The sequence below is a fragment of the Ovis canadensis genome, chromosome X (assembly GCF_042477335.2).
Source record: "Ovis canadensis isolate MfBH-ARS-UI-01 breed Bighorn chromosome X, ARS-UI_OviCan_v2, whole genome shotgun sequence".
NCBI classification, from domain to species: domain Eukaryota; kingdom Metazoa; phylum Chordata; class Mammalia; order Artiodactyla; family Bovidae; genus Ovis; species Ovis canadensis.
Window position 1 is genome coordinate 507,177 of NC_091727.1, and position 243,793 is coordinate 750,969.

The 243,793-nt window shown below is 53.1% G+C and overlaps 4 protein-coding genes and 1 long non-coding RNA gene across 25 annotated transcripts; 3 read left to right on the forward strand and 2 right to left on the reverse strand.

Moving 5' to 3' along the window:
- Positions 1-112,796: 112,796 nt before the first annotated feature.
- Positions 112,797-132,829, reverse strand: LOC138431343 (cytokine receptor-like factor 2). The gene is made up of 8 exons (XM_069573404.2): positions 132,673-132,829; positions 127,498-127,600; positions 125,583-125,746; positions 124,073-124,206; positions 123,125-123,287; positions 121,600-121,705; positions 118,992-119,076; positions 112,797-114,928 (listed from the first exon to the last, which is right to left on the reverse strand). Exons 1-8 carry the CDS (start codon positions 132,776-132,778, stop codon positions 114,653-114,655), a joined length of 1,137 nt encoding a protein of 378 aa, XP_069429505.2. The 5' UTR covers positions 132,779-132,829; the 3' UTR covers positions 112,797-114,652.
- Positions 132,830-147,640: 14,811 nt separating this feature from the next.
- LOC138929690 (granulocyte-macrophage colony-stimulating factor receptor subunit alpha-like) lies at positions 147,641-184,313 on the forward strand. 18 transcript variants are annotated; one of them, XM_070291311.1, is made up of 13 exons: positions 147,641-148,044; positions 148,258-148,362; positions 164,192-164,290; positions 165,471-165,613; positions 166,981-167,104; positions 168,305-168,431; positions 168,526-168,698; positions 169,100-169,233; positions 171,993-172,022; positions 173,184-173,319; positions 175,495-175,591; positions 181,350-181,431; positions 182,548-184,313. In XM_070291311.1, the coding sequence occupies exons 4-13, from the start codon at positions 165,524-165,526 to the stop codon at positions 182,641-182,643; spliced, it is 1,089 nt and encodes a 362-aa protein (XP_070147412.1). In that variant the 5' UTR covers positions 147,641-148,044; positions 148,258-148,362; positions 164,192-164,290; positions 165,471-165,523; the 3' UTR covers positions 182,644-184,313. The 18 variants fall into 18 exon arrangements, 15 of the variants coding, with proteins under 15 accessions (XP_070147412.1, XP_070147416.1, XP_070147406.1 ...); XM_070291315.1 differs by having other exon boundaries at positions 147,669-148,044; positions 166,798-167,104; XR_011446266.1 differs by lacking the exons at positions 147,641-148,044; positions 148,258-148,362 and adding exons at positions 156,442-156,727; positions 181,087-181,238.
- On the reverse strand, positions 184,144-189,886 carry LOC138431377 (uncharacterized). The gene is made up of 5 exons (XR_011253642.2): positions 189,669-189,886; positions 189,337-189,536; positions 188,224-188,536; positions 186,026-186,414; positions 184,144-185,422 (listed from the first exon to the last, which is right to left on the reverse strand). It is a non-coding gene; the product is annotated as an uncharacterized lncRNA (long non-coding RNA).
- On the forward strand, positions 187,857-216,746 carry LOC138929691 (granulocyte-macrophage colony-stimulating factor receptor subunit alpha-like). Of its 4 annotated transcripts, XM_070291319.1 has the most exons (15): positions 187,857-187,996; positions 189,603-189,896; positions 190,431-190,620; positions 190,714-191,369; positions 194,075-194,162; positions 198,865-199,004; positions 200,843-200,969; positions 201,086-201,215; positions 203,067-203,251; positions 204,860-204,993; positions 206,318-206,341; positions 208,246-208,381; positions 209,285-209,378; positions 211,299-211,380; positions 214,737-216,746. In XM_070291319.1, the coding sequence occupies exons 5-15, from the start codon at positions 194,096-194,098 to the stop codon at positions 214,908-214,910; spliced, it is 1,293 nt and encodes a 430-aa protein (XP_070147420.1). In that variant the 5' UTR covers positions 187,857-187,996; positions 189,603-189,896; positions 190,431-190,620; positions 190,714-191,369; positions 194,075-194,095; the 3' UTR covers positions 214,911-216,746. The 4 variants fall into 4 exon arrangements, with proteins under 4 accessions (XP_070147420.1, XP_070147422.1, XP_070147421.1 ...); XM_070291321.1 differs by lacking the exons at positions 187,857-187,996; positions 214,737-216,746 and adding an exon at positions 212,252-212,663 and having other exon boundaries at positions 188,986-189,896; positions 194,069-194,162; XM_070291320.1 differs by lacking the exon at positions 187,857-187,996 and having other exon boundaries at positions 189,110-189,896; positions 194,069-194,162.
- On the forward strand, positions 216,294-242,455 carry LOC138929692 (interleukin-3 receptor subunit alpha-like). The gene is made up of 13 exons (XM_070291323.1): positions 216,294-216,576; positions 222,586-222,707; positions 226,860-226,958; positions 232,707-232,834; positions 233,371-233,485; positions 234,189-234,318; positions 234,869-235,047; positions 235,835-235,953; positions 237,716-237,742; positions 238,319-238,439; positions 239,975-240,074; positions 241,751-241,832; positions 242,102-242,455. Exons 3-13 carry the CDS (start codon positions 226,895-226,897, stop codon positions 242,174-242,176), a joined length of 1,140 nt encoding a protein of 379 aa, XP_070147424.1. The 5' UTR covers positions 216,294-216,576; positions 222,586-222,707; positions 226,860-226,894; the 3' UTR covers positions 242,177-242,455.
- Positions 242,456-243,793: the final 1,338 nt, after the last annotated feature.

Consider the following 243,793-nt stretch of genomic DNA (forward strand, 5'->3'; position numbering starts at 1 on the left):
AGCCTGGTGTGCTGCAGTCTGTGGGATCACAAAGAGTCCAACACAACTGAGCAACTGAACACCACCACCCTTATGACCCAGAAATCCCACTTCTAGGTAAGTTCCTAGAAGGATTGGAAGCATAGTCTCTGAGAGATATTTACACACATGTGTTCAAAATGCCATGATTCACAGCAGGCAGAGGCAGACGAAACCTGGTAGTCCAAGGCTGGATGACGGATAAAGAGAATATGCTCTATGCCCTCTGGGACAGCGGCTTCCCGGCGAGGTCTTTGTGGATGCCGCACGCCCTCTTCGTGGAGGTCAAGACGCCCATCCCCGAAGCTCCGTTGGCACGTTCAGATCTTCATCTGTGCTTGTTTTCCACTTGATTACTCCCCAAAAGCTTGTGGTCCCCAGGGATGTGATGTCGTTTATCCCTGCATCCCACACAGCTGGAAAATGGTCGGGTTTGTGGTTTTCGCAGAAAAAGGGAGCAATTTCAGAAGCGAGAACTCTGTGCCTGGAGTTCCCAGGAGAGGGAATGAGCCCCATGTCTGGTCCTGTGTTTGCTGTCCGGTTACCTAAGTCTCCAATCTGCATCCCGAAGGGCCTCTCTCTCTCTCCACCACCCCGTGGGGGCACTGCCCGTCTCCCAAGTCCTGTGCATCCTTAAAAACTCTGCCAGCATGCTGGGTCTTTTCCGGACATCTTTGCTGACTGACGAGGCAGAGGATGGCGGTGAGGTCAGCCGCTTGGGAGGGGTGGCCGACGGCCTCATGTTAAGAAGACTTCTGAGGTTCGGTTTGGCTTCCAGAGAAGGAAGCTGTGCCGTCCCTCAAGAAGGAGCCCCTGTGGTGTGTCCCAGGGAGGGAGAGGCAGGGAAGAAGTCGGAGAGAAGGGACTTTCTGTTTCCTTTCTGGAAAAAAAGCTGGAGAGAAGGAAGCCGCGACGGCTGCAATACTTGGAGGTGGGAGGGGCTAGGATTTTCAGCCTAGAGTCTGTAATGCAGCATCTTTCTTTCCGTCCGCCCTTCCATCCTTCTTCCCTCCTTTCTTTCTTTGTCCCTTCCTTCTTTCACTCTCTCTCTCCCATCCATCTCCTGGTCTCTGTTATCTATCCTATAATCTATCAATATGTTGTATCGACTGTCCATCCATGTAGCTACCTATCAATGTAAGCATCTATCGGGGATGCCCGGGTGCCTTCAGACGGCAAATGATCCGCCTGCAACGCGGGAGACGCAGGTTGGATCCCTGGGTTGGGAAGATGCCCTGGAGGAGGGCATGGCAACCCACTCCCGTATTCTTGCCCGGAGAATCCCACAGACAGAGGAGCCTGGCCAGCTATGGTCCATGGGGTCGCAAAGAGTTGGACATGTCTGAGTGACCCTTTCAAGCATCTATCCATTCCTGTGTCTCTTCATGGACCGTATCTATCTATCCGCTCTATCCTCTGTCTATCATCTTTTATATGCATCAGCTAGCTCTTAGATCTAGCTGCGTACTCACCCATCCATCCATCTCTCTTTCTGTCCGTCCGTCTGTCTGTCCGTACTCATCCATCGATTATCTATCTGTCTGTCTATCCGTGTATTTATCTGTCCATCCACTGCACGTAGCTAGCTACCCATTCTGTCCCTTGTCCACCTATATACCGATTTATCTACCCTCTCTCCCCGCCTCCCTTTTTTCCCTTCCTCCTTTTTCTTCCTCTTTTCCTGCCTTCTTGCCTCCCGCATCCACCCCCTCCCCCTCTGCTTCTTCCATACCCCTCCCTGTAAACTGATTCTGTTAACGGATTTGTCTGCGGCACTCTGGGCAGAAAGAAATACAGCTGCACGCCGAGTTTACAGACGTCTTTGGTGTCAACTGAAAATTGGAAAGGCATGGGTGAAGATGAGATTAACAGTGCTCTCATCAACAGAGACCCACTAGACGTAAGCCCTATCTATCAAAGCTTAGAACACCTAAGAATACATACAAACGTCCAGAATGACGCCTTGTAGGCACACAGAACCAAATGTCAAAAAAAAGGGGAAACAATCCCAAGCAACACACCCAGAAGATAAGCTTAAACCTATCGTCGTTTAAGCTTATCAGATGAGCGGAGGGGAAGACTGCCAAACACGTGAACGCTAATTCAATGTTTACTTGGGATTTTCATCATGAGAACCTTATCTGTAGTGGGACGTTGTAAAGAAAACACCAGAAGGAGAAAACATCTTTCCGATTTTGAAGTGAGAACAAATTCTGCAGTGTTTCTTGTTCAAGCTTTTCCTTTTGTCTTTGAAAAACGGGCTGCGGTTTTCAAATACAGCAACTATCTCAGAGCTGTAAGGCCCGCGGCGTGACCCAGACTTCTTGCATAGTCACGTTTTCAAGTGTGTGTGTGCGTGCGTGCTAACTCACTTCAGTCGTGTTCGACTTTTCGCGACTCTATGGACTGCAGCCCGCCAGGCTCCTCTGTCCTCGGAATTCTCCAGGCAAGAATACTGGAGTGGATTGCCATTCCCTTCTCCAGGGATTGAACCCTGGTCTCCTGCACTGGCGGTCAGATTCTTCACTGTGTAATGAAGTCGACCTCAATTTCTTCATTTTACGCCACTTGGCCACTTTTCCAAGGGCTTCCGTCACAGCTCACTTGCTAAAGAATCCGCCTGCAATGCAGGAGACCCTGGTTGAATTCCTGAGTCAGGAAGATCCCCCGGAGAAGGGATAGGCTACCCACTCCAGTATTCTGGCCTGGAGAAGTCCACGGACGGTATAGTCCATTTGGTCGCAGAGAGTCGGACATGACTGAGCGACTTTCACTTACACTTTTCCAACGTAGTCCAAGCTCTGAAACGGAGACGTTTAAAATACATCTTTGTCCTGTTCATTTATCCAATGCATTGTTCTTATGAACACTGACATCACCCCCAAATAACCACACAGAAGCACTGAGAGGTGTGTGTACCGTGGGGACGTGGGGACTTGTTGTTCTTTGTTGTCATTCCGTTGCTAAGTCGTGTCCGACTCTTTGCGACCCCCGTGGACTGTAGCCCTCCAGGCTCCTCTGTCCGTGGGATTCTCCAGGCAAGAACACTGGAGCAAGTTGCCATGCCCCCCTCCGGGGCACCTTTCTGATCCAGGGACTGAACCCCCGTCTCGTCTGTCTCCTGCTTTGGCCGGTGGGTTCTTTGTGACCAGCACCACCCGGGAGGCCCTTTCAAGGGCTTGAGGCCAGTCATGTTCGGCATCCTGTGTGTAAAGAGAGAAAGTGAAAGTGAAGTCGCTCAGTCGTGTCCGACTCCTTGCGACCCCATGGACTGTAGCCCACCAGCTTCTTCCATCCATGGGATTTTTCTAGGCAAGAGTACTGGAGCGGGCTGCCATTTAGTAACTCTAGACTGCAGTGTACCTTGAATGAATCTTCTGTAGTCTCAGCACCCGGAAGGCCAAGGAGAAGGCGCTCACACTCTTATATACAGAAAAGTGCGCTCTTTAGGATGACTTTCTAATGACAAGGGGGTCTAAACATTATCCAAGGAACCGTGAAATCCACTGGACGCGGGATCCCAGTCATCGAGCCGAGAGACACAGCGACCCTCTTCGGCCCAGACCTTACTGTCCCCAGCAGGACTGGCTGCACCTGCCCCTCTATCTGTGGCCACCGTCTCTGCCATCCACCGAGTGTGTGCAAACACCACGGCCACCTGCCCGCTCCCTGTCCGTCCCTCCGACCCTCCGCACATGCATCAGCTCCATGACTGTCAACGCAACCCGCTGTCCGTCCATCACACCTGCTGGTGTGTCTCTATCTATCATTACCTATCGGTGCAAGCATTTTATCTACCATCCAACTACCTGCCCGCCCATTCATCCCTCCGTGCATCTACCATCTCTTTAGCTATATGTCAATCATCTCGTATCTGCAAGCATTTTATCCACCGTCTAGCTAACTACCCACGCATTCTTCTAGTTAGTCACTCATCATCTGTGTAGCCATCAATGTAACTAGTTATCCGTTCATTGCCTATGTACCTACCCAGCTCCTGTATCTGTCTATCCATCCGCCCATCTATCTATTGACGCAGCATCTATATAACCGTATGCCAGTGTAGCTAGCTGGCCATCCATCACATCTAACCACATCTGATCTACCTAGCTTTACAGACCTTATATCTACCATCCAGCCATCTGTCCATCCATTCATCGGTTTTTTTCACTTATCTGTGTAGCGCTCAATGTAACTATCCATTAGTTACATTAGCGCTCAAAGTATCCATCCATCGTATCTGTCTGCCCACCTACCTCACATATCTATCCATATTCATGCTTCCTTCCTCCCTCCGTCCACCCGTCCCCTCTTGCCTTCATTCTATCTATCCGTACATCCTGTCTATCTGTTCTCTCTCCATCTCACAGTGGTCCTCACGTGCGAATGACTTTGCCTTCCTGAGAACACCCGTCTATTCGTGGAGGCATTTCTGGTCGTCACAACTCACAGGAGCGGCTCCACTGACACGTAACGGGTGGAGACCACGGCTGCCGCTCAGGGCTCAGGACGCCCCGCATCAGAGGGCCGTCCAGCCCCGGATGCCAGCGGTGCTGAGGCTGAGAAACCCTGCCCAGGCGTGACTGTCCCATTACCTCTCTATCGACTTATGCTATCTGTCAGCCTTCTTAGTCTATGGATCCACTTCCTGTGTCTATCCACTTATTCTGTCTGCCCATGCATCATCTCTCCACACATCTGTTCACTCATCGGTCCAGCTGCTTGTGCCATCTGTCCACCCACTCACCCAGCCATCTACTTATCCATCTATCCGCTTATTCTGTCTACCCACCCACTCACCCAGCCATCTACTTACTCATCTATCCGCTTATTCTGTCTACCCACCCACTCACCCAACCATCTATGCACTTATTCCATCTGTCCACCCATTCATCCATCTGTCCACTTACTCTATCTATCCATCCATCCCTCTATCTACTTATTCTGTCTATCCATCCATCCGTCTGTCTGTCTACTTACTATGTCTGTCCACTCCTTCATCCATCTAGCTACTTATTCTATCTACCCCTCCATTCACCGTCTATCTATCCCTCCATTCATCATCTGTCTGTCCACCCATTCGCCCATCTACCTATGTATTCCATTTATCTACCTACTTACTCTATCCATCCATCCATCCGTCTACTTACGCTATTTATCCATCTATTTGCTTATCCTATCTTTCTGTCCATTCATCCATCAGTCGATCTATCCATCACCTCATCCATCCATCCCTGTATCTGCCTCTGGCTGTGGCTCACAACCTGGGAGGATGTTTGCCCCCAGGGGACGCTTGGCAAAAGTCTGGGCACGTTTTGGTTGTGACAGCGATGGGGGAAGGAGCTGCACCTGGCCTGTGGGGTGAGGTGAGCAGAGATACCCCTTCCACACTCCATGCAGTGCCCGGGGGCGCCCCATGTCAGAGACTCACGGCGCCCCCAGTGTCAGCGAGACGAGGCTGAGCAGCCCTGACCCAGACGAACGCCGAGTCTCCTGCCTGTCCATTTGGCAGCTCCCCAAGAATCTTCTTCCCTACCCCTTTTCTCTTAATTTTCTGACCGCCACGCTTCCCCTGAAATACAGAATTCAGGCCCACAGCCACCAAAGTGCACTCAGAACGAGAGCCTGTTGCCCTACTTTTAAGGAAAATGTGAAGCCAGACACAACACGTGTCGACCGTCTGCTGGGGGGCAGGCATCCAGTTGGACTCTCAGGGGTTTTCTGGGCCTTCGTTGCGACTTCTCCCTGGGGCTCGGGTCATTGTAGGAAGACAAAGCAAAGAATGGGCCCCTGCCGAGACCAGCTGTGCCAGCGTCCAGCCTTTCTCAGAGGCCTTTCGTATTCAAATGCACCCCTCGCCCCATCCCCGGTGTTGGGGGGTGGGCTGTAACCTCGCCAAACTCCTTCCTCCTCAGATGTGGAATTTGGAAACCTACACCACCCCCACCCCACCCCCCCCCAACCACCCAGCCTAGAAGATCTCAGCTCAGACCCAGAGCAAGGCCAGTGCCAGTCCAGCCCAGTCTGTTTGCCAAGCAGAAACTCCAAGAATGTCTTCCAAGAAGCCCCTATTGTCCGGCAGGACGTCTCACCCCACAGCCAACGGCCTCTCCACCTTTCACGGTGTTGAGCGAGACCGTCTCACATTCTTATCATTCATGCGCTTCTCAAGGCAGGAAGGCTGCAGCGCTGTGCCATTCCTTTCTCCAACAATGTGGCCACCTGACGATGCTGCGAAGGGCTGACTTGTTGGAAAAGACCCTGGTGCTGGGAACAACTGAGGGCAGGAGGAGAAGGGGACAACAGAGGGTGAGATGGCTGGATGGCATCACCGACTCCATGGACATGGGTTTGAGCAAGCTCCGGGAGTTGGTGATGGACAGGGAGGCCTGGCGTGCTGCAGTCCATGGGGTCGCAAAGAGTTGGACACTGACTCAGCAACTGAACTGAACTGAACTGGGGCTTCCGATGGAGTTCTGGCCACATAGCGGTGGTGGGGTTCAGGACATGAGACCCCAAATGTGTCACCTTGCCAGATGGAATATTTTAGGCTGAAAGAGTTCGAGAAAACAGAAGAGAGAAGGTCAGTCTGCCCCTGTCAATGTGATATATCAGGAAAGCTGGCTTGCAGGGGTTAGAAGCAGGGCCTGGGGTGGGGATGGGGGGGAAACATGAGGGAGAGGAGACAGATCACGTATTGGGAAGAGGACTCTGTTGTTCAGTTGCTCAGTCGTCTCCGACTCTTTGCAACCCCATGGACCGCAGCACGCCAGGCCTCCCTGTCCATCAGCAACTCCCAGAGTTTACCCAAACTCATGTCCATTGAGCCAGTGATGCCATCCAGCCATCTCATCCTCTGTTGTCCCCTTCTCCTCCTGCCCTCAATCTTTCCCAGCATCAGGGTCTTTTCCAGTGAGTCAGTTCTTCATATCAGGCGGCCAAAGTTTTGGAGCTTCAGCATCGCGACAGTCCTTCCAATGAATATTCCAGGACTGATTTCCTTTAGGATGGACTGGATGGATCTTCTTGCAGCCCAAGGGACTCTCAAGAGTCTTCTTCAACACCACAGTTTGAAAGCATAGATTCTTCAGCACTCAGCCTTCTTTGTGGCCCAACTCTCACATCCATATGAGAGGGCATTCCGTTCAGTTCAGTCACTCAGTCGTGTCCGACTCTTTGCGACCCCATGAATCGCAGCACGCCAGGCCTCCCTGTCCATCACCAACTCCCGGAGTTCACTCAGACTCACATCCATCGAGTCCGTGATGCCATCCAGCCATCTCATCCTGGGTCGTCCCCTTCTCCTCCTGCCCCCAATCCTTCCCAGCATCAGAGTCTTTTCCAATGAGTCAACTCTTCACATGAGATGGCCAAAGTATGGGAGTTTCAGCTTTACCATCAGTCCTTCCAAAGAAATCCCAGGACTGATCTCCTTTAGGATGGACTGGTTGGATCTCCTTGCAGTCCAGGGGACTCTCAAGAGTCTTCTCCAACACCACAGTTCAAACACATCAATTCTTCGGCACTCAGCCTTCTTCACAGTCCAACTCTCACATCCATACATGACCACTGGAAAAACCATAGCCTTGACTAGACGGACCTTTGTTGGCCAAGTAATGTCTCTGCTTTTCAATATGCTATCTAGGTTGGTCATAACTTAGGAAGAGACAAGCAAAGCTGTGACGTTATGGGAGTACGAACAGGGTGGTATCAGACAAGGGGTTCGTAAAACGGCAACATGAAATGGACTTCTCTAAAGTTGAAACGCTGCAAGGATTCACGTTGATGACACTGAAAATGTAAAAAAGATGGATTATCACCAGCCAGTAACTGGCAAAAATAATGATAATAATTCGTTTAGGAAAAGTGTACACGTACTGTGTTTTCATAGATCATGTAAAGAGCATGTTACTATTAGAACAAAATAAACTTCACGAGAAACGTTAAGTGGGCTGTCGAAGACAAAAGAGGCCAAGCTTCACTGAGAGGCACATAAAAGAAGAATTAGATGGAGACACGTTATTGCTTTTCTGGATGTAGAGGTTTACGATTGTAAATATGTCACCATTTCCCAGATTAAAATATGAACTTCATCCCCTAGGAATTTTTTTTTCAAGATTTGAAAAGAGACGAGTGATTCAAAAAATGTGGTCATAAGCATAAATTTGGTAAAAAGAAAAAAGAAAAACTCCAAGCCATTTCTGAAGAAGAGTGAGGAGAAGGAACATACATTAGCAGACAATAAAATCTTTTATAAATGAAAGCAGGAGCGTCCTGGCATAGACACAGACAGATCAATGACAGCTGAGAAATATATGACGTGATGAAGGTGGTTTCTTTAATTCATTCCATAAAAAATATCCAAGACTTCTGTGCGTCACAAAATATATGCAAAATTAAAGGGTACATGGGGGGAACACTTGGAAAATGCATTATGGACCAGAAAACATCATTAATTCATAAACGGCTGTTTCGAATCAAAAGTAATGTTCCCCAATCTGAGAGCCAAAGGACGTGAGGCAATTGGCCAGTAATCAAAAGAAAATGTTCAAGTCCAGTAAACATTAGACTCTTCAGAGTCCCTTGGACAGCAAGATCAAACCAGTCCATTTTAAGGGAAATCAACCCTAAATACACACTGGAAGGACTGATGCTGAAGCGGAAACTCCAATACTCTGGCTACCTGATGTGAAGAACCGGTGCCTTGGAAAAGAAAAAGACCCCGATGCTGGGAAAGATTGAAGGCGGGAGGAGAAGGGGACAACGGAGGATGAGATGGTTGGATGGCATCACCGACTGGATGGACATGAGTTTGAGCAGGCTCTGGGAGTTGGTGACGGACAGGGAGGCCTGGCGTGCTGCAGTCCGTGGGGTCAGACACCACTGAGCGATGGAGCAAGCACAGAAAGTGTTGGAGGGAAGTGGGTGACACGTTAGACCGCTGCCCTTCCTCACCTGGACTGGCTGGGCCCAGGCTGCATGCTTAAAAACGGCAGGGGTAGGTCAAGACACTGTCAGATCCTCGACGCATCCGCTGAAACATCTGTTCTGTAGGGGTTTTTTTTTTTTTTTCCTTTTTTTCCCTCCCCTCAGCAGCCCATGTCTTACCAGAGGGGAGGAAATGCAATTAAAATGAGGACTCATGGACGTATTTCTGAAGGCGGTTTTAGAGTTTCGGTGGTGACCTTGGATTGGACCATAAATATAGAATTCATATGTGCCTGGCTTCCTGCCCGTAATTACCTATCAAAAGGTTCAGGCGTTTAAAAGAAGTTCTTTATGAAGGAGAAACGGCCTCATCGTAAGGGTCTGGCTGGCGGCTCCCTCACCAAGCCCCTCGGAGGCCCGCCTCACCCCAACACACACAGGAGAAAGCCCGGTTTTCACGTTTGGAAGACGTATGAGGGCATGTGGGCTCCAGGCACGCTGAGCGCTGTAATCTTATCACAAGACGTTGCTTTATTTTATTAATGTTCCTCGCGGAATGTTTCCTTTCTGCTCGTGCGTGCTAAGTCACTTTAGTCGTGTCCGACTCTCTGCGACCCCACGGGACTGTAGCCCACCAGGCTCCCCTATCCACGGGGATTCTCCAGGCAAGGATACTGGACTGGGTTGCCGTTTCCTCCTCCAGGGGATCTTCCCAACCCAGGGACTGAAGCTGTATGTCCTGCGTGGATGGGCAAATGCTTTGCCACTGACTCACCTGAAAAGTGTTGTCGATCAGTCCTGTCCAACTCTTTGCGACCCCACGGACTGCAGCCTGCCAGGCTCCTCTGTCCACGGGATGCTCCAGGCAGGAATACTGGAGTGGGCTGCCATGCCCTCCTCCGGGGGATCTTCCCCACCCGGGGATCGAACCCGAGTCTCTTTCGTCTCTTGCATTGGCGGGCGGGTTCCTTACCACTAGCGCCACGTGGGAAACCCTTCTGCTCGTAAACCGTGCGTGATTAGTGCAAACAGGTCTCGCCCTGCAAAGCGCCGGAACTTGGCTTTTTGTGAGCCGAGGAACCGGGTTGCGTGTTTGCAGCTCCGCAGTCGTTATCAGCACGTCGTTGACCAGCACGTCATCCCACCTCGGATCTGAAAGTTCTATGGGGTGTAGACAGTCCCTTGGTGGTTTTTTGTGTTTTTTTTTTTTTTTTGCCTCCTTCTGTTCTAAATTCTTCCAGGAAGGCTTTAATCACGGAGGGCCCTTTCCAAGAATGTCTGTATCTATTCTAGTCACCCGCGGGGGTGGAGCGGGGGCAGGGGAGGGAAGCTTATTGTTTTTGCATTGTGTCTACCATTTCCTCCGTGTGGACGTGCGTATGTTCTCAAATTTCTGCTCATGTTTCCGGAGACTCTGTGTCGTCTTGTCTACTGACGAGTACCACGGGCACCGCTCGCGGAACGGCAGATCCAGTCTCGTGCGTCGCCGTGGAGAGCCCGCCTGGGGGCCGGGGGCTTGAAAAAAACGAACAGGGTGCCGAAATCAGCCGTCACTAACGCTTTTCAAAGGCTCGCCGATCGTCTGGCAAATCAATATAATTCTAATGGATGTTTCTGTCTGCTCTACAAATAAGGCTGGGCCATGTGTTACAAATTTTTCCCCCCTCTCTTTTCCTCTGCATGTAATTTTTAAACTTTTTTTTTTAACCCCTCTCGCCCCCGCCCCCACTCCCCCCTTTCCTTGGCTTAGTTGCTGAGACGGAGCTAAATCAAACTAATTCTGGAGAAGTACAAATTCCGGGTTAATCGGAATCTGTGCTTGTTAAGATAAAGACCGCGTGACATCTGGTCTTTATTTGCAGGGAGCAATTTGCAGAGAGAGGGGCCTGGCGGCTGTGGTCCGGGGGGGAAACGTGCAATGTGAATGCCGTCCGGTGTAGCCTGTGGCCCACAGATCCGAAGGAAGGAGGCCTGAGAATCTCAGTTGCAGGACTGACCGTCTTTGACCCGGACGCGGAAGAGTCATCTCCAAGGCTCGGGGGCGGGGCTGATAACCCCGGCTCTCACCTGCGCGACCTCCGCTTGGAACCTTGCGGCAGGAGCAGCCGTCTCTAAACACGCCTCGCTTCTCAGCAGCGCCGAAGGACTTGTGCTCTCTCGCCTCTTGACAGCCCGGCCGGATCCGACGTGTGACACCGGGTCTCGGGGACGTCCCTGCTGCTCCGCTGGTTAAGAATCCACCTACCGGTGCAGGGGACACGGGTTCGATCCCACACGCTGCAGAAAGACCAAGCCCGTGAACTACAAGTACTGACCTGTACTCCAGAGCCTGTCTCCGAAACAAGAGACGCCACCGCAGTGAGAAGGCTGGGCACCCCCAATGGAGAGCAGGCCCCCCTCAAGGTAACCAGAGAAAGGCGGAATGCAGCAATGGAGACCCAGCACAGACAAAAATAAACAATTTTCTTTAATTTAAAAATTATATATATTAAAAAAAAGAAACTAGGTCTTCACAAGACAGGCAAATCGGAGAGCAAAGGATATTTTTCAGAATTAAAAGTCATAACCTGATGCCTCCTCCCACCCCCTCCAAAAAAAAAAAAAAAAGGTAGAAAAATCCCTTAAGCATCATTTAATATATATTTAAAAACACTACTGGGCTTCCCTAGTGGCTTAGATGGTAAAGAATCTGCCTGCAATGTGGGAGAGCCCGGTTCAATCCCTGCTTCAGGGAGATCCCCTGGAGGAAGGGCATGGCAACCCACTCCAGTGTTCTTGCCTGGAGACTCCCGCCGACAGAGGAGCCTGGCGGGCTACGGTCCATGGGCTCACAAGAGTCGGACTTGACTGAGTAACAGACTCTGTTCTCCCAAACCACGTTTTTCAAGCTTCTCCCCGGCTTGAATGAACATGCCGTCATCTCAGGAAACTCTGTCACCCCTAAGAGATACTTCTCCAATGGATGCCAAGGACGAGCTCCCAAAGTTTAATTTTGGGATTTCCAGTTACGTGTACCAGTTATCTCCGGGGCCGAGTTAACACAGTGGTGGTGGTTTAGTCTCCGAGTCACGTCCGACTCTCCGTGACCCCATGGACTGTGGCCCACCAGGCTCCTCTGTCTGTGGGATTCTCCAGGCAAGAATGTTGGAGTGGGTTGCCATTTCCTCCTCCAGGGAATCTTCATGACCCAGGGATTGAACTGGGGCCTCCTGCACTGGTAGGTGGCTTCTTTACCATTTGAGGCACCAGGGAAGCCCCTGCCGGCCGGGTCCCCTCGAGGAAATGTAGTGAATTTTGAGACCTAGCCTTCATGAGCCTCCGTCTTTTCCACGGCCGAGTCGATGCGTGGAGGCTGCATCTAAAAACGCCTTGGCTGTAATGACCCACGGAGGTCAATAACCGGGAGGGTCTCTTAAGTGACTCACTTACCAGTTGCAAATTGAAATCTTTAGAGTCTTCGTTGGTTCATTAGCAAAATAGGCAACGTCACTCTTGTCGTCCCGGAGACAACGAGATAGATGACCTAACGAGCAATTAATAGGCTCATAAGTTATCTGACGAGTCGATATTGAGGCTGGACTCTGTCCATTATTTAGCCATCAAGATATCTGATTAGGATCGACCCCTCAATGTCAGATGAGTTCCGACGGACCCTCACGGCAGCAGGACTGAGGGGCACTCCCACACCAGGACACCCACAGGTGTGAACCCAGGTGAGTCACTCAGGGTCAGCGTTCCTTCTGGCCAGGAGACGTCCAGCTCTGGCGGTCACTCCGGACAGGACCTAAGGCAAGGCCAGTGAGGCTTTGCCTCAGGAATGAAATTTACTGGGGGCTCCAAAAATTCACTCAACACAGGTGTTTTAATTGCCATGTTGTTGTTGCTGTTCTATTGCCAAGGCACGTCCAGCTCTTCTGCGACCCCAAGGACTGTAGCCCGTCCAGCCTCCCCGTCTCTGGGATTCTCCAGGCAAGACTACTGGAGTGGGGTGCCATGCCCTCCTCCAGGGCACCTTCCCCACCCAGGGATCGAACCCAGGTCTCCTGCATTGCGGGTGGGCTCTTTACCACTGAGCCACCCGGGAAACCCTTTTAATGCAATTGCTCTAAACAAATTGAACGTCGAAGGAAAATCTGTGATGAACAAATATCAACAATTTACAGAGAACCGACAAGGACCTGCTGGACAGCACAGGGAACTCTGCTCAACCCTCTGTAATAACCTTATGGTCACCAGGGGGAAGGATGGGGGAGGGGATAGTCAGGGAGTCTGGGATGGACATGGACACACTGCTGGATTTAACATGGAGAACCAGCAAGACCTGCTGGACAGCACAGGGAACTCTGCTCAATACTCTGTAATAACCTGATGGTCACCAGGGGGAAGGATGGGGGAAGGGATAGTCACAGAGTTTGGGATGGACATGCACACACTGCTGTATTTCACATGGAGAACCAGCAAGGACCTGCTGGGCAGCACAGGGAACTCTGCTCAGGGTCACGTGGCAGCCTGGATGGGAGGGGAGTTTGGGGGGAGATACATGTGTGTATGGCTGAGTCCCTTTGCTGTCCACCTGAAATCTTCACAACACTGTTAATCGGCTATACTCCAATATAAAATTAAAAGTTTAAAACATAATAATAATAATAAATAGGGCCAAGATATTTGAAAAAAAACTTTAAAAAAAAGAATTTCAGGAGTGTGTGATTCAGGGACGAAGATGTCTGGAAGGGTGACAACATGCATCTTGTCAGTCTTGCCTGTTGCAGCAATGGCCACAGACATGTGCCCCCCCCACACACACACAGAGAGAAGAACCACCATATGACCCAGAAATCCCACCGCTGCGTGTCCGCCTGACAAAACCGTACTTCAAAAGGCCACGCGCACCCCAGTGCTGACTGTGGTCCTGTTCACAAAGGCCAAGACGTGGAAGCGCCCTAGGTGTGCGTGGGCAGAGGGGTGGAGAAGGAAGATATAGTATAGATCCCGGCGGAATATTACTCGCCCACGAAAAAGGAAGGGCCGTGGGGCACTGGTAGTGATGGGCATGGAGCTAGAGCCCGCCGTACAGGGTACAGTGAGTCAGAAAGAGAGAGAGAATCATCGTATGTTAGCGCATATATGTGGAATCTTAAAGGGTGGAGATGAACCTATTTGCAGGGCAGGGATAGAGACACAGACATACAGAGGGGACACGTTACGTGGGCACAACACGGGAAGGATGGGGGGCAATGAGGTGGGAGGGCAGCACTGATATGTATACACGACCATGTGTGAAAGACAGCGGGCGCGAAGCTGCTGTATAATCCGGGGAGCTCAGCTCCGGGCTCTGTGATGACCGAGAGGGGTGGGTGGGGGTGGAAGGCAGTGTCAATTAAGTTGAGTGTGATCATCATTTCTCAATGTGTGGGTATATCAAAGAACAAAACACTCTGCCTGGCGAGCAGGAGAAAGCTCTGCACCTTGGGAAGGGGATGAGACGGGCAGGGTTGGGGTGCCAGTGGGGGGCAGAAAACGGCCTTAGACGCGTTTTCCGCAGGTTGAGTCCGAAGCGCTTTCGGCCGGGGCTCTGGGGCTGAGCAGGATGTGGAGATTCGGGCCTGCCTTCTGGATGGAGCTGGTTGCATCCTGAGCCGGGCTGAGTCTCTGAGTGGGTGCGGTCCGGCCCATCTCCGAAGGGGCTGCGGTTGTGACGGCTTTGCGCATCGGGAGAGAGGAGACGCGGGACGGGGCGACGTCCCAGGGCGGGCTGCATCCGAGGGCTTGGAAGGGACCGAGTTGCCCGGTGGGCTGGGCGGCGCCGTGGGCGGTCCTCGCCGGGGTTCATCTGGACCACGGGCAGACCCGTCGTTCCGCGAGGCCACACAGAGCGCCGGCTGGAAGGGCCATAAAACTCAGCAGCCCGCCCATCCGCGTCGCATATTTGGCATCGGGCTTTTATTAAGATGACTAAGCGCCTGAGGAGCTGGGGGCGGTGAGCATGGGAAGCCGTGTTGGAAAAAAAAAAAGAAAAACAGGAACACTCTGGGTCTTTTGAGTTAACGCTTTAATTATGCAACCCGGGGATTTATTTCCACGGCGCTCACGGTAAGCCGGCGAGCGGTGGGTGGGGGTGGTGGGCTTTCTTCTTGGCCTTCTCGCTCACCCGGGTCTGCAAAGACAATCGGCCGATTGATGACGGAGTTGAGATATGGGAAATCCTGGGTTTGGAGGGAAACCCCCTGCGAGGTGAGCAGAGGACATGATTATAGTGGACGTCTGGCCGGACGTCCGTCTATGGAGCTTTCTCCTCCTGGTGCCCGAGAACCCCAGAGAACCAAGGCAGGGAACAGAGGAGGTTGGAAGGATGGTGAATAAAGAACCCAGCCAGTGAGTGCCCCCTGACACACAAACACAGCCTGGTGTCCCCTGTTGGAGGCTCAGTTACAGAGCACCTCAGGTTCCCTCCATCATCAAAATGAAGGTGGACCCTCTCCCCGATGGGTCCCGTGCAGGCCAGGATTTCTGCAAAGGTGCAAATACCACTTGGTAACAGCAGAGAGGCTGCCTGACACGCTAGCGACACCAGAGTTTACCCTCAGGCAGCACCGGAGAGGCTGTATCTCTGTTTGTCTGGGGCATATTTTTCTAACCTTCTGGGCTTCCCTGGTGGCACTGATGGTAAAGAATCCACCCGAAATGCAAGATACCTGGTTTCAATCCCCGAATGGGGAAGATCCCCTGGAGGAGGGCATGGCAGCTCACTCTAGTACTCTTGCCTGGAGAATCCTGTGGACAGAGCAGGCTGGCGGGCTACGCTCCCATGGGGTCACAAAGAGTCGGACACGACCGAACGACACCCAGGTCACCACGGAATGTGAGGTATTGGTGCCTGTCTGATGCATGTTTTATGAGAGGGGATGCTGCTGCTGCTGCTGAGTCGCTTCAGTGTCCAACTCTGTGTGACCCCAGAGACGGCTGCCCACCAGGCTCCCCCGTCCCTGGGATTCTCCAGGCAAGAACACTGGCGTGGGGTGCCATTTCCTTCTCCAGTGCGTGAAAGTGAAAAGTAAAAGTGAAGTCGCTCAGTCATGTCCTACTCTTACCAACCCCATGGACTGCAGCCCACCAGGCTCCTCCGTCCATGGGATTCTCCAGGCAAGAGTACTGGAGTGGGGTGCCACCGCCTTCTCCCATGAGAAGGAATATTTAATACTAAAAATCAGAGTGCCCTGCGGGAACCTCTGAGTCCTGGTTGGTTGGCTGGACTCTGAGGAATGTGGTCGTAAAAGACAGAGTTTTTCCTACACAGAAACCGTTCACCGTTATCACAGGCTTCTTACCCACAAAGACCCCGGAAACCAAAAGACAGGGCCAGACGTCCTGTCAGCTGGACGTCCGGCCAGCTTCCGAAAGCCTCACTCGCCCCAGCAACCTATCCACTGGCCAATTTGCTGCTCAGTCGCTCAGCCCAACTCTGTGCGACCCCATGGACTGCAGCACGCCAGGCCTCCCTGTCCTTCACCATCTCCCGGAGCTTTGCAACCCCGTGGACTGCAGCACGCCAGGCCTCCCTGTCCTTCACCATCTCCCGGAGCTTGCTCCAACTCGTGTCCATTGAGTCGGTGATGCCACCCAACCATCTCGTCTTGGCCCCAAAACGTGGCAGACGTGGAAAGACCTCCAAAAATGATGGAGTCCCGCCCTCAACATTTCACAGATGCAGGAGCTGAAGTAGAAAGGGATGGTTTGGCTTCCCCAGATCATACTGACAATGGGTCGATTTTTTTTTTCAACCCCTGTCCTGTTTCAGGATACTGCACTTTCTAAATCCATCTTTCTAAATTCCTAGAACGTGAAACTGTTAGTCACTCACTGGCGTCCGACTCTTTGGGACTCGGTGGACCGTAACCCACCAGGCTCCTCGGTCCATGGCAGTCTCCAGGCGAGAAGGCTGGAGTGGGTTGCTATGCCCTCCTCCAGGGGATCTTCCTGACCCCGGGTTGGAATCCAGGCCTCCAGCATTGCAGGCAGACTGCTGTCTCAGCCACCAGGGAAGCCCACAGGTGGTCCCAAGGGATGGAATGGCAGAACCCATGCTTATGACCTCATTTACCGTCATCCCCCCTGTAAAGACCTCTGTCCCCAAACACACCTGCATTCTGAGGTCCCGGCACTTAGAGACTCACCATAGGAACTGGGGTGGGGGTGGCGCTATTTGTAGAGAGCCCGCCTGCCCGTGCAGGAGACAGGAGACAGGGTTCGATCCCTGGGGGGGGGAAGATCTCCAGAGGAGGGCGTGCCCACTCACTCCAGCATTCTTGCCCGGAGCATGCCATCGACAGAGGAGCCTGGCGGGCTACAGTCCGTGGGGTTGCAGAGAGTCGGACAGGACTGAGTGACTTAGCACGCACGTTCAGCCCAGAGGAGGGGTAAGTTCTACGCCATGGCATTCCCGGGGAGCTCAGAAGTGTAGCCGCAGAGAGTGTCCCGTCAGCCCAGGCTGATGGTTCAGAACGTGTCCAGCTGACCAGGCAAGGCTGCATTCCTGCTGGAAAGAAAGAGATCCCGTGATTCCGTCCACGACGCCCAGCTCGAGCCTGCTCTCTTCGGAGATGAAAATCAGACAAGAGCTGGCGGGTCTCGGGGTACGGCCCCCCCCAGGGTCTTGCTAGCTGACTAAATTAGCACGGCGCTGTCATCAACGAGTGCGCGGTCGTGGTGGGACGCGGGGCGGCTGGCGTGATCAAACGGAGCCTCCGCCGAGTTGACAGCGGAGGCGCGGGAGATGCCGGCGTGGCCCCCCTGGTCCCCTCGCTTCGGCAGCAGGAGGGGCGGAGACGAGCCCCGGCTCCCCTGCGCTCCTCAGAGGAGGTTGCCGGGGCAACCGGGGGAGCCGCAGACGCTCGGGAGGGGGCGGAGCCCTCGGGACGCACGTGCAGGCCCGTGTTAATCAGGGGACCTCGGGGGTGCGGGCCCGCCTGCCCGGAAGGATGCTCTCGGCGCGGGGACCCCGGGGACGTCCGGTCGAAGCTGACACGTACCCTCGTTGCCGTTGTGAAGTGGGTCCTCGCCTCCCCTGCGAGGGAACGGATTTCCGTCTGGACTCCCTCCGGTTTAAAGGACTGTCTGATCTTGCAAGAAAAAAAAAAAAAAAATAGTGTTTGCCAGTTGCACGGTTCCAGGCGGGACGTCAGGAGTGTTGGTACCTGGGGGTCCCACAGAGGTGGCGCCTCTGAGCAGCTTGTTGGGCCTCCCTTGTGGCTCAGCTGGTAAAGAACCTGACTGCAATGTGGGAGACCTGGGTTTGATCGGTGGGTTGGGAAGGTCCGCTGGAGAAGGGAAAGGCTCCCCACTCCAGTATTCTTGCCTGGAGACTCCCATGGACAGAGGAGCCTGGAATCAGAAAAGGTCGGACACGGCTGAAGCCACTTAGCATCTATGCCGGCGACACCCCGTCTTGTTATCCGTAACGCCCCGAGCTGACTCCGAGGAGGAGGAAGTGTCCCTGGCTTGGCTTACGCCTTCCCTGCAGAGCACGTGTCTTTTGCTCGCTTGGGTTTCCCCGGGGGGTCCTTACCGCACATGTATGCGTGTTGGGAGCTTTCGCGTCATGGGTCCTTCATGTCCCGGCCGGAAGAAGGGGCGTGTGGACAGTTGGAGCCGAAAGTGTTGTCTGCTCATCACCAGGATCCTTATTCAAGCAGTCGGGCAGAGAGGAGAGACGCCTCCCTTTCTCTACGTCCTGTTCAAGTCAGACCGTCAACTGATTAGACGAGGCCCACCCTCACCCCCAAGCATCCGAGCGAGGCCCACCCGCTTCACTCAGTCCATGGATTCAAACACTCATCTAGAAACAAACGCTGCAGACACGCCCAGAGTCACGTTTAAGCAGCTCTCTTGCCGCCTCTCAGCCGGGTCAGGTGGATGGCTAGAGCTCACCATCACAGAGCCGCTATGCAACCAGATGCCAAGGACTCCTCCCAAGTGGAAACACACAAAGCAGGGAGACAGAAACGCCTTAAAGAGAATGTGGATGCAGACCCTGTTGGGTTTAGAAGGGCAAGACCCCCACGCACACACACAAATGTCACAGTGACCTGCTTTAGATGTCTCCCCACTTATGTTCCTATAGTAATAAATTTTTTTAAGATGGGGTGGGGTGCAGAAGGCATTGGCACCCCACTCCAGTACTCTTGCCTGGAAAATCCCATGGACGGAGGAGCCTGGTAGGCTGCAGTCCATGGCGTCGCGAAGAGTCGGACACGACTGAGCGACTTCACTCACATGGGGTGGGGAGTTCCCCGGAATCCTCTGGTTAGGACTTTGCCTTCCAATACAGAGGGTGCAGGTTCTATCCCTGGTCACAGAGCTAAGACCCCACATGCCTCCAGGATGAAGAAACCAAATCACAGAACAGAAGGAACCTGTAGCAAATTCAATCAGTTCAGTCGTGTCCGACTCTTTGCGACCGTTAGACCGCAGCACGCCAGGCCTCCCTGTCCATCACCCACTCCTGGAGTTCACTCAAACTCACGTCCATTGAGTCGGTGATGCCGTCCAACCCTCTCATCCCCTGTCGCCCCCTTCTCCTCCCACCTTCAATCTTTCCCGGCGTCAGGGTCTTTGCCAATGAGTCGGCTGTCTGCATCAGGTGGCCAAAGCATCAGCTAAACGTACGCACACACCCCCTCCCACCTGAGCCTCCCTCCCACTCCCACCCACGCCTCTAGGGCATCAGAGACCACCGAGCTGAGCTCCCTGTGTTACCTAGCAGCTTGCCACTCGCTGTCTAGTTGACACGTGGCAGTGTGTATATATGACAAGGCGACTCTCTCCGCTTATCCCAGGGATGCCGTGTCTCTCGATAGCTCTCTTTCTCATGGAGTTGCTTTCCGAATCACTCTTACAATATTCCTCGTGGTTCTGCACACGGTTCCCGCCAGGAAGAATTCAGAGACCAAGTTCCAGGGCATAGACTAATGAGGAGGCAGGGGGGGTGGCCCTGGGCACCCGTCTCTGGCAAGAGACTTGCCACTTTCCAGGACTTCTCATCATCCAAGCTGTGCTCAGGACCCACGTACGGTTCTGCATGGAGGAGAGAGGAGGGTATGCTGGAAAGGGGGTTTCGGGTGCTTCGAAGCACTGGGGGTGCTGGTTACAAACGGGGTGCCTCTAATTACCTCTAATCTACAGGCAGAGCAACCGGGGCCGCTCCAAGGACTGGTAATCTATGGAGATGTAAGCTAATGACTTAATCACTTGCATTTGTGAATCGCATTATTGGAAAAGAAATTACTCTGGTGATCGAATTACAGATATTTATCTGCTAATAGGCCTGATTAACTGGTGATGCTAATCCGTCATTTTGAAAGCTAATATTAACAGCATCAATCTCACCGGAAAATAAACAGTTTATAGGAAATAAAACTCGGGTCCGTTTAAAGAGCGGAAGGTTGGGAGGAGCTGCTGCCGGGCTGCTGCGGGGTGGCATCTCCCCGGGCTTGTTAACCTTTCTGTTGGTGTCGTTCACTCGCTCTGTCCTGTCTGATCTCTGCGACCCCATGGACTGCAGCTCACCAGGCCGCCCTGTCCATCACCCGCTCCCGGAGCTTGCACAAACTCACGTCCATCGAGTAGGTGATGCCATCCAACCATCTCATCCTCTGCCGTGCCCTTCTCCTCCTGCCTTCAATCTTTCCCGGCATCAGAGTCTTTTCCAAATGAGTTATCTCTTCACTGAACATCTGAGTAACTTTGCTGTACATGTAAAGCTATCACAATATTATAAATCGACTATACATCAGTTTTTTAAAAAGCCCTACAACAAAAGTCATTAAAAAAAAAAAAAACTAAGGTTGCTTGAAATATCATGTTTTCCCTAAAGCTCTTGTCAAAGAGGTTCCTATTCTCCCAGCTTCTCTCTGAGCTTTCTCCATCTCTGCTTGCCTTTCCTTCTCACCTCCTGACTTTCCAGGTGCACTCATCTCTTGGCAAAGGAAGGTCAAATCCTTCTTAGAATCACTCACTCGTGGACACCAACACTGTTGACCCCCAAAACTATCCGTGTGTGTCCAGCTCCACGGAAACTAGAGAATTTTTACTGCTGTCTTGTAAAACTATACGTATTCATTCCCTGGGAAACAAGACACATTTTAAATCGATGGTGCCATAAATGGTTTTTTGATGAGGTCGGGGTATTGACATCCTGTAGGCTCAACCAGGCTCAACATCCTTGTTATCAAAAAATATATGGAACGCATTATCATAGGAATGAGTCACCAGGTGGGGAATTCTCAGAAAAGTACGAGGAAACCATCAAGAGGCATGGGAGGGTAAAGAACTCGCCGGCCCGTGCAGGGGACATGGGCTCGATTCCTGGTCCAGGAAGATTCCACGTCGCCGAGTGACTTAACCCGTGAGCCACAACTCCTGAGCTCGCATGCTGCAGCTCCTGACGCCAGCACCTGCTAGAGCCTCTGCTCAACACACAACAAGAGAAGGCACAGCAACGAGAGACCCTCACACCGCGATGGAGAGCCGCCCCGCTGCCCGGCGCTAGAGAAGGCCCACGTGAGGGAGTGTGCCCGAAAATAAATGGATGGTAATTTTAAAGGTCCGTCTAGTCAAAGCTATGGTTTCCCAGTAGTGGTGTTGGAAAGTGAGAGTTGGGCCATAAGCAAGGCTGAGCCCTAAAGAATGGATGCTTTTGAACTGTGGTGCTGGAGAAGACTCTTGAGAGTCCCTTGGGCTGCAAGGAGATCCCACCGGTCCATCCTAAACAAGATCAGTCCTGGGTGTTCATTGGAAGGACTGATGCTGAAGCTGAAACTCCAATCCTTTGGCCACCTATACAAAGAACTGACTCACTGGAAAAGACCCTGATGCTGGGAAAGATTGAAGGCAGGAGGAGAAGGGGACGGCAGAGGATGAGATGGTTGGATGGCAACATGGACTCGATAGACGTGAGTTTGAGCAAACTCCAGGAGTGAGTGATGGATGGGGAGGCCTGGCGTGCTGCGGTCCACAGGGTCACAAAGAGTCGGACATGACCGAGCAACTGAACAACACCGAACACTGTGTGATGCCAGCTAGAATGTTCTTCCTAAAGCTTTGAAAATGATCATTTCCCTGTCATCCCAAGACGTTGTGACATTTCAGGTCCAGACAAATTACTTTTCACCAATTTCCCCAGATATCTGGTAAAAAAAAAAAAAAAAATCTGTAAACTGATTTCGTTTAATAAGCTCGACGTTCCATTCTATCTTGTAACTTCCTAAATGGGTCTCATGGCATCCCTGGAATTTCCTTAGAGGAAGTCGTTTTGCTTTGGTTAAGCTGTGCGTTTACATCTCTCTCCTCTTTCTAAGTACCCAGTCCTCTGAAGCAAGGTTTTCATCCTTTTTCCACTACACGCCCATGCTACTGCTGCTGCTGCTGCTAAGTCGCTTCAGTCGTGTCCGACTCTTCGCGACCCCATGGCCTGCAGCCCACCAGCCTCCCCCGTCCCTGGGATTCTCCAGGCAAGAACACTGGAGTGGGTTGCCATTTCCTTCTCCAATGCATGAGAGTGAAAAGTGAAAGTGAAGTTGCTCAGTCGTGTCCGACTCTCAGCGACCCCATGGACTGCAGCCCATCAGGCACCTGCGTCCCTGAGATTTTCCAGGCAAGAGTGCTGGAGTGGGGTGCCACTGCCTTCTCCACACGCCCATAGCGGTCACTAATATATTTTGACCAATGAGTGCTAAGGTTTCACACTCGGTTGAAAAAAAAAAACCCACTCAATGGGAAAACAGAAGTCCACTTAAGTTAAAGGTTCAGTGTGTGTTTAATGAATTATTCAGGCTTCTTCGGATTCGAATATAAAGCAATAAAAAAGGAAAATGTGAAGGATTTAGGGTTCAAGGTGTCCTCACATCCGGGTGTTCACAAGCTCCTCAGGGGTCCTTTCCCTAATGCCAGCAGGCGTTCTCCCGGCCCTGGGGATCCCATCCCACGGGGACTGTGAATCCGGTGATGGAGATAAACCAGGAGCCGTTGCAGAAAGAGAAGTTGCTTTTCCTACAGGAAGCTGGCCCCTCCAGCATTCACAAGGGACCGTGTCAGCCCCACTCGGCTCAACCCTATTGTTGGAATTCTTTCTTTCAAGGCTGAACCATGACCAGCGGCATCCGGTGGTCGCCTCACTTCATGGCAAATAGATGAGGGGGGGAGAAAATGGAAGCAGTGACAGACTTTATTATCTTGGGCTCCAAACTCACTGCAGATGGTGAGTGAAGCCCTGAAATTGAAAGACGCTTCCTCTTTGGAAGAAAAGCTACGATCAGCCTGTGTGTGGGTCGCTCAGTCGTGTCCGACTCCGTGTGCGACGCCATGGACCGCAGCTCACCAGGCTCCTCCGTCCATGGGATTTTCCAGGCAAGAGTACTGGAGTGGGGTGCCATTGCCTTCTCCTATGATCAACCTAGAGCATGTTAAAAAACAGAGACATCACTTTGCCAACAAAGGTCCATCGAGTCAAGCCTATGGTTTTTCCAGTGGTCACGTATGGATGTGAGAGTTGGACCATAAGGAAGGCTGAGCTCCGAAGAACTGATGCTTTCGAAGTGTGGTGTTGGAGGAGACTCTTGCAATTCCCTTGGACTGCAAGGAGGTCCGACCAGTCCATCCTAAAGGAAATCAACCCTGGATATGCACTGGAAGGACTGATGCTGAAGCTGAAGCTCCAGGACTTTGGCCACCTGATTCGAGGAGCCGATGCATTGGAAAAGACCCTGATGCTGGGAAAGATTGAGGGCAGGAGGAGAAGGGGGCGACAGACGGAATATTCTTTCCAATGAATACTCACGGCTGGGTTAGGATCTATGTTAACTTGATTGTATCTGTGAAGACTCTGTAACAAATAAAATCACAATTGCAGGTAGCGGGTGTAGGGCTTCTACAAGCCTTTGGGGGCGGGGGTAGATGGTACAGAATTCAGCTCACAAAACCCTGCCCAGTACTCCTTTCTGTAAACACAGACATGTCCCACCCCACGTTGTCCAGCATGGGAGCCACCCAGTCTCACCTGTGACAGGGGGCAACTGAGGAACTGAGGGTCTAATTTAATTAATTGCAATTAATTTCCATTGAACACACCCGGTCTGGCTACTGAGTCCTGGGAAAGTGGCTGGGGCTCTGGAGGAATTGAATGTTTACTTTAATTAATTGCACTTCATTTACATTTAAAAGCCACATGTGGCCGGTGGCTACGGCTCGCTGTATTGAACGGCCCACCATTCTAGGGATTTTTTTTTTTTAAACGCTTGTGGGGGCCACAGAGGAAGCTGATAGGGAATGAATTCTTCCCAATCAGATCGCATTCGTTGAGGGCTTACTGTGTGCAGCTGTGACCAGTCATGCCCTGAAGGAGGCAACATTTTCAGCACGTAGACAGACGAGAAAGAAACAGGGATTGTGTAGTTTGGGGGTGTAAGCGCCCCAGAGAAAAACAGCCAGGTGAGGGTGATGGGGGGCAGAGTGTTGGATGGGCATGGAGACACGTGATCAGGGTGCTCAGGGCAAGCCCTCACTAATGACCTAAAGCACGTCCAGGAGAGTGGTGCTGCCTCGTGGTCAGACTGTGTGGAACAAAGCCAGCTCCTCCACCTGCACGCTCCGCGGTTTCTCATTCTGCAGAAAGTGGCGCAGCTGTGCTGAGGCGCTTCAGTCCTATCCGACTCTCTGCGACCCCGTGGACCGTAGTCCGCCAGGCTCCTCTGTCCATGGGATTCTCCCAGGCAAGCACACTGGAGTGGGTTGCCATTTCCTCCTCCAGGGGATCTTCCCCACCCAGGAATCGAACCTGCGTCTGTCATATCTCCTGCGTCGGCAGGCAGGGTCTTTACCACGAGCACCACCTGGGAAGCCCCCCAAAAAATGAGGTCAACAACAAAACTCCAGTGCGGAGTAGATGAGCTAATGGGGGCTTCCCTGGTGATTCTGTAGTAGAGAATCCACCTGCCAACACAGGAGACCTGGGTTCCATCCCTGGGTGGGGAAGATCCCCTGGAGGAGAGCATGGCAACGCGCTCCAGTGTTCTTGCCTGGAGAATCCCCACGGACGGAGGAGCCTGGCGAGGCTAAAGTCCACGGGGTCGCAGAATTGGACACCGCTGAGCAGCTAAGCCACAGCAGTTGCTTTACAACTTTGGGTTCATTTGTGCCGCACAGCAAAGTGACTCTGTTATACACATATATAAATCTTTTTTTTAATGTATTTTTAATTGGAGGATAATTGCTTTACAAGTGGTGTTGGTTTCTGCTGTACAGTAACGTGAATCAGGCATCAGTTCAGTTCAGTTCAGTCGCTCAGTCGTGTCCGACTCTCTGCGACCCCATGAATCGCAGCACGCCAGGCCTCCCTGTCCATCACCAACTCCCGGAGTTCACTCAGACTCACGTCCATCGAGTCCGTGATGCCATCCAGCCATCTCATCCTCGGTCGTCCCCTTCTCCTCCTGCCCCCAATCCCTCCCAGCATCAGAGTCTTTTCCAGTGAGTCAACTCTTCGCATGAGGTGGCCAGAGTACTGGAGCTTCAGCTTTAGCATCAGTCCTTCCAAAGAAATCCCAGGGCTGATCTCCTTCAGAATGGACTGGTTGGATCTCCTTGCAGTCCAAGGGACCCTCAAGAGTCTTCTCCAGCACCACAGTTCAAAAGCATCAATTCTTCGGCACTCAGCCTTCTTCACAGTCCAACTCTCACATCCATACATGACCACTGGGAAGACCATAGCCTTGACTAGATGGACCTTTATTGGCAAAGTAACATCTCTGCTTTTGAATATGCTGTCTAGGTTGGTCATAACTTTCCTTCCAAGGAGTAAGTGTCTTTTAATTTCATGGCTGCAGTCACCATCTGCAGTGATTTTGGAGCCCCAAAAATAAAGTCTGACACTGTTTCCACTGTATACATAGACCTCCTGCGGCTTGAGCCTCCCTCCCAACCTCCAGCCCGCCCAGCCCTCTGCGTCCTCACAGCCCAATGCCGTGAACTCCCAGTGTTAGACGACAACCTCCCCGATACCTAGCTCCTCTGCGAATGGTAACGGATGTTTCTATCTTCTCTGGATACGCTCTTTTAGGCTCTTCCTTGGCAGCGTACCCTAGGAGAGCTGGGTGTCTCTGTGTGTGCACGTTTAGTTTTATTATACCAAAGCGGCTTCTAACATTCAACACTGAGTTCCACCTTTCCTTCCCAGTAAAAAGAAAAGTTTCAAAATAAACAGGAACAAAATTACAACAGGGAATGTCAAATGCAAGTAAGATCCTATTCTCCTGATCCTTCAGTCCAGCGGTAGGGCCCATCATTAGAGTTCAAGATGACACTTTTATTCTTTTAAAAGCTTTGGATTGGGGTTTCCCCAATTAACAATGCTGTGATGGTTTCAGGTGGACAGCAAAGGGACTCAGCCATACATACACGTGTGTCCATTCTCTGCCAAACTCCCCTCCCAGCCAGGCTGCCGCGTGACACTGAGCAGAGTTCCCTGTGCTGTCCAGCAGGTCCTTGCTGGTTCTCCATGTTAAATACAGCAGTGTGTCCATGTCCATCCCAGACTCCCTGACTATCCCTTCCCCCGTCCTTCCCCCTGGAGACCATAAGGTTATTACAGAGGATTGAGCAGAGTTCCCTGTGCTGCCCAGCAGGTCCTTGCTGGTTCTCCATGTTACATACAGCAGTGTGTCCATGTCCGTCCCTCACTCCCTGACCATCCCTTCCCCCATCCTTCCCCACCTGGGAACCCTAAGTTGATCCTCTAAATCTGTGAGTCTCTTTAAGACGACCCTTTAAAACTCTCTCCTAATGATGACTTGAACTGGGTGCATTTTAGTTAATGACACGGAATGCTTTTTAGCAGGATTTGAGAAATAACACCATCTTGGAAACTGCCCTTGCAGCCGTGGCGGACAGTTTCTAGTGCCTGTCCTGTCTGGCACGGGGGACAGTGGAGGTAATTGAAACACAGAAGCTCCGCGTCTTTTAGTACACAGCCACCGGGACGCTAGGGTTTCCCAGGTACCACTAGGGGTAAAGAACCCGCCTGTCAACGCGGGAAACCTCCGAGAGGCTGCTTCAGTCTCTGGATGGGGAGGGTCCCCTGGAGGAGGGCACGGCAACCCATTCCAGTATCCTGAGAATCCCAGGGACAGAGGAGCCTGGTGAGGCCGCAGTCCACGGGGCCGCAAAGAGCCGGACACGCCTGAGCAACTGAGCACAGCGCTCATCGCGACGCAGCGCCCCAGGTGCCCCTCCTTCATCTGCCCCCGTCTGCGTCGGCATCTGCGATTAACTCTGTGCCTGTGATTTGTTCCCGTTGAACCGACGCCTCCGTCAGCCCTGCGACGGGCCTGCCGTGCGTGCAGACTATCACGCTGCCTTTAAGGAGCGATGCCGAGATGCGTGAGAGCCTCGGGGCTGTCAGCCCCACGGGCTGGTGATCATGTCCGCTTCAGACAGCGCAGGAGGCGCGTCACCGCTCGCTGGAAAGCGCTGTCGGAGAAGACGGTCTCCACAGCCCCTTTTAGAGAGCTGGTGGGAAGCTGTCATGTAACACAGACAGTTCCGTGCCAGGCTCTGCGAGGCCCCAGCGGTGTCGGGTGGGGAGGGAGGGAGGTTCAAGACAGAGATCTGCGTATACTTGCAGCTGATTCACGTTGCTGCACGGCAGAAAGCAACGCAACTTGCGAAGCTATTATCTCTCGATTAAAAGCACATTAAAACAAAGAATTACATGTGTGTGTAAAGGAGTCACTTTGCCGTGCGGAGCAAATGAGCGTAACTCTGCAAACCAGCTGTCGTTCAGCTGCTCGGTCGTGTCCAACTCCACAGCCCCGTGGACTGCAGCCCGCCACGCGCCTCTGTGCGTGGGGTTCTCCGGGCGAGAATACTGCAGCCGTGCCCTGCTGCAGGGGATCTTCCCGGTGCAGGGAGAGGACGGAGGGATGGAGAGAGCCTCCCCCAGCCCCCTTCACAGCCCTCTAAGAATTCGCTTCCTGCCTTGACCCCCCACGCCAACCCCCGCCCCCAACAGAAAACATCGGCGATGAGACATTTGGCCGCCAGATCCAATTCCATCGGCCTTCAAGACTCACCTCCCGGGTGGCTGTGGTTCTATCTGCGATATCAAAGGAGGTGTCCTCTAGATTTATCGCCGAGTCCTACAGTAAATCACCGTCTGACACTAATCCCCGTCGGGGCCGAGGGCAGCCCGACGCACGTGTGGGGGCTCCGGCCGATCGCGCAGCGGCATCCCTGCCTTCCAGGCTTCCTGGCTGAGGACGGTGACCTTGAGAATGTCCGCGTGGAGCCCGCCCTGGTGGCAGGGGGCAGTAGGTGGAGTGATATCCCCAAAGACAGACATCCACGTCCCCACCCCTGGTGCCTGTAAATAGAACCGTACTGGAAAGAGGGGCTCTGCAGAGGTGATGGAGTGAAGGTCTGAGATGAGGTCCTCCTGGACGGGGGTGGCCCTAAACCCCATGGCTGGCCCTTATAAGACACAGAAGAGACTCGGACGCAGAGGAGAAGCCACGTGGAGATGGAGGCAGACAGGAGGGAGGCGGCCACCAGCCTAGGGACAGACACCTGGAGCCCCCAGAAGCCGGAAGAGGCGGGAAGGACCCTCCCCTGGAGCCTCTGCAGGGAGCCCAGCCCTGGGACCCCCTGGACCTCACATGTCTGGTCTCCAAGACCGGGGGGACACAGATGAATATTTGCTGTTTTGAGCCACCTGTTTTGGCGTGAGGTGTCTTGACAGTCCCAAGGCCCGCAAAGCCATGCATCACCCCAGGGGCTTAGGCCAAAACAGCAGCAGGCAAAGCCGAGGAAGGCTCGGAATGAGGAGTGGAAAGCAGATTGCATGGAATGATGCTTGTAACCGTAACACAGCGACGTGGCTGTCCAGGACTCGCTCGCACACCCAGAGCTAACGGGCAGGTTCTGCGCCCAGGGCAGGGCTGCGTGGTGCTGAAGAATGGATGGGGAATCAGCCTGCAGCCAGAGTGCTCTGTCAACGGACCCTTGAGTGGCTTCCATGCCTTGGCTAGCGGCTCTCCTGGGGGCCCAGATGGTAAAGAATCTGCCTGCAGTGCAGGAGACCGAGATTCAATCCCTGGGCCAGGAAGATGCGCCGGAGGAGGGCATGGCAACCCACTCCACTCTTCTTGCCCGGAGAATCCCAAGGACAGAGGAGCCTGGGGGGCTGCAGTCCACAGGGTCGCAAACAGTCAGACACGACTGAGCGACGAACACTTTCACTCTCAAGAAAGCTCTGCCTGCGTCTCCTCTCTTTGCCCACTTACTGGGCGTGGGCGAGCGTGGGTCTCCCTCCTGCAGTTCGCCTGGGGGAGTGACTTGATGCTGGCCACCAGGCTGGCTGATGTAGAGGGTTTCTCCGCATCCTTCATCTTTAGGTTCCGCACATAAGGGAGGTCATTCCACACTTCTCCTCTGTCTGACTTACTTCAGTTCATGTGACGACCTGAGGTCCAGCCGTGCCGAGGCAATTGGCAGCCCTTCAGTCTTTTTCATGGCTGAGTAGTATTCCACTGAGTTTACACACCACCCCCTCTCTGTCCATTCATCTATCAGTCGAAGGACTGGGCGTCTGTAATCACCTTATGGTTCCCAGGGGGGAGGATAGGGGAAGGGACAGTCAGGGGGTCTGGGATGGACATGGACCCACAGCTGGATTTAACATGGAGAACCAGCAAGGACCTGCTGGGCAGCACAGGGACCTCTGCTCAGTGTCACGTGGCCGCCTGGGTGGCAGGGGAGTTTGGGGGGGAAGGGATGCACGTATATGCAACGCTGATTCCCTTCGCTGTTCACCTGAAATTATATAACATTGTTAACTGGCTATGCCCCAAAACAGAATGAAAAGTTCGGAAAGAAAAAGTTAAGAATAGCGGGTTTCTCTTCCACTGTGGGATGGAAACCTGACCCAACAAGAGGGGCTCTGGGGATTTCTGCACCCCTGCCATCCTCAGAGTCCACGTCGGTCTCCGCCCGGTGAGTCACCGGCAGGAGACGGAGTTCCCACAGACACCGGCAGGGCGGTTGTCTTTCTTCATCAAAGAAGACCCATCAGCGAGGTCCTGGGTGGCGGCGGAGGCTTGGCCGGCACAGCAGAGAGGAAAAATCACAGCTGCTTCTGCTGGTGGGGATGGAAGCGAGCCTGTGTCCACAGCGCCTCGAGTCACCCCAGAGAACAAAGAGCCCTGTGGTTTCCTGGGCTGCCTGCCCCGCCGCCCGGGACGCCTCTGCGGGCGTCCAAGGAGCCCCCGGAGGAGTTCGTTAAAGGAACGCCTCGGAGGAGGGCAGGGCCCGCGTGCTTTCTTGCGGTCCACGCAGAGCCCAGCCGACGTCTCCACAGCCCTGAGCTACTTGCAGCCACACAGAGACAGGCATTTCCAGCACGGCCGAGCTCGCACCGCGCGAGCCGTAACATGTCTTACACGGAGCGCGGCGTGGGGAGGGTGATGGTGAAGTAAACCTCCCGTCGAGGACTCCTGGCAGCGTCTGTCGGATGGCGCGTGCAGAGGAGCGGGAGGTGGGAACAGAAACCCAGATGCCTGAGTGTCTGTCGCAGGAAAACAGCTGCGGGGGGGACACTGTCACACACGCATGTCACAACATGTACACACGTGTCGCCTCTTGGACTGGCCGCGGCCCCTGGAGCAGACATGACGGAGACGCGTCACAGGGAAGAGAATCACGCCGGAGGGTGATTGGTGGTCGAGTCACTGAGTCGTGCCCGACTCTCAGGACCCCGTGGACCGTGTCCAGGCTCCTGTGTCCGTCGGAGGAGCATAGAGAGCGGAAGGTGAACCGCAACACGCAATCCCAAGAGACGGTGAGCTCCAGGGTTGGCGGACGCGTGCTTCTTGGAAGAGACACTGCAACAAACCCACACAGCGTATCAGAAAGCAGGGACACCGCTTCACCCACAGAGGTCCATCCAGTCAGGCCACGAGTCACGTATGGACGTGAGAGTGGACCATAAAGAAAGCTGAGCGCCAAAGAATTGAGGCTTTTGAACTGTGGTGTTGGAGAAGACTGAGAGTCCCTTGGGATGCAAAGAGACCCAACCAGCCCATCCTCAAGGAAATCAGCCCTGAATATTCATTGGAAGGTCTGATGCTGAAGCTGAAACTCCAGTCCTGTGGCCACCTGATGCAAAGAGCTGACCCACTGGAAAAGATCCCGATGCTGGGAAAGATTGAGGGCAGGAGAAGGGGACAACAGAGGATGAGATGGCTGGATGGCATCACTGACTCAGTGGATATGAGTTTGCAGAAACTCCTAGAGATAGTGAAGGGCAGGGAAAGCTGCCGTGCGGCAGTCCATAGATCTGCAAAGACTCAGAGATGGAGTGACCAAACACCACCTACAAGGCCTGGTGGAATCAAGACTCTGACTGCTGTGTTAGCGTTTGTTCTGAGTCTTCAGGGTCTTGCAGATAAACAGTTGGATGGCTTTGAAGACCAAGGCGGATTCTACATTTGAGGTGTCCATGAGCTGAAACTTGGAGATGACTGTGCTAAAAAAAAAAAAAAAAAAAAAAGCTTTCTCCCGTAAGACAACCTCTCTCTCTGTTTCTCTTGCCCTGTACTCGGTTGGCTGTGATCTAAACTATTTCCAAGCCACTGCCTCACTCCGGGGCTTGTCTCTGATGTCGCCAAGGTCCTCCCTGCCTATCCGCAGGGACGGGGCAGCTTGCTTTTCAGCCAGAAGCCTCCCTCCTTAAGCATTTCGTGACGCTGGGCTTTCTTCCAGTGGCTTGCCCCATTGCCCGTCTCAGATGTGGTTGCTGACGTCATCAGATGCCAGCAGGTGTGGAGTTTGGTCCTACCCACAAAGTGTTTCCCGCAGTGGGGGCCCTGACATCCTCTCGTCCCCCACGCCCTGGGAGGAGTTTCAGCGTGTGACTTCATCCTACCCCGAAGTTCTTATTATGTTCTAAGTGTTAGTTGCTCAGTCGTGTCAGCCTCTTGCAACCCACATGGACTGTAGCCCACCAGGCTCCTCTGTCCATGGGATTCTCCAGGCAAGAATGCTGGAGTGGGTTGTCATGCCCTCCTCCAGGGGGTCTTTCTTCCAAGGACCCTGGGTCTCCTGCATTGCTGGCAGATTCTTTACCATCTGAGCCACCAGGAAGCCCAAAGCCACCCCCTAATTTCTCAATTCCTCTCCATCCTTTGTTGGAGGCATCAGTCTCACTGGGTCCTTGCCTTTAGCGATCTTTCTAATTATTTTGTGTTGTTTGGTTTTCCAGGCACGATTTGCTTTATTAATATTTTTTTCCAGTGAGCCAATAACCACGCTAAGGCAGTTTTCAAGAGTAGACCCGTGCCGGTTCAGCTGGACCGTGGAACCCGTGTGTGCAGGAAACTTACCTGGGGAGCAGACAAGGTGTTTCCAAAGAGCTTCTTGTGCTTTAATCTCAAGTTTCAATGGGCCTTCCCAGGTGGCTCAGTTGGTAAAGAACTCCCCTGCCAGTGCAGCAGAGCCAGGTTCAATCCCTGGGTGGGGAAGATGCCCTGGAGAAGGGAAGGGCAACCCACTCTAGCAGTCTTGCCTGGAGAATTCCATGGACAGAGGAGCCTGGCGGGCTGCAGTCCAAGGGGTCGCAAGAGGCAGACGCGAGTGAGCGCGCGTGCACGCAGCCAACTCCAATACACGCAGCCCCGGCCGAGTTTTCAAATGCTCACAATTAATCCAGCCCCAGTCCAACTGAACTGGCTTCGTTTGCCACCGTCTTCTGGTTTTCTCAGACGGGTTTCAGAACCTCTTAAGTCCTGCGTGGTTTTTCTGTTTCTTTTTACACTGGTTCCTTTTCCACCAGGCTCTGTTTCCATCAGCCCGAAACACTCTCCCCATGAAAGAAGCGGAAACCAAGACGATAAGGATGAAACGGGCTGAGGGCAGTGTTCAGAGGGCGGTGTTCACACACGGAGACAGGAGGGCAGGCTCCGTCTTTCAAAGTTGTGAGGTCTCCTGCAGGAGCCAAGATACCGATCGACGGTTCCAGGCGGCTTGGCCAAGCAAGCCAGGCAGATCCTCTCTCGGCGGAGCCTCCCTGGAGGCCCAGACAAAGAGTCTGCTGGCTGATGCAGGACACCCGGGTTCCATGTCTGCGTCGGGCAGACGGCCACCCACTCCAGTGTCCTTGCCTGGAGAATCCCACGGACAGAGGAGCCTGGCGGGGCTACGCTCCTTGGGGTCGCAGAGAGTCAGACACGACTGAGCGGCTGACACACACACATACACACACACACACTTTTCCACCAGCGTGTGTCTCTATCAGCCCCAAAGACTCTTCCCGTGGAAGAAATGGACACGAAGACACTAACGATGAGACGAGCTGAGCTCAGCGTTCCGAGGCAGGAGGGCGGGCTCGTCCTCTGCCCGCTGAGAGATCTACCCCCAGAGCCAAGTCGCTGAGGGTTTTGGGGGAGCTCCCGCCAAGCCAGCCAGGGCTCCCCCCGGGGGGGGCGGAGCGGGGGGGCTGTCCTGGGAGCTGTCCCGAGGCTGGACGTGGGAGGTCCAGCAGGGGGGATACCGCAGTCTCTTGTTTCCACGTTTCACGCGGCGATCAGACCTACGGACCCCACGACCGCTTGGCCCTGCACAAAGATATCACACCTCCGCTGGAACCCAGACCTGGCGGCCTGCTGTGGACGCGGCCGCAGCTTCCAAGGCATTGCTGTGGGTGGGGACTTGAGATCTTGCTTCGTCAGCTTTCCTCTCCCCGAGTTGAAAAGTAAACATCAGGCGGGAGCGGCAGGAAGCCCGTGGAGTGGGGGACAGCGACCCCCACCTCCCAGGGACCTCTCAGGGGGCTGCGGTCTCTGCAGACAACACCCAAGGACTGAATCCAGGCTGGAGGTGGGCAAGGCCGGCGCGGATGAGAGCCCCTTTGCAAGGGAGAGTTGAAACTCGAAACCCTGCTGGTAGGCTTCCGTGAAGAACTCTGATGTTGGCACCTTCTAACGCGGCACTGCCCTTGCAGGCTTGAGAGTGGGAAACATCTCGTACAGCCGCGCTGGAAACCAGAGACCAGAGCAGACGCTTGTACGCACAAGATTCCCTGCACTTCATGGTCTCCCTTCCAGGGCACCTGGACCGCAAGCGGATCCAACCAGTCCGTCCTAAAGGAAATCAACCCTGAATGTTCATGGCAGGGACCGATGCTGAAGCTGAAACTCCAATCCTTTGGCCACCTGCTGTAAAGACCCAACTCATACAAAAAGACCCTGATGCTGGGAAAGATTGAAGGCGGGAGGAGAAGGGGACGACAGAGGATGAGACGGTTGGATGGCCTCACTGACGCGATGGACATGACTTTGAGTGAACTCCGGGAGTTGCTGATGGACAGGGAGGCCTGGCGTGCTGCAGTCCGTGGGGTCACAGAGAGTCGGACGCAACTGAGAGACTGAAGAACAACAGGGAGTTAAAGCCTGTCCCCAAGCCCCAGTGCGGCGTGACTGGAACTGCTCACGGGCCCTCATTTAGACACAGGGTCTTGTTCCCGGCGGGGCTGGGAGAACCTGCCTTTTCCATCTGCTAGGGGCATCTCTTCTCTCTGTGTCTGAAGTGGCGATTTTAATGCTGTTGTTTCTATATTTTGCAGCTTCCTAAGTCTCTCTTTTTTTTTTTTTTTTTGCCTGATCAGTGACAAACTAAGGCATGCGGGCATCTCCTACCACGGAAGGCAATTTGTGAATTTTTTTTTCTTCTTCCTTTACAAGCGCGAGCAAAGCTGTGTCATTAAGGACCGCACGCGTGCAGGACCGTCACAGCTTCACCCTAATTGCAACGTTGATAATCACACAGTGACTATACCTCTTCTCACGCATTTTTCTTTCCCCTTTAAAATTCTGTTTTGTCTCCTCTTGTAGCACTTTTCCGTGTCTTTAGGTCTCAGGGATGCTGTTTGCAAACAGCATTGGGCTGGTTTATTGTTTTAGTTTTAATACAGTCTCAAACGGAGATTTTAGTCCATTTAAAGAGATATGTTTACAGCTAGTTTAAGGAACTGATTCCTTGGGAAAGCCCCTGATGCTGGCAAAGATTGAAAGCAGGAGGAGAAGGGGACGACAGAGGATCAGATGGCTGGATGGCATCCCCGACTCGATGGACGTGAGTTTGAGTGAACTCCGGGAGTTGGTGATGGACAGGGAGGCCTGGCGTGCTGCAGCCCGTGGGGTCGCACAGAGTCGGACGCGACTGAGCGACTGAACTGAACTGAAGGCGATATGTCTTGGTTTTTTTCTGCAGTTGTATTCTATATTCCACGGTGATCCTGCTTTAAAAATTTTTTTCTTGTGTCTTGCCATCTTCTGCTTTAGTCGCGTCTTTAACAGTTTGGAAGGAATTCGTCCTCTTCCTCCACTTTCAGCGTTTGCTTTAAAACCTCTAACGTTTGTGTTTAAGATACCAGGCTATACACTTAATGCTTCTCCTCGTCAGCCTGGGGAGCATCCCCACGAAGAACGCCAGTCTTCTCTCTCCAAGCTTATGCTTGTGGGTTGAAGTGTATTAGGAAATTAGGTGGATGGTGAGAGAATTTGGGAGTTTTCACAGAAAATGAGTCTTCAACACTACAACGCCCCAGCAGGTCATCTGAAATTGCCCCTCAGCACATCAAGATACACTTGTTTGGAGTCGTCTCACGAAATTCATTTTCTTCTGTAGGGAAAAAAAAAAAAAAACCAACTTTGTAATCCAGCAAAAGTCTCTTGATCCTTGGAAGGAAAGCTATGACCAACCTAGACAGCATATTAAAAAGCAGAGACATCACTTTGCTGACAAAGGTCCATATAGTCAAAGGTACGTGGCTCAGACAGTAAAGCGTCTGCCTGCAATGCGGGAGACCCAGGTTCGATTCCTGGGTCAGGAAGATCCCCTGGAGAAGGAAATGGCAATCCACGCCAGCACTCTTGCCTGAAAATCCCATGGATGGAGGAGCCTGATAGGCTACAATCCATGGGGTTGCAAACAGTCAGACAGTACTGAGTGACTTTAAAAAAAAAAAAGGTTCTTGTAGTAGTCATGTATAGATGTGAGACCATAAAGAAAGCTGAGTGCTGAAGAATTGATGCTTTCAAACTGTGGTGCTGGAAAAGACTCTTGAGAGTCCCTTGGACTGCAAGGAGATCTAACCAGTCCATCCTAAAGGAGATCAACCTTGAATATTCATTGGAAGGACTGATGCTGAAGCTGAAGCTCCAGTACTTTGGATGTGAAGAGCTAACTCATTAGAAAAGACTCTGATGCTGGGAAAGATTGAAGGCAGGAGGAGAAGGGGACGACAGAGGATGAGATGGTTGCATGGCATCACCGACTCGACGGAGATGAGTTTGAGCAAGCTCCAGGAGATACTTAAGGATGGAGAAACCTGGCGTGCTGCAGTCCATGGGGTCGCGCAGAGCTGGACACGACTGAGCGAGTGAACAACATCCAGCCATCGAGTTTCTTAGTATTTCCACAAAGGAGTTGAAAACTCTGTTGACAGAAAACCCTGCACGTGGATGTTTAAAGCAGCTCTGTTCCCAATTGCCAAGACTCAGAAGCAACCAAGATGCCCTTCAGTCGGTGAGCCATAAGCTGTGGCCCATCCAGTTAATGGAATATTATTCAGCACTAAAAAAAAAGAAATGATCTGTCAAGCCATGGCAAGACATGGAGGAACTTTAAATACATTTAATGAAGGTGAAAGAAACCAGTCTGAAAAGGCCACAGACGGTGTGGGTCCAGCTCTGTGATATTCTGGGAAACGCAAAACTATGGGGACCGAAGAATTGTCAGTGGTCGTCAGCAGGGAAAGGGAGGGATGAACCAGCGGAGCACAGAGGATTTTAGGACAAAGAATAGAGTCTGTGCGATGCTATGATGACCGATGCCTGCATCTCTGCTTAGTCACTAAGCCATGTCTGACTCTGCAACCCCATGGACCATACACCAGCCTCCTCGATCCATGGGCTTCTCCCAACAAGACTGCTGGAGGTGCTGTACAGCGAAGCGAACCTGAGACTTCGGAGAGTCTCTAACACGAACAACAGAGGCACATGGGGAAAACTCCTTGGTGCCACGCCCATCCTTCTTTTTAGGAATTGTATCTTGAGGGCGTGATGTGTGGTGCTTTGGCAGCCACTTTGGGCAATGAGGTTAGACTTCCCCCCCCCACCCCCCCCCCCCACGGGCAACACGCTGGATGGCAGTACCTGTGCTCACCCTTCAGGTTTTTTTGTTGTTGTTGTTTTTTAATGTGTGTGTATAACCTGACTATCTATCCTGCCTGCATCACTGCCAAGGATGGTTCATGGGGCTCTGCCAGCAGACAGAAGGATCACAGCTTGGGTGTCTCGGATTCTTTGCAGCCTTTGTGCTGCTTCTGTGACATGAATCCACGTCCCCGTGGAGACATTTTCCTTGTCAGATTGCAGCAGATGTGGCGGACACTGGGGGGGCGGTGGGGGGTCTGACTTGGTCCATGGACATGTCTCATGGCCGTCCCACCTGGCTCCGTGCGTTTCTAGCCGGAAGGCAGACTTGTGTATCTCGAGAGTCAGGCAGAAGATGGTACATGCCCTCACAGGATGCCTTTCCCAAGACTTAAACCGCCAGACACGTCGCCTAAAGAAAGCTCCCCCAGTGCATCGATCCCTCCGCGCCCAAGCCCCAATGAGGTGTTGTGAGAATGCTCAGTGACTTCTCTTCCGCCAGAGAAGAGACGCCCCGTCTTGGGTTTTATTACGAGGCCCATAAATTACCTTTTCCTAGGCAGCCGCGATGCCAAAACCACACGTGCCTGGTTCCCGGTGCCTGTCTTGCTCTCCAGTTTCTGGGGGCACGGAGTCCTTTTTCAATCACTCAGCTGTCAGCTGCCCACTTAGGCAGCACCTCAGAAATCCTTTCAAGTCCCGGAGCAGCTGCGGATAAGAGCGCGCGGCGTCCGCGGGCCCGGGCGTGCGATGCCTGCCGCGTTCTGCGCCCCCCCGCCCCGCCCGCCTCCAGCCCCTTCCTCCTCGGGTTCCCAGGACATGTGTTTACAATCACGGAAAGCTCGAGATCGGTTCCAGCCGCCCGCCCGCTCCTCCAAGCTGCAGCCGCTGTTCCCAGCGTCCTCCGATGTCATTTGCACCGGATCTGCGACTGCATTTTTCCCTCTAGAATGCTTGGCCGCTGTATGATTTCCGGCCCCCCCCCCCCCACTCTTCTTTCCTTGGACACGATGCCCTTTGTTCCATCGTGCACGTTGGAAGCGCGACCTGTTTGCAAGAATTCCATTGTACAAAAGAGTCAGACAGAGATGATAAAAGATGAAGGTTGCTTTCTGAATGAAAAAAAAAAAAAGTGAAACGAGAGTGTGCGAAGATTCAGCTTTGCCATTACCTTTTCTCTCTTTTTTTAAACTAGGAGACATTTAATAACACATATTTGTGCTAAGTCGCTTCAGTCGTGTCCAACTCTGCGACCCCGTGGACTGTAGCCCGCCAGGCTCCTCTGTCCACGGGATTCTCCAGGCAAGAATCCTGGAGTGGGTTGCCTTGCCCTCCTCCAGGGGATCTTCCTGACCCAGGGATCGAACCAGGGTCTCCTGCATTGGCAGGTGGGTTCATTACCCTTGAGCCACTGGGGGAAGCCCCCTCTGCCCTTAGGAATTTGTGATCAATGAATTTGGGATCAATCACAATTGAGTATCAATTGCCCCATCACTGTAGGTAGTTAACTGGTCCTGAGACGGCTGTGTCTCTGTTTGCTCAGGATTTCTTCCCTGCCCCAAATCAAACAGCTGATCTCAAAGTGGTTCGTTTTGATTACGTTGCTTTCCACGGTCTGGCGTTGACCCCTTTCTCCTAGGATAACCTGTCATATGAGTGTCGTGAATCACATTTTATATCACAGCTCCCGGACCCTACCAACCACCCCCAAAAGATACACAGGAATGCAAGCACACACACACATCCTCTTTGGGGTTTTCTATGAGAAAAAAATAATAATAATAATCATACTGTGTTTATCCAAAAACAAAAACAAAAAAATCATACTGTGTTTATCAAAAAAAAAACACAAAACAAGTTCTCCGAGGGAAGAGGAGACTTTGAAGCTCTGATGATTGTCAGTTAGACAGGAGGGGAAATCATTGCAGAAATGACATGGGGCAAGAAAACGGACCAGGGGTGTCTGAGACCGGGACTTGAGCAGTTTGGGAAGATGCTAGCAGGCAGGCGCGAAGATCCTTAACAATGTCATACGATCTGGGTTATGCTGTGGCGTGAGTGAGGAGAGCCGCCCAAAACCGCGGGCTCGGAACAGGACCTTACTAGGAAACAGGGTCTTTGAAGATGTGAGAAAGTGAAAGGTCTGAGATGAGGTCCTCCTGGCTAGTGGGGGCCCTACACCCAATAGTGAGCGAAGGAGGTTTAGTTGCTCAGTGTCGAAGCTGACCTTTCCTGCTCTCTCCCTGCTATCGTGCTGCGTGCTAAGTCACTTCAGGCGTGTCCAACTCTCTGTGACCCCGTGGACTGCAGCCCCGCCAGGCTCCTCTGTCCATGGGACTCTCCAGGCAAGAATACTGGAGAGGGTTGCCATGCCCTCCTCCAGGGGATCTTCCCCACCCAGGGATCAAACCCACGTCTCCTGCATTGCAGGCCGGTTCTTTACCGCTGAGCCACCAGGGACACCCAACAGTCAGGGAAACACTCTCACGGAAACTCTGGCCGGGCAGCCTAATAATCATTTGCGTGTGTTACCTTACAACAAGCGCTCCTGGTAAGGACCGAACGAATATGGGAAAGAATCTGCCTGCAGCGGGGGAGACCTGGCTTCGATCCCTGCGTCGGGAAGATCCCCTAGAGGAGGGCACAGCCACCCGCTCCAGTGCTCTTGCCTGGAGAATCCCACGGACAGAGGAGCCTGACAGGCTACAGTCCACGGGGTCGCCAAGAATCGGACACGGCTGAAGCGACTTAGCACGCAGCGCGAGAGCAGGAAGAGAGCAGGAAAGGTCGGAAGAAGCTGTCACAGGCCCGTCCACCTCCCACAATCCTTCTTGCTCTTATTTTTTTCACTTTTTTTCCTTAAGGAATTCAAACTAGAAGCCAACAGTGGCTGCAGCTGCCTCTTATAAAACGTGCCCGATTTCATATACTTGGGCTTTGGTTTTTATTTACTTGCGATCGTACCCAGCAAGATTTACGTGGCTGCTGAAGTAAACTCTTAAAAAGGATGCCGGCCCTCCAAGTTCTTTCTGCGCCGTTTTGTTATAATTCTGGGCGAGGGTTCCCGGAGGTGCAGGGCGGGTTCAAGCTGACTCAATATTCTCGCTAACCTGAAACAGATCTTATTTATGCCCGCGCTTTAAGAAAACGTCCCCACGCGTGCGCTTTCTTGTAAGGACACACTGACAATGTAACAACGAAGCGAAATGAACTGCAGGGCTGTAATCGCCGGCTGGAATGCGGATTTTTATTTTGGCCCAATTAAGAGTCTGCAAGGTTTCAGGGGCCCTGATGTTCGTCTCTGGAAGGCTCGAACAGAAATCTCAGTTTAGTGAAGGAGAAGAGAGAAAGAGAGACAGTGGGAAGACAGTGACCTGCTTCGTGCTTGGCTGGGGTTGCTGGAATGTTCCCAAACATTTCGGACTCCCCTTATCTCTCCCGGATGAGCAGGGTGTTTGCAGAGCTGTTGGTGAAGGTATTCATGCATCCTGGTGCCTCTTCCAGGATTTGGTCAAAGGGTTGGGGGTAAAATGTAAGCAACTCTTGGCTCCTCAGGTGCTCAGATGGTAAAGAATCTGCCTGCAAAGAGAGAGACCAGGGTTCGATTCCTGGGTGGGGAAGATCCCCTGGAGGAGGGCATGGCAACCCACTCCAGGATTCTTGCCTGGAGACTGCGATGGACAGAGGGGCCCGTGGGGAGGCAGTCCAGGGGATTGCAAAGAGTCGGACACAACTGAGCGTCTACACACACACATACACACACACACACACACACACACGTCCTGTCCCCAGGAGCTGAAGCACTCTGAGAGTCACCATTGTTTCCATACCTCTTGAACACCTTTTCTTGTTGTTCAGCCGTTCAGTCGTGTCCGACTCTCTGCGACCCCACGGACTGCAGCACGCCAGGCCTCCCTGTCCGTCACCAACTCCCGGAGCTTACGCAAACTCATGTCCATCGAGTCGGTGATGCCATCCCACCATCTAAAACCTCTGTCGTCCCCTTCTCCTCCCGCCTTCAATCTTTCCCAGCATCAGGGTCTTTTCCAGTGAGTCGGCTCTTTACGTCAAGTGGCCAAAGTACTGAAACTTCAGCTTCAGTCCTCCCAGTGAATAATCATGACTGATGTCCTTTAGGATGGACTGGTTGGATCTCCTTGCAGTCCAAGGGACTCTCAAGAGTCTTCTCCAACACCACAGTGCAAAAGCATCGATTCTTCAGTGCTCAGCTTTCTTTATGGCCCAGCTCTCACATCCATACATGACTGCTGGAAAAACCAGAGCTTTGACTATCAAGAGCTTTGTTAGCAAAGTAATGTCTCTCATCTATATATATATATATATATACTATGTACTATATAAACTGTACTACGTTAGAAGTATAGATATAGATTCTATATATAGTAGAAGGGAAATGAGTATATACTACATGATATATATATACTATTCTTTTATGTAAACTATATATAACATTTCTTTCTACATGATATATAAGAAGGACTATCTAATATATACTTGTATATAGCTCGTGTCTTTGTTTCTACATAAGGCGATTACATATATTGGTGCTTTATGGTAATTATCTATATCTATCTATCTGCCTGCATATCTTCATCTATGGAGGGGCACTTGAGAAGCTTCCAGGCTTCCGTGCTGGCTTGGTGGTAAAAAACCTGCCTGCCGTGGCAGCAAACGCGGTTTGATCCCTGGGTGGGGAAGATCCCCTGGAGGAGGAAATGACAACCCGCGGCAACCCACTGCAGTGTTCTTGCCTGGAGGACCCCATGGGCAGAGGGGCCTGGCGGGGCTACAGCCCACGGGGTCGCAAAGAGTCAGACACGACTGATCCACACGCACGCCTAAGATGCTACCACGCCTCGGCTACCGTTAAATAACGCTGCAGTGAGCCTCAGGGCACACATATCGTTCTGAATTACTGTTATTTCTTTTTTTTTCTGATAAATACGCAGAAGAGAAGCCGTTGAATCGCATAGTAGTTGCTATTTCAGGGCAGGGCTGCTACGAATATTTCCACACATAGTTCCCGATGGGCAGGTCAAGACCTCAGCGAGACAACCTTTTTGAAACAGGAAGGAGCTTGGCAAAAGTGTTTTTTTTTTTTTTTAATGAAATAAAGAATTCTGTCGCGTAGTGAGGAGGTGGCATGAACGGGCTCCCCCGTGTTGAGGGTGCCACCGTCTTGGAAAAGCGGTGGATTCTCCTCTCGTGGGTCGGAAGAAACAGCATCGCCTCCCGGGAGCTGGGCGCTGCGGTCCAGGTGCCTGCCCGGTCGGTGATCGGAGTGGAGCTGTTCCCAGCTCACTAGGTGGTTTCAGGGGCCGCGTTAAGTCGTTTGCCCCCCAACCCCTCCTCTTCCTGCCTTTCCCGCCAAGGGGAGCCCGGATTAATCCACAGGCTTTTCTCCAAGAGTTTTAAATTCTTTATGGAGGGCTTGTAAACGTTTTTATGTAATTGCCCCTAAACCAGGAGGACGCTGTAAACGTGGGCCGGGAGAGGTTTCACGGCCTGGAAGGGTGCGGGAAGCGAAGACGCGCTGAGGGATTTATCCGGTCCAGCCGCGGACCACAGAGGGGTCAGGAGACCAGGGCGTCCGATTGTACCGAGCAGCTGGTCTCACCTGCAGAAAGCGTGAGTGTTTAGAGACTCCCTTTCCTACCAAAGGGACGTCTTTCTCATCTGTATTTATTTATAATTTTTATTTTATATTGGAGCTGATTTACAATGTGTTAGTTTCAGGGGTACAGTGAAGTGATTTGGTTAGTCATGCATATATATATATATATATTTTGCTTTTTCATACATATATATATTTTTTTACACATTCTTTTTTCCACTACAGGTTATTGCAAGACACGTTGAGTACAGGCTGCCTGTGCTGTACAGAAGGCCCTTGTTGCTTATCTAGTTTATATTATAGTAGTTTTTATCGGTTAACCCCTGTCTCTTTTGTCCCTGCCCATCTCTTTCCTCTTTGGTAATCCTAAGTTTGTTTTCTATGCCTGTGAGTCTATTTCTGTTTTGTAAATAAAGTCACATGTACCATTTCAATTTTTTTAATTTTTTCATTTTTTATTATTATTTTTTTTTAATTTGGCTGTGCTGCACAGCGTGAAGGATCTTAGTTCCCCAACCAACCATCAAGCCCATGCCCCCTGCAACAGAAACTCAGAGTCCTGACCACTGGACCGCGGCCAGAATTCCCTGGTATCGTTTTTCTTTATATCCCACACGTGCGTGATTTAAGACGATATTTGTCTTTGCCGGGCTTATCTCACTTGGAGCGGTCATCTCCAGTCCATTCACGTTGCTGACAATGGCGTCATTTCCTTCTTTTCTATGGCCGAGAAATATTCCTCGGTATACAAGGACCTCCTATTTCCTTCTTTTTTATGGCTGAGAAATATTCCACGGTATATAAGACCACCCCGTCTTCCTCATCCACATCCACCCATCTCTAATGGACACTTAGCTTGCTTCCATGTCCTGGCTCTTGGCAACAGTCCTGCAGGGAACACGGGGTGCGTGTATCTTTTCAAATTATGCTTTTCTCCCGGGTATACACCCAGGAGTGGGATCGCTAGGTCTTAACGGTAGCTTTATCTTTTGGTTTTTCAAGGAAACTCCACTGTGGCTGCGCCAGTCTGTACTTCCACCAACAGTGCCGGAGGGGTCCCAGAGGGAGTTTTCTTCTTGAGCAACCCACTCTCTCGGTGAACTGGGAGCGGGTAGATAGTGTCTGCAGAGAACTCCTACGGAATAACAGTGCACCCAACAGCAGCCCCCTGTGCCTCATCTTTGCTCTGTAAACTTACTGATTTCTCTCTTTCTAGCTTTCTCATGATCTCACTGACGTATAATATTGCATCGGTCGCATGGCAATTTGACGGAGGTCTCTACTGTCCATGAGGAGCACAGCAAGGTTAGTTAACACGTGCGTCTGTGTGTTTGCTGCCTCTTCAGTCGTGTCCAGCTCACTGGGACCCCATGCGCTGTCCCAAATCACTTTATTTGTTTACTGGTTCCCGAGCCAGGGATCAAACCCACGTCCCTGCATTGGCAAGTGGAGTCTTTACCACTGAGTCGCCAGGGAATCCCTCAACCCCCAGAATTCTACAGAGCACGCATGGACAAACCTCTGCCCTCAAGGGTGTCAGCAGCACAAAACGAAAGAAATCTGGTTATCCTAAAAACACAGGACTGTTTGATGAGAGAAAAGTTTAAATTTTGTATATTCCAAAAAAAGGAAACGCACATAAAGCTGAGAAGAAAAGGCAAAACTCTTGGGGACCCTGTTCTGCTGTTGTTCAGTCGCTCAGTCGTGTCCAACTCTTTGTGACCCCATGAACCGCAGCGCGCCAGGCCTCCCTGTCCATCACCAGCTCCCAGAGCTTGTGCCAACTCATGTCCATCGAGCCGGTGATGCCATCCCACCATCCCATCCTCAGTCGCCTCCTGCTCCTCACGCCCTCTTGACCCTGGTTTAAGCAATGATTTCTTCCGTACACTCCAAAAGACGCAATCACTATTTCTGTTTAACGGTGTTAAAGGTGACGTTATCAAGAATACACTTTTTTTTTTTTTTTTTTTTTGGCCTTTGGAAGTCACAGTTAAGGCAACAAAAAGGCAAGACACGGTCTGAAGCTGTTTGCAACAGGTGGGACTGATGACAGCTTCATACCCTGGATAACAACCCTAAGGCGAATAACTCAATTCTGAAAAAAAGAAGAAAAGGCAGTTGATGGGAGGAGATCCTTCACCAGAGAAGGCACACGGACGACGAATGAGTACGTGCAAAGACGGCCAGCATCGTTAGTCGTCAGGAAGACAGGAGTGAAGACTAGCATGGGATGCCCCAGCACCCAAGGGTCTCTCTGCGGCTGCTGCTGCTGCTGCTGAGTCGCTCCAGTCGTGTCTGACTCTGTGCGACCCGACAGACGGCAGCCCCCTGGGCGCCGGGATCCATCTGAGTGCACGCCAGCTCCGTAGCCCGCCTGCCGCTGTTGCTGCTGTTCGTCGCCCGGTCGTGTCCGAGTCTTTGCGACCCCATGGACTGCAGCCCGCCAGGCTCCTCTGTCCGTGGGATTCTCCAGGCGAGAACACTGGAGTGGGCTGCCCTGCCCTCCTCCAGGGGATCTTCCCGACCCCGGGATCAAAGCAGACTGTCCTGCATTGGCAGGTCGGTTCTTCACCATCTGAGTCACCTGGGAAGCCCTCTTAGGTATTAGGACAGACTTTTCTCATCTTGCCACTTAACTGTGAACCAGGAGCTGGTGAAACACATGTCCAGCTTCACTTAGAAAATGTTTTTCCTACATGAGTTCAGTTACTCAGTTGAATTCTCCAGGTGTATATATATATAGCTGCTGCTGCTGCTGCTAAGTCGCTTCAGTCATGTTGGACTCTGTGTGACCCCATAGACGGCAGCCCACCAGGCTCCCCCATCCCTGGGATTCTCCAGGCAAGAACACTGGAGTGGGTTGCCATGTCCTTCTCCAAGGCATGAAGGTGAAGAGTGAAGAGTGAAGTAGTGTCCGACTCTTCGAGACCCCGTGGACTGCAGCCCACCAGGCTCCTCCGTCCATGGGATTTTCCAGGCAAGAGTACTGGAGTGGGCTGCCACTCTGGTATACATACCTGGATGGATAGATATATAATTTGAAATGTTTATTTTCAAATCAGTGACCCATTTTCTTTTTCAATGGTCTGTGATGTTTGTTTTGTACGGGCCATCTTGTTGTCCTTAAACTCTACTGAAGGTCCAGTCCTTTGGCCACCTGATTCGCAGAGCTGACTCATAGGAGAAGACCCTGATGCTGGGAAACGTTGAAGGCCGGAGGAGAAGGGGACAATAGAGGATGAGACGGTTGGATGGCATCACCGACTCGATGGACAAGCAAGCTCCGGGAGGTGGTCAAGGACAGGGAAGCCTGGTGTGCCGCAGTCCAAGGGCCACAAAGGGTCGGACACAACTGAGCGACTGAACAGGACCGCAGCGAGCCTGACTTCAGGCTCACACTGGGGAATGGGGCGGTTAAGACTGTAGCGGTGGTGAGGGGCGCTGGTTCCCTGCCCTTCTCTGCCTCCCACCCTCTTTGCAGGCCAGTGGGAGTTCGTGCTGCCAGAAGGCAAGGGGCAGCGGGGAATAAGCGATTCCTGTTTTCTTGTAATCCCCACTCTAAGCAGATTTAATGGTCCTGTTATTGCCGAGCAAAATTAAGTCCTTATGAAACAACTTACAGAGTGCCTTTGTGGGTCCCGTTTTTTCAATAATAAAAAAAAAAAAGAGAGAGTTTGGGTCATGGCGGGCATCTGCTCCTTATTAGCACGTTGCCTGCACGGGGCTGCCTAGCTGAGCGAGCGGTTCTGTTTTCATTAAACGCCTAGTAGAGTGGGGCTGTAATATTTTTCTCTTTTAATGTTCAAGCAAAACGGAGAAGTCGAATCGCAGATGACCTCGCAGAGATGGGAGACCCTGACTCCAAGTTCTCGTCCAAATGGAGCCCGTTATGACTGTGTTCTTGTCCCGGCAGATCAGCAGGTAGAGACGAGTCTGTAGTTACGTTTATCATCGGAGGTGGGACACGCGGGGAACTGAAACGGAGCCAAGTGAGTGAAGGCGGAAGTGTTAGTCGCTTAGTCGTGTCCGACTCTCTGCGACCCTGTGGACTGTAGCCCGCCAGGCTCCTCTGTCCATGGGATTCTCTAGGCAAGAGTACTGGAGTGGGTTGCCACGCCCTCCTCCAGAGGATCTTCCCGACCAGGTCTCCCGCACTGCAGGCAGATTCTTGACCATCTGAGACACCAGGGAAGCCCCTTACAGACAAGCTCAGACCTAAACATAGCCGACACTATGGGATATATTGTGATGTTCTGCCGTGGATGTAAGCCTGCTGCTGCTGCTGCTGCTGTTGTCCTTAAACTATACTGAAGCTCCAACCCTTTGGCCACCTGATTCGCAGAGCTGACTCATAGGAGAAGACCCTGATGCTGGAAAATGTTGAAGGCAGGAGGAGAAGGGGACAGCTTCAGTCGTGTCTGACTCTGTGCGACCCCATAGACGGCAGCCCACCAGGCTCCCCCGTCCCTGGGATTCTCCAGGCAAGAACACTGGAGTGGGTTGCCATTTCCGTCTCCAGTGCATGAGAGTGAAAAGCAAAAGTGAAGTCGCTCAGTCATATCTGACTGCTAGCGACCCCATGGACTGCAGCCCACCAGGCTCCTCCGTCCATGGGATTTGCCAGGCAAGAGTACTGGAGTGGGGTGCCGTTGCCTTCTCCAGGATGTATGTCTACCGACTAGCAAAATGCTGATACTCTCACATAGCCGTAAGCCAGTTTTAAAGGTTCTTGCTTCTGTATGTTCTGTGTCTGAAAGAACAGTGCTTTAAAAAAAAAAAGAAAAGAAAAAAGGTACTTTTTTGTTTCATATTGCAGTCTAGCCGATTAGAAATGTTGCAATAGTTTTAGGTGGACAGCAAAGGGACTCAGCCATCCATGTACATGTATCCACTCTCCCCCAAACTCCCCTCCCATCCAGGCTGCCACGTGACACTGAGCAGAGGTCCCTGTGCTGGACAGCAGGGCCTTGCTGGTTCCCCATGTTAAATCCAGCAGTGTGTCCATGTCCATCCCAGACTCCCTGACCATCCCTTCCCCCATCCTTCCCCCTGGTGACCATAAGGTTATTACAGAGGATTGAGCAGAGTTCCCTGTGCTGGACAGCGGGTCCTTGCTGGTTCTCCATGTTAAATCCAGCAGTGTGTCCATGTCCATCCCAGACTCCCTGACCATCCCTTCCCCCATCCTTCCCCCTGGTGACCATAAGGTTATTACAGAGGATTGAGCAGAGTTCCCTGTGCTGTCCAGCAGGTCCTTGCTGGCTCTCCATGTTATCCCATCCATATTATCCATGGTTTTCCCATCCTTCCCGCCGGCAACCATCAGAAAACACAACCCTCTGAGAACCAAACTCCATTGTGTTGCTGCTTCACTGGCTTCACTTGTCTCCAGCGGGGCGGTTCCTCCCGGCTCACTCATTCCAGTGCTGAAAACCTCCCTCAAACAGAGGTTTGCCGCCTCCACGCCTTGCCAACTGCCCCCAAAACTGTGTCGATGGAAACTTTGGCCAAAGGCATTCAATGGTGCTGTCCCATGAGCGATGGCTCAGCGGTGACGATTCCTTCTGCCTCTGCAGGAGACGTGGGTTTGACCCCTGGGTTGGGAAGATCCCCTGGAGGAGGACATGGCAACCCACACCAGTATTCTTGCCTGGAGAATCCCATGGACAGAGGAGCCTGGAAGGCTACAGTCCACGGGGTTGCAGACAGTCGGAGACGACTCAGCGACTGAGGGAAGAAGTAAGACTCGCCAGCAAATTTAGAGTCGGACGGCTTTGCGAGCAATCGGTTGGAGCAGAGAGAGCGCTTTTGAGGGACGTGTAGAGCGTGGAGCCCCCAGTCCCCGAGGATGGTCAGGCCACGGGTCTGAGGCCCTGGCCGTGCGCCCTCTTGTCCACACGCCCCCAGCGCCACCGATGAGGCTCGGGGCTGTGGCTCCGCACACACGCCACTTCTGGTTCCATTTTCTGCTTTACTGTGCGAGCTCCCCGGTGCCATCAGTCTGAGAAGTGGTTCCAGGAAACCACGGGCAGCCGTAGGGAGCAGAGACTTGGACGGGGCAAAGGACAATAAAAGACGTGTTTTCCAGCAAGCCGCCACTGTGGGCAGGGCCACCCAGACCTGTGGGATCCTTTGGGAGGGCGTTGGGAGCCTGGGGCAGGATGGCGGTGCCCAGGGTCCAAGAGGCTGGCTGCTTTCCACGCTTGCACGAAGGCCTTCAGTCCCAGGGTGATGCACCCTCTGACACCTGCAAGACAGCGTCTTCTGTCCATTTTATCAAACACGCATGTGCCCCAGAGGAGGTGCCTGGCATACCCTCAGCTCTGCGTGCACGAATGTGAGAATCAATCACCAAGGCTGAGTGCTGACGAGTTGATGCCTTTGAACTGTGGTGTTGAAGAAGACTCTTGAGAGTCCCTTGGACTGCAAGGAGATCCAACCAGTCCACCCTAAAGGAGATCAGTCCTGGGTGTTCATTGGAAGGACTGATGCTGAAGCTGAAGCTCCAATCCTTTGGCCACCTGCTGCAAAGAACTGACTCATTGGAAAAGACCCTGATGCTGGGAAAGATTGAAGGCGGGAGGAGAAGGGGACGGCAGAGGATGGGATGGTTGGATGGCATCACCGACTCAATGGACGTGAGTTTGAGCACGCTCCGGGAGGTGGTGGAGGACAGGGAGGCCTGGCGTGCTGCAGTCCATGGGGGTGCAAACAGTCGGACACGACTGAGTGAGTGAGCAAGAACAGCGCTGCAGGAACCGACTCTTGGTTCCCTGAGGGCTGGTGCAGTCGGCATTCGATGGTGAAGATCTATGCGAGGCCCTCTTAACACAGGGACCCTGCGGCCAGATCCCTCCAGCCGGCTCATCGCCTTTCGCCCCACTGCCCTGCTAGTCACTGCCCGCCACCAGAGCTTGCTATGTAATCGATAGCACTTCTGCACGTGTTCCATCCCCCCCGGCCCAGGCTGCCCCTTCACCCTTTCCTCCAGCCCTTGCCTTTTGGTCCTGGGCTTAACCTTCACACCCCTCTCCTTGAGCCCCAGCCATAACCTGGTAGTCAGCCCCCGCCTGCTGCACCACGAACGAGAAACACAGGAGGGTGGTCGACCAAAGAGATGAGTCTTTGTCTGACTTGCTTCAGTATGATCGTCTCTAGGCCCATCCATGTTGCTACAAATTGTATTATTTCATCCTTTTTCGTGGCTGTGTAATATTCCTCGTGTGTGTGTGTGTGTGTGTGTGTGTGTGTGTGTGTGTGTGTGTGATATTCCTCTCTCTCTCTCTCTCTCTCTGTGACACCCTCTTTGTTCATTCTTATTTTTTAAATTAAGGAAATATGTTTTCAATTAATTTTCTCTGATGGACGTTTAGCTTGCTTCTTTCTGTGTCTTAACTATTGTAAATAGTGCTGCTATGAACCTTGTTTGTGTGCGTGCTGACTTGCTACAGTACGGTCTGACTCTTCGTGACCCCATGGACCGCTACAGCCCGCCAGGCTCTTGTGTCCATGGGATTCTCCAGGCGAGGAAACTGGAGTGAGTTGCCGTTCCCTTCTCCAGGGGATCTTCCCACCCCCCAGGGATTGAACCCAGGTCTCCAGCATCACAGGCAGATTCTTTACCATCTGAGCCAGCAGGGAAGCCCCTATTTAAATGTCAGGGATCAAACCCACATCTCTTATGCATCCTGCGTTGGCAGGAGGATTCTTTACCACTACCACCACCTGGGGACGCCGGGAACAGTGGAGTCCGTGGGGTCACAGGGTCAGACGTGACTCAGCCGGAGCGTGAACGCCTTCTAACTAGTGGATGGGATCTGGGTAAGCTTTTGAGAGGTGCAGCCGCCATTCCCGTGATAGGAACGGAGGGAATCAATAGCGCCCACAATTTACTACGTGCCCGCGGACGCCGGGGAGCGACGGGTGCGACGCGCCTCTCCTTTCACTCATTTCCGAGCAGCAGAACCTCAAGCCTTCACCCTCAGTTTCCTTGGTTACAGAGAGATTCCTCATCCCGGCATTAACTTTGGCGGGTCTCCATCCCTCTTCTCAGGCAGTAACGGCGTCCCTCAGGACGATTATTCCCCTCGATGGGATCTCATCCAACCGAGAGTCTCCTCCCCTAAGTACCTGTCCTCGGCCGTGATGAAAATGTTGCTGCTCCGCGGCGCAGATATGGAAACTCGATTTGTAGTAAATCATACGTCCGGGAGTCGTCGTGCTTGCTAAGTGGATGCAGGCATTTTAAAATGCACGCAGGGTTTGAGAGACCCGACTTGCCGGGGGCGCTTTCCTCTCCCCACTTCAGGCCGCCGAAGCGCTGAATAAATAAAGCCCGTTTCTACGCGTGGCGGAGCATCTGTGTCGTCCTCCAAGCGGGGAGGGGGTGGGCACCCTTCTGGGAGGCTCCCGTTAGTATGTAGATACGGGTCTGTCGCGAGCACGCTCGTCCTGACAAACATTTACCCTGACACCTATTATATTTACCGACGCGTAGATCTGCTTTTTCATTATAATAGAAATTTGTAGGCGACCGACGGGCTCGCTGTTGAATATTAAAGGACTAGAGCTGATGTGTGTGCAGGGTGACAATTTGAGGAGCGACTGGCTTGCGTTCCTCACTTTCCGCCTGAGTTCACAGGCCGTGGAATCATCCGAGGAGACCTGTCCTGCTCCCTCTCATGCACCAAAGTCCTTGAGTGAGGCACCTGGGTGTTTACAGGAGGTGGGTTGTGCTTCAGTTTTGAAAAGTGCGCTCCCCGCCCCCTCCCAACTGCTTTTTATTTAACTGAAAAGCTTTTCAAATTGACAGTACTGTGCTGGCTGAAACATTCGTTCAGGGGTTTCCATGATGTCTTGCCGAGCAAACCCAAACTAACTGTTTGGCCAACCCAAGAGACATGCTTTAAAACATGTGAGTGTGTGGGGGTTTGATCCCTGGGTGGGGAAGATCCCCTGGAGGAAGAAATGGCAACCCACTCCGGTATTCTTGTCTGGAGAATCCCATGGGCAGAGGAGTCTGGTGGGCTACCGTCCATGGGGTGGCAGAGAATCAGACATGACCGAGCTACTGAGACTCACACGCCCACACACACCTTTCTGGCCAGCCCAATAGAAAGGCTTTAAACCATGAGGGAGGCCTTCCCCAGTGCTTAGGACTCCACACTCCTGCTGCAGGGAACAACCCTGTGGATTCAACCCTTGGTCAGGGAGTGCTAAGGTCCTACATACACATGACCCCCCAACAAAACCAGAATAAACAAAAACATGTGGGAGGTCTTCTAATGAAGGGCTACACAGTTCCGTCTCATAACGTAAGGTTAATGTATATAATAACATCCTCTATATAACTCTGTGATGTGTACCTTATTCTATCGTTAGACCTTAGAGCAGTATAGCTGGCACTGTGTGGCTCCACTTACACATGAGTATTTTTCCAGACTGAATGTTACAGGCCACGCATGCTGAGACTGGTGGAATCCTGAGGTGCAGAGACAGAGGTCTGACTCCTCCGGATACAACACCCGTAGATACGGGTGGGTTAAGCTCTGTTTCGTTCCAAGCTAGAGGGGATCGTGTTCCTCGTTACATGTACAGAATCGCCTATCGGTTCTGTTTCTCTGGAGAACCCTGACACATTCAAAGCAGCCAAACGGTGCAAACAACCCACGTATCCATGAATGGACAAGTGGGTACATGGATGAGTGGTTGTGTGGATGGATGGGTGGATGGGCAAGTGGGTGGGTGGATGGGTGGATGGGTAAGTGGGTGGGTGGGTGGATAGATGGATGGGTAAGTGGGTAGATGGATGGATGGAGGGAGAAGTAGGTAGATGGATGCATGGAGGGATGGGTAACTGGGTAGGTGGAGGGATGGGCAAGTGTGTAGGTGGATGGATGGAGGGATAAGTAGGTAGATGGATGCATGGAGGGATAGATGGATGGATGAATCAGTGAGTATGTGGATGGATGGATGGATAAATGGACAGGTCAATGAATGAGTCGCTAAGTGGTATGTGGATAGCTGGATGGATGGGTAAGTGGGAAGGTGGATGGATGGATGGGTAAGTCAGTACATGGGTGGATGGATGATGGATGGATGGATGACAAAGGATGGATGGATGTTGGATAAACAGCATGTTGTCCATCCGTGCAGTGGAATATTACGCAGCCATGAAAAGGCGTGACGTCACAGGGCACAATGTGGATGGACCCTGAACACACGCTGCTCGGTGAGAGAGGCAGGCACAGAAGGACACACAGCGTGTGATTGCGTTGGTAGGAAACATCCGGAACAGGCAGATCCGCAGAGGCAGGAAGTGGATTAGTGGTGCCGGGCTGGGGCGGGGGGCAGGACGGGAGAGGGGAGGAGAGGGGGAAGGGGGAGGAGAGGGGGAGGGGGAGGAGAGGGGGAGAGGGGGCAACTCATCAGGACGGCGTCTCCTTTGGGGGATGAGGAACTTTCAACTTCTGGGGCTTGATAGGGGTGGTGACTACACCACGTTATGAATGTGCCAAGTCTCCACTGAACTGTGCCGTCCACAAGGTCGAATTGTGTGCGGTGTGAAATTTTGCCGGAATAAAAATTTAAAATAGCGAGCAGCTGCGTGAATGCAGAGACCAGGATATATGAAGTCTAAAGCTTAAACCCTCCCCAAGGTTTCCCTGGGGGCTCAGATGGTAAAGAATCTGCCTGCAGTGCCGGAGACCCACATTCAATCCCTGGGTCGGGAAGAGCCCCCTGGATGAGGGCGTGGCAACCCACGGAGGAGAATCCCCAGCAACCCACTCCAGTCTTCTCGCCTGGAGAATCCCCATGGACAGAGGAGCCTGGCAGGTTAGTCCACGGGGTTGCAAAGAGTTGGACATGACTGAGTGACTAACTCTCTCTCTTTTTTTTCCTTTTCTTTCTTTCTCCTCTCCTGGCGAAGCTGAGCATCCTTTCTGCCTGTAACAGGGGTATCCCTCCCATCGCTACTTCCCAGGCAAAGCCTGGGTGGGCGGGCTGATGGAGCAGCTGGTCTTCACCAGGTAACTTGGCTCTGACGAAATGCCTCGAACACAGACCCCTCTGCCCTTCCGCATCTGTGTCACTGCGCACCGTCACCTCTTCATTTTCGGGCACGTTGAGGGGAATCTTACACCAAGCGTCGGGTTCAGACGGAAACTCACGGAAGCCACGTGGGATCGGAGAGTCCACCAGCTGGGCAAGCCCGGCTCCCAGAGGCTGTGGGTTTTCCCCGGGGCCTCTAGATGGAAGGGGAGCTTTTCTAATGGGAAGCTCCTTCCTTCCCGGCTCTTAGCTTGCTGGGAGGAGGGGACATTTCAGACAAGGTTTTTGTATGAATGAAAGGAAGGCTTTCAAAACGTTTGCTCTCTTGGGGGTGGTTGTTTTTTTTTTTTTTTTTTCAAAGAGTCAGAGAACAGAGCTTTGCAAGGAGCAGGACTGCAGGCTTTGATAAGACTTCCTGGGCGGTTGGTTTCGTGGAAGCCGGGTGTCAACTCAGATGGGGCATTTTTTATTTTTTGGAGAGCAGAGATCAAATGCAGGTGGCAAGGTGGGGGGTGGGCGAGGTGGTGAAGGTCTCAGCTGTGGGGATGGAGAGTCCGAGGGAAAAATGAGAAGCGTCAACTCCCACCTTCCTGGGATGACAGCTGAGGGGTGCCTTTCAAAGGAGAGCTCCACGGCGGTGAGTGTAGAAGAAACTTACAGGGGGGTGGGCGCAGGAGGATCAGACAAGTCAGCGGAAGCAGTAGGCTTTCATGTCGGAGGATGGCAGGTCGAGGCTACAGAGTCGGTGGCCAGGAGCCTTCTTCAACGCGTGCTGAGTTCTGGGCTTTTCCACCTGTTTTCCAGTTAGAAGGCAGCCTCAGAAGGAGGCAGTGATTCGCTATCATCCAGCCAGGCTTCCCAGCTGGGACTGGTGATGAAGAAACCCCCCTGCCAGTGCAGGAGACCCGGGTTCGATGCCTGGGTTGGGGAAGATCCCCCGGAGGAGGGCATGGCAAGCCACCCCGGTTATTCTTGCCTGGAGAGTCCCCATGGGCAGAGTAGCCTGGCGGGCTACAGTCCACGGGGCTCTAAAGAGTCGGACACGACTGAACGGGCACACGACCTCTAAGTCGGAGCTCTCAGGTTAGGTCCTAGGTGACTGCATCGGTCACGCAGATGAACGCCAAATGCATCAGAAAGGCCACCACCCACGAACGGAAAGTAACAAGTGTCGCGGAGAGCGTGGAGAAACTGGGACCCTTCTGCCCTGCTGCTGAGAAGGTAAGATGGATATCAGAGCCCGCTGAGGGAAATACTACGGAGGTTCCTCAAAAAAAAAAACCTCACCGTCCATCTAGCGTAGGGCCCAGGAATGCCAGTTCATGGATCCAGAAGAATCAAAAGCAGGGTCTTGAAAAGACTATGTGGGCATCGGTGTTCGTGGCAGCATTATTGTGAAGAGTGAAAGGGCTGAAGCAACCTGCTGCTGCTGCTGAGTCGCTTCAGTCGAGTCTGACTCTGTGCGACCCCATAGACGGCAGCCCACCAGGCTCCCCCGTCCCTGGGATTCTCCAGGCAAGAACGCTGGAGTGGGTGCCATTTCCTTCTCCAGTGCAACCTAAGTGTTCACAGATCAGTGACGGATATGGAATGGAGTGTGGGATATTGCGTTAAGTCGCTTCAGTCACAAACATTTCTCTGCAACCCCATGGACTACAGCCCGCCAGGCTCCTCTGTCCAGGGGATTCTCCAGGCAAGAATACCGGAGTGGGTTGCCATTTCCTCCTCCAGGGGACTCTTCCCGACCCAGGGATCAAACCTACAGCTCTATAGTCTCCTGCTCTTAACCACCAACCCATGGGAAGCCCGGGTGGAATATTATTCGGCCTTGAAAAAGGAAGGAAATGGAGACACGGTCTGCACTGCTTAGAGACAGCGGAAAGATGGGACGGCAAGGCAGTGTTCCACAGGGACAGAGTTTCAGTTTGCAGAGATGACCACGTGCTGGAGGTGGGTGGTGGCAAGGGTTATGTGACGCTGTGAACGTGTTCGACTCCACTGAGCTGCCTGCTTAAAAATGGTCAAGATGGTAAATTGTATGAGGTTTATTATTATTATTATTATTTTATTTTGCCACCGAGTTTTTTCTAAAGGTCAAAAGCAAGTTAAAGAGGTGTCGGGAGATGGTCAGCTCTGGCCAGGCACAGCTTGGACCGGCCCGCCTCGCTCCAAATCGCCTCACACTACAGAGACTCCACGTTCTTCCAACTCTTCCTTAGAGTTCTTCCTTTTGGCTCGTCTGGAAAGGCACGCTTGACTCGCTGTAGGAAATGACCCTCCTCTGTCTCGGGCGTTCTTTTTCCATAGCACGCTAAAGCGGTTGGGCACGTGACGCCCACCTTTTTTTTTTTTTTTTTTTTACGAGTGGCTCTGGGATTTTATGAGAGACCCACATCCTTCTCCTACACAACTCTCCCAGAGATGTCTTTCCGTTACAGACACGTCTCCTTGGCTTCGCCTTTTCTTTTTTTAAATGTTAATTTATTTGATATTCAGAAGTGCTTCTCCGACTCAGGTTTCTTTGCAGTTTAATTTGAATTTTGCCTCAAGGCGTCATGGGAGACCCAAGGTTGTGCCGAGGGCATCGGGGATGTGTGAGCGTCACAGCGACCACGTGGATACCACGGGGAAGGCAAGTGGGCAGCGAGTGGACAAGCCTTCCACACAGCACAGAGCTTGGAGGAGTTCAGAGGTGGTGATGAGCTTCCTGGTGCCCGTGGAGAAAGCCCCTAAAAAGCTCCTTTTCAGCCAAAGAAGGTTGGTGGACCCGTGTTCTGCTCCAGGGAGGCAGTAGGGCTGTTAGGATGAACCCAAGTGGAGGACTCTAGAGGAGGAATTGGCAACCCACTCCCGTATTCTTGCCTGCAGAATCCCATGAGCAGTGGGGCCTCGTGGGCTACAGTCCAGGGGGGTTGCAAAGAGTCAGACACAACTGAGCCCCTGGGCATGCACGCACACCAAGAAAATCACCTCTACGACTGGGAAATATAAGCCGGAATCTATAAGGTTATGACCCGAAGTTTTAGGGTCCATACGGCTAGGGCCCATAGAGTGGGAGGTCTACACAGCCGGGGTTCACAAGACTGGAATCTGGAAGGTTGCACCCACAGGGACGGACTTCCCAGGGCTGGGTCCCAGAGGGTTGAGATCCAACAAGAGCCGGAATCCATCGGTTTGGGACAGAGAGAGGTGGGAGCTCTAGCTATCGTATTGTGGTCCATAGGGTTGAGATGCAAAGAGTTCGATTCATAAAGCTGAGATCCATAAGACTGGGATCTATAAGGCTGGAATCCTTAGCGCTGCAACCCATATCCGTGGGGCCAACAGTGTGAAAGTGAAAAAGTTAGCCTGTCGTGCCGAACTCCCCATGGACTGTGGCCCACCAGGCTCCTCTGTGCATGGGACTCTCCAGGCGAGAACACTGGAGGGGGCTGCCATTCCCTTCTCCAGGGGATCTTCCCGATCCAGGGATCGAACCTGGGTCTCCCACGTTGAGGGTATCTCTTTACCGCCTCTCATTCAGTTGCTCGGTCGTGCCTGACTCTTTGTGACCCCATGGACTGCAGCACTCCAGGCTTCCCTGTCCCTCACCATCTCCCAGAGTTTGCTCAAACTCGAGTCCATCAAGTCGGTGATGCCCTCCAGCCATCTCCTCCTCTGTCGTCCCCTTCTCCTCCTGCCCCCAGTCCCTCCCAGCAGCAGGAGCTTTTCCAAACAGTAGGCTTGTGGCATCAGGCTTCACTGTCTGAGCCGCTTCAAACTGTGGAAGACAGAGGCGAAGTGTGTGGCTCCCGGGACAGCGTGGATTTCCCGAGAGCCTTCTGTTCACTGATGAGCCCATTGACTTCAGTCTTGCCCTGATCAGGACGATTAAACTTTGTCACCGGGAAGCACGGGCCATTTGCTGCAGTAACGCTCTGTCTCGAAGCTTCCAGATGAGTGCTTTGGGTGGCGTGTCCCGCTTTTTCCGGTCACCGAGCCCCCTCTCCTCCCTCCTGTTTCTGCTAACGCAGAGGACTTAATGTGGCAATTATACAGACCAGCAGGTGATGAGCTGTCCCTGGAGGGGTGGGGTGGGGAGGTGGACGGCTGGCTGGGGGTGGGGGCTCTAGGGGGGGCTGCCGTGTCTGACAAGGGCTTGATGAAGACAGCTTCTCCCCTGCCAGGCTGGGTTAACGAGGCTGAGAGCGTGGCGTGACAACGGCGTGCTCCCGGATGGAAGGCCGGAGATTTTCCTGTCTGTGAAACGTCAAGACAAAATAAATTGACCTCTGCGTTGAAATGTTTCCAGTTGGTGATCAGCCTGCATTTTTCAACCAACCAGGAGAATTTTTTTTTTTTTTTTTCCTCAAGATGCTCCGGCCACGGCCGAAAAGAGCTTCCATCGAAATTCACACGCCTGGCTGCTCATTACCCAGGTGGCTGTCACGTCCTGCGCAGATGACCGAGGGGTCTCTATTGGGGGTGGGTATAGGGAAAAGGGTCCACCACACCATCAGCAGTAGGGACCAACCCCCCCCCCATACCCCGCCGTTGTAAACACGGACGCCAGGCTCCGCTGTCCATGAGATTCTCCAGGATACCAGACTGGGTTGTTATTCCCTTCTCCAGCAGATCTTCCCAACCCAGGGACCAAACCCAGGTCTCCCACGTTGCAGGCAGATTCATTCCCGTCCAAGCCGGCAGGGAAACCCACGCTTTCCCGCAAAATGCTCAGGCAGACGGGCAGAGGAGATAGCTCGTGTGCAAGGTGGGTCGTGTTGATGGCGGGGAGGTGGCGGTGGGGGGAGGACGCAGACAAGGAAAGCCGCCAGGAGACATTTCCTGGCATCACTTGCTTGCCCCCTCAGAGGCTTGGGGTGCACGTGGCTGGCGGGCAGACCCCATGTGAGTAGATGCCAGCTTGTCAGCCTCATTGGGTGCCCGGCAACCCGGGAGTCAAGGAAGGCCCTTTTTTTTTTTTTTTTCCCCGAATGCTACCCCAGAGTCAATTAAAATACAGTAAGTCTGACATCTTCAGAATGCAGAATGATCAAAGGAGAGAATGCCCATACAGACACTGACATAAAAAAAAAAACCCCGTGTTTGGCGGCAGACTGACACGGTGTAACAGGTCAGATAATTATGAGAAAATCTATGATATATCCGTTGCAATTGCTCCTCTTGTTTCCATTATCAGAGCCATCAAACACACCCGCTCACTGCTGCTTGCCCGATCCGAGTACGGCTGACACTCTCACCAGGCTGATACAGACGGCATCTTCAGAGCCGCTGAATTAACTTGACAGTAAATAGGTGATCTCAGTTACCGCCTTGTTTAAATATGTTTTTTTTTTAATTGCAGCAGATAACCGGTTTTGTTTTTTATTGTTTGTTTTTATTTATATATTTATGTTTTTGCATTTCTGGGCAAAACTGGGAGAGCATGGGGGTGGGGGCAGTTTCTCGTTCATACTGGGCCCTTTCTCCCAGTCCCCTGTCCAGACACACACCCAGCCGTCCATGCATCATAATTCACACGCACCACAAGGCAGCCTGCTGCGGCTTTATAGCTTGCATGATAATGACTCGGCAGCCTCAGTGGTGTTTGTTTGTTTTTTTCTTTCCGGTCTCTTTCCCCCAACCCCAAAACCCCAAGCTGAACACATGCGTTAATTACGATGGTTAACGAGTCGTCGCGTCTCTGGCCTTGATGTGTTGATTAAACTAAGGAAGGCTGTGACAGATGAGCCGTCCCGCGTAGGGTTGCGGGCGGGACAAAGCCACGGGTGTGTTTCGGGTGGCTGGGTGTTCTCTGCCCCTCGCCCGTCTCAAGTGGCTTAATGGGTCCTGGTGTGATGCAGCCCGGCTCTGACCCTCCTCCAATCCTTAGCAGCTCTGGAAAGCAAACTAATTACAGCTTTTTACATTAAACCCTAATGGAGTTCCATCTATCTCCTGTAAACCGTCACAGTGATTACGCTCATAAATGAGGCACACGGATGCCCCGTTCATCAAAACCATTTGGGTTTGCCATCATAGCAGCGCCTTACGACGCATGCTGACTGTGATAATTACAGCGAGGAGGAGTGGAACCTCTGTGTGTGTGTGTGTGTGTGTGTGTGTGTGTGTGTGTGAAGGCATCTGTTTAAGTGAGTCTCTGATACATTCTGAAAAGTCTGCAAATACTTCCCACACAGAAGCGGGTTCACATCAAAGGCAGGAATATTTAGAAATAATGATTTTGTGCCACCCCAAGTCTCTCTCTCTCTCTCTCTTTTTTTTTTTTTTTTTTTGGTCTACCTGCCTTTTCCCCGAATGCCCGTCAGCACAGGGAAATGTCTTGCCTACGAAAATATGCATCACAAATGTCCTCTTTGCTGAGTGAGATAAGCATCGAATTCCATTTATATTACCAGCACCTCTATTCCATTTTAATGGCCTCCCATTATCCCAGCAGAGAGGCAAGGAGGCTGTCGCCAGCTCCCTTAATCAGGGCGGACGTCCCCGACTCGCAGGTCCCGAGGCCCCAGGAATAGCGGGTGCAGGACATACTTCAGTGGCCTGGACAGGCATCTCGGCTTTATTCCTCACTCCCTGCCAAGGCAGCATGTCATGAGTGGGCTGCCTGTGAAGTTCACGGCCGGTCACGATATAAACTGTGAGAGCACAGATGGTCCCAGAGTTTCAGAGATTCAGACAGGAGACTTCTTTTTTTTTTTTTTTTTCCTTTTTGATCCGTAACTAGACCAAACTTTCAGATGAGCTTTCCAAACTCTGGAGGTGATGGCTCATGGACAGTCACAGCTTGTAAAAGCTTGTGTTTTGTGCTTAGCCGCTCACTGCTGTCTGACTTTGCGACCCCGTGAACTGTAGTCTTCCAGGCTCCTCTGTCCGTGGGGATTCTCCAGGCAAGAATACCGGAGTGGGTTGCCATGCCTGCTGCTGTTTAAATGCATATCTGTGCAAAAAAAAAAAAAAAAAAATAGCAGAAAGGCAAAATACAACACACCATCTGAGTAGGAATTTAATCCAACTTTTTTCTAGTGCCAGAGTTGTTGACTTCCTCAGTTCCTTAGAATGGCTGCACTTTCCTTTGAAATCGTATTTTTGAGATCTTTTTTTTTTTCTTTTACTTCTTGGGCTTATAAGGACTTCAAAGAAATGGCTTTTATGGACCTGCACACGGATATCGACGGCACAGTCATAACTGCCTTTGTTCTTGAAGGAAACTCCCTTAAAATGCACGCGCTCCGCGTTTGCACTCAGTATTTCGTGACGAGGTACACAAATCATTTCTGCAAAAGAGTAAATATGATAGAAATTCGAAACTGCGGCAAAACTCTGAACATCTTAACACACAAAAGCCATCACCGACAATAGGTAAAGGGGTGAACATGTGGGTGTTTCGATAAAACATTATTAGCAAAAACAAGTACGGAGGTCCACTCCGGCTGTGGGGGGCAAAGTCTGCAGATTTTGATAACTCCGATGCTTGATCACTGGGATTCATCTTTGTGCCGATTTCAGGTGCCATGTGGCGGCTTCGAATTCCATCCCGAATTTATCCCTCGCCGCTGCGGCTCAGCCGCTCAGCTGTGTCTGACTCTTCGCAAGCCCGAGGACTGTAGCGTGCCAGGCTCCCCCGTGCTTTGCTATCTGCCAGAGTCCTTCACTACATCCCAGGGTTTGCACAAACCCAGGTCCACTGAGTCAAGGATTCCTAGAGGGCCCCAGGTCAGATAGGACGGGACGGATTGCTTATTCAGTCGTCATCCCGTGATGAGCCAACACTGTATTGAAATGCGCACGTGTGATGTAACACAGAAGACTCGGCTCCGTGCTTCTCAACACAGCCGACCCGGGAAGGGTTCCGTCCAAGGACTACAATGAAATGCAAGCCAAGAGTGTCCTGCTGTCTTGACTGGGCCTGAACCATGCAGGTTTCACGCCCACGCCCGCCAGTATACACGTGTCTCTCTAGGAAAATATTATCTACGCCCCGAGCCGCTCGCTTTTTCCCTCAAAACCTCCCGCTTTCTGTAACTTCTGCCTCAGGACCTCCGTCTTTCCCTCTCTGCCTCAGGACTTCCTGCTTGCTCTGAGATTCTGCCTCACTTGTTCAGTCGTGTCCGATTCCTTGCAACCCCGTGGGCCGCAGCGGGCCGGGCTTCCCTGCCCGTCACCAACTCCCGGAGCCTGCTCTGCGTGTGCCTTGCTGGGATTTTCCTCAGACTGTCCTTCTCTGTCTCACAGTTCCGTCAGTCCACACCTTACTGTCAAAATCCAAAGAGAGAAAAAGTAACAGAGAGAGAGAGAGACAGGAGCAAAGAGAGAGAGAATTAGAGAGAGAGGAGAAGGCGTCAGTCAGGACGGGACCGCTTAACCCATAAGAGCTGAGTCAAAAGCGTGGAACGAGGGGAGCTGTGTCTGCAGCCTGCCTGGCAAAGCAATAACTGGAATCACGTGTGACTGTCAGAAAGCGAGATCTACACCCCATCAAGAGAGCACAGACCCTTCTCGTAAAGAAACGCAGGGCAGTGCACATACGGGCCTGGGGTCTAGCCGAGGAAGCCAGAAAACGGCTCAAACACGGCGGGGGGAAATGGAGCGTAATCAAGGCCCCTCTGCTTGGCGATTCAATGATCTATGTCCTACGTGTTCAGGGGCCTCTCTCTCTTTGGTGCCCAGAAGTCATGGAACGCTTGTTGTGCAAGGTGGCCGTGCCTAGGGCTCTGTAAAGACATGTCCCAGAATGGCAGGCCGCCTCCACCACGCTGCCCTCCTGGGTTTGCCAGGCTCAGTTAGTGGGCCACTGACACCAGTCTGTGAGTTCCATTGACAAGATTCTGACAGCTTTGTCCCTCATCAGCCACTCCTGACTGCAAGCCCTCGCTTTATAGAAGCCCCTAGACTCCTCATCAGTCCTAAAGGAAATCAATCGTGAGTATTCATTGGAAGGACTGAAGCTGAAGCTCCAATACTTTGGCCCCATGATGCGAACAGTCAACTCATTAGAAAAGACCCTGATGCTGGGAAAGATTGGGGGCAGGAGAAGGAAGGGGACGACAGAAGATGAGACGGTTGGATGGCATCACTGACTCAGTGGACATGAGTAAACTCCAGGAGTTGGTGATGGACAGGGAGGCCTGGCGTGCTGCAGTCCATGTGGTCACAAAGAGCTGGACACGACTGAGCGACTGAACAAGACTCCCCATGGAGGGGGTTACACCGCCCCTGAGGCAGGAGGCTGCTGGGCTCCCCGTCTGCCAGCTGAGAAGGAAAGCCGCCTCTCCATTTCCACCAAGCTCTGTCTCCGTACTGTTTAATTTGGCCTTGGCTGGGCAGAGAAAGGTTAGGTTTTCACCAGCAACAATTTCCGGGCTGCCCTGACAAAGGCTCTTCCTCTGTGCGTGTGCGTGTGTGTGTGGGGGGGGGTGTGCATCTGTGCGTGTGCATGGGTGTGTGTGTGGGGGTGGGGTGTGTGTGTAGGGGGGTGTGGCTGTGTGCATCTGTGTGGGTGTGTGGGTCTGTGTGTGGGGGTGGGGTGTGTCTGTGTGTGGGTGTGTGTGGGTGTAGGTGTGTGTGGTTCTGTGTGTGTGTGGGTGTGTGGTGTGTGTGTGGGGGGGTGTGTGGGGTGTGTGTGTGTGGGTGTGTGTGGGTGTGTGTGTGGGTGGGTGTGTGGGTGTCTGGGGGGGTAAGTGTGGGTGTGCGCACGCGCGCGCATGGGGGTGGGTGGGGGCGGGGATGATGGCGGGGGCGGGGCGCGAGCCCTCCCTCGTCTGTCCTCACTGCCCCGCACCCCGTCTTTCCTGCTCCCCCCTTTCCCCGCACCCCCTCTTTCTGCTCTGTTTCCTGTCCCTCCCAGACACTGACAAAATGAAGTCTGCTCACTCGTGTCCGACTCTCTGCAACCCCACAGACTGCAGCCCGCCATGCTTCCTGTCCATCACCAGCTCCCGGAGTTCACTCAGACTCACGTCCATCGAGTCGGTGATGCCATCCAGCCATCTCATCCTCTGCCGCCCCCTTCTCCCCCTGCCCCCCATCTTTCCCAGCATCAGGGTCTTTTCCAATGAGTCAGTCCTTGGCATCAGGTGGCCAAAGCATTGGAACTTCAGCTTCAGCATCATTGAAAAGTACGTCTTAGGGGCACTTTGGTGAGGGCACCTGAGGGCTGGGTACCTGGGTACCGGCGGGGTGAGGAACAGGAGATGGTGTACTTGCCTGGCGACTCCTGGGGATCTGGGGGCCTCTGCATGAGGGTTGAGCCTGTGGAATCCCGTTGGAATGGAATTCTGCATGAGGGTTGAGCCTGTGGAATTCCTTTGGAATGGAATTCTCTTGGGAGAGATGCGTTGGAATGGCGCCCCCTGGTAGGGCACTGATATTCTTCCAGCCCAGCGTTTCTCATGATGTCCCTTGAGGGCCAGGTCAGTCGGGCAGGGGCAGCTCCGCTCAGCTTGCAGGGTTGGGAGGAGGACATGCGATGGCTCTGGTGGGCACACAGGGGTGGGGAGGGGGGCCAGGGGTGCAGGGGACCCAGGTGACGAGCACTGGGAGGGCGAGGGGAGGAGTGAGGAGGAGGAAGAGGAGGAGGCGGGGGAGGGGGAGGGGACACTCTTTCTAGAAGCGGATGAGACGCAACACAGCTGCAGAAGCCACCTGTCAGGGCAGGGACCACACGGCCAGTTTTACTGGCTCAGATGGAACTGGATGCCTGTGAGGCCTTCCTTACTGAACTGTCTGCTCTCCAAGAAGGAAACAGAGACACAGAGAGAGAGGTGGAGAGAGGTCTGTATTAGCTGTGTCTTTTTATACCTTGCTGTGGTTCAGTCGCTCAGTCGTGTCCGACTCTCTGCGACCCCGTGGACCGCAGCACGCCAGGCCTCCCTGTCCATCACCAGCTCCCAGAGTCTACTCGAACTCACGTCCGTTAGGTCGGTGATGCCATCCAGCCATCTCATCCTCTGTCGCCCCCTTCTCCTCCTGCCTTTGATCTTTCCCAGCATCAGGGTCTTTTCCAATGAATCCGGTCCTCGAACTGGGTGGCCCAGGTATTGGAGTTTCAGTTTCAGCATCAGCCCTTCCAATGACTATTCAGGGTTGATTTCCTTTTTATGTACATATGCATTATATGTACAGAATATATACAATATATCTGCTATATAATGTACATAATATGTATACAGTATATACTGGAGAAGATATTTGGGAGAAAGGAATGGCAGCCCACGCCAGTACTGCTGCGTGGGGAATCCCATGGACAGAGACCCCGGTGGGCTGCAGCCCATGGGGCTGCAAGGGTCGGACATGACTGAGTGAGTCAAGTACTACCACTATGTAATAGATACACTGCATATATATGCGTTCATTATATAACATGGTTTTATACACAGTACACAAAGTATAATGTATGTATGTAATGTTTTATATGCGTTATAAACATGTTCACATACGTAACATATTTTACGTCTCTCTGCATAACACAGTTATGTCCCTCTATGCACATTTCAGTGAGCATCTACTTACCATATACATTGTGTTTCTGTCCGGAATGGAAGAGATTGAGACGTATACACACGTCATATACGTATACACATACACATATATTGAGACATAGACATACGGCCTTTGCACGTGTGTGTATGGCTGGTGGATTTTATGCTGTGTATGTGCGGTCTCCCATCCAAGCACTAACCAGGCCCGACCCTGCTCGGCTTCCAAGATGGAACAAGATCGGGCACGTCCAGGCTGGTAGTGGTACGGCCGTAGACGATGCTGTGGACACACGGAAGGGTTAGTCGCTAAGTCGTGTCCGACTCTTTGCGACCCCATGGACTGTAGCCCGCCAAGCTTCTCCATCGGTGCGATTCTGCAGGCCAGAACACTGGAGTGAGTTGCCAGGCCCTCCTCCAGGGGTATCTTCCCGACCAGAGATTGAACCCAGGTCTCCCGCACTGCAGGCAGGCTCTTTACCATCTGAACCACCAGGGAAGTCCGATGGACACAAATAGAACACATATTTGTGAGCGCGTCATTATAGGCAGAGAAAAGGGAAGATGTGTGCCTGAGTTATATGTACACGTAGAGGCTGTTATATAAGCATGCATGTCACAGATGTGTGTCTGTATTACACACATAGAACATGTGTTTCTGTGCGGACACAGGCAACGGTGTGTATGTCTTATATGCATGAAGAGTACATGCCGATCCACGTAGAACCTCTTTCGTGCACATATATGGCGTACGTATATGTATTTGCATGTTGGATATTGCCGCCTATGTATATATAACATACATATATACCTGCAAGAAATTTATGTACATACATAATTTGTGTGTTTTTATTTACACAAATTGCATGTATATCTGGTATATATTCCATGGGGTCGCAAAGAGTCGGACACGACTGAGCGACCTAACTGAAGGGACTAATGGTATATATTATATATAAGTATACACATATACATTACTCATAAATGTATTTATGTATCTTCTGTATGTACTTACATATAGGATATAAATGTACACATGCGTATAATATGTATACATGTATGTGTGTCTGTAAATTTATATGTATAAGACTTCCGATGCCAGGTATATGGGTTCAATCCCTGCTCAGGCAGCTGAGACGCGACATTCTTCGTGGCCAAAATACAGACAACAGAAGCAATATTGTAACAAAGTCCATAAAAACTTAAAATGGTCCACATCAAAAAAAGAAAAAGAAATTACAGGTTTGATGCAGGAAGAGCAAGCCTCAAAAACGCAGCGACTGTGCCAATTTACTGGCCTATAAAGAAAGCTGAGCACAGAAGAATGGATGCTTCTGAACTGTGGTGCTGGAGAAGACTCTTGAGAGGCCCTTGGACTGCAAGGAGATCCAAGCAGTCCATCTTAAAGGAGATCAGACCTGGGTGTTCATTGGAAGGACTGATGCTGAAGCTGAAACTCCAATACTTTGGCCCCCTGATGCGAAGAGCCGACTCACTGGAAAAGACCCTGATGCTGGGAAAGATTGAAGGCAGGAGGAGAAGGGGATGACAGAGGATGAGATGGCTGGATGGCATCACCGACTCAATGGACATGAGTTTGAGCAAGCTCCGGGAGGTGGTGACGGACAAGGAGGCCTGGTGTGCTGCAGTCCATGGGGTCGCACAGAGTCGGACACGACTGAGTGACTAACCCTTTCGCTGTCAATTGACAGGCGTACTGACTACACATTTGAACTGCAGGTATAAAGAACCGACTTACAGACCTGACTCGAATACAGAAGTTCCTAGTAGTGAGAAACAAAGCCCCCCAAAATCACTCAGCAGTGAAAGCAAGATAGATCACTTTTTCTGACCCTGAGTGCATCAAATGTGGGGGCTTTCTGGGTGGCACAGACAGCAAAGACTCTGCCTGCAATGCAGGAGACCCAGGTTCGATCCCGGGGTCAGGAAGATCCCCTGGAGAAGGAAATGACAACCCACTCCAGTATTCTTCCCTGGGAAATCCCATGGACAGAAGGGCCTGGTGGGCTACAGTCCGTGGGTTGCCAAGACTTAGACGGGACTGAGCGACTAACCTTATGATTACAGTGAACAGGAAGCTCCAGTATGTGGACCAAGGTTACATGTTAGTGACTGATGCTGCCCGCCTGGGCCAGGTGTGACTGCAGCAGGGTCTGTGACCTGCGCCTGGGCCGGGTGAGTTCAACCCTGACCGCTGACTCAGAGACACACGCTAGGAGAACACAGCATTCCCAGGGAGCCCAGAGAAGCGTTTCATACGCACGTTCCTGGAAAACAGCCTCAGATCAGAAATGAGAACCAAATAAAATTAAACCTGCCCCTCCAATTAACTGCTTTAACCCGCTAAGTGCATGGGCCGAAATTAGTCAGTTATAAACAAAATAACAAGCACCCACTTAGCCTTATAGTAGCTAAATTGCTCGTTTCTCCCCACAAAGGATATCCGTGGATTATACCGATTAATATTTTTCCTACTTTTGAAAAACACTGGAAGGTCCTAGAAATGAGGGTTTAGGGGAAAAAAAAAAAAACACTCCAGGGTTTAGGCCTGGGTTAAAATTAAGTGAATTGTATTCATTATCAGCAGTCTAAATTACAAAGGTGTAATTGTATCTCAGCATTTCTCGCTGACTTCCACCTTCCATGTGGGAGGTTCGGCACGTCTGCTGTGGATGAGCTGACTAGGCCGAAAGAGGGGAGGATGGGGTGGTGACCGTCCGTGTTTTTCTCTGCATGACCGCGGCCAGCGGGGAAGGCACCCTGGGCATGGGGATGGATGGATTAGATGTAGATACGGGTGCACATGGGTGATAGGGGTGTCGGCGTCAGTACAGTTCCTCGCAGATGACATATAGGGGTTTACAGGTAGAGATGGTGGCATTGTGGCAAAGAATCCTCCTGGCAATGCAGGAGATGAAAGAGACTTAAATTCAATCCTTGGGTTGGGAAGATGCCTTGGAGAAGGAAAGGGCAACCCACTCCAGTGTTCTTGCCTGGAGTATCCTGTGGACGGAGGAGGCTGGGGGCTACAGTCCATGGGGTCGCAGAGAGTCGGACATGACTGAGAGCGCACTCACACTGTATGCGTGTGTTACATTAGACGTGATATGCAGAGAGAGACATACAGGTGAAGATTTAGAGATGGTGAGACACGGTGAAAACCCGGTAGATTAGGGATAGAAATAGCTGCCACAGCACTTCCCGCGTGGCTCAGTGGTGAAAGAATGATATGGAGGTTCAGCTCAGTTCAGTTCAGTTGCTCAGTTGTGTCCAGCTCTTTGCGACCCCGTGGACTGCAGCTCGCCAGGCCTCCCTGTCCATCACCAACTCCCGGAGCTTGCTCAGACTCATGTCCATCAAGTCAGTGATGCCGTCCAATCATCTCATCCTCTGACATCCCCTTCTCCTCCTGCCTTCAATCTTTCTCAGCAGCAGGGTCTTCTCCAATGAGTCAGCTCTTCGCATCAGGTGGCCAAAGCATTGGAGCTTCAGCTTCAGCAGCAGTCCTTCCAATGAATATCCAGGACTGATCTCCTTTAGGATGGACTGGTTGGATCTCCTTGCAGTCCAAGGGACTCTCAAGAGTCTTCTCCAACATCACAGTTCAAAAGCATCAATTCTTCAGCGCTCAGCCTTCTTCACAGTCCAACTCTCACATCCATACATGACCACTGGAGAAACCATAGCCTTGACTAGACGGACCTTTGTTGGCAAAGTAATGTCTCTGCTTTTTAATGTGCTGTCTAGGTCCGTCATAACTTTCCTTCCAAGGAGCAAGTGTCTTTTATTTTCATGGCTGCAGTCACCATCTGCAGTGGTTTTGGAGCCCAAGAAGATAAAATCTCTCACTTCTTCCATTGTTTGCCCATCTATTTCCCATGAAGTGATGGGACCAGATGCCATGATTTTCGTTTTCTGAATGTTGAGCTTTAAGCCAACTGTTTCACTCTCCTCTTTCACTTTCATCAAGAGGCTCTTTAGCTCTTCTTCACTTTCTGCCATAAGGGTGGTGTCATCTGCATATCTGAGGTTATTGATATTTCTCCCGGCAATCTTGACTCCAGCTTGTGCTTCATCCAGCTCAGCGTTTCTCATGATGTACTCTGCATAGAAGTATATAGACATGATAAATAATATATATATGTATATGTGGATGATATAGATGTAGACATGATAAATAGATATATAGATGATATAGACATGATAAATAGATCATAGATGGTGTAGATATATGATGATACAGACATGATAAATAGATCATAGATGGTATAGATATATGATGATATAGACATGATGATAGATGGTGTTGATATCTGATGATATAGACATGGTAAATAGACATATGGCTGCTCTAGATGGTGTAGATATATGATGATATAGACATGATAAATAGATTGTAGATGGTGTAGATAAATGATGATATAGACATGATAAATAGATCATAGATGGTGTAGATATATGATGATGTAGACATGATAAGCAGATTATAGATGGTGTAGATATATGATGATATGGATGTCATAAGTAGCTATAGACATGGTATAGATATATGATGATATGGATGTGATTAGTAGATACATAGATGGGACAGATACCTGACGATGTAGACATGATAGGTAAGTGGGTGGTACAGATATATGATGACATAGTGTGATGATCAGGCATACAGGTGGTACAAAGGTGTGATGATTGGGCGTGACCGGCATATGGATGGGTAGATTCGCTGCTGCTGCTGCTGCTGCTACCGCCAAGTCGCTTCAGTCGTGTCCGATAGATGGCAGCCCGCCAGGCTCCTCTGTCCCTGGGATTCTCCAGGCAAGAATGCTGCAGTGGGTTGCCATTTTCTTCTCCGATGGTTTCGATATATAGGTGAACAAATGTAGATGTACGTATGATACAGATATACAGATGGATTTAAAGCTGAAGCTGTGTGTTCAGTCACTTGTGACCCCATGGGCTGTAGCCCCGCCAGGCTCCTCTGTCCTTGGGATTCTCCACGCAAGAATACTGGAGGGGGAATGCCATCCCATCCTCCAGGGGGGCCTTATCGACCCAGAGGTTGATCCCACGTCTCTTGCGTCTCCTGTATCGGCAGGCGGCTTCTTTACCACCAGCGCCATCTGGGAAGGCCGTTAATCAGCTGTATCCCAATACAACACAAAAAGTTTAAAGTCTGAAAAATAATAATAATGCAGGCAGTCTCAAGTGGGGGAACTCCCTGCCAGATCAAGGGGCTGCTGAAGAAGGAGGCTCCTGGGACCCCATCCGTGGTAAGACTCCCCGAGACTCTCCTGCAAAACTCTGATCGCACTAGACGGAGGGCTGTTCACAGAGAAATGGCCTTGTGGAAGCTGCTTCTGTTCATATTTGCTTAAAAAGAGACTTGAGACCACCACGGGCACCTACTTGTGTGGACCCTGGGGAGGCATGGTCCTCCGACCCCAGAAAGCCAAGCGGATGGACCAGTTTTAGAGAAATCGGCTGGCTGGCCTAGGGCTGCCCCGGTGGCTCAGGGGTAAAGAACCCACCTGCCAATGCAGGAGAGCTGGGTTTGATCCCTGAGTTGGGCAGATCCCCTGGAGGAGGGCATGGCAACACACTCCAGTGTTCTCGGCTCGAGAATCCCACAGACGGGGGAGCCTGGCGGGCTACAGTCCATGAGGTGTGCCCCTGACTTGAGCGCAGTGATAACCCACTCCTCCCGCCGGCTCCATAAACACAGGGGCGGCAGCCAGGGCAGGACCGAGCAGGTCAGGAACTTCGGCTGCTCCGATTTGTCGAATCAACAGACTGGAAGGTGTTGCATAAATGAATCGACATCCACGTCTGAAGCCGCCCCGCTGGCGTCGATTTGCATAAGCGGGGAAGCTGTGAAGAGCACAGAGTGTGAGCGCGCTGCGAGGAGGAAAACCCTCGAGCAGCCCCAAGCGCCTGGCTACTTGGAACCTGTGCTTCCCCTGCCTCCTCCAGGAAGGCTCCGGAAGGCATGCTGTCACGGGGTTCCCCGGTGGCTCAGATGGTGAAAGGATCCGCCTGTGATGGGAGAGACTGGGTTCGATCCCTGGGTCGGGCAGATCCTCTGGAGGAGGGCACGGCAGCCCACTCCGGTACTCTCCCCTGGAGAATCCCATGGACAGAGGAGCCTGGTGGGCTGCAGTCCACGGGGTCGCAAAGAGTCGGCGAGCGAGTAACAATTTCAATCTTTACGCAACCCACAAAGGCGTGAGTTTCTGAGAGCCCCAGCTTTGCCTAGGTGTGCGCTACAGCGGGGCTTCAGTAAAATCTTGTCTGACTTCAGCAACCGCGTGGGCTGAAGACGATCTCGTTGTTGATTTTTAGTCGCTAAGCTGTGTCTGACTCTTTTGCAAGTCCGTGGACTGTAGCCCACCGGGTTCCTCTGTCCATGGGATTTCCTAAGCAAGAATATTGGAGTGGGTTGCCATGCCCTCTTCCAGGGGATCTTCCCAACACAGGGATGAAACTTATGTCTCCTGTATTGGCAGGCGGGTCCTTTACCACTGAGCCAACAGGGAAAAATAAAAATTAAATAAAACTGTTCACAACTCAGTCTTGTCTTTGCAACCCTGTGGACTGTAGCCCGCCAGGCTCCTCTGTCCATAGGATTCTCCAGGCAAGAACGCTGGAGTGAGTTGCCATGCCCTCCTCCAAGGGGATTTTCCCCACCCAGTGATAAAATCTGCATTGCCTACGTTGGCAGGCCGGTTCTTTACCACCGAGCCACCTGGGAAGCCTGCTGAGGATGTTACTTGTCAGCAGTTAGAACCCAGAGAGCACGTCGATTCCCCAAACATAGGAAACTTGCTGTTAGTCTCCTGGTTCATCATCTGCATGCTGTGGTCTTCCTGTCTGGGGTTTGCGCTTTGGCTTTTAAAATCGCTGTCACAGCAGAGGTTGGGCCACTCGGATTCATTTGGAGTCGGGCTGACCCAGCGTGAATTAAGGGACGGAAGGAAGGGGGTTGAGTTGAACTGAAGACAAACAGCGCCTCCTTGATTTCAAGGCGAGAGAGACCCTCCCAATGGTGACCTGCAGCCTCGTTGTACGGGGGCCGTGGGCTGAGTGCCAGCCGTGTTCCTGGCAGGGCCAAGCGTCCGGCCAGCATTATCTGCCCAGTGAGTCTTCATTCCAAACCTCTGGCCACCAGATGTGAAGAACTGACTCATTGGAAAAGACCCTGATGCTGGGAAAGATTGAAGGCAGGAGGAGAAGGGGACGACAGAGGATGAGATGGTTGGATGGCATCACCAACGTGACGGACATGAGTTTGAGCAAACCCTGGGAGTTAGTGATGGACAGGGAGGCCTGGCGTGCTGAGGTCCGTGGGGTCGCAGAGCTGGACACGACTGAGCGGCTGAACAATGACAGCCACCCAGGGAGCAGGAGGGAGGCTCAAAGGACACCACCCTGGGGACAGCGACACCACGGTCCTTAGAGGTGGTTGCTTTTTTCAAGCAGAAGCCTGGGAGCAAGAGGCAGCCAGCCTCCAAATGCAGGCCTGGAAGGTGCCATGTGCTTTCTGCGGCTCTGTTTAGGAAAGAAACAGCAGCAACAACAAGAGAAAATCTCCTATTTCCTTTAGCGGGAAACCCACCTGAGTCTGGAGGAGCGGCCGGGTTTCCACATTTCCGAAAGGCTGTCATCTCAGCTCCGGCTGGAAGCCTGCCAGGGTGCCCTGCTGGGTATCGGGGCAGGCCGCCTGCCCCCGGGGACTCTGACAGGTTGACCTGCCCCAGGAGGGCGCGGGGGATACCTGACAAAGAAAGAGCCCCGCTCCACCCCGGGGCCGGGGGGGGCGGTGGGGAGTTGAGACCCTTCTGGGAGTCCAGGAAAAGAGGCTTGCATGTGTGCGTGTGTGTGTGTGTGTGCGTGCGTGCACGTGAGCTATTTTCTCGTCCATAATAGAGAGCATCGTGGCGAGCTTAGATTAGAAAACTTCAATTAAGCCTTTCCAAAAAAAAAACAGAGCATCTGCCGACCGATGACGGGGTGGGGGAGGGGGAGTTGGCTGTAAACAAAAATGCCTTTGCCGGTGACAAACAAATGATCTTATCCATTGTATTGTGTTACAAATTAAAATTAGATTAAGCCACCTACACGGTACCTCCCCTGCATGTACAATCGCCCGGCGCATCGGAGCGGCACTCCGCACATATTGAAACCCGGCCGGAGAAGCCCTCATTATCTGTAGCGGCATCGCTAACCGAGCGCAGCATAATCAAAGCCTCGGGGTACGTATTAATTATCCTTTTGAATAGTGATGAAATTTTAAAAACATCTCCTTTAGGCTCAGATCATCCGCAGATGAAACAAAGGCAGCCACAGCTTGCCTGTGCAGCCCCGCATGTGTTTTTACATCTGTTCAGGATATTTCAATTTGAAGCTCAACAAGCAGAGACGGCGATTAAAGAGGAACATGGAGACAGACGAGGCGGGGGGGTGGAGTGGGGGAGAGAGAGGGAATAGAGTATAAAACCCTGCAATAACAAATAGACTCCCCCCACCACCCACCACCTCCGCCAGCTCATCAACCAGAGAGGAAAACGAGGTTCCTTCCCAGAAAAGGCACCGTTGTTCTAGGAAGCGTCGGCTAATGACTGGGATTCAAACGCTAGAGTCCCTGGGCGAGGTGTCCACCTGTTACCTCCAGACTCCAGCGTGCGCCCTCGAACCTGCAAGTGAGGGCCGCCTCCCGATGATTTTGCAGGTTGAGGGGCCAAATTCGTGGGATCCATCAGCAGACTGTGCAATCTGTCCAGAACTAGAAAGCAACCGTGTGGCTGTTTTGCTGCTCAGTCGTGTCCGACTCTTTGGGACCCCATGGACCGCAGCACGCCAGGCCTCCCTGTCCATCACCAACTCCCGGAGCTTGCTCAACCTCATGTCCATCGAGTCGGTGATGCCTTCCAGCCATCTCATCCTCTGTCGTCTCCTTCCCCTCCTGCCCCCAGTCCCTCCCAGCATCAGGGTCTTTTCAAGTGAGTTGGCTCTTCGTTTCAGGTGGTCAAAGTATTGGAGCTTCAGCTTCAACATCAGTCCCTGCAACGAACGCTCAGGACTGATTTCCTTTAGGATGGACTGGTTGGATCTCCTTGCAGTCCGAGGGACTCCCAAGAGTCTTCTCCAACATCACAGTTCAAAAGCATCCATTCTTCAGCGCTCAGCTTTCTTCACAGTCCAACTCTCACATCCATACGTGACCACTGGAAAAACCATAGCCTTGACTAGACTGACCTTTGTTGGCAAAGTAATGTCTCTGCTTTTTAATATCCTGTCTAGGTTGGTCATAACTTTTCTTCCAAGGAACAAGCGTCTTTTAATTTCATGGCTGCAGTCACCATCTGCAGTGATTTTGGAGCCCAAGAAGATAAAGTCTCTCACTGCTTCCATTGTTTCCCCATCTATTTGCCATGAAGTGATGGAACCAGATGCCATGATCTTAGTTTTCTGAATGTTGAGCTTTAGGCCAACTTTTTCACTCTCCTCTTTCACTTTCATCAAGAGGCTCTTTAGTTCTTCTTCACTTTCTGCCAGAAGGGTGGTGTCATCTGCACATCTGAGGTTATTGATATTTCTCCCGGCAATCTTGATTCCAGCTTGTGCTTCCTCCAGCCCAGCGTTTCTCATGATGGACTCTGCATAGAAGTTAAATAAGCAGGGTGACAGTGTACAGCCTTGACGTACTCCTTTCCCAATCTCGAGCCAGTCCGTTGTTCCGGGTCCGGATCTAACTGTTGCTACCTCTCCTGCCTACAGGTTTCTCAGGAAGCAACTCTGGAAGCCTGGGAAAAGAACAGTCCCTGCTGTGAGATGGTTAGCATGATGAGAGCGGGGGTCTTTGGAAGTTGCAGGGGATATTTCAATGGACTTTTCTGCTCTGGAGTGAAGGTTGGCAGACATGCCCCACAGCCTCTCTGCAGACTGAAGTTGTCAGCATGGGATTGAAACGTAGGGTCTCTCATTAAACCCATGCTGATTTGGTTATTTTTAAGGTTTTTTTTTTTTTTTATGGGCTGCTTAAAAGCCTTCCTTGAATTTATTACAGTATTATTTCTGTTTTATGTTTTGACATTTTTGGCCATGAGGCATGTGGGAATCTTAGCTCCCTGACCAGGGATGGAACCCACATTCCTTGCATTGGAAGGTGAGGTCTTGACCTCTGGACCACCAGGGAAGTCCCCAATTTGCTTTTAATCCGCTGTTTAAAGCAGTTGAGAGGGTGTCGTGAAATGGCAGCGCCGAGAGGGGATTTGGGGAAGATTATCCAGAAATGGGGGCTTCTCTGTGGCTCAGATGGTAAAGAATCTGCCTACAATGCCAGGGACATGGGTTCAATCCCTCGGTCAAGAAGTTTTCCTGGAGGAGAGCATGGCAGCCCACTCCAGTGTTCTTGCTTGGAGAATCCCATGGACAGAGGAGCCTGGCGGGCCACAGTCCAGGGGGTCTCAAAGAGTAGGACACGACTGAGCAACAAACACTTTCTACTTTCTTGACCCAGAAATCAAAAGGTAATCAAAAGCCGTTTGACATGTACAACAGCTGTGTGACTGAAGGCGTCTTTGAAATGGCATTTGACAAAATGCCCCGTATATCACTAGGTGTGATGAGAGCTTAACCCCGAAATATAGTAAAAAATAAAATTCAGGGTCATTTTAAAAAATCTCTGAACCTGCTTTTCTGGACAATCGGAGATGAGAGAGTTCTTCCATTACACATGCTGTGTGTTGTGATAAGCCATTCAGTCGTGTCCAGCTCTCTGTGACCCCACGGACTGTAGCCCACCAGGCTCCTCTGTCCATGGGATTCTCCAGGCAAGGGCACTGGGGTGGGTTGCGATGCCCTCCTCCAAGGGATCTTCCCGACCCAGGGATCGAACCCAGGTCTCTTGCGTTGCAGGCGGATTCTCTTATCACCTGAGCCCCCAGGGAAGCTCATGTCGTATCAATGTCCTAAGACAGTTGTGTGACTTCGATTGCTTATTTATCAGGTGGGGTGGAAGGCCAGGAGATCTTAGGAAAACAAAAATTTGTCTTTTGCCGTTTCTGGAGACGAGAACTTGGAAATCAAATGGTTGGCGAGGCTGGGCTCCCACCAGAGGCCCCAGGGGAGGGTCCTTCCCGCCCCTTGCAGCTTCTGGGGACTCCACGTGTGTCGCTGGGCTTGTGGCCGCCTCCCTCCCATCTCTGACTGCCTTGTTGCTTGGCCATGGAGAGTCAGGACTGATAGTGGTAATGCAGCCAGGAGGCTGGAGCTGGTTAGGAGACAAGCCGACCTCAGTGAAGGACAAAAGTCAATCGGCAGGTGATGGTCAGTCCTCGTGCCTTGGGTTCAAAATAGCCCCGGACTAAAACATTCCTGAAGTCACTGTGAATTCGTCTAGGCTGAGAAAGTCCAATGCACAGGCCATCCAGAGAACTCTGTCTTACTCTAGCTCACCAAGTGGAGAGAGGGGGCACGCAGCGGACAAGGGTGACTCCAGCAGTGAACCAATCAGGAGGACAGGTAACACACGACCTCACAGGGTGCTCCCCAGCTGACCCCAACCACGTGGACCCAGTGGGTGTATCTCAAGGTAGTCCCACATTTGACCACAACCACGTGGTCCCAAAGGGCACATCCTCCTAGGGGTGGTCTCCTAGCTGATCAGAACTACATAGGCCCAGTGGATATATCTCCTCAAGGCAGTCCCACATTTGACTGCAACCGTGCATATCCCATGAGCACATCTCCTCGGGGTGGTCCCACAGCTGATGGTGATCCAACCGTGTAGACCCAATGGGCACATCTCCTTGGGGTGGTCCCACAGCTGACGGTGACCCAACCGTGCAGACCCAGGGGGCATATCTTCCTTGGGGTGGTCCCACAGCTGATGGTGACTCAACCGTGCAGACCCAGGGGGCATATCTTCCTTGGGGTGGTCCCACAGCTGACGGTGACCCAACCGTGCAGACCCAGGGGGCATATCTTCCTTGGGGTGGTCCCACAGCTGATGGTGACTCAACCGTGCAGACCCAGGGGGCATATCTTCCTTGGGGTGGTCCCACAGCTGATGGTGACCCAACCGTGTAGACCCAATGGGCATATCTTCCTTGGGGTGGTCCCATAACTGGCCCCAGCACATGGACCCAAAGGGCACATCTGCTTATGGTGGTCCCCTAGCTGACTCCATCCCCAGTGTGTCATTAGTTGGAAAGCTCCATGGGTAAAGAATCTCGTCACAGGAATGCCCTACATCTGGGGTCTTCACCCGAGCCCAGCATTGCCCAGAAACATCAGGGGCATCCTGATGTTATAGGGCGGATTTTTTCACGTGTCTTTCTAAGAGGAGGTTCAAGTTTTCTCACATCTCACAGAGTTTTGTCTAAGGAAGCTTGAGATTTGCTGCCACTGGAAGTTAAGAGACTTTATAAAAGAGGGAGCTGCCGTGATGGAGCCTGGAGAGGACAAGCTTCCAAACCCAGCCTTTGGGTGACCCAGGAAGACAGTGGTCTGGTCCGATAAGCGCCTCAGCGGCTACATCCATGAGCCTCTGGTCACACGACGTTCTTACCCTGTGACCCAGGACACACAATTCCGGACAACGGCACCTTGTTCGGTTGTCCAGAATGACGGCCCCCAAGAGAAAAGGCATCCAGCCCCCAGACGATGAAAATCTGACTCCTTCCGGTTGAAACGCCCTGGAAATTCACTGTGATGGTCTCTTGAAATGACTAGGTTCATTTTTCTTTACACCACTTTGATTTTTTGTTTAATTGTGTCTTTTGCTCTGGGGCTGAAATTCTACGCCTCATTTCAGCCTACAGCAGCTTGAACAGCTGAGTGATAAAGCTCCTAAAAATAGGGTTCTTGCAGCCAAAGTGCTGATGTCACTTTATCTCCCAAGGAATGAAGGTGGCAGGGCTATAATTAACAGGACCCGGAGTACTCTATCTTTGACTAACCTAAATAGCTATCAGGGTAACTTAAAGTTTCTCCAGATTACGGGAGGCTGCAGGACGTGGAAACCGTGTTCTTCCTTGCCACCAAAACAGATTGCCCAATTCCGATGATAGGTGGAGAAAAGCGAGCTTGCCTATGGGTTTCAAAATGACCCTAATGAAATATTCTTTGAAAATGCACAGAGATCGGACCACAGATGGGGGCTCAGGCTGTGCGAGAAGCCACTCAGAAGTGGCTGAAATGATTCTCCCGCGTCCACCCCAGTCTCGAAAGAGGCTTCAGCCCTGGTGTTTGATGGCGAGCGTAGCCGTCAATGCTTAAAATTGGATATTAGGTAATAAAAATAAACATTTCCCCTTCTGTACCTCTCTCTCTTTCTTTAAGTACTGTGTCTATTTTTTTTCTCTCTCTCTCTCTCTCCCACTTCTGGATCTGATATTCTGTTGATTCCTTCAGTGTGTGAGGATGAGCGAGTCTGGGATGAGTTTTCATGTTCGTTCTGGCTTAATAACATTTTCTTCTGAGATTTCGTTGGACGCCTTGATAAAAGCCCTGCTGTTTTATAACTTAGCATTTTATGACTTCCCTGCGCTCACCCTGAGTTTTTGCTTGCTTGCTTTCTCTGTTTCTCTTTTTTCTTCTCTTCCTCTCTTCTCTTGTTCTTTCTTTCTCTCGTCCTTCCTTCCCTTCTCTCCCCCCCTCCTCTCTCTTCTTCTTCTTCCTCCTTTGGGCTTGCTTCCCACTTAGCTCCTAATTCCCAGCACAGCGTTGGGAAGTGAGCTTTTCCTAACCTGGCCCAAGAAAGCGTGTCTCGTTTTTTATTTCGTGTGGATAAGCTGATCCATCGGACATCCTCTGTGGATACTCTTCTGCTGACTAGGAACGATGCGTGAGCCCTACGGTGGAGTGTCGAAAGAAGTAAGGGATAAAGATGGAAGTTATGCCGTTGATCCCAGAGGAAGCAGAGGTGGGAGAAAGGTGACATAAAGGGACAGCTCATGGAGATGCGAGGCTTCCAGCACCATCCGGTCACCACCACTGCGATCATCATCGCCAGCGTCATTATCAGCATCACCACCACCACCCTCATCTCCACCACCATCACCACCACAACCGCAATATAACGGCCACCTCCCTGCATTTGGAGCCCACGCCTCAGTTCCCACGCAGCTTTCCAAGCTTCAAAACTGAGTTATCTTGGGATGTCCCCGCTGGCTCAGTCAGGAGAGAACCCACCCGATATGTAGGAGACCGCCTGCGATGCAGGAGACCCGGGTTCAAGCCCTGGGTCGGGAAGATCCCCTGGAGAAGATAACAACCCACTCCACTATTCTTGCCTGGAGAATCCCAGGGACAGAGGAGCCTGGTGGGCTACAGTCCACGGGGTCACAACAGCTGGACATGACTTAATGACTAAACCAGCAACCATGACCCTGCCAAGAAGCCCTGTGGTTCTAGAGACCTCACGCCCAGACACTCTGATGCCCCCACCCAATTTGTGGCACTAGTCATCATTCAGAACTGCCTCTGGGTGTCAACGTCTGAGCCTGGGAGTCCTGGCTCAGTGTCTCGGGCTCCACGATGGTAGAAATTTAATAGGCTTTGCTTATTTTTTTTAAATCATTTTTAAAGACAGCATCTCAGAACTTTGGGAAGTTGATGACCTGGCAGCTTCTGAACCTTGGGGAATGCAGCAATGCCTTCACTCTTTTCATTTCAATAGAGAGAGTGTGGGTTTTGTCCTTGAGCTCAGAGCCAGGTTCCCAGGCCCTGGAAGCGGTTGCCTACGCAGGCTGGGTCAGCTTCTGCAGGACGGTCAGGAAACCGGGATGCGCGTTCGTCGCATGCCCTCTGCTGGGGAAATCCGAAGCTTCCCTCTGTTGATTTCAGCTTCCCTGAGGCTGTTGGAGGGGAGATGGCTGTAAAGATCAGGCTGCGTTCTTAAGACAGACTGGAGGAGGAAAAACCCAGGTGTGCACTGATCCTGCACCACCACCCACGGTTGGGACGCGCTGAGAAGGCAAAGAGAAAGTGTGAGGGCTGCTGGGGGCGATACTGTGACGTTACTTATCCTAAAGACCACCGAGAGAGAAGGAGTCCATTCAGGGAGAGCCTGCGGAGCTCACAGCCAACTCCGACAGACCCAGTATCCCCCAGCCCCTGGAAAGAAGTGGATGGTCATTACGTTGCTTCCAAGGGCTGCTGCAGAAACAGCTATGGGCTCCACAGGTGTCTCAGTGGTAAAGAAGGCACCTTCCTATGTGGGAGACACAGGTTCGATCCCTGGTCTGGGACGATCCCCTGGAGAAGGAAAAGGCAACCCACTCCAGTATCCTTTCCTGGAAAATCGTTGGACAGAGGAGCCTGGTGGGCTACAGTCCATGGGGTCAGAGTCAGACACGTCTGACTGACTAACAGAACACGACCTTTGGGAAGGAACCCTCCTGCCAACGCAGGAGACCTGGGTTTGAACCTTGGGTGGGGAAAATCCCCTGGAGGAGGAAATGGCTGCTCACTCCAGTATTCTTGTCTGGAGAATCCCATGGACAGGGGAGCCTGGAGGGGTACAGTCCATTGACTCACAAAGCGTAGGACATGACGTAGCAACTGAAAAACACAGCAAACAGCTGCAGACACAGTGGCTTAAACAGCACACGCATTTCTATTGCCTAAGAGATCGAGGGGTGAGAGGCGGCAAAGGGCGAAAGGCAAGGCGTGGGCAGGGCTGGTCCCTTCGGGAGTTGGACCTGTGTCCTTCCCTTCTCATCTCTTGGAGGTTTCCAGCATGCCCTGGCTTGTGGCCCGTTCCTGCATCTTCAAAGGGCATCGCTGCAGCTTGGGGCATGTCTTCACGTGGCCTGACTCTGACCCTCCGACATCCCTCATATGAGGGCTGAAATTCATGCACCCAGGATTGTCTTTTCATCTCAAGAGGTTTAATTTAATGACCTCTGCAGAGCTGCACTTCTCAGATAAGGTAACATTCACAAATTTTAGAGGTCAGGACGTGGTCACCCCTGAGGACACGACTCTATCCACACACGGGGGTCAGGACAGGGTCACCCCTGAGGAATGACTCTCCACACGGGGGTCACGACATGATCACCCCTGAGGACTTGACTCTATCCACACACAGGGGTCAGGACGGGGTCACCCCCAAGGTCATAACTCTGTCCCCACATGGGGGTCAGGACATGGTTACCCCTGAGGAATGACTCTCCACACGGGGATCAGGACGTGATCACCCCTGAGGACATGACTCTCCACACGGGGGTCAGGACAGGGTCACCCCTGAGGACAGGACTCTGTCCCCACACGGGGGTCAGGACAGGGTCACCCCTGAGGACTTGACTCTATCCACCCACGGGGGTCAGGACGTGATCACCCCTGAGGACTTGACTCTGTCCCCTGACAAGGGGTCAGGACGTGCCCGTCCCTGATGGCGTCAATTCCCTCCACCACAAACACCTCTGAACTGAACGCAGCACCTGGCCATCAAGTTAACCCGAGGAGACCTTTCCGATAACGAGGGCTCATCCTCAGGGGCCTTCAAGGTACCGCATGGTGAAGGCCAATCCACCCAAGAAAGGGCTGAACCCGAGGGTCGGTGTGCCACGAGCGGGGGTGGGAAGGGGGCTGGCATGCCCACCGGTCAGCGCCTAGGTCTCAGGTCCCACGGTAACCACAGCCAGAATCCAGAAGTTTCCAAGCTCCAATACCCTTCCGTCATCCGCTTCCATCCCCAGCTCCTCCAGTACCTATACATACAGCTATAGGGAAGTGTTACTCACTCAGTCGTGTCTGACTCTTTCTGACCCCATGGACTGCAGCCTGCCAGGTTCCTCCTTCCATGGGATTCTGCAGGCAAGAATCCCACTGAGAGGGTTGCCAAGCCCTCCTCCAGGGGATCTTCCAGACCCAGGGATAGAACCCTATCTCCTGCTTTGGCAGATGGAATCTTCACCACTGAGCCACGTGGGAAGGCCGCTGAAACAACAGGACAGCTAAATGCCTCGGAAATGCCCCCAAATTCCATCCCAAATAATCAGCAGAGGTTGTTTCCACTCTGAGCAGAAGAGCCTACTCTTGGTAGGGAGGGTTAACCCTGGAAGACCCGAGATGCCCAGGGGAAAGAAACACCCTTGTTTCCGGTTTGTATCTTGTTTATGAGTTCCAGTGGAGTGTGCTCCAGGCCGCAGGGGTGGGGCGAGAGTTACTGCTTAATTTCCTTTTTCTCTCGTGCATTTGTAATTAAAACCTCATACACCACCCCCTCCCCGTTCTCGAAGGCTCTGAGGAAGGGCGTTTTTCCCTCTTCTACGATGGATCAGGGTTAAGTGATGCCCACTTGGAACCCACGGCCTAAGGGGAGCCCGTCATCCCTGCAAGTGGAGCAGGACTTCCCAGCCTCTGACGCACACGGCGTGCACACGGGAGGCCAGCTGACACGGAGCATCTGCCTTCTGGGACCCCGTTCCCCTCTGTGGAACCACGACCATCTCCTTTGTGAGTTTGACCAATGAAAATAGAAAGAGAAAAAAAAAAAAAACCGTTCTGACTTGTATTATACATCACGTAGTCTTTGTTCAGTCCCTCAGTCGTGTCCGACTCTTTGCGACCCCACGGACTGCAGCACGCCAGGCCTCCCTGTCCATCACCAGCTCCCGGAGTCCACCCAAACCCACATCCATTGAGTGGGTGATGCCATCCAACCATCTCGTACTCTGCCGTCCCCTTCTCCTCCCGCCTTCAATCCTTCCCAGCATCGGGGTCTTTTCCAACGAGTCGGTTCATCCCATCAGGTGGCCAAAGTTTCGGAGCTTCGGCTTCAGTCCTTCCAATGAATCTTCAGGGTTGACCACTGTTTGCTGCTGCTGAGTCGCTTCAGTCGTGCCTGACTCTATGGGACCCCACAGATGGCAGCCCACCAGGCTCCTCCGTCCCTGGGATTCTTCAGGCAAGAATACTGGAGTGGGTTGCCATTTCCTTCTCCAGTGCATGGAAGGGAAAAGTGAAAGGGAAGTCGCTCAGTAAGTGTCTGACTCTTCGTGACCCCATGGACTACAGCCCACTAGGCTCCTCCATCCATGGGATTTTCGAGGCAAGAGTACTGGAGTGGGGTGCCATCGCCTTCTCTGAGTCCACTGTTTAGTTTATTGCAATTTATTTTGCACAGTTCCATGAATTTGGTCTGTGGACGCACACACACATGCACACACACACAGACACACTTTGCCCTGAGCCTTGAAGATAGTCAGCACGCTGCAGCGGAGTGGTGTTTTTACCTGGAAGTACTCAACGCTTCCACTAACCCTCGCAATCTCGGACTGCCTTTGAAGGTAATGGCAACAATTACCTGGGCTTCATAAATACGGAATTACCCTGTAATACCCCTAGTTATTAACCAGGGTATGGCTTTTAAAAAGAGACGCGTGCGTCATGGAGAGCCTTCACCGGAGGAATGAAATCAGTTCCTAGAAGGTGGGAACGCAGCTTTGATGTCTCGGCTGTAGAGAACCACACGGCGGGAGAGCCGGGCCCGCCTGTTTGCGGCTGGGAAAGGTCCGGGGAGAGGCTGAGGCCCTGGGGTTCCCTGCCTGTCCTCTGCAAAGCTCCAGGTCTGATGGTCGGTGGGGAAGTAAAATCTCCCCTGATGAGCTGGGAGGGGAACACAGGAATAGGGAGGGGTGTATAGATTCTTTTCCTTCGGAGGATGGGAAAAACCTGGGGACATCATGACTCAGAGACGGAATAATGTCCCCAAGGATGTCCACACCCTGGTCCCCGAGGGGTGGACAGAACAGTGTCCCCAAGGCTGTCTGTCCCCACCCCCATTTCTGGAGGCTAGAATCTGAGCTCAAGGAGTCAGCAAGGCTGGTTCCTCCCGAAACCTCTGTCTTTGGCACGTGGACGGCCGTCTCCTCCCCGAGGCCTCAGCTGGCCGTCCCTCTGTGTCTGCCTATGTCCTGACTTCTCATGAGGACCCCAGTCCTGTGGGATCAGGACCCACCGTAGTGATCTCATTCCACCTGCATCCCCTCTTTAGAGACACCCATCTCCAAATAGAGTCTGGGGTCCTGGGGGTTAGAAGTTCAACACAGCAGTTCGGGGAGGGCTCGAGTCACCCGCTAACCGTCAGCATGCGCTGCTTCTCCGTAGTTTTAACCCCGTGAATCCCTTCTTTCATCAGCACCTCTGAGCTTCCCAGGGTGCCAGCAAGCAGTCACGGCCGTCACGCCCTCGGGCACTGCAGCCGTCCCCAGCGGCCCACGCTGAGGGGACTCAGGATGGAGGGAAACAGGACACGCGCCGCAGGTAGCTGGGAACACGTCAAACGATTTCCATGAGCCCAGGCTCTTGCGGCCATCCCTGGTGGCTCAGCTGGTAAAGAATCCGCCTGCAAGGCAGGAGACCTGGGTTTGATCCGTGGGTCGGGAAGATCCCCTGAAGAAGGGAATAGCCAACCCACTCCAGTATTCTTGCCTGGAGAATCCCATGGACAGAGGAGCCTGGTGGCACATAGTCCATGGGGTCGAAAAGAGTTGGGCACGACTTAGCAACTAACACTTACAGCTGCTTTACAAAGCTGTGTCCGTATCTGCTGTACAAGAAAGTGAGTCAGCTGTGAAGTGAAACTGTTAGCCTCTCAATCATGTGCGATCCCATGGACTGTAGCCCGCCAGGCTCCTCTGTCCATGGGGTTCTCCAGGCAAGAATCCTGGAGTGGGTTGCCGTGCCCTCCTCCAGGGGATCTTCTCAACTCGGACACCAAGCCCATTTCTCCTGCATTGGGAGACGGGTTCTTCACCACTGAGCCGCTTGGGAAGCCTTTAACACACCATATGGAAAGTGACTTCATTATTATTCCTGCTCTTCAGTCCCTAGGTCATGTCCCACCCTTGGCGACCCCGTGGACCGCAGCACGCCAGGCCTTCCTGTCCATCCCCAACCCCCGGAGCTTGCTCAAACTCATGTCCATCGAGTCGGTGCTGCCATCCAGCCATCTCATCCTCTGTCGTCGCCTTCTCCTCCTGCCCTCAGTCTTTCCCAGCATCAGGGTCTTCTCCAAGGAGTCAGCTCTTCCCATGAGGTGGACACAGCATTGGAGCTCCGGCTTCAGCGTCAGTCCTTCCAGTGAATATTCAGGGTTGATTTCCTTTAGGAGGGACGGGTTGGACTCTTGCAGACCAAGCGAGTTGCAAGAGTCTTCTCCAACACCGCAGTTCAAAAGCATCAAACGTGGAGGCTGCTAACCACCCCCTAGGGTGGAATCACTTTCATGGACAGAGGGTCCCCACGGACTACAGTCCATAGGGTCACAAAGAGTCGGGCCCGACTGAGCAACGAATGCTTTCACAAAGTGCGTCTGTTGTGCGGACTCTGACCCGCCCAATCTGTGATGAGGACACAACACGCGTGCGGAGAACGGATGGAGTGGAGTGGGGCTTTCAACGCCGCGGGGCGCCCCGTTTGGAGGCGCCCACCTCGTCTGCATCCGCTGGGGGCGAGGCCAGCCTCCCGCGCAAACGCAGCTCTCCCCGCCTGCCTTTGTGTCCCGCGGAGGTGATCTATTAGCCGGGTCCCACGCTTCCCTCTTTCAACCTCTCAAATTGGCGTTTGCTCCTAATGGGAGACAGAGGGGCCCGGCGCGTCCCCGGCGCGCGCTCGTTAGCATCTGCGGGCAGGACCGGGCATGATGAGGTGCTAATCGGATACAGCGCAGGCAGAAGAGGCCCCGACGTCTCTGCCTCACGTCTGGGTAAAATACGGCCCTGATCTGTGCAGCTTTCATGTGGCTGCAGGAATGCGGGTCTCCCCACCCCCGCCCAGACCCACTCACCCACCCCCGCCGGCCTCTCCTCCCCGCCTCCACCCCCGGCCTCACCCAACCCCTGCCGGAGCCTTTGAAAGCCTGAGCCGGGTTTCCTGAACCCGGAGCTTCTCCGGGTTGCCCGGCTCCCACGCCGGGGAAGGGATAGGCCGCCCAGGCCGTGTGTGTGTGTGTGTGTGTGTGTGTGTGTGTGTGTGTGTGTGTGTGTGTGTGTGTGTGTGTGTGTGTGTGTGTGTGTGTGTGTGTGTGTGTGTGTGTGTGTGTGTGTGTGTGTGTGTGTGTGTGTGTGTGTGTGTGTGTGTGTGTGTGTGTGTGTGTGTGTGTGTGTGTGTGTGTGTGTGTGTGTGTGTGGTGTTTGGAGTTGTGTATCATTGGCTGGGTTATTGACAGGCTTGCATCTAAAGGGAACCTGCAGAGCTTTCTTCCCCGAGGAGCTCGGGTGTCTGGCATCCACCTGCCAATGTAGGAGACACGGGTTTGATCCCTGGGTCGGGAAGGTGCCCTGGAGGAGGGCATGGCGACCCACTCCAGGACTCGTGCCTGAAGAATCCCATGGACAGAGGAGTCTGGCGGGGCCGCAGAGTCAGACACGGCTGAGCGCAAGCAGAGAAGAGATAGGAGATGGATGGATAGCTAGCTAGGTAGACAGACAGACAAATGGATGGCTGATAGATGGTTCCTAGACACACAGGCACATACGTCGCTCCCAGACAGATAACGGATGAGAGATGATGTAGATAGATTCACAGACAGGCAGATAGAGAGTGGATTCACAATATCAGATAGACAGACAGCCTCCTGTGGCTTGACCAGCGGTTCTCCAGGCCAGCATCTCAATACCCGGGGCAGGACGACCCCTCTGGTCTCAGGAGTATCAGTCCTGGTCTCCCCCAACCATGGGCCAGGAGCCCCCCCTCCCCCACCACCCCTGACAATGGGAAATGTCGCCACAGGTCCCAGGCAGGGGAGTGTCGCCCTGTTTGAAAACCCCTGTTGTGGAGGCTTTTCTGCTGCGAATCTGGAAGGCCCTCCCGCACCCTCTGTGCCTCTCTGGGGCTGCAAAAATGCTTCTGAAGGAGGAAACAGACAGAACAGGCTCCGTCTTGAGAGCAGGACTCCATCTCCGGCTGGACTGTGGACTTTGAGCTCTATGCCCAATATCTATGGAAACAACACACCAACTGGAAAACCAGTTCCCCCGGAAGCAAGAGCCACAGGGTTCTCCGTCGCCTAAAAGAATACCCTAATGATCTGTGTAACCGAATGGAACCATACATTCTATTCTGCTTGTTGGGGAATGACCCCAGGCCTATTGATAACTGTCCACTGTTAACCACCTAGGCTTAAAGCATATGAATCACGGGTGAGCTTGGCTTGTATCTTTCATTTTCCTTTCTTCTGACTAGTTTCAGGCGATTTTGGGAGGTGGGTTTGGGCATGTACGCTTAGGGTATATAAGGTCTTCACAAAAAGTGGTCGGGGTCCTTGGCTAAGAGGAGACTCTGCCTTGGGCTTGCCGGTGGAGTCCGCTATCTGCATTGTCCTTCTGAGTGAGCTTCTTTCCCGGAACGCGTGGCTGCAACACTTTCCCAGGCAGGGTCAGGCTTTGCTGCCCTGAATCCCTTGCAGAATTTACAGCCCAGGAAAGGGAAAGCCTCGAGTCTCTTCCTTGCATCTGGGTCCAGAATGGAGTTTCTGCACCAAGAAAGCACGGCACTGCGGTTTGGAGTCTTAATCCCAGGGAGGCTCAGGGCACATCTGTCTCCCTAAGTCCATCTGGGAAATGATTCTCCTCGCCCCAAGGTGACCCAACATGCCCAGGGCCCATTTCCCACTTAACAGATCACCTTCAACCAGGCTTTGCAGAAAACTCTAGTCTGTCCGAAACCTTGTGAAAGAAAGCTTCCCTTTCAGTAATAGCCTCCAACTTTGTCTTTTTTTTTTTCCAAGGGGTGGGGGGGGGGGGATACAAACCATAGAACACTTCGTTTATTTATTTTCTCCACCACCCTCGCCCCCAAACAATAAACTATTTAGGCGATGCCGTCCTTGGCTTCTCACCTTGGTGGTCAAGTCATTAATTACGAAGCCTGGCCGGCTGCTAAAGGGCTCTGCTGGCCGGCTCCTGCGTGGGGTGCAGAGACAGCTAACAGTGGGGAGCTTGTCCAGCCCTGGGAGAGGGCGGGGGGCCCCCCTAAAAGGGCTACTGTGGCTGCCAGCCCGGGAGGACTGAGTTCTCTTTCTGCACCTCTGGAGGAGGGAGCCCGCGGGGCTGGCGGACAATCGGGATTTTATGCAGACTCACGTTGAACCTGATGCTGGGAAAGCTTGAGGGCGGGAGAAGGGGGTGATGGAGGATGAGATGGTGGGACGGCATCACCGACTCGATGGACGTGACTTTGAGTAAGCTCTGGGAGTTGGTGATGGACAGGGAGGCCTGGGGTGCTGCAGTCCATGGGGTCACAGAGAGTCAGACACGACTGGGCGGCTGAACTGAACTGAATGTGGAACTGGGGCTTCCCGGGTGGTGCTATTGGTGAAGAACCCGCCTCCCAGCACAGAATATATAAGAGACCTGGGTTCGTCCCTGGGTCGGAAAGATCCCCTGGAGGAGGAAATGGCAACCCACTCCACTATTCTTGCCTGGAGAATCCCACGGACAGAGGAGCCTGGCGGGCTACAGTCCACGGGGTCGCAGAGTCGGACACGACTGGGCGCCTGATCGGGCAGGCATAAGGGCTTCTTCCCTGCAGCCTGGATGCCGCCGCTGGCCAAGCTCAGGTGTCAAGGTCGCATCTTTCTCCCTCTCTTCCATCGCTGCTTCCCACCCAGGAACTCGACAACCTGCAAAACAGGACCGATGGCTGCAGACACCCCACCCCCAGGGGTGGGCCCCCGTGAGCACCCCACACGCCTCTCTCCGTGCCCTGCACCGCTCGCCACGAAGCCCTCTCAAGAAGGTGGGGGTCGCTGTATTTCTTAGGGGGCTGGTTAGCTCAGACTCGGTGGCTCAGCGGTGCCTTCGACCCTAAGGGAGGAAGTGAATCAAAAGTATTAGTCACTCTGTTGTGTCCGACTCTTTGTGACCCCCTGGACTGTAGCCCACCAGGCTCCTCTGTTCATGGGATTCTCCAGGCAAGGACACTGGAGTAGGCTGGCATTTCCTCCTCCAGAGGATCTTCCCAACCCAGGGATTGAACCCACGTCTCCTGCATTGTAGGCAGATTCCTTACCAGCTGAACCACCAGGGAAGCCCAACAAAAATAAACCAGATAATAGTCGATTATAATTATTAATCAAAAATAATCAAATTATACTATCAGATAATATCAGAGGGAATAAAATGGGAGTTTTTTTTTCCTAAGACATTCAGTGAATTCTATTGACACGAGTTTCTTCTTCATAGGGACGTTTTTAGGGCACTGAAAGCTCTCATCTTACCCTGTATGCTTCTTACTTACCCATGAAGGCCGCATTCCTCCAAGAAGCTTTCATGGACTCGGCTGTGGGTCCAGCAGATAAGAATCCATCTGCCAAGGCAAGGGACACAGTCGATCCCCAGTCCAGGAAGACCCCACAGGCCATGGCGTAACAGCCTGTGCACCCCCAACAAGAGCAGCTATGGCAATGAGAAACCCACACACACCTGGAGAGGAGCCCTGTTCGCCGAAACGAGAGAAAGCCAGTGAGCAGCAGCGACGACGCAGCGTAAGCAAAACCAAATAAGCAAATAAATCTTCTAAAAGAGAATCGTTCACGCCTATACATCGCTGTTCCTGCACTTCAGTCGCTCAGTCGTGTCCAGCTCCTTGCGACCCCACGGACTGCAGCACGCCAGGCGTCCCTGTCCATCGCCAGCTCCCGGAGTTCACCCAAACTCATGTCCGTCGAGTCGGTGATGCCATCTGAGGGTCTCATCCTCTGTCGCCCCCTTCTCCTCCCGCCCTCAGTCTTTCCCAGCATGAGGGTCTTTCCCAGTGTATACGTGGCACGTATTTTCAGCCCCACCAGAGGCTGAGATGCCATGGACGTTTTTCCTTCCTAGTTCTTCATGATTAAAAATAAAAAGAATGTGACATTTAATGGGGACAGACTCTTGGTTTCGGGTGACAAAAACGCTCTGGAGATGAATGTTTGGAATGGATGCACAGTGAAGTCAAAGTCTGTCACGGGTCACAGAACTGTGCCCTTAAGAGTGATTAAGGTGGCAGACGGTATGCCGCCCATCTCGCACCACAGCAAACGCTACACGCAGAGATCATTCTCCTGTTTCTCGTCGACCTTTCCTCGTACGTCCCGGCTGTAACGTGAATGGACGCTTCCATACGTGCTGCCCTCAGGATGTCATAGAAGTCCTACCGAAGGATAATATAAACCATCCTTTTTCCTGTGAGAATGCGGCCTCGTGAGGAACTGAGGCCGGCGTCTTCAACTCCAGTGTCGTTTAGACGGAACACCTTGACGTCTGTAAGCGAACCGTCAGGAATTCGGCGTGTTCTGGTTTGAGTTTTCACAAAGCGCTATTATGCAGTGGGGCCAGGGGGCAAAAAAAAAGCGGCCCCCACTTCCGCCGTGGGTCACCCCAACCCAAGCATGCACGGCAGGTGGCGTACCTGGTCCACACAGCCCTTTCTTCCTCCGCCAAGAAAAGAGGAGATTTTCAGAAACCAAAAAAAAAAAAAAAGTGCTGAAAGGGAAACGGGCAGAGATTAAAAATTCACTCACATCATTTTCGCCAGACCCATCCACCCCAAAAATACCAGGGGAAAATCTGTAGCATTTTAACTGGAAATAGTTTGGGCGTTAAGAAATCATATAATCATAAATCCCACCTATAGAGTTCTACCTTTAATGAGTTTCACCTGTTTGGGGAGGTGTAAGTCACGCCAGACCCCGAATTTCAGAACTTCAGGCCATGAAACCTAACACTTCACTCTGGACTGCTGGGATAAGCAGCAGAGTCACCCTTCCTCCTGTTTCTTGTTTTCAAATGGAAACAAAGAAAACCGAGGAGACTTTGAATTAGTTAAGCATGCAGAGAAGGTGATGTTTCATTTTACGTGCTTTTTAATAATATTTTTTAAATGAGGCTTAATCCAATTGCAAATTCTTCGCAAGGACCATATGCTTGGATTTTTTGAAAGCACAGAGCTGAAAGTGCAGAGTCAGGAGAGGAACAGACCCTGCTTGTGTGGCTCACGTGTGGGCTCCTACTGGCACCCGGTTCCACGTGATTCTTCCTCAGCCTCGTCCGACTCTCTGCGACCCCACGGACTGCAGCATGCCAGGCCTCCCTGTCCCTCACCACCTCCCGGAGCTTCCTCAAACTCAGGTGCATGGTGTCGGTGATGCCATCCAGCCATCTCATCCTCTGTCATCCCCTTCTCCTCCTGCCTTCAATCTTTCCTAGCATCAGGTTCTTTTCCAATGAGTCAACTCTTTGAATCAGGTGGCCAAAGGATTGGAGTTTCAGCCTCAGCATCAGTCCTTCCAATGAACATTCAGGACTCATCTCCTTTAGGATGGACTGGTTGGATCTCCTTGCAGTCCAAGGGGCTCTCAAGAGTCTTCTCCAACACCACACTTAGAAAGCATCAATTCTTCGGCGCTCAACCTTCTTTATGGTCCAACTCTCACATCCTTACATGACTGCTAGAAAAACCATAGCTTCGCCTAGATGGACCTTTGTCGGCAAAGTGATGTCTCTGCTTTAAAATAAAAAATTAAATGTCAGGGGGAAAGCAAAAGCACCTTCATCGTCCTGAAAGCAAGCTGACTCCAAGGCTGTACCACTGGTACGTACCACCCAACCAGACCCAGGTGGGTAAACTGGGAAGAGTCTGGAGCTCCTAGTAGCTGCGAAGCGTCCCCCAGCCTCATGGATTTTCCCTCTCCAGGTGCGGCCCCTCCCCGTCCCCAGCACGATTTCTCAGCTACTCATTTATTCAGTAACAGGAAGCTCCCTGGCTCTCTGCTTCTCTTCACGTTCATTCTCAGCGTGACCCGGCCCCGTTCGCCGTAGTCCAAGACATCTGAGCAAATCGCCAAATTCCAGCCGCCCGGGACCCACGGACCAACCACCGTGTTCCCCTCGGACGACGTTGAGCTGAAGCGGGATAGTCCGATGTGGACCTCCTGGCTTCCCAGGTGGCTCGGATGGTAAAGAATCCACCTGCCAATGCAGGAAACTCAGGTTCGACCCCTGGGTCGGGAAGAGCCCCAGGAGCGGGGCACGGCAACTCACTCCGGTACTCTTGCCTGGAGAACCCCATGGACACAGGAGCCTGGCGGGCTGCCGTCTATGGGGTCGGAGAGTCAGGACACGACTGAAGCGAGTGGCCGCGCAGGCGTGCACACCCGGATTCCGTGTCCCTGGGCGACCCGTCCCCGGGCGCGTCACTCTCCACGTAACAAGACCGACCTTGCGGGGAAGAGCGGGCTTCTTGGGCACGACTTGCTTACTCCTGGGGTGGGGAGGTCTGTCTTTCACACCCGCTCTGGAGTTTGAGGGAACGCAGGGTGCACAGGGGGTTCTTAACAGCCCTTACGTTTAGGTTTTTTTGGGTTTGTTTTTTTTTTTTTTGCTTTTTTTTAAAAAAACCAAATAAGGTCTTGTAGAGAAGCTGCAGGTATCTGCTGCCCCCTAGTGGCAGCTGCGGAGTATGGCCTATCCTCCAGCCCGTCTCCTAGGAAGGGTTCTCAGGCGGCTCAATAGCCAAGAATCCGCCTGCAGTGCAGGTTCGATCCCCGGGGCGGGAAGATCCCTTGCAGGCGGGAATGGCAACCCACTCCAGTATTCTTGCCTGGAGAAACCCATGGACAGAGGAGCCTGGGGGGGGGGGGGGGGGGGCTACAGTTCATGTAGAATCAAAGAGCCAGACACAGCTTAGGGGCTAAACAACAGCAAAATAGCAGAATAAAAATATCTAATTTTACGGATTGAGGCAGACGTAGATGGCAAAATGAACTGTATCTAATCTTATGCTTTTGGCTAGAAATAACTAGAATAAAGTATACGGAACCTTGCGCATTTAGGCAGAAATAAGTAGCAGAATAAACATATCTAATTTTATACATGTAGGCAGAAATAGAATAAAAGCATCCAATCGTATGCATTTATGCAGAAATTTTAGAATAAGCTATATCCGATCTCATGCATTTAGGCAGAAATAAACAGAATAACCTATATCAAAACTAATGTTTTAGGCAGAAGTAAATAGCGGAATAAACTATATATGACCTCATGCATTCATGCAGAAATAGACAGCAGAACAAACTATATCTAACGTTATACACTTAGGCAAGAATAAATAGAATAAACTACATTGAAACATCTGCATTAAGGCAGAAATAAACCGTAGAATAAACCACATGTAAACTTATGCGTTTAGGTAGAAATAACTAGTAAAATAAATTACATGTAACCTGGGCTTCCCTTGTGGCTCAGCTGCAATGAGAATCCGCCTGCAATGCGGGAGACCTCAGTTCGAACCCTGGATTGGGAAGATCCCCTGGAGAAGGGAAAGGCCAACCACTCCAGTATTCTGGCCTGGAGAATTCCATGGACTATACAGTCCATGGGGTTGCAAAGAGTCGGACACGACTGAGCGACTTTCACTCTCACTTTTATGCATTTAAGAAACAATAAAGCATAGAATAAACTATATGCGTTTAGGCAGAAATAACTAGCACAAACTACATCCAATCCTATGCATTTAGATAAAAACGTAGAGTGGACGAAATATACCTAAGCTTATGCACTGTTTTGCCTAAAGAAGAAGCTTTTTGTATACAGGAATGATAAGCAATCAGAAAGACAAACAAACAAAAAAAAAGCAAGGCTTTTACATCATATTGGACAGCTTCATTCTCATTCGAGAATCAGGCTTCCTAAGAAACGAAACTTTTGGCTCCTTATAAATAAACGGGCATCTCAAACCTCAGCTGACAGCTGTGGGTGTCCTGTGCACGAGTCCCTTCTGGGGAATGCTGCGAAATTCAGCATTTGAGATGCTGTGCTGGGTACCAGGATACGAGTGGGAGTCTTGCGCGCATTTGGATCACAGGACATCACTCTTGCAAATTCCCTTGGGTCATTTTTTTCTTCACTTTTTTTTTTCTCCTATTGGAGAGTAATTGCTTTATAATATTGTGTTGACCTCTGTCCTTGTATCGTTTTTTTAAAGTGGACAGAAAGATGAAAGAGGGGGGTGACGCCTGCTGCCGCCGTCAACAGCGTATTTTCCATCATGAAGACGTGTGATTCTCTTCCAGCAGCTCAGAGGAGGAGACTGGTCAGTGGGGGGACTTGGGCGAGTGTTCTTTCTGGTGAAGGCAGTTGCGTGCCAGGGCGTGAAAATAAAGGTGCATTGGGCCGGGAATCTTCCTTCTTTTCAGGAAAGGAAGTAACTTTTCTCTACCTTCAGGAAAGGTATTTATGCACACAATTTACAGAGCCCAGATAACACAAAGCAGAAGATTGAATTTAGGGAAATTCACCTTCTCTCCGGGAAGGAAATTTGAAAGCTGACCAGCAAGCAGGGACTGAATCAGCAGCAATACCGAAACGCCAGCTCGGCAGGGAAGAACCGGGCAGAAGGGCAATGATTGGGGGCAGGAAAGAAGTGCTTTGGGGCTGGATGCTCGGCGGGGCTGTGGGGAGGAGACGCAGGAGACAGGGGATATATGTGTAGGAATAGCGGGTTCACGTTGTTATACAGCAAATACCAATACAACACTGTAAACCTACTATGCGTGCTCGGCCACTTCCGGCGCGTCCTCGGCCACTTCCGGCGCGTCCTCGACCACTTCCGGCGCGTCCTCGGCCACTTCCGGCGCGTCCTCGACCACTTCCGGCGCGTCTGACTATGAGAAGCTATGGATGGCAGCCGTGGCCTCCTCCGAAGGCAATTAGGCGCCAGTTAAAAATAAATTTAACAAAACAGCAAATAGAGTCGATGAATTGCTAAGGCGGCTAAATTTGATAGTAAATTTGGTAAAATTGATTGCAAGTTGATTAACTACTAAGGCTGAGCACAGAGTGAGGAAAAAAAGTGAAAACATTGGTCTCTCAGCCGTGTCTGACTCTTTGCAACCGCGCGGACCGCAGCCCGCCAGGCTCCTCTGTCCGTGGGATTCTCCAGGCAAGAATACCGGAGTGGGCTGCCATTCCCTTCTCTGGGAGATCTTCCCGAATCTGGGATCCAACCCGGGTCTCCTGTATTGCAGGCAGATTTCTTTTCCGTCAGAGCCACAAGGAAGACCCAAGGGAAGGACAGAAGTAGCTTAGCAAAGTATCTTCTGTATTTCTAGCCACTGCTAATGAAAACTTAGGAAGTAAACATTTTAATTAATGTATGAAGAAGTGTAAAAAACAATTTACACGTATACCAAAAACTCCTAATATAAACAATTAAATCTAGCAAACTAAGTCCAACACTTCTTTCAGAAAGCATTCATAAAACTTAAACAGATATGATGATCGTCAGTTTTGTTTGGTGGTTAAAAACTCAATATGGTAAACACTTCGATTTCCCTGTACTGCTTGTGGATTTAAGGGAATTCTAAAAAAAAAAAATCTTTGCTGATTTTATTTTTAAAGTAGCATTAACACACATGCATTACCGTATGTAAATTAGAGAGCCAGTGGGAATTGGTTGTAAGAGCTCAAACCCGGGCCTCTGTGACAACCTAGAGGTGGGAAGGGGCGGGAGGGTCAAGAAGGAAGGGACACTCCTGTGGCTGTTTCATGGCGGTGTTAGGCGAAAACCAACACAGTATTGTAAAGCTATTATCCTCCAATTAAAGACAAAGCAATTTTTTAAAAAAGAGAGAAAGAATCGCTTTGCACATATGGCGACCCGCCCAGGGGTCAGAGGGCTAAGGAAACAACGACTGTGGTCCCAGGCGCCTGCAGGTTCAGGGGTCACCGAGGAGAACTGGTACCCACAGCCACATGTGGAGGGCGGATGGAGCAACAGCGCCTCTCCTCCGAGAGGTGAGGGCTGCAGGTGGGCAGGGGGCGGGCATCTCATCTGGAAGCAGGGAAAGCGTGTCCCCCCCCCACCCCCCCGCCCTGGGGGAGAATAAATCAGAAGAGGTTAGGGGGCACGGGGCAGGTTTGAAGAACAGGCAGTCAGGATTCCACCTGCTGGACTATCACTGACTGGCTGGGCCCCCAGACCTTGGAATCTCAACACAGGGGTGACCTCGTGGGCACATTGTGTGTGGCATTGGCGAGCATGTGCTTTAAGACCAAACTCTACCTTTTCCCCTTCACCCCCAGAAGACGCGGTGTCCCAGGTGTGACCATACTCGCTAGTTCAGTTTTGTGTGGGACCATCACTTCCTGGGAAGGTGTTTCTGTGTTGACGGGAAAGGGGTGTGGTATTTGACACTGTGGCATAATTTTTTTTTTTTTTTTTTAGCTAAACGCCCTTGAGTTTCTGAAATTCTGCATCAGCCTGAACGTAGAGTCTCCCCCACAACACGAGTTGCCCAAACACCCACTTCCTGGATGCAACTCTAATCTTGTTTTCTGGGCAGTGAGGATGGGACCACACCCCACACAGACGTTAATACACAAATATCGTATCTCCCATCTATTCTACGAAGGGCACGTTTACCTTCTGTTCTCTGAAGGGCACATTTATCTTTCCAGTCATTTGCTTTTATTTCAGGGCCCTTTGTCTCCCCATTTCCAGGAAGCCGTTTCTTCTCCCAGAAATGTCCTCTTCCCCTCCTCATTCCCTGTGAACATGAAATAGAAAGCCCCCAATGATTCAGAGTTCTCTGTGAATTCCTGTGCATATATATATATATGCACCATTCAATGTTTTATTCCCTTGTTAACCCAGCTTTTATCAGTTTAATTTGCACCCCCCAAAGAAGGCACCTAAGAGGGTAGAGGAAAACTTGTTACTCCTTGACAGTATCGATGGAGGGAAAGATGATACAGAGCGGCTGGATCCAATGTTCCCCCACTTCCTCTGCTGCCCCAGAGTAACATTTCCTCTTTTTTCTTCCTTTTCCCCTCTTCAACTATCTGCCTCCCCAGATACCAATGCAAGAGACCCAGGTTTGATCCCAGGGTTGGGGACATCCCCTGGGGTAGGAAATCATAGCCCACTCCAGTATTCTTGCCTGGAGAATCCCATGGACAGAGGAGCCAGGTGAGCTACAGTTCAAGGGGTTGCAAAGAGTTGGGCACAACTGAGTGACTAACACTTTCACTTTTCAGATACCAACAAAAGGCAAGCTTTGAGCTTCCTTGAAATCATTTCTCCTGTGGCATTGAGGCTGGACCAGAGCGACAGGTTTCCCCTTTGCAATTATCTAGGAAACAGTCCCTGGGACATTGGTGATGGGCAGGACTGCAGGAAAGGATTCTCAAGGGGCCCTAACAGGAAACTTGGGGAGCCAGAGCCAGACCCTTGACCAAGGTTCTCTCAGGTCCTTCAGTGTTAGGGCCAAAGTTCTCAGGAGGCTTGGGTTATTGTACGGGCTTCTCTGCTGCCCACTGTGTGCAGGGAGAAGACTTTTCCATGCTAGGGGGCTGAGCTACTGTCTCTGTACACCAGTGGATGACCACCAGGGCATATACATCAAGCCTGTGTGAGTTGAGTTACTGTGAGTTGGGCTGTAAATTTGAAGGGGCAGTTTCACTCCTGGGGGAAGTCAAACTAAGCAGGACTAACATCCAGCGGACTTTAGTTAAAAGCGCTGTTCACTCAGTCATGTCTGAGTCTCTGCAACCCCATGGACTGTAGTCTCCCAGGCTCCTCTGTCCATGGGATTCTCCAGGGAAGAATACTGGAGCGGGTTGCCACTCCCTTCTCCAGGGGGGTTTCCGCTCCAAGGAACTGAGCCTGGGTTTCCTGCACTGCAGGCAGATCCTTTACCGTCTGAGCCACCAGAGAAGCCCATTTAGTTATAAAGAGCTGAGACAAAAGCTGTGAAATATCGTTGATAGGATAAAAAATTCAAAATGTTACTGAACATGGAATCAAGTGATGATACACCATATTTCCACATAGTACATTCTGTATTTCAAAGAGACCGCTGGTCTGCAAATTCACCTGGTGATCCCGCACAAATGCAGTCAGAATTTCTAGGGGGTTTTTTCCCCATTGTTATTTACAAGCTATTTATAAAGGGTGTGTGGAAATTTAAAGGGCTTAGAATCGCCCAACAGAAGAGGTGGAGGAGAGAGGGAGGCAGGCAGAGAGAAGAAACGAGAATCACGTTCTAGCAGACAGTCAGATGCCGCGTTTATTTGTTGCCGATGTTCAGTTGCTCAGTCGTGTTCAGCTCTTTGTGACCCCGCGGACTGCAGCACGCCAGGCTTCTCTGTCTTCACTGTCTCCTGGAATTCGCTCAAACTCCTGTCCATCGAGTCGGTGACGCCATCCAACCATCTCATCCTCTGCCGTCCCCTTCTCCTCCCGCCTTCAATCTTTCCCAGCATCAGGGTGTTTTCCAATGAGTCAGCTCTTCACATCAGGTGGCCAAAGGATTTTTGGAGTTTCAGCTTCACCATCAGTCCTTCCAGTGAACATTTAGGACTGATTTCCTTAGGATGGACTGGTTGGATCGCCTTGCAGTCCAAGGGACTCTCAAGAGTCTTCTCCAACACCACAGGTCAAAAGCATCTATTCTTTGGCACTGGCACCCCCACTCCAGTACTCTTGCCTGGAAAATCCCATGGACGGAGGAGCCTGGTGGGCTGCAGTCCATGGGGTCGATAAGAGTCAGGCACGACTGAGCGTCTTCACTTTCACTTTTCACTTTCATGCATTGGAGAAGGAAATGGCAACCCACTCCAGTGTTCTTGCCTGGAGAATCCCAGGGACGGGGGAGCCTGGTGGGCTACCGTCTATGGGGCCCGCACAGAGTCGGACATGACTGAAGCAACTTAGCAGCAGCAGCAGCAGCAGCCTTCTTTATGGTCCAACTCTCACATCCATCCATGACTGCTGGAAAAACCATAGCTTTGTTTATACGGACCTTTGTCAGCAAAGTAATGTCTCTGCTTTTTGATGTTAAACTGTGGGAGCACTCAGAAACTCAGACAGGAGGAGTGATGTACCATCTGGGGAAGGGGTACTTCTTTATACAAAAATGCAAAAGAACAAGATAATCGGGAAAAGACTGATCCATCCAGGCGTCTCCTCATTTCCTGCTAGAGACTTTTTCCCAAATCCCGTCCAAACACTTCTACTGCCTTTCCAACGTATTTCTTGCTTACACCGGGAACTGCACCCTCTTAGAACTCTCTGATCCCCTGGAGGCGGGCATGCCAACCCGCTCCAGTGTCCTTGCCTGGAGAATCCCATGGACAGAGGAGCCTGGCGGGCTGCAGTCCATGGGGTCGCAGAGAGTCAGACACGACTGAGCGAGTAACAACACTCGACCAGAAACCTCCAGAAGCGTGTGTGTGTTCCTTCCTCTTTCTTAGGAGCATTGTTTTATTTACTTTTTACTGCTGCCCTGTCACCGTGTTATTGGCAGATTTCTGTTTATTTGGGGAGGGCGTGGCTTTAGCACACACACACGCACACACACACACAGCCCGCCCCGTGAGCTCGTTGTCACAGAAAAGTGCTGCTTCAGACCAGAATCCTGGCTTTCCTCGGCTTCCGTCTGGCTCCGCGCTGACCCCCGGAGGCAGGAAGTCGCCACCCCGGCCCTCCCCAGGCAGCAGCTGTCAGTCTTGTGGCCTAGAAACAGGGTCGCGCAGAAAGGCTGATTTCACGCGCAAAGAGACCCCGAATCCGGGGGCATGCTGGCTGAGCCGCTCGGTGGTGTCTGACTCTGTGCCACCCCGTGGACCGTAGCCCGCCAGGCTCCTCTGTCCATGGGCTTCTCCAGGCAAGGATACTAGAGAGGGTTGCTATTTCCTCCTCCAGACCCAGGAATCGAACCCAGCAAACCACCAGGAAAGCTTGGGGAATAAGGCTGCACAAATGCCTCCTCAAGGTGGAGTTACTTCCCAAGCTCAGAATATCAGAAAATCACCTCCCTTTAAAAAAAAAAAAAAGATTAAAGAAAAAGACCCCCCGCCGCCCCCGCAATCCCTTCTCCGGCAGAACTGATATAATTGAAAGAGTCAGAAAAATTATCATACTCCTACAGACTCACGTCATGACAAAATTTCTTATCACAGTTTGTGCTCGGAAAACCCCCTCCTTTCTCCAGAAAATAACTTGTTTTCCTCGTGGTGCCTTTTGATCCAGCCAGCCTTCCACCCTCTCACCTCGTAAGATGTTACAGAAGCCCGCGAAATCCTAGCCAACCTCACGGGTGACTCAAAACACATCACGACCATCAATGCCACTTCAGCCTGTGGGATGGTTTGCACTTAAAAGTCACAGAGAGCCAGTGGACTCTGAGGAAGCTCTCCGTGTTCTGTTAAAGCACATTTCCACGTGTGATGGAAATGCTCCTTGGTAAAGCTGAATCTCTGCTTTTTAATATGCTGTCTAGGTTTGTCACGGCTTTTCTTCCAAGGAGCACGCGTCTTTTTTAAAAGCACACACATCACTTTGCCGAGAAAGATGCGTCCAGTCCAAGTTATGGTTTCTCCAGTAGTCATGTAAGGATGTGATGTTGGACCATAAAGAAGGCTGAGTGTTGAAGAATTGATGCTTTTAAGCTGTCGTGTTGGAGAAGACTCTTGAGAGTCCCTTGGACTGCAAGGAGATCCAACTGGTCCATCCTAAAGGAAATCAATCCTGAATATTCACTGGAAGGACTGGTGCTGAAGCTACAATCGTTTGGCCACCTGATGCAAAAAGCTGACTCCTTGGAAAAGACCCTGATGCTGGGAAAGATTGAGGGCACGAGGAGAAGAGGGTGACAGAGGATGAGATGGTTGGATGGCATCACAGATTCGATGGACATGAGTTTGAGCAAGCTCCAGGAGATGGTGAAGGGCAGGGAAGCCTGGCGGGCGGCAGCCCATGGGGTCACAAAGAGTCGGACACGGCTGAGCGGCTGAACAAATGATGAATCTGTCTCCCATACTGGGAAAAAGAGGTCTCTCAAGAACTGTCATCAGGAAACTATTAGAAGATGGCAGAGGAATAGGATGGGGAGACCACTTTCTCCCCCCACAAATTCATCAAAAGAACATTTGAACGCCGAGTAAATTCCACGAAACAACTTCTGAATGCCGGCAGTGGACATCAGGCACCGAGAAAAGCAGCCCATTGTCTTCGAAAGGAGGACAAGACCCTTTAAAAAAAAGTACAGCTGGGTTTGAAGCCAGTTGAGAAACCTATAATGTATATTATTGATTATTTTCATCTCTGCAAAAGCAAAGATACTAAAAATAGTGGAGTCACTTATCACAGCCTCCTCCAAGGCCCTGCGCTGAATTTCACATGTGTGCTTTCCTATTCTCGAAGAGGACTTCCCCACTGCCTCATATGCAGGCACCACAAAACTTGGATTCATTCTTGAACCTGCGAAAATCAGGCCACACCAGCCTGGGATGCAGGCATCACAAAACCTGGATTCATTCTTGAACCTGCGAAAATCAGGCCACACCAGCCTGGGAATACAGTCAGAGACAGAAAAAATGTTTTTCTAATTCTACAGCATCTTGTTACGTTTAAAATAAATTAACAGGATTTGGGGGGGGGGAGAACTTTTCTCAATAGACAAAGAGGCCACTTAGGATTAGTCGTGTCCGACTCTTTGCGACCCCATGGACTGTAGTCTGTCTGTGGAATTCTCCAGGCAACAATTTGGGAGTGGGTTGCCATTTCCTTCTCCAAGGATAAACCTAGAGTCTGTCATACACTGTGAAGTAAGTCAGAAAGAGAAAAACAAATACCACATATTAATGCATATATATGGAATCCTGGAAAATGGTGCAGGTGAGCCTCTGCACAGAGAGGAAGCGGAGACGCAGACGCAGGGACCAGTCATGTGGACACAGCCCAGGAAGGAGAGGCTGGAAGGAACGGAGAGACTAGCGCTGACATACCTACACGTACTTCTAAAGGAATAATTTTTAACTTAAAAAATAATATTTTTAACATTAAAAACTAGAGAATGCAGCCACTTAAATCTGCATAAGAAATGTTAATAAATACCCTATTTCACCAGACTTTCCTAGTCAGCTCCCCATAATTTGCCTTCTCCCCAAATCTGTTTCCCTTTGATTCGCTTAAAAAGGTATGTAAGGACCCCTTTGAGTGATTGGCCTCTGGGGACTGCCAAGTGTGACTGAGATGCTGTGTTAATAAGCTTGAGTTTCTCTTCCTCTTGTTAATCTGTCTGTGGCCAACCTCAGTCATAGGGTTCCACGCAGAGAACTTAAGATGAACAGAGAGAAAATTTGTCTTTTTTTCCATATGCTCAGCACTGAATTCTGCTGGAATTATGCATATTGCATGCACAAATCAGCTCTGGCATGGTTCCCCCCCCCCTTCTTATTAATCTTTTGTTAGTTTAATTCACAGGCCCCAGGCACAGAGCCTAAGAGGGTAGAGGGAAAATGTTTTTTCCCCTACAGTTCAAACCTCACTATGGAACTGTCCTCACAGATCAGTTCCTCTTGAGAACCACTTGCAAGCAGAGAATTCTGTAGCCATCTAGGTCTTGGGCCAAATTCTTGGGTCTTGTCCCAAATGCTTAATCTCCACCATGCACCCAGTGGGCCTGGGGTGTGATGGACATGCTAAGAATGTCCCCGATGCAGCAGGAAGGTCCATAATGGGGAAAAAACACAGGTTATCAGAGCCTATAAACATTCGGAGAAAGGGGCCTGGATTCCAGGAGGTCCTGACGTGGCCATACCTTTGTGACTTGCTCCTTTACCAGGAACCAGTGGCTGACATGGCTGGGTGGGCCTCGTGCAATCAGTTGAAAGTCTGAATAGAACAAAAGCCTGACCTCTTTTTTAATAAAACGAAAGCCTGACACCTTGCTGATTGCTTGATTTCAGTTATGGAAACAGATTCTAAGTAGAAAACCCAGCTCAGAAATGTGTATGACATACACACTATATGTTGTCAATATGGCCAAATGTGTTTGTAATAATGTGCTATGCAGCATAGCTAAATAAAACAATTTCTAACTCAGAATTTATATGCAAACCCACCTAGATGCAATACACTCAGACTTACAATTAGGGAGCTATTTTAACTTCTCAGAAAGAATAGGAAGCTTTATTTATGGCATTGGGATAGGAAATTATGTGTTTAAGCAAGACAGCAGACACCCACCCTAGACACCAAAAGTATTCTATGCATCCGAGAGGGTGAGTCCATAAAAAGATTCTGATCCATGTGAACAAGCAAAGGGTCCTCAACACAGGTCATCAGTCATCACCCTTCAGATTTTATGTTTGAGGGAATCCAGAGGAGTCTGTCTCTGGCCAGAATTCCTAAATGTGGGTGAGCCAAAGATATGTAATGACTTTCATCATATGAGAAACACCATCTTCCTAGGAGACATTTACGACTCTTTTCCTCCAAGGGGATTCAGATGCAGGAGGCAAATGACGCAGGCCTTAAACGCGTCCTTGCTTCTGCTGAAATGAGCTTCCGGAATCCCATATTTCCAGCAGAATAGGTGGGGACCACCCAGATGTGAGAGGCGGGAGGTGGGAGAGTGGAGGAAAATTGAAATATTCAGTCTTTACCAAGTTCTGGGTCTCACAGCCCAGGGAAGGTAAATAGAGAACCTGAGAAAGTAGGGTCAGCAGGCGACACGTGGAAATCACTCACTCCCTTGTTATAAAATTCAACTGCTTGCAAAATGCCCTCCACAAAAATCTGGGGGTATTAGAGTGTGAATATGTGAGTGTGTCTGTCCTAGCTTGATTTTGCATCCAGAAACTCGGTTTAAAAAAATGTGATTTTTGACTTAAGACTGGGAGCCTCTGAATTTATACAGCTCAGCAGCTCTTAAATTCATGAGGTTTTTTTGGCAGGCACACAGAGGCACGATGTGGAGGCTTCAAATATGCCTCTTAGGGGATTTTTTTTTTTAATTGAAGAAAATGTGAAAATAGAGTCAGCAGTGATGTTAACAAAACATAGACATTTTTACTACTTTTCCAGGCCTGGAAAAGGTCTGGAATTTTTTTTTTTTTTTTCCTATTAAAATCCTGTTTGCCCTGTGTGACAGAAACAAGCCCAGAGGGCATTCAGCACTTCTCACCTGGTGGGTGATATGGTACAAAACATTCTTCTGACAAACATAGGCAGAACATATTATTAAAAGGAGCACCCATTTATTTTGTGGAATTTTTTGAGCATATATTTTTTCTAGAATCCATTGTTGCGTCAGATTTCCATCAGAAAACTCCTTCTTTCTATCAGGATTCCCTCATAAATTTTATTATTTCTCTCAGAAATCACATTATTTCACCGAGGTTTCCAAGAGATTTATCCATTTATCTGTTAGGATTTCTCTCAGAAATCTACTTTCTGTCAGATATGGAGAAGTCTCCTACTTACTCTCAGGTTTCCCTCAGAAATCTTTCTTCTTCTCAGGTTTTCAGAGAAAACTTGTTTCTCTCAGGTTTTAGATTCAAACCTATCTCTTTTAGCAGAATTTCACCAAAAAAAAAAAAATTCTTCCTCAAGATTCTACCTCAAACCTCTTTCTTTTCATCAGATTATCCTTCAAATCAACATATCATCAGATTTTATTTCAAAAGTACCTTACTTATGTTAGGTATTACCTCAGAATGGTTTAGTTTCAATCAGATTTGCCTCACAACACCTAGTTCAGGTCAGATTTTAACTCAGAACCTCCTAGATTCTATCAGATTTGAACTAAGATCACCCTAGTTTCTGTCAGATTTTGCCTCAGAAGACCCTACTTTCTCAGAAACACCCTACTTTCTCAGAAGACCCTAGTTTCTATGAGATAGTAAATGAAAAACACCGGTTTCTGTAAGATTTGATCTCAGAGTTCCCTAGCTTCTGTCAGATTTTATCTCAGAACCCCTCAGTTTCTGTCACATTTTGCCTCAGAAGACCCTACTTTCTCTCAGATTTTGCTGCAGAAGATGCTTTCTTCTGTTGTGTTTGCAAAAGAAGCCCCCAAGTTCTGTCACATTTTGGCTCAGAACACCCTAAACTCTGTCAGACATGCCTCACAAGGTGCTCCTTTTGGACAGACTTTGCCTCAGAGGTACTTCTTTCTGCCAGATTTTTACTCCAGAAGGTCCTTCCTTCTGTCAGATTTTGCTTCAGAAAGACTGTCTTCTTATCAGATTCTACCTCAGAAGGTCCTTCTCTCAGATTTTACCTCAGAAGGTCTTTCTCTTAGATTTTACCTCAGAAGGTCTTTCTCTCTGTCAGATTTTACCCCAGAAGGTCCTTCTGTCTAATTTTACCTCAGAAGGTCCTTCTGTCAGACTTTACCTAATAGATTCTATCAGATTTTAAACCTCAGAAGGTCCTTCTTCATGTCAGTTTTTACCTCAGAACCTCCTAATTTCTGTCAGATTTTACCTCAGAACTCCCTGGTTTCTGTCAGTTTTCCTCAGAACCCCCTAATTCAAGTCAAATTACACCTTGGAACTCCCTCCAGTCCGTTCAGTCGCTCAGTCATGTCCGATTCTTTGTGATCCCACAGACTGCAGCACACCAGGCCTCTCTGTCCATCACCAACTCCTGGAGTTTGCTCAAACTCATGTCCATTGAGTCGGTGATGCCATCCAACTATCTCAACCTCTGTGTCCCCTTCTCCTCCCGCCTTCACTCTTTCCCAGCACCAGGGTCTTTTCCAAGGAGTCAGCTCTTCCCATCAGGTGGCCAAAGGATTGGAGTTTCAGCTTCAGCATCAATCCTTCCAATGAATATTCAGGACTGATTTCCTTTAGGATGGACTGGTTGGATCTCCTTGCAGTCCAAGGGACTCTCAAGAGTCTTCTCCGCAACCAGGGGTCAAGCCCAGACCCCCTGCATTGGGAATATGGCGTCCTAGCCCCTGGACCACCACAGAAGTCGCTCAGCTACTCGTGAGTAGCAGAAAACCTTTAGTAAAAGAATCGTTTGGTTGCAGGAACTTCCCCTCCACCAGAATCACATATACACGGACCCTCCCCCGACCTCTTTGGAGCAGTCTCCCAGACCTTTCTGAGGTGCTGTCTTCCGGGCTGCAGATCTCGTTCTGCCCCAGAAAGATCTTGCCTCCCGTCTCTTTCATGCTGTGCATTTTTTTTAAGGTGACTGTGGACACCTTTCCTTCATTTTTCTAGACACCGCAAGACCCCAGCCGAGGGACCCTCGTCCATCCAGGGCCTGATGCGGGGTGGGGGGGGGCGGGGGTTGGCAATACCACCAGATATGCTGGATGGCCCCAGACAAGACCACCCCGTGTCCACAGCCTAGCGCGTCCCCGAGGAAGGGCGATCACAGCCAGAACCAGGTGCAGCCTTGGACACGCGGGCGGATGACAGTGGAGACAGACACAGAGGAGCCAGGCTCCTCTCTGCCAGACAAAGGAGCCCCGAAATCCCGGGCAGGGAAGCTTGTCTCACCTGCCCTGTGCGTAAAAGCAAGAAAAGAAGCTCATGGGATCTCTCCACAGAAAGCCCCAAATTCCCACCCAGTCAGAAGTGAACACTCCTTTTTCTTTCTTGAAGCAGAGTTGATTTGCAAAGCTGTGTTAGTTTTCAGCGTGCAGCATAGCGATTCAGTAACATCTTTCAGATTCTTCTCCATCACAGTTTATGATAATGTACTGAGTAGAATCCTCTGTGCTATACAGCAGTCCTGGTGCTGAAGCTGAAACTCCAATCCTTTGGCCACCTGATGCGAAGAGCTGACTCACTGGAAAAGACCCTGATGCTGGGAAAGATGGAAAGCGGGGGAAGGGGATGAGATGGCTGGCTGCCGTCACCGACTCGATGGACACGAGTCTGCGTAAACTCCGAGAGTTAGTGATGGACAGGGAGGCCTGGCGTGTTGCAGTCCAGGGGGTCGCAAAGAGTCGGACACGACTGAGCGACTGGACTGAACTGAACTGTGGAATATCTCTTTTATACACAGCAGTGTGTATCTGGTAACCCCAAACTCCTAATATATCCCTTCACCACTTTTCCCCTTTGGTAATCCTAAATTTGTTTTCTGTGTCTGCGTGATGTGAACTGAAAGTGATGCTCACCTCTCTAACTCTCTGCGACCGCATGGAGTGTAGCCCACCAGCCTCCTCTGTCCATGGAACTCTCCAGGCAAGAATACTGGAGCGGGCTGCATTGCCAGGTGATTTTCCCGACCCAGGAACTGAACCCGGGTCTCCTGCACTGCAGGCGGATTCTTTACCGTCTGAGCCACCAGGGAAGCCCCGAGGTTCTGAGCCTCCTCCGGAGAAAATGCTCACAATGCTTCTGACACGAGCAGGCTGTTCGTGTGTGTGGTTTCCACGTGGAGAGAGTCTGCATCCTACCTGAACAGCAGGAAAAGCGTATCACCGTCCCGGGGGACCTTGGGCTCCCGAGGTCACCGCAGACCCCGCAGGGCAGAGCGTCAGCCGCACGGGGCGGCCCGGCCTCAGCCCGACTGCAGGGACTCCCAGCGGGAGGCGCGGGGCGAGGGCCCCCCCTGCTGGTCACTGCAGCACCTGCCGGAGGGCGCCGGCCGCAAGCTCTCCAAACCCCCGAGGTTCGGGTTCACGGAGGATCCCGGGGGCCTTAAGTCTCTGGGCAGGGCCCTCCTCTCCCCTCCCTGGAGGGCACGGGGTGGGGCTGAAAATTCCAAGCCTCGGAACACCGGATTGGTTTCCCTGGCAACCAGCCTCCATCCCGAAGGCTTCCAGGGGCCCCTGGAGGGTTGAAAGGGGCTTTCTATGAATAACAAAAGATGTCCTTCCCCCTACGATCCTCAGGACACGCTGGGGGTTTTTAGGAGTTCTGTGCCTGGAACCTGGACTGAGAATTATGTTAATAATGGTTAAGTCAGTCCGAAAAGATCTGTCTAGTCAAAGCAACAGTTTTCCCAGGAGTCATGTATAGGTGTGAAAGCTGGACCATAAAGAAAGCTGAGCGCTGAAGAATGGATGCTTTTGACCTGTGGTGTTGGAAAAAACTCTTGAGAGTCCCTTGGACTGCAAGGAGATCCAACCAGTCCATCCTAAAGGAAATCAGTCCTGAATATTCACTGGAAGGACTGAAGCTGAAACTCCAATCCTTTGGCCACCTGATGCAAAGAGCTGACTCCTTGGAAAAGACCCTGATGCTGGGAAAGACTGAAGGTGGGAGGAGAAGGGGACGACAGAGGAGGAGGTGGTTGGATGGCATCACCGACTCCAAGGACATGAATCTGAGCAAACTCTGGGAGACTGTGAAGGACAGAGAAGCCTGGCATGCTGCAGTCCACGGGGTTGCAAAGAGTCAGACGCGACTTAGCGATTGAAAAACAAAAGCAGGAGATATCCATCTGCAGCACAAGTCGGCAAAAATAGGTCTTGTTTGGCATGACGTTCAGTACCTGCAAACTCTCAGCTGCAACAGAACGTTTCCTTTTCTAAAAAAAAAAAAAATTGTTGTGATTGGTGTATGGTTACTTCACAATGTTGTGCTTTTCTGCTGCACAGCAGAATGAATCAATTCTATGCTTACATGTGAAAGGGAAGTAACAGTGTTGGTCATCCAGTCATATCCGACTCTCTGCGGCCCCGTGGACTGCAGCCCGCCAGGCTCCTCTGTCCATGGGACGCTCCAGGCAAGGACACTGGAGTGGGTAGCCACGCCCTCCTCCAGGGGATCTTCCCGACACAGGGATCGATCCCAGGTCTCCTGCATTGGCAGGTGAGTTCATGACCGTCTGAGCCACCAGGGAACCCCATATGTTCATAGGCATCCCCTCTATTTCAGATTTCCTTCCCGTTTAGGTCACTACAGAGCATTTTCTAAAAGACACATTGCAATATTCATAACAGCCCTACCTCTTTACAGCAGCCGAGACATCCAAGCAACCGAAGTGTCCATCAGCAGAGAAATGGGTGAGTGAGAAGTGGTACATATATCCATCCTAAAGGAAGTCAGTCCTGAGTGTTCACTGGAAGGACTGGTGCTGAAGCTGAAGCTCCAATACTCTGGCCACCTGATGCGAAGAGCCGACTCATTGGAAAAGACCCTGACGCTGGGAAAGATCGAGGGCAGGAGGAGAAGGGGGCGACAGAGGATGACATGGCTGGATGGCATCACTGACTCGATGGACCTGAGTTTGAGCAAGCTCCGTGAGTTGGTGATGGACAGGGAGGCCTGGCGTGCTGCAGTCCATGGGGCTGCAAAGAGTCGGACATGACTGAGCGACTGAACTGAACGGAACTGAACATATGTACAATGGAATATTACACAGCCATAAAAAGGAGTGAACCTGAGTCATTTGCTGGTTTTTATTTGCATTAGTAACAAATTCCAGAGGGCCAGAATATCATGCGTAAGATACATGATAGCTAGTATGCCTAACAATATGGATAACGGTATAATACATGCTCTGTTGAGTAAATCCCATGCAACAGATTCCTCTTTCATAACGTCCGCGAACCAAGCTTATTATTAACTCTATGACCTTCTGGGCGTCCCCGGCGGTTCAGCAGTAAGGAACCCACCTGCCATTGCAAGAGTGTTCGATCCCTGGGTCAGGAAGATTCCCTGGAGACGGAGATGGCAACCCACTTCAGCATTGTTGCCTGGAGAACCCCAAGGACAGAGGAGCCTGGCGGGCTACGGTCCACAGGGCCATAAAGAGTCAGAGGCAACTGAACACACACACACACACACACACACACACACACACACACACACACACACCCTGCAAACTCCTTGGGAGGAAGAGAAATACTCTCTTTTATAAAGAAGCGTGCAATCTGTTCATCTGAAAACAGATTTCTCTCTGGTAAATGGTGCAGATAAATGTTCCCCCAGGGAGAGTCTCCCACCCCCAGGAATGGAAGTGGAAGGTATGGAAATCCAAGCGGAAGAGGAGTCTAACTCCACCTCGTGAGTTTCAGAAGCTTTGCAGACCCCTGCTGCCATCTGGCCCACGGTCCACACCCCTCTGCCGGGGGACCTCTCCGCTTGGTCCATTCCTCCAGCTGCCCTGGGTGGGACTGCAGGCTTTCAGAACAGACAGGCTCAGAGAGGTCCCTACCCTGCCTGAGGTCACACGGCACAGCACCATCTGACTCCAAGCCGCTGAGTCCCCCTCTCCGAAGCTCCGGCCCCACGCAGGGCTGCGGTCCCGAGCCCTTCGGAGAGTGGACGTGTGCCCTTTGCGCAACGACGTTCCGTCCGCCTTTTCCCATCGCCTGGGACCGCCAGGCACACATGGGTGCCCGGCTGGGGTTTCCGGGGGCGTGCAGCTAAAGGCCTTGAGAGTCATTTCTGAGGTTGATCACGGTGATAACCGTGCCTCCGGGGGGCGCAGGGGAAGCACGGCGGAGCGAGAAGGGCCGGGAGAGAGGGCAGATAGCATCTCTGACTCACGGCCGTCCCCGCACAACAGCCGATGTCTCGGGGTGTGATAGGAGCTTAGCGTCAAGGACATCCCCCGTCTCAAAGTAGCATAAACGTGAGAAGCATCGCTCAGGGCTGGGTCGGAGTGCGGGGGAACTCGGAGTAGAGGCCCTTGTCCTGACTTACGTCTTTGGAATCGATTGTCACGGAGCTCCGGCGTGGGGTGTGGTGGAGGTTCATCAGAGTTGTGTTTTTATAGCCGGTATGTATGTGCTGAATGAGGAAGAGAGACCACCCCCTCCAGAAGAGACCAGCCTTTGTTCCAGCAGAGCCTTTTGGTGACAGATGGGCAGGGCCATCTGCTGGGACCCCCAAGCCTCAGAGCCTCCCTACCCAGCCAGGGAGGGTGCTGGTGTCTTTAAGGAGCAGGAATTCTAAACCTCAGTGAGGTCCCCAACACCCCACGGCTGACCTTCTGCATGAAGACGGACACTGGAGCTCCCTGGAAAGGGGCCCAGGTCCCCTCACTGCACAGCCCACCAAGGGCAGGACCCCCAGTCCACTTCTCCAGGGTGTGAGCCACAGGCTTGGTCGTGTAAGACTGTTTCTGACCCTGTGGACTGCAGCCCGCAAGGCTCCTCTGTCCATGGGATGCTCCAGGCCAGGATACTGGAGTGGGTTGCCACGCCCTCCTCCAGGAGATTTTCCCCACCCAGGGATCGAACCTGGGTCTCCCACATTGTGGGCAAATTCTTTACCCACCGAGCCATCAGGGCCTAAACCTTAGTCCTGTAAGTTTAAGTAAGGCTTTATCTCACACCCTAAATGATAAGGTTTCTAACACAGCAGACGTCAGCCTTGAGCGTCAATCAGATCTGGTACCCCAAGTTCCCTTATGCTTCCTGGGGGGAAGGATGGGGAGTCTGGGACAGACATGTCCACACTGCCGTATTTAACATGCAGAACCAACAGGGCCCTGCTGGACAGCACAGGGACCCCCGTGTCACGGGGCAGCCCGGATGGGCGGGGAGTCTGGGGGAGCACGGGTGCACGTGTGCGCGGCTGCGGCCCTCGGCCGCCCGCCTACAACATCACAGCGCTGTTAATCGGCGGTAACTCAATACAGGAGAAAACGTTCAAACTTTGCTGTTTGACCCAGGGAACTCAAACCAGAGCTCTGTGACACCCTAGACGGGTGGGGTGGGGCGGGCGTGAGGGTGAGGCAAGAGGAAGGGGTCATACATACACCTGTAGCTAATCCCCTTAAAGAACCCGCCTGCCAAAGCAGGAGACGCGGGTTCGATCCCTGGGTGGGGAAGATCCCCTGGAGGAGGGCATGGCAACCCGCCCTAGTATCCTTGCCTGGAGCATCCCATGAACAGGGGGTCCTGGAGGGGCTGCAGTCCACGGGGTCGCAAAGAGTCGGACGCGACTGAAGCCACTTAGCCCAGCACATGGCTGATCCATGTTGAAGCAGGCCAGAGACCAACAGTGTTGTCATTATCCTTCAGTGAAACATAAACCAATTAAGAAAATAAAATAAAAAGAAGTGGTGGCGTGTTGAAACCCATCCCACGTAAGGATGGGGAGTGGGGTCCTGCCTCCCTCACTTCGCGGATGCCTGTCTGGAGACGAGGCACTGGAGACAGGGTCAAACCCAGGGCGCCGGTGAGAGCTCCGAGCAGGACTGCTAACACGCATTCACACCCTCCTTTCTCTGAACTGTTCAGGGGCCGTGGGATGCCGTGGTTTCAGAACAAAGCAGTTTTTTCTGAAACAGGATGTTCTAAACTTTCTCCCTGCTCAAAAGTCCCCCGCCCGACGCAACCGCCCAGCTTGGGATCTGTGAGCAGTGATTTCTGGGGTCCCCACTCCCCGACTGGCCACCCTGCACAGCACCTCTGACCCGGACATGAGCCTTCCACACCAGGAGCGACCTGGTGAACGCCCGGCCTCCGGGGCAGGAGCTGGGGGCCCCTGACTGCAGCTGGAAACCTGGCCCGGAGTTGCAAAACCCACATCCCACAGATACAAGACACGTAGCCGTGTTTTCTGCAAGAGGCCCAGGGAACGGGTTGCTGAGCTGGAAAAAAAATGGGATGAGGGTCTTTCTCCGTTTGCAATACCCTGTCAAGCTGGCTTCCTGCGGTGGGTGTTGCATTCTGGTGTCAACTGAAAACTAGTGAGCAGCTGAAAGCAGAGGGTTATTTTATTCAGCGGGAGTGTGTGTAGGACTCCGAGCCAGCATCTCCGTAGCTCTGAGAACACAGCTCTGAGGAGGCCAGAGCGGGAGTCAGGCTGTATACAAGTTTGCAACAAACGGAACCGGCAGATCTGAACTCAAAGATCAGATATCAAGGGAAGGAATTTAGCATTCTATGTAAGGAAGGATGCAAGCTTGTGGGCTCACTGAATCCACTCCTTTCAAAGGCACCTCGGCTGTCTGGGGCCAAGCCTGTTTCCTCGGTCACGGATGGCTGATTCTTACACTTTCCTCAGCCCCTCAGCCCCTTAGCTATCACCATGGGTATGGAGTGGCGGGGTCGGGGCGGGGGGCGGAGTGGATGGTGCAGTCTGAATCACAGTTTTAGGAGCTCACATTAATATTTGTCCCTTGGACTGCAAGGAGATCCAACCAATCCATCTTAAAGGAAACCAGTCCTGAATATTCACTGGAAGGACTGATGCTAAAGCTGAAACTCCAATCCTTTGGCCACCTGATGCGAGGAGCTGACTCACTGGAAAAGACCCAGATGCTGGGAAAGATTGAGGGTGGGAGAAGAGGGTGACAGAGGATGAGATGGCTGGATGGCATCACCGACTCAAATCGACATGAGTTTGAGTAAACTCCAGGAGTTGGTGACGGACAGGAGGCCTGGCGTGCTGCAGTCCATGGGGTCACAGACAGTCAGACATGATTTGGCCACTGACCAACATTCGAACTCAGAGGGGAGAAATCGCTGATGGCTGTGACACATCTCCTTTATTTGACACGGCAGGAGGTATTTTTCACTTCACACTGGCTTGCTGTTTGTTCACTGATAAAGGTGATTTCTTTCATTTGTACCTTTGTGGAGCAGTTTTCCAGAATGGGGAGACATTCTGCTAAATTAGACATCCTCGACACCAAACAGACACACACACACACACACACACACACAGACTCCAGGTATATCTGATCAAGCTTGTTTCCTGCATCCTGAAGACACAGACAAGATAAATTTAGTGCCAGCCTGAAAATTAAAAAAAAAAAACAAAACACCAGAGAAATCAATACTCTCGAAGTCTAGAAAGCTCCTGGACCTGAAGTCTAAGGGAATCCAGCTGGCATCTTCCGGTCTCCATGAACAGCAGCAAGCACTTACATTCCACCATAGTTATCCTGCTCACACTTTAAAAGAAATTTCAGTATCGAAAAAGAAACAATAACGTCTATTCAACCTGGGACGCTTTGTTCCCGCAGAGCGTCGTCACATTCAAGTATCTCTCAGGAGCAAGGTCCTGAGTCGCTGGTTAAACGGAACCCTGGTTTGCAAAAAGGCCTTGGTGATTGCCGGAAGGGGCTCTCCTGCCTGTCTGGGGCGGGAGGCGGGCGGCTGGTGCCCGTAAAGCAGGCGTTCTGCACCTCGCCTGCCGGGCACGTGTGGTGACTGGCAAATGATGCAGGAACCGGTTGCGAGTGGAAATATGGGAAGGACGGGGCGGGCGGGCATGCGCAACGCAGGCTGGTCTTGGTCGTCTATCCTTATGATTCATGTGAGCCAGGAGACAGCAAGAACCAGCCCGACCAAGCGTCTGCCACCTACAGGCAGTCCACCTTCAAGCCCTTGAACGTCGGCATGAATGGGATGCATTGGTTGGGGGTGTAGGGGTGCTGGGTGACCTCAGATGTGGGTTGGGGCTTTGGAGCACTCGGTGACCTTAGACGTCAGCATCCTTGGTTCTGGGGAGTCCCCTTTGTGGAGGTTTTTTTGGCTCCCAAGATGTTCTCCCAGGTCGTCAAGCATCAAGGTAGACTGGGATGTTGGCTTGTGAGTTTGCACCCCCTCATAACATCATGTAAGAGTTGTCATTCATCACAAACGTGAAATCCCCAAGAGAGACCACCCCGTGGCCCTGGGGCGGCTGGCAAGGGAGCTGGCCAGAGTCCCCGGTGGCCTCTTCCTCCCCCATCTGTGGGTACAGGGGGCTCGTCATCACCACGGTCTTGGGCGTCTCAGCCTCGGCCGGCTGGACCACCACGGCGTCTTCAGGGGCGCACTCCAGCTCCCCGTCTTCCATTTTGTTCAAGGGCGCCACGTTCTGCGTGTCCTTGATCCACTCCTGCAAAGAGGAAACGTCTGTGATAACCTTATGGTCACCAGGGGGAAGGATGGGGGAGGGACAGTCAGGGAGTCTGGGATGGACATGGACACCCTGCTGGATTTAACATGGAGAACCAGCAAGGACCTGCTGGACAGCACAGGGAACTCTGCTCAATACTCTGTAATAACCTTATGGTTCCCGGGGAAAGGATGGGGGAAGGGATAGTTAGGGAGTCTGGGATGGACATGGACACGCTGCTGCATTTAACATGGAGAACCAGCAAGGACCTCCTGGACAGCACAGGGGACTCTGCTCAATACTCTGTAATAACCTTATGGTTGCCGGGGGAAGGATGGGAAAGGGATAGTCAGGGAGTCTGGGATGGACATGGACACACTGCTGCATTTAACATGGGGAACCAGCAAGGACCTGCTGGACAGCACAGGGAACTCTGCTCCATGTCAGGTGGCAGCCTGGATGTGAGGGGAGGTTGGAGGAGAGTGGGTACATGTATATGGATGGCTGAGTCCCCACTTGCTGTTCACACTGTTAATCATCTGTACCCCAATACAAAACGTTTTTGGTGTTAAAAAAATTAAAATTAAAAAAGTTACTGTGGCTCAGACTCTGTGTCGGAAAGCCCTGCCTTCGGACCTGGTGCGTCTTCACACATGTGCTTGGCGCGGACACTTTCCCCGGCTGGGACAAAAAAGGCTCTCCTGTCTAGCACCCTGGTCCGGAATCCTGTGGTTTTCACACCTGCCTTCTGTCATCAGCCTCAAAGCGCCGGCCTGTGGTCGCTCCAGACACACAAGGGCGCCTGAACATCTTTTCAGAAACCCAGATCCGTTGTTCACTCCCATGTATGCTGTTTGAGATGGGAGTGATGAGGTGTCAGAAGGAGGACCTTCCGTCAGCAGTCAGCAGGTCTGATGGGGTGGACGCTGAATTTCTAACAGGTGACCCAAGATTTCCTGAGGTTGGGAGCTCCATGGGACTGCCCTCCTCAAGGGGACTCCTCTCTCCCTTCTAACATCCCTCCCCGGCTCCTTCTTCTAGCCCCAGTTTTGGGGGAAAAAATTGAGGTTCCCTGTCCTAAATTCTGTCGTAATCCCCTTTCCTCTCCCTTGAGAGGGACCGGGACACAACTCCCCAGTATGCCCCTTTGACGTGCGGAGGATGCTGACCCGCAGGCGGCTAAGTATCAAGAGTTGCAGAGCCTGTTCTCTGCTCTCCACGTATCTGCCCTAAAATCGATGTCAATATTAATTAATGACCCTTTGGGAAAGTACATGTACACTTGGAAGAGTCCCCCAGTCCCTTCCAACTCCAGAGACAATGCTTGTCACCTGAGAGAGCTTGAGTCTGCACAAAATCTCACTAAACGACCTTCATTTCTGAAGCGATTCCTAGTCACCTCGTCTCATCGCGCCTGCCACTCACAGATCCCCAAGCCCTTTCCCTTTACCTAGTCTCTTCCGAACAGTCCATCATCCTTTGTTAAAACGGCAAATCAGGGCCACGGTTTACCTACCTCCCGGGCGTGTTCACGTCTCTCTCTTTAATCTTTCTGGTCTGTTTAATTTGCAGGGCCTCAGGGACCGCACTTAAGAGGTTAGAAGAAAAAAAAATTTTTTTTTTTTTCTTTTCATCTCCTACAACTAATTAGTTTTCAATTCAGTTAAGCTTAATGGACTTCCCAGGTGGTACTAGTAGTGAAAAAAAAAAAGCAAAAATGAAACAACAACAAAAAACCGCCTGCCAACGCAAAGGACCTAAGAGATAGCAGTTTGATCCCTGAATCAGGAAGATCCCCGGGAGAAGGAAATGGCAAGCCACTTCAGGATTCTTGCCTGGAGAATTCCACGGACAGAGGAGCCTTGGGGGCTGCAGTCCATGGGGTCACAAAGAGTTGGCTACAACTGAAGCAATTGAGAAAAAAAAAAAAAAAGAAGGAACTGAACACTAAACTCTCTTCCTAAAATAACGATATACCCACGCGCTACCCCTCAGAACGTGGGAACAGGACTTAATTTGGAAACAAGGTCTTTTCTTTGCAGAGGTGATGGAGTGAAGGGTCTGAGATGAGGTTCCTCCTGGCTGGGGGTGGGCCTAAACCCCATGGCAGGGTCCTTATAAGACACAGAAGAGGGGAGACAGGGATGCAGAGGAGAAGCCACGTGGAGACGTGGAGACGGGGGCAGAGACTGGAGGGAGGCGGCCACCAGCCCAGGGACGGCCGCCCGGAGCCCCCGGAAGCTGGAAGAGGCGGGGAGGACCCTCCCCTGGAGCCTCTGCAGGGAGCCCAGCCCTGGGACATCCTGACCTCAGACGTGTGGTCCCCAGGACCGGGCAGAGGATGAGTGTGTGATGCTTTGCACCCCCAGGTCTGTGGCAGCCCCAGGGAATGCACGGTGCTCTGATCCCGGCGTGCTATCAAATCCACACCGGGTGATGCGAGGAGCCGGACCCCCCGCCTCGCTCCGTCTGCCCCAGTTCCTCCTCGGCCCCCTCCCTGTAAGCGCTTATCAGGGGAACGAAGTTTAACGACCATCAACGTTGAAAAGCGGAAATGCAGGTTTCGCTGTCGGCCCCCGCGCAAGTGGGAACAGAGTAAGAACGGAACCTCCTGATAAGATCAGGAGGCGTGGAGGCTGGAAAATCCCATGGGCCTGCGGCGGCGGGATGTCAAGAGGTTTATTTCAAGAGAAGCCGCCCTCGGAGACCCTTGGATCCACTTTCTCTGACCAAAAGAGAAAAACAGGAAACCGCTGCTTTCGGATTCGAAGAGGCTTGCAGGCGTTTGAAGAGTAATAAAAGCCTTTTGTTGTTGTTGTTTTTTTTTTTCTTTTTCTTTTTCATTAATGATGAATCAGCCCCACTGTTCATTGCAACTCTTTACAATGGCCCAGACCCAGATGCGGCCTTAGTGTCCATCCACACAGTAATTAATGAGCAGACATTTCCTCCTCCAGGGGGATCTTCCCCATCCAGGCATCGAACCCACGCCTCCTGCTTTGCAGGCGTATTCGTTACCATCTGAGCCACCGGGAAAACCCCCGATAAAGGACATGTGACGTATATATACACACCCTGGAATGTTGCTTACTCATAACAAGGATGAAATAAATGCCATCTGCAGCGACAGAGATGGACCTAGAGATTGTCACACCAAGTCAAGTAAGTCACACAGAGAAGGAGAAATATCCTATGTCAGCCCTTTCATGCAGACACTAAAGAGAAACGTTACAAGTGAACTTAGGTACAAGACAGGAACAGGCTCACAGGCTCCGAGAATGAACTTATGGTTCCCGGGGGAAGGGTGGGGGAAGGGACAGTCAGGGAGTCTGGGATGGACATGGACACACTGCTGTGTTTCACATGGAGAACCAGCAAGGGCCTGCTGGACACCACAGGGAAGTCTGCTCAATACTCTGTAATAACCTTATATTCCCAGGGGGAAGGGATAGTCAGGGAGTGTGGGATGGACATGGACAAACTGGTGTATTTAACATGGAGAACCAGCAAGGGCCTGCTGGACAGCACAGGGAACTCTGCTCAATACTCTGTAATAACCTTATGGTTCCCAGGGGGAAGGATGGGGGAAGGGACAGTCAGGGAGTGTGGGATGGACATGGACACACTGCTGTATTTAACATGGAGAACCAGCAAGGAGCTGCTGTCCAGCACAGGGAAGTCTGCTCAATACTCTGTAATAACCTTATGGTCACCAGGGGGAAGGATGGGGGAAGGGACAGTCAGGGAGTCTGGGATGGACATGGACACACTGCTGTGTTTAACATGGAGAACCAGCAAGGGCCTGCTGGACAGCACAGGGAACTCTGCTGAGTGTCACATGGCAGCCTGGATGGGAGGGGAGTTTGGGGGAGAATGGATACGTGTACATGGATGGCTGAGTCTCTTTGCTGTCCAGCTGAAACTGTCATTAATTGGCTGTACCCCAATGCAAAATAAAAAGTTGATTTTAAAAAATGCCTCTAGGCAGAAACAAATAAAACATGGAAGAGGGGTGATATGAGGCCTTCCCCAGAGCAAGCCTGTACAAGGAGATGCTGCTTACCTGGAAGTTGCCTTGGTGGGACTCAAAGAGCCCCAAGAAGGAGAACCTGGGATCAGGAACGCTGGGCATGAGAACCTTCTTGATCCTGAAACGGACATGGACGGTCTGGTCAGATGGGCTGGCAGCCCTGAGCGGGGCATCCACGGGGAAAGACCCCCACCAGGGGCCTAGGACAGCAGCATGTGGATGTCGGAGACACAGGACCTTGGCGGAGCTGCGTCCGCTTGAGAAAAAGCAGAGCCAGGGGATGCCCTCTGCCTGAAACGAGAGCATCCCAGTGTGGGCAGGGCTGATTAAAAAATCTGCCTAAAAGGAGAGCATCAATTTCCCTCCTGATTAAAAAAAAAAAAAAAAGCAATAATCCCATTCATAAAAGCGTGCCCTCCTGTAGCAGGAAATGGAGAATGAGGCATTATCAGCAAGATGGTGTCAGGATGATTCCATTCAGACAACCTTCATCTGCCTACAGTTTGGATCACACATCTCTTAATCACCTCCCCACAATTTACACCCATCCAGACTCCCTCTTCCCTTGTCTGGTGACTTCTCCACAGATTACTGCCCTTTGTTAAAATGCTATAAAAGTCCCCAGATGAACTGCCTGGTTAGCTGTTCACTTGCTTCCTGTGAATGACTTGGGCACTTAAAAATATTACATCCAAAAAGAAATATAGGCATACTCTTCTGTTACTGTCTTTGGTTGGCCAATTTAATTTGCAGGCCCCTAGGGACAGAACATAAGAGAGGTTCCCATCTGATAGGATGCTAATCCTACGGGAGTGGGACCCTTATAATAAGAGGTGGTCAGCACACAGACACACACAGAGAGAGGGAGGACCATGTGAGGACCCGGAGGAGACGGCCGTCTGCACGCCCAGCAGAGGGGTCTCAGGAGGAGCCAGCCCTGCCCGCGCCGGGACCTCAGGCTCCAGCCTCCAGGACTGGGAGAAATCAATGTTGTTTGAACCCCCAGTCTCTGGCGCTCTGTTACGGCAGCTCTGGGAAAATAATACAGTTGATTAGACCACTCATTGTAACAGAAGCTTTCTTAAAGACAGGAGGAGTGTTTCCACCCCCCGCCCCCTCAAGAAGTGTATCCTTCAGACTCCCTTAGGAGTGGTTTCAGTTTTGAATTAAAAAACACCGCAGCAAAACAAAACAAGAGCAAAAAAAAAAAAAATCAGACCTGTCACTCGTCAACACCCCTATCTGACAGCGGCATCTCCTCCCCGCTCCCTACTTCCTCTGTTCCCAAGCAGAGAATGACGAAGGTGGCATCTGTCTGAGCTGGGGAGAGCGGGAAATCTCAACTGGAGAATTAATGGGCAATGTGCAAGAATTCGGAGAATTACCCCCATGCTGTCTGCAACCATGAAGGAAGGGCCTTGAAACTGTCTGACTCAGCCTGGCTCAGACCCAGCGTGAGTGGTCCAGAATGCGCCCCATCTGTCTCTATACATCACTCCCGTTGTTGCTATGGAAACGGCAACCTGAGAAATAAAGATGGCGCCCACAGTCCTGGGCATCAGTCCCTTGAAACATCACCAACAGTCAAATGCCTGGGCACAACTAAGCTCGAATAAGGCTGGAAATGGCAGCAGTTAAATTATTGCCTGGAAGGATAACAGAGAGAAGTATTTAACGTCACATTTTTTAAAAGTTTTCTATGGTTTCAGAGAATCATGTTTGGCTATATCTGTAACTGGATTCACAAGCTTTTCTTGTCCAATTCTCCTCACATCACTCACCACGTTGCCCAGTTTAATAAATATGAATAAAAATTAAAACATGTTGTACACGCTTGCCATTCTAACATGATAGGAGGACAGAGCTCAGTGCGGTGTGCGTTTGAAGAACGTTCACTACAATAAACTTAGAACAATTATTAAAAAGCTGAGACATCACTTTGCTGACAAAGGTTGGTACAGTCACGGCTATGTTTTTTTTCCAGTAAGTCATGTACAGATGTGAGAGCTGGACAGGAAAGAAGGCTGAGCGCCGAAGAACTGATGCTTTCACACTGTGGTGCTGGAGAAGACTTTTGAGAATCCTTGGACAGAAAGGAGATCAAACGAATGCTAAAGGAAATGAGTCCTGAATATTCATTGGAAGGACTGATGCTGAAGCTGAAACTCCAATACTTTGACCACCCGATGTGAAGAACTGACTCACTGGAAAAGACCCTGATGCTGGGAAATATGGAGGGCAGGAGGACAAGGGGACGACAGAGGGTGAGATGGTTGGATGGCATCAGTGACTCGATGGACATGAGTTTGAGCAAACTCCGGGAGTTGGTGATGGACAGGGAGGCCTGGCGTGCTGCGGTCCACGGAGTCAGACACAACTTAGTGACTAAACAGCAGTACCGCTCATACGTATGAACATTGCTGCCTCTTATGGTCTTCATGAGAATACTTCTCAAATTCTGCAGGGATCTCCACACCTTTGCACTATTCACCTCTGTTTTCTTGTCATGTACCATGTGCATTAGAGAGAAAGTGAAATTCAGCTAAATAACCACATCACACAATTATTCCCCCCCCCCCAACTCACTACATATGGGAACCAAAGCCCATGTGTGTGAGGAGTCTGGCGGGGGTGGCCTTACCTGTGTAGTTTCCATAGAGACAGAAGCAGAAGGAAGACTGTCAGGAAGGAGACCATGCCAGCAATTAAAATAAACTTGGGGAAAAGGCTGTTTTCCCAGCACGAATCTAAAGGGAAATGGAACGAGGCCTGTGAAGTTTTCATCATGATACGGTCACACTCTAATCACCCCCCACCCCAGCCACGGCCGTTTTTCCTTCCCTCGAGAATTGTCAGCGTCAGCAGATGTTGCTTTTGGTGTGAAATATCCTGGTAAGGAGAGGTGGGTACTCTGGAGAGGGAGATGCTGGGCAGAAGGAAGCACAGACTCACCTTATTCCTAGGGGTGTTTGAGGGTATCAGGGCTTGATTTGGTGTGTCTATCTGTCCAGCTGTCTATCTGTGTCTCTATCCATCTGTCTGTCTGTCTATCTGTCCAGCTGTCTATCTATCTGTGCGTCTATCCATCTGTCTGTCTCTCCATCTATCTATCTTCCCCGCTGGGTCAGCAGTAGAGAATCTGCCTGCAATGCAGGAGACCCGGGTTCGATCCCTGGGTCGGGAAGATCGCCTGGAGGAGGAAATGGCAATGCACTCCAGTATTCTTTCCTGGAGACTCCCACGGATGGAGGAGCCTGGTGGGCTGCAGTCTATGGGGTCACAGAGCCGAGCGAATGAGCAGGCATCCGCGCAGCTGTCTGCCATCTACCCGTCTATTATCCACCTACTTGTCTACCTCCGGTCACGCCTCTCTGTCGAGCTATACGTCGCATCTATCTGTCTCTGCCGTGTACCCATCATCAACTTACCTACACCCGCTCCCTAGGTCACTTCAGTCGTGTCTGACTCTCTGCGACCCCGTGGACTGTAGCCCATCAGGCGCCTCTGTCCGTGGGCTTCTCCAGGCAAGATTACTGGGGTGGGTGGCCATGCCCTCCTCCAGGGCATCTTCCTGATCCAGGGATCGAACCCCCGTCTCCTGTTCTCCTGCACTGCAGGCAGACTCTTTACCACTAAGCCATCTGGGAAGCCTCTCCTTATCTACGTCTGTAATCTACCGTCATCTATCCATTAAGCATCTATTATCTACTATTTATCTTCTATGTATCGATACATCTATCTATGTCTCTATACATATATCCACAGAACAACATTCAGTCGTGTCCGACTCTTTGCGACCCCATGGACTATACCGCGCATGGGATTCTTCAGGCCAGAATACTGGAGTGGGTAGACTTTCCCTTCTCCAGGGAATCTTTTCAACCCAGGGCTTGAACCCAGGTCTCCTGCATTGTAGGCAGATTCTTTACAAGCGGAGCCAGCAGGGAAGCCCAACAACATTCAGAAATAACACTTTTTATTCTTGCTGGGCCAACAGACATGAAAGTGAAGCTTAGTGCGATGATAACGGCCACAGGAAGAGCCATTGCTTCCGCAGTGACCTCTGCAGAAGGCCTTGGGGTCATCCCCAAGGCGCCCCATTCCGCCCTCCCCGCACAGAGCCCGCTGGCCCGTACTGGGCAGCGATGCTGCGTGACAAGCATTACCTCGCAGCTCACCCCTCTGCTGGTGCGTCACCTCTGACCAGTCACTGGGGTACGTTTCTGAGCCGTAGGCAAACTCCAGGGCTTTCACCCTGGCCCGGAAGAAATAACACTTCTCAGGATCCAGACCGTCGACGGTGATGTTGCAGGTCTCAGCCTCTGTGGACTGGAGCAGACAAATCACGCACGGTGAGCCCTGACTGCCGCGTTCTTCTTGTCCCACAGATTTGCATGAGGTTCCTGCTTCCAGGACTTCCTTCTCCTGTTTCACTTCTCTCTGGACAGATGTTTATCCTCAAAACAACAGCAGGAAAAAAAAAAAAAAAGCCCTTCTCTCCAAAAAGGAAATAAATCCGTCATAACGAACATGATGAAAGATGCTTCTGAAGACTTTCTAAGGTCTTCCTTTTTACAAAAGTAATTTTAAAAATGTATTTATTTATTTGGCTACATCAGGGCTCAACTGCAATACGTGGGATCTTCGTCACAGAACACCAGCTCAGTCATTGCCTCACAGGCTGAGCTTCCCTGACGCACATGGAATCCTGGGTTCCCGGACCAGGGATGGAACCCACCCACGTGGCCTGCTTTGCAAGGCGGATTCCTAACCACTGGACCGCCAGGGAAAGTGAAAAGGAAAGTGCCAGCCGCTCAGTCGTGCCCGACTCTCTGCGACCCCGTGGACTGTAGCCCGCCAGGCTCCTCTGTCCATGGGATTCTCCAGCAAGAATACTGGAGTGGGTTGCCATTTCCTCCTCCAGGGGATCTTCCCCACCCAGGGATCGAACCCGGGTCTCCAGCATCGCAGGCGGATTCTTTAGCGTCTGAGCCGCCAGGGAAGCCGATAATCGCGTGAGCAAATGCATAAAGCCAGTCTGGATGTCTGTGTCTCTCTGCCTCCCCATCCTGGGGGTGCCTACTCACACCCGACCCGGGACGACGAAACCTCACCTGCCACACAGCGTCAAAGACGGTCTTGTGTTGGATTTCATACTGGAGGTCGTTGTATCCCAGGTTGGAGCAGGTCACCGTCACGGCCTCCTGGCGCCACTGGAAGCTCAGGTCGCCGGGGGATCTGGGTTTCACTGAGAATGAGAAACAGCGCGGTGAGCAGCACCGCCGAGAAGGTAAACACGGCCCGTCTCTGAGCTCACAGCGGCCCCTGGGCTTCGGTCCCCTTTCCTCTCTGCCTGCTGCCCATCCTCTCCCGAATACTGCATGGGACGTGAGGCTTCCTTGTCTTTAGTGCATGGGCAGTTAGAAGGGCTAGCCAGCTCTCCAAGCACCCGTGAGGGTCTCGTGGAAAGGCGCTCCCCTGAAACTGGGGGAGAAAGATTTCAGGATGTGTCATGGAACAAATCCTGTTCCCACCAGTCGCCTTGAGCTGCTGGCCCCTAGCCCTTCACCATCTCCGGAAAGAGGATCATTACAGAGGTCTAACGTAAGATGAGGTCGTAGAGACCGTGGGATTGAATAGTCAGACAGAGAAGGAAAAACATCCTGTGACATCCGTTATATGCAGAGTCTAAAAAGATAGGACACAGTGAATGTAGTTACAAAACAGAAAGAGACAGACCTAGAGAGCAAACTTACCACCACCAGGGGGAGAGGACAGGGGAAGGGATAGTCAGGGAATCTGGGATGGACAGGGACACACTGCTGCATTTAACATGGAGAACCAGCAAGGACCTGCTGGACAGCACAGGGAACTCTGATCAAAACTTTGTAATAACCTTATGGTTCCCAGGGGGAAGGATGGGGAAGGGATAGTCAGGGAGTCTGGGACGGACATGGACACACTGCTGTGTTTAACATGGAGAACCAGCCAGGTCCTGCTGTCCAGCACAGGGAACTCTGCTCAACACTCTGTAATAACCTTATGGTCACCAGGGGGAAGGATGGAGGAAGGGATAGTCAGGGAGTCTGGGATGGACATGGACACACTGCTGTGTTTAACACGGAGAACCAGCAAGGACCTGCTGGACAGCACAGGGAACTCTGCTGAGTGTCACGTGGCAGCCTGGATGGGAGGGGAGTTTGGGGGAGAGTGGATACATGTGTATGTGTGACTGGGTCCCTTAGCTGCCCAGCTGGTGTCACCACAGCTTTTTTAATCGGCTACGTTGTTTAGTCGGAAATCATGTGTGACTCTTGCAACCCTGTGGACGGTAGCCCCACCAGGCTCCTCTGTCCGTGGGATTCTCCAGGCACCCATACTGGAGTGGGTTGCCATTTCCTTCTCCAGGGGAATCGTCCCCACCCAAGGGTCAAACCTCCCAGCGGATTCTAAGATGGACCTCTGACATTCCAACCGTCAATGAAAAAGAAAGAAAGAAAGGGCCGTTACATCACAGAAACGTAGATCCAAACAGCACGCTTTGGAGAGACTGGTTCACTCCATTGTGTATGGCGGCTCCTAACCCGAGACGCATAGTCACCCCTCAAGGTACTTAACACGTACGGTAAGCGCTGATCGCTAGGTTCTTGGTGAGAAGAGGCTGTGTTCCATTCCGGATGGAAAAATACAGAGGCCCATCTCTTTGCACCTCCAGCAGGCACCCGGCGCTGCAACCGTGTTGAAGGATATAGCTGGAGCATGGTCTGTATTCCTCCCTTTTATCGAATCTGGAATTTTAAAAAGAGAATCACTCAGTCGTGTGGCGTCCTCGAAAATAACATCTTGGGGGCTTCCCTGGTGGCTCAGCGGAGGAAACAATCCGCCTGCCGATGCAGGAGATTCGCATTCGATCCCTGCGCCGGGAAGGTCCCACACGCTACGGAGCAAGCAAGCCCGTGAACCGTACCGACGGACTCTACTCTCATCTGCTTCGATGACCTCCCTCCCCTTACGACTACAGCAAGACCTGTCAAAACAGAAAAGGACCCCCTCTCTCTCAAATGTTGACGGCCCTTCGATGGATCCCGTAGGGGCTGAACGCTGGCGCTGCAAACGGCCTGCCTACCCGCTAACCCGGAACCTGTGAACAAGACCTTATTAAGAAGCAGGGTCTCTGCAGCTGTGATGGAGTGAAGGGTCTGAGATGAGGTCCGCCTGAGTGGGGGTGGCCCTAAACGCCACCACAGGGTCCTTATAAGACACGGAAGAGGAGAGACACGGACGCAGCGGAGAAGCCACGTGGAGACGGAGGCGGAGACGGGAGGGAGGCGGCCACCAGCCCAGGGACGGACGCCCAGAGGCCCCAGGAGCTGGAAGAGGAGGGGAGGACCCTCCCCTGGAGCCTCTGCAGGAAGCCCAGCCCGGGAACACCCTGACTTCAGACGTCTGGTTCTCAGGACTAGGGGAGGATACATTTTGGTTTTTTCCGTTGTTCCAAGTTACCCAGCTTGTTGTAGTTTGTTGAGACCATCTAAGATTCTATTAATGGTATCAATAATAATAATTGCTGTCACATAGCAATACCATGAGCAATCAATAAATTGGTATCAATAAATAACTGACCTCCAGAGCAACCAAGCCCTTGATTCAAGGATGCACTTTTAACAGGGATGTGCCAAAAGTGGGTAAAGCTTTCAGACTCTGCTGCAGTGTTAACAGGAAGCCTAGAGACAGGTTTACGCTCCATCCTTAAGACTCAACCCCAATCTGTGATGAGATCAAGAATTATCTCCTATATGACAGAAAAAATCGCTGCTCAGGAAGAAAAAAAAATGACACGAGCTATCTGTGAGCCCACCTATACCATCCGGCACTTAATTTTTTGCCCCATGAGTCTTATTTTCCCAACAAATTCATCTTAAAAATTTCCCTCTTCTGTTTGCCTTCCCGCCTATCTCGTGTTTTATCAGATGGCAACGACTCAAGCCCTCACCGAACACCCCCCTACTCTTTACAAAAGTGAGACCAAATTCATTGGGAAAAAAAAAAAAAAAAACCCTGGCTCCCACGTGGCCGCTCAGGTCGTTGAGTCAAGCGAGGCAAAGCGCCCCGTGAAAGGGGGAAATGGGTGTTTCTTGGAAGGCGGCCCCTGGAGAGCAGGGAATATAGCTGAAGGCAACAGAGTTGAAGGCGGGCAAAGAGTTGCCGGCACGTTGCAGGGGGCCCCGTGGAGTCAGACCGCTCTGCACCTCCTGCGAGAATCCTGGCGGTTTCCAGCGAGACTCAGGCATCCTCGGTTAGAAGGCCTGGGAGCTGTGGTTACTGGTGGTGGGGGGGGGGGGGGGGGGTCTCCAGAGGGCACATTCGCAAAGTCACACTCGAACTTAACAGTTCTTCACTTCCTGGCTGCCCCCATCGGTGCCGTATTCCGAGGAAAAACGCTTTAGCCAAAGGCATGGTTTTCCAGGGTCGTGGGGGAGGGGGGGGCGGCGCCTTACTTGCAGACGGACGTGAAATTAATCCCAGTGACGGCACTTACTTGTAAACGAACGTGAAATTAATCCCGGCGTATGCACTTGTGTTCCAGGTAATCTGCACGGTTTCAAAATTAAAGTTGATCACCTGAAGCTGCAATGCGCTTCCTGTGCAGAAAAAAAAAAAAAATTTTTTTTTAAGATAAGCAGAGAGGACTCTGAGGCGACGCTGGAAAGGCTTTGACATTTATAAAATGATGTCAGCACTCGTAAGAATGATGCGGTGCTTTAAAAAAAAAAATTGTTGATGCATCTTATTTAGCCCGGCGTAATCAGAGTATTGGCCTGCCATGATGCCTCAGTGGGTAAAGAAGCCATCGGCAGAGCGGAAGTCACCGGAAATGCGGGTTGGATTCCAGGGCGGGGAAGATCCCCCTGGAGGAGGAAACGGCAACCCACTCCAGTGTGCTTGCCTGGAGGATCCCATGGACAGAGGAGCCTGGCGGGCTACAGTCCCCAGGGTCGCAAAGAGTGGGACACGATCAAGTCACTAGGCATGCATGCAACGAGAATATTATCAGGTCAGCATTTAGCCATCGTCATCATTAGATCATCGAGTTATTATCCATCCGTTCTCGGTGTTTATGTATCTATCAATAACGATCACCTGCGTCATCTATCTAGGTGACCATCTATGTGACGATGTACAGATATCTGTCTCGTTAGCTGTAATTATCAACACATTTTACAGTTTTACTATGTGTCCAGAGTCTGGTGTGTTTGGCCCTTATAATACAAGAATGATACAGTTCTTCAAAGGCAGTATAGAAACCATTTTACAGTAACTGTAAAGGGGTCATCGCTTTTCACAGACAAGAAGCACTGTGCTGTGCACCTGTAACTTATATTAATGTTTGATGCATCGGCTGCGCGAGCGAGCCTGCGCGCTCCGTGGTGTCCGACTCTTTGCGACCCTGTGGACCGCAGCCCGCCGGGCTCCTCTGTCCAAGGGATGCCCCACGCAAGAATCCTGGAGTCGGTTGCTATGCCCTCCTCCAGGGGAATCTTCCCCACTGAGAAATCGAACCCGAGTTTTCCGTGGCTACTGCTCTGCAGGCGGAATCTGGACCGCTGAGCCACCGGGGAAGCTCATGCATCAGCTCTGTGTCAACTAAACCATCTATAAATCAATTATCCTTCTGTTAAAAAAGAAAGAATGTTTTGTTTTTTTAAAGAATTGAGTTGTGTGCTTAAAGAGCTGAATCACCTGGCGAGTGAATTAACTAAGCTGTTAACCAGAGCATTACCACCCCCGCCCCCCATCCACCTTTTTTGCCTAATTTCGTTTCCTCCAGATCCTCCTCACGTCTGACACTTACTTTGTCGTCTAACACCGGTGAGCAGGGAACCCCACGGAGAGGGTCTTGAAAACGGGAGCCTCCTATCTCACAGATCCAGATGGTCCTGAAAGGTCTGGGCGCTTTTGCAAACATGACTTCGTTTCTGTTAATTTCTTCTTCTTTTTTTTTTTTTAACTTTTTCTCAGAAAACCAACCAACGTCATGAGCAATCTGGACGTGAACAAACGTACCAGCTGCGGGCCTCCGACAGGCAGACGCGTCGTGTAAATACCAAGAACTCCCCGCACCCACCCCCCCCTCCCCAGAGGTAGAACCAGCTTCCCAATTTGGAGAGCGCATAGAAAAACGTGCGGATGAATCGGGGGCGTTTGTTCCAGCGAGATCGGGCGTTCAGAGGGACTTGGAGCCCAGCCCTGCTGGGTATTTCCGAGGGGGTGTGACTAAGGTCATCCGGGGCGGCAGATCGTGGGGGCAATCGGCACATCATCCGTTACATCGTCGGAGATAGAGTCTTAGGGCCTTTTTCCATCCGGGAAGGCTGAGGCAGTTCAAGCAGCCTTGGCTGTTATGGATACCACACGGGTTTTACATTTATACACGCTGCTGCTGCTGCTAAGCCGCTTTGATCGGTCCGACTCTGTGCGACCCCATAGACGGCAGCCCAGCAGGCTCCACTGTCCCCGAGATTCTCCAGACAAGAACACTGGAGTGGGCTGCCATTGCCTTCTCCACATCTCCAGCTATGTCTGTATCTACATCTGACTTCCCTGGTGGCTCAGATGGTAAAGCGTCTTGCTTACAATGCAGGAGGCCCGGGCTCGATCCCTGGGTCTACATATAATATCTCTGTAGTCATATCTACGGAATCTCATCCCACTAGCTTCCCAGGTGGCGCTAGAGGTGAAGAATCCACCTACCAACACTGGAGACGCACGAGATATAGGTTCGACCTCCGGGTCGGGAAGATCCCCTGGAGGTGGGCATGACAACCCACTCCAGTGTTCTCGCCTGGAGAATCCCGTGGACAGAGGAGCCTGACGGGCTACAGTCCACGGGGTCGCACAGAGTCGGACATGACTTGCTCACACACACTCCGTCTCTTGCCCACACCGCCTTCTTACTTCTAGAGCAGCTCGTGAACTCAAGGGCACAGCAGCGAAGACCCAGCAACAGCCAAAAGCAAAGACATAGATTTAAAAAAATAGCATCTCGAGAGCCGTTGCTTCGTCCCGCGTCTCTGCTACAGACTCAGATTGGGTACCAGGTCGTCTGCTTCGACGACCTCCCTCCCCTTACGACTACAGCAAGACCTGTCGAAACAGAAAAGGACCCCCGTCTCTCTCAAATGTTAGCACCCCTTGAATAGGCCCTGTAGGGCTTGAACTGCGGCGCTGCAGATGGCACACCTACGTGCTAACCCCAGAACCTGGGAACAGGACCTCATTAAGAAACGGGGTCTTTGCAGGTGTGATGGAGTGAAGGGTCTGAGATGAGGTTCCTCCTGGGTGGGGGGTGGCCCTAAACCCCATGACAGGGTCCTCATAAGACACAGAAGAGGGGAGACACAGACAGAGAGGAGAAGCCACGTGGAGACGGAGGCAGAGACGGCAGGGAGGCGGCCACCAGCCCAGGGACGGACGCCTGGAGCCCCCAGAAGCCAGAAGAGGCGGGGAGGACCCTCCCCTGGAGCCTCTGCAGGAAGCTCAGCCCTGGGACACCTTGACCTCAGACGTCTGGTCCCCAGCCCTGGGGGTGTGTGCGTTTTCCTTGTAAGTTCAAGGGCATTTTTGAGGGGGGCAAAGGTGCCTCATCAGCAGCCCAGGAGCCCTGCCATCGAAGCATGATGGCCTCAGGCGGAAATACTGATAGTCCACTGCAGCCGTGAAGTCTGACTCTGCTCATTAAAAATGGATCAACTGAGTGGAAATGGCCCCTGAGGGAGTCTCTCGACACAACTCTGGGACCTTGGGTGGGAAGAGGGGCTGCTTTATTAAGACCATGCCCAGTGGGTTCTTAGGGTCTTATACCCGTAATGACCTCAGGCAAACAAAGGCCATTATAAAGTGAGCCCTGCATTTTCCAGGAAGTTCCTACAAAGGATCTGACTGAGCCCAGCTTCACAGGGGGATGAGCCCTCAGCCCTTCCAAGCTCTCTCCCATGTCCTTGAAAGAAAAGCTACGATAAACCTACACAGTGTATTAAAAACCAGAGACATCACTTTGCCAACAAAGGTCCGTCTAGTCAAAGCTATGATTTTCCCAGTGGTCAGGTACGGACGAGAGTTGGATCCTAAAGAAGGCTGAGCACCCAAGAATGGATGCTTTTGAACTGTGGTGTTGGAGAAGACTCTTGAGAGTCCCTTGGACTGCAAGGAGATCCAACCAGTCCATCCTAAAGGAGATCAGCCCTGGGTGTTCATTGGAAGGACTGATGCTGAAGCTGAAGCTCCAATCCTTTGGCCCCCTGCTGCAAAGAACTGACTCATTTGAAAAGACCCCGATGCTGGGAAAGTTGAAGGCAGGAGGAGAAGTGGATGACAGAGGATGAGATGGTTGGATGACATCACTGATTTGATGGACATGAGTTTGAGTAAGCTCCGGGAGTTGGTGATGGACAGGGAGGCCTGGTATGCTACGGTCCATGGGGTCAGAAAGAGTCGGACACGACTGAGCAACTGAACAACAAAATCTTACTATTGTATTTGTGCTTAAGTGGTTCAGATTCCAGAGCTGGTCTAAACTGCACTTTTCCATCCAAACTCCGGATGCAGGACTGGCAGTCAGGAGGAAGCTACAGCTCTCAAGGAGTCTGTGGCCGTGGGCACGCCAGGCCTAGCCGGGTCTTCCTCTCTTACTTCTGTTGCTGGAAGACGGGAGGCCAGATCTGGACTCCGATCTGCACACAGCTTGGGAAATTACGTGAGTGTCAGGCCTGGGGACACCCCATATCCAGGCTCCCTCCCCCTCCCCCCCTGCTGGAAGCACAGTTCTCCTCCCCACACACACACAGGGCTTCAGCCCAGAAGGTCCCTGAGAACCCGTCCAAACCAGCTGGGCAAGAGGCCATCTCCAACAGGGATGGTCTAGCGTGGGGTGATGCCCGCGGACAGTTCAGAAAAAGAACGTCAGGAACGTGCCATCGTCAGCTCCCACCTGGGCCACCCTCAGCGTGAAAGCATTAGTCACTCAGTCATGTCAGACTCTTTGCAACCCCGTGGACCGTGGCCCACCAGGCTCCTCTGTCCATGGGGATTCTCCAGGCCGGAATACTGAAGTGGGTAGCCATTCCCGTCTTCAGGGCGTCTTCCCGACCCAGAGATCGAATCTGGGTCTCCTACATTGCCAGGTGGGTCCTTTACTGTCTGAACCATCAGGGAAACCCCACCACAGAAAGGTAAGTATTCATTTAAGCAAAAGGCTTGCAACCTCTTTGCAGGCAGGCAGCACAGTGAAACCACCCAGATTTTCAGTTTTCTAGACGCGGGCTCTCGTATTTCTTTCTTTTTTTTTTTTTTTTTTTCCCATCTGAACCTAGTCTTGAAGGCAATGAAGAGGAGGGTCCTTTACAACAGGCAGACTCGGGTTTGTAGAGACTTCAGTTGTAACTGATTCTTTGAGACCCCCATGGACTGTAGCCCTTCAGGCTCCTCTGTCCACGGGGATTCTCCAGGCAAGAAGACTGGAGTGGACTGCTATGCCCTCCTCCAGGAGATCTTGCCGACTAAAGGAGGGGAACCTGTGAAAGCTCTGGTCAGCTTCACAAAGAAAACCGTGAGTTTGCAAAAGACACGTAAAAAGAAAATTTTTTAAAAAAGCAGAGATGTTGAAAGCAAGGGCATTTCAGGCAGACAGGCGGCTACAGCTGCGAGCAGGACTTACCCGGTTTGGTTTTCCCTGAAGCATTCGCGTGTCCCAGCAAGAAGACAGCAGCGGCCGCCCAGGGCAGAAAGACACGCCTCATGGTGGAGGCAGGAGGTGGAGGCATCGAGCAGAAAGTCGACTCCTCCAAGGGGACTTGGGCTCATGACTAACGTATGAAGGTCACCCCTTTTTTAAAAAGGTGGAAAGGAAACTGAGGAAATGACTACAGGAAACACACATGCTTTTATTTTAAAAGATGACTCTGGTCAGAAAGGAAAAAAAAAAAAATGCAGAATCATTGTTTCAGCCTCGCCGATCATTTGCGCAGCCCCGCCGGATACAACTGTCTAGAGAGGCTGATCAGATAATGGATGTTGCCAGCCAGGGTTCTCAGCCTCTGGTGGGTCTTGAAAGTCCTGTGTTTGGAGACGGAGGCCCAGACAGGTCTCATCTAGCTGATGCTTTCTGGCTGCTCATCCAGGGTTAGGGAGATTTGGTCCAGCTCCCGATGGCATCAGAGGAAGCATGATGTCTGTGTAAGGGACAAAGTTGGCTGGACCGCAGGGTCTCAATGGAGAATCACTTCCCAGAGGTTGTCAGGGAGATTTGTCAGTGGGCTTTTTCCTGACAGTGGGCTTTGTCCTGACAGTGGGCTTTGTCCTGTCGGTGGGCTTTGTCCTGTCGGTGGGCTTTGTCCTGTCGGTGGGCTTTGTCCTGACGGTGGGCTTTGTCCTGTCGGTGGGCTTTGTCCTGACAGTGGGCTTTGTCCTGACAGTGGGCTTTGTCCTGACAGTGGGCTTTGTCCTGCAGGACAAAGCCTGGGTTGACCATCAGGAGCCAACTTCCTCCCATCCCTTCAGGTCATAAAAGCAGTCCATCCTTAAGAAAATCAAGCCTGAATATTCATCAGAAGGACTGATACTGAAGCTCCAATACTTTGACCACCTGATGCGAATAACTGACTCATTGGAAAAGACCCTGATGCTGGGAAAGACTGAGGGCAGGAGGAGAAGGGGATGACAGAGGAGGAGATGGTTGGATGGCATCACTGACTCGATGGGCATGAGTTTGAGCGAGCTCCAGGTGTTGGTGAAGGACAGGGAGGCCTCATGTGCGGCAGACCGTGGGGTCACAGAGTCAGACACGACTGAGCGATTGAACACCAACTCACGCTTGCATCCGAAAGCGCTCCTGGGAGTCAGTGTTGTCGTTCGGTCCACAAGTCGTGTCTGACTCTCTTCGACTCCTACTAAAAATAACACCCAGCGTGATAACCATCCTTGTAAAATCATGTTTGAAAAACTACGAAGCTCTAGGACCTCCCTGCAGTCCAGGGGTTAAGAATCCACCTTCCTTCCAATGCAGGGGACCTGGGTTCAATCCCTGGTTGGGGAACAAAGCTCCCACATGCCTCGGGGCAAGTAAACCAGTGTACCACGGATAAAGGCGCTGTGGGCCACGGTGAAAGATCCAACATGTTGAAACAGATCAGAAATCGCCAAAGAAATGAATTTAAGACAAATTAAAAACACACACGCACACACACACCAAAAAAAAAAAACCTTCCAACACCTTTTACAGATATTCGCTGATGGAATCTGTGAGCCGTGGAGAAAGTGAGCATAAATTGCCCCACTTTAGAGTCGGAACCTGAGTTTTCCAGAAGCTGACAGTGGTTGCGTGCGTGCTAAGTCACTCCAGTCGTGTCCAACTCTTTTGCAAACCCATAGACTGTAGCCCGCCAGGCTCCTCTGTCCAAGGGATTCTCCAGGCAGGAATAGTGGAGTGGGCTGCCATGCCCTCCTCCGGGAGGTCTTCCCGACCCAGGGATCGAGCCCTGGCTGATGGACCTCCAATTGTTCATTGCGGTGCGGGGTGAGATTCAGGTCTTCCTGGCCCAAGACTAGGGGTGCTTTGGCCAAGACCATCCTTCTGGAGGTCAGAGGCTCAATGCTGTGGTCTCTGGGTTAAAATCCAGGTGCAGAGTGAGTACATAGATAGGCAAATAGAATAAGCATTTGGATAAACAGAATAAGTAACTAGATAGAAAAGCAGGCAGACAGGATGAGCAGAGACAAAGAACACGTAGACAGAGAGGCCAAGTATGAGAAGTACTAAGCAGATAAACAGAATAAGAAGGCAGGTATTAGAAGAAGACAGTCAGAATAAGGAGATAGAGAGAGCGCACGAGTAGATGGATGATTACAGCGTCCTCACGCAGGTCGGGATTTCCCAGCCTCACTCTCACGGACACCTGGATGGACGGATGCGCTCATGCATGGGCAGAGAGGATAAATACGTGATTAGACAGTGACGCCAGTCCAGGGTTTCTCAGCCTCGGCACTGCCGATGCCTGGGTCTGGACGGCTCTCTGAGGCGGGGCGTCCCGGGTCCCGGGCCCTGCGGGGTGTGGAGCAGCGTCCCTGGGGTCACCCCACCGCACGCCGGGAGCAAGCCCTCCACCACCAGCCGCGACACCGAAACGTGCCTGGATGTCTCTGCCCATCGCCCCGCAGCCCACCTCCCTCCTCCCTGCCCCATGCCTCCTCCAGAGAAGCTGGAGCTTTGAGCCCTTGTTTGTCCTTTGAGGGAACGCAAGGGGCATCAAAGGAAGGTCGAAATTCACCATGTCCTCCGGCGTCTCCTGGGAAACCGAGAGAGAGACAGCATGCTGGACATGTTACCAGCTCCGAGAAGGAGTACCTGCTGGGCTTCTGCAGTCTTGGGGGACTACCCGGGGAGCTCTTAGGTTCCCCCAGTCTTGCCCTTCAAGGGGACATACAGCTGGAGAAGACGGGGGCGGAAAATAAGCAAGCAAACCTCCCCAGTCCCAGCCCCAAACTCCCCCAGCTGCCTTCCAGATTCCAGGATGGAAACACTCGCTCCACGCGAATCCCAAAGACTAGTGGCGCCACCTCTCATGTGGATGACACACCGCCCCTCCCAGAAACCTCCTTCCCCACGGCCCGAGGGTGTGTGCAAAACCACAAGCTGATTCCCTACCGTGTGTTTCTTCCCACCCTGTCAGGCACCGGGTCTGAGTCAGCAAGCCAAGAAAGGCAACAGGGGCGGAGGTGGGAACACGTGGTTGTGCCAGCGGAGCTAGAAACGTCAGCCGTTCTGTCTTGCGGGCGTGGCTGCCCTCCTGCACACGTGGGGGTGACTTGGGTGGGCTACGGCTGTGTCTTGTGATGCCATGACGCTTGGAGGCATCCGTGAGCAGCGGAGGGACGTGTCTCCTGATTGACAGCGTTGGTGCGCCTGGGAAGTTCTGCTCAGGGTTGAGTGGGACCACTCTCAACAGGAGGCTTGAGTGCGGGGGAATGTGTGAGCATCTTCACACACACACACACACACACACACACACACCCACACACGGCCGCTGGGCTTGGAAAGTAACCCAACAGCTTGAGCGTTCGCTTCCCTGGCTGGGAGACTTGGTCTGACAGTCACCCTTCCCAAGGGTCTGGTCACTTCGGCTATCGTCCGCTGGCCAGAGCCAGTCAGGAGCCAGCCCAGACTCGAGAGACACTGAGTGTCCTTGAGAGGAGCTGTGAAGAATTCACCGCTGGTCCAGTGGCTGAGAATCTGCCTTCTTGGGGGAGGCAATGGCAACCCACTCCGGTATTCTTGCCTGGAGAATCCCGTGGACAGAGGAGCCTGGCGGGGCTACCATCCACGGGGTCGCAAAGAACCAGATGCAACTGAGCGACTTTCACTTTCTTCCCCTGGTGGCACAGTGGTTAAAAAAATCCACCTGGCGATGCAGGGGGCGATGCGTTTGGTCCGTTCTCCGGGGAGACTCTTCCTGCAGCTACTGAGCCTGTATCCCACAGGGACTGAAGCCCACACACCCTAGACCCCGTGTTTGCAAACAAGAGAAGCTGCCGCCGTGAGAAGCCCTCTCACCACTGCTAGAGAGTAGCCCCCCCACCCCTTTCAATGCAACTAGAGAAACCCGACAAGCAGCAACGAAGGCCCAGTGCAGTCAAAAAAAAAAAGAAGAAGCACATTAAAATAAAAAGAAGAATCCACACCCATACGGATGTCTGTTTGATAAGACTCAGCGAGCCGTCCAAAAAAAAGACACTCGAGTTTTGCATGAATTCAAGATAAGATGGGCTCACGGCGAGGACGCTGATGGCAAGGACGGTTCCACTGCCTTACAGGCCACAGCCTCCCACCCTAGCATAGCTCTGTTGGAACGTGCGAGCGTGCGGCGTGACATGACCTCTTATCTCTCCTCCAGCTGGCCAGGTTGCCAAGGCCAACTGTCACAGAACAGTCCCACGGCTGCGAGCCCCCCCCCCCCACCCTGGGGCGGTTTGCTATCAGATCCATCTGTCGGGTTTGACACTCCGGTGAGAGCTGTTACATAACAGAAGGGTTTCCCCCGCCCCAGCAGCGAGCAGAGGACGTCTGTAGGGTACAGAGACTGTGGGAAGCTCTCTGCTGGTTCATCTGTTTGGAGAGAGATTTGAAGACGGGCAAGGGGATGATCGAGGACCTTGGGCAAGGAGGGATTGGCTGCAGGCGGCGCGAGAGTGGGACTCGGGGGTCACAGGGCGTCTGCTCCACGCAGACCATGGTTGTTGCCGTGTCTGACTCTGTGCGACCCCGTGGACCGCAGCACGCCAGGCCTCCCTGTCCATCACCGACTCCCAGGGTTTACTCAAACTCACGTCCATTGAGTCGGTGATGCCATCCAGCCATCTCCTCCTCTGTCGCCCCCTTCTCCTCCTGCCTTCAATCTTTCCCAGCACCAGGGTCTTTTCCGATGAGTCAGCTCCTCATATCAGGTGGCCAGAGTATTGGAGTTTGAGTTTCAGCTTCAGTCCTTCCAGTGAGTATTCAGAGTTGATTTCTTTTAGGAGTGACGGGTAGAGCATCCTTCATTTGTGTCAAACTCTCTTGCGACCCCCTGGACTGTAGCCCACCAGGCTCCTCTGTCCATGGGATTCTCCAGGCAAGAAGACTGGAGGGGGTAGCCTTTCCCTTCTCCAGGGGATATTCCCAACCCAGGGATCGAACTTGGACCGGTGCACAATGCCTACATCTCAAGGCAGAGAAAAGACAACCTCTTCACTGTCTTGGCCAGACAGCTGCAATGTTGAGCACCGAGGCCTCCCTCCGCCGAGTACACAACCTCTTAAGTGCATGGAACCCACCCTGCTGACGCTTTGATTTCGCACTGCTGGCTCCCTGAACTGCCAGACGATACATTTCTGCTGTTTTCAGCCACCCTGGCTGCGGTGCTGCGTTACGACCAAGCCCGGAAACTCACACAGGTGTCACCCTAAGTATGGTAGGGGCAGTAAGCTTGGGCCTTCCATTTGGTGTCCAAACGGCTGCGGTGGACAGAAAGCCCACCTGTTACCCCCAACCTGGCCTGTACTCTGACCACACGGAAAAACCCATCTCCGTGGGAGCCCTGTTCAGATAGCTGAGGATGGCACATGCTACCTTGATTTCCAGGCCAAACGAGCCTCCTTCTCTGATGAGCTCCAAGACTCTTCAGTATCCTGATATCATGTCAGATTCAAGATGCTGAGCGACCTTCCATGGACTTCCACCAGGTGCCCAAACCGTAATGACAGAAAGGGTCCAAGTGCGTCAGTTTCAGAGATGGAAACCTCCAGGAAGGGGAAGGAAGGGAAAAAAGAAACAAAAATATATTTTCCCTCTATCCTCTTAGGTTCTGTCTCTGTGCCCCTGCAAATTAAATTAACAGACGATCAGTTCGTAGGAAAGAAGAAAGCAGACTTTCCATGTTCAGCAAACAAGGGGGAGAAACTCAGTGATGAGGAATTCCAAGGAACGGTTGGAGTTTGGGGTTTATATACCTGACTTGAGCTGCCCCGGTGGCTCAGTGGCGAAGAACCCGCCTGCCAACGCAGGACATGCAGGTTTGACCCCTGGGTCGGGAAGATCCCCTGGAGAAGGAAATGCCAACCCACTCCAGTATTCTTGGCTGAGAAATCCCACGGACGGAGGAGCCTGGTGGGCTGCAGTCCATTGGGTCGCAAAACAGTCAGACACCATTGAGCAACTAAAGGACAACATGCCTAACTCAGGAGGTGATGGGGGGATGGATAAAGCACACTTCAGTTCACTTCAGTTGCTCAGTCGTGTCCGACTCTTTGCAACCCCATGAATCGCAGCACGCCAGGCCTCCCGTCCATCACCTACTCCCGGAGTTCACTCAGACTCATGTCCATCGAGTCGGTGATGCCATCCAGCCATCTCATCCTCTGTCGTCCCCTTCTCCTCCTGCCCCCAATCCTTCCCAGCATCAGAGTCTTTTCCAATGAGTCAACTCTTCGCATGAGGTGTCCAAGGTACTGGAGTTTCAGCTTTAGCATCATTCCTTCCAAAGAAACCCCAGGGCTGATTTCCTTCAGAATGGACTGGTTGGATCTCCTTGCAGTCCAAGGGACTCTCCAGAGTCCTCTCCAACACCACAGTTGAAAAGCATCAATTCTTCAGCACTCAGCTTTCTTCACAGTCCAACTCTCACATCCGAAAGCAACAGGCTTTGAGATACATACGTGGGTTTTTCAGGAGAACAAACAGGAGTTGAGAGAGTGGGACAGTGTTTACACAGATAACAGTGAATTTTCCACCTCCTTCACGGCTGCATAACTGCCTTGGAGATGGAATTTGCGGGGTGGGGGTGGGGTTTTTTTTACTGTCTTCTCCCACCTGGGAGAAGATACACCCCGGAGGAAAGGTATTTATGGAGCCCTATTTCTCAGAAATTGCTGCTTTTGATCAGATAGGGAAGCTCCAAGAAGGCTTTTTTCCCCCCCTGTATCTGTTGCTGTTCAAAGGTCTTCAGCTTAAAACAATATTGACACCAAAAAAATGTCAACTTTTGGGTGTGGTGTATTCAGATCCCACAGGTGCAGAGCCCCTTTTGCCTGGAGGAAGCCAAGTACTTCATGAGGCTTCGAAGAAGCAGGTGGAAGGAGAGCAACGGATACCCAGCAAGACAGAAGACTCACACCAGCTCCTGGGGGCACCAACCCACTGAGCAGCCCTGGAGAGGGCTTGACCGAGCGGCACTTTTCGACGAGAGCACCCCGAAAGGGGATCTGTTGTTTTCTGCCACCCCCTGCCCCAAGAAATCTGTATACTGGAGTTTCCCTGGTGGCCCGGAAAACCCGCTTTGCATGGGAAGCAGCTCACTTTCCCGGTCCCCCAGAGCTGGGCGGGGTTGCAGCTGCGGGTGTGAGTCTCACTCCCGGCTAACTCCATCCCTGGGCGGGAAACTCGGCTCCCACGTGCTGGAGCAAGACAGCCTGCACACCGTGACGGCGAACTCCACTCGTACCGGAGTGAAGAGCGTCAGTGCCGAAACTGAGCTCCAACGCAGACAAGTAAATAGAGGCCTTTTTTTTTTTTTTTTTAATTGAAGATTAACTGCTTTGGGCTTCCCTGGTGGCTCAGCTGGTAAAGAATCCCCCTGCCAACTGGAGACCTGGGTTCCATCCCTGAGTTGGGAAGATTCCCCTGGAGAAGGGAATGGCTACCCACTCCAGTATTCTGGCCTGGAGAATCCCATGGAGTTCATAGAGTCAGACACGACTGAGCGACTTTCATTTCACTTTTAACTGCTTTACACAATTGTGTTGCTTTCTGTCAAACATCAACAATAAACAAATACTAAAAAAAAAAGAAAAAGAAAAAAATCTAGCTGTATTAAGCATGATCTTTAGAGTCTGGGTTTCCCTGGTGGCTCAGATGGTTGTCTGCCTGCCACGCGGGAGACCCAGGTTCGACCCCCTGGAGGAGGAAGATCCCCTGGAGGAGGGCATGGCAACCCACTCCAGTATTCTTGCCTGGAGAATCCCACGGACGGAGGAGCCTGCTGGGCTACAGTCCACGGGGTTGCAAAGAGTCGGACACGAGGGAGGGACTTCACTCACTTTCAGAGTTCCGGGTTAGCCAAGAGGAAACCTGGCAAAGAGAAAGAGAGGTTCCAGGTGTGGCGGGGTGGCTGACACGATGCAGGGGCTGTTTTTTTCTGCGATGCTATCTGGATGTGGCATCCTAAGTCACCTCACGCCGCCTCAAAGTTGGGCTCCTTCATGTGGGCTGCAAGGAGATCCAACCAGTCCGTCCTAAAGGAGATCAGTCCTGGGTGTTCATTGGAAGGACTGATGCTGAAGCTGAAACTCCAATACTTTGGCCATCTTTGGTGAAGAGCTGACTCACTGGAAAAGGCCCTGATGCTGGGAAAGATTGGGGGCAGGAGGAGAAGGGGACGACAGAGGATGAGAGGGCTGGATGGCATCACCGACTCGATGGGCGTGAGTTTGGGTGGACTCCGGGAGTTGGTGATGGCCAGGGAGGCCTGGTGCGCTGCGATTCATGGGGTCGCAGAGGGTGAGATGGGACTTGGTGACTCAACAGCAAAAACAACAGATGTTCTTCCTCTGGAGGGAACCAGGCTGGTAGCCCTGCCGTCTCTCCCCGCCCCGTGCGGTAACACGGAGGAGGAACACTTACGCATTCTCTGGACACGCTGCGGACAGCGGCACACCAGATCCACGGTCACAAGGGGAAGAGGGTGGGGGGAAGCCCCAGAGGCGGTGACTTTCTCTTCAGTAGAGACTTTATTTTCAGAGCATTTTACGTTTGCAACCAACCTGAGAAGGAAGTACAGGCTTTTCCCATATGCATCCTGTCTCCCACACAGAGAGTTCCCCTGGTGTCAGCAGCCACCCTCAGCTGGGTGTACCACGTCTGTTAGATCAATATGGATACGTGGTCACTGACACATTGATTGCTATCAGCGTGTGAGGAGAGTGATGCTGCGAACACACGGGTCCATTTGAGCCTGACGTGATTAACCTTGTTGTTGAGTCTCTAAGTCGTGTCCGACTCTGGGCAACCCCCTGGACTGTAGCCCGCCGGGCTCCCCTGTCCGTGGGATGCTCCAGGCACGAACACTGGAGTGGGTTGCCGCGCCGTCTTCCAGGGGATCTTCCCCACCCAGGGATGGAACCCGCGTCTTCCGCGTTGGGAGGCGGGGATCTTTACTGCTGAGCCCCCTGCTAAGTCCCTGTTTCAGGCAAAGGACCCAAAAGCGGAAGGAAAGGACCACCAGTAGGAAAAGCCAGCAACTCTGACGTCTCCATAGTTTATAAAACAGCAGAAGGGCCGCCTTACATGGCGTGCTGTGCGAAACCTGGTCCTTTTTTTTTTTTTTTTTTGGCATTGAGCTTACTTGGGATTCCCAGGAGGCGCTCGTGGTAAAGAACCCGCCTGCTGATACACACACACAGGAGACGCGGGTTCGATCCTTGGGTCGGGAAGATCCCCTGGAGGAGGGCACGGCAACCCGCTCCACTATCCTTGCCTGGAGCATCCGGCGGGCTGCAGTCCACAGGGTCGCAGAGAAGCGGACACGCCTGAAGTGACTCAGCACGCACATGGCCTGCGTCAGCCACGGGGTCTTTCCAGCTCACTGCCGGTGGCCCCTGGTTCCCCTTTGCGGCAGATACGCCTCTGAGGACCGGCCACGGGGCGCCAGGCGGGGGTGTGGCTGTGCAAATCTGTGGGTGTGATGGCTGCTCTGGACTCACGGCCACGTGCAGCTCCACGGTTACTGACCATCCCCAGCCCTGTGTTTTTGTACAAATATCCCCTGCCACCCACGGTCCTGATTCATGGGCTCATGACGGGGGGTGGGGGGTGCTGGGGGCGCCGGGGGGCAGGGCATTGCGCCAGGAGGCTGCGTCAGGTTGTGGAGACAGGAGCCCAAAGCTGGTCGGTCGGGGGGAAGACGCAGGAGTCAAACGCAGCAGCCTGTCTGGCAGAGCTTGAGACCGCGTTCCCGGGCCGTGGGGTATCTGGGAGCCCAAAACGTGCCCCTGGTTGCTGCTCTGTTTCAAGCTCATGCTTGTTGACTTTTCCTGCATGGCATCCACTGCTTTCCTGAAAGATATCACCTCCTCGGGAGACAGGAGAGGAGAGTGTTGGCAGTTTGGGGTGGGCAGCTGCAAACCTGGGCTTCCCTGGTGGCTTAGGCGGTAAAGAATCCACCTGCAATGCGGGAGACCTGGGTTCCATCCCTGGGTCGTGAAGATGCCCTGGAGAAGGTCGGAATATTATATAAATATATATACGTATCTATATATATATATGATGGATAAACAGCGAGGTCTTACTGCAGAGCGCAGGGACCTATATTTGACAGTCTATGATAAGCCACAAAGGAAAAGAATATGAAAAGCACATATATGTATATATGAATCACTCTGTCATACAGCAGACATTAACTCAACGCTGTAAATCAACTCTGTTCTTGCCGTTCAGTAGCTCACTCGTGTCCGACTCTTTGCGACCCCATGGACTGCAGCACGCCAGGCCTCCCTATTCATCACCGACTCCCAGAGCTTGCTCAAACTCATGTCCATCAGGTCGGTGACGCCATCCAACCATCCCATCCTCTGTCGTCCCCTTCTCCTCCCACCCCTCAATCCCTCCCAGCATCAGGCTCTTTTCCAGTGAGTCAGGTCTTCCCATCAGGTGGCCAGAGTATTGGAGTTTCAGCCTCAGCATCAGTCCTTCCCGTGAATATTCAGGGTTGACTTCCTTCAGCACTACACGGTCTGATCTCCTTGCAGTCCAAAGGGACTCTCGACTACAATTTAAAGAAAAAAAAAAAAAAGACAGCCGTTACCAAATTGTTGACACAAAGTCGGGCCTGCTGCCACAAGTGAAAAATCTGATGGTCTAAACTGCCCGAAAATTTCTCTCTCCTTTTCCCAGAAAGTCACTCTTTTTTTCCTTTGCTCTTGCTGTGATCGCGATGTATGTCTTTCCTCCTCCCTGAGCTGGCGGCTGGGACCCCCACAATATTCCTCCAAGAGCACGAAGCACGTTCCTAGCAGCTCCAGAGCCCAGTTGCCCTCTGGCTTCCTGCTTACTTCATTAGCATTATAAGTGGGGACCAAAATAAATTAATAAATAAGCCCTTCTTCACTAGACGTATACTGCGGAATACATTTCCATTTTCTTGAGTATCAGTGATTGAAATTCCAGCCGGCGATCAGGAACTATAAAATAAGCACCCGCCTCCTGACCCCGAATTTTTTTCTTTACCCTGAAAGTGGATATTTTACCCCAGGAAACAGCCCTCCAGGGAATCACCCCTGACTGAGGCTGACTTTTAGGGAAACTGGCTTTTGTAATCTTTAAAAGTACTCAGAGAGAGGGTTTTCAGGAATTCCCTGGGTGATCCTTCGAACTTTTGCACTCCAGGCTTTAAAAAAAAAAAAAAAAATTGGGTGATTGTGTCCTTCCCTTCCCCCCAAAACTCCATCACCTGCTCCCCGCCCTGCGGCCCCCACCCCACCCCCAACCTACACGCAGCTCTGTCTGGCTTGGTCCTGGGACTCTGCCCGGCTAGTTAGCTGACAGCCCCTTTCAAGCTCCCTGCAGAGGACGGTAAGTAGAAGCGAGGCGCTAAATGCCTTGATTATTCACGGGAGTGAAGTGCCTAAAACAGGGGCTTCCCCGGTGACTCAGACCGTAAAGAATCTGCCTGCAATGCAAGAAACCTGGGCTCAATTCCTGGGTCTGGAAGATGCCCTGGAGGAGGGCATGGCAACCCACTTTGGTATCCTTGCCTGGAGAATCCCATGGACCGGGAAGCCTGGCAGGGCTACCGTCCATGGGGTCGCACAAGAGTGAGACACGTCTTAGCTGCTAAACAGCAAAAACGTGTCCAAATTCACCTTCGGATCAAGAGATTCCATCACACAGGCCCTCTACGACGTGTGTGTGTGTGGTTACCCGCTCAGTCGTGTCCAACTCCTTGCGTCCCGTGGATGGTAGCCCGCCAGGCTCATCTACAAACCCTGGGGGTGTTTAGTGAAGCCCTGAGCTGCAGGCAGGTTGCTCCTGCAGACGCTGAGTGGCTGACACGGAACCCCTCCCCTGTCTCTGCCGTCCTGGGACTCGTCATCGAGGCTTGGGGACTATGTCTGAGGGGTGCAAAAATCGGGGGTGATTCTGGGGTCTCTGGGTGGTTGATAGAAATCAGGGATGGTCTTTCTGCCATCTTTGGGCAGAGTGGGGAAAAATCTGGGGTTATCTTAAGGGTCTTGAGGGATGAGGGATGGAAATTTGGGGTGACTGAGGGAGGGTCTCTGGGGGTGATGGAGGGAAATTTAGGGCCAACGGGGAGGGGTGAGTCTCTGCAGTGAATGATGGACATTCGGAGTGAGTACAGGGTGTCTGGATGAGGCTCCTCCATCCATGGGATTCTCCAGGCAAGAGTACTGGAGTGGGCTGCCGTTGAATGGAGAAGGGCATGGCACCCCACTCCACTATCCTTGCCTGGAGAATCCCATGGACAGAGGAGCCTGGCGGGCTGCACTCCACGGGGTCGCAGAGAGTCGGACCCGCCTGAGCGATTACAGAGTGAGTGGGGTTACTCCCGGGGTGATAGATACCAATGCGGGGTGAATGGGGATCTTTAGGGTAAGTGGTGGAAAGCTGGGGTGAGTGAGGATCTCTAGGGTGGTATGAAAATCTGGGGCGAACAGGGCTGTCTGAGGTGATTGGTGGACATGTGTGGAGAGCCCAAAGGTCTCTGGGATCAGAGATAGAAGTCTGAAGGGAGGGGGAGTCTCTGGGGGTGAGTGTAGACAGTCTTGGGTGACTAGACGGTCTTTGGGGTGAGAGATGGGAAGCTGGGGTGGGTGGGAGGGGGTTGTCTCGGGAGTGAGCCTGGACGTCGTCAGAAATCCCGTAACCCTAAACCTGCCAGAGATAAAGCCAGGGCCGTGGGGGTCACGCAGACCCCAGGCACAGCCAGGTGCTTTCAGAAGCCCTCTCACCTCCAAGCGGCAGAGAGCAACGCCCCCGCCCCGAGCCCCCGTGTCCCCGTCTCTCCTGCATCTAACCTCTCCCCATCAATTACCTTTTTAAACATTTTTTTTTTCCAGGAACAGACGCTCCCCTCTGAGTACAGCCCTGGGGGCTGGGAGGGGGTTTCCGAAACTGCAGCAACAATAGAGATAAGCCCAGCAGATAAGCCCCAGCAGATAAGCAAGCTAATCTCCTGTTTAAATTAAAAAAAAAAAAAAATGTGAGCGAGCTGGTTCTGCAACCACCTAGGAGAAAAGAAAAAAAAAAAATCTGCAGTTATTTCTGCCTTCAGTGTGGATGGGCCAGCGTGGACCTCTGGGGAAGAGTTGCCTGGTGTGGAAGAAAAAAAACCTGACTAGAGGCAGGAAGGGACATAGGGACACCTACGGCTGATTCGTGTTGATGCTTGACAGAAAACAGCAAAATTCTGTAATGCTATTATCCTTCAATTAAAAAAATAATAATAAATATATATATATATATATATATTTTTTTTTTTTAAAGAAGGAGGCTTCCTTGGGGCCAGGCGGGTCGGGGTTGGGGGTGGGGTTGCACAGTGGGTGTCCCAGGCTCCAGATCTGGGCGGGAGTTCTTTGTGATTGACTTCGGGCTTTCCTGGTGGCTCAGGGGGAAATCCACCTACATTGCAGGAGATGCGAGTTCCATCTCTCGGTCTGGAAGATTCCCTGGAGGAGGGCATGGCAACCCACTGCAGCGTTCTTGCCTGGAGAATCCCGTGGACAGAGGAGCCTGGGGGGCCACAGTCCACGGGGTCGCAGAGAGTCAGACAGGACCGCCGTACTGACACTTTCATCATCTGGGCCCTCAGGTGGTCTCACACCGGTCCCTGGGGGCTGGGGGATGGTCTCTGGCTGACTTTGGAAACCCTGGGACCCAACAGCCAACGGTTTGTCTCCTGAGTTTGAATCACAGTCCATCCCGGGGAAGAATCACTCAGTTCAGTCGCTCACACGTGTCCGATTATTTGCGACCCTGTGGACTGCAGCACGCCAGGCCTCCCTGTCCGTCACCAACTCCCGAAGCTTTCTCAAAGCAGGGAAGAATAGCTTTTGCATTCGAAGGAGAATTTGGGGTGGGGGCCTTTGAGAACCACCCCCCCTATTCCAGCATGACCCGTGTGCCCAGTGGCACCTCTCATACAAGCCGGGTGGGGGGGGGGCGGTATTCTTTATTCATGTCTGACTCTTTGCGACCCCATGGACTGTAGCCCCGCTAGGCTCCTCTGTCCCTGGAATTCTCTAGCCAAGAATCCTGGAGCGGGTTGCCGTGCCCTCCTCCGGGGGATCTTCCCCACCCAGGGATCGAACCCGCGCCTCCTGCATTGACAGGCTGGGTCTTTACGGACTGAGCAGGGTGAGTGGGCTCATAGAAACCCCACGCTTTTTCCGCCCAGCCATAACGACACTTCTGCTTGGCCAAAGATGCGTTCCTGATAATCAGTGCCGATGGGAGGCCCCTTGCAAGGGCAGCAAGGCTCCTTGGACGCCAGCTGGCCTGGATCGGGCTTGCAGAGAACGCTACCGACCCCTAGTGACGAAGACTTCCAAACTGCGCCAAGACCACCCGCACTTCCAACCACCCCCCATCGCCCGCTCACCCAGCAGCTTAAAGAGCCCGGGGTGGGGACAGACCGCGCCCAGCTCCACCCGGCGGGACCGGAGGGCACAGGCTTTCGGGGCAGCTCAGGGCTTGCTAAGTCAGAAGGCGGAGGGTGGTTTAGTCAGTGTGGGTAGAAATGTTTCTGTTCAGCCGCTCAGTCGTGTCCCGCTCTCTGCGACCCCATGGACTGCAGCACGCCAGGCCTCCCTGTCCATCACCAGCTCCGGAGCTTGCTCAAACTCATGTCCATCGAGTTGGTGATGCCATCCAACCATCTCATCCTCTGTCGACCCCTTTTCCTCCTGCCTTCAATCTTTCCCAGCATCAGGGTCTTTTCCAATGAGTCAGCTCTTCGCATCAGGGGGCCAGGGTATTGGAGCTTCAGCTTCAGCACCAGTCCTTCCAATGAGAGCTGTTGCCAGGGCGGAATCTGGAAGTTTCGGTCACTAGGGGTCAGCAGCGCTCCTTGCAAACCCCGCGCAGGCGCGCAGGCGTGCTCCGTCGCGTCCGGGTCTTTGTGACCCCCCTACCCGGGCAGACTGCACCCCGCCGGGCTCCTCTGGCCGTGGGGGCGGTTCCAGGCGGGCATACTGGGTCTTGGAGCCACTGCCTCCTCCAGGAGAGCTGGACTCCACAGACAGAAAGTGAAAGTGGAGCTGGGCCCCGTGGGTGCGGGGCGCTGGGGAAACAGAGGGCGCAGAGATGCGAGCCTGGGGGGCGGGGGGCGCGCACCGCGGTCTAACGCCCGGGAGACGCCGGGGTGCCGAGATGCTGGGCCAGGAATGTCTCCCGGGGGTGCAGCTCAGAGGTGGCCCACGAGGCTCCCGTGGAGTGCTCGTCCCGCACGAGACTAAGGCCTGGCCTCTGCGTCTCCAGGAGCTGCAGGTAAGGAGGTCGCATAGTGCGTTTAATCATTTTACATCTGTGCGTATGTTTGGCTAAGGCTGGGTCTTCCTTGCTGCACGCCGGCTTTTCTGTAGTTGAGGCGAGCAGGGTCGGGTGGTTGGAGGGGGGCGTGCAACCTCTTTGTTGCGATGCGCGGGCTTCGTTGGGGTTCACGGAATGACGATTTTTTTTTCTTGTTTTTTCCTGAACCAGGGAGTGAATCAATCGGTGTCTCCTGCATCGGCAGGCGGATTCTTAACCACTGAGGCACCAGGGAAGCCCCAAGGAGGTCATGTTTTCCATTGGCTATCATTGAAGGTGCGGGTCCCAGGGGGCTTTTGTTTGGAGATTGCTTTTTGTCTTTTTTTTTTTTGGCCACTTTGCAGCCAGTGGGATCTTAGTTCCCCGACCACGGGTTGAAACTGTGCCCCCAACTGCAGTGGAAGCACAGGAGTCGTAAGCCCTGGGCCACCAGGGACCTGCCGTTGTTTGGGGATTTCTGACTGTGCGTCCGGAGGGTTCTCAGCACAAGCTGGGCAGGGACGCCGTTCTGTGCATCATCCTTCCGCGTCCTCCCTCTGCCCAGCGTTTGCTGCAGGTGATGTTTGACTGTGTCCTCCTCTGGGGGTGGCTTGCTGTGTTTTCTGTAGTCTTTCCGTCATCTTTAATGTCTGTGGAGGCTTTTCTGTTTTTTCTGCAAACTAGGGCAGGAGGAAGCAAGAGTCTTACCTATTTTTTATTTTTGCAGTATTTGTTCATTTGGCCATGCCAAGCCTTTGGCTGTGGCAGGCAGGCTCTTTGGTCTTTAGTTGCTACATGTGGGGTCTAGTCCCCTGAACCAGGGATCGAACCCAGGCCCTCTGCTCTGGGAGCTCAGCGTTTTAGCCTCTGGACAAGCAGGGGAGTCCCCACTCTTTCCTTTCTAAGAATGCTTCTTGCTTATCTACTGACCACCTACTTTCTACAGACAATGTATTTTTTTTTCAAATTGTTTTCCATTATAGGTTATGACAAGATGTGTCCGTATTTCCCTGTGTTATAGGGTAAATCCTTGCTTTCACATATTTAATGTAAGATACTTCTGCTTCCCTCGTAGTTCAGTCGGTAAGGAATCTGCCTGCAATGCAGGAGACCTGGTTTGATCCCTGGGTGGGGAAGATGCCCTGGAGAAGGGAGAGGCTGCCCACTCCAGTGTTCTTGCCTGGAGAATCCCACGGACAGAGGAGCCTGGCAGGCGGCTACAGTCCACGGGGTCGCAGAGAGTCGGACACGACTGAGAGGCTAGACCGCCGCCGCCATAGGAGGTATTGAATAGAAGTCCCCAGCCGTACAGTGGGCCCGTGTTGGTTATCTGTTTTAGGTATAGCACTGCGTGTATGTCCATCCCAATCTCATTTACCCCACCCCCCGCTTGCAACTGCAAATCTGTGCGTCCGTGAGTCTGTTTCAGAGACAAGTTCGTTTGAGTCATATTTTAGCTTTCACATCCAAGCGATATGACGGGATGTTTGTGTGACTCACTTCCCTTAGCGTGATTTCCTCTGGGTCCAACTCTGTAGCTACAAAGGGCCTTATTTCATTCTTTTTCGTGGCTGAGTAATATTCCGCTGCGCGTATGGACCGCATGAGTACTATTCCGCTGCGTGTATGGCCCACGTCTCATTTAACCCATTCCTCCACTGATGAACGCTGAGGTTGCTTCCGAGGGTGGGTTTTTTTTTTAATTAATTAGTTTACTGTTCTGACCGCCCTGGGCCTGTGTTGCTGTGTGCAGTTTCTCTCCGGGTGCGGGGCCCAGGCTGTAGAGTGCCCTTCAGTACTTGGGGCTTATGTGCTTAGTTGCTCTGTGGGATGTAGGGTCTTCCCTGACCACGGATGGAACCCGTGCTCCCTGCTTTGGAAGGCGGTGTCTTTACCACTGAGCCACCAGGGAAGGCCTGGGTGTTCGTTTTTTAAGAGTAGATCTTACTTGTGTCTTCTGACTTTAAATATTGTATCTATGCATATATATCCATGTATATATAAACATTCCAGATTATTTCCCGTTATAGGCCTCGCTGGCGGCTCACTCTGTAAAGAGTCTGCCTGCAAGGTAGGAGACCCGGGTTCGATCCCTGGGTTGGGGAGATCCCCTGGAAAAGGCAATGGCAACCCACTCCAGTAGTCTTGCCTAGAGAATCCCATGGATGGAGGAGCCTGGCGGGCTGCAGTCCGTGGGGTTGCTGAGAGTCGGACACGCCTGAGGGACTTCACGTAAACCTTGTTACAAGACTTTAATATTGGCGCCTGTGCTATACACTAGATCGTTGCTGCATATTTTATACAAGGTACAGAGTATAGCTCCCTGGGCTGCCCAGGAGCTCCTCGTGTTTCATCTAGTCTTCATATAGCTGCGTGTATCTCTTAATGCCAAACTCCCAGTTTATCAACCCTTGGCCGACCACAAGTCTGTTCTGCCTGGCTGTGAGTCTGCTTCTGCTTTGTAGGTAACTTCATTTGTGTGTTTTTGTGTGTGTGTCTCTCTCTTTTTGATTCCACACATAAGCTGTATCAGGCGATATTTGCCTTTTTCTGTGTGACGCATTCCGCTAGTACGGGCATCTCTGGGTACGTCTGTGTTGCTGCCAGCGGCATCATTTCATTCTTTTCCGTGGCTGAGTGATACTCCGCTGTATGTGTGGACCACATCTTCTCTATCTGCCCAAGCAGTCGAAGGGCTCCATCGTTGCTTCCGAGGTGTCTGGTTCTCATTTAGTCGCTCAGGCGTGTCCGACTCTTTGCGACCCCACGGACTGCAGCCCTCCGGGCTCCTCTGTCCATGGGACTCTCCAGGCAAGAATACTGGAGTGGGGTGCCAGTCCCTTCTCCAGGGGAATCTTCCCAACCCAGGGATCGAACTTGGGTCTCCCGCATTGGCAGGCAGATTCTTTACGGCTGAGCCGCCTGGGAATACTCCTCAGCCGTAAAGAAGAATGCAATAGTGCCATTTGCAGCCACAGGGATGGACCGAGAGGTTATCATACTGAGTGAAGTAAGTCAGACAAAGACAGATGTCGTGTGCTTTCGCTTATATGCGGCATCTAAAAAAATGATGCAAATACATTTATTTATAAAATGGAAACAGGCTCACAGACTTAAAAAAAAACCTTATGCATGCCAACCTAGGGCTTCCCTGGAGGCTCAGATGGTAAAGAATCTGCCTGCAGTATGGGGGACCTGGGTTCCGTCCCTGGGTCGGGAAGATGCCCTGGAGGAGCACATGGCAACCCGCTGCAGGATTCTGGCCCGGAGCATCCCCATGGACAGAGGAGCCTGGTGGGCTGCAGTCCGTGGGGTCGCAAAGGGTCAGACACGACTGAGTGGCTAACGCCTTCACGTCCGGTGGCTGCCGAAAGAGAATGAAGGGGAGGGATAGATTAGGAGTTGGATATTCGCAGATTCACTCTGCTGCTGCTGCTGCTGCTGCTGCTGAGTCGCTTCAGTCGTGTCCGGCTCTCTGCGACCCCAGAGACGGCAGCCCACCAGGCTCCCCCGTCCCTGGGATTCTCCAGGCAAGAACACTGGGGTGGGTTGCCATTTCCTTCTCCAATGCATGAAAGTGAAAAGTGAAAGGGAAGTCGCTCAGTCGTGTCCGACTCTTCATGACCCCACGGACTGCAGCCCACCAGGCTCCTCCGTCCATGGGATTCTCCAGGCCAGAGCACTGGAGTGGGGTGCCACTGCCTGCTCCAATTCACACTACTGTACATGAGATAAATAAGCAATAAGGGCCTGCTCTATAGCACAGGGAACTATGTTCACCGTCATGTTTGGAAATGAATCTGAAAAAAATACATGTGTGTGTGTATATATGTCTATGTTACTGAATCACTTTGCTCTACAGCTAACCCTAACCCAATCTCAGTAGTCTGCTATACTTGCGTTGGGCTTCCCTGCTGGCTCAGGTGGTAAATATCTGTCTGCAATGTGGGACACCCGGGTTGGATCGCTGAATCGGGAAGATCCCCTGGAGAAGGCAACGGCAACCCACTCCAGTGTTCTTGCCTGGAGAATCCCATGGACAGAGGAGCCTGGCAGGGGGCTACAGTCCACAGGGTCGCAGAGAGCCGGACACGACTGAGCTGCTAATATTTTCACTGCACTTCCACACTCCAATTAAAAAACACTAAAATGGGGACTTCCCTGGCGATTCGCTGGTTAAGCCTGCAAGCTTCCACTTTACGGAGGGGGGTTACAGGTTCGATTCCTGGTCGGGGAACTAAGATCTCGCAGTCCTCTTGTATGGCCAATAATAATAATAGACAAAATGAAACTTAAAGAAAAGAAAAAAAAAACACCAGCGCAGCCTTCTTGCCGCCTGAAGATCTTTGTCCTGGAATCTGGGAGGAAGTGAAGCCAGCTCTCACCCACCCCACCCCCACCCCCACCCCCACCCGCTCCGCAGCCTTGAGTGTGAGGTCCGGCTCAGCCCATCAGGAAGTTGAGAAACTGTGAGGTTGTTTGGAAATGTGTCTCTAGTATCTGGTTTCTTTTCTGGGAAAATCGATGTTACGACTTGGTGGGCTCCACGCCCGCCCACCCTCCCACCGAACGCTGGCTCTCTGAGATCCTGCCGCCCACACCTCCGTTTTTTCTCGGGAAGTGGCGCTGACCCCGCTTACGCATGACTCCTTTTCTTCCCTGACCCGGAGGAGAGTCTGGGAAGGGGGAAACGTGGGATTCTGGCGGGTGAGCGCGTGGGGAGGAGCTGCTGTCAGCAGAAAGGGCAAAGAGGCGCTGTCCTTAAGTGCCCGCGCCGAGCTGGTGAGCCTCAGCCGCCTGGCGCCTGGGGCTGGACGAGTCTCTGATGGGGGGCATCCTGGGCCCTGTGTGGGGTGTGGAGGGGTGTCCTTGGGCTCCCCTCATCGCACGCCTGGGGGACCCTCTGACCCCATCGCGTTCACGGCCAGAATGTCTCCAGACGTTGTTATACTTCCCCTCGGAGGGTAAAGTCCTCCCAGTCTGTGAACCACAGGCATAGGTGCATATGTGGATGGATGGGTGGGTGGAGGGATAGATGGGTGGATGGATGGATAGATGTATGGATAGATAGATGGGTGGGTGGGTGGATAGACAGATAGAAGTATGGATAGATACGTGGACGGATGGATACATGGATGGATGGATGGATGGATGGATGGATGGATGGATGCATCAGTGGATAGGTAAATGGATGGGTGGATGGATGAATGAATGGACAGATAGATGTATAGATAGATGGATAGGTGGGTGGGTGGATGGATGGATGGATAGATAGAAGTATGGATAGATACGTGGATGGATGGATACATGTATGTATGGATGGATGGAGGGATAGATGGATGCATCAGTGGATAGATAAATGGATGGGTGGAAGGATGGATGGATGGGTGGATGGGTCGGTGGATGGATGGATGAATGAATGGGCAGATAGATACACGTGTGTACGGATGGACGGATGGACGGATGGATGGATGGGTGGGTGGGTGGGTGGGTCGGTAGATGGATGGATGACTGAGTGGGCAGATAGACACGTGTGTGTACGGACGGACGGATGGCTGGATGGGTATCTGGATGGCTGGATGGGTGCACTTATGGATCGGTAGATGGGTGGATGGATGAAGGGATGGATCGGTAAGTGGGTGGATGGATGGGTGGACACGCACATACACGAGGCTTAATAGGTGAATGATGGCATAACTGCTAATCACAGAGAATAGAGACGGACAGGAAAAGCGGCCGAGGGACCGTTAGACTGTCTCGTGCCTGCTCAGGGTTCCTGAGCCTCAGCACTGCTGACACCTGCGGCTGGACGTGTCTCTGATGTGGGGAGTCCTGTGCGCTACGCGGTGAGGAGCAGAAGCCAAGGCCAGTTGGACGGAAGATGTATGGCAGTGTAAGCAAATTTTAAAATCTACAGTGGAGTAAAATTTTATTATTCTAAAAATACGCAGTAGCCAACAGGGATCTCCTGTATAGCACAGGGTACTGTACTTTCGTTCGGGTTCACAGATATATCTTCCTTTTCAGATTCCTTTCCATTATAGGTTGTTACAAAGGTTTGCGTATAGTACCCTGTGCTTCCCAGGTACTCTAGTGGTAAAGAAGCCACCTGCTAATACAGGAGACATAAGACAGTCGGGTTGGATCCCTGTGTGGGGAAGACCCCCTGGAGGAGGGTGTGGCAACCCACTCCAGTGTTCTTGCCTGGAGAATCCCAGGGACAGAGGAGCCTGGCGGGGCTACAGTCCACGGGGATTGCAAAGAGTCGGACACGACTGAGAAACTTTGCATGCTTGCACGCATATGCATCACTTTGCGGTACACCTTGAACACAGCCCTGTATAAGAACTCTACTTCAAGGAAAAAAAAATTTTTTTTAACATGCAGATCAGAAAAGAGAAGTACAAGTATATCCATCTGCAGATGGCTGTTACGTAAAGAAAATCTTGATGAGAATCCACTTAAAAAAAAAAAAAAATCTTAGAACTAATGCCCAGATTTGGCCTGGCAGCAGGGTATAAGATTCAGACACACACACGAGTCCGGTGAGCCATCCGAAAAAAGAGAAATTCAGGAAAAAAGTCTATTTGCAGCAGCATCCGAAAGATGGAAATATGTCCATTTCTTGTTGTTTTTCAGCTGCTAAGTCTTTTTTTTTAAAACTGGAGGCTAATTACTTTACAATAGTGTATTGGTTTTGCCATACACTGACATGAATCCGCCACGGGTATACATTTGTTCGCCATCCTGAACCTCCCTCCCCATCCCATCCCTCAGGGTCATCCCAGTGCGCCAGCCCTGAGCGCCCTGTCTCATGCATCGAACCTGGACTGGGGATCAATTTCACATGTGATAATTTACATGTTTGAATGCTCTTCTCTCAAAGCATCGCACCCTTGCCCTCTCCCACAGAGTCCAAAAGTCTGTTCTTTACATCTGTGTCTCCTTTCCTCTTGTGTATAGGGTTATCGTTACCCTCTTTCTAAATTCCATATATTTGCACTAATATACCGTATTGGTGTTTTTCTCTCTGACTTACTTCACTCTGTGTAATTGGCTCCAGTTTCATCCACCTCATTGGAACTGATTCAAATGCATTCTTTTCAATGGCTGAGTAATACTCCATTGTGTATCTGTACCGCAGCTTTCTCATCCGTCCGTCTGCCGATGGACACCTAGGTTGTTTCCATGTCCTGGCTATTATAAACAGTGCTGCGATGAACACTGGGGTCCACGTGTCTCTTTCAGTTCTGGTTTCCTCGGTGTGTATGCCCAGCAGTGAGATTGCTGGGTCATATGGCAGTACTATTTCCAGTTTTTTACGGAATCTCACAGTTAACCTTTCAGTTCAGTTCAGTTGCTCAGTTGTGTCCGACTCTTTGTGACCCCGTGAATCGCATCACGCCAGGCCTCCCTGTCCATCACCAACTCCCAGAGTTCACTCAGACTCATGTCCATCGAGTTGGTGATGCCATCCAGCCATCTCATCCTCGGTTGTCCCCTTCTCCTCCTGCCCCCAATCCCTCCCAGCATCAGAGTCGTTTCCAATGAGTCAACTCTTCGCATGAGGTGGCCAAAGTACTGGAGCTTCAGCTTTAGCATCATTCCTTCCAAAGAACACCCAGGGCTGATCTCCTTTAGGATGGACTGGTTGGATCTCCTTGCAGTCCAAGGGACTCTCAACAGTCTTCTCCAACACCACAGTTCAAAAGCATCAATTCTTCGGCACTCAGCCTTCTTCACAGTCCAACTCTCACATCCGTACATGACCATAGGAAAAACCACAGCCTTGACTAGACGGACCTTTGTTGGCAAAGTAATGTCTCTGCTTTTCAGTTTGCTATCTAGGTTGGTCATAACTTCCCTTCCAGTGAGTAAACATCTTTTAATTTCATGGCTTCAATCACCATCTGCAGTGATTTTGGAGCCCCTAAAAATAAAGTCTGACACTGTTTCCACTGTTTCCCCATCTATTTCCCATGAAGTGATGGGACCAGATGCCATGATCTTCGTTTTCTGAATGTTGAGCTTTAAGCCAACTTTTTCACTCTCGTCTTTCACTTTCATCAAGAGGCTTTTTAGTTCCTCTTTGAGCCCTAAGGGTGGTGGTATCTGCATATCTGAGGTTATTGATATTTCTCCCGGCCATCTTGATTCCAGCTGTGCTTCTTCCAGCCCATGCAGGTCTGGAAGCAACAGTTAGAACTGGACATGGAACAACAGGCTGGTTCCAAATAGGAAAAGGAGTACGTCAAGGCTGTATATTGTCACCCTGCTTATTCAATTTATATGCAGAGTACATCATGAGTTAACCTTTAATAAAGGGTAAAAGGTATTGTGTGGGGAGGGGGGAGAAAAAAATAAAAACCCAAGCCTCAAATAGAGACAGTGAAAATGGGAACTTGCGTGCGCTGTGTTACAGGGACTGCCCACTGGCCAGCAGCCCCTGTAAGTCGGGGGTCGCTCTGGAGGACTCTGTCCCCCAGGCCCTCTGCCCCGTTCTGCAGCCTCTCTGCACACTGTCCTGAAGGACTCGTAGCTGCCACCCAGGACCAGGCACCATCTCCTTTACTCTCGTTCGCCTTGTCCGCACACCCTGCTGGGAGCTGGGAGCTGGTCTGGGAACACGCCAGGGCGACGAAGATGAGAAAAAGCACAGAAGGTAAAAACCGGACCTAGAACAGGTCTCGGTGGGGCCTTCAGTCGCACACACTGGAGGGAGTCAGTAGGGGAAAGACAGTGTTGGCATCTTGACAGGCTTACAGGGAATCTAGAAAAAGGGCAGAGATGCTCTTACTTGCAAGGCAGAAATAGAGAGACAGACGCACGGACTCTGAGGGGCGGAGGACGGGGTGGGACGGATTGGGAAATGGAGGTTGACGGGTATACACGATTGTGGTGTGTGTGCTAAGTCGCTGCAGTCGTGTCTGACTCTGTGACCCCACAGACTGTAGCCTGCCAGGCTCCTCTACGCGAGGGATTCTCCAGGCAAGAATACTGGAGTGGGTTGCCATTTCCTCCTCCAGGGGGTGGTCCTGACACAGAGATCAAGCTCGTGTCCCTTAACGTCTCGTGCGCTGGCAGGCAGATTCTTTACCACTAGCACCACCTGGGAAGCTCACATTGATACTGAAACTCTGTAGGCAGTAGATCCTTATACATACTTACATACGCACTATATGGGTTAGTACGCGTATTTATACTATGTCTATAGCAGATAAGGAGTCAGGACCCACTGCAGGGGACTCCACTCAGGGCTCTGTGGTGACCCAAATGGGAAGGAAATCCGATAAAGAGGGATACACGTATACATATGCTGAAGCTCCAATCCTTTGGCCACCTCATGTGAAGAGCTGACTCGTTTGAAAAGACCCTGATGCTGGGAGGGATTGGGGGCAGGAGGAGAAGGGGGCGACAGAGGATGAGATGGCTGGATGGCATCACCGACTCGATGGACGTGGGTTTGAACAAGCTTCGGGAGTTGGTGATGGACAGGGAGGCCTGGCGTGCTGCAGTCCATGGGGTCGCAGAGAGTCGGACACGACTGAGCGACTGGACTGAACTGAGATGAAGGGACCCACCTGGTACCTGATGTACTTGGGGAGCCTTCTGGTCCAGTTCCTGGGAAGACGACCCTCCTGTGATGAAAATGGTTGCTGAGGTGGGTTCAGTGGTAAAGGACCCTCCCGACAGTACAGCAGACGGGTTCGATCTCCCATCAGGGATACAATCCCATGTTCCGTGGAGCAGCTAAGCCTGCGCGTCACGACTGCTGGAACCCGGGGGCTCTGGAGCCCACGCTGCACAGGAGAAACCTCTGCAGCGAGAATCCTGTGTACCACAGCTACAGAAAACCACAGCATGGTCAAAAAATCAAATAAATAAAATACAAAAAAAATTAAAATGGTCAGTGACACCTGGTCCCTGACCTGAGAAGATCTGGTGAAGCGTCTGGTCCATCTCTTAAGAAGACAACCTTCTCCACACGAGTGATGGGCGGGGGTGTGGAGACCAGACGACCCGCCTGTCTCAGTTCCTCCTAGTGGCAGGCGTGGCGAGGGGAGGGAATCAAGGAGAAGGAAAGAGGAACCCGGCCGAAGGCGTCTGGTCGTGCCGTCCACGGGCCATCACCGTCGGGTGAGGCAGAGAGGCGTCAGGACGCTCAGATGTGGCAGCCTCGCGGGAGAGCGATGGGGACTGCAGGTTGGCAGACGCGAGATGGGGCGTGTGTGTCGCAGGGGAGGGGTGGAACCCGGTCCCCCTTGACCCCCGGGGTCCTCGAAAGTGCCATTTCCCTGCTTCTGTTGCTGCCGTTGATGGCGGGTGCTCCAGGTGGGTCAGAAAAAGTGCTCTGCTGTGGGCTAAGTTGCTTGAGTCGTGTCCGACTGTTTGCGACCCCGTGGACTGTAGCCCTCCCAGGCTTCTCCAGGGGATTCTCTGGAGTGGGTGGCCATGCCCTCCTCCAGGGGATCTTCCTGACCCAGGGGTCAACCCTGGGTCTCCTGCATGGGCAGGCGGATTCTGTAACGAGCGCACCACCTGGGAAGCCTTTTGGATGCGGGGCGCCCAGGCAGACAGTGTGACCGGTGAGCAGTAACCGGCGGGCGCTGCGTTCTCAGGTCCGAATGCGCCTGCAGGGAGTTGGCCAGGTTGGGGTGGGCGATTTTGGAGTTCCCCGGGCCAGCCCGTGCCTGTCGGGATTGGAATGAGACTTGGCTTTGCAAGCTGTGTGTGCTGCAGTGATGGGGGTCCGTCGGGGTTACAGGTGCTGCCTGGGACGCTGGCATTGTGTTCTGTGTGGCTCAGCTGGTAAAGAATCCGCCTGCAGTGCAGGAGACCCCGGTTCGATTCCTGGGACGGGAAGATCTGCTGGAGAAGTGAAAAGCTACCCACTCCAGTATTCTGGCCTGGAGGATCCCATGGGCTGTATATGTATAGTCCACGGGGTCACAAAGAGTTGGACACGACTGAGCGACTCTGACTCACACACTCCCTGGCATGCGTAAAAGCACGGTGAGCTCCATAGGCAAGCTCGTGCAAGGGTCCCCGTTGGAGCGGCTTCCTGGTTACCCAGCCCCCTCCCCAGGGTGTGTCCTGAATCTGAAAGATGGTGTCAGCCCCTCCAACATGGTTGTAAAACTGAAATGGGGAAAGAAAGCGCGGCCTGGTGATCACCAAAACAAGAAGGGAAAGCGGGCATGAAAAAGCAAAGGATGACTCAATTCCATGTATAGGAAGCGTAGCAACACAGGCGAGTCCATGGAGGCAGAAAGTGGCTTCGTGGTTGGAGGGGCCGGAGGACGAGAGCTGGAGGCGTCTCCCTTGGGGAGACGGGAAGGTTCTGCAACCAGGCTTTGCGGATGTGCTGAGTGTCGCCGAGTTGTACAAGGGGGCTTCCCTGGAGGCTCAGTGGTAAAGAATCCGTCTGCCGATGCAGGAGACGTGAGTTCCATCCCTGGTTCGGGAAGCTCCCCTGGAGAAGGAAGTGGCAACCGACCCCAGTGTTCTTGCCTGGAGAATCACCATGGACAGAGGAGCCTGGGGGGCTGCAGTCCATGGGGTCGCAGAGAGTCGGACACGACTTAGGGACTGAACACACTGGCTTGCATCCCGTGTGAATTTAGCCTGAATTTTTTTTTTTTTAAAGGGCAAAATTAAGTGAAACAGCGATGAAATTTCTGTGGATTTCGGTCTTCTGACCACTTCTGTGAGGCTCCTGGAAGTGCCTCGTAGGATGGGAGTGTCAATTAAACCAGGGATTGGCTGAATAAGATACGTCATGTTGTTATCCAGTTGCTCAGTCGTGTCTGACTCTTTGCGACCCCAGGGACTGCAGCACGCAGGCCTCCCTGTCCATCACCAACTCCCGGAGCTTGCTGAAACTCATGTCCATTGAGTTGGTGAGGCCATCCAACCATCTCATCCTCTGTCGTCCCCTTCTCCTCCCGCCTTCAATCTTTCCCAGCATCAGAGTCTTTTCCAATGAGTCAGCTCTTTGCATCAGGTGGCCAAAGGGTTGGAGCTTCAGCTTCAGCATCAGTCCTTCCAGTGAATATTTAGGAGCGATTTCCTTTTGGATGGACTGGTTGGATCTCCTTGCAGTCCAAGGGACTCTCAAGAGCCTTCTCCAGGATCTTGACACATCACGGTCCTGACTGTTTCACACTCCTTGCAGAGTCTCCTTCGGAGGTTTTCTCACAATCCTTGACCAGAAGCCAGGGTTCTGCGATGAACTGATGATTTAAAGCGAGCCACTTTTGGGGATGGATTTCTGTGTCCCTTTGTGGTATATGAGAACTCTTTTTTTTCAGCCAGGGTTACAGCATGCTCCATCACGATGAGCAGGAAGCTGACGGGAGTTCAGTGCACAGGAAGTTAGTGAGGAAGCTGCGGTGAAGGGTGTTGATGAGGCCGGTGGGTGAGGGGGGCGCGTGGGTAACCCCTCTGCGTGTCCACCCCCGACCACCACCCGGAGGCCGGTACGACACTCTGCCCTTCGGAGGAGAAAGCTGGACTCAGGGAGCTTGATAAGACAGGTGCTGCCGTCACCAAGGAGGTGGGGAGATGGGTCAGGCTGTGGTTCCCTCCCCCCACCGCCCTGCACCCACGGCCTATCCCCCTCATCTCCCGTTAAGCAAAGCTCAGACCGCAGACATTTCGCAAATTGCAGATGTGAAAATCCAAGAGCTGTGGGGGGGTGTTGATTGAGGAAGATCCTCCCGGAGAGGTTCCGGGGTGCCTCAGGCAGACAGCCACACCCCCTCCCGAGTGCAGGAAGCAGCCTCCCCCCATGGGTGGGGATCAGACAGCAGACCCCCGAGAAAGACGAAGTCTGTGTGGGGCAGGGTCTTGGGGGGACAGTCCCTGGGGCAGGGGAACAGGAGATGACGGTCAGGTGGGAAAGTTGGAACCGCTCTGGTGGGTGGTTTGGTTTGGTTTGGTTTGGTTTTTCCTCTGTGATGTCCAGTGAGGTTCCCTGGGGGGACGGGGTTGAAGGTGAGTGGGCAGGAATCTGAGGCTGGGTGCCTGTCCCCAGGTGTGCTGACGGACAGGTGTCCCTGTCCTTAAGGAGGGAGGGTGTTTGTGGCCCTCCACGCTTGGCATCCGGCCGGGAGGACCTTGTGAAAACGCAGACGGTCTGAGTGAGTCTGAGAATAGAAGGCGGCAGAGGATTAAACGTAGGAGGCCAAGGGAACTCATTAGCAGAGACGCTGGGGGTGTCACGCGGGGTGGGAGCTTCTCGGGTGGCTCAGCGGTTAAAAAAAAAAAAAAAAGTGCCTGCAAGGCAGAAGATGCAGGAAGTGCCGTAGGTTCGATTCCTGGGTCGGAAGATGTCCTGGAGGAGGGCATGGCAACACTGCAGTGTTCTGGCTGGAGAATCCCATGCACGGAGGAGCCGGGCGGGCTGCAGTCCACGGGCTCGCGAGGGTCAGATATGACTGAGTGACTAAGCGGGAGGGGCTGGTCTGGAGCGCGTGCAGGGTCAGCAGAGCGCGACCGCCGTGAACGGGCCTCCGGGACATCACCCGGGGGGACTGGGCGTGCGAGCGCAGCTGGGGTGCGGGGACCTGGGGGGTCTTTGCCAGTGGAGACACCCACGGGAGCCAAGAGGTTCCCCCAGGGTAGACGCCTGTGTCGCCAGAGGGGAGACACGGGCCAAGAATAGGATGCCGTGGAGAACGCGGGCCGGTGGTCTGCGGGGTGGTGGGTCCCACAAGGGGGTCCGAGAGCCTCAGGGGAGGGTGGACGAAGCCCCCTGGGTGGGGACTGAAGGCACTGAGCTGGACGTGCGTCCGAGATGCAAGGTCCTTGCAGCAGAGCGGAGCTGCAGCTGAGTGGAGGCGTGGAAGACGGTGTGTGAGGACCACAGGGAGGAAGGAAAGATGGAAGGAGACCCGAACGATGCAGGGATGCAGGGAAGGGGAGAAAAAGAAGGGAGAGATGGAGGGAAACAGGCAAGGAGGGAAGAAGATCGGAGGGAAAAAAAGAAAAACAGAAAACCCTTGTCATTCATCAACAACAACCCCCAGGAAAGGAACTCCACAACAGACAGAAGCCACCTTCAGACCGAAAGACCCCATAAACCCAAGGACGTGATAGAAAATAGGGCCGTGCCTGGCAAAATAGACACAGAGAGGCAGAAACCTTGGGGAAAAGGTGGAGTTCAAAGGATGGGATTCCCGGGAGCACAAAGACATGAGGAGGGGGTCTGCAAGAACTGAGCTCAAGACAAATGGAGATTTGCGCTGTAGACAAATTGAAAGGCACGTTGCTAGTGGTAGCAGTACCGGAAAGGGATCAGCACGTCCCAAAGCAGTTGGGTCTGATTCCTGGTGGCCCCGTGGACCCGAGCCCTGCCAGGCTCCTCTGTCCGTGGGAGGGATTCTCCAGGCGGGAACGCTGGGGCAGGTTGCTGCGCCCTCCTCCAGGGGCATCTTGCCGGCCCAGGAATCGAAACCTAGTCTCCGGCATTGACAGCCGGGCTCTTCACCACCTGAGCTACCAGCAAAGCACAACCGAGAAACGCTACTGGGGAATCGGTGGGCACGTCCGCGGCTGCTACCCCAAACGCAGCTGCACAATCGGGTGTTTTCCCCAGAGTGTGGCTTTGTGGGGGATAGAGCACGGCACCTTGGTAGTTTTTATTTTTTTTTAAGTTTAATTTTTTGATTTTTATGTTTTTGCCCGAGATGTGTGGCATATGAGATCCTAGTTCCCCAACTAGTGATGGAACCAGAGCCCGCTGCGTGGGAAGCTCGCCGTCTTAACCCCTGGACTACCAGGGAAGTCCCTAAATTTTTTCTTTAATGTTAGTCGAGTTTATTTGCTTAGGGCGAGCGTAGGTTTGCAGAAACACGAGGTTCGGAAAGTGTTGGGAATTCCTGCCTACCCACTTCCTCGTACAGTTACTTCCCCAGTGATGGACACCAAGCGTCAGTGTGGAACGCCTCTTACAATTGATGGAGCAAGTCTGACGCCATATTCTTGACTCAAAGTCACAGTTTGCACCAGGGGTCACTCTTGCTGTTGTCCAAAACTTTGGCCACCAGATGCGAAGAACTGCCTCATTGGAAAAGACCCTGGTGCTGGGAGAGATTGAGGGCAGGAGGAGAAGGGGGAGACAGAGGATGAGATGGCTGGATGGCATCACCGACTTGATGGACATGAGTTTGAGTAAACTCCGGGTGTTGGTGATGGACGGGGAGGCCTGGCGTGCTGCAGTCCATGGGGTCACAAAGAGTCAGACGCGACTGGGCGAGTGAGATGAGCTGAACTTGCGGTTGGATCTTCTGTGGGTTTGGACAAATGTGTGATGGCCTGTATCCATCATTACAGCAGAATATTTCCGCTGCCCTAAAAGTTTCCTGCACCTGTTCATCCCTCCTGTTCTCATAACCCCTGAGAACCAATGATGCTTTCTCTATCTGCATTGTTCTTCACCTGCTCAGTCGAGTCCCACTCTCTGGGACCCCATGGGCTGTAGCCCACCAGACTCTCTGGGACCCCATGGGCTGTAGCCCACCAGACTCTCTGGGACCCCATGGGCTGTAGCCCACCAGACTCTCTGGGACCCCATGGGCTGTAGCCCACCAGACTCTCTGGGACCCCATGGGCTGTAGCCCACCAGACTCTCTGGGACCCCATGGGCTGTAGCCCGCCAGACTCCTCCGTCCATGGGATTCTCCGGGCAGGAATACTGGAGTGGGTGGCCATCCCCTCCTCCAGGGGATCTTCCCCACCCAGGGATCGAACCAGAATCTCACGTCTCCTGTGTTGGCAGGCAGATTCTTTACCACTACGCCACCTGGGAAGCCCTTGCACTTTGAACCCTTTTTTTCAAATTGTCTTTTTAGTTAATTTATTTTTTTTAGCTGCAGCATGTACCATGGGGGATCTTGGGACACCGATCGGGGATCCCCTGCAGTCCCCTGCATTGGGAAGACAGGGTCTTAACCACTCTAATCAAGTGACCCAAGCTGCTGGCCAGGTCAGCGTGCCGATGCTGACCATCACTCTGGAGAGAGTCCTGTATTGTTGGTTTTTTTCTCCCCCCCATCTCCCTGGGGAAACATCACTGGCGTCCACATCAAGAGTCCCACGAAGGCTGGTTTTTCTCTCCCCGCAGACCTGCATCGTCTGGGCAGCCCCACGAGTCTCCTGGCGACGGCTTTCCTCCTCTCTGTGGTGCTCGACTCCGCGTGGCTCCTCACCCAGGAGCAGCAGGGTGAGTACGTGGATGTGCCTGACCTCTTTCTGCTTCCCCCATTCCCCTGACCCCAGCTTCGGGGACACATGCCTGTCAGTGCAGTGCAGTCGCTCAGTCACGTCCGACTCTCTGCGACCCCATGGACTGCAGCACGCCAGGCCTCCCTGTCCATCACCAACTCCTGGAGTTCACTCAGACTCATCTCCATCGAGTCAGTGATGCTATCCAGCCATCTCATCCTCTGTCGTCCCCTTCTCCTCCCGCCTTCAATCTTCCCCAGCACCAGGGTCTTTTCAAATGAGTCAGCTCTTCACATCAGGTGGCCAAAGGATTGGAGTTTCAGCTTCAGCATCAGTCCTTCCAATGAATATTCAGGACTGATTGCCTTTAGGGTGGACTGGTTGGATCTCCTTGCAGTCCAAGGGACTCTCAAGAGTCTTCTCCAGCACCACAGTTCAGAAGCATCCATTCTTCAGCCCTCGGCTCTCTTTAGGGTCCAGCTCTCACATCCATTCACGACCACTGGGAGAACCACAGCCTTGACTGGACGGGCCTTTGTTGGCAAGCCTGTGGCTGTGTCTGGTTTCATGATTGTCCGTCTCTTCAACAGTCTGCTGGCATCATTCCTCCTGTGTGCTCACCCCTTGTGGTGATGTGAACGGTCCCCCTCCCCTCCTGCAGGCACAGCTGCTGGTGCCCGACTCCCTTCCCGTGACGAGATGGGATTAGCTCGCCTCTGCTCCTTCTCGCTCGGCTAGTCTTCATTTATTTTCACAGTAGACGCCTCCACTGGGCCTGCCCTGGTGGCTCAGTGGTAAAGAATCTGCCTGCAGTGAAGGAGACACGGGTTCCATCCCTGGGTCGGGAAGACCCCGCTGAAGGAGGGCATGGCAACCCACTCCCGTGTTCTTGCCTGGAGAATCCCATGGACAGAGGAGCCTGGTGGGCTGCAGTCCGGGGGGTCACAAACACTCAGACGTGGCTTAGTGACTGTACAGCAACAGAGACGTCTCCACTTGGAGAAAGGGGCAGGAAGGAGAGACGGGACAGAGGGTAGGGGACAAAGAGGATTTGGCAGAGGTGGGTGGCAGTGATCCCCAATGCCGATCTTTGCTTGCAAGACCTGAGACGAATTGCTTAAGTGGGCGTGGAGTTGGGAAAAGGGGCGTTTCTTGATTCCTGAGGTCACGTCTTGCAGATCTCCCAGCCGTGAAGCCAGACGCCAGTCTAAATGTGAAGTTTGACCCACAGATGACGAAGCTGACTTGGGACTGCAAGGAAAACACCACCTATGGGGAGTGTGCACTGATTCACAAGGAGAAGGGGCTGATTAAGAAAAAGGTAAGGTGGCTTGGCGATGAGTTTGAGCAAAGTCCGGGAGACGGTGAAGGACAAGGGAGGCCCGGCGTGGCTGCGGTCCCTGGGGTCACAAAGAGTCGGACGTGAGTGAGCCACTGAGCTACAACAACGAGGTCGATTGCACGGGCCCCATTGCTGTCCTTTGTAGACCTCTCCCACTCCAGTACTCTTGCCTAGAAACTCGAATGGACGGAGGAGCCTGGTGTCCACGGGGTCGCAGAGTTGGACACGACTGAGCGACTTCACTTCTCAGCAGGCATGAGAGAGTGACCTGGGGATACGTCAAGGAAGTCACTGTTCGAGCTTCACCTCGTGCCCAGTATGTGTTCAGTAGGCTGACTCCCTGGGGGAGCCACGTTCTTTTTGCTCAGTTGGTCCCCATGCTGCACTTGATCCTGAGAAAGAAATAACATTCGCTCCGCCTGTGGCATGGAATCAAACTAAACAGACCACCTTGGATACAGTCTAAACAGGACACTCCTGAGGGAATGATGCCTGTGAGATAAGGCAGGAAAAGTCAGTCCCGTAGAAGTGGGTGTGGGGACTTCCCTGCTGGTGAAGACTTTGAGTTTCCAGTAGAGGGGGCTGTAGGTTCAGTTCCCGGGTCTGGAAACTAACATTCCCACAGGCTGCACGGTGTTGCCAAAAACACAAGGAGGGGATGTGTGAGGTTCCAAAAAAAAATGTAAAGCGATGAGGGCGCACAGAACAGGCCAACCTGCATCCCTTGGGAGTTTGTGAGAACTAGAGGCTCCCAGACCTCACCCGGGAATCGTGTAACCAGACTGTACGTTTTCACAAGATCCCTGGCGAGCTCCAGGCGGGTTCGGAGGGAGGTTCAATATGTATGCTTTTAGCTGACTCACACTGTTGCAGCAGAAACTAACAGAACATTGTAAAGCAATGTGCTTCTCCCTTCAGTCCCGTCTGACTCTCTGTGACCCCATGGACTGCAGCCCACCAGGCTCCTCTGTCCGTGGGATTCTCCGGGCAAGAATACTGAAGAGGGTTGCCAGGCCCTCCTCCAGAGGATCTTTGCGACCCAGGGATTGAACCTGGGTCTCCTGTATTGCAGGCGGATTCTTTACCCACTGAGCCACCTGGGAAGCCAAAAGCCATTATACTCCAATTAAAAATATATATAAATATTTTTTTTTCTTAAAAAGGTGAGCTGTGAACACTGACTTTCTGAACCTTGCTAGCGGGCCTCTTCTCAAAGAAGGTACCTGGGTGAGACTTCACACAGGGAGGTGGATATCGTGACCAGGGTCAGCGCAGGAGCAAAGACCGAGGAGGACGAGAGGAAAGAGGACAGGTTCTTAACCCGCTGGCTGGTTGCATCTCTCCAGGTCAAACACAGTGATTGCCAGTGCACATTTCCAGACTGCTCTCTGCACGGGGGAGTCACGCTCACCGTTGAAGTGAGTATCAACCAGAGACGGCTTTCAGAGATGCTGGTCTACACTAACCCAGGTAGGGAGAGCACGGGCCGGGGTGACCCTTCTCCTCCCCGCGAGCATTCAGACTCCCTTGTCCCGCCTTTTTCCGTTTGATGGACATATTCTTGACACACAGGGATTGCGTTATGTCTGGGGATTTTTTTGGCTCTGTTTAGTCATTTCGGTGATTTTCTTTTTGGCCGTTCCTTTGCCGCTTGTGGAATCTGACTTCCCTGACCGGGGATGGAACCCAGGCCCACAGCAGTGAAAGTGTGGCGCCCTAACCAGGGGACCGCCAGGGAGCTCCCACATTTGCTGTTTGGATGCGTGCATGCCTTCTGAAGTGCTACCAGCTAAGAAACAGCCAAGGAACAGGAATCCAGTTCTTCGAGCTGTTCACGTGCCTATTCTCCTGCGTGTGTTTTTGCTGCTTGGTTGTTTTTTTTTGTGGTGAGAACCCTTCAGGGATCTTCTCTCTTCCGTTCAGTTCATTCACTTCAGTCGCGTCCGACTCTTTGCGACCCCATGGACTGCAGCACACCAGGCCTCCCTGTCCATCACCAACTCCCGGAGCTTGCTCACACTTGTGTCCATTGACTCAGTGACGCCATCCAGCCATCTCATCCTCTGTCGTCCCCTCCTCCTCCCGCCTTCAATCTTTCCCAGCATCAGGGTCTTTTCCAGTGAGTCAGCTCTTCACATCAGGTGGCCAAAGCATTGGAGTTTCAGCTTCAGCATCAGTCTTTCCAATGAATATTTAGGACGGATCTCCTTTAGGATGGACTGGTTGGATCTCCTTGCAGTCCAAGGGACTCTTAAGAGTCTTCTCCAACACCTCAGTTCAAAAACATCCATTCTTTGGCACTCAGCTTTCTTTATCATCCAGCTCTCACATCCATATGTGACTACTGGGAAAACCACAGCCTTGACTAGACGGACCTTTGTCGCCAAAGTAGTGTCTCTGCCTTTTAATATGCTGTCTAGGTTGGTCATAGCGGTTCTTCCAAGGAGCAAGCGTCTTTTAATTTCATTTCCTTTCTCTTAGGGAATTTCAAGCGGACGATACAGTATTGTCAACTGTATCCGCCAGCATGGGTGTTAGACCCCTGGAACGTCGTCTTATTTTTTTTGGGGAAGAGTCTGAGGAGGACTGGTATTGATTCTTCTTTGAAGCATGAAGCCATCGGGTCCATCCCTCTTTAAATGCCATTGTTTTCTTTCTGTCCCTTCCCAGGTAAGGAGGGCACAGCTGCCGAAAACTTCTCCTGTGTTATCTACGACGCGGATTTCATGAACTGCAGCTGGGCCAAGGGCCGAGCGGCTCCCGACGACGTCCAGTATTTTTTGTACGTGCGATCAAAGTAAGTGTAGACCTCATGTAGACAACCCTGGGAGATGCCTTCAGGAAGGGAAAAACTGCCCTGATGGTTCTCTGAACGTTTGGGGACCTGACAGGAAAAGAATCGAGAGGGAATGTCCTCGTTACCTGAAAGACTCGGGGACCCACGTGGGATGTCACCTCCGAGACCTCTCGGGGTTAACGTCGTACAGTTACTTCCTGGTTAACGGTACCAGCCAAGAAGCAGGAATCCAGTTCTTTGACTCAGTTTTGCTGCTAAAGGAAATAGGTGAGAACAACCACCCGGAATTTAAAACCACTGCTTAGTTAGATGCGATGGAATTTGTGTAGGCATCTGCATGGAAATTCCTGGAAAGGCTGTGATAAATGACCACAGACTGGGAGGCTTAAAACGATGGGAATGGATTGTCCCAGGGCTCTGGAGGCCAGAAATCTTGGTCCCTTGTGCAGCGTCTGAAACAACCCCCGCTCCCACGTCTGTCTGCTAGCTCCTGGTGACAGCCAGCAGCCCTTGGCTTATACATGAATTATCGCAGCTTCTGAACCTGCGCCCTCCTCCCGGTGAACTCGGGAGCTCCCCTTCGTGTCGGGATGGGAGAAAGGGGTCTCCCCTCCGTGGACCAGGGGAGGCGTTCCGCATCAGAGGTGCCGCCGGGGGTCTCGTTACAGAGCAGTACAACCCACCTGACAATATCAGCGTCCAGTGCAATGCGTCCCACTGCCTCATCCAGTGGGAAAAGCCCAGGACGCGACAGGCACGGTCCAACAGGGAGCTCCAGTACCAGCTGGACATCGAGAGATGGGTAAGCGGGCTCGGCGCCGGGCAGGGCAATGAGGCTCAGGGAGCCTGGCAGCCAGCCCCACAGGGCGACCGGAGGAGCTGGGGCACGAGAGGGGGGCGCAGACGGGTGAGCGTCGGGAAGATCCAGGGCCTGGGGGCACGGAACTGCTGGGCGCCGAGGGAATCCAGGGTGTGCGCCAAGGCCCCTGGGCCCGGTGTGGACGGGGTGAGCCATCCGAAACCTGCTTGGCTAGACCCAGTGTAGACAAGGCTCTTTGGCTCCAACCCCACATGGCGACCCATCTTAGATGCGAGCCCTCTAATCCAAGGCCATCAGAACCCAGTGTAGACGGGGTGAGCTGTCAAACCCATCTGCCTAGACCCAGTGTAATCAATGATCCTCAGTTCCAGCATACATGGGAGCCGATTTTAAACAAGAGCCCTGTACTCCAAGTCAGCTGGACCCAGTGTAGACAGGGAGAGACCCTCTACTCACGGCCCCCTGTACCCAGTATAGACACGGACACACCCTCTCCTCACGGCCCCCTGGATGCAGTGTAGACACGAGAGACCCTCTCCTCACGGCTCCCTGGACGCAGTGTAGACACGAGAGACCCTATCCTCACGGCTCCCTGGACCCAGTGTAGACACGAGACGCCCTCTCCTCACGGCCCCCTGGACCCAGTGTAGACACGAGACGCCCTCTCCTCACGGCCCCCTGGACCCAGTGTAGACACGATCACGCCCTCTCCTCACGGCCCCCTGGACCCAGTGTAGACACGGAGACGCCCTCTCCTCACGAACCCCTGGACCCAGTGTAGACACGGAGACGCCCTCTCCTCACGGCCCCCTGGACCCAGTGTAGACAGTGTGGACCCTCTCCTCACGTCCAGCCTGACCCAGTGTAGACACGAGAGGCCATCTCCTCACGAACCCCTGGACCCAGTGTAGACACGAGACGCCCTCTCCTCACGAACCCCTGGACCCAGTGTAGACATGAGACGCCCTCTCCTCACGAACCCCTGGACCCAGTGTGGACACGATCACACCCTCTCCTCACGGCCCCCTGGACCCAGTGTAGACACGAGACGCCCTCTCCTCACGGCCCCCTGGACCCAGTGTAGACACGAGACGCCCTCTCCTCACGGCCCCCTGGACCCAGTGTAGACACGAGACGCCCTCTCCTCACGGCCCCCTGGACCCAGTGTAGACACGGAGACACCCTCTCCTCACGGCCCCCTGGACCCAGTGTAGACACGAGAGGCCGTCTCCTCACAGCCCCCTGGACCCAGTGTAGACACAAGAGGCCGTCTCCTCACAGCCCCCTGGATCCAGTGTAGACACGAGACACCCTCTCCTCACGGCCTCCTGGACCCAGTGTAGACACGAGAGACCCTCTCCTCATGGCCCCCTGGACCCAGTGTAGACACGAGACGCCCTCTCCTCACGAACCCCTGGACCCAGTGTAGACATGGAGATGCCCTCTCCTCACGGCCCCCTGGACCCAGTGTAGACTCGGAGACGCCCTCTCCTCACGAACCCCTGGACCCAGTGTAGACACGAGACGCCCTCTCCTCACGGCCCCCTGGACCCAGTGTAGACATGAGACGCCCTCTCCTCACGGCCCCCTGGACCCAGTGTAGACTCGGAGACGCCCTCTCCTCACGCCCCCCTGGACCCAGTGTAGACTCGGAGACGCCCTCTCCTCACGGCCCCCTGGACCCAGTGTAGACAGTGTGGACCCCTCTCCTCACGTCCAGCCTGACCCAGTGTAGACACGAGACGCCCTCTCCTCACGAACCCCTGGACCCAGTGTAGACACGAGACGCCCTCTCCTCACGAACCCCTGGACCCAGTGTAGACACGAGACGCCCTCTCCTCACGAACCCCTGGACCCAGTGTAGACACGAGACGCCCTCTCCTCACGAACCCCTGGACCCAGTGTAGACATGAGACGCCCTCTCCTCACGAACCCCTGGACCCAGTGTGGACACGATCACACCCTCTCCTCACGGCCCCCTGGACCCAGTGTAGACTCGGAGACGCCCTCTCCTCACGGCCCCCTGGACCCAGTGTAGACACGAGACGCCCTCTCCTCATGGCCCCCTGGACCCAGTGTAGACACGGAGACGCCCTCTCCTCACGGCCCCCTGGACCCAGTGTAGACACGAGACGCCCTCTCCTCACGGCCCCCTGGACCCAGTGTAGACACGGAGACGCCCTCTCCTCACGGCCCCCTGGACCCAGTGTAGACTCGGAGACGCCCTCTCCTCACGGCCCCCTGGACCCAGTGTAGACACGAGACGCCCTCTCCTCACGGCCCCCTGGACCCAGTGTAGACACGGAGACGCCCTCTCCTCACGGCCCCCTGGACCTAGTGTAGACTCGGAGACGCCCTCTCCTCACGGCCCCCTGGACCCAGTGTAGACAGTGTGGACCCAGTGTAGACAGTGTGGACCCTCTCCTCACGTCCAGCCTGACCCAGTGTAGACACTGAGATCCTGTCTTCTCCAAGCCCATGTGGGTTCTTAGTAAGATCCACCTGCAGGTCAGTTTCCTAAGGAGCCCTGCAGCAGCGCCACCCTCTGTCCTGTGGATAGGTTTCCCCCTTCTTGTGATGCCAACTCCCGCTTGGGAAGAATATAAGGGGCTCAACCCTTTGTTGGCCACTCTTGGTTTTGTTTTTTGTTGACTTCCTGGAAAGGCGAGATGGGGTAAGATCTATTAGCAGTTTCAAAATGGAGAAAAGTCAATATTCTGTTTTGCTTTGTTTTTTCCTAGCGTGATACCAGCAGCAGCAGAAGTCAGCTGGTGAGTGACAACGCTGACCCAACATCACCCTTGTAGTTCAATCCTGCGTGGGTGTGGGCATGCCCAAGCGCTTCAGTCGTGGCCGACTCTTTGTGACCCCATGGACTGTAGCCCACCAGGCCTCTCTGTCCCTGGGACTCTCCAGGCAACCATACTGGAGTGGGTTGCCATGCCCTCCTCCAGGGGAATCTTCCTGACCTGAGGATCGAACTTGCATCTGCCTACGTCTCCCGCATTGCAGGTGGATTCTTTACTCACACAGCCTCCAGGGAAGCCCCAGTTTAATCATACAGTAGCCGTCAATGGGCACACACCAACTGACGTTGTTCCAGCGGTGGCCTGGATGGGGATGACATAAAAGTCAGATGATGGGGTTTCCCGAGAGCTGTGGTCTCCGATGTTTTTGGTACCAGGGACCAGCTGTGTAGGAGACAGATTTTGCATGGACAGCGAGGGATGGTTTGGGGTGATTTAAGAAGAAGAAGAAGAAGATGGTTTAAGGATGATTGAAGAGCGTCGTGTTTACTGTGCACTTCGCTTCTGTTATTGCCTGAGCTCTACCTCAGGTCTTGAGGCCTTAGGTCCCAGAGGCTGAGGACCCCTGCCTTTGCACATCATCTGGGCAGTGCTATAGTGGCACCCCTAGGTACCACTGGGGTGGGGCCTCCCCCTTCTATCCGTGCTGGTCCAGGAAATACTCCTTGAAGTATCACAGAGGTGATTGCCTCCCTCAAAACTCCTCTCGAGGTTGGTCATCAGAGTACTTTTTGTTGATTTTTTTCTGAGCTTCACCACCACTGTGACCTTGGTATCGTCCCCTGTCCGATGAGGAACGTGAACTCGGTCCTCTGAACATCCTTCGTGGGGCCGTCATCCGTCTGTGGGTCTGTGGACATCCTCTTCAGCTCGTCAACTGTTGCTGTGTCTGTCCTGAACGATCCCAGAAGCCCCAGCAGTAGCCACTCAGAAAATGCAGGACGATCACCTACTCTATTTATCTAAGCGTCTCTCTGAACTATTCAGGACGCAAATTACAACATTCACGCCCAGGTTGGGAGGCTGTGGGCTTAAATTTACCACTTCAGTTGGGCAACTGAAAACACACACCCCTCACTCTTTCTCAACACAGGTGGCACCTCTAACTTTCTGCTTTCTCCAAAGATTGTAGTATTTGGTGACTCCGGGAACAGATACAACTTTCCGAAGCCGGGATCCAAGGCAAAACATACTGTGAAGATAAGGACGGCGGACGCCCGGAAAGCCCGCTGGGGTGCCTGGAGCCTGCCCGTTGAGTTCGGTAGGTGTCCTGAGACCGTGCCCGGACAGGTCCTGGCATTCTGAGGCCTTCTCTGAGCCGTTCTGGGAAGAGTTCCCGTCCCCGAGCCCCTGGTGACACTGTCCCCCTGGCGTCAGCAACACCTAGTGAGTGAAAGTGAAAGTTACCCAGTCGTGTCCGACTCTCTGTGACCCCGTGGACTGTAGCCCACCAGGCTCCTCTGTCCATGGGATTGCCCAGGCAAGAATCCTGGAGTGTGTTGCCATACCCTCCTCCAGGGGATCTTCCCGACCTAGGGATTGAACCCGGGTCTCCTGCACTGCAGGCAGATTCTTTACTGTCTGAGCCACCAGGCAAAGATTAATTTAAACTATGGGCAAGAAAAAAAAAAGAATGTTGACTTTTCCCAGAATACAGTTCTGAACAGACTCGGCTCACTTCCACATGACTTTTTTTTTTTTTTTTTGGTTTCACCTGCCATCCGCAATATGCACTTTTGACAACTGATGTATCGCTTAAAAGAAAAGATAACTGCTTTGCTTAACAAGTCACATTTGTTCTGTGTATACTGAGAAGTGTTGTAACAGGGAACACATCCATCGGGTTATAATCACTCTGATAGACTGAGAGTTTCTCGTTGTGTTTTGGACTATTCACAGATGAAAAATGTGCCCTGGTTAAGAAAAATAATTTTGGAGAAGGAAATGGCAACCCACTCCAGTATTCTTGCCTGGGAAATCCCATGGACAGAGGAACCTGGCGGGCTGCAGTCCATGGGGTCACAAAGAGTCGGACACAACTGAGCGACTAACACAGAGAAACGAAAATAGCTTATTGTAAAGAGCACTTGCTCTAAATGACACGTGAAATGAAAGCTTAAGGATAGATGGGACGGGACTTCTCTCCTGGTCCAGCAGTTAAGATCTGCCTTCCAACACAGGGGATGTGTGTTCGATCCCGGGTCGGGGAGCTAAGACCTCACATGCCTTCAGGGGAAGAGGCCAAAGCATAACACAGAGGCCATAAGGAATTCCCTGGCTGTCGAGAGGCTAAGAGGCTTCCCTCCCAGTGTTCAATCCCTGGTCATGGAACTCGATCCCTCGTGCCGCAGCTAAGCCCCAGCACAGTCAAATAAGGGAATAAATATTAAAAGAAGAATTAATATTGTAATAAATTCACCAAAAGGGAGTGAATGGAGTTTACAACTGTTTGCCTGGAACTGTTCATCCTCTTCAGCTACTGAGCCTTTCTTCTGTCCATTTTTAAATCAAATGGTCTTTAGGTTGCTATGTTCTAAGAGTGCTTCGGGGGTTTTGAACATGCTCTGGGGCTCATCTCTTGTTCAGTTGCTCAGTCGAGTCAGACTCTTTGCGACGCCATGGACCGCAGCACGCCAGGCCTCCCTGTCCATCACTGTCTCCTGGAGTTTGCTGAAACTCACGTCCATCGCGTTGGTGATGCCATCCCACCATCTCATCCTCTCGACCCCTTCTCCTCCCGCCTTCAATAGCATCAGGATCTTTTCCAGTGAGTCAGCTCTTTGCATCAGGTGGCCAAAGTATTGGAGTTTCAACTTCAGCATCAGTCTTTGCAGTGAACACTCAGGACTGATCTCCTTTAGGATGGACTGGTTGGATCTCCTTGCAGTGCAAGGGACTCGTAAGAGTCTTCTCCAGCCTCACAGTTGGAAAGCATCAATTCTTCGGCACTCTGCCTTCTTTTTGGTCCAGCTCTCACATCCGTACATGACTACTGGAAAAAACGGTAGCTTTGACTAGACGGACCTTTGTCGGCAAAGTACAGTCTACTGTCTCACAGACATTTTCTGTGAAAGCTCCGGGTTAGGGTACTCTCGTAGATTTCCCTTCTTGTGAGGCTTGTCTGGTGGCTCAGACGGTAAAGAATCCGCCTGCAATTCAGGAGACACAGGTTTGGTCCCTGCTTGGGGAAGATCCTCTGAAGGAGGAAATGGCAGCCCACTCCAGTATTCTTGCCTGGAGAATCCCATGGACAGAGGAGCCTGGCGGGCTGCAGTCCACGGGGTCGCAAAGGGTAAGACGTGGCACAGGGACAAACGCTTTCAGTTTCCCTGGCCGAATTTCCTCATCCGCGAGCCCGTGAGCTGGCTGAGTGAGGGCAGCGGCTCCCCCTCGCCTTCGGGGTCCCTGGCATGTCCCCCCGCTCTGTCTTCCCCAGGCTCCGAAGAACCAGAGTCCAGCCTGGTGTACATCTACGTTGTGGTGGTTCTGGGGACCCTCGTCTGTGGCCTGACCCTTGGCTGCCTTTTCAAAAGGTAACCCTGGGGAGTCCCGGGTTGGCTAACCCCCATGTCTAAAGTCACCCTGCCCCTATCGGCTTACAGAGATGAGAAGGCAGCCTGCAAACACCCCCAGGCGGTCCAAGCCGCCGTGTAGGTTTTCCATGAGAAAATTTGTCTGGGGAAAACAGTGTTGACTTAAAAAAAAATTGCACAATGTGAATGTTGCGAGTTTATGTTTTCTTGGGGGCAAAATTAGGACCATGGGCTTCCCTGGGGGCTCAATGGTGAAGAATCCGTCTGCAGTGCAGGAGACCTGGGTTTGATCCCTGGGCTGGGAAGATCCCCTGGAGGAGAGCAGGATTCTCGCCTGGAGCATCCCATGGACAGAGGAGCCTGGAGGGCTACAGTCCACGGGGTCGCAGATGGTCAGACACGACTGAGCGGCTGAATGAACAAAGGCCTGAATGAAGGGTTGCAGCCCGGGACACAGCGCCTTGGATAGCTCTGAGGAGCTGCTGCAAAGACGCAGGGGAGGCAGGTTGGCGTATATGTGATTTTGCTGAAGCGGGAGTTCACGCAAGCAAGCATATATATTTTTTCTTTGCAGAATATCTCTGCTAGTCATGGGGAGCAGACATCACCGTGAAGCGTTTCATTGCTTGTCTAGCTGTGAGAAGAGTTGGGCTCATAAAATGGGTTCCTGAGAATATCTAACTATTTGAAGACCTGTCCTGCCAGTTTTGTTTTGTTTTTTTTTTCCTCCAGAGCACGAGTGGCTCATGTCTGCTGTCCACCCTGAACTTCTTTCAGGAGGTGATTGAACCTCAGCAGCTGCAGAAGCAGCTGGTTTAATCCTTGTAGAGATAGATGAAGTTTTGAAAGAGTGAGTCGCTCAGTCGTGCCCGACTCTTTGCAACCCCGTGGACCATAGCCCGCCAGGCTCCTCTGTCTGTGGGATTCTCCAGGCGGGAATCCTGGAGTGGGTTGCCATGCCCTCTTCCAGGGGATCTTCCCGAACCAAGGGTCAAACCCAGCTGTCCTGCACTGCAGGCGGATTCTTTAGTGTGTGAGTCAGCAGGAAGGCCCCCTTACAGCTCAGCTGTGCTCCAGGGCCCAGCTTCCGTGTTTTTCGGAGCATCTGGAATTCTTGGAATGTTCCTCCTTGGCATACTTCTCTTTTCCCATAGCGTGTTACTCAGCCCCAGCTCCCAGGCCACTACAGGCCGCGTCCCCCTGCCACAGGGACCCCGCTAGCCTTTTTCCTGTCATATGAGCTCCGCAATCACGAAGGCTCTCTCAGACGCCCCGGAAGGAAGCCTGGCGTGTGCAGAATAAAGCTTGCGAGCTCTGCAGAGCCACAGGGAGATTTGGCTCATGGGGAGACCCTCCTGCAGGGCGTGTGGGTCCCATGGGCGTTGACCCGAGGCATCTTTGTCACCAGGCTCCCCCACCCCCACCATTGTTGGGTATCCTGTGTCTCCCCAGAGACAAGGGGAGACCCTGAGTGCCTGCTGCAATAAGCTGCAAGGCATCGCGGTGTTTGGAACATGAGGAAGACCGTGGGCAGCCCGACCACGGATGGTAGAGGCAGGAGCACGGGTCATGTTTTAACACCAAAGACTGATTTTAATCAAAAGCTGTGTGACTTCCTGTGGCTGCCGGAACCAGTGACCACAGCTGGGGGGCTTAAAACCACAGACATCCATCCTGCCCCAGTCCCAGGGACAAGACGTCTGAGGTCAGGGTGTCCCAGGGCTGAGCTCCCTGCAGAGGCTCCCGGGGAGGGTCCTCCCCGCCTCTTCCAGCTTCTGGGGGCTCCGGGCGTCCATCCCTGGGCTGGTGGCCGCCTCCCTCCCGTCTCCGCCTCCGTCTCCACGTGGCTTCTCCGCTGCATCCGTGTCTCTCCTCTTCGCTGTCTTATAAGGACCCTGTCCCTGGGTTTAGGGCCACCCCCATCCAGGAGGACCTCATCTCAGACCCTTCACTCCATCACAGCTGCGGAGACCCCATTTCATAACAAGCTCCCTGTCCCAGGCTTCAGGACTCGAGTGGATCTTTGGGGCCACCGTTCAGCTCAGCACAGCATCTTACGAGGTCACACAGTTGGCTCCTTGTCGTGAGAGCGAAAATAAGTGCCCGTGTGTTTGTTCAGCACCACTGAGACGCTGGGGCACCATGGAATAGCCCTAAAAATGCGTGCCATCCACAGCAAGCTGGTCAGTCTGGAATCGTGGTCTTCAAGGCTGGGTATGTCTCCCAGCCTTTTAAAACCAGAGAGCGTGGATTCCTCCAAGCTGCTCAAGACTGGGCACATACCACCACTGCCGTCTCTGCACCCAAGACAGTGAATGTTCAGTTCAGTTCAGTTGCTCAGTCGTGTCCGACTCGTTGCAACCCCATGGACTGCAGCATGCCAGGCCTCCCTGTCCTTCACCAGCTCCTGGAGTTTGCTCAAACTCCTGTCTATCGAGTCGGTGATGCCACCCAACCATCTCATCCTCTGTCGTCCAGTACCCTGGTTTCTCTTCAAAGACAGTGAATGAAGGTTCTGGAAAGATCTTCCTAGGCATTTCTTAAGTACATCCACAAAGGGTATATTATATTCTCTGGAGTGTATGATTGGAGGCCATCCTTCTGTGATTTTTTTTTTTTAAGATTTTTTTTTGGTGGATCATTATTATTTTTTTTTAATGTCTCTCCTTTTCTTTTATTTTTGGAGTTTGAAGTTTTTATGTTGTAAATTGAAGAAAGTAGGGAAAACCACTAGACCATTCAGGTATGACCTAAATCAAATCCCTTATGATTATACAGTGGAAGTGAGAAATAGATTTAAGGGCCTAGATCTGATAGAGTGCCTGATGAACTATGGACGGAGGACATTGTTCAGGAGACAGGGATCAAGACCATCCCCATGGTAAAGAAATGCAAAAAAGGCAAAATGGCTGTCTGGGGAGGCCTTACAAATAGCTGTGAGAAGAAGAGAAGCAAAAAGCAAAGGAGAAAAGGAAAGATACAAGCATCTGAATGCAGAGTTCCAAAGAATAGCAAGGAGAGATAAGAAAGCCTTCCTCAGCAATCAATGCAAAGAAATAGAGGAAAACAACAGAATGGGAAAGACTAGAGATCTCTTCAAGAAAATTAGAGACACCAAGGGAATATTTCATGCAAAGATGGGCTCAATAAAGGACAGAAATGGTATGGACCTAACAGAATCAGAAGATGCTAAGAAGAGATGGTAAGAATACACAGAAGAACTGTACAAAAAAGATCTTCATGACCAAGATACTCACGATGGTGTGATCACTCACCTAGAGCCAGACATCCTGTAATGTGAAGTCAAGTGGGCCTTAGAAAGCATCACTATGAACAAAGCTAGTGGAGGTGATGGAATTCCAGTTGAGCTGTTTCAAATCCTGAAACGTGATGCTGTGAAAGTGCTGTATTCAATGTGCCAGCAAATTTGGAAAACTCAGCAGTGGCCACAGGACTGGAAAAGGTCAGTTTTCATTCCAATCCCAAAGAAAGGCAATACCAAAGAATGCTCAAACTACCGCACAATTGCACTCATCTCACATGCTAGTAAAGTAATGCTCAAAATTCTCCAAGCCAGGCTTCAGCAATACGTGAACCGTGAACTTCCAGATGTTCAAGCTCGTTTTAGAAAAAAACAAAGGAACCAGAGATTAAATTGCCAATATCCGCTGGATCATCGAAAAAGCAAGAGAGTTCCAGAAAAACATCTATTTCTGCCTTATTGACTATGCCAAAGCCTTTGTGTGGATCACAATAAACTGTGGAAAATTCTGAAAGAGATGGGAATACCAGACCACCTGACCTGCCTCTTGAGCAACCTATATGCAGGTCAGGAAGCAACAGTTAGAACTGGACATGGAACAACAGACTGGTTCGAAATAGGGAAAGGAGTATGTCAAGGCTGTATATTGTCACCCTGCTTATTTAACTTCTATGCAGAGTACATCATGAGAAATGCTGGGCTGGAAGAAGCACAAGCTGGAATCAAGATTGTCAGGAGAAATATCAATAACCTCAGATATGCAGATGACACCACCCTTATGGCAGAAAGTGAAGAGGAGCTAAAACGCCTCTTGATGAAAGTGAAAGAGGAGAGTGAAAAAGTTGGCTTAAAGCTCAACATTCAGAAAACGAAGATCATGGCATCCAGTCTCATCACTTCATGGGAAATAGATTGGGAAACAGTGGAAACAGTGTCAGACTTTATTTTGGGGGCTCCAGGATCACTGCAGATGGTGACTGCAGCCATGAAGTTAAAGGACGCTTACTCCTTGAAAGGAAAGTTATAACCAACCTAGATAGCATATTTAAAAGCAGAGACATGACTTTGCCAACAAAGGTCCGTCTAGTCCTGGCTATGGTTTTTCCAGTGGTCATGTATGGATATGAGAGTTGGACTATAAAGAAAGCTAAACACCGAAGAATTGATGCTTTTCTACTGTGGTGTTGGAGAAGACTCTTGAGAGTCCCTTGGACTGCAAGGAGATTCAACCAGTCCATCCTAAAGGAGATTAGTCCTGGGTGTTCTTTGGAAGGACTGATGGTAAAGCTGAAACTCCAGTACTTTGGCCACCTCATGCGAAGAGTTGACTCATTGGAAAAGACTCTGATGCTGGGAGGGATTGGGGGCAGGACGAGAAGGGGGCATCAGAGGATGAGATGGCTAGATGGCATCACCGACTCGATGGACATGAGTGTGGGTGAACTCCCGGGAGTTGGTGATGGACAGGGAGGCCTGGAGCGCTGCGATTTATGGAGTCCCGAAGAGTCGGACACGACTGAGGGACTGAACTGAACTGAACTGATAGCCAGTAAACAATGTTGCGATAGTTTCGGGTGGACAGCAAAGGGATTCAGCCATACATACACATGTATCCATTCTCCCCAAACTCCCCTCCCATCCAGGCTGCCACGTGACATTGAGCAGAGTTCCCTGTGCTGTCCAGCAGGTTCTTGTTGGTTCTTCATGTTAAATACAGCAGTGTGTCCATGTCCACCCCTAATTCCCTGACTATCCCTTCCCCCATCCTTCCCCCCTGGGAACCATAAGGTTATTACAGAGTATTGAGCAGAGTTCCCTGTGCTGGACAGCAGGTCCTTGCTGGTTCTCCACGTTACATACAGCAGTGTGTCCATGTCCATCCCAAGCTCCCTGACTATCCTTCTTCCCATCTCCCTACTCCCTCGTAATGATAAGTTGGTTTTCTAAGTCTGTGAGTCTCTTTCTGTTTTGTAGGTAAGTTGGCATCATTTCCTTTTAGACTCCACATGTAAGGGAAGCCACACGATATTTCTCCTTCTCTGTCTGACTGACTTCACTCAGTATGACAATCTCTGGGTCCATCCATGTTGCTGTAAATGGCATTGTTTCATTCTTTTTAACAGTTGCATAATAGTCCATCGTGTATATATACCATGATGTACATCATTTTTAAAGTGTTTACTGAATTGGTTACAATCGTGCTTCCGTTTTATGGTGTTTTTTTGTCTGCAAGGTATGTGGGATCGTAGCTTCCTGACCAGGGATCACACTGGCACCCCAGGGCCCGAACTCACACCCCCTGCCTTGGAAGGTGACATCTTAACTCCCGGACCTCCAGGGGAAGTCTCCCCTACTATGATTCTTAAAGGGAACTGTTCTGAAGACGTGAGTCCAGAGGGCGTGTTTGTACTTAACATAGAGTGCCTCTGCTCTGGGAGCCAGGACAAAAGTGTGGGCCTGTCCGTCTTCTCTTCATCTCGTCTCTTATCTCCCCAGGTTCCTCAAGACCCACAGGTTATTCCCTCCGGTTCCACAGATCAAAGATAAATTGAATGATAACCAACAAGTCGACCACGAGGTATGTCCGGGATGAGTGAGGGGGCAGCCACGATGGACAGGTGGGGAACGGTGAGCCCAGAAGCTCGTCTGTGCCCAGCCAAAGCTGAGGTCCACAGGAGGAGGCTGGAATCACGTGTCCTGCTCGCTGGCTTTCTCCGGGGCAGGGTGGGGGTGGGTGGGGGTTTCGTCTGCAAGCTGTGTCCGGGGAAATTAGCCTGGTTGTGGAGAAGGAGGAGGAGAGAAGGGGAAGATGGGGATGGCAGAGACAGAGACAGACCTAACGAGGTCCAGCCAGATCTCTAGCACACAGAGGGGACGAAAAACAATAAGGAACAGGAGACGAGAGACAGACTGAACGGGGCGCAGCCAGATCTCCAGGGGCCAGCACACAGGATGAAAAAGGACACAGGACAAGACAAACACCGCCCCCACCCCCCAATATGTAGCGCTTCCCTGGTGGCTCAGATAGTAAAGAACCCGCCTGCAATGTGGGAGACCCTGGTTCGGTCCCTGGATTGGGAAGATCCCCTGGAGAAGGGGAATGGCAACCCACTCCAGTATTCTTGGGCTTCTCTTGTGGCTGAGATGGTTTAAAAAAAGAAAAAAAAATCCACATGCAATGAGGGAGACCTGGGTTTGATTCCCTGGGTTGGGAAGATCCCCTAGAGGATGGAATGGCAACCCACTTTAGTATTCTTGCCTGGAGAATCCTCATGGGTAGAGGAGATCCTGGTGGGTTATATATACTCCATGGGGTCGCCAAGGGTTGGACACAGCTGAGCGACTAACACTTTCACTTTCAAATGTGGGAAACCCTCCCCTGCACTTGGGTTCACCCGTCGAGCCCATCTTCCCGAGGCAGGGACCGCGTCCGCCTCCTCCACATTCTGCCGTCACGCCCTGGTGGGTTCCTGGGGAGGTCTAGGGTCCCGCGACACTCTCCTTCCGAGCTCTGAGCTCCGTGCGGTCCCAGCAAGTGTGGTACGCGAGTCTCAGACGTCCCTCCCCCAGCTCATCTGCCGCCGATGAGCTCCCACTCGGAGACCGGGCTCCCGTTTCTGTCTAAACCCTCCACCTCCGTGGGGCCTCCAGGGGCTTCTGGGGAGCTGACATCCCTGCCTTTCTCCCCCATCAGATGCTATGGGAGAAGTTTACACACGAAGCGGGAAAAGGTGACAAGGAAGAGGTCTTAACCGTGGAGACAGTCTCAGAAGCCCCAGCGAAACTGTGAATTCCAGGCGTCTCCATACCCGGGACTTTCTAGAAGCTGTTTACTTTTTTTTAAATATTTTTTAAACATTTCTTAAGTATTTTATTTACTGTTTTCGATTGAAGCTTTTTTAAATTGTTGTGTTTTTATAGCATTCTATCTTTTTGTTCTTTTAACGAGGCTTCCCAGGGAGTCAGTGGTCAAGTACTCGCCTGTGAATTGAAGAAACTCAGGTTCGATTCCTGGGTCGGAAAGAATCCCTGGAGAAGGAAATGGCAACTCACTCCAGTATTCTTGCCTGGAGAATCCCATGGACAGAGGAGCCTGGGATCCTCTATGGGGTCATGAAGAACTGAACATGAATGACCAACTAATCAACAACTGTTTTTTTTACTCTAAAAGATAATGTCCTGTTTCTCAAAGGTGCTTTTGTAGCTGGAGGGATGTCGGAATGCCTTTCAAATCTGAACAACTTAATGCACCTCTCAGCGCCTCCTGGAACCCCATCCCCTCATCACACGCACGTGTCCAGACTGCCAGTGGCCGCTGGGGCTGGAACGCCGTCTCCCCTGCCTCTGCTTTTACTGGCGGACAGAATACATCCTCCTGTCTTGGTTTGTCTTTTTTTTCCTGTATCAGCTGCAGTTTAGAAAGAAATGAGTTTCCAGAGGCTACTGTAAGAGGACCTCCCTGACGGACTTGGCGTGCCAGGAATCTATCCGTTAACAGCTCGTACGGTCTCCTGTGTAATTCTTTTAACAGTCTCTGTGATGACCTGACCCCCAGGCGGGTGGTCCACGACCCAGTCTCCATCTCGGGATCCTGGCATTCATCACCGCTGTTAACTTCCTTTTGTCAGAAGGCAACCCGTTTGTGGATTCCGGGATTTAGGATATCACTGGGGATGTTATTCTGTCCACCACACGGGGAGGGGACGCAGACGTCCTTGGGGGCATTTTTCTGTCCACCGCATGGTGTCCCAAAGAGGGGAGATTCGCTGAGCCGGGAGCCGTCCCCAGACCTGCAGATTCAAACGTCACCCTCTGGGCGTGGAGGCCCCTTTCCCCCGACCCTCCTTCCCCCTCATAACATGTCCTGTGCATTCCTCCGGTTCCCCTGGAATCCTCCACCAAAACCAGCTGAGTTGTACACTTTTTGCACAAACCGGCAAAGCCTTTTTTGTTTTTGTTTTAAAACTCCGGTCTTTTCGCGAGCTTTGTGAGCCGTTTTAGCCAATTACCCAGCCCCACGGAGGGGGTCTTGGGAAGCCTGACTTACAAGCTGGTCAGTCGGAAGTCTGGGCTGCCTGGGACCCCCCCCCCCTTCCCCAGGAGGGGTCTGAAGAGACTGGGATCCGAAGCCTTGGGGAGCCGGTTTTTCATGCTGGAAAATGACCTGGAAGCTGACACACAGCCAGGTGAAAACGCATCGGGGCTAGAAATCGTCTGGACGCCACAGCTGTGTCGTTTTAACACGTGGATGTTACGGAACTCAGGAAACATGAGCTATTTGCTGCTTCTGTTTGTACACACATTGCTTTTATTTCATTTCTTTAGATGCCAAAAGGATGGTTGCCAATGGGGAAAGGCAGGTAGGGTTCATGGGCGGGGGAGCAGGGCAATTTAGATGTTTGGGGTTAAAAGTGTGAACTGTAAATTGATCAATGGATATAAAGTGTTAGACGTAAAATAGATAAGCAGCAGAGATTTATGGTATACCTCAGGGATTCAGATAATCCTATTCCATACGATGTCAGATACTATAATGAAAAGGGGTCTGAGAAAAATGTATGTCTCCATAAGGGAATCAGTTTGCTGTACCCCTGAAACTAACACACTGTTGTAAGGCAGCCACGTGTTCAGTCGTGTCCGAGTCTCTGCGACCCCATGGGCCGTAGCCCCCCCAGGCTCCTCTGTCCATGGGACCCTCCAGGCAAGAACACGAGTGGGCTGCCGTGCCCTCCACCAGGGGATCTTCCCAAGCATCACACCTCTGTCTCCTGCATTGGCAGGCGGATTCTTTACCACTGAGCTACCAGGGAAACTATACTTTAAAATTAAGAAAAAAATTTAAAAGTCAAGTCACTCTATACTTTAAAATTTTTTTTTTTAAATGTAAAGTCACTCTAGAGGCGTCCCAGGTGACCCCCCAGCAAAGAATATGCCTTCGAGTGCGGTAGACATGGGTTCGATCCCTGGGTGGGGAAGACCCCCTGGAGGAGGAAAGGGCAGCCCACTCCAGTCTTCTTGACTGGAGAATCCCATGGACAGAGGAGCCTGGGGGGCTACAGTGCATGGGGTCTCAGAGAGTTGGACACGACGGAGCGGCTGGACAACAGCAAGAAGGTTATTGTAGTGAGAAAAAGGAAACAGTTCTTCAACCAGGCGCCCCTGGCACGGAGGATCTGATACCCCCAGCTCCCCTCCCCATCCTGTTCCCCCCAGATGGGTCCCCTCCTGGCCCCTGCTTGGCACTGAGGCTGCTGGCCCAGCTGTTCTGTCTCTGCTGCCCGGGAGGCAGCTGTGTACCCTCCTGGGTTTACACCACGATGCAAACCCAGACTTGTGGTTTGCACCACGATGCCCCTGCAGGAGCCAGCGACCGTGGAGTCGAGAGTAACGGGAACTGGTGTCTGCAGCGGTGCCTGGGAGGATGAGGAAGCTGGCGCAGCTGGGCTGGTGGGGTTGGTCCGGGCGACCCCAGCCGCCTCCTGGGTCCTCCCCGTGCAGGAAGGCACAGGGCAAGCACGTGCTTCCTGGGGCCCTTCTCGGGGCCGCTCTGCAGCCGGCTGAGTCGCATCCTGAAATAGACAGCTGATGTGCTCATTTAGGACTGGGTTACCGGGCATGGATACATGGAGCAGGGTCCATTTCAGCATCATGGGATCCCCAGGGTGGAGGGTGGGCGCTGGGAGGTGTGTGTGTGTGTGTGTGTGTGTGTGGTCCATTTCAGCATCATGGGATCCCCAGGGTGGAGGGTGGGCGCTGGGAGGTGTGTGTGTGTGTGTGTGTGTGTGTGTGTGGTCCATTTCAGCATCATGGGATCCCCAGGGTGGAGGGTGGGCGCTGGGAGGTGTGTGTGTGTGTGTGTTAATCACTCAGTCGTATAAGATTCTCTGTGAACCCATGGTCTGTGGCCCAACGGGGTCCTCTGTCCATGGGGTTCTCCAGGCAGGAATGCTGCACTGGGTTGCCGTTTCAGTATTCTTGTCTGGGAAATCTCACGGACGGAGGAGCCCGGTGGGCTATTACAGTCCAGGAGAGGGAGGGAGGCAGAGAATAGTTCCCACCCCGAGGGAGCCAGCTCCCGGGGAAGAAGCTGAGAACATGTCACGTGGAGAAGGAGGAAGTGGACGGTGTGTGAGTGACGTTGGTCTTTGAATCTGAAATTCCCCCCAACTTACAGCTTCTTCCTTGCTGTTCAGTCGCTGAGTCGTGTCCGACTCTTTGCGACCCCGTGGACCGCAGCACGCCAGGCCTCCCTGTCCATCACCAGCTCCCGGAGTTCACTCAAACTCATGTCCATCAAGTCGGTGATGCCATCCAGCCATCTCATCCTCTGTCGTCCCCTTCTCCTCCCGCCCTCAATCTTTCCCAGCATCAGGGTCTTTTCCAGTAAGTTGGCTCTTCCCATCAGGTGGCCAAAGTACTGGAGTTTTCAGCTTCAGCATCAGTCCTACCAGTGAATATTCAGGACTGATCTCCGGCCTGCAGAGCACTGAAGGTGCAGCCACACCCTTGCTGGCGGGTCAGCTCCGCTCAAAGCAACCGGGAAACAGTAGCAGTCAGAGATCTGCAGAGAAATAAGACGAACAGGGTGGAGATTTGTGATAGATGGGTGGATAGATGGGACAGACAGATCGGCAGGGAGACGGGTGGAGAGAGATGGTAGAGAGAGAGAGATGGTAGACAGATAGGTAGGTAGAGATGGTAGATAAGTAGGTACACATAGGCAAACAGAGATGATAGGTTCATAGAAAGTGAAAATGAAGTCGCTCAGTCGTGTCCGACTCTCTGCGACCCCAGGGACTGTAGCCCATCAGGCTCCTCCATCCCTGGGATTTTCCAGGCAAGAGTGCTGGAGTGGATTGCCATTTCCTTAGATGATAAATAAATAGGGAGACAGACAGGTAGGTAGAGACGGTAGACAGATAGGCAAATAGGTAGTAGAGATAATAGGTAAATAGGCAAATAGGATAGGCATAAACGTAGAAATGGCTGATAGATGCAGACGGTAGGTGGAGAGATAGACAAACAGGTACACAGACAGATCGGTAGGTAGACGCAGATGATAGATGGACCAACGGGTAGACAGATGGATGGACAGGCAGACAGAGGCGATACATGGGTAAGTAGACAGTAGGTAAGTAGGTAGATGGCAGATATAGATAGGAAGATAGATATGGGTAATAGGTAGACAGAGACGCTGGATATGTAGATAGAGATGGTAGGGAAATAGGGAGACGGGTAAATAGAGAGGATAGGGAGGCAGGTGCATATGGATAATAGACTGGTACGTAGACCAGTACGTAGGCAGACAGACAGACAGGTGGATGGAGATGATGGGTGAATGGAAAAATAGGTAGGTAAACAGGCAGGTGGGCAGAGATGAAAGTGAAGTCGCTCAGTCGTGTCTGAGTCTTTGCAGCCCCGTGGACTGTAGCCCATCAGGCTCCTCTGTCCATGGGATCCTCCAGGCAAGAGTACTGGAGCGGGCGGCCATTTCCTTCTCCAGGGGATCTTTCCCCAACCCAGGGATGGAACCCGGGTCTCCCGCATTGCAGGCAGACGCTTTAACCTCTGAGCCACCAGGGAGGCCAGGCAGAGATGCTAGGTAGACAGACAGGCAGATCGATGGGTGGGCAGAGATGATGGCTAGGTCGATAGAGATGATAAATCGGTGGATCAGTAGATAGGTAGGCAGAGATGACAGACAGACACATAGGTGGACGGATGGACGGGTAGATAGAGATGATGGGTAAGTAGACAGTAGGTAGATAGTAGATGATACATAGATTCACAGCTAGAGATGTATATAGGCAGACACAGATAAACTGATAGGTACATATATAATTCATAGATGAAAGAGATGAGATGTCGGAGAAGGCAGTGGCAGCCCTCTCCAGTACCCTTGGCCTGGCAAATCCCACGGACGGAGGAGCCTGGTGGGCTGCAGTCCACGGGGTCGCTAGGAGTCAGACACGACTGAGCGACTTCACTTTCACTTTCCTGCACTGGAGAAGGAAATGGCAACCCACTCCAGTGTTCTTGCCTGGAGAATCCCAGGGGCGGGGGAGCCTGGTGGGCTGCCGTCTATGGGGCCGCACAGGGTTGGACACGACTGAAGCAACTTAGCAGCAGCAGCAGCAGCAGAGGTGAGATGGAAGCTGTGGATATAGAGATTTATGTGTGTGTGTGTGTGTGTGTGTGTGTGTGTGTGGATATATGTATGGATATGTATAGATGTATATAGGGAGAGATAGAATCTTATACAGCTGGCCCTCCTCACCTACAAGTGCAGAACCCAGGGCCAACTGTATACATACGAAGATAGATATACAGATATCTCCCTATATATAGAAAGACATACAGCTACACGTACCTACTTGGAGAAAGGTAGACATGTATGGTGATAGATATGCATAAGCAAGGAGAGACGTTTATTTCAAGGAATTGGCTCGTGCGACTGTGGGACTGCTGAGTGTGAAGTCCGCAGGTCAGGGGCCGGGCTGGACACCCAGGCAGGAGTTGACACTGTGGTTCTGGAGACAGAATTTCGTCTTCTCTGAGAAACCTCCGTGTCTGCTTTTCAGACTTTAGCTGGAATTCTCTGGCGGCCCCGGGGTTATAACTCACTGCTTCCCATGCAAGGGGCGAAGGTTTGATCCCCGGTCGGGGAACTAAGATCCCACATGCTGTGCAGTGCGGCCAAATTAAAAAAAAAAAAAAAAAGGTCTCTTCACCTGATTAGACGAGGCCCACCACCACATGGAGTTTCTTCTCTTTGCTTCAAGTCCCCCCCACCATAAAAGACCTTCGCCTGATTAGATGAGGCCCACCACCACATGGAGCTTCTTCTCTTTACTTCAAGCCCCCCCATAAAAGACCTTCGCCTGATTAGACGAGGCCCACCGCCACATGGAGCTTCTTCTCTTTGCTTCAAGCCCCTCCCATAAAAGACCTTTGCCTGATTAGACGAGGCCCACCGCCACGTGGAGCTTCTTCTCTTTGCTTCAAGCCCCCCCATAAAAGACCTTCGCCTGATTAGACAAGGCCCACCACCACATGGAGCTTCTTCTCTTTGCTTCAAGCCCCCCCTGCCATAAAAGACCTTCGCCTGATTAGATGAGGCCCACCACCACATGGAGCTTCTTCTCTTTGCTTCAAGCACCCCCCTATAAAAGACTTTCGCCTGATTAGATGAGGCCCACCACCACATGGAGCTTCTTCTCTTTGCTTCAAGCACCCCCTATAAAAGACCTTCGCCTGATTAGATGAGGCCCACCACTGCATGGACCGTTTTTTTTTTTTTTGCTTCAAATCCCCCTCCCCACACATTAAAAAAAAAAACACTTCACCTGATTAGACAAGGCTCACCACCACTGGAGCCTGTTCTCTTTGCTTCAAGCCAGCTGGTTGTGAACTTGAGTCACACCTACAAAGCCTGTTCCCAGCCACCCCCTGGGGGAAGCATGTGAATGAATGGGGCTCTCACCTGGACAGATGGGCATGAACTAACCACCCCGGGAATATGTACAGCACATCCCAACCGACAGCAGTGTCTCACTATCAGCGTATCCACGGTAACAGATGTACAGGCTGCCCGCTGCAGGATGTTCATTAGGGAGCTCACGGGAAAATAGGGGAGGGCGGAGGAGAGGTCCACGGGCGCTCTGTGCCTCCTGCGAGGTGTCTCTGAAAAGCCAAAAATGTGAAAAAATAGAATAAAGTCCATTGGTAATAATCCCGCTGGCAATGCAGGAGACACAGGAGAGGAGAGGGAAGATCTCCCGGAGGAGCGCCTGGCAACCCACCGCAACGTGCTACCCTGGAGAATCCCGGGGACAGAGGAGCCTCGCGGGCTGCAGTCCACGGGGCGGCGGAGCGTCAGGCGCGGCGGAGCGAATGAGCGCACGGCGATCGTAGGAAATTATTCTCGAAGCCAGGAGGGAGAAGATAAACAGCCGATATCCACCGAGCGTTCTCAGGGTCTTCTGCAGCGAAACCCGCAGAGTTCTGCATCAGAGTCGGTCCCGGCCGACTCTGTCTTTTAAGGTGAGGAAACCCAGCAGTTAAGACAGAAACGTGAAACTTGAGGAAATGTCATTTGTGGGCGGGACCGCAGAACAAACCGAGTCGCTGCCGACTTTGCACAGTTTCCGGCTGTGTCTCTCTGTGTCTCTCTCTCTCTCTCTCAGACGAGCTCCCAGCGGCAGCAGCTGACTGGTTGGGTCCCCGGGAGCCCCGTCTCTCTGTCTCTGTCTGTCTGAGGCACGAGGGGGACGGCCTCTGCAGTGGGCGGTGCCTGCTGGCTCTGGGGGCCACGCTAGGCATCCCCGGCCCTTCCGTGGGTGCTTGTGCCGGGTCAGAGGTGAAAAGGCACATGGATTTGCAGATTCGCGGCCTCCGCTGTCTCCTCCTGCGAATTTCTCTGTCTCCTCCCCTGAGTCAGCTCCCACAGGTGATCCCGCAGGGCTAGGGCAGGTCACACCCTCAGGTGCCTGCAATCCCTGCCACCCCGGAGCCTCAGACGCTTTCCAATCACATCTTCATGTACTTTCTCACCCTGCTTATTTAACTTCTGTGCAGAGTACATCATGAGAAACGCTGGGCTGAAAATGGCAGAAAGCGAAGAAGAACCAAGGAGCCTCTTGATAACAGTGAAAGAGGAGAGTGAAAAAGCTGGCTTAAAACTCAGCATACAGAAAACGAAGGTCATGGCATCCAGTCCCATCGCTTCATGGGAAATAGATGGGGTTGCAGAGTCGGACACAACTGAGTGAGTAACACTTCATAGTGAGCGAGTGTGAGTGATTCCTTAGGGAGAGATGGACTGAAAGTCAGCTCAGTCCGTCCCTCCCTCTGCCCCCAGGCCCCTGGGGGACACAGACCCAGAGAAGAGCCAGTCACAGCCTCTGGCAGAGCTTCCGAGCTGAAAGGGAACCAGCTCCCAGTGGATGCAGAGGAAGCTCTAAGGAGATGCCAGTTTCCCGAACACGGTGACACCAAGCCGACACCCCAGTGACCCCCGACACCCCGCCACCCCCGACCAGAAGATGCAGGAGAGCCAAGTGGCCATCTAGCTCCCTGCTGCTAAAAGAGGAACCTTGGGAGGTCGATTAAACAAAAAAAACTGAGGGTTCAGGCTTGAGAGGAAACATGGACTGTGTTACGACATTTCCTGTTCCCTGAGATGATGATAACGGCGGGCCGGTCACTCGGTGAGGACGAAGGCTCCGCTGATAAGAGATTATTTCTGCAGTCGCTGACCTGGGGGAGGCTCCATTTAAAGAGAGAAGGAGACAGAGAGAGCGTGTTCGTGGGGAGGACCAGACTCAGGCTCTTTGTCACACCTGCCCCCCCATACATCCGGAAGGGCATTGCGGGCCTCCCCTCACCTAGGGAACCTGCTACCACGGCGTCCAGCACTGCCCACCTGCCACGTACCCCGGGCAGGCAGGACAGCGGCTTCAAGGAGCCCCACATTCACACAGTTGGGCGAGAAAGATCCAGAAAGTTGACGGACCGGTAAGTGGACGGTTCCCCCATCTTATGGGGGCTTGCTCTGACCGATAGGATCCTCTGACCACGTGGGTTTGTGATGGGACGGGAGATTGGAGTCGGGGAGAGATGGCCTCACCCTGGGGGAGGCTGGAGGAAGAAGCTACTGGGGTGAAAGTCACGCCACCTGAGCTTCGGGAAGGGAAGGGTGGACACTGGGCCTTCTGCATTTCCGACTGACGTGGCGGGCAGCCACGGGCTGGTGGGGTCCGTGTCCTCTGTACGCCGTGTTATCTGCATGCGTGCTTAGTCACTCAGGCATGTCCGACTGTTCGCAGCCCCGTGGACTGTAGCCCCGCCAGGCTCCTCTGTCCATGGGACTCTCCAGGCAACAAGACTGTAGTGGGTTGCCGTGCCCTCCTCCAGGGAATCTTCCTGACCCAGGGATCGAACCTGGGTCTCCTGCCTTGACAGGTGGATTCTTTGCCGCTAGCGTCACCTGGGAAGCCTGCGCTATCTACCTGTAAAATATTTCCTTTGGGGGTGTCTTTAAGCTACGAAGTCCTCGACGGTTTTGTTCTCACGGGACAACACGCACGGGACTGATTTCCACTCCCATCCCCTTCGGTCTCGCTGGGGACACAGACCCTCGGTGGGGACACAGCTCCCTCTGACCCGGCTCCTGGTGACACCCAGGGAGGGTATGGGGGGCGTCTCTCACCCAGGAAGCACAGAAGTGAGATCACCTTCACTCCGTCCTCATGAAAGTTAACAGAAGTGGCGGGGGAACGTCAGCCTGTGCTCAGAAGCGAGCAGAGTTTTTTTTCTTTAACCTCCTGACCGTGCGGCTTGTCCGATCTCAGATCGAACCCAGATTCTCCACAGTGAGGGTACAGAGATGTCATCCCTGGACCACCACCAGGTTCCCCCAGGAAGCCTTTCCATGCCTTGTGCTGCAAAGCATCTGGGAGCCATCGGTAGCCAGTGGGGATGTTTAGGTTCCTTGGGTGGAGAAGCAAATGGCAAGCCACTCTGGTATTCTCACCTGGAAAATTCCCTGGACAGAGGAGCCCGGCGGGGCTACACTCCATGGAGTTGCAGAGAGTCGGACACGACTGAGCAACTAAGCAGAAGAGGTGAGGGTCTGGGACTTTGCTGGTGGCCAAGTGGCTAAGATTCCGCATTCCCAATGCAGGGACGTGGGTTCTATTCCTGGTCAGGGGACTAGACCCCACGTGTGGCAACTAACACCCAGCTCAGCCAAATAAGGAAGGAAAGAAAAAAGGAAGGGAGGAAAGAAATGAGCCTTTGCAGCACAAATGGCCCAGGAGGCAGCTGAGTTCGTGGATGTGTTCAGGGAACAGGTGGCGGGTGAGGTGATGATGGTCAGAGGCGTTTCAGGGGACTTCCGCACACACGGAGATGAATTTGTCTCCAAAGGAGGTTGGCAGCCGTCCCCCAGAAGAAGCCGAAATGCCGAGGGTCCTTGCACCCCGTGCGGTTGGTGGCCTCCTGGCTGCTATCAGCTCCTCCTGCAAAGCTGAGTGATTGTCAGGCAGCTCGCCTGCAGCTTCCCTCCTGATCACCTCTGTGCAACCAGCAAGGGCCTGCCCATCTCTTTGTGTTCATAGAGTCATGAAGAAATCAGAGGGGGAAAAAAAAATCTACTCAAATGCACAAAACCCAGCCCTGTAATCACCAAGCATAAAGAGAACCTCCATCAGAATATTCTAGGACTTCTTACAGAGTTTTTTCTTTTCTTTCTTGCTGCCCTGGTGAAAGGAGCAGTTTTCTCAAAGGGGAGGTAAGTGTTTAGGAGTCAGCTGATCTTCCTAAGGCATGCTTTTATCCCCTAGGTTGTTGCTGGGAGTGTTCCTACCTGCAGGGGCCTTTGTGAGCAAAAGAAAATGGAAGAAACAGGGTACCTGACTCAGGGACAGACAGTTGCCTCATGCCCCAAAGTGGATGCTGTGGACCCAGTATCCTCATCATACATCCCTTCTTTTCACTGGGGGTGTCACCTCCCCAGACCCTCACTGGCCACTTAGGAGAAAATCAGCTTAAAATAATATTGATTAGCCACTCCCAAGTATACCTCTCAGGAGCAGTAATGTGGACCAGTGGTAGTGGGCTGAGGGGAGGAAAAACAGGTTGGGTAGAGCCCAGAAAATGTTTCTTTAATCTCAGTTTGCTGAGACTTGTCATCATGAATATGTGTTAAATTTTTTGATGCTTTCGATAGAGTTTCAAACAGAATTTAAAAGGGAATTTCATGTTGATGTATGGCAGAAGCTAGCACAAAATTTTGCAAAGCAATCATCTTCCAGTAAAAAAATTTTAGAAAAATGGAATCTGATGTTGCCAGCTAACCCAGAGGTGTACAAGAAGGATGGTAACCTCACACTGTGCTCTGATGGAATACTGCTGACCACATAGGGACATACGAACAAACCAAAAACCCTTTAGAGGGGTGGAAGAGTGAGGCCACCAGTGAACAGAAGAAGGGATATGTAATGAGAATGCAGGTCCCTGGCAGCCACTTTGGGATATGAGGCAAGATTGTCTGGCCCCGGGCCAAGTGCCTTGGGCCTACCATTTTTCTCTACTCACAAAGGCTCCGGCAGCTAGGTTCTGATTCCCAACGACTGCCTGGAGGTTGTGCTAAGAAGGAAGTCCTCCTGCCTTGACTGGAACCTGTTTTCTGAACTGCTGTCTCCTGTTTGGAGGTTTAGGCCCAGCTTCAGACCCGCAGCATGGTTGTCCTGTTGGATTTCGTAAGCCTCCTGGTACTCCTGAACTCAGCACGCTCCACGGTCCTGGGTAAGTGCCAGCTAGTCAGTCTTCCAACGCTGGGGAGTCCGTGATGTGGTGAGGGCTGCCGCCCTCCTAACCCCTGAAAGGACAAAGTCTCTCCTGACCAGAGTACCTTCCCACCGCTGCTAGGCGAAGGGGATCTTCTTACAGATCATTCTAGAAGTGGATACCTTTCGCATTCAGCAGAATCAGGGACTCAAGGGTGAGGGCGAGGCCTACAGCTCCAGCCCCAGGTCCTAAACTCAGCTGGAATCTCAGATTTGCTGCCTGTATTAGGGCTGTTGGTGTTCAGTAGCTCAGTTGTGTCCAACTCTATGACCCTATGGACTGCAGTCTCCATGCGAGTTGCGAGGGGCCTCCCAGGATTCCTCTGCAGTCGCTGCCGGGGCCAAGGTCTTCATCTGGAGTTGAGGCCAGAACCTCAGGGTTCCTCTCCAGTGCTGACATGGATCTTGGGGTTCCTCTGGAGTTTCCACAGGGAAGTCAGGCCTCGACAGGCTTCCCTGTCTTTCAGTATTTCCCAGAGTTTGCTCAAACTCATGTGTGTTGAGTCACTGATGCCATCCAACCATCTCATCCTCTGCCATCCCCTTCTCCTCCCACCTTCAATCTTTCCCAGCATCAGGGTCTTTTCCAGTGAGTCAGCTCTTCACATCAGGTGGCCAAAGCATTGGAGTTTCAGCTTCAGCATCAGTCCTTCCAATGCACACCCAGGACTGATCCTTTAGGATGGACTGCTTGGATCTCCTTGCAGTCCAAGGGACTCTCAAGAGTCTTCTGCAACACCACAGTTCAAAAGCATCAATTCTTCGGCGCTCAGCTTTCTTCACAGCCCAACTCTCACATCCATACATGACCAGAGGAAAAGCCATAGCCTTGACCAGACGGACCTTTGTGGGCAAAGTGATGTCTCTGCTTTTAAAGATGCTGTCTAGGTTGGTCATAACTTTTCTTCCAAGGAGCAAGCGTCTTTTCCTTTCACTCCTGCAGTCACCGTCCGCTGTGATTTTGGTGCCCAAGAAAATAAAGTCTGTCACTGTTTCCATTTTTTCCCCATCTATTTGCCATGAAGTGACGGGACCCGATGCCATGATCCTAGTTTTGTGAATGTTGAGTTTCAAGCCAGCTTTCCATCACTGAAAACGAAATCCCCTAAAAATCCCCGGGAAGCCTCTTGGTGAAGCAGGCAGAGAAAGAAAACAATTTTCTTGTGAAATAAGCCCAGAACCAAAGCAGATTGTGCATTGCAGGCAGCTCGCTAAAGAGGTCACACAGACGGAAAGATACCTCACCTCATGACAGAGGCAAGTCCAACATATTATCTGATGTGAGACGCTCCAGTGCTTTGGCCGTCTGATGCAAAGAGCCGACTCATTGGGAAAAAAAAACAAACTCTGAAACTGGGAAAGATTGAGGGCAGGAGGAGAAGAGGATGACAGAGGATGAGATGTTTGGATGGCATCACCGACTCGATGGACATGAGTTTGAGAAAGCTCCAGGAGTTGGTGATGGACAGGGAGGCCTGGCGTGCTGCAGTGCGTGGGGTCACAAAGAGCTGGACACAACTGAGCGACTCGACAACAAGCCTTTACCTTCAGTGGGTTTGCCATTTGGAGCTAGGTTCTGGCCGTAGCTGGATTGTCTCCTCTTATGAAACTGGGGAGGTGGGCGCACCTTTCTCCCAGGGTCACGTCTGGCCAGAGGTTTTGCTTAGACAGTTAAAAGATTTATATGCATTCGAAAAGGTCAGGCAGAGAAAAGACGAGAGAAGGTGAGGTGGGTGGTGAGAATGTCTTCGTTCAGGGCAGACTTGTCCTGACAGGTGGTATCTGTCCAGCACCAGTCACCTTCACTCCAGTCCCCAGCTCAAAGGGGACTCTCCCGGGACAGCACGCCACCACCCCCAGACACACACACAACTCACCCGTCCCCTCCTCCATCCTGAATGCCCAGAAAGGGGAAGCTGCTCAGTTAAACCAACACGTCATGCCCTGCCTTTGCATCTGTGCTGACAACATGGACGGTCCGGTTCCTACGCATCCTCTCCAACAACTACCAGCTGGTTCTTCAAATTATTACCATAGGTAGCCATCACTGTAGCACCGCTTCTCAGCGGCACTGAAAGAACCCGCCTGGCAGTGCAGGAGACGTTAGACGCTTGGGTTCCATTCCTGGGTGGGGAAGAAACCCCCTGGAGGAGGGCATGGCAGCCCACTCCAGTATTCCCGCCTGGGGAATCCCATGGACAGAGGAGCCTCGCAGGCTACAGTCCAAGGGTTCGCAGAGTCGGACACGACTGATCTCATGAGGATAATGGGGCGCTTCACCAAACTTTGGATTTGGGTCTGTCTGATCACTCACGATGCCCACCATCTTTCACGCGCTCCTGAGTGTCCCTGCATAAGAAAGAAAGAAAGTGAAGTCACTCAGTCGTGTCCGACTCTCTGAAACCCCGTGGACTGCAGCCTGCACCAGGCTCCTCTGTCCATGGGATTTTCTAGGCAAGAGTACTGGAGGGGGTTGCCATTTCCTTCTCCAGGGAATCTTCCCGACCCAGGGATCGAACCCAGGTCTCCTGCGTTGTAGACAGACGCTTTACCTGTGAGCCACCAGGGAAGTTCCTGCACTGTTTACGTTAAAGCAGCTCGCTTCAGAATTTCCCTCGTGCTTCGGTGGCTTAGGTCTCCTCCTCCTTCCAATGTAGAGGGTGTGGGTTCAATCCCTGGTTGGGGAGCTAACCATCCCCGCCACGTGCCCCGTGGCCCAAGAGCCAAACGTGAAATACAAGCAGTGTGGTAACAGATTCGATAAAAGACAGGGAGAGAAATGGTCCACGTCAGAATAAAATAGCTAATCCCAGAGAGAGGCAAGTACTGTGTGGTGTCCCTTAAATGTGGCATCTAAAAAATACCAGTAACTAGTGAGTGTAACAAAAAAGAAGCCTCCTCCCAGGTGTAGCAGACGGATTAGTGGTTCCCAGTGTGGCGATGGAAGTGGGGGCTGGGCAGGATAGGGGCAGGGATTCGTAAGAGCCAGGAGGTCAAACTATTAGGCATAAAATAAATAGGACATGAGGATGGATCGTAAAGCGCAGCGAATATGTCCCATGTTTTGTAGTAACTGTAAATGGATCACAACCTTTAAAAGTGGTGAATCGCTACGTTGTACTTACGTCGTAACATATTGAAAGGTTGTTGCTGAACCACGAAAAGACGCAGGGATTCTTGGCCTCTGGAGAAGAATTCAATCCAAGGCCAGAGACGAGGCTTCATCGCTCAGAGCTTCTGTGTAATACAGTTTTATTAAGGCGTAAAAGAGAGAGAGAAAGCTTTTGACAGAGGCATCAGAAGGGGGCAGAAAGAGTACCCCCTGCTGGTCTTTAGCTGGATGTGATATAGTTACTGCTGCTGCTGCTGCTGTTGCTGAGTCGCTTCAGTCGTGTCTGACTCTCTGCGACCCCATAGACAGCAGCCCGCCAGGCTCCCTTGTCCCTGGGATTCTCCACACTAGCAGTCTGCTAATTAAAGGAAGGGAATCAGGCCCCTCACCCACAAGATGCATTGTGAGATAACCTTGGCACCAGCTGAGCCATCCCGGGCCGTAAAGCGGCTGACGTGAATCTTGAAGAAAGGCAGATTCCCATTCAAACGTATAGTTTCAGTAACATAGATTAAGAGAACAGTAGCTGAGTCTAACAGACTGGCTTGTCAAGTCAGTTCTGTGCCCTTAGGCGGAACGGACCTGAAGACAGAGGCTGGGATAAATGGATAGCGCAGGAACATGCCGTAAGGCAAACATTTCCATAAGGAAAATGCGATGGTTAGCTCAAGGCTTGAGAAAAGGCAAGTTCAGCTGGAACCAGGTGCCATTCTGGCAACACAGTATTTTAGGATAAACCTCTTTTTAAATTTGTATAGAGACGGCAAAAAACACATATCACTAGCTTGTCTCCTCCTGCCGCTTAAGATAGAGAGAAAATGTCTGACGCTTGCAGCCTGTTTCCTCCGTTCTGAAACCCCTGGCCTTCCTGCCTGTTACCCTCTCAATATTATATACATATATTGTATTTTAATATACTGTTATATTTATAGTTATATCTACTTATATATAAATATATGTATTATATATTTGTGTTATAATTCTATTATATAATATATTTAACATAACAATATACAGTCTATGTTGTATAATATATTTACTATATAATATTGGAGAAGGAAATGGCAACCCACTCTAGTATTCTTGCCTGGAGAATCCCATGGACGGAGAAGCTTGGTGGGCTACAGTCCACGGGTCACAGAGTCGGACACGACTGAGCGACTTCGCTTTCACTTTACTTATATATAAATATATGTCTTATATATTTGTGTTCTAATTATCTTTATTGTATAATATATTCAACATAATAATATACAATATAATAATATATTCATATAATATATTTGTATGTTGGTGGTGATTTAGTCGCTAAGTGATGTCTGACTCTTTTCGACCCCATGGACTGTAGCCTGCCAGGCTCCTCTGTGCCCGGGATGCTCCAGGCAAGGATACTGGGGTGGGCTGCCAAGCCCTCCTCCGGGGATCTTCCCGACCCACGGACAGAATCTGCGTCTCCTGCACAGCAGGCGGGTTCTTTACCGTCTGAACTACCAGGGAAACCCTGATTCTCCCTCACTGTCTTTTTTTGTTCTGTTTTTAATTACTGCAGGAGAGATGGAATCTCCTATTGTAAACCTGACTCTAGATCCAAGGAAAAGAATATTAAGCTGGAATTCCCGGAGAACCGTGACTCAGCAAACATGTACGATAGCCACACCTCTTGACCCGGACACCAGCCAAGAGCCGCGGGTGGGTGCTCACGGCCCACATCTGGTGGGTCTGTCTGCTCCTTCTCAATCTTGAATTTCCCTGTAAAATGCCTCACTCTTTAACATTTTTGGCTGGGAGGAAAACACATTTCCTCCATCTTCTTAGGTTCAATGATGAGGGTCTGCAGATGAAGTGAACAAAAGCCAGATTACCAGGAGAAAAAGCATCCCGGTTATCCACTTTTTCTTTTTTTTTTTTTCCCCACTCGGCATATGGCACCTTAGTTCTCCCACCAGGAATCGAGCGCACAGCCCCACTGCACTTAACCATGCAGTCTTAACCGTGGGTCACCAGGGAAATCCCAACATTCCTAATTGTTACATAAACGAGGCTTCGCAGAAAAGACATGATGTGATCAGACTAGGGAGTTTGTGTGGCTTTTTAACAAAAGGTAATAACTTACAGAAACGTGAGGAGACAAAGAAAATGGGATTTGGGTTTCTGGGGCTGAAACATTGTGGGGAAATGATTCAGAAATGTGTCAGGAAACTAGTGGAAGATGAAGGTTGTTTTAAGTTCCTTAAGGTAGACTTCCTTCAACTTGCTTAAGTCCCTTGCGGTGAGGACTCTCGGCTTTCACGGCTGTGTTCAGTCCCTGGGGAGGGATCTCAAATCTCACAAGCTGCAACAGTGCGGCGTAAGAAAGAAAAAAGTTATTTTATGAGGTCACCTTGAAGCTGCTTCCCCATCTCAGTTGGTAAAGCTCAGCCTCCTCAATCCGATATGGATATGATAGGATGTGTAGGCCAGCTTCACAAGGGGGAATCTATGCCTGCTTTTATGCAGATAGCAAGTGGTTCTGCATTTCTGGATTCTTAACTGCCTTTAGCTCTGAAGAGTCTTTATGCCAAAGTGGCGTGTTCGGGGGATCCCCCAAAGCATTAATTTGAAAAGATGCATGCACCCCACTCTCCGCAACAGCACTGTCCCCGAGAGCGAGGACACAGACGCAACCTAGGTGTCCACTGACCGATGAATGGATAAAGCTGTGGCACGTATATACAGCGCAATATCACTCAGCCGTGAACGAGAACAAAGAGCCGCCGTGAACGAGAACAAAGAGCCGCCGTTTGCAGCTACGTGGGTGGACCTGGAGGGTATGAGGCGGCGTGAAATACGTCAGGCAAAGACAAATATTAGGTGATATCATTTGTACGTGAAATCTAAAACAGACCTCGGACTGCTGAACATAGCGAAACAGAAAGAGACGCACGGCTGCAGAGCCTGAAGTAGAGGTGACCCTGGGGAGAGGGAGGTGGGAAGGGGAAGAGAAAGGGACCAAGAGCACTGAACCGCTACGATTCAGTAAGCTCCCGGGATATGTGAGGCAACACACGGCAAGGAACCAGCGCTACACTGTGACGAGAAACGGAGCGCGTGCACGCGTGCCAAGCCGCTTCAGCCTTAGTGAAGTCTTGGCGGCCCCGTGGACTGCAGCCCCGCCAGGCTCCTCTGTCCATGCCGTTCTCCAGGCAAGAAGCCTGGAGTGGGGTGCCCTTTCCCCCTCCAGGGGAGCTTCCTGACCCAGGGATGGAACCCATGCCTCTTGCATTGGCAAGCGGACTCTCTACCACACAGCGCCACCTGGGAACCCCCGGAATATGATTTCAAAACCTTTAAAAATTGCACACCACACTGTCATACGGCAGAAACTAATCTCACACGGTCCGTTAACTGTACGGCGGTAAAAAGGACGGGGGTCCTCGCGGGGGTGCCCACCCGACCCCGAGTGGCTGGAACTGCCACGGGGTTGAATCCGATCGCAGGGAGCCCACACCACAGGCTGCACGCTTATTCTCGCTTCTGCACCCCTGCAGGTCAGAAACAACGACACCTACTTCTGCTGGTTTCCCAACGCCGTCCTGCACAGGGGCGCCACGCTGACCGTGAACGCCACCTCTGAGGGCCAGGAGTTCTCAGAAGAGCTGGCCTTTAACAACTCAGGTGACGTCTCCCTGGCCGCTGGGCACCTTTCTGACGGTGCCCAGTGTCCTTGTGGTCGGCGGGGTGCTGGTGATGACTCGGCCAGTGGTGAGGATCTGGCTGTCTTGTCTTCCCAGGCAAGGAGGGCTCCGGAGCCCAGAACCTCTCGTGCGTCATCTACAACATCCGACTCATGAACTGCAGCTGGACGCGGGGCCCGGCCGCCCCTGCAGACGTGCGGTATCAGCTGTACATGTGGACCTCTCTGTAAGCCTGGCTAGGGTCCTGATGCTGAATGCTGGGTGAGCCGCGGGCTTGTCCCATGGTGCAGGGACTCACAGGGTTCCTGATGCTGAACTCTGAATGAGCCATGGGCCCCCTATGGAGCAGGGACTCCCTGGGGTCCTGATGCTGAATGCTGGGTGAGCCGCGGGCTTGTCCCATGGTGCAGGGACTCCCTGGGGTCCTGATGCTGAACTCTGAATGAGCCGTGGGCCCCCATGGTGCAGGGACTCCCTGGGGTACCTGATGCTGAATGCTGGGTGAGCCTCGGGCTTGTCCCATGGTGCAGGGACTCCCTGGGGTCCTGATGCTGAATGCTGGGAGAGCCGTGGGCCCCCATGGTGCAGGGACTCACAGGGTTCCTGATGCTGAACTCTGAATGAGCTGTGGGCCCCCTATGGAGCAGGGACTCCCTGGGGTACCTGATGCTGAATGCTGGGTGAGCCTCGGGCTTGTCCCATGGTGCAGGGACACACAGGGGTCCTGATGCTGAATGATGAGTGAGCCGAGGGCTCCCCCATGGTGCAGAGACTCACAGGGTCCTGATGCTGAATGCTGGGAGAGCCGAGGGCCCCCCATGGAGCAGGGACTCACAGGGTCCTGATGCTGAATGCTGGGAGAGCCGAGGGCCCCCTATGGAGCAGGGACTCCCTGGGATCCTGATCCTGAATGCTGGGTGAGCTATGGGCTTGTCCCGTGGAGCAGGGACTCACAGGGTTCCTGATGCTGAACTCTGAATGAGCCATGGGCCCCCTATGTGGCAGGGACTTATAGGGTCCTGATGCCAAATGCTGGGTGAGTCGAAGGCCCCCTATGGAGCAGGGACTCACAGGGTCCTGATGCTGAGTGCTGGGTGAGCCGTGGGCTGCCCCCCATGGTGCAGGGACTCACAGGGTCCTGATGCTGAGTGCTGGGTGAGCCACGGGCTTGTAACTTGGTCCAGGGACTCACAGGGTTTCTGATGCTGAACTCTGAATGAGCCATGGGCCCCCCATGGAGCAGGGACTCACAGGGTCCTGATGCTGAATGCTGGGAGAGCTGAGGGCTCCCCCATGGAGCAGGGACTCACAGGGTCCTGATGCTCAATGCTGGGTGAGCCGTGGGCTAGGCCATAGTCTGAGGCCTCACTGGAGATTTGCTATGCTTAGTCACTCAATCGTGTCCGACTGTTTTCGACCCCTCGGTTTGTAGCCCACCCAAGCTCCTCTGTCCATGGGATTCTCCAGGCGGGAATCCTGTAGGGGGACGCCACGCCCTCCTCCTGGGGATCGAATGCTAAATGTTGAGCCTGTCCCATAGTCCAGAGATGTTTCTTCTGAGACTGGAGGACGTCGATCAACAAGGTCCAAACATCCAGAGAGAAAACCTCCCATCTCCCTTTCTTCTCCATGCTGCTCATTGCTCTAAGTTGTGAAGCTCCCCGTGGTCCGAGAGTGTCAGGAAATTAGCAATTTTGTATCATTTTTTAACAACTGAAGTACAGTTGAAACTGAAGCACAATAGTTTCAAGTAGACAGCGTGCCCACACACACAGACACAGCATGTATATATGTGGGTGAGCTTCCCAGGTGGCGCCCGTGGTAAAGAACCCTCCAGCCAATGCAGGGGACGCAAGAGACGCAGGTTTGATCCCTGGGTCGGGAAGATCCCCTGGAGGAGGGCATGGCAGCCCACTCCAGTGTTCCTGCCCGGAGAATCCCATGGACAGAGGCGCCTGGTGGGCTGCAGTCCATGGGGGCTCAGAGAGTTGGACACGGCAGAGCCACTGAACAAGAGCAACCCCAGGGGGATGCACACTGTTTAGCTGCTCCTTGACGTCTTTTTTGGACGCCACAGGCATGGAAACGTGTCCGAGTGCAGCCGCTACATCCTCGACTCGGCCGGGACGCGCGTGGGCTGCCATTTTGACGAGCTTGGCGAAGGCCACACCACGGACGATTACTTCTTCCTGGTGAACGGGACCAGCAGCGGCACGGACATCCCGTTTTTGGACTTTCGTAGCGTGAACGGCCCTAGGCTGGGTAAGGGTGAATCGCTCCCCTTGTATTCCTCTGCTCCTCTGCCAGCTGTCCGCTTCATGGAGTCTGCATTTGTCCCCGGGCTCTGGAGGCTGTGCGTTGCGTCCCAGACTGGACTCAGCAGGATCTAGATTAGGGGTGAAAGACCCTGATGCTGGGAAAGATTGAGGGCAGGAGGAGAAGGGGATGACAGAGGAGGAGAGGCTTGGATGGCATCACCGACTCGATGGACATGAGTTTGAGCAAGCTCTGGAAGTTGGTGATGGACAGGGAGGCCTGGCGAGCTGCAGTCCACGGGGTCGCCAAGAGTCGGACACGACTGAGCGACTGAACAACAAGCAGAGACGCAGAGAGGGAGACAGGGGGTCGTAACCCTCCCTTGGGGTGGGATGTGCATGCTTGTGTCTCACGTGAACAAGTTGGACTGACGGACGCAGCGTTGGAAAGGAATTCCTGTCCGGTTAGGGGACCTACTGTCCTTCTGGAGAACTCTCCAACGTCACAGAGTCTGGTTCCAGACAGACCCTCCGCTGGGTTGGCCGGTGTGTCTTCCTTCAGTTGGGCCCGTGGGTGAGTTCAGGCGAGTGTGTGTTTCGTCGCTCGGTCGTGTCCAGCGCTTTGCGGTGTGCAAACTGCGTGGAGGTGTGGAAGTGTCTCAAAAAAACTAAAAACCGAACGAACGTGTGACCCAGCAGTTCCACTCCTGGCTACATATCTTAGAACAATAAAACACCAAAAACACAAAGCTGAAAATACGAGTTCAGAAAGATAACACGCACCCCAAATGTTCACAGCAGCGTGGTTGACGACTGCCAAGACAAGGAAGCCATCTAAAATGCTCATTACCTGGTGAATCGATAAAGAAGACACAGGACATACACACAGTGACATACTGTGCTAACTTGCCTCAGTCACTGAGAACCCATGGACTGCAGCCCGCCAGGCTCCTCTGTCCATGGGATTCTCCAGGCAGGAACACTGGGGTGGGTTGCCATGCCCTCCTCCAGGGGATCTTCCCGACCCAGGGATGGAACCCAAGTCTCCTGGATTGGCAGGTGGATTTTTTTTTTTTACCACTGAGTCCCCCTGGGAAGCCCAAGTGACTCCAAGACTTGACACCAAGTCTGGCCGCTTGGGAGGTCCATGTAGATGCTGGCTGAGTCTGCTTCCCGCTTGGAGGGTGTCCCGGAAAAAAGGCGAGGGATGTGCCCAGAGAACATTCTCCTAATGGCAGCCCACTCTGCTGTTCTTGCCTGGAGAATCTCCATGGACAAAGGAGCCTGGCGGGGCTGTAGTCCATGGGGTCACAAAGGGTCGGACCCTACTGAAGCGACTTAGCTCTCTTGGCAGCGTCTCTGCCTGGGGCTCCAGCGAGTCTGCAAGGCAGAGGCAGAGAGCGGGGGGAACCCGGCCTGGAGCGGACAAGCCCAGGATGCGCGCTCAGCCGACCTGGGGTTTTGCTTCCTCAAGACGCAGGGTTTGTCCGGGTTTTATGCAACACACGGGGATGGGACCAGGTTAGCGGGGGATGTCCTTCCGCTGCCTCGCCCCTGCTCGACTCCTGCAGGTTGCGGGTTTGTAACCCTGTTTCGTGTTTGGGTCTCTTCTCAGAAAAGTATAACCCGCCGGCGAACCTCACCGTCAAGCACAACGTATCGCATTACGCGATTCGCTGGGATGCCCCCGCCATGAGATACAGCCTGTCCAACAGCGTCTTGTGTTACGCGCTGGACATCCAGAAGACGGTGAGGCCCCGACCCTGCGTGGAGAAACTCGGACTGCGTCTCCTCTGCTCGTCTCGCCACACACACACACTCGGGCGCCCCTCTTTGCCTCACGAGTCTCTTCTCTGCTTACTGTCTCTTTGTCCTAAAACTGCCTCTCATCCCTCTTAAAATGTTTAAATTTCTTTCATCTTTGGCTGCGCTGAGCCTTTGTCGCTGCACGTGGACCTCTTTTTCTAGTTGCAGACAGCGGAGGCTGCTCGCCAGGGTCAGTAGTTTCAGAGCCCGGGCTTACTTGCTGCACGACACGCGGGATCTTCCTGGGCCAGGGATCGAACCCACGTCTCCTGCATCGGCAGGCCGAGCGTTAACCACGGACCCCCACCCCCACCGCAGGGAAGTCCGTGCGCATTCATTTTTGCTGACGTTCACTTACGAGCTTTTTTTTTTTTTCTCTCGTCAATGTTCTTGGTGGCCGTACCTAGGAAACCCGTTTGCGTCACCCGAGGTCATACAGATGGCGCTTGTGGTTGAGTCTCAGGGTTTCGGGTTCTAGCGGTTCCCTTTAGGGCTTTCATCCGCCTCTGCTGTCTGCCTCTCTCCACCCCGTGCAAGGCAAGTTCCCTCAGAGCAGGGGCCCCGACAAAAAGAAAATAAATCAACATTCATTCATTCCCGTACAGAGCTCACACACTGAAAGGTAGCGTCCTTCCTTCCCAAGTGGAGAGGAAAGGCAAGAACAGGAGAGAAAACCTTCTCTGGGGGGAAAAAAATGTGTTGCTTCTTTTTCTTTTTGGCTACACATCTTTTGTGGTCTTTGTTCCTGACCAGGGATAGAACCCTTGCCCTCAGTGGTGAAAACACATAGAGTCCTAACCGCCAGAATGCGGTGGGCTGCAGTCCACGGGGTCACAAAGAGTCAGGCACGACGGAGGGGTGAACACAACAGGAACTGTGGTAAAGAATCCACCTGCCAGAATACAGGAGACGTGTGTTTAATCCCTGGGGGGGAAGAACCCCTGGAGAAGGAAACGGCAACCCACTCCAGTATTCTTGCCCGGAGAATCCCACGGACGGAGGAGCCTGGCAGGGCTGCAGTCCACAGGGTCCCACAGGGTCAGACATATGAGCAACTGACCACTCACTCCCAGAAGCTTTTTGCTTTCAGCTTGATAAGAGAAACTCCGAGAAGCCTCTTTTAAATCCCTGCATCTGTGGAAACGCGATTATCTCCAGCTTAAACTAATCGTCGAAGCGCTCCTGGGATTCCCAGCGGGTTCGCGCGTTTGCAGACAAAGCCGAAAGGCCAGGCGCTTAGCATCTCTCCTTTGCTCTCTCTTTACAGGGCAGCTTTTCCAAGAGAGAACCCGTAAGTATGCCTTCCTTTCTCTGCTGCAGCCGTGGTTGGGTCGTAGATGCTCAGACTCCCTCCCTTGGCGGGCAGGGTGCTCAGCTCAGCCTCGGATCCCTGTATGCCCCCATTTAGGGGTCACCAGGCTCTGGTGACTGATGGAGAATTTGCGGTCTCCCAGACGCCTCTGACTCAGCTCAGGCAGCCTGGTGTCACCCTCCTCGTGGACGGAATAACGTCACGGTGCCGAATGGGCCTCCTTGCACCTTCTGAACCACACACTGTAGTGAGCTGAAAGGGTCCCTGCAGAAGTCAGGTCCACCGAGAACCGCACAGCAGGACTTTATTCAGAAACAGGGTCTCTGCAGAGGTGATGGAGTGAGGGTCTGAGATGAGGTCCTCCTGGATGGGGGTGGCCCTAAACCCAGCGACAGGGTCCTTTTAAGACACAGAAGAGGAGAGACACGGACGCAGAGGAGAAGCCACGTGGAGACGGAGGCGGAGACCGGATGGAGGCGGCCACCAGCCCAGGGACGGATGCCTGGAGCCCCCGGAAGCTGGAAGAAGCGGGGAGGACCCTCCCCTGGAGACTCTGGACAGAGCCCAGCCCCAGATCTTTGGGGCCACCGGGCACCCCCAGGCCCCACCCCGCTTTCCTCCCTGACCACCCAGCCTCTCCAGACTTGCAGGTCCCAAGAGAGCCCCAGGGAGTGTCCAGGGACTGCCATGCTCTGACCCCCAGCGGGAGGAAAAGGACAGTCCAGTGTCTGAGTGTGAGAGAGGCGTCCATGGGCTCAGAGCCGGGCTGCGCCCTGCACGCTCCTGCCCTACCCTGAGTCGTGTGTGTAGAATCCTTTCCCTTTTTTCTCTTTCAACAATTTTTTTGAAGCATTTTAATTTTATTTATTTATCTTGGCTGTACCATGAGGCACGTGGGATCTTAGTTCCCAGGCCAAGGATCGAACCTGCACCCCCAGAAGTGGAAGTGCAGTCGTAACGACTGGACCCCCCGGGAAGTCCCCCTTCTGTGTAGACTCAGAATAACCGCAAGCCCACAGCCCAAGGGCACGGGGACTCTGCAGGAGGCCCGGACGCAGGCGGACAGCTGTGCTTGCTCAGTCGTGTCCAACTCTTTCAGACCCCACGGACTGCAGCCCCCCAGGCACCTCTGTCCTCTGTTATCTCCCAGAGTTGGCTCAGGTTCATGTCCATCGAGTCAGTGATGCCATCCAACCATCTCATCCTCTGTCATCCCCTTCTCCTCCCACCTTTAATCTTTCCCAGCATCAGGGTCTTTTCCAGTGAGTCAGCTCTTCACATCAGGTGGCCAAAGTACTGGAGCTTCAGCTTTAGCATCATTCCTTCCAAAGAACACCCAGGGCTGATCCCCTTTAGGATGGACTGGTTGGATCTCCTTGCAGTCCAAGGCACTCTCAAGAGTCTTCTGCAACACCACAGTTCAAAAGCATCAGTTCTTGGGCGCTCAGCTTTCTTCACAGTTCAACTCTCACATCCATACATGACCACAGGGAAAACCATAGCCTTGACTAGACGGGCCTTTTGTTGGCAACGTGATGTCTCCGCTTTTTAATTCGCTGTCTAGGTTTGTGAGAGCTTTTCTCCCAAGGAGTAAGCGTCTTTTAATTTAATGGCTGCAGTCACCGTCTGCAGTGACTTTGGAGCCCAAGAAAGTAAAGTCTGACACTGTTTCCATTTTCTACGCACCCGTTTGCCAGAAAGTGACGGGAGCCCCTGGATGCGAGATGGCAAAGCCCCTTCGGGCCCCCACAGTGGGCCGGGAGGGAGGGACCAGAGGCGGCGGGTCCGCTGTGCCCCCAGCTGTCGGGGGGCACCCCCTCCGCCTTCTCCGTGTTTCCAGCCTGGTGTCTGCGGCCGTCACAGCATCCTCTTCTCTTTCAAAGGTTTTCCTAAGCAGACAACATAAAAATGAGTACAGGCTGCCCAGCTCTGACGTGAGGGGAGAGCACGCCGTCCGCATGAGGGTGCGACACGTGCTGTTTCAAATCTGGAGTGAGTGGAGCTCCACCCACCGTTTCGGTGAGTCTCCCGGAAACATCCGGAGATGCTGACATGTGCCTGCTGGGGGACAGGAATGACCTTTCCTTTGAATATTGCAGTCCGATCCTCCTTTTTTTTTTGTTTTTTAACAGTTTCTCTTTTATTTCAAACCAGTTCACCTTCATTTTTGTTGTTCAGTTGCTCATAGACACTTCTTTCTCTCACCCTTGAGATTTCACAATTACGCATTCATTCCTTTGGCTATGCAGTGCAGAACAGAAAGTTAATATCCTCTGACGAGGAAGGCATTGTGCAGTCTTCATTGTGCCTTCGTGGAAAAGTAATTGGTGGATCATCTTTTCAGAGTGGCAAGGGGGGAGGTGGGGAGATTTGTTGTTTAGCTCCTCAGTTGTGCCTGACTCTTTGCGACCCCATGCACTGCGGCCCACCAGGCTTCCCTGTCCTTCACCATCTCCGAGAGCTTGCTCAAACTCATGTCCATTGAGTCGGTGATGCCATCCAACCATTTCATCCTCTGCTGCCCCCTTCTCCTCCCGCCTTCAATCTTTCCCAGCATCAGGGTCTTTTCCAGTGAGTCAGCTCTTTGCATCAGGTGGCCAAAGGGTTGGAGCTTCAGCTGCAGCATCCATCCTTCCAGTGAACATTCAGAGTTGATTTCCTCTAGGATGGACTGCTTGGGGACAGTGACCTACGGTGGGGTGGGGTGGGCGCAGGATCCCAGAAGAACAGATTCTTTGGTGCCATCCTTCTCAAATCCCTGGGGTCCCTCTGTGTGGAAGTTCCCCCCTCCTCCTCTCCAGCCCTGCTTCTGCCCTCACGTCTCCCGCCCTGTCGTCCGATACCAGGGGTGGGCAGCCAGGGCCCGTGTGTGCCAACCGGAGCCCGCAGTCACTCCTGACCCTCTGCTTGTCTGCCCACCAGGTGTCCCAGAGAAGAATTTCTTGGTGGCCTCGATCGGGCTGGCGGTGGGGGCCGCGGTTTTGTTTGGCACGGCCCTGATGTTCCTCTGTAAAAGGTAAGACAGACACAAACCCCCAAATAAACTGGAAAGCGGCAGGTCAGAACCCACGCACCAAAGGGCCCACACCTGTCACTGCAGACCCATGGAGTGGCCAGAATCCCAGACTCAGAATGCAGCGTGGAGATTGCTCTGGGTGCAGGCGTTGGGAACACGGAGTGGCTGTTACTAAGGGGCCAGTGTTTCGACATTGGTCTGTCGTGGGGCCGAGTCACGGCACCATTTAATTTTCCTGTGTTCCTAGGCGTTGAGTGGTTAGTGCCAAAAATCCTCTTTAAAAAGAGGCTTCCAAGAGAGAGGTGAGGCCAGGGGGTCTCTGCAGATAACACAAACCTGTGCGGAAGATGGGTCCCGAGCACGTGCCTGGGCAAAGCGAGCGCCCCAGTTAGGGGGCAGTCCCTGGCGTCACAATCCAAAAATGCCTCCCAGGGGACCCTGCAGGCTCAACCGGGAAGGTGGTGGCGGCCGGCCACGACCGCAGCCGCCACACGGGGGCGGCAGCGAGCTGCTCGCCCATTTCCAAGCCCCAGTTTCTCAAAGGCGGGAGAAGGGGGCGACAGAGGATGAGAGGGTTGGATGGCATCGCCGACTCCATGAACACGAGTCTGAGCAAACTCCGGGAGATGGTGATGGACAGGGAGGCCTGGCGCGCTGCAGTCCATGGGATCGCGAAGAGTCGGTCACGACTGAGCGACTGGACTGAAGTGCGGAACGCAGGGCTGGACTCTGGTCCCGGGGAGGCCCGGGCTGTGCGCCGTCAACTGCAGCTGCAGACGCAGGCTCTGCCCCTTTTCCTGGCTTCCTCCTCGCACCTGCGCAGGCGTATTGACAGCCGGGGGATTCGCCCCTGCAGTGTCCGGAGAAAGGCTGCCCATAGGGGACCCCAGGCAGGGGGCCGCTGCGGGCGCGCGGAGGGCAGTTGAGGGCGTTTTCGTATCCACGCTGGATGTGTCTGGAACGTTTCATTCACAAGGACAAAAATCAGTGATGGGGTGTCTAGGGGCTCTCATATAGAATGCATTCTGTGAGGGCACACGGGGGCTTCCCAGGAGGCCCTAGTGTAAACCCACCCGCCACCGTAAGAGCTGCAGGGTCGATCCCGGGGCGGGGAAGATCCCCTGGAGAAGAGCGTGGCAACCCACTCCAGTATCCTTGCCTGTAGAGTCCCGTGAACAGAGCAGCCTGTTGGGCTACAGTCCACGGGGTTGCAAAGATTCGGATATGACTGAGCGCCTTAGAGCGTGCACACACACACACACACACACACACACACACGCACACGCACACGCACGCGCACGAGGACAGGGGGCGTCCTGGCGGTGTGTGTATGGCATCCAGGAGGCTTTGGGGCCTGGAGGGGGACACTTTAGGGTGCTCAGAGGGTTCGGGTCCCTGGAGGGTCTTGAGGTCACATGCTCGCCGGGTTTCCGCAGACAGGCTGGAGGAGTGGCTGGCGCCGGTCCCGAGGCCGCCTGCCTCCGGGTTCCCGCTCTGGCTGCGGCGTGGGGCCTGGGGTCAGGGCTGCTCGCTCGCGGGGGCAGGGTCTCCTGTCTCAGCTGTCTGTCCTCGCAGCCCGCCCCGCAGTCGGGGCTGAGGCGGGCAGCTCCGTCAGGCGGTGAGCGGTCCCCAGGACGCCCGGCCTCCCTGCCCAGACCCACGGGGCGCCGCTAGCACCGACCCGCCAGCTCGGGACGCTGGCCAGGGCCAGCCACGCGGGCTCCTGGTGCCCGCCGCGCCCCGGGCGAGGAGGGAGGGCTCCTCGGGCAGCGCCGCCCGCCCCGGCCCGCGTTCCCCCCTGAGGCCGGCCGCGCCACACGCAGAGCCGGCCTCGCCGCGGGGCCGGGGCCACTGGGACAGGACCGCGCCCCTCGCAGCTCTGAGGCTGGGCCGCAAGCGTCTCTCGTCTCTTCCCGCCAGGCTCTCGCTGAAGAAGAAGCTCTTTCCGCCCATCCCGCGGGTGAAGCAGGAACTCGCCGGCTCATTCCTGGCCAGCCTGGAGGTGAGCGAGGCCGCCTCCCAGGCGCCGCCTGGGCGGGGAGACTGGCGCTCGGAGACGCGGGGGGCGCGAGTGTGCGGGGTGTTGAAGGCCGGCTTGGGGCGGTCAGTGGGCAGGGCAGGGGAGGGGAGGGGAGGGGCCTAGGGGGAGGGCAGGGCGGGGGAGGGGAGGGGCCTAGGGGGAGGAGGGGAGGAGGTGCCTAACGGAGGGGCGGGGCCTAGGGCGGGGAGGGCGTGGAGGGGAGTGTGGAGGGGAGGGGCCTAGGGCAGGGGCGGGGCCTAGGGGGATAAGGAGAGGAGGGGCCTAACGCAGGGGAGGGGCCTAGGGTGGGGAGGGCGTGGAGGGGAGTGTGGAGTGGAGGGACCTAGGGGAGGGGAGAGGCCTAGGGAAGGGAGGGGCCTAGGGCAGGGGAGGGGCCTAAGGCGGGGAGGGCGTGGAGGGGAGTGTGGAGGGGAGGGGCCTAGGGCAGGGGAGGGGCCTAGGGCGGGGAGGGCGTGGAGGGGAAGGACCTAGGGGAGGGGAGAGGCCTAGGGGAAGGGAGGGGCCTAGGGCAGGGAAGGGGCCTAGGGCAGGGAAGGGCGTGGAGGGCAGTGGGGAGGGGAGGGGCCTAGGGCAGGGAAGGGATGTGGAGGGGAGGGGCGTGAAGGGGAGGGTTGGGACAGGACTGGGAGGGGGGTGCAGGGCAGGGCTGAGGGCTCATGCGGAGGGGGGGACACTGGTGTCCAGCTGCCCGCACCCGCAGCTGCTTCTGCAGCGAAGTAGAGAAAGCGACACAAGGCGACTTATCTCCACGTGGGAAACTGCGGATCTTGGGTTTTGTCCCTTTCTGGGGTCGCCATGGAAACCGCGGTGCGCTCACCTTGGGATCTTCCAGGAGTGGCATCTGCAAAGACCGCATTTCCGATCCAAGCGCCCGTGTGCGCTCCTGGGTGGATGCTGAATTTTGTCAGGAGGGCGCCCGTGTGACCCACAAGCTCCCGCCCATCCCCGACCCCGTGGTGGCTGGAGGCAGAGACCCTCCCGGGAACAGCTCTGCGCCCCTGACTTCCGTCTCCCCATCCGCCACACGTGCCTCCATCCCCGTGAGAAAGCAGAGATGCCCCTAAACCACGACCTGTGTTCTGGGCCCAAAGCCACTTCCCCAGGAAGCCCCCTCCCCGGCTTCCAGTGGCCCTGGGTTTCTTCGGTGGAGCCCGTTGACTCCAAAACAGTTTTGCGTGTCTCCATCTGTGCCTGACGGTGGTTCACTGTGCTTAGCGCTGTTGAGATAAAGAGATAAAACCACAGATTGTCAACGATCTGAACCTTCCAGAGGTCCCACACTGACCTCTCCCCTCTGCCCCGCACATGCGTCCATGCGTACTAAGTCGCTTCAGTCGTGTCCAACTCTGTGCGACCCTGTGAAACACAGCTGGCCAGGCTCCTCTGTCTATGGGATTCTCCAGGCAAGGATACTGGAGTGGGTTACCATGCCCTCCTCCAGGGGGTCTTCCCCACCCAGGGATTGAGTCCAGGTCTCCGGCATTGAAAGGCGGGTTCTTTACCAGTAGCGCCACCTGGGAAACGTCCTGCCCTGCACAGGCAAATCCCAGGTCCTTCAAATGTGTGGTCCTGCATGTGAGACTCAGTGGCTTGACAGCAAGGGTCCTTATTTCCTGGAGGGTGGAGTTGTGAACTTCCCACCCCCAGCCCTGACTCTCAGCCTTAGGCCAGCCGGGATCACCCACTACCTAAACTGGGGAGTGGGGCTCCCCATGTTTTCAGTCAGCCACCCACCTGGCTCCCCAGGCCACTGATCCCTCTGCTCACTTCCATACTTGGGGTCTAGACACCAACTTGGTGGGCCTGTGGCATCCACCAGAGGTCACGCCAAGACAGGGGAGGGTCTGTTCAAAATCGGGAACTGTCTCTCTGTGATTCCCCGGGAGATGGCAAAGACCCATCCCTCGACCTGGATCGCAGTCATCTCCGAGATGATTGTACCCATGATGTGCTCATTCTTTATTAAAAAAAAAAAAGTATTATTGAGATTTCACTCACATGTCATAGAATCCACCCATTAAAGTAACAGTTTGGAGCGTTTAGCAAGTTCCCAACATTGTGCAGCCGCCAGCTGTGTCTAGGTCCAGAACAAGCTCATCGCCCCCCAGGACACCGTGTCTACATCACCAGTCACTTCTCCCCTGCGTACCGCAGTCCCTTGCAGCCACAAACCCACTTGCTGTCTCCGTGGACTCGCCTGTCCCGGACGTTTCCTTTCAGTGGAGCCACGTGCCGTGCGGCCTTCTGTGTGTCCTTCTCTCACTGAGCAGCGTCTGTTCAGGGTCCATCCACACTGTAGCCTGTGCCAGAACTTCCCCCCCTCTCATGGTTGTGTGACGTTCCACTGTGTGGGTGGCCCCCATGCTGTTTACTGACCCATCCATCCATCCGTCATCCATCCATCATCTACCATCCATCCATCATCCACCATCCATCCACCATCCAGCATCCATCATCCATCCATCATCCATCATCCATCCATCATCCATCCATCCTCTGTCCATCCATCCTCCATCCACCCACCATCCATCATCCATCATCCATCCATCCACCCATCCATCATCCGTCCACCATCCATCCACCATCCATTCATCATCCATCATCCATCATCCATCCATCCACCCATCCATCCTCTGTCCATCCATCCTCCATCCACCCACCATCCATCATCCATCATCCATCCATCCACCCATCCATCATCTGTCCACCATCCATCCACCATCCATTCATCATCCATCATCCATCATCCATCCATCATCCATCCATCCTCTGTCCATCCATCCTCCATCCACCCACCATCCATCATCCATCATCCATCCATCCACCCATCCATCATCCGTCCACCATCCATCCACCATCCATTCATCATCCATCATCCATCATCCATCCATCATCCATCCATCCTCTGTCCATCCATCCTCCATCCACCCACCATCCATCATCCATCATCCATCCATCCACCCATCCATCATCCGTCCACCATCCATCATCCATCATCCACCCATCCACCCATCATTCATCCGTCATCCATCATCCACCCACCATCCTCATCCATCCACCATCTATCCATCATCCATCCATCCATTCATCATCCATCATCCATCCATCCATTCATCATCCATCATCCATCATCCATCATCCATCCATCATCCATCCATCCATCATCCGTCCATCCATCCTCCATCCACCCACCATCCATCACCCATCCGTGGATACACAGGCCCTTTCCACCTTCTGGCCGTCATGAGTGCCACTGATTGGGAGCACCAGGAACTCCAGAGTGTGGCCTCACCTGTGCGCCATGTCCTTTCTTCTAGGAGACAGCCTCGTGTGGAGGCCCCCCGCCGTCAGCCTCCCAGGACCCCGAGGACATCTTCATCGTGGAGGAGACCCTGTTGTTGGCGAGTGAACCAGCAAAGACGGGAGGTCCAGCCCCAGCCCCCAACCCTTACGTAAACATCCCTTCTAGGGGTCCTCTCCTCAACCACTGAGAGGACTCTGATTCGACTGGCCCGCCACCTGCTGCCCGATCCCACTGCCTCAGCCTCTTCTACGTCGTCCCCCACTTCCCCACCCGCTGGCCACCACAGCACCCACCTTTCCCAGCTGCAGGAGGCACCGGCCGCCAGCCCGTCGCCCAGATGTGCCCGGTAGCTGGCTGAGGATATTCGCAGAGTCCGGCTCACACTCTGGTCCAAGTTGTCCCTGTGAAGATGGGCACCAAACTTGCCCATAACAGCACAGACTTGGGGATGAAGAAATAACGGGATGTCCGGTCTCCATGGGTTCAGGAAGATGCCCGGGAGGAAGGCACGGCAACCCACTCCAGGATTCTTGCCTGGAGAATCCCATGGACAGGAGCCTGGTGGGCTGCAGTGTGTGGAGTCTCGAAGAGACGGACACGGCTGAGCGATTAACCAACCACACGAGGCACAGCATTCACACGGTGGAGCCGCCCCATGTCGGTAAATACAGGACAGCGTCAGCGGGGTTTCCCTGTTGGGGACAGGTTTCCCATTAGACACTCCTGAAGGGTGCCCCAAAATTGACGCTTTTGAACTGTGGTGCTGGAGAAGACTCTTGAGAGTCCCTTGGACTGCAAGGAGACCCAACCCGTCCATCCTAAAGGAGATCAGTCCTGGGTGTTCATTGGAAGGACTGATGCTGAAGCTGAAACTCCAATCCTTTGGCCACCTCATGCGAAGAGCTGACTCTTTGGAAAAGACCCTGATGCTGGGAAAGATTGAAGGCGGGAGGAGAAGGGGACGACAGAGGATGAGATGGTTGGATGGCCTCACCGACTCAATGGACATGAGTTTGAGCAAGCTCCAGGAATTGGTGATGGACAGGGAGGCCTGGCGTGCTGCAGTCCATGGGGTTGCAAAGAGTCGGACACGACTGAGTGACTGAACCGACTGATCTGAAGGGTGCCAGCCAAGCAGATAACCTGGGAAAGGACGGAGGCTTTAGGAGAAACGGCCTCTGTCCGTTTTGGGGGCGAAGGGAGCAGACGCAGGATGAGGACGGAAGACGTCCAGTGGAGCGCGATTCTCTTCCATGGTGTCTCTGAACAACCACCCATGAAGCATCTCACTGGGTTCCAACCAGGTCCAGGAGGGACCCGTCTCCTGGGCACAGCTCTCTCAAGCTCGGGCTGCCGGCCGGCGATGCTAGAAGCAGAGACACCCAGCTTCGACTGCGGGAGCCTCCGGCACCGATTTCCCGGGAACACCATGAGCCAGTCCCAAGTCCACGCTGCAGAGAAACAGGCGTTTCGCAAGAGACGGCAGCAGCTGGTAAGATTGCATTGTGAAACTTCCGCGTTTGGGGCTGGCGCAGCGCGCAGGAAGAGCATCTTGTGAAGCGCTTGCGGTGTTTCGAGAAAATAAGAGATAAGATGAGGTTGTGGAATCAGAGAAGGTGCCCGCTATCGCTGTGGCCGTGGAGCCTGCGGCCCCGAGATACGCCGTGTGGTCAGCCCAGCGAGTCTCCGGGGCGAGGGGCCGCCTGTGATCACCAGGCTGGGATGACTGGAGGCCCCAGCTGCGGCCGGGAGTGGCCTGGACTCGGAAAGACCAGCTTCTCTTCCGGCATCAGCTCCGGCTTAAAATGGGCTTGGACTCCGGAACATGCTGATTGACAGGGATGAGTTTATGAGTAAGTTAAATGTCAGAACCCAGGGACTTTCTTGTCTGTCCGATGGTGAAGACTTGGCCTTCCAGTGCAGGGGGGTGTGGGTTTGATTTCTGGTGGGGAACCTGAGATCCCACATGCTTCAACGCCAATAAACCAGAACATAAAACAGACCAATATTGTAACAAACTGAATACAGGCTTTAAAAATTGTTGTTATTGTCGAGTCTCTCGGTCGTGTCCAGTTCTTTGCGACCCTATGGACTGCAGCACGCCAGACTTCCCCTGTTCCTTACTCTATCCTGGTGCTTGCTGGAACTCACATTTATTGTCAGAGATGCCATCCGGCCATCTCATCCTCTGTCGTCCTCTTCTCCTCTGGCCTTCAGTCTTTCCCAGCATCAGCGTCTTTTCCAAAGAGTCAGTTCTTCGCATCAGGTGCCCAAAGGATTGGAGCTTCAGCTTCAGCATCAGTCCTTCCAATGAATCAGCAATGGGATTTTCTGTAATGGGACCCGCTGGCTTTTTTTTCTGTGAAACCGATCCATATCCCTGTGAATACCATCATTGGTGGTGGCCAAGTACCTTTTTAGAAAAGTTATCTTAAAAAAAGAAAAGAAAAGTTATCTTTCCTGTTGCAGACTGGTGAACAAGTGAGGATTTGAGAAGCTCAGGGAGCAAAAATTGGTTTACGTGGCTTCTGTTTCTTTCTTATTTCTTGCCTTCCAAGATGTTTTCTATTTGTAAAGGAAAATAATTTCACAGTAGGGTTGGGGGAAAAAAAATGCAGCAAAGGTCTTCCTCCTCAGACAGGGAGCTGGGGAATCATAAGTGCCTCGTGCCCAGAGGTCAGGCTTGGAGCCAGTCTGGGGGGTGGGAAGGGGGTAGGTATCAAGTTCTCGGAGGTCACAGAGGGCAAACCTGGGGGATCTCGGAGCAAGGAGCGGCCCCCGCCACCGGCCACCCCCCAACACGCACCCACACACGAGGAGGATGGCTTGGTCACTGTCGGCGGAAGTGTTATTTGCCGGAAAATCAGGGAAGCCCCTCGTCTTGGGGGAACCCCACGGGCGACGGTTGCAGAGATAACAAAATGAGAATACCTCCTGCCGTCTCAGTAAACAAGAAACGTCTCGGCCAGCAGCGAGCTCTGGGCTCCGATCGTCTCGGCCAGCAGCGAGCTCTGGGCTCCGATCGTGAAGGCGGGCTCCTGAAGCTTTGATCCCCCGCTTCCTGTGGTGATGGACCCCGGGGGGCCGTGGGATCAGACATCTGTCATTCCTGAAGGCGAACAAGGGAACAGCGTTGGCCCCAGACAGCTGAGATGCACGGGAATGGAATGACTTTGGTGAGCCCAGAGGCCCGCACCTCCCGGGACGCAGAACCATCAGTTTGCCAACTCGCCTCTTATTTTTCGCGTCTCCACTGCCTGGCCCCCAAACGGGTGTATCACGTGCCTCCCCCTCCCGCCTCCTCGGAGCAGTTTTCTCAGAGCTACGTTTTCCAAGAGCTAAGTCTCAGAGCCAAGACTAAGATGCTCTCTCCCGGGGCTCTGAGTCCTAAACGTGCCGGAATAGAAAGTGTCTCCTTCCAGGTCGTGACTGTATTTTATTTTATTTTTTTTTTAGTTGACAGAGAGTAGGCTGGCTTGACTCCCAAGGGCACGGCCAGCTGTGTGTCCTGTGGTCTGCGCGTGGGCATTGGTCCCCGCCTGAGGCTGAGTGGGAGGGGGTTTTAGGGGCTGTGCTTGTGGGAACACAGAAGGAGACGCCTCTCCACCTCCCGCCCCAGGGACTGACCCGCAGGTCCAGCATCTGCATGGACGCTCAGAACCGCCAGTCTGGCTGGGATCCCAGAGAGAGAGCGCTGTCGTCGTCCAGCCCCCGATGGCCATGTGGCCTTGGGATGATGTCCGTCACCCGTGCGGCCACGGGCTTCCCAGGATCCGCCCATTAGAGGTCACACTTGAGCGAAACCGCCGGCCCTGACCGGGGCACCCTGGTGACTGTGTGCGTGAGTTATTTTTATATGACAAGAGATCCTGAGAAGGGACACGGATCTGACGGGCCACCACCCGCTGGCAGAGTTCAAGAAAGGTCTCCTGCCTTTCAGTATCTCGCGGGCACCCTTCTGGGCTGCACAACGCCTGCGCCAACCGGGAGGACCCCGATTCAGAGCCATTGGCCGGAGGTAACCTGCAAACGCGTGCTCTCGAGTCTGTCCTCTCGCTGTCCTCCCCGACGCGATGGACGCGAGTCTGAGAAAGCTCTGGGAGTCAAGGATGGAAGGCGAGGCCCAGCGTGCTGCGCAGTCCACGGGGCTGCAGACAGTCGGACACGCCCAAGCGGACGAACCACGAAGCTCATTTCCATCAAAGCCGGGACCGCGAGCCATGGCGCAGAGCGGTCGTCCTGGGTTCCCTTACCCCCGTGTTCTCCGCCCGGGGGAGCCCCCCTGTCCCAATGAAACCTCTTGCTTTCTCAGCACATGTGTGTCTCTTCAGACGGTTCGTTTCTGAGCGTCGCAGAAGAGCCCGCTCTCGGGCCCTGGGGAAGGCGTCCCTTCGCTTCGTGCACCGAGGCTGCTGCGCGCTGCTGGCCACAACCGCGGGGGGCAGGGGGTGAGGGGAACGCAGGGACACAGCTGCCCATCGCCGGGGCTTGAGAAGCCGTGATTCTGGTCTCCCTCCCGGCCCAGCTGCTCGGAGCCCCGGGCTCGCCCAGTCCCGCTCGCGGTTCCCCGTTTCTGTTCCGCGAAGACCCCGCCCCGCCTGGAGGGCCGGATCCCGGCAGCACGGTGAATAAGCGCGTCCTTCTCTGGCACGCCTGGTTCTGTGCCGGCTTTTCTGAAGCTGGTCAGTGGTGGTCGGCGGGCGCTCAAGCACGAGCAAGGAAACAGGCGATGGAGGAGCTAGTGGGGGCGGGGGAAGGCAGGTGGGGATGGGCCAGGGTCCCCGGAGTGGGGGACCGACGGCTCTGCGATGCCAGGGAGGGTCAGGGCTTAGCACACACGTGCCCACAGGCCTCCGTGCCTCAGACCCAGATGCTGAACGTCAGCACCTCCCACTTTGTGGGGACGCTGGCGGGGCTGTGAGCAGATCTCGGGGTGTACAGTTCCTGACACAGGCCTGGCACTGGCAGCTCCCGTCACAGCACGTCCAGGCTTCCCTGGTGCCTCAGGCGGTAAAGAATCTGCCTGCCACTCGCGAGACCCAGGGTCCACGCCTGGGTGGGGAAGATCCCCCGGAGGAGGGCGTGGTGACCCACTCCAGTGTTCTCGCCTGGAGAATCCCGGTGGACAGAGGAGCCTGGGGGGCTGCAGTCCATGGGGTTGCAGAGAGTGGGACGCGACTGAGCCACTGAACAAGAATGCCCACAGGGGGACTGTGCCCCATCACATTGTCCAAATAAAACATGTCTTATTTTAAAAAAAGAAGAAGAAGAAGAAGAAAAGAAAAAGGGAAAGAAAGAAAGCAAATGAAAAAATAAAGAAAAGACAGAAGATAAAGATGGAAAGACAGAAAGGAAGGAAAAAACGGGGAAAGAAAAAAGAAAGGGTGGGAAATAGAAATAGAAAAGAAAGATGCCAAGGCAGACAGGAAGAAAGAAAAGAATGTGGGGAGAGAAAGGGAAAAAACAGATAAAAAGAAATAAGACAGAAAAGACAGATGAAATGAAGGAAAAGAAAGGGAAAAGAAACAAAGGGAAAAAACAAATAAAGAGAAATGAGACAGAAAAGAATGTTAGAAAGACAGAAAACACAGGAAATGAGAGGAAGAAAGGCAGAGAGGAAGAAGGAAAAGAAAGGGGAAAAGAAAAAGGGGAAAAAGAAATACAGATAAGACGGAAAAGAACGGAATGACAGAAAGGAAGAAAGAAAAGAATGTAGAAAAAAGAGAAATAAGGCAGAAAAGATGGAAAGATAAAAATAGGAAAGAAAGATGGAGAGACAGGAAGGAAGCAAGAAAGAAAACCAAAAAAAGAAAGAGCAAGAGAAGGAAAGGGAAGAGGAAAGACGGGGAAGGAAGAGGGTGAAGGTGGAAGCCGGGCAGCCCCCGGGGGGCCCCTCCCCTGGCCCCCTCGGTGCCGCCGCTGGAACTCGGAGCGCCCGTGTCTGCACGCCCAGCGCTCACCCCTTCTCCTTGGTGGCTGCGCCTCCTTGTCAGAGCCCGGGACGGCGCGAGGGCCAGCCGGCGTGTGTCGTAACCGCGGGGCCGGCTCCAAGCTCAGCGTGGCCTCCTTATCTCTGCGGGCCCCTGCCGCCCCCGCTTTCTGCAGAAACTGCCCGGTTCCTCCCCTGCCACCCACCCAGCCCCGTGTCGGGGCGCAGGGCAGACACGCTGCCTGGAAAGGGGTCCACCCGGGGCTCAGCGCCGTGCGGGCCATGTCCGCTCTGGACTGACTGCGATCCCCTCACTTGGGTCATCTGTCCCCCTCCTCCGTCTCCCTGGAACCTCCCACCAGCTCCCCATCATCCTATTTCCATCCTAGACCAAGAGGGGCCTGAGACAAGAGGCGTGCACCCCAGGCGGTCATTGTCCATCGGGTATTCTGGAATTGCCCCGGTGTTTAGCAAGATGGTCATCATCCCTGAGGGGGACGAAGCCACCAGGGATCCGACCCTTTCCTGGGGGTGGGGGACAGTGACTTTCGTCTCCCGGAGCGGGAACTTGGGAACCAAGACTCCTGCTCTGTGGCAGGCAGGCAGCCGTCACAGAGGACTCCACGCTGGATGGCTGCAATCCACAGGAAACCATCCTCTCCCACAGTCCTGGGGACCACACGTCTGAGGTCCTGGGGTCCCAGGACAGTTCAAGGGGTCCCAGGACTGAGCTCCCTCCAAGGAGTCTCCAGGGGAGGGTCCTCCCCGCCTCTTCCAGCTCCTGGGGGCTCCAGGCATCCGTCCCTGGGCAGGTGGCCACCCCGCTCCTGTCTCTGCCTCCATCCGCAAGCGGCTGTATCCTACCTACGTGCCCGTGTACAAGCAGCTCAGGACGGCGGCCCCGTGGGCCGTGGGGACCACGCTGTCCAAGCTGGGCTCTGTGTTACCCTCATCCTTACCCCTGCGAGAGAGTCCCAGTTCCACAAGAGGTCAGGCTCTGAGGTTCCAGGTGGACGTGCGAGGCCTAGGTGGGAGGAGAGGAGACGGGAGACAGGGAGGCAGGCGGGAGGACCCAGCCCACGACATCAGACTCTGGTCTGCATCCTGGGTAAGACCCCCACACACAGCCCCACCCAAGGGGTGGGGAAGGCAGACGGCTGCCCATGGAGATGCAGTATTGAACACCACCTCCTGGGGGACTCCGGGATTTGGCTCGCATCTCTTGGCCGCTGAGATGTGTTGTCCGGGATCCATCAGGAGGAGGGACCAGCAGGCGGGGCTGGAACCCAGGGGCTGTGACAGACACACGGATGGGTGACCCATATTGAGCGAGGGCAAGGAGGAGGCCCCGGGCACGGGGAAGTCAGAGACGGCGCCTGGGAGCATCCTGGTGGGCGTTCCAGGCTGAAAGGTGGACGTGTCGGACTGAGACTCAGGCATCCAGTGTGTGGGGGCGCCCGGGGGCACCTCCCTGTCCCCACGGGCACGAGCGGTCACTCCCACAGGGACTTCGACAAAGGCGGGGCATCCAGGCGACCAGGGGCCCCCCAGACATTCATTCTGGCTGGCTCCAGGAAATTGCCCAAGACCGAGGTGGAGGGGTGGGCAGACGCTGGGGTCCTGACAAAGCAGAAGCTGCAAAGGAGAAGTGAGAACAGGAAAAGAAATACTTTGAAAGAGAAAGTGTTTCTTCCAGGAAAAACCGAGGGCTGTTGCCAGGGTCCTGACCCCCAGATTTTAATTCTGACTCAAGGGCTGGGGAGGAGGGGCCAGATGGCAGACTCGCTCACACCCTCATGGGGTTGATGCTTTTTTTTTTTTCTGATGGAGTGGAGCCGCCTCCCCCACCCCTGCCACCACCGGAGACTATAAAAACATTGAATGGGGCAGAAAACACTCACACACACACACAGAAGGTTTCTTTCTCCTTCAGGAAGCAGACTGCAGCACGCGGCCGGGAAATCAAGCCCAGGGTCCACCCCCAGGCCAGCAGGACAGGCACCAGGGAGGGGCCGCCTGTCTCCCACTGACGTCAGACTCTCCCCTGCATCCCAGGTAAGACCCCCACACCCACCCCTCACCCAGGAGGTGGGGAAGGCAGACAGCTGCCCCTGGAGAGTCAGTCCTCAGCAGCACCTCCTGGGGGACACCGGGATTCGGAACACATCTCGTGGCCGCTGAGGTGTGTCGTCCGGGGTCCATCGCAGGCTGGATCCAAAGGCTTTCTGCCCGAGAAGCAATGATGGAGGGTGTAGCTAACCAATGCAGGTCAAGCAGGTTCGACCCCTGGGTTAGGGGAGATCCCCTGAACCCACTCCAGTGTTCTCGCCTGGAGAATCCCATGCAGGGAGGAGCCTGGTGGGCTACAGTTCACAGGGTTGCAAAGAGTCAATGTTTTGTGCCGGGTCTTATGGCCGAAGGAATGAGCCAGTCGGAGACCAGGACGAGAGGCTCCCGGTTACCACAGCGCCCACCAACTCTTTCTGGCTCAAATTCCTGCCACCTCCAACCCAGGCCAGGCGGGCTGCTAATGTCGAGAGCTCCAGCGTCTCCCCCTTCCAATTCTGCGGCCCCCAGCCCCCAGCCTCTGGGGGCCAAGGTCTGTCCAGGCAGGCCCTGTCCCTTCGTCCTTTGGGGTCAGCAGCATACGATGACCAAGTTCATGCCATTAGGGTCTTTAGAGGTGTGAGCGTCTCCAAGCGAGGGTGGAAGTCTGTGGGTGGATACGAATGTCACGGGCGGGGAGCTCGGCTCACCTGAGCAGAAGCCAGGAGCCCACCGCCGCCCTTCAGGGACATCCCCGAGGGCTGTCTCCATGGATGAAGACGAGCCCCAGGCCCTCCTCATCGGATCGTGATGAGTGACAGTCGCCCAGTCGTGTCCAACTCTTTGCGACCCTGTAGACCATACAGCCCATGGGATTCTCCAGGCCAGAATACTGGGGTAGATAGCTGTTCCCGTCTCCAAGGGAATCTCCCCTCCCAGGGATGGAACCCAGGTGTCCTGCATTGCAGCCTGATTATTTACCAGCTGAGCCAGCAGGGAAGCCCAAGAATATTGGAGTGGGTGGCCTTGCCCTTCTCCAGGGCAGCTTCCTGACCCAGGGATGGAATCCAGGTGTCCTGCATTGCAGCCGGATTCTTTACCAGCTGAGCCACCAGGGAAGCCCCCTCATCTGATACTTGTTCACTGTTTGGATTTTTTTTTTTCTCCCTGTGAGAGCTTGCTACCTGGACCATTTGCTGTTGTTAAGTGGTGTCCAGTTCTTTGCAGCCCCATGGGTGGTAGCCCTGCCAGGCTCCTCTGTCCATGGGCATTCTCCCAGGCAAGAAGACTGGAGTGGGTTGCCATGTCATCCTCCAGGGGAATCTTCCCGACCCAGGGATCGAACCTGCCTCTGCTACGCGGGCAGGCAGACTCTCTATCACTGAGCCACCCAGGGAGCCAGGACTCTCGTGGGCAAGGCGTTGCGCTGTCCTGGATTGCGACGCTGGGCTTGGAGGCAGCCTGCTCTCAAACTCGGTGTCTAATGCCTCACTCTCCACACCCCGATCCTTGTTCTTTAACTGGATTGCCAGGCGTCCGTCCCTGTATACCTCCCCGTGATACTAAGTCTTGGGTTTTCCCTGTTGACCTGTCCTGAGAAGGAGTCTCTCCCGGCTTCCCCCCCCAGTTCAGCAAGAACTATGAGAGTCAGCCTGTGGGATCAAATGTGTTGTGAAAGCTGGCGCTTTTGTGCGGGGGGGGGGGGGGGCGGCCGGGGCACAGGGGAGTCTCATGGGAGCCTCGGGCCAGGCTGGGGAGGAGGCAAGATCCTGGATGGCTGAGTCTAGGCTGCGTGTCGTGACGGAGCAGCTGAGAAAGCCTTGAAGGATGGAGGGGAGGGTCCTCGTCCCTCCTCATCAGTCACAGGCTAGATTCTCGAGGTGAGGTGCGCTGGGAGGGGGCACACTGAGGGAGCAATGCTGAGGCCCTGGGGAGGGGCGGCCCCCAGGCAGGGGAGTGTCCAGGGCTCCAACTGTGTGGCCGCCGCCCACTGGCCCGCAAGTGCCGTTGGCGTTTGTGTGAGTGACGCAAGCAGGTGGGGAGGGGTGGGTGGGCTCCACCAGGAGACCCCGTGGCTGGGGCCTGGGAGGTGCAGACGGCGGAGCCCCCGGGGAAGGTTCAGGAGAGCCAGCCTGCTGAGGGGGGTGCTTCATGGGGACCCCAGGGCAGAATTCTGGTGGGGGTGGTGAGACAGCACGGACTGCGTTACCGTAACTCGCTCTGAGCAGGAAACTGAGTCCATGTGATTTCATGCGTTTAATTGCACTTCCTTCCACTGTGTGTGAGCCCAGCATTTCCCGGCGCTGCCTGGAAGGTGCTTTCCGGGCTCCTCTATGGGGTGGTGCCAAGGGCGAGTTAGAACCCAGGGCGGGAGCACCCGTGGAGACAGGCTGACAGACACGCGGGCGAGTTAGAACCCAGGGCGGGAGCGCCCGTGGAGACAGGCTGACACACACGTGGGCATGCAGACACACAGGCTCACAGACATGCAAACACATGTCATGTGTGCACACAGACACACACAGGTACATATGCATACACAGCACACACAGACACGTGCGCACATGCAGACATGCAAGCACGTTTTCTCACAGACACGCAAACACGTGTGTGCACACAGATACACACATGAAGATGCTCACACAGATACATGCGGATGCATGAAAGGCCCAGAGACACGCGTGTGCACACATGCAGACCTGCGTGTACACGTGCACACACTGTGCACACACACGCACACAGATACATACATGGCATGCACACACATAAACACAGGTAATGTGTGCTCATGTGTGCATATACAGAGACAGGTAGTTTGCACAGATGCACACACGAGACACACACACATGTGCACACAGGCACCAGACATATTCCCAGAGATACATATATGCACACATATGCTCACACAGATACATGCGGATGCATGCAAGGCCCAGAGAGACACGCGTGTGCACACATGCAGGTAATGTGTGCTCACGTGTGCACATACAGAGACGTAGTTTGCACAGATGCACAGACGAGACACACACAGGTGCACACAGGCACCAGACATATTCCCAGAGATACATATATGCACACATATGCACACAGTGTCTCAACAGACACATAAACACAAGTAGCATCTGCACACAGGCACACACAGGCACATGCGTACGGTGCCCACAGATGCATGTATAACACATGCACACACGTGCACTCACGCGCATACACACATGCACACAAACATATACACACGGATACACATGGGCACACATACGCACACTCAATGCACAAGCTCATAAATGCATGCACACACACGTGCACACAGGCATGCCTGTACACACTCATGCGTACAGACAGATACACATGGGACACATATAGACACACTGCACACACAGAAACATGCACACACATACAGACACGCAGTGCACACAGATGCACGAATATGACACATGTACACACGTGCACTCACACGCACACACGCGCACACAGAAACAGAACACAGGTACACAGTGCACACATATGCACACTCCGTGCACACACATAAACACTTGCATGCACACACATGTGCACACAGACATATTCACAGAGACACACCCATGCACGTGTGTGCATGCAGCCACATAAACACAAGTAATGGGTGCGCACATCCATACACACGCACAGACATACACAGACATACGTACATGCCACACACACACAAACACAGGTAACCTGTGGTTACATGTCTGGATATACATATAAAGAGACATGTAGTTTTCACAGATGCATGTACAAGACACACACAGACGTGCACACACAGGCATGTACACACATGTACACAGACATGCGCATGCACGTATAGGCACAGTAAACACATAAGCATATGGATACACATGCAGACGTAGGCATGCAGTACACACGGGGACACACGGGTACAAATGTACACACACACATACGCACACTCAGCGCGCACACACATGTGCACATGTAGGCATGCCGTGCACACGAGTACACGCATATGCACACTCTGCACACACACGCATAGACACACGTGCACACATGCACACACACAGGAGGCTCCCCTCCTGAAGCGGCTCCCTGCCTTCCAGCAGGACACCCCCGGGGGGTTCGGTCCCCTCCCGCCCCCTCCCCCAGCCGTCCCCGCAGCCACCCCACTGGTCACTGTGTCTTCTCCTCCAGCTGCCGCCCGCTGTCCTGTGGGGACCGCCTCGCCCATGGCCCTCCCCGGGCTGGCCGCGCTCCTGATACTCATCTGCTGCTCGATGACCACGGACCACGGTAGGAAAAGCCGGAGGGAAACGGCCCCGTGCGGTGCGCCAGGGTCCCTGGGGCTGTGCAGCTTTTCAGTTAAACGGCCATCGCTGGGGTCTCGGCCACGCCGCTTGGCCGCCGTACGAGATAATCAGCCGCTTCCCATCGTAGCCCTCTTCTCAGCCGACTTGGTGGGTACATCTTGCAAGACTCGGACCTTGGAGCCAAGATGTTCATACTGATACGGTCACGAGGCTACCGCCAGAGCTGCTGGTGTAGCTGGGGTGCCGGGATCCGTCTCTTCTCTTTGATTTCCTGTCATCCTTTTCCTGGGTCGGGAGACGTCCATGGGAAATGAAGGTGACGGGCTGAACTCTCTCCTCAGCAAGTTCACGTGCTCAAGTCATAACCAACAGAACCGCAGAACGGGAGTTGTCTGGAAATAGAGTCTTGACACCTGCTCTGTTTTAAATATTATATATATATATATATATATATATATATATATATATATATATATATATATACATATAGGCTGTTTGGGGTTTCCGCTTCAGCATGCAGGCTTTCCTCTGCTTTCAGCGAGCGGGGGCCTTCTCTCTAGCTGCGATGTACAGGCTTCTCGTTGCCTTGGCTTCCCTTCTTGTGGATCACGGGCTGTAGGGCATGGGTTAAAGGACAGAGTTTGGGACTTCCCTGGCCGTCCAGTGTTTAAGGCTTTGTCTTCTGATGCAGAGGACACAGGTTCGATCCCTGGTCGGGGAGGTGAGATTTTTCGCCTTTGTGGCCAAGAACCGAAAACGAAAACGGAAGGAATATTGTAACAAATTCAATAAAGACTTAAAAACTGGTCCACATGAAAAAAAAAAGATGCTTTGGGGGCAGCCCCATCCTGTTCTTCTGACGTTCCTCCTGGAGATTTAAGGGAGGTGAGGGGCAGACCAGGGTCTCAGGTTCCCAGGATCGTCACTGATGATGGTGGACAGTGAGCAATTCACGAAACCATCGTGAGACTCCTCGGGGGTAACAGTCGATCAAGACGTGAGAACGGGTGACGGAGATTGTCACGCCGCATGCCCATCTCTGACAGTCTGGCTGATTTGCGGTGGCGGTTGTGGCTGACTGAGAACATTCAGAGTGGGGATTAGGGGAGCTAGCCAGATGCTGCAGGAGAGGGTCCCCCCGGGGACGCCCCCACCCTCAGCTGCCCCAGGTACAGAGCTCGTACGTTGCTTCGGCAGCCAGCAGTGAGTGCAGTGGGCTCCAGCTGCAAACCCGGGGATGCTGGTGGGATTCAAGGACACACGGTGCCCACCAGGCAGGCGTGTGCCCTGGTGAGGGTCTGCACCGGAAGCCCGTCCCGTGCGGACTTCTCTGGCTGAGCAGCGGATCCCACACAGGGGCCGAGGCGGCGATGTACTCCTCGGGTTCCTGTCCGACTCCCCCTGCACGCAGTTGGGAACCAGGCTTTGGGCGACAGAAGGGCGCGGAGCCCGGGCAGCTGCTCACCACAGACGCTCTGGGATTGCGTCAGACAGGGTGACCTGCCTGCGGTGACAGCCACAGTGTTGCGTGACTGAGAGAGGTTTGTTCCTTCCACACATGGTGGGGGAACGGAGGTGTGCGTGCAGCTGTGCATGTGTGTGTATGTGTCTGTGTTTGCACGTATATATGTGTATGTGTGTATATGCGCGTGTGCATATGTGTGTATACACACCCATCCCATACATGACTGTGTATGTGGCGTGTATACATATGTGTGTACTCATGTGTATGTGTATACGCGTGTGTCTATATACACACACACCCCGTACATGCATGTGTATGTGGCGTGTATATGTGTGTGCTCACGTGTATGTGTGTATACATGTGTATACACATGTAGATATATATGTGTCTATACACACCCCCATCCATGCATGTGTATGTGGTGTGTATACGTATGTGTATACGTGTGTGCTCACGTGTATGTGTGTATACGCGTGTGTGTGTATGTGTGTCTATACACACCCCCATCCATGCATGTGTGTGCGGTGTGTGCACGTGTGTATGTGCGCGTGCCTGTGTCTATGGATGTGTGTGTGTGTCTGCATGTACACCCGCCCCATTCACGCATGTGTCTATTGTGTGCACACATATGTGGACATGCATGTGCGGACGGATGACTGCATGTGCTTATGTGTGTCTCCGTGTGTCTGCATGTGTGTATGTGTGTATGTACGTATACACTCACCCCCATACATATACGTGTGTGTTGTGTGTGTGTGTGTGTCTCTATGGGCATGTGCGTGTATGGATGTGTGTGCGTGTTAAGGTGTTCATGCATGTATGGATGTGTGTGCGTGTATAGGTGTGTCTGTGTGCATGTGTGTTGTGTGTGTGCATATGTGTATGTGTGTCCATGTGCCTGTGTGTGCATGTGCTCACATATATGTGTGTGTGTCTCTATGGGCATGTGCGTGCATGCATAGGTGTACGTGTATAGGTGTGTCTGTGTGCATGTGTGTATTGTATGTGTATGTGTGTGCATATGTGTATGTGTGTCCATGTGCCTGTGTGTGTGTGCTCACATGTGTGTGTGTGTGTGTATGTGTGTTGGGGGCATATGTCTCCCTGGGGGCTACTGGCTTACGCAGCTTTGCATTGCCTTAATAAAATAACATAGTCTGGGGGATTAAGTGACAGATTTCTTTGTCATAGCCCTGGAGACCAGATATCTGAGGTCAAGGGGTCCCAGGGCTGAGCTCCCTGCAGAGGCTCCGGGGAGGGTCCTCCCCGCCTCTTCCAGCTTCCGGGGGCTCCGGGCGTCCGTCCCTGGGCTGGTGGCCGCCTCCCTCCCGTCTCTGCCTCTGCCTCCACATGGCTTCTCCTCTGCATCCCTGCCTCCCCTTTTCTGTCTCTTTCAAGGACGCTGTCCTTGGGTTTAGGGCCACCCGCACCCAGGAGGACGTTGTTTCAGACCCTTCACTCCGTCGCATACTGCGAAGAACCCTGTTTCCAGAGAAGGCCCGATGCTCAGGTCCTGTGATGGTTTGTGGGGGAGGGTGGAGAGAGACCAGCGTTCATTCCACCCCAGCTAGCTCCATCATCTCCTCGGAGGAGTGTGTAGAGGCTTCCCAGGGCGGGTTTTCAGGGGCCGCTACAGCAAGGACCACAGGTTGCTTCTGTCTGCCTCTCCGTGTCGAGACCAGTCCCATGACCTCAGCTGGTGACCAGAGGGCCTGGGAGATGCAGGAGCTCTAGAAGGGGACGGAGCTTCCTTCACATCTCAGGGTGCTGCCCCGCCCCCCACGTCCTGCCTCTTCTCTGCCCTCAGCTGTCCTGGGGCCAAGGCTGCCGCCACCTCTGGGATCACATCAGGCCCCTGAGTAAGGAGGAGTCACTGACCACAGGCAGGAAGAGACCGCCTCTCAGGGAGACCCGGTGAAGGAAGCGGGCTGCAGGCTGCAGCACTGTTACCTGACCCCCCCTTCAAGCCCTCCTAAACATACAGCCTTGGTGGAACCGCATTAGAGGGGCTTGTGGGTACAGGAGACAGTGGAAGAGAAGGAGGCACTAAGTCATATGGAGAAGTAGTTAGCCTTTCACCACTGAGCCCCAATTTAGCGTGCGGATTTTTCATAGCTTTTCAGGGGAAGCACGTGTTCTTCCATTTCTAGTTTGCTGAGAGCTTTTAATCTTCAGGGGTGTCAAAATGCTGTCAAAATATTCAGAAAAGAGAAACAAAAGTTGGGACTTCCCTGGGGGTCCACTGGTTAAGACTCCGTGTTTTCAGTGTAGGAGACACGGGTTTGATCCCTGCTCTGGGTCCGAACATCCTGCACGCCACATGGTATAGCCAGAAGAGAAAAAAATAAATGAAAAAAGTCTCAAAATATTTCCTGCTTCTGTTGAGGAGATCATCAGTTTTCTGTTAAAAAGGGTGAATTATAGTGATGGTTAAAATAGCCTTGCATTCTTAGAGTAAGCGTCTTGGGTCAAGAGGTATTACCAGGCTTATATGTTGCCCTAGTTTACATACTCGCATTTTGTAAAGGAATTTTGTGTCTATGTGATAAGGCATATCGGCCTCTAGTTTCAGTTCAGTTCAGTTGCTCAGTCGTGTCTGACTCTTTGCGACCCCATGGACTGCAGCACGCCAGGCCTCCCTGTCCATCACCAACTCCCGGAGCTTGCTCAAGCTCATGATCATGGAGTCGGTGATGCCATCCAGCCATCTCCTCCTCCGTCTTCCCCTTCTCCTCCCGCCTTAAACCTTTCCCAGCGTCAGTGTCTTTTCAAGTGAGTCAGCTCTTCTCATCAGGTGGCCAAAGTCTTGGAGCTTCAGCTTCAGCTTCAGTCCTTCCAATGAATATTCGGGACTGATTTTCTTTAAGATGGACTGGTTGGATCTTGCAGACCAAGGGAGTCTCAAGAGTCTTTTTCTAAAACCAGTTCAAAAGCATCAATTCTTCAGCGCTCAGCTTTCTTCATAGCCCAACTCTCACATCCATACACGACTCCTGGAAAAAAAAAAAATCATAGCTTTGACTAGAGTGTCTCTAGTTTACTTTTATTATTATTCATTTATTATTCTTATTTATTTTGGGCTTCCCTGGTGGCTCAGACAGTAAAGAATCTGCCTGCAATACAGAAGACCTGGGTTCAGACCCTGGGTCAGTAAGACTCCCTGGAAAAGGGAACAGCAACCTGCTCCAGTATCCTTGCCTGGAGTGTCCCATGGACGGAGAGAGGAGCCTGGCGGGCTACAGTCCATGGGGTCACAAAGAGTCGGACACGACTGAGTGACCGAACTGAACGGCTGTTTTAACAGACTTCCCTATTCCTTTCATCATCTGCCACGTATGGCGCGACTTCTTTCTTTAACATTTATTTGGGTCTTACTTGTGGCACTCGGGTTGCTCAATAGTTGTGCTGTGTGGGCTCACTTGCCCCAAAGCGTGTGAGATCTTAGTTCCGTGACCAGGGATAGAACTCACGTCCGCTACACTGGAAGGTGGGTTCTTAACCACTTAGTTCCGCTACACTGGAAGGTGGATTCTTAACCACTGGACCACCAGGGAGGTCCCAACGGGACGATTTCTAAGCCCGGATATTTCTGGTCAGAGGCAACACATTCCTGCTTCTCTGTGTGTCTACTACCATTTTATCAGGTGCCATCCCGTAAACCCATCCCGTAAACCCATCCCGTAAAGGGTGGGTTGGTGAAGGTCGGCTCTGCTCGCCTTCTTTAAAGATGGTTGGGCTTTCCCAGGTGGCACAGCAGTAAAGAATCCTCCTGCCAAAGCTGGAGATGTAACAGACGTGGGTCCCATCCCTGGGTGGGGAAGATGCCCTGGAGGAGGGTATGGCAACCCACTCTAGTACTCTGGCCTGGAGAATCCCATGGACAGAGGAGCCTGGCAGGCTGCAGTCCCCGGGGTCGCAAAGAGTCGGATACAGCTGAAGCGACTTAGCACGCACGCATGCAGTGTTCCTTTCAGCCGTAGAGCAAAGTGGATCAGCCGTACGAACACAGCTTTCTTCAACATGTGCGGCTGAGAAAGGTACATTTCCTAACAATAAGGATGGGAGAGGTGACCTACTTTCCCGATGTTTTCCCCTCATCGTTGGTGAGAAGGTGGGATCACTAAGATGCTACAAATTCCTGACTTTGAGTTTGTACAAATTCGTGGTTGCTCCTGGCAACCGCATCTCCGCCTAGAACTCAGCTTGCCAAAGGCTGACTCCCCCACACACAGTTTAAGAGTTGTGTGTCTCTCTCCCACTCTGTAGCCATCTCTGATCCAGACCCACCGATTAAGAACTTAAGGATAGATCCAGAAAGAAAAAGATTGGTCTGGGACCAGCACGGAAACGTTTCTGAAATTGGGTGTTACGTCAATTCGAAAATTTTAAGAAAGGTAAGACGTCTTCAATGCACTTAGCATCACAGAGACATGGGTTCCACCCTTGGGCCCAGGGGTCATTTATGGGCACCACCGCTCAAGACATCCACAGTGATACCTACTGGACACGACTCGTGTGAAAAGGGGCTGAGATATTGCAGCTGGACGGACAAGCCCAGTTGAAAATGATGTGGTTGTTCAGGCACTCAGTCGTGTCTGAGTCTTTGCAACCCCATGGACTACATCAGGCCAGGCTTCCCTGTCCATCACCAACTCCTGGGGCTTGCTGAAACTCATGTCCATCGAGTTGGTGATGCCATCTACCCATCTCATCCTCTGTTGTCCCCTTCTCCTCCTGCCCTCAATCTTTCCCAGCATCAGGGTCTTTTCGAATGAGTCAGTTCTTCGCATCAGGTAGCCAAAATATTGGAGTTTCAGCTTCAACCTCAGTCCTTCCAGTGAAAGTTCAGTGTTGATTTCCTTTAGGATGGACTGGTTGGATCTCCAGGTGACTTGATTTTATTGCAAATAAATTGCTTCCTCTCTCTCAGGCAACAAAGAACCCCTATTGCACTCTTGGCGACTTGTCATGCGAAGTGAAAAACTACACCGTGAAGGTGATGAAAGGCCAACCGTTCTCTGACTGGATTCTGTATCCAAAACAAGGTGAGGGGTGGATGCTCTGTGGGGGTTTCGTTTGCTTTTGATCACCCGTTAGCGTTCTGAATGCTGAGATAATTACTTTAAACTTGGATGGATGGGTCATAGCTTTGTGGGAAAAAGGCCATTTCTTGAGAGTCCCTTGGACTGCAAGGAGATCCAACCAGTCCATCCGAAAGGAAATCAGTCCAACCAGTGTTCACTGGAAGGACTGATGTTGAAGCTGGAGCTCCAATACTTTGACCACCCGATGCGAAGAGCTGACTCATTTGAAAAGACCCTGATGCTGGGAAAGATTGAAGGCAGGAGGAGAAGGGGACGACAGAGGATGAGATGGTTGGATGGCATCACCGACTCCATGGACATAAGTTTGTGATGGGAGCTGGTGATGAACAGGGAGGCCTTGCGTGCTGCAGTCCATGGGATCGCAAAGAGTCGGACACGACTGAGCGACTGAACTGCACTGAACTGATGTTCAAATTCGTGTCCACTGAGTCCTTGAGGATTGACTGGTTATCTCTCCTTGCAGTCCACGTTAATGTCCGCCGTAGAGCACACGGACTCCGCGGTATACACGTCTATTCTTTCTCATAATGACGGTTTTTCTCGGAAGAGAGGGTACGGTTCCCTGTGGTCCACAGAGCCGGACCCTGGTGTTTATCGAGGAGCTCACTTTCCCCTCCCCTCCCTTTTCTTGGCGAACCCCAAGGCAACCCCCGGGCGGCCGCGGACAACCTGACCTGCCGGGTGCACGACGTGGATCAGCTCAGCTGCAGCTGGGCGGTGGGCGAGGAGGCCCCAGCGGACGTGCAATACCAGTTCTACCTGCAGCAGTCCGTGTAGGCGTGACCTCGCGCTCCGCGGGGCTCCGACCCCAAGGCCCGCCGCCCCAAACCCCAGGGGCGCGCTTCAGGATCGGGCTTTAGGGGGCGGGCCTTCAGGGGCGGGGCTTCAGGGTGGGGCGGGGCTTTGAGACGGGGTTTCAGGGGCGGGGCTTCAGGACGGGGCTTTAGGGGGCGGGCCTTCAGGGGCGGGCCTTCGGGGCGGGGCTTCAGGGGCAAGGCTTTGGGGCGGGGCTTTGTGTAGGGCGGGGCTTCAGGAGGGGGCGGGGCTTTGGGACGGGATTTCAGGACGGGGCTTTAGAGGGCGGGCCTTCAGGGGTGGGCCTTCTGGCCTGGGCTTCAGGGATGAAGCTTCAGGGGCGAGGTTTTGGGGGCGGGGCTTCAGGACGGGGCCTTCGGGGCGGGGCTTTGGGGGCGGGCCTTCATGGGGCGGGGCGGGGCTTCAGGGACAGGGCATTGGGCCGGGGTTTCAGGGGCGGGGCCTTAGGGACGGAGCTTCAGGGTCGCCGCCCCCTGACCCAGCCCCACGTGCCCGCTGCCGGTCCAGGGAGACGTGGCAGTGTCCCAAGTACACGCAGAACCAGCAGGGCGTCAACGTCCAGTGCCATTTTGACAGCATCTCCCTTCATCCTCAACGCCAAGCTCAGTTTCGTTTCCTGGTGAATGGTACCAGCGGTGACTCCGAAATCCCCTGCCGCGTAATGATTCATAGATTGCAAGAAATTGGTGAGAAAACGTGAAAACCTCCTTCGCGTGCCCCCCCGCCTCCCCTGCAGTTCCTTGTCTTTGCGATGCTGGCATCTTGTGGCGGAGAGTGGGGCAGGGTACCCCACCCTTGGAACCAAAGGGTAACCTAAGGGTAACACCAAGGGTCTTTGGTTACAAGACCCTTGGAACTAAATGCCTCAAGCTGGGGACTGTGTGTTACTCACCCAGCCGTGTCTGGCTCTTTGCGACCCCGTGGGCTGCAGCACGCCGGGCTTCCCTGTCCATCACCAACTCCCAGAGTCCACCCAAACCCATGTCCATTGAGTCGCTGATGCCATCTAACCATCTCATCCTCTGTTGTCCCTTTCTCCTCCCGCCTTAAATCTTTCCCAGCGTCAGGGTCTTTTCAAGTGAGTCAGTTCTTTGCATCAGGTGGCCGAAGGATTGGAGTTTCAGCTTCAGCATCAGTCCTACCAGTGAATATTCAGGGTTGATTTCCACAGACTCTAGGGCACTCGGATTTCAGTCGTTGCAGCTCATGGGCTCGCTGGTTCTGGCTCCCAGGCTCCAGAGCACAGTCTCAACAGTTGTAGCCCACGGGCGTAGCTGCTCCAGGGGATGTGGGATCTTCCCGGACCAGGGATTGAACTCCAGTCCTCTGCACTGGCAGATGGATTTGTATCCACTGGATGGCTCCACAGGGAGGAAGTCCTAGGAGGCCTGTCTTAAAATTATCTATGGGAACCATTTTTTTTTTTCCTGTGCTTTACCCATTGAAGTGTTTGTTTGTTTTTTCCTCTCCTAGAAATATTAGCTGCCCCGAACATCACAAAAAAGTGGTGTAACGAAAACGACTCTTTCATGGAATGGGAAGTAAGGAGTCTCTTTACTGAAGACACCAAGTATGAGCTTGAGATACAGAAGGTACGCATGCCACCTCCCGGGTGGGCATCTCTTGTGGTCTGATGCCGCGGACTCTGGAGTTTTGGGGGGAGTCAAAGCGTCCGAAGCAAAGAGGAACCGTGAGATAACTGAGCTGCGGTGAAACCCAAAGCGATTGGCTGTTTGGGACTCCCCCCCGCCCCGCCCCCCCGCCCCGCCGTCTGTCTGTCGGTTAAGACATCCCCTTTCAGTGCCGGGAGTGTGAGTTGAATGCCTGGTTGGGGACCTAAGATCCCACATGCCTCGAGGCAAAAAAAAAAAAAGAGCATAAGAGAGAAGCAATATTGAAACAGATTCAATAAGGACTTTAAGAATGGTCCAGAAAGAAAAAAAAAATTTGAGAGAGCAAAAACAAAAAAAAGGAATTGGGTGTTTGAAAGACTGGCCTTGGAAAAGAAGTCAGAACTTGCAGGAGTTTTCTGTCGTGTTCGGGGTGGAGGAGACATGCTCAGCTGTCGCTGTTCAGGAGACAAATGACGTGATAGAAAAAAAAAAAACAAACGAGGCTGAAACAGACACTGGGGAAACCCTCCGATCGAACGTCACGTGCATGCGTCTGTGGTAACTCCCGGCAGTCCTATCCGACACTTTGCTCCCCCATGGACTGCAGCCTGCCAGGCTCCTCTGTCCATGGGATGCTCCAGGCAAGAACGCTGGAGTGGGTTTGCCCGTCCTCCTGTAGGGGATCTTTCTGACCCAGGATCGAACCCGAGTGTCTTACGTCCCCTGCACTGGCAGGCAGGTTCTTTACCACTGGCATCACCTGGTCGTATGTCAGAGAGCCTGCAGTTTCCGTGTGAGAAATGAAATCCTTCCTCCCCATGAGCCTGGGTGTTCGTAGAACCTACGCGTATAATGGTCCCCAAGTTCGACACCACTTGAGGAACAGGATGCCTGAAATATGGCCACAGAGAGGAATCCTATCCACCAAGAACTGGAGGGTCCTATTTTACAATAGCCTGGACGTGGAGGCCACCTAGATGTCCTTTGGCAGAGGAACGCATAAACAAGATGTGATTCACACATAGACGATGGAATATCACTCAGTCATGAGAAGGAGTGCATTTGAGTCAGTTCTACTGAGGCGCGCGAACCTAGAGCTTCTTATACAGAGCACAGTAAGTCAGAAAGAGAAAAGCAAATGTCGTACATTAACGCCTGTACAGGGGAGGAGTTTGTCTCAGATGGTACAAAATCAGCCTGCAACGCAGGAGACCTGGGTTCGATCCCTGAGTCGGGAAGGTCCCCTGGAGGAGGGCCTGGCAACCCACTCCAGGATTCTTGCCTGGAGAATCCCATGGACGGAGGAGCCTCAGGGGCTACAGTCCATGGGGTCGGGGAGAGTCAGAAACGACCCAGTGCACGCACGGCCGCAGTGCGTGTATATAAATCCCGAGCTCCTCATTGGTCCTTCCCCCAGGTGCTTTTTCATCCATGGACACATTATAAGTAGTCGCCTCTATTTATTACTTTCGGGGACTTCTCTGGTGGCTCAGATGGTAAAGAATCCGCCTGCCAGCACAGAAGACCCAGGTTCGATCCCTGGGTCGGGAAGACCCCCTGGAGAAGGGCCTGGCAACCCACTCCAGGGTTGTGGCCTGGACGGTCCCATACGTATGACGTCTGTGATTTCTGTTCAGTGAGTGGTTAGTGCCGACTTTTCTGTGGCCATGAAACCGCTCGGACCGATGAGAGCCTTTCTTGGGTCTGGATCAGACTCCCACGCCCTCCTGTTCTCTTACAGGGCACGGACCTCGCCTACAAAGAGGAGGTGGGTATCCACCCCGTGCGCCCCCCGCAATCTGCCGTCCCAAGCACAGGCTCCTCATTTCAATCAGTGTCCAGACCCTCTGAGACAAAGCTCCCCATTGCTTGGACCGGGCGTTATCACCTACATACCCCTCCTTCGCGGCTACATCCCTCGGGACTCGGTGACAGCATCGTCACACCCAACTAACTGCATCTAATCCGCAGAGGCTGCCGCTCCCACCGGAGTCATGAACCCGTCTCCGTTGTCCCTCTGTCTCTGCGCCTCCCTCCCGTCTCTGCCTCCGCCTCCACGTGGCTTCTCCTCTCTGTCTGTGTCTCCCCTCTTGTGTGTCTTATCAGGACCCTGTCGTGGAGTTTAGGGCCACCCCCATCCAGGAGGACCTCATCTCAGACCCTGCACCCCATCACCTCTGCAGAGACCCTGTTCCGTAATAAAGGCGTCTTCTGAGGCTCTGAGCGTTAGGACCCCCCACACGTGAATCTGGAGAGGCCCCGCTCGCCCCTTGCCAAGCCCCCGTTCTGCAGCCCCAGACCTGCAGGGGTCTCTCCCCTCCGTCTGCTTGATTTTTCACTGCAGACGGAGCTCAAGTCCTTGAGGCTGAGGAACCCGGGACCCTACACGGTGAAGGTCAAGGCCATGGACTCCCTGTTTTCCGGGAGAAGACCGCCGGGCCAGTGGAGCGCCCCGCAGCACCTCGGTAAGGGGGATGCCCCTCGCGCCTCTCCAGGGGTGGGCAGGGGGTGGGCGGGTGGGTGTGTGTTGCGGCAGGGATCACGGAGGCATGGATCCCTGGCGGGCAGCAGCCTGCTGGACATGTTGACCATCACTGCCCCTTCATGCGCCTGCTCCAGGGAGAGGGGACCATCCACCCGCCTTGACCTGGTCCCCCAGAGAGGGCTCTGGGGACCAAGGCCGAACTGCGGAGGGCGGGAGACAGCAGGTGGTCCTGGGAGAGCACCCCTGCCCCCCACATCCCACTCAACCCCACACCCCAGCCCAGCCCATCATACGGAAGGTGTGGCCTAGTATCAGGGGTCTGTCTCCCACCCAAAGTCCCCCTGGGGGTGGGCTGGTATCAGGGTCTGTCTCCCACCCAAAGTCCCCCTGGGGGTGGGCTGGTATCAGGGTCTGTCTCCCACCCAAAGTCCCCCTGGGGGTGGGCTGGTATCAGGGTCTGTCTCCCATCCGAAGTCCCCCTGGGGGTGGGCTGGTATCAGGGTCTCTGTGTCTCCAACCCAAAGTCCCCCTGGGGATGGGTTTTCCTCCCCAGTTAGAAGGCTTTCCCCAGTTAACAGCTGCTGGGTGTCCCTGAGCTCTGCTCCAAAGCCGCACCTCCTATCTGGCCCCAGGCTGCACAGCATTCCTGACCTGACCCAGCAGGAAACCTGGGGCTCCAGGCTGAGGCCGTGAGTGTCCTGGTGCAAGGCGGAGGGCTGAGGCTGTAACAAATGACCACAGACAGGGGCTTAAGCAACAGACACACACCCTCCTCGAGTCGTGGACACCTAACGTCTGAGGTCAAGGGGTCCCAGGGCTGAGCTCCGTCCAGAGGCTCCAGGGGAGGGTCCTTCCCGCCTCTTCCAGCTTCTGCGGCCTCTGGGCATCCATCCCTGGGCTGGTGGCTCCCATCCTTGGTAGACTTTGCGCCCAAGTTTTTCCATGGAGATACACAAGGTGCGCGTGGAGACGGCCATTGCCGAAACTCTCAGAAGATAAACTTTTTAATGCATCAAAAAAAAAAAAATCCAAAGGGATGTGAAAAATCCCTGATGATCAAAAATTAAATTCAAAGGCTGAAGCAGGGGCGCACTCAGGACACCACAGGCAAGGCGGTGGGGATGTTTCACATGGGAAACACCAGCCCAAGGGATCCCAGTGGCACGTGCTGCGTCCTGTGTCCACGGGATTCTCCAGGCCAGAATACTGGAGTGGGCTGCCATTCCTTTCTCCAGGGGAATCTTCCCGACCCAGGGACCCAACCCGGGTCTCCCGCATGGCAGGCACATTTTGTGCGCCAGGCTCCATCTGGTGGTCAGTGGCGGGGGCAGCCGTTGGGTAGTGGTATTCTGGCCACTCGGGAAGGATTCCTGCGTGGCCCGGGCGGCGGGCGCAGGTGGCTGATGTCCACGGCGTGCATCGCGCTCCTGGGCGCGCCCCTGAGTCCCCAGACCCGCAGGGAGGCCGCGTCCCGGACCCCCGCCCGACGTTTCCAGCCCGCCCCTTCTTCCGCAGACTGTGGCAGCAAGAACGCGTCCTTCCCGTTCTGGCTGGTGTACCTGCTGGCCCCGCTCGGGGCGCTGCTCCTGGTGGGGCTCGTGTTCCTCTGTCGCAGGTGAGCCCCGCGCGCCCGCCCTCCCGGGTTTGCGCTCCGGAAAGTTTTTTTCTGAAGGGGGGCACGGGCAACCCACTCCAGTATCCGCTGTCTGGAGAATCCCCACGGACACAGGAGCCCCCCCTGAGCGGCTGACACTTTGTGCAGCGCGACCCGCAGGCCCGGCGGCGCGCGCTCCCGCCCGGACCCGTGCGCCCTGCGTCGTGGCCGCGCACCCCGGGGTCTCCGGCCGCCGCTCCCAGTGTCCCCAGCGGTCTTTTATCGACAGGACCCCGGTTTCCCCCGGCTCTTCTCTGCCTCCTGCAGAAGCCAAGGAGCCCAAAGTCCACAGTGCGCCATCCGGGGGGCGCGGGGGTGTCCCTGCCTCCCCGGGCCCCCAGTGCGCGTGGGGCGCGCTGTCTGCGGCCAGGCTCCGCGGCTGGTCCCCGCACGCCCCCCGCACTGTGCTCCTCACTCCTCGCCGCGACGCTCTGGGCCCGCACCCCGCCGCGCCCAGCAACCTCCGCACTGGCCTCAGGGAGCCTTCCTGAGCCCAGCAGACAGGCAGCAGGCGGACGCGGCGGCGCGCCGCCCTTTCACCCCAGACCGCGCCCCCGCGGGGCCTTCCCAACGCCTGCGCCCTCGGCCTCATCCGTGCGCCCCTGGGGCTCGGTGCAGCTCCTGCCTCGCGAAGCTGCTGGTTTCACAGGCACACACACACACGCACACACACACGGACAGAGACACACAGAGACACCCACACAGACACACACACACATAGACACACAGACACACACGGACAGGCATACACACACACACACAGACACACACACAGACATGCCGAGAAACACGCAGACACACACAGACACAGACACACACAGACACACAGAGACAGGCACACACACACGACCCCATACATATACACACAGAGACACACACTTGGACACAAACACAGACACACACACACAGACACACAGACATAGAACCACACGGACAGACATACACACAGACACACATATACAGACATACCCAGAAACACACAGACACACACAGACACACAGAGACAGACACACACACACACGACCCCATACATATACACATAGAGACACACACAGATATACAGACAAAACGTAGGCACACACGGACAGACATACGCAGAAACACATTGACACACACAGATACACACGACCCCATACATAGAGACACAGACGCACACATACACGGACATACACACATATACACAGACATACCCAGAAACACACAGACACACATGACCCCATATATAGACACACACACACACACAGACACACACACACACACACACCCCAGCCAGGGGCTACGATTGGGAGTGGATAGGCCGCAGCCCGAAAGGAGGGGGACCACCTGCTCCCCGTAGACGCCACTGGGAGTGAGGAGGTTGCCATGGTGATGGGATGGGGCGGCCTCCATCCTTACAGGATCTCGGGGGAGGTGCCCAGGGGGAGCTGATTGAGCCGCCGGGGCTCTGCTAAGGCTCTGATTTCTGTCTCCGGATGGTGGGGGGCGGGGCTTGGGAACGAAGACCCCCCCCCCCGCCCCCCGCCAACGGAGGGCGGAGTCCGAGTGCTTGCAGGCTTCGCCGGGGCCCTCTGGGGGGCGCCGCGGCAGCGCCATGCCGCGCGGGTTTCACACCCGCCGCGCGGCTCTTCTCCTCCGAGGTGGCCGGTGGTGCAGAAGCTCTTCCCGCGTGTCCCTCACGTGAAAGACCCGGTCGGCGACAGCTTTCAGAACGAGAGGATGGTAAGCGGTAGGCGCTGCGCGGGGCTGCCGCGGGGTGGGGGCGGTCTGGGGCCGTGCGCCCCGCCCAGGGATCGGGGGCGGAGGGGGGCGCGCTTCCCGCTGGCCGCCGGTGGCCGAGCAACGTGATGGGCAGGGGAGCTCGCCCCAGGGGCGCGGGTCTGAGAGCCACCCTCCCGAGGCAGGGTGCCCTGTCCGGGCCCCTGCGCTATCCGAGGCTTTCCGCCCCGCACCGTGCGCCTCCACTTACCCCCAGCCCCTGCGCCCTGCAGATGGCCTGGGACCCCGAGCAGGAGAGGCAGGAGGAGTGTCCGGTGGTCCAGGTGCAGGTGTTGGGGGAAGCATGAATCTGATGCAACCGGGGGCTTCGTTTTTCCGCCCGGGAGGAGGACGCACAGCCGGGCCCGGTTGGGCGCGGTCGTTTGCTGCACAGTTGAGGATGGCAAGGCCTGGCGCACCTGACTGGAGGGTTGCCTCTGTTGTGCTTATTTCTCAAATAAAGGGCCCCCTGTCACGGGCCCCCTGGAGGTGGGGGGACACCCCGCAATGCCGCACAGCCTCCTGGACACTCCCAAATGTCCGCTGTGTTGGCTGGCCTAGTTTGTCTTTAAATGGTTGCATTCCCATTTTGTGTGGTAGTCATTCATTTCCCCTTTAAATAACTTGAGATGTGCACACACACACACACACACACACACACACACCCCTCCCTCTACCTGAGCTATAAGGCTGAGTGTGTGAGACGGGGGGCAGGTAGACTTGGGGTGCAGAACTGCCTCCAGAGACAGCGGGTGGTGGCCCCGGGCGGGGGGAGACACCAACCCCCTTGAAAGCTAAGAAGGTAGGGACTCCCCCTGCAGAGCGGGAGAGCCAGGGTCGGGAAGGGTGCCCTGGAGGAGGGCATAGCAACCCACTCCAGTGTTTCTGCCTGGAGAACCCCATTGACAGAGGAGCCAGGTAGTCCATGGGGTCGCACAGAGATGACTGAAGTAACATATACACACACACAGAAAAGCCAGGGGAAAGGACTCAGCCCGCACGCGCACACACACACTCAGACACACAGATAACCCAGGGGAAAGGACTCAGCCTGCACGCACACACACACACACACACACACACACAGAAAAGCCAGGGGAAAGGACTCAGCCCGCACACACACACACACACAGAAAAGCCAGGGGAAAGGACTCAGCCTGCACACAGACACACACACACACAGAAAACCTAGGGGAAAGGACTCAGCCTGCGCGCATGCGCGCGCACACAGACACAGAGACACACACAGAGGAAACCCAGGGGAAAGGACTCAGCCCGCCCCCTACAGAACTCAGGGCTTCTCAGGAGAGACCTCAGACCTCTTTACTCTTGTTTACACGCTTCAGTTTCTGGCTGCAAAGAACTCACCCCAAACCGCAGAGGCAGGGTTGCCACGCCTGAGGGAGGGAAGCCAGCCGAGCGAGCACCTGTGGTTATTCCAGAGCACCTGTGGTTATTCCACTGGCCGTGCTTAAGGCACCCGGTAACACGTGCCCCGAGTCTGCCCCCGCCATCAGCGGAGGTCTGGGCTGACAGGTTCCTGACTCGGCGGCTAGGCCCGGTTGGAAATCAGGACACTTCTGCCTGGTGGGTGCCGGACTCAACCCCCCTGGGTGAGTGCGGGGCGGTCTCATCCTGGTCAGGCAGTGTGGGCTGGGCGACCTTGGGGACAGCGGGCTCCAACTTCCTGTTCCCGGAGTGACCTCACCCTGATCTGCAGATTATCCAAGCCCTGCCTTCTAAGACAGCCTGGCGGCGGGGCCCTGTGACCCGCAGACCACCCCCACCCGCTGGGTCCTGACAGCTGCAAGGGGAGCCGAGGGACGCCTCTGTGTGCACCTGCTGAGGGCTCAGGCTGCTGCTGACCCCACAGACACGCTCCCCGACCCCTAGACACCCCCAGGGGGCCTCAGAGCCCATCCCAC

Coding starts and splice junctions, on each gene's coding strand:
- LOC138431343 (XM_069573404.2), bottom strand. CDS start 132,778: ATGCCTCCACCTCCTGCCTCCACCATGAGGCGTGTCTTTCTGCCCTGG. Junction 127,601..132,672: donor TTCAGGGAAAACCAAACCGG/GTAAGTCCTGCT, acceptor TTTTCTGCACAG/GAAGCGCATTGCAGCTTCAG. Junction 119,077..121,599: donor TCTCTATGGAAACTACACAG/GTAAGGCCACCC, acceptor TGTCCGTTTCAG/GATCAAGAAGGTTCTCATGC.
- LOC138929690 (XM_070291305.1), top strand. CDS start 156,460: ATGGGAACTTGCGTGCGCTGTGTTACAGGGACTGCCCACTGGCCAGCA. Junction 168,699..169,099: donor TTTGCTGCTAAAGGAAATAG/GTGAGAACAACC, acceptor GTCTCGTTACAG/AGCAGTACAACCCACCTGAC. Junction 175,592..176,165: donor CTTGGCTGCCTTTTCAAAAG/GTAACCCTGGGG, acceptor TTTTCTTTGCAG/AATATCTCTGCTAGTCATGG.
- LOC138929691 (XM_070291319.1), top strand. CDS start 194,096: ATGGTTGTCCTGTTGGATTTCGTAAGCCTCCTGGTACTCCTGAACTCA. Junction 203,252..204,859: donor CGTGAACGGCCCTAGGCTGG/GTAAGGGTGAAT, acceptor GTCTCTTCTCAG/AAAAGTATAACCCGCCGGCG. Junction 206,342..208,245: donor GCTTTTCCAAGAGAGAACCC/GTAAGTATGCCT, acceptor TCTCTTTCAAAG/GTTTTCCTAAGCAGACAACA.
- LOC138929692 (XM_070291323.1), top strand. CDS start 226,895: ATGGCCCTCCCCGGGCTGGCCGCGCTCCTGATACTCATCTGCTGCTCG. Junction 232,835..233,370: donor ATTCGAAAATTTTAAGAAAG/GTAAGACGTCTT, acceptor CCTCTCTCTCAG/GCAACAAAGAACCCCTATTG. Junction 240,075..241,750: donor CTCGTGTTCCTCTGTCGCAG/GTGAGCCCCGCG, acceptor TTCTCCTCCGAG/GTGGCCGGTGGTGCAGAAGC.